Source organism: Geotrypetes seraphini, chromosome 1, assembly GCF_902459505.1.
Source record: "Geotrypetes seraphini chromosome 1, aGeoSer1.1, whole genome shotgun sequence".
NCBI lineage: Eukaryota > Metazoa > Chordata > Amphibia > Gymnophiona > Dermophiidae > Geotrypetes > Geotrypetes seraphini.
Genome location: NC_047084.1, coordinates 508,460,663 through 508,749,020, shown reverse-complemented (window position 1 = coordinate 508,749,020; position 288,358 = coordinate 508,460,663). Strand labels below are relative to the sequence as shown.

Below are 288,358 nucleotides of genomic sequence, written 5' to 3'. Positions count from 1 at the left end.
GGACTTACCGATTCATTGGCCCCGTTGCTACCACCGCTTTTGCCTGGCCAGTTAGGAGAAGAGAGAGCCTTGCTTGCGGGAAGGAGATAGCCTTGCTGTCCCGATCTGCACCAGAGACTCGTTCGTGCTTCTCCTCTGCTACTGTAACTTCCGGTTTTGCAAGGATTCCGGTGGCAGAGGGGAAGCCCAAACGGATCTCTGGTGCAGATCGGGGAAGCACGGCTCTCTCCTTCCCGCAAGCAAGGCTTTCTCCTCTCCTCCCTGGCCAAGCAAAAGCGGCGGTAGCGAAATCAATTCACTATACTGCTGCTACTTTAGGCGTCTTCTCTCCATTCGGCCGCCCAAGCGGAAACAGGAAGTTTTCACTGAGGGCAGTCTGCAGTGGAGAGAAGACGCTAGGAGTAGTGGCAGGAATGGATCGCTACCGCCACCAGCAGACCTCTTCTGGACTCTCTTTGGGAAAGGTGCAGGTGCCATAAAAAAAGGTAGATGGAGGGAGAGGTGAGATAGGGAGTTGGTGGACTGGAAGAGAGATGGAGGAGAAGATATATGGGAGAAATGAACTTGGTGGAGGGGGGAGATGGATTTGGGGGAGATCATGGAGAGGGGAGATGGGGGGAAGGATAGAAGAAATAAGGATCTAAAAACAGGAGAGGGAGATAGATGGTGGACAATGGGATTTAGGGAGGGAAGGAACAAAAAGGGAGAGAAGTTGGACACAAGGGATGGTGTGGAGGGGGGATAGAGATATTGGATAGGAGGGTACTTGGGAAGAGAATGGGAGAGATGGTGGGCACTGGGGTGGTGGGAAAGGAAAGAGAGATGAAGGATGAAAGGGTAATTCAGAAAAGGTGGATCTCTGGATGGAGACGAAAAAAAGGAAAGATACCAGACCTCCGGGGGAGGGAAGGGAAATGGAATGGGAGGACAGAGACAGAAGATAGATGGTTAGCACGGAGAAAGAAGAAAGAAGGAGACCCTGGCAAGCAAGTTATCAGAAGACAACCGAAGCCTGGGACTGATAAGATCTGAATAATGATCAAACAACAAAAGATAGAAAAAATAATTTTATTTTCTATTTTATGGTGTTAGACCATGAATGTGAGCTAGGATTTAAGAGAGAGAGGAAAAGTTTTTTTTGTTTGTTTATTTTGTTTACACCACAGCGCCAGGAGAGGGCAAAGTGGGTGAAGAGGCTATAAAATAAACCCACCAGGATATTTGAAAAAAACATCCGCTTGGGCAGGAAAATCAAATCGAATCGAATTGAAAAATCGATTCAATAGGCTGAGTCAAATCGAATCGATTTTTTTTCCCTGAATCAGGCAGCACTAGTAAGCAAATACAATTTGAAATCTTTATCATGATAGAGACGTTTAAATACCTACATGATATAAATGCATATGAATTGAGTCTCTTTTATTTGACAGGCAGCTCTGGAATGAGAAGGCATAGGATGAAGTTAAGAGGTGATAGGTTCAGGAGTAATCTAAGGAAATACTTTTTTACAGAAAAGGTGGAACAGTATCCCGGAAGAGGTGGTGGAGACAGAGACTGTGTCTGAATTGAAGAAAGCCTGGAATATGCATGTGGAATCTCTTAGAGAGAGAGGAAGAGATAATGGTTACTGCGGATGGGCAGACTGGATGGGCCATTTGGCCTTTATCTTCCATTATGTTTCTTAGAATGTTTGTTTATTGAAAGCTTCTATACCACCGCTAATGACTGGGGGAGTCAATTCAGAACAGTTTATATGAGCTTCGTAATGGTGTTACAATACATGAGCTTCTGTAAAGATGTTACAATACAAAATTTGCATTTCCTGGGATGGTTTCAATACAGACATTATTAAACCTTAATTAATACTTGTGCTTTTGTAAAGGTGTTACAATACAGGGTTAGAGTTTTCTGAGTTGGTTCTCAATACAGTCCTCTTAAACCATAATCAATCCTTTTTCTTATTTCTGCCTATAATACAGTAAACTCTCGATTTAACGAACTGCTGAGGGAAGTGAAAGGACACATTTTAATGGATAAGTTTTCTGTCTCTGTCTAAAAGGATGTCTTTTGTTCCTGCCTGTGCTGGAGGTAATCAGATGCAGAATGTTTGTGTTTACTCTCTCGATGGTTTGGGAAGAGGTCATTTAATCATGTTACTGAAGTTTCGTCTTTAAGACAATACATGCTCAAACCCCCTGCCATGTACATATCCTGCTCACGCACCCCCTCCCCTCTCTTGTCCATCCCCCTTTTCCTGTGATGGTTACCACTGACCCATGTAACAGATATATAAATGAATGCACACTCATAATAAATCAGGCAAAATCTCTTTAGAATACTGGCTACCTATCTTTCTTTCTAAGGGGAATTACCTCCAGATGACAGAGTGTTTTGCAGGGCAGTTTCGGGACCAAGAAACGGATCCTGTTCGTTTCAATTTGGGGGCTACGTCCGTGATGGACTTGACATTACCAATATTTTGTGAATATTTCTGAATTTTGAATTCTGTTCTTTAATACTCACAGGTATTGGCATCATGTTCCAACCCTTTATTTAAATTGTAGGGTTTTTGGTAAACCCGCCGCGGTTACTGTCCTTTTGGCAAGGACAAATATTAATGTGGAGTTTTCGGTAAGCTCCCGCCGCGAAAATAAGCAGCTGCCATTCTTTCGGGAAGAATGAAATTAAGTGAAGACTTTTGGAAAGTCTCTATTGTGGATTTATAGAAACGTCTGCGCATTCTGTCATCTGTGCCATTCTTTGCATGCGCTTTTCTCTTCTATCGCTTAGATAAGATTTTATAGAGTATAAGATTATATTGTATATTATTAATGTACCTCGCTTATAAGGTAAGGTAAGCGAAAATTTCTGCATTGTTATATTGTTTTTTTATTGAAAAAATTCCTGCATTGTGATATTGTTTTTCTAATGGGTCATAAAGGCACTTAGGATTCTCCACCTCCTAGACAGATGAGACTTTGTTTGCTTCAGTAATAATAATAATAATGGTAATAACTTTATTCTTCTATACCGCCACAATCTTGCAACTTCTAGGCGGTTTACATTTAAGAGAGCTGAACATTCAGCGATTTACAATATGTGGAGGGAGTACAGAGACTATTAGGAATCAAAATTACAAAATATAATGTTTGCTAAGAATTTCGGAGCGGACCTGTAAAGAAAAATCACAGCTTTCCTGAAAAAAGGGAAAAAATTATAATGTACAGTTTGTTTAGAGATTCAGAAACAGCAAGAATTAGGATTTCAGAGAGCATTGTGAAAAGAAAGAGTACTTGGTGAGGTTCTGTTTAGGTGATGTATCTGTCAAATAGGGTAGTTTTTATGAGTTTTCTAAAGGCTTTGTAGGTCAGTTCTGTTTTATTAATGTGACTGTCTAGCCGATGTTGTTGTTTATTTGCTTGGAACATGAAGGTTCTGTCCAGAAAGGTTTTGTATTTACAATTGGTTATGCTTGGGTATGCAAAAAAGATAGCTGTTTCTGGTTTGTCTTGTTGGGTTGTGGAGTGCGAAATGGGTTTGTAGATATGTAGGTGCTGGTCCCCAAACTAGCTTGAAACATATGCAGGAGAACTTGAATAATATTCTTGCCTCGACTGACAGCCAGTGCAGTGGTTTGTGGTGGGGGTGACATGGTCATTCTTTTTTAATCCATATATCAAGCAGACAGCTGAGTTCTGAATGAAACCCAAATAAACGATATTACAATAGTCCAGGGTAGAAAGCACTAGTGACTGCACTAGTAATCTAAACGATAGTGGGACGAAGTATTTTTTGATGGTCTTTAATCTCCATAACATCGTGAAACATTTTGTTGCCACTATATTCATGTGTTCAATCATAGTGAGGTGTGTGTGTCCAATGTGACTCCCAATATTTTTATTGTGTTGGTAATTGGGTAATCATGGTCTTTTATATGTAGCGTTGAATTGGCAATTTTATCTGTTGGGCTTGCAAGGAAGATTTTTGTTTTTTTCTGTGTTGAGTTTCAGTTTGAAGTTGAGTTTCAGTTTGAAGTTGCTTGTCCAATGTTCTATTTCGGTCATTATATGAGTAATGTATTTTGAGGTTTCATTTGTTATGCTATTCACTGGGATTAGGATGGAGATGTCATCTGCATATATGTAATAGATCAGGTTTGGTTTTTGCAGTGGGTGTCCTAGAGAGGATATGTAAATGTTGAATAGGGTAGGTGAAAGTGGTGAACCCTGTAGGGCTTAATATGAATTGAATGTGAGTGAACCAGGTTGTGGATGCGTGGTATGGGTGAAGTGGTTGAGTTGGAGTCGGAGATCTGATTCTGATTCTGTGGCAGTCTTTCTCCTTTGTTGTAGTGACAAGCAGGCTGACTAGTTTTCAGCACTGTTTGTAGGCCGGCTGAGAACTTTTCAGCAGCTTATTTGATACATAGACAAATTGTCTGAAATAAGTTTTTAAGAATGATAAAAGAATATTGGAAATGTTATAAAATGTTAATGTATATTCAGTGGACAGAACGAATATGGTTTCTAAAACTTTTAAACGTAGAAGAGCTCCCTGTAAGTAGGTTTCAGGTTTGTTTGGGGAACTTACCGAAACAAAATGAAAAAGGGTAGAAATACATTTGTGTAATTATTAAAACAGACAGTCAGAAAGGCATATATTTAAAAAACAAAACTAATTATAATGAAAAAGAAAGAGAGAAGGATCAAAACAAAAGGGAGAAAACAAAAAAAAAAAATAAATAAATAAATAATCTAGCACTTTGTAGAAAAGATTAAAATGAATAAGAAAAGCAAGGAGCAAAGTCCCATTACAGTCCTTAAAAGGACTATTCTACTTCAAATGCGTCTTTAAAAAGAAAGGCCTTCAAGCTAGTTTTAAATTTATCAAGTGATGAACTTTCTCTTATATAGTTTGGTGCTGAGTTCCAGACGATAGGGGCCGTCACAGAAAAGATATTAGTATGCATGGTGCCAATGTGTCTTAAAGAGGGTCAGGATAAATTAACTTTAATTAATACAGGGGCCAGAATTAGTTTTACAGATAGAGCAAGAAAAATATGGAAATTTGTGAGATTCAAGTTTCAAGTTTATTTTTAACTTATTGAATAGCTTAATTTAATTTGCTAAGCGATTTACAAATAAAAAAAAAACAAGGTGTACACATAAGCTTATTTATAATAAATTACATGAGTTTGACGTATTGACATACAAACTAACAGATACATAAGGAAAAAAGGGCAGAACTACAATTGTATTAATAAAGCACAAAAGAAGACATGAATGGTGAAAACAATAGGAATAGGGAATAAATAAATTAAAGGCGTCTTTAAAAAGGAAGCTCTTCAGATTGCTTTTAAAATGGTTTAGGTCATTTTCTTCTCTTACATGCTGAGTTAAGGTGTTCCATAATTGTGGGGCCATTACAGAGAAGATATCATGATGACGAGTTCCGATAACTTTCAGTGATGGAATTGTTAAGAGTTTTTGATTAATGGATCTTAAAGAAAGTGATATACTATGGGGAATAAATAGTTATTAATGAATTGGGGTTCGTTCAAAGACAGTGTTTTAAAAACTAAAAGTAGGATTTTAAAGGTAATGTGATGAGCAACAGGAATCCAATGTGATTCGATTAGGATTGCAGACAGAGCTTGATAGGTGTGGAAGAGGTTTAATGAAACCTGGACCCAAGAGGCAGGACTTAGTGCCCATGCAAATATGGATTCCCTACTTCAGACTTTCCTTTCTAACCTCTGTTCTCCTTTACAGATTCTGGTCAAACAAATGATTTCAGAATGGCTCACTAGTTCTCGTGCATAATTTCAGATTGAAAAAAGGAGCAGTGCAGGGTTTGAACCCCCAAGCCTCAGGTTCCTTAGGCTGTAGCGCTAACCACTATGCAACACTCTCCTACGCTTTGAGATCTCTAAGCCTCGGGAAATCCTGCATTATTAGGGCCAGCTACCTACCTGGGGACCGCGCCTGTCCGCTCCTCGCGGAAGAGGGGATTGAAAGGACACATTTTAATGGATAAGTTTTCTGTCTCTGTCTAAAAGGATGTCTTTTGTTCCTGCCTGTGCTGGAGATAATCAGATGCAGAATGTTTGTGTTTACTCTCTCAATGGTTTGGGAAGAGGTCATTTAATCATGTTAATGAAGTTTCGTCTTTAAGACAATACATGCTCAAACCCCATGCCATGTACATATCCTGCTCACGCACCCCCTCCCCTCTCTTGTCCATCCCCCTTTTCCTGTGATGGTTACCACTGACCCATGTAACAGATATATAAATGAATGCACACTCATAATAAATCAGGCAAAATCTCTTTAGAATACTGGCTACCTATCTTTCTTTCTAAGGGGAATTGCCTCCAGATGACAGAGTGTTTTGCAGGGCAGTTTCGGGACCAAGAAACGGATCCTGTTCGTTTCAATTAGGGGTGTCCGTTAAATGCGATTGTCCAGAAAATCCAAATATCCCTCCCTCCGGGGTGGTGGGGATGATGGGTGGTGGTTATGCAAGAAAAGCTCTTCTTTTCTTCTGGGAAGTGGCTGCTCTACCCCCCGAACGTTGCACTGGCATCATTCAAAGAGCATCGAAGAGCGTCACTGAAGAGGGTGATGCATTGCAAACTGGGAGTTGTAGTCACTGGGGCACAGTCCGTTAAATCCAAAGTCCGGATAAACAAGGTCTGGATAATCAAGGGTTTACTGTATATCAATCTATCTGCTTATACATACCTACTTGTACATACGTGTACTTGTACCTTTGCCCAGCTGTCCAGTGTTTCTGGAAAAAGATATTGTAACATATCTCTCTCCTGTGGCAGGCATGCTGTGTCTAAACTCCTCTGATAATTTTTTCCCAATGTTCAATAGTTGTGCATGTACCCAAGGGTATGCGCACCTTCCTCAAAATAGATTTTCTCTTAGGCGTTAAGGCTATACTACTGCAATGGCTAATCCCAGACTCCTCCTTTCGCGCAATGGAGGGTGCTTCTTATACAATATTTACAGATGGAACAGCGGAGAATACCCAACTTAGATTTTCCTGGAGGCAGAAGGTTACAATCTACCTCGTCCATCTAGCCCAGTAGCCCATCCTCAAGGTGGACAATCCAGGTTACTAGTACCTGGCAAAAACCCAAATAGTAGCAACCTTCCATGCTACCAATTCAGGACAAGCAGTGGCTTCTCCCATGTCTTTCTCAATAACAGACTATGGATTTTTCCTCCAGGAAATTGTTCAAACCTGTCTTAAAACCAGCTGTGCTATCTGCTTTTACCACAACCTCTGGCAATGTGTTCCAGAGCTTAACTATTCTCTGAGTGAAAAAAATATTTCCTCCTATTGGTTTTAAAAGTATTTCCCTGTAACTTCAATTAGCGTCCCCTAGTCTTTGTAATTTTTAATGGTGTGAAAAATTGATCCACTTGTACCCGTTCTACTCCATTCAGGATTTTGTAGACTTCATTCAAATCTCCCCTTGGCCATCTCTTTTCCAAGCTGAAGAGCCCTAACCTTTATAGTCTTTCCTCATACGAGAGGAGTTCCATCTCTTTTATCATGGTCACTTTTCTTTGAACCTTTTCTAGTTCTGCTATATCTTTTATGAGATAATGTGACCAGAATTGAACACAATACTCAAGATGAGGTCACACCATGGAGTGATACAGAGGCATAGAGAATGGCACGGTGGCTGTTACCCACGACTAGCCGCAGGGTAACCCGCCAAAATGGTGGGAAAAAAATGCTCGCCACAGGTATGGGGAGAAGGCCATTCATTACTCTATAGAGCAGTGAATGGCCTTCTCTCCACAGTTAAGGCTAGGAACGTGCGTGGTCACTGTTCGTGTGGTTCAGCAACCCCCTCTCTCCCGCTGTCCATCTGTGCATCTCCCTCCCTTCCCCTTACCTTCAGGCAATTTTTAATTTTCATTCTACAAGCAGCAGGAGCCTTGAAGTCGCATGTGGCTGCCAGAAAGTCCTCCTCTGATGCAAATTCCGGTTTCCGGTTGCATCAGAGTATCACTTTCTGGTAGCCACTCGCAGCTTCGGCTGCTTGTAGAAAGAAAATGAAAAATCACCTGAAGGTAAGGGGAAGGAAGAGAAGGAGGGAGATACTCGTACCATGGTAAGCGAGAGGGAGGGGCTGCTGGACCACGCAAAGGTTGCAGGGGGGAGGGGGTGTGAAGAGGAACAGACGCTGAAGGGAAATGGGGAAGAGAGAGTGGGGAGAAGACGGAAATGGGGAAGAAAGAGTGGGGAGAAGACGCTGAAGGGAAATGGAGAAGAGAGAGAGGAGAGAGGACAAAGAAGTGAAATGGGGAAGAGAGAGTGGGGAGAAGATTTTTTATTTATTTATTTATTTTTTTTGCTATAGGATAAAGTAGTATATTAGTTGTATTGATAAACATTTATAAACAAAGCCCTGCCAGTTGAAGATCTCTTTTTCTCTAGTTCGGCAGCCAGAACTTTGATTTATAAAATGCCAATTGTACAGAATATTGTTTCTTTTTATAATTTAATAAAATAAGTTCTGATGTATATTTCCCAAAGCCTTGCAGGGCAAATAAAAATTCAGTTTGGGTCGTAGGTTGCCCACTCCTGCTATTTGAGGTCTTGTACCACTCACACCATAAATGAGTACAATACTGTCATTTACACCCTGTCCTGGCACCTAACCAGGCAGCTGCTATGAATTCCCCTCTTATCTTTGCCTTCAACAAATGCTTTCCTTATAAAATTATGTGAAATGTATGTTTTTCAGTTAATAATCTCCAAAACTGTGTTTCTTTTCTGGTTTCCACATCTAATAGTGTTGGCCCATACTCTCTGCAGGGAGACAAGCAATGTTTTATCCAGTGTGGGGGGAAATTATCAAAGGTATGTTCAAGATTTCACTCCCCTTTCTTCCTTGTTGAAAACAGTGGGACATTTTCATTGAAAAGTTGGAGCAATTTTTTTGCCTTGGAGCTAAACAGGATCAAACGGTTGATGAATCTGAACCCACGGCATTTTTTTTTTAACTTTAGAGATATTTTATACAATCTTGCTCTTCATAAAGTCTTTAATGCTGCTTAAGCCAAGTTTCAAGTTTATTATTATTATTAAAAAGTTGTAAGGCGGGGAAGACTGGCATGGCTATGAAATGAATTTCCTACATGTAACTTAGGAAGAGGGTGAAAAAAGGTGCTATGTTTAATTTAAGAGCCACTTTCTTCAGTAATGATGCCTTCGTCAACCAGATAGAAAAAGCAATCTTTACTGGAGTCCTAAAAATACATTTTACTGCATTGTCCAGCTGTACTGTTGTCTCGCTCAACACAAACGTGACAGATTCATCAAAACAGATACAGCCAACTGCAAATAATTGTGAGGCACTTTGACCAGAGAAATGATTTGAAGGGCATCACAGAAAGCAATCACGCTAGCTGTCAAAGGGCAGGCTGCGTGTAATGTGCCTAATGTTCCAGCCAGCTCCCCATCATCTTAGCCCACAAACAGCCCTTTGTGATGAAAATGCTGGGTTGCTTTCACATACAAGTACTCACTTACCCCTTCCAGATTAAGCACTACTGTGTTTTAACCTTTTCCTATCGTGTGTCCCAGATGACGGGACATTCCAAAAATGTCGCTGCCATCGTGGATAAAGAGTCTGTATGGACTAATAAAGAGCCAGGAACACAAAATATTTGAATTTACAGACTTATGACTTATTTACATTATGTTTACAATAGCCGTAAATGATAACGGTGAATAATACAAAACTTTGCTAAAATAATTACAATTGGAACCAGCGTAACGTAAAATTTATTACGATAGGAAAAGGTTAAGGGTGTGATTGGGAGTAAAAAATATTACAACTGTATTACTGTATTGCAGCCTCAGTCCATTGGAAACTCCAAAGATGAACGCAGTTCACGCACGAGCTGAGATTGCATCTTTCCATTATTTGTCACCAAAATTATTACAGATTTTTAAGGGTTCTTTTTACCAAGCTGTGGTAACCACCAGCATGTGCTTACCACAGCTCAAAAGGGATACATTTGGGCATCCTGCAGTAAGTTACCAGTAAGAACATGCACACCATGCAGCTTAAAATTAGTTGTATTTTTTTTTACTGCGGAACGGGTGTGTGTGAGGGCGCAGAATAGGTGTTTCTGTCCTAATCAGATAGTGCAGCTACAATTCTATGCGCTAACTGGGGAATTCTATAAACAATGCCTAAAGGTAGGTGTCTAACATTAAATTGGCTTCAATAATGAGTTCTAATAAGCTCATAATTGAAAAAATTAAAATTTAATTTGGGAGATAGGCGAATATCTTCATAGGCACAACTCTACAAAAGATAGGCAGCTATCGCACGACGCCTAGCAGCACATAACACCAAAGTAGGCATGTTGGGGGGGGGAGGGGGAAAGGACTTAGGCACCGTTAGGCATGATTCTCTAAAGGACTTAGGTGCCTATAATGTAGGCCTTTAAAACCCTGGTCTACATTACAGGTGCCTAAGTTTTAAGTTAAGCGGGATTCTGTAACGTGTGTCTAAGGGTGAGTGACATGCAATAGGTGCCTATCATTTTTAGGCACCAGTTACAGAATCTGGCCCTAACTGATTAGTGATTGATTAGCGCATGAGCTATTTCCACTTACAAAATAGGTGGTGGTAAGGGTTCACCCAATCTTTTTTAATGGCTGCCACTAAAAATGCACTAAAAATGGCCTTAGTGTGTGGGAAAAACCTGCATAGGGGCATGTTAAAGGCGCTGCTTTCTAAAAGCCTAAAGAAGAAAACCAATTCATTGCTAGTGAATATTTTATAGTCTACAAAGACTCATAGGGTTGATCTTCAAAATGGTTTAAAGGGCAGGAAATGCTCCTGCCCAATTAAGCCACATTGAGCAGGCCAATCAATACAATGTGATGATGAGTGAGTATGATGGGGTATAGGTACTGTCACCTGCTACTAGGGGGCCAGCCAGAATTCAGTATCAAAAGACGACTTGGGTTTAACCAGGATTCATAGCATGGGATTCAATTTGCATATGCATTTATCATTCAGCAGTGATTCTTTAAGAGACTAAGACTTGTGAAGGATAAGTGGAGAGGGTGAGAAAAGACAGAGCATTCACTCACAGAAGCAAAAGACTGTCCAGTTGAAATGAGGTGTCACCCTGACCGTCCTAGGGAGTATCCACAAGGACTTAAACACTATTTTCCCTAAGGGAAGAGAGCTTCCTTGGCTATTGGGTGACCCTCAAGGAGAGGAAGAATGAGGGCAAAAGTCTAGCCCTTGGTAAGCCTACATGTTGTGGCCAAAGTGTAGCCAAGGGCAAACCTTTCTATAGAGACCTTGAGGACTCAGCCTACACTTTTGGGTAGGTGGCGATGGACCAGAGAGAGCATGAGGACTCAACCTACACTCTCAGATAGGTGGCAAGGGTCAACATTTGGTGTCAGAATTGGGAACGTGAAACTATCTCAATTAATCCAGGAGTTCTGTCCCCTCAGGGAAAGCACAAGTTCCCAGAAAATCAGGTAACAGGTACCTAGGCAAGGGAAGGTGTAAGGGGTATAGTTCCTGAGGAAGACACATTTGGGTGTTGCCTCTCTTCTACACTGAGCCATGGCATTGGAGATGGGTCTCAAGTAGATGGCGGAGCAATTACAGATGCAAGAGAAGCCATGGAGAGATGCTTTGCCCAAACCATGGACCAACATCAGCAGAGGCAACAACCACTGATTCAGCTGCTGGAGATCGAAGCTAGAGAACTATATTATCTAGTGGACCAGATTCACCAACAGGTATCTCAAATGGACATAACTCCATATCCAAGTGTGGGGGCCCTGAAGTTGGATATAGGTGAGTGCCCGCCAGCTGCACCATCTGCTGCCCACCTGTTGCACCACCTCTCACCTCCGAAGACGACCCTGCGACCTCGCCGGAGCCGACACACTCCATTCCCTCCTAGCAGCAACTCTGCGCAGGGATGAACCAGGGTGTGTGCAGCGACTCACACACTGAACGCAGCTGGCACACATTTTCGAAAGATACGTCCAACTTTTTTTAATTTCGAAAATCGTCTAATTATACGTCCTGCCGATCTGATCATCCAAGCCACTAAATCGTCCATCTTTATACCACATTTCCATCCAACTTTCTGTCCGTCCAAAACGCCTAGAACAAGCCCTGTTGGACATGGGAGGAGTCTGCAAAGTGATGGACTGCACACCCAGACAGGGCACCTAAATAGTGGGGTACCTTACAGGGCACTGCTGTGAACTTCACAAAAAGGGTGCCATGGCTTCTCCTCACTACAGCTCCCTTATAAGTGACGGTGAGCCCCCCAAACCACCTCCAGAATCCCCTAGACCCACTTATCTACCACCCCAATAGCCCTTATGGCTGCAGGAGCCACTTATATGCCAGTAAAAAAGGGTTTTGGGAGTGCACATGTTTAAGTATCAATGCAGTGATTACAGGGGCTTTGGGGCATGGGTCCTCCTCTCTATGGGTCCCTAACCCACCCCCAAGATGGCTTAAATTGCCTCAGTGCTGGACGACTAGGCTTTCCTATGCCAGGCGGCCAGGTGATGATGGTCTGGAGGCTGAAATTTAAAGTTGTGAAAAAATTTTTATGGGGGTGGGGGGTTGTGATCACTGGGGTAGTGTGCGGGGGTCTGTGTTATGTGTTTGCATTGCTTATCTGGTGAGTTTAGGTGGGTTTTTGTGACTTAGACCATGTTTTACATGGTCTAAGTCACAACGTCCAAGTTCCGTCTAGGTTCTGTTGTTAAACTTTCGGTTATACATGCTGTACGACTAAGTCTAAGGCGGCCCACGTCCCGTCCAACTCCCGCCCTCGACACGCCTCCCAAAACACCCCATTTAGCTTTGGACGTTGAGCGGCACTATGAAGGCCTAAGTCGTTTAGAAATACGTCCAAAACCTGGTTTTATTATCGGCACTTGGATGTTTTTGAGAATTGTTCGTCCAAGTGCCGACTTAAGCCGGTATTTGGACGTTTTTCTCTTTCGATTATGAACCCCCCATGTGTTTGTTTCCCTATATCTGCCATTTTTTATTTTATTTTCTAACTAAAATCCTGGGCCCCTTTTTCTTAAAGCCAAATAAACCAAATAAATTTATTTCCTAGAGGAAAAAAGAGACAGGGGAGATATGATACCTTTCAAATATTTGAATGTCTGTGTTAATATACAAACAAATCTTTTTTTCAGAGAAGGGGAAGCAGTAAAACTAGAGGACATGATTTGAAATTGAAAGATGGCAGGCAGACAGAAGTAACATCAGGAAATACTTTTTCACGGAGAGGTTGGTGGATGCCTGGAACACTTTCCCAGTAAGGGAGGTAGAGACAAAAAGAGTGATTAATTTTTTTTAAAAAAGGGGAAAACACATTAGATCCCTATATAAAGAGGATGAAATCCTTCACACTTTAAATGGAACCTACAGTGGTGTACCTTGCTAGTACAGTGGGTACACCTCAGACATAATAGAGCAGAATGGAAACAAACCTTAAAAGGCCTTCACAATTACATCAAGGCTTAGAAGTGTGTAACCTGGTGGGACCATGATGGTCTTCCTCTGCCATCATGTCCTATGCTACTAATGGGATACCTAAGATTTCTGCAATCAGCCTAATCACTTAGGAGGCGGTAGATTTTCGGCTACCGTGAGATAATTTTGTGCATGCGCTAAAAACCCTAGCGCACCTTCGTAAAAGGAGCCCTAAATATTCAATAGCTCCAACAATGTCAATTACCAAAATATCAGAAAAGCTATTGTAAAAAGCTTTTTTTCAATTCAACCAGATGATACCTCTCAATAATAGCAATGATTTTTTTGTCTACTTTCTGTACATAAAATATCAAACTACACACAGTAGTGAACCTACACAAATGTAGAGCAATAATTTTCATAAATACAAATCCTAAAATATGTGTCCTTTTGGTCGCTGTTCATTATATTGACTCATATACCGTACAGTATATTATATTGACTTATCCAGTCATTTCCTGTGTGAGACAGTGTGGATCTTGTTGGTTTATCTGAGGCTTGGCTTGTGACAAACCCTGGGTTGCTGCCTTGTGTCTAGTATGCAGTTTTTAACGGATTGAGAGAGGACCTGTGCCTTATTCCAGCGGGCGAAACCCAGTTCTGTGTCGGGCTGTTGGTTTACATCAAGTAAAGACATTAGGAAATGTGAATGGCTGTCTTTTTGCGATCCAGCAAAGACATCTAGTGGAGCACAAGCTAAATCATTCGTTTGTTTAATATAATGAACAGTGGCCAAAAGGATGCATATTTTAGGATGTGTATTTATGAAAATTATTGACTATTGATTATGTCATTGCGTTGTTTGATTATATTATTATTGAACGCTCTACATTTGTGTAGGTTCACTACTGTGTGTAGTTTGATATTTCATGTACAGACAGTGAAAGATTTATGTGGTCTGATAAAAAAAATTTGATATTTTGATAATTAAGATATCTGCAAGGTATCTCAAAACATTTTCCTTGCTGGTACTGTAAGAAAACATTAAAAATTTCCCATCTGCTTGATATTTGAAAGCATCAGGCCCCCTAAGTACCACCTCTTCTAGAATAAGGGCAAGATTTGACTGCTATTCACTCTTCCACTTTGCACTCCAAAATGTATAACCATTCTCGGTGAAACACCGGCTGCTCCTTCGATTGTCCTGATTTATTCTGCCATGTACCCACACTTAACTTTTACTTTGAAAACTGCCTGGGAAAGGGATACCTATAGGCACTTAAGTTGCAATTATATTTTCTGGGAGTATTTTTTCCAACTAAAACAACGCCTATACTTTTCAAAATATAAAACTATGGGCCTGATATTTTAAATGATTTAATTGGACAGGAAATGCTTCTGCCCATTTATTCCAGATGACCGGATAATTCCCAGATTTTCAGCGACACATAACTGGATTAATGCTGCTGAAAATTCAGGGAGAGCACTGCAGCATTATTGAGTTAGTGCCAGGGTGGTCCCTGGGGAAGTCAGGATTTACTGGTTAGCAGCAATTTTTAGTCTGCTAACCACTATGTGCCTCGATAAAGTTAGGACTGCATAAAAAAAGGGTTTTCCTAATTCTACTTGGGCTCCCTTTTATCAAGCCGTGTTAGGGTTTTGTTTTTATCACAGGCCACTGCAATAAAAGCTGACGCTCATAGAATTCCTATGAGCGTCAGAGTTTTGACCGCAGCGACCCACGATAAAAAAAAACTCTAACGCAGCTTGATAAAAGGGGGCAATACCTGGAGAGTAGGCCTAGCACTGAATATCCAGATCAAATTCTGCCCATAGTGGTTAGTGCCTTTAAAATCAGTGACTGGTAGGTTAAATATCATCTCTTACATGTATAGTATCAAGTCCCATCCTATTTTTCTGACCCCTCTCCCTGGAAATGTTTACACTGAATGTAGGGAAAAGTCTGGGCCATGCATGTAAGCAATTTTACCCACAGAAAGGGTGGGCAATTTTCAAACGACCCTTTCACCCTAATTTGAATTTCTTATTATTTTCAGGCTGCTTTCAGTCACTGCCAATCTAAAAAAATAAAAGCAAGTTGAAACCTCATTTTGCATGTCCTGAGAGGTAAAAAATACAGCAACGCCAGCCATACAGGAACCAGTAGAAAAAAATGATTTTTGAAACAGGGGTTTGCTTACAGGAAAGTTATCCTACTTGTTTTGAACGATAAGAGCTATAATATAGGCAGAAACAACATAAAACAAAGAAAATACAGATGGACACAGCCAAGTTGAGATTTTCAGGGCCAGCAATAGTGTTGCTGCTGTAAATCAAATATTTGTGCTCTCACACACCAACCATGACACCCATCTGTATCCATAGCAACATTTATAGCACTTACTGACTTAACATGACACTTCATCTACTGAAGATCCTCCTTTGGCAAGCAATTCAGAATTAAGGACTTCATTATAAAATGTCCCATCTGTTCCTGGTCAGTTTTCAACACCATATCATGGACCTCTGCCTTCCTTCTGCTTCTCCATAATTAAAATATGTGAGTGCTAGAGATTGTTTATATGAAGATGAAAAGGCATGTGAAATATGTTGGGTCAGATGTAATCACATGTCTCTACTGGCAAGGTCTCTTAGAAGGCTTACGACATGGAAACTCAATGATGTAAGTCACAGAAAGGAGTATCAGGCAAAGACATTACCCTTAAAGTACCATTGCTAATGTAAGCAAAAAAGGAACTTAGAGAACACAGTGTATGCTGAGTGTGGGGGCAGTGAGTTTAGGAAGTAAAAACATAGTGTGATAGTGTTTTTTATGTATCCCTGTTTCAGTAAAAATTAAAAGTGCATGTTTTAAACAATGAGGACTCCTGATTCACCTGTGGCCTCTGGCCCCCATACAGGAATCTTTAATTATGACTTAATGTTTTTCAGTTATTTCTCAACTTGAAAGGAGTACATATCTGAAGTCATTGAGGTCAATTTTCAGAAGCCACGACACTGACAGCAAATTGGGAGCTGTTGGGACAGCACCCATATGTGGCTGATTCATCCTGCTTGTCCTAGGAGAATCAGGCCCCCTTTGATCAAGCCACGGATCACCTAGATAAAAGCTCCAATGCTCATAGGAATTCTTTGAGCGACAGAGCTTTTACTGAAGCAGCCTGCGATAAAAAAATAACCCTTACACAGCTTGATAAAAGGGGGCCTAAATACCTACATATAATATGTAAATCACAGAAAGACAGTATATCAATCCCTTTCCCCATTAAATCAAAATATTCAATGCTGGGCCATATCCAGCTGCCAGCATTGAATATCCAAGGGCTTTTGTGGCTGCTAAAATTTTAAGGCCCCCTTTTCCAAAGTCGCGCAACACTCAAATGCTCCGACACCCATTAAATTCCTATGGGCTTTGGAGCATTTACTGCAGCAGCCCGCGCTGCCAACTTTTGTAAAAGGGAGTAGATGATTAAGTCAATATTCAACCCAGACTAGCTGTTAGCAGTTAAATATAGCACTTCTATTCATGCGATCAGGCTAAACCTAAATATCAGCGCCTAACTGGATAAGTTGTGCGACATAGCCAGTTTAGCGGTAGGTGCTAACTGCAAATATTCATTGGGAGATTTACTGGTTATAGAAACATAGAAAATGATGGCAGAAAAGGGCCACGGCCCATCAAGTCTGCCCACTCTAATGACCCACCCCCCTAACTTCTTCCCCTAAGAGATCCCACATGCCTATCCCATTTTTTCTTAAAATCTGGCACGCTGCTGGCCTCAATTACCTGCAGTGGAAGATCATTCCAATGATCACTCACTGGATATTCGCAGTTAACCACAAAACACTATTACACTGATCAGCGGCCATTTATGACTGGTTAAATAGCACTGAATATCGGGGAGGGGGGAATTGTCTTGATCTGTGACAGAAGGCTCTAGCAATTCCCCCTAGGAAAATGCTATAAAGAGCTGAATAATTGACTATTGAAGTTAAGTGAAAGCTTGATTCAAACAGCATACTCAGCAAATAGCATCCTCCAACTACACCAGTGTCTCTCAAACTGTGTGCCAAGGCACAGTGGTGTGCCCCGAAGAGATTCTGGGTGTGCCAGGAGAGATTCCAGAATTTTACTTTATTTTTTTAAAATTCCCTTCATTAGTATGCATTAGAATAGATGGTTTGTATGTCACGTAAGCAAGAGTCTGTCAATGTTACGAGCATCTGTGTATGTAAGGATACACCCACCCAGACAAGCATCATTTTATTTTTTATGCAGTAGTTATCCTAACTAGAGTAACAAAGCAATCAACGCTTTGTTACCATTTGGATCTTCTTATCTTTGCGAATTTGGGTTTTAAGCTCTGACAAAAATTAAATTTTAAAAAAAGAGAACCACTGCAGATGGTGAATAATGAAATGTGTGCTTGCTTGTCAACTATCGAGCCACATTTTGAGTTAATTTGCACTCAAAAACAAGCACATCCATTGCATTGATCAGCAATTCTATTCTTCTACTTTAGTATCACCATTGTTACAACTACCAATACATAGCTTAAAGAAATTTAAATAAATAACTCTCAAATAAAATTTTTGGTTGGTTTTGCAATTTTATAATTTCAAATATAAGGGTCCTTTTATTAAGATGTGCTAAGTGCTATGGCATCCATTATATCCTATGGGCTTCTTAGCATTTAGCGCACACTAAATCAATTAGTACACCTTAATAAACGGACCCCATATGTGCCACAAAAAAACATTTGCTCTATTTAGTGTGCAAGATCAAAAAAAGCCTGAGAGACACTGAACTACACTATGCTGGAAAGATACTTCATAACTGGGAATGCCAGCAACTAAACCAGCAACAACTCTTCCTGCAGCTACCAATGATTTTAGAGTTAGCCATATCCAGCTGTACCTACTTTCCAAACTCTTACAAGATCAAAACACAAGAATCTAAGATTGAAGATTCTTATTGTTTAGTTCTGTTAAAAAGTATCCCCTCTCCCTTTTTAAAAATATTTGTTGTTAGCATTATACTAAGAAGGAATGAAACCTCCATAAAATTAAGATAACTTGTTTCTGCACTCATGCCCTGAAAAGGTAAAGAGTAATGGATACATCCAATGGGAAATGCATCAAAGAGGCAGAAAATGTCTGGATGGGCTTGAAGCTGTTTGTTCAGACCTGGAACCACAAAAGAAAATGGCAAATAAGCAATAACAGCTGTCTTGAAGAAGGGGAGATTGTACAAGTTAAAGGGACTTTTACAAAGCTGCGGTAAACATTAAAGCATGTTAAAAAGCACTATCACGAGGGACACTTGGGCATCCCAGAGTAGGGTTACCAGAGTTTACGTCAGTAAAATCCGGACCCTTAGACTCATCCCCAGGCCTTCCCAATTCCACTCATCCCCGCTCTGTTACGCCTTCAGCCCCCCCCCCCCCCCACCCACCCACACACACACACTGCCTGTTCATCGGGCAGGATGGCATCCACACATGCGTGGGTGCGACACGATGACATCACGTGCATGCGTGTGAACACATGATGTCACCGCGTTGCATCCGCCCATGTGTGGATGCCCTCTCCTAATACAATTTTTGACAAAACCCAGACAAGGTGCTGAGTTTTGAAAAGCTGGCCAGACCCCCAGACATCTGGTAACTCTATCTCAGAGTACTTTTTACATGTGTGTGTGTGCTACGCATGAGCTCAAATATAGGGGGCAGAGAATAGGTGTGTTCTGTGTTAATTCGGTAATGCAGCTACATTGCCACAAGCTGACCAATTATTAATGCACGTGGTTAGTAAATGAGTCCTTTATTATATATGTAAAAATGTAATAAAAGGAAATTAAAAAGGGTTCGGAGGTGGACTAGTCTCTTGTAACTGGAGACACTAGGCTCATTTCCTTTGGAAAGGAGTGATCAAGGTGAGATGTACGTGGATTTCTACCAACACTTAGACAAAGGAAAGTTTGCAATATTGCACATTCAAAAGAACAAAATGGGAGTCTACTAACTAAAATTCATAACAGACAACTTCAGTTTAAAAAGAAGTGAGGTGCCCTTCTCAGTAAGGTACTGGAACTATCTGCCTTCGGGTATCAGTGTCTACACCTGGAGGTATTGAAGATGACCCAGCAGGCACCTCAATAGACTTCAGCAACAAGGACACCAGAGAGTTCAAGAAAAGGATAAAGACCATCCTTTACATAGACTAATTTAACTAATGATGCAACACACAGGAGAAAGCTGGCTTGTCCCCGCTAGGAACACGATATGGTGAACATAGTAGAGATACCCACAATTGCTGAGGATAAGATAAACAAACTAGAATTATCAGGATGTAAGTAAATCTAAGATGAACATAGAACACCATATAGGTATTACTGTGTGTAAATAAGTAGGATTTAGTATGAACATAGTACACTATACTATGCCTGGAATGCGCTCCCAAGAGAGATGGTGGAGAGTAAAACTGTGACTGAGTTCAAAGAAGTGTGGGATGAACACAGAGGATTTAGAATCAGAAAATAATATTAAATATTGAACTAAGGCCAGTACTGGGCAGACTTGCACGGTCTGTGTCTGTATATTGTCGTTTGGTGGAGGATGGGCTGGGTAGGGCTTCAATGGCTGGGAGGGTGTAGATGGGATGGAGTAAGTCTTAACAGAGATTTCGGCAGTTGGAACCCAAGCACAGTACAGGGTAAAGCTTTGGATTCTTGCCCAGAAATAGCTAAGAAGAAAAAATAAAAATTTTTTAAATTGAATCAGGTTGGGCAGACTGGATGAACCATTCGGGTCTTTATCTGCCGTCATCTACTATGTTACTAGTATTATATGTGTAAATACAGTACTTAGGATGATTGATCATGGTATAAATGTGTGCATTTGTAAGTAGGATGACTGATTATGTAATAGTGTCTGTATTGAAAACCTCTCAGAAAACGCTCTGTACTGTAACACCTTTACTGAAGCTCATGTATTGTAAAATCATTACAGAAGCTTATGTAAACTGCTCTGAATTGACTCCCCAGTCATTAGTAGCAGTATGGAAACTTTCAATAAACAATACGGATGAATGTGTGGACAGTAAAAGCCAAAGGAAACTAATGCATTCAGGAGAAGGCAAATGACAAAGGGACAGCAGTTTTTCTGTTTATTATTCGTACAGTACACGTTAACATTTTTTTAAATTACCCTGACTTTTTGAGTGAATAATAATGTGCAATTGTGCATTGGGTCCTACACAATCCCCTTCCTGAGCATTTTTTCTCTTGGCAGTTTTATGTACCTGTAGTTTATGTGGCATTTTAGGGCAGCTGTTCCTTTCCGCTGTAGAATATATTTTTGCTTCGTTGTAATATCTCTTCCTCCTCATTATCCCTTTTGCATATTATACCCCCAGATGACTCCTTGCACATCTGGAATAAGGGTAGAGGAAACATGCTGAACATTCCCCCAATGCTGATGTGAGCTTGAAATATGAAAGTGGTACATTACCATATTTCAATGACACTTTTTCTTTTTTTTGGCTCTTGAAGGCATCATCTCATGTACAGCTTTGTAGAATATTACAAAAATACTTTTTCTGCTGACTGAATACATACAAAGCACCTTTTCGGCACAGGGAAATAATCACGGTGCCAAACGCTCCTTTGCATATCTCCTCCATCATGTTTTAAGTGAACTGCTTTTCACAAAGAATATTAAATACATTTACAAGACTGCTATCATCCCTGCTTCCCTCTGGGTGGACTTTGGAGGAAGCCAGAACTCTAACAAGTCATCATCTCATCTACTAAGGCCGCTATACTATGGGCCTCTTCTATCAAACTGCGCTAGCAGCTTGTAGCACGGTGAGCCGCGCTGAATGGCCCATGCTGCTCCCGAAGCTCTCAGAGTTCCTATGAGCGTCGGGAGCAGTGCGGGCCATTCAGCGCGGCTCTCTGCGCTAAAAACTGCTAGCGCAGTTTGATAGAAGAGGCTGTATGCATCCCTTCCCCCCTTGTGTTTGCCCTTACAGTTTCCTTTGTGTAGTCAGCGTGTCTCACATAAATTTATTTGATTTATTTAATTTGTTTTCTACCCTGTCTTCCCCAAAGAGCCCAGGACGGGCTACAAATCTGCAGAATTATTCTCCTGTTTCACGATGAGGGCCAGATACTCAAAAGCATCCCCTTTGAGTAAGGCTGGTTGTAGCCAGTCTAGCTTCTGCGTCACTGCAGCCCCTAATGCTGAAAAAAGTCTCAGTGACTTTTACCAACAGTGGTAACAGCCACCGAGAATCCTATGCTAATGGATTACAAGGAGCTCATTAGTACTAAAATGGCACTCCATATAATGCACAGCAAGAAGTGCCTATCTTTAGTGTACAAACATTTACAGCAGGTCTGATCTCTTATAGCCTTACTTTTCTGTCAGTGCCTGAGCACTGATTGGCTCAGGCAATGACAGAAAGTAAAGAGAGCTCAGACATGCAAACGTCCCCTGTCCCTCCCCCCCAAACCACAACACATGGACCCCTCTCACCAATCCTCCCTGCTGCCACCTCTGAGCCCTCCAGGAATGCCTTGATTCACCCCCCCAGCCCTTCAAAAATACCCCCCCCCAAAAAAAAATTGCTGATGGTCTAGTGGGCCAGTCGAAGCCCCCCCCCCAAGGACCCAGGCAGCTCCCCCCAGCTCAAGAATCCAACCCTTCCTCCCTCCCAACTGGCTGTACAGGCTAGGACCACCCCCACCACACACACACACACATAAACCCCTCACACCCCTCCAATCCCACCCTCTCCTACATACCCCAAATCGCCAACCTTTGGGGAAAAAAACATTCTACAGCCTAAAGCAATTAAGATTGATCAAACCTTACTTCTATTGACACCACTTTGCTATACTGGTTCAAAAATGCTAGACCTAACACAGCTAGACTACTGTAACTCACTCTATATTAGCATAAACACTTCCCAAATGTACAAACTTCAAATAATTTAGAATACGGCAATCAGATTGATCTTTAGACTAAAAAAAATATGATACTATATCAGACCACTACTGCAAACTCCACTGACTACCTGTAAACACAAGAATTACTTTCAAACTATCCTGCATTATGTTCTACACCCTACACACCAATGCTCCAGAACACATAATTCACCTCTTCTCCGATTCATTCTTCTCATCACCTAGAATATACAACATACACCAACTGATCATCCCTTCATCTAAAGGAGTCAAATACAAGCATATATTAAATACCATATTTACCTACAGTGGTATGCAAAAGTCTGGAACCACTTGTGAATTCTTTCAACTTTCTGACCTTTTATTTTAATTTAATTTTTTTTTTGTTAACCCAATTTCTCTCTGTACCATATTATAAGGGATACATTTGGCTATTAGAATCAATTTTTTATTCCAGTTTGGTCCTAAATTTCAGAGAGTTTGTTAAATATGCCATGTTCAGTGGCATAGTGGGGGGGGGGGGGTGAGTCCCTTATGTTGGAGAGGGTGCCGGAACCCCCCTCCTCTTCGCCCCGCCACCTCTTCCCACTCCTCCCCTCTCCATGAGCATGCCCCTTCCCTTCCCCGTACCTCTAGTTGTTCACCGCCGTGAGCAACAACTTCAATGTGTTCCTCACAAATGCATCAGCTCTCCCGCTGATGTCACTTCCGGGTACCGCACATAGGAAGTGATGTCAGAGAGACAGCCACCGGGGTCGCGAGGAGCATGTTGAAGTTGTTACTCATGGAGGTGAACAACTAGAAGTATGGGGGAAGGGAAAGGGGAGCACACACAGCAGGGGGGATCCGTGGAAAGAGAGTGGGGTGGAGACGAGGGTGGGGAGGGGCGCCTTTCACCCTCACTACGCCGCTAGCCATGTTAATTGTTTTTCTGCATAAATCAAGTTGGCCAACAAAGTACATGCAAGCATCATTTATCCTTCATATTCCTTAAGGTGGCCATTTTGTGTGTTAGTGATGGCTCAGTATTTGGTGGGCCACCCACTGTTCTTGATCATCTGTCTGCACTGTGTCAACATTGAGTGAACCAGATCATGGGTGGCAATGTGGCTCCAGGCTGCAATGAGTAACTCAATCAACTCACAATTTGATATTGGATGTCTCTTGGATATTTCCCAGGCACTGGCATAGTAAGAGAGGGGGGGGCAGACAGCCCCGGGCACCATCTTTGTGGGAGTCACCAGCACCTCTCCGCCTCTCCCGTGCAAGTTCTTTAAATGTTCACCAGTGCAAGCAACATCTTCCACTTGCAGCTTGCGCTGGCTTCCATCTGATGTCACTTCCTGGTCATGGGTGGAAGATGATGCTTATGCCAGTGAACATGTAAAGCGGTACACAAGGGACAGGAGGTACCCAAGTGCTGGCGAAGAGGGGGGAGTGTCCAAGCAGCGGGGAAGGGCGGAGCACATGGAACAGTGATGCCGGGTACTACTGCCCCTGGCACCAACCTTCCTTGCTATGTCACTGCTCCCAGGCCACTTTGTACCTCAAGTTCTTGATTGGATTCAGATCCAGAGACTGAGCAGGCCAGTCGATTAACTCGATGTTCTGATGCTTCCAGTTGAGCACCTGTTTGGAGTGATGGCAAGTGTGTTGGAACAGAAACTGGCCTGGAAACAGCTGCTGAGCTGATGGCACCATGCACTTTTGCAGTATTGTGATATACTTGGTTCAGTTGGCCATTCCATCAATGATGTGCAGATATCCGATATCACTGGTAGCCATAGAGCCCCAGACCATAACCTTCAAAGAATGCTTCAAAATGAGGTTGAGGCACTCAGACTTGAACTCCTCTCCAGGAAACCTCCTCACATAGGTGTGGGCTTTTTACCAAACAGGCAAAAGGTGTGTTCATCGTTGAAGAGCACCTTTTCCCATATTTCACATGTCTGGCTTGAGTGCGTCCACACCCACTTGATCCAGTTGCGCCTTTTGATATCAGTCAACAGTGGCTTGTTGCATGCTTAGCAACCCCGCAGACCAAACTGCAGGCACTGGCAACAAACTGTTGATGAGCTGACACTGACATGACACTTGTCTGACCACTCACGCAGTAGCTGAGGTGAGGTCAACTTGCAATTGGCCAGTGAAATGCATCAAAATGTACGGTCTTGTTGTGATGTTGATGTGGACAACTGAATCCATCCGTTTCTTCTTTACTACTGCACTGTGACTGCAGCTGACTTTTCTGGTGATCTGGTGGCAAGAAAATCCTTCCCCACTCATCACTGATACACGAACATGCTCCACCAACATCAAGTTCCAAGTCTTATTCATGGTTGATGCAGAAAGTGTAAGAAACCCAAAAACCCACGCTTTTTATAGCTGCCCTGTTACCTAGATGTTTGGACTGTGAGTGGCTGATGAAAGCAACCTTGTGATTGGACAGTCTTGATCCAGTTTTGAATATGATCTGTAAAAGCTATAGTAGCTATGTTCCAGTATCAACAAAATTGTAAAATTAAAATCAAAAGTTGATTTTAATAGCCAAATGTATCCCTTATAATGTGGTACACAGACAAATCTATTGGGTCAACAAAAAAATTAAAATAAAAAAGGCCAGAAGTTGAAAGAATGCAAAATTCACAAGTGGTTCCAGACTTGCACACCACTGTATGTAGCCACTAGATCCTGGAATGGCCTCCCTACAACCAGCAGGACTGAGTCGAACTACCTCAGTTTTCGGAAAAAAACCGAAAACTTTCTTGTTTGACAGATCTCAGTCCAGCAAGAAAACCTCTCCTCTTACCTAAGAATAGCATGCAATAACTTAATCATGGCAACCCCTAATCCCAATAATTGTCCCTTGCAATATAACAGCTCTGCAAACCGAGTGCACTGTCATCACATTTCCCTATCTAATCTTGTAAATTGTATTCAAGCATATTAATGCTACAGAAACTCTCCACATCTCTGTTCAGACTTGTAAATCACCAAGAACTTGTACCTGAAATCTTCCTATGTAATCTTGCAAGATATATTTAGCAAATTTATGTAAATGTAATTCCCCATATTTATGTATGGGCCTCTTTGCTTGTAAATCACCTAGAACCTTTACTGGATAAGTGTAAAACAGAAATTCAGATTAGATTACTTAAGGCTCCTTTTACAAAGGTCCACTAGCGGTTTTAGCGCGCGCTATAATGCCTCACGCGCTGGCTGCTACCACCTCCTTTTAAGCAGATGGTAATTTTTCAGCTACTGTGCACTATAGCGTGCGCTAATCTTGTGCGTACGCTAAAAACGCTAGCACACCTTAGTAAAAGGAACCCTTAATTTCAATAATTGCAACATCTTGAGTGAAATGGCTCGGTGGCCGTGTTAGTCCACTCATCAAGGTAATATGTAGAAATAAATCAAGCACATAAAGGAAAAAAAAATAATACCTTTTTTATTGGACTATCTTAATGCTTTCGAAGGTAATCCCTTCTTCCTCGGATCAGAAGTAAGCAAATGTTGGCAAAAATCAGTATATAATAAAAGAAACATGAAAGATTTCAGTGGTGGTTGGAGACAAAGAGGTGACCTCCTCTTTTTTTTTTTTTTTAAGTATCTTTATTAGCAACTGCAAAGGAACATACAACCAGGATCAAAGGAATTCTCTTTGTCACCTCTTTGTCTCCAACTACCACTGAAATGCTTTCATATCTCCCTTATATATACTGATTTTGCCAACATGTGCTTATTTCTGATCTGAGGAAGAAGGGGTTACCTTCAAAAGCATTAAGGTAGTCCAATAAAAAAGGTATCATTTTTTTTTCCTTTATGTTTTTGATTTATTTCTACATATTACCAATAATTGCAAGAATGTGGAGGTGGTCTATGCTGCTATCTGCCCATATAAGTTGTTGTACATTGGGAAAACCATCAAACCATTAAATAAACAGATTATAGAACATAAGAGTGTCATCAAAAGGTCTGCAATGGACAAGACATTGGTGCATTGCTGCTTCATATGCCTGAACAACCTGACTGAATCAGTACGCCTGGCTCCATCTCTGGCAGTATTCAAATCCAGGCTCAAAGCCCACTTTTTTGAAGCTGCAATTAGGTCCTAACCCTTCCAACTTGTAATACAATACATCTGTTTCTCATTCCCTCTCTACCCCTTCATCCCTTTATATTTCCCTTCATGAGCAGCATTTACTGATTCACCCTTTGTCCTGTAATTAAACTGTAAGCTCTACCGAGCAGGTACCATCTCTTACATATTTAATGTACAGTGCTGCATGCATTTGGTAGTGCTATACAAATAATAAATAGTAGTTCTAATAGTACAACATTGTATTGAGAAATTACACATTTTTGAGGATCTTTCATTTTTTGCTTTGAGTACAGCTCATCCCACTTGGAGGGGTGGTGATCTGGATAAATTCAGCTCTGTCTTGTGCACCCCCTTGGGGCGTGCACCCGGGGCGGATCTCCCCCCCCCCCCCCTAGGTACGCCACTGCGCTGCTGTAAGCTGCAACACCATTGTTTAGTCTTTTTGCACTCATATTGGAGCTCTGCTAACTTATTTGTTAATCTTTTTCCAGATGCTGTCCGGAGCCCTGACGCAGCTTGTCTAGCGAAACGGCAGCTAGCCTAACTTCCGTCGGCTAGGACTGTCAGAGAGAAAACACATTTTCAATACCATTGAACATTCTACCTACAAGCTAAGTACAGTGGTGCCTCACACAACAAACTTAATTCGTTCCAGGAGCAAGTTTGTTATGCGAAAAGTTCGTTATGTGAAACGCGTTTTCCCATAACAATACATGTTAAAAAAAATTATTCGTTCTGCAGCATAAAATATGCTAAGATGACATAAAAAAAGATAAATTTGTCAAAATGGTGAAAATGGTGGTCTTGCTGAGGCCAAACTCTTTGACGAGGTCACACTGTTTTACCCCACATTCACTCCTTCTAATTATTTCCCGTTTCATTTCAACAGAAATCACCTTCCTGCTTTTTTTAGAAACCATGATATATAAAAAATATTGAGTTTATCTTAAAAGGACGACTGTATACAGTGAGAGAGGGCAGTTAAGCGCAGTGACTAACGACTGCCTGCAGTGCCTGCGCGGAAGGATGCAATACATCGGCAGCTCGGGCGACTTCGTTGTGTGAAACGAAGTTCGTTGTGTGAAACGAAGTTCGTTGTGTGAAACGAAGTTCGTTGTGTGAAGTTCGTTGTGTGAAACGAAGTTCGTTGTGTGAATCAAGGCATGAAGTTCGTTGTGTGCAGCGTTCGTTGTGTGAGGCGTTCGTTATGCGAGGCACCACTGTAGTTTTGACTTTTCTGACACCATTTTGAAACATTTACTGTGTCTGCTGTAGACAGGAAGGGGGTCAAGAGCCGGTGAAGATCTTTTCCCTTTCTAGTGCAGTGATTGACATTATTATGCACGGGGTTCTGAGGCTCTCCCCTCATTCAGATGTGATGTGCATGAAACTTTCAATTAAATTGTGGCATAAGTAAATCATTGCTTGAATATAAGTGAGAAAGTTATAGGAGTGGGATTAAGTGACTTGCCCAGGGTCATAACGAGCAGCGTGAGTTTGAACCCACAACCTCAGGGTGCTGAGGCTGTAGCTCTAACCACTGCACCACACTCTCCCCTAACGTGTCCATTATATCCCATGAACACATTAGTGTTTAGCACGCACTATTTAGCACGTGCTAAAATGGCGCTTTAGTAAAAGGACCCTTTATTTCGTTTCATAAGCGTAAATAACTGCTCGTACCGATAAGTACTTCCAAACATGGAAATAATTTCATATGCAAACTTTCGAGTATTTTCAAACCTGGCTGGCAAATATTTGTAAAATTCAAGCAAGCCAACTTCACTGTATTTTGGCTTCAAATCTGAATCGCACTGGATCTCAATTACTTCCGTTTGCATATGATTAGGTACTGATTCTATATTTATTGAGAAAATCAAAGAAAACTTGTCTTCCAAAGATATAAAATCTCAGTTCCGAGGCTTAAAATTTTTTCTGCGTATTTTTGATATGATGCAATTTCAGCTAAACTTGATTTGTTTATGTTGCATGTCAGAAAGTGCGTCAAATCTTCATTTTTCAACTGTTTTTCCCAAAGAACTAGCTTACATTGGAATGCTTTAACTTAATCATACATGTTCTTAATGATCTGATCTTTTTCTTGCAGTTTTAAATTTAAATCGTTTACGTGTTTTGTTATATCAACCATGAAGGATAAATCTTGCAACCATACTGGATCATAAAACAACCTTGTGTCTTGATTTTTAGTTATTAAAACCTGACATATTTCTTCTTTCAAGTTCCAGAATTAAGGACCTTGGAGCAGGATAGCCAATGTACCTCGGTAAAGTAGGAGAAACCGGAATATTCACTTTCTAATTCACTTAAGAAAGCAGAGAATTGTCACTGACTTAAGCCTCGTTCTTATGAAATTGATCATTTTTTTTGACAAATGTCAACACATTTTCCATGTTTATTACCTGTGTGCATAATACTTCTTGATGTATAATGCAATGAGTATGATAAATCTTGGATCTGTCACAAGTTTCACTCTGGTTTTTCGCAGGAGGGATGCCTACTCCCTCCTGCCTGGTCAAATAACCCTGCACCATGCCCCCATCCAGTCCTGGACCCTTGTGCCACCGACCCCCCCCCCCCTTCTTCTGATAGGTGGCTTGGACTAAGCGCCTTCTTGAAAGTGGTAAGCACCTAACAAGTTAGGTGCCTACCATCCAATGAAGTGTCATTAATGTCATTTATAAATTGTTAATTTTCCATTATTGGCACTGTTTAAGCTTTTTAAATAATTAAATTAGATGCCTACATTGGCTAGGCACCTAACTTTCAGCATCATTTATAGAATCTGGGCCTTCATGCCCACCCATTCTGCCCATCTAAAATTTGCTGTCTGGCTAATTGTTGCTACAAAGAATGTTTTTACATACATAATATAAACATATGATGTGCTGGGCAGACTCTTTAGCAATAATATAGCTCAGAGTAGGCCTATAATCTGGAATGGGCGACTGCTTTAGCATCAGAATTTTAAAGGCACCAAAACCCCAGGGCAAAGAGGAGCCTGCTCCCACTTATTTTGGGGCCACGTGCTGCTTAATAGGGCCTTGGACCTGAGGCCTTTATGGTCCTCCTCTGCTTCGCTCCTGCCCTTCCAACGCAAAGGAACTATAAACTCCCACCCCTTCACTTTCTGGGATCTGCTTCTCAGTCTTGCCTATGGGTGCCAAAATCTTACATCCTACTCTGGCCCAGAGATTCTGATATCCTGTCATTATTCATATGTGCAAGACACTTATGGCCATACATTTCTGATGCTTATATAAAGATGTGGTAACTAGAACTAGGGCAGCCCAGAGCCCAGATGTGGAGCCACACCATAGGTTCAGGTGAACAGAAAACAATACTTTATTAAATGTATGAGGGATCCTCTTACCTTCACAGACAAGGTAGAATGTAACATAAGCAAAGTCATCCCGTGGTCCTGCACTACTGCCTCAAGTCAACAACATTTACCAGGTGCAGTGGCATAGGTGGGGAGGCGGGCCACCCTAGGCGCCATATTGGTGAGGGTACAGGCAGCCATCCTGTGCTCGGCCCCTCGCTCCTTCTAGAGGAAGAGCTGACACTGGTGCAACAGCAACTTGGGAGTTGCTGCTTATGCCAGGAACGTTACAGAGTGTGGCGCAGTGGTTAAAGCTACAGCCTCAGCACCCTTGGGTTGTGGGTTCAAACCCACGCTGCTCCTTGTGACCCTGGGCAAGACACTTAATCCTCCCATTGCCCCAGGTACATTAGACAGATTGTGAACCCACTGGGACAGACAGGGAAAAATGCTTGAGTACCTGATTAAACTCATGTAAATCGTTCTGAGCTCTGCTGGATAACAGCTTAGAAAACTAAATAAATAAAATAAATACAGAGGTACGGGGGAAGAGAAGCAGTGCGGGAAGGGGGCGGGGAAGGAGAATGTGGAGGTGAGGGGGGATGGAGAAGAGGGTGGGGGAGGGGCACCTCCGTCCCGGGCGCCTCTCACCCTCACTATGCCACTGACCAGGTGGCTTCTACTTAGGTCAAGCATGCTGTTCTTCAAGGTCCAAGTTGAACTTGGCCTACCTGGCTATATGGATACCTGACTATATTACCGTATTTTCGCGGATATAACGCGCGCGTTATACGTGATTTTACGTACCGCGCATACCCCTCGCGCGTTATATGCCTGAGCGCGGTATACAAAAGTTTTTAAACATAGTTCCCACCCCGCCCGACGCCCGATTCACCCCCCCAGCAGGACCGCTCGCACCCCCACCCCGAACGACCGCTCGCACGCGCTCCCACCCGCACCCGCATCCACGATCGGAGCAAGAGGGAGCCCAAGCCCTCTTGCCCGGCCGACTCCCCGACGTCCGATACATCCCCCCCCCCCGGCAGGACCACTCGCACCCTCACCCCGAAGGACCGCCGACTCCCCAACAATATCGGGCCAGGAGGGAGCCCAAACCCTCCTGGCCACGGCGACCCCCTAACCCCACCCCGCACTACATTACGGCCAAACCCGACCATGTGTCTCAGGCCGCGCCCCCAGGTGGGACCTAAGGCTCCAGGGCCTATTCTGATTGGCCCACGCGCCTTAGGCCCCACCAGTAGGCGGAGCTTTAGGACGGATGGGCCAATCCGGCCTCATTCCTTCGTTGGCTGCCTGCCGGACAGGCGGGTTTGGCTCCCGTCTGTCCGGCCAACTTCCAAAGGTACGGGGAAGGGGGGTGGGGGGGTCGGCCAGGGGGGTCGCGGGTCGGTCGGAGGTTCTTGGGGGGGGGCGGTCGTTGGAGGGAGGGGGGTTTGCGTCGAGGGCAGGAGGGCCTGGGATCCCTCCTGCCCGTAATGTAGTGCGGGGTGGGGTTAGGGGGTCGCCGTGGCCAGGAGGGTTTGGGCTCCCTTCTGGCCCAACTACACAAAGTACGGGGAAGGCGGGTGGGGGTGTCGTGGGGGTCGGCCAGGGGGGTCGCGGGTCGGCTGGGGGACGGGCGGAGGTTCTTGGGGGGGGGCGGTCGTTGGGGGGAGGGGGTTTGCGTCAAGGGCAGGAGGGCCTGGGATCCCTCCTGCCCGTAATGTAGTGCGGGGTGGGGTTAGGGGGTCGCCGTGGCCAGGAGGATTTGGGCTCCCTCCTGGCCCAATATTGTCGGGGAGTCGGCGGTCCTTCGGGGTGGGGGTGCGAGTGGTCCTGCCGAGGGGGGAGAAGAATCGGACGTCGAGGGGGGGCATCAGGCTTTCAGGATGGGGACAGGACTTCAAGGGGGGACAGGCAAACCTTCAAGGGGGGACAGGCAGACCTTCAAGGGGGGACAGGACTTCAAGGGGGACAGGCACGGAGAGGCGGGGCAGTGCACCGAAAGTCAGGGCGGGTGAACGGTGAGTCGGGGCAACCAGAGGAGAGTCGGGGCAGTGCACCGAAAGTCAGGGTGAGTCGGGGCAACCAGAGGAGAGTCGGGGCAGTGCACCGAAAGTCAGGGTGAGTCGGGGCAACCAGAGGAGAGTCGGGGCAGTGCACCGAAAGTCAGGGTGAGTCGGGGCAACCAGAGGAGAGTCGGGGCAGTGCACCGAAAGTCAGGGTGAGTCGGGGCAACCAGATGAGAGTCGGGGAGGGCGAAAGGAGAGTCGGGGTGGCCAGAGGAGAGTCGGGGAGAGCGAAAGGAGAGTCGGGGTGGCCAGAGGAGAGTCGGGGAGAGCGAAAGGAGAGTCGGGGTGGCCAGAGGAGAGTCGGGCAGCATGCGCGTTATATGCCTGAGCGCGGTATAGAAAAGTTTTTGTACATATCATCGTGATTTCTGCGCGCTATACCCCTGTGCGCGTTTTACAATGGTGCGCGTTATATCCGCGAAAATACGGTACTATAAGGCAGTGGTCTCAAACTCAAACCATTTGTAGGGCCACATTTTGGATTTGTAGGTACTTGGAGGGCTGCAGAAAAAATAGTTAATGTCTTATTAAAGAAATTACAATTTTGCATGAGGTAAATCTTTCCTTTTGGCTAAGTCTTAATAATAATATTGTAATTTATAGCTAAAGAGACATATGATCAAGAAACTCTTTTATTTTACTTTTGTGGTTATGAAAAGCATACCGAGGGCCTCAAAATAGTATCTGGCGGGCCACATGTGGCCCCCCGGGCCGTGAGTTTGAGACCACTGGCTGTCACAGTTCACAGATAGGTAGTGGAGGCATATGCAGTGGGCCTTCAGTACTTCCCTCTGAGCCTCCTTAACCTAACTGTGCACCTAGCTTTAATACTTCCTGGAACCTTGCCCTTCTGGCTCCACCCTTCCTGTGTCACTTCCCCTCTGGGCACAACTGGTGATTGACACTGTGAGGAACTGTCCTTCAGGGTAGGGTTACCAGATTTTCCGACATAGAAACCTGGACACATGGCTCTGCCACGTTCCACCCCTAGCCCCGCCTTAGTCTGCCTCCAGCCCCGCCCCCACAAAGCCTTGTCTTTCTTTGACCTCCGGGCCACGTCTGGAGGGCCTCCAAGAATGCGTGTGATGTCATCTGTGCAAGCTCAGAGGCCCTACAGATGCAGCCGAAGGTCGGGGCTTTCCAAAACCTGGACTGGGTTTTGGAAAGTCTGTCCGGGCACCCAGACAGACCCTAAAAAGAGGACATGTCTGGGTTTTCCCAGACGTCTGTTAACCTTACTTAAGAGAGAGTGGCAGCAACCAATAGCAATTTAGTTTCCTTCTTTGCATTTAGGGAAAAAACATTGTAAGCATAGTTGCTGTTTAGTAAAGGCTGACTGGTACCTCAGAGCCAGAGAAATCTGCTACTTTAATAGCCTCTGTAATCAACATGCTCACATATGGCTTCAGCTCATAACGCGCTGTTCCTCACGATTCAAGCTGCTTTTAATGAGTCTATCAGAAGTATTACATGGAGCCCTGCTCCGAGTCAGTTTCCAAATGCAAGCATTAATCCATTTTGCAGCAGGAGAAACCAAATTGTGGGTCTGTTTCCATCAGTGGATCCTGGAAGATTGGCAGCTGCACCGTGAAACAAAGATGAGAGAGCAGGTTGCAAATTCCCTTAAATGTACAGTTCTGGACCAGCTCAACACCACTGGTATGTATGAACCCATTTTCAGATACACGCTGAAGCCGTTTCATTTTCTGGAAGGTCCTGCGATTTTTATCAAAGCTCCTAAGTGGCTTCAAAATTAGAAACTTCAGTAAATGGGGAATATCGAAGTGATCTTAGTGAAACAGCGCCATCTAGTGTATTTCTGCTTTCCAAGGCACAAAATTGCTTGCACCTCAGAATTTTGATGTTTTCACTGCATTCCTGGCTCTTCATAATATTTCATTCTGTAACCACTGGAAGTCTTCTGAAGTTCATTAAAATGTGTTTTATATTAAGAACCTGCTGTGATATAAATGTTGTATGGAAGAAATTTTTTTTTATTAATGTCACTTAATGAGATTTACCAAACCACCTAACACTAGACATTTTTAAAAAATGTATGTCTATATTGAAAAAGCCCAGCTTCTAATGCTCAGCATTCTGCCATAAATCTGTATTACGACATTTCGCAGCAGTCTGCAAACAGTCCTTGCCGCATTACTAACAGATCAGTTGCACTTAAAAATGTCAGCGTTTTAGAGGCTTCATGTCTTAATTATATGTCACAAAAAAAGAAGAAGCAAGCTGGATTAACTCAAAAGAGAATCAATGATCAAGTTAATGCTTGAAACATGCCACAGCAGTAGCCCTTATCATGAGACCAAGCACAAGCAATTTGCATTAAATTGTTTAGTGCAGAGTGCAATGAATTCGCTCTTAAACAGCATCAGGTCTGTGTCCCACAAACGGCAGGAGACTGAAAAAAGATTAACCAAATCCAGCATGGGGGAACTGAGGTTGATGCTGGACAGCCTTCTATGGTCTGTATCCCACAAATGGTGAGAGACTGAAAGAAAAGAAGCCAAATCCAGCATGGGGGAGCCGAGGCTGATGCTGGACAGACTTCTACAGTCTGTGTCCCTTAAACGATGAGAGACTGAAAGAAGAGTAGCCAAATCCAGAATGGGGGAACTAAGGCTGATGCTGGACAGCAATGTTTCCTCTAAGCTGCACGGCTGCATGGCCACACACCTTTCAGGAGGCCACACAGCCGGTGGGGCTGGGATCAACACCTTCTGCTGCTACTGCTGCTTTCCCAAAGTGGCAGCAAACTAAAACAAACTGGCAGCAGGACCTTCCCGTACATACCCACAGCTGCCAGCCTGCCCTCTCCGACATCACTACTTCTTCTGGGGCAGAGCTGACAGCTGCGGATATTTATGGGAAGCAGTGGCGTACCAAGGGGGGCTGGGGGGGCGGTCTGCCCTGGGCAGGCTTGGGGGGGGGGGGGGTGCACAGCCGGCCAGGTCCAGAAAATTCAGCGGTGAATTTGAAACAGCTCCCTTTCTCCCTCCCTGCCCCTTACCTTGTGGCTGCGAGTCTAAATTACCTTCTTACAGCAGCTGGAGTTGCGTGTGGCTGCCGTAAAGGTCATCTCTGAGACAACCTTTATGGCAGCCATACAGCAGCCGGCTGCTGTACAAAGGCAGTTTAGACGTCGCCGGCCACATGGCAGGGATGTTTGTCAGATCGGGCCTGTTGTCCGCGGGGGGGGAGGGGGGAAGAAAGCGCCACGAAGGTAAGGGGCAGGGAGGGAGAAATGGAGGAAAGGTGGGGTGGAGAGGAAAAGACGCTGAAGGGAAATGGGTAAAACAAAGGGGGGAGAAGGACGCTGAAAGCACATGGGGAAGACAGAGGAGGAGAAGGATGCTGAAAGCACATGGGGAAGACAGAGTGGGGAGGACGCTGAAAGGACATGGGGAAGAGAGAGTGGGGAGAAGACGCTGGCAGGGAAGAAGACAGAGATGCCAGACTATGGGAGGAGCAGAGGGAAGAAGATGGGTGCCAGACCAATTTGGAAGGGGGAGAAAGGGAGAGGCATAGTAACAGAGCAAATGGAAGACGCAGAGAGAAGAGAGACAGTGGATGGAAGGAATTGAATGAGAAGATGAGGAAAGCAGAAACCAGAGAAGACAAAGGTAGAACAAAAATTTTCTATTTATTTATTGCTTTAGGAGACATGTGTCACTGTTTCTGTGGTGTTGCATTGTATGCAGAGTCCAGCTTCTTGCTAGTTCAATTTAACCTTTGTCTATGTATTTCTATTTTATTCCCCCTTTTACAAAACTGTGGAGCGTTTTTTAGCGCCAGACGTGGTGGTAGCAGCTCTGATGCTCAGAATTCTATGAGCTCAGAGCTATTACACCGTGGCTAAAATCCACACTACAGTTTTGTAAAAGGGGAAGGGATTAGTTTGTGATGACATATTCCATATTAGGCGAAGGTGTTTTCTGTGTTCTGTGTGTTCAAAAGACATGGTTTTCTGTTAGGATTGACGGTGTAGGATTGATCTGTACTAGTCTGGCTTGTTTAGTTTTACAATGGGTGTATTGATGTTGTACTGCTCACTGCAGCATGTAAGATGCTGCCTTTTCCTAGGTACTCATGTGTGACGTGTGGCTTGTTACTAAAAATCATGTTTTTCGTACAGATGGGGGGAGGCCAAAAAATTACGGGTGTCACATATGCTAGGTACGCCACTGATGGGAAGGACCCAAACTTGGTTTATTTCCATTTGCCGCTGCTACTGCTACTTTGGGAAAGCAGAGGCAGTGGTGGGGATGCTAGGGGCAGACACTGGTAGATGTGGGGAAATGGTTTGGGGGTGGGGTGGGGGAAGAGAGAAGGGGTAGAAACTGGTGGATGTGTGGTGGTTAGGAGAGAGGGAGCAAATTCTGGTGGAAAAGGGTAGGGGAGAGAGGGGGTAGACACTGGTGGAAGTGGGGTAGTGAGAGAGAGAGGGGGCAGAAGCTATTGGAAATGGTTTGGGGTGGGGAAGAGAGAAGGGGTAGAAACTAGTGGATGTATGGTGGGTGGGAGAGAGGGAGCAAATTCTGGTGGAAAAGGGGTAGGGGAGAGAGGGGGTAGACACTGGTAGAAGTGGGGTAATAGGAAAGAGAGGGGGCAGACACTGGTGGAAATGGTTTGGGATGGGGGAGAGAGGAGGCAGAAGCTGGTGAAAATGGTTTGGGGTGAGGGGGAGAGGGGGAAGACTTTGTATAGAACTAGGAAGACAGATTCTAGATAAAACAGGGGGGAGAGAGAACAGGTGTCAGGGTGGGGTACAGAGAAGAGGGAGATGATGGAATGGGGGAAGTGAAAGGGGAGATGCTGGATGAAAGGTGAGAGGGAGAAAGGGGGCAGACGTTATATGGAAGGGGAGAGATACAAAGAGGAGGAAATATTGATGGAAGAGGAGAGAGGGGAGATGCTGGATGGAAAGGGGAAGGGAGAATAAGCTATGTAGAAGGAGGAAGATAGAAGCTTGGATGAAAGAGGGCAGAGACAAGGGGGAGATGATGAAAGGGGGAAGAGAAAGGGGAGAGAGAGGGCAGACTGTATTGAAGGGGGAAGTGACAGAGGAGGGAGATATTGATGGAAAGATAGAGAGAGTATGGAGATGATGGATGAAAAGAGGGAGAGAGAAGGCAAATGCTGTATGAAGAGCCACTGAAAAGTTCTCAGCCCAACCAAGAATAGAATGATGTGGAGCCATGAAACTTATAAGTTATTCCCACTTTTTTTTAACACTTTTCATTTCATATCATTGAAACGATACTGCCACAGTAAATGCACCGAAGCACAAAGGAATTAAATGGGCTTTGGTGCATTTACTGCAGCAGCATCATCATTAATTATGAGATTATAAAAAATTTAATTATGATTAATCGCAAAAAGGTATTTTATTTATTTTTGATGTATTTATTTATTTCCCACTGCAGCTGCTTGTGATTTTGGGCAAGTCACTTAACCCTCCATTGCCCCAGATATAAAATAAGTACCTGTATGTACTATGTAGACTATTTTGATTGTAACCACAGAACGGTAGTATATCAAATCCCATCCCCTTTCCTTTTCCTAAAGTACTGATAATCTCTCACCATCCCATCCACTGTTGCCTCTAAGCTGAGTGGGAGCCTGTTAGTGGGGGGAACTATTTCACTATTACATTTTCAATAGTGAATGACAGGCAAGTTCTGCATTACTTCAGAGAACCTGCCTGCCTCTAATGACTGAAAATGCAATATTAAAGTAACCCCCCCCCCAAACATGGCACTCCTGTATCAGAATTGTGCTTAAGAGCTGGTTTCCCCTTTCTAGAAACCTTCTGATGCAGATTCAGAAGCTTTCATAGACTCTGTTAAGTGTACCCCACTCCTTCTCTCTCCAGGTGCAGTGTTTGCGATAGCCAGAGATCATCTTCTCTCATCTTAGTGGTGCGATGGTTGGAGAGCAAGAGCCAAAGATATAGCCAGAGCTAAAATTTAATGCTAAGAAATGCAAGGTCATGCATTTGGGCTGCAAAAAACCAAGGGAACAGTACAGATTAGGGAGTGAAGAGCTTATGTGCACGACAGAAGAGCGGGACTTGGGTGTGATTATATGTGATGATCTTAAGGTGGCCAAACAGGTTGAAAAGGTGGCGGCGAAAGCTAGAAGGATGCTAGGTTGCATAGGGAGAGGTATGGCTAGTAGGAAAAAGGAGGTATTGATGCCCCTGTATAAGACTTTGGTGAGACCTCATTTAGAATATTGTGTATAATTATGGAGGCCGCATTTTCAAAAACATATAAAAAGGATGGAGTTGTCCAGAAACAGGCTACTAAAATGGTATGTGGTCTTCATCATAAGGTGTATGGGGACAGACTTAAAGATCTCAATCTGTATACTTTAGAGGAAAGGCGGGAGAGGGGACATATGATAGAGATGTTTAAACCCCTACATGATGTAAATGCGCATGAGTTGAGTCTCTTTCATTTGAAAGGAAAAAGCAATGAGAGGGCGTAGGATGAAGTTAAGAGGTGATAGGCTCTGGAGTAATCTAAGAAAATACTTTTTACAGAAAGGGTGGTAGATGCATGGAACAGTCTCCCAGAAGAGATGGTGGAGACAGAGACTGTGTCTGAATTCAAAAGGACCTGGGATAGGCACGTGGGATCTCTCGGAGAGAGAAAGAGATAATGGTTACTGCGGATGGGCAGACTAGATGGGCCATTTGGCCTTTATCTGCCATCATGTTTCTATGTATCATCCACTTGGCTTGGTATTTATACCTTTGCAGTTTCCCTCTAAAGCAGGGGTTTCAAAGTCCCTCCTCTAGGGCCGCAATCCAGTCGGGTTTTCAGGATTTCCTCAATGAATATCCATGAGATCTATTGGCATGCACTGCTTTCATTGTATGCTAATAGATCTCATGCATATTCATTGGGGAAATCCTGAAAATCCGACTGGATTGCAGCCCTCGAGCAGGGACTTTGTCACCCCCTGCTCTAAATGGCGTCTTGTTCCAGAAATTATGAGAGTATTCTAAGTCAAAAATTCAGCATGTAGTTTTATTGGTAGAGTCACTGAGGTTTCTGCTGTCTCTACATCCAAATGTCCCTTATCAAATCACCCTCAAGAGATTGCAGCTCCTAATTGTATTTAATTTGTGAGATAAACTCTGAGAAGTTCAGGTAAAATGCCTTGAAAGAGAAATTAGCATGTAAAGAAGAAAAAAAATGAGAGACATGTGAAAGCCACAGGAAATGGTGGAAATGACTGAAGGATCTGTACAGTGAATGTAAAGAATCTCTTTCACTGAGAAATAATAAAAGCTATGCATCATATAAGAATGAAAAAATGATGGCGGAACGTTTGGGACTAGTAAGTCCTTTAATGATGTATGGAGTCCATTGACTACTTTTGTTGCATTACAGTAAGGGTCATGTTTCTTCCCTTTTCATTAGATTTCTTTCCACATCCAGGGAGGGTGGGTGGGTGGGGGAAGGGAAATGTACGTTTAGGAGTTAAATTATTTAATAATAATACTGAAATCACATCATATGTATTATTGTATTAATAATTAAGATGAGGATGGGAGTAAATGACTGTTTAATGTAATAATTGTATAGTTATTAGTGCATTCTATGCAGTATTTTATGATTTACCAATTGTATTGCACTATCAAGGTTTGAAAATCAATAAAGATTTAAACAAACAAACAAAAAAGCTAAGCATCAAAACAATCACGTTATTTTTGTATGTTTAGGCAAATGCTCTCCTTACCTAAAACAACATTTCCATTGATTCATTATACATAACAGTACTGAATAACAGTATAAAAATGTTTCCAACTCCCTATACAAAATGATAGTAATTTGCTATGATATACAATGTTAGGTACTGGAAAAAAAAAAAAAAAACCACTCACTGGATGTATGTGAAGTAGATAGGGATAATCCTTTATTAATCCTTTATTGAAAGCATCTATTGATTTAGATTATCTTTGGTGCAGGTATTCATTCCCACTAGTAAACAATTATACAATTGTTCTACGCCACAGATTTATGCCAAAAGATTTCACGAAAGGAATTGCACTGACTTGTTTTTCAAGGACACAAAAACAATCAGCGTGAGACAGCCAGAGGGGTTTACTGCTGGAACAAGACTGTGTATTTCGACTGATAAAATGAACAAATGCAACGGCTCAGCTACATTTTAATTGTATTGAAATTATGCCAGGAATGGAGCCCACTCTTCAACTCCATAGCTTTTCTTACTTTCCTAGAGGAAAGCTTCTGTGTGCTACTTCTAACACAGTTTGGGGGTAACAGTAAAAAGGAACTAGGAATATTCTTGAAGAGAAGTCTGGCACAGAACCAGAGGGGTAATATTCGTAGAGTACACAGACCCAAGACTAGTGAAACAGTAGCGCTATCATCTGAATTGAAAAGTCATCCTCAAAAGACTCTCTTAAGAAGAAGTGGCTTGGTATTGAATAATAGATCTGCCATATTCTCTATAATGATGCTAAATTATGCATACATGTATCTGTTCTTTTATTTAAACAGCAAAAGGAATTGACCCTGTTCACTCCACAAAAAAACCACAAACAGAAAAACAAAAACCTGTGGAGAATTGATGTCCAAGTTGATGGCTTTATTAAAACAAACAAATAATCCCCATAAATACAGAGGTTTCGGCCCTAGATGTATTTATGTGAATTATTTGTTTGCTTTAATAAAGTCATCAACTTGGACATCAATCCTCCACAGGTTTTGTTTTTCTGTTCTTTTATTTACCAACTGACTCTACCACAAAGTTTGTGTGATCCTAAAACAGCAAACCCTTTTAGTTCTTTCTTGACAAAAAGTAATTGAGAAGCATAGAACAGGAAAAGGCAGGAGCAACCTAGTGGCTCAAAGACCTACATCCCCTCCCCACTCCCACCCCACAGTCCAGTATCAACCCCTTCCCTTGCCTACCGCACCATTGATCAACATCTCCCCTTTCCTTCCTAACACCCCCGCTTCTGAGGTGTCAAGATTCTCATCTTCCCTTCCCTATCCACTCTTGAATCCAGCATCTCAACTTCACCCCCACCCCCACCCCTCCTATCTTTCCTTCTGTCACCAGAGGACGTAATAGGGAAGAGTATGGTACTGGGGTTTAAGAAAGGATTGGACAATTTCCTGCTGGAAAAGGGGATAGCAGGGTATTCATAGAGGATTACTGCACAGGTCCTGGACCTGTTGGGCCACTGCGTGAGCGGACTGCTGGGCACAATGGACTTCAGGTCTGACACAGCAGAGGCATTGCTTATGTTCTTATGTGTGAGCTGGGAGGGAAGGGAAGAGAAATGCTGCTGAACCACCGAATGGAGGAGGGGAGGGGGAAGAGAAATGTTTTGCTGCTGCACCCATTTTTGGGAGGGAGGAAGGGAGGGGGAAGAGAAATGTTCTGCTGCTGCACCCATTTTTGGGAGGGAGGGAGAGGGAAGAGAAATGTTTCTGCTGCTGCACCCATTTTTAGGGGGGGAGGGGGAAGAGAAATGTTTTAGCTGCTGTATTCAATTTTTTTTGGGGGGAGGGGGATGAGAAGTGCTGCTGCAGCAACACCCAATTGGGGAGAGAGTGGGGAGAAAGAAGACCAGGGAAGGCAGAGGAGAGGAAAGAGATGCCAAGACCATGGGAGGGAAGGAAAGGAAAGGAGCTACCAGACCATGGAGGGGAGGACAGATGTCAGGGCATATGGGGAGAGGGGGAGGAGGCAAATGCCAGACCAGGTGGAAGGAAGGAGAGAATGGAAGGAAAAGAGATGCCAAATAATGGAGTGGAGGGAGAGAGGAGAGAGATGCCAGGGCATTGGGGAAAAGAAGGGAAACTAAAGGAGACAAAATGCCAGACCAGAGGGAAAGAAAGGAGAGGAGGTGCCAGAGAAGGAGGGAGAGGGAGAGAGAGGAGGGAGATGCCAGACCATGGGGTGGAGTGGTAAAGAAGGAAGGAAAGGAGAAGAGAGAGATGCCAGAGCATAGGGGAGGGGGGTGAAGCTGAATTGAATCATGTACAAAGGAGAGAAAAGGCACAGGATATATAGTTTATTGAAGGGACATAGAAAGAGGGAAGATGCCATATGGAACAGAGAGAGGGCGGACACTGGATGGAAAGGGCAGAGAGGATGAATAGTGGATGAAAGGGGCAGAGAGAGGGTAGACAGTAGATGGAAGGGGTAGAGAGAGGGCAGAAGCTGGGTGGAAGGGACAAAGAGAAAGGACAGATGTTGCATGAAAGGGAGCGAGGACAAAAGCTGAATAGAAAGAAGAGAGCGAAGAGAAGATGATTAAAGCAGAAATGACAAAAGGTAGAAAATAATTTTTTTGTTGCTTTACGTAGAATCAAGCAGGATTATAACTGTATTGATTAAAGTTTATAAATAGAAAATGGAATTAAGGCAATTTTTTGGGACTAAACCTCTTTCCTCAGGTCAGGACAGGATACCATAACAGCAGTATGCTGTACTGCAGGGGTGCCAAAATGGTCGATCGCAATCAACCAGATCGCAAAGGCAATGTGAGTCGATTGCATTGCCTTTGCGATCTTTTTCTTCCTGCCTCCCCGAGCCAGGCCAGGCGCGTACAAGCGCCGGACTCACAAGACTTCACCTCCGACATCAATTCTGATGTCAGAGAGGAAGTTCTGGGCCAGCCAATCGCTGCCTGGCTGGCCTGGAACTTCCTCTTCAACGTCAGAATTGACATTGGAGGTGAAGTCTTGTGAGTCCGGCACTTGTATGTGCCTGGACTGGCTCGGGGAATCAACAAGGAGAAATCGTCGTGGTGGCTTGGGGGGTAGGGAAAGAATCGGGTAAGTGGAGAAATCGGCGCGATGGCTTGGGGTGGTCAGGGGGAGAGAGAGAAAGAAAGGCAGAAATAAAGAGGGGGGAAGGGGGAGAGAGAAAGAAAGACAGGAAGGGGGGAGAGAGAAAGAAAGAGACAGAAAGAAAAGGGGAGGGGCAGAAAGAAGGAAATATTGGATTTACAGTCAGGAGAAGGACGTGCAACCAGAGACTCATGAAATCACCAGACAAAAAGGTAGGAAAAATGATTTTATTTTCAATTTAGTTATCAAAATGTGTCCGTTTTGAGAATTTATATCTGCCGTCTATATTTTGCACTATGGCCCACTTTTACTAAACCGCGATAGTGGTTTTAGGGCAGGGAGCCTATGAGTGTCAAGAGCAGCGCGGGGGCATTCAGCGCAGCTCCCTGCGCTAAAAACCGCTAACATGATTTAGTAAAAGAGGAGAGGGTATATTTGTCTATTTTTGTATAACTGAGGTGACATTGCATATTTTAAAGTCATCTGCCTTGACCTCTGGAAAAAAAAACCCGAATACAAATGATAATTAACATTTTCTCTGTGTACAATGTGCTTTGTGTTTCTTAAAATTTTATTATTGGTAGATCATTTTGACTTGGTCATTTTAAAAAAGTAGCTCGCAAGCCAGAAAATTGTGGGCACCCCTGCTGTACTGTCTTGAAGAAAGATTTGGCCTCTGAAAGCTAATTGAAAAATGGATTAGTCCAAAAAAATGGAATTTTCTTATTTCTCATTATTTGTTTTATTTCTGTTTGTTAATTTGTAAAGTGGTGATTGTTATGTAGCAGTTTTTTTTTCAAATTTACATCTACTGTCTTTATATTTTGCACAGTATTAGAGAATGTATCACTGTTTCTGTGGTGTTGCACTGTATGCAGAGTCTGGTTTCTTGGTTCAGTTTAACTTTTGTCTACATAGCTCTATTTTTAGCTTGTGATTATTGCATATTGGGCAAGGGTGTATCTGTCTGTGTATGAAAGGGACATGGCTTTCTGTTAGTATCGACTGTACAGGATCAATTGACTGTGCAGGATCTGACGTTTAGTTTTACAATGCGTGTGTTGGTGTTCTAGTGCTCACTGCAGAAGATGCTGCCTTTTCCTAGGTGCACCCTTGTTGTGTGACTCATGGATTATTACTAAAAATATCTTTTTTATATAGATGAGGGGGTTGTTAAAAAATGATCAGCACTGCCTGTCATATATACTAGGTACGCCACTGGATTTAATGACTCTATTCTAACTTTACTGTTGATGTAGGTGTTGTCCCACCCCCCACTATAAAGAATTAAATTAAAGTTGTATTAACATCAAGCAGCTTTCAAATGACATTATAAGCAAATAAAAATAAAATATTTTTAATACATTGCTAATTAGTACCTGCTTCTTTACCTAAACTGTTTTGAACTAGCTCTCACTTTGTACACTTCCCCCTCCGTAATCGCGGTTTTAAACCAAAAAATGCATTTTCATTTTCAGGCTATTTTAAGCCCTGTAAGCCCCCCCCCCCCCTTAAGCCTTATCTGGTGGTCTAGCGGGTTTTCAGGGCAGGAGCGATCTTCCCACGCTCCTGCTCCGTGCAGATCGCTCACAGAAAATGGTTTGAGAGACTACGGGAGCTCAAGGCAGCCATTTCCTGTGAGCGATCTGCACAGGGCAGGAACGTGGGAAGATCGCTCCTGCCTGAAAACCCGCTAGACCACCAGGTAAGGCTTAAGGGGGGGGGGGCTTTCAGGGCTTAAAATAGCAGGGGATAGGGGCAGAACCGGTCCGAATATTATTCACGTTTTTTTAATATTCGCGGGCTGGCTCTGCCCCTAACTCCTGCAAATACGGAGGGTGAAGTGTACAGCAAAAAAGTAGCAGATAAAGATCAATCACACAGGTCTCCTTCAAGGATCAGTAACACCTCTCCATAAATTATGTGGAAGAGGTTTGGAAGTGGGGATCGCATCTATTTCATATCTTCAGTGAGACCTCAGGAAGGGACCTAGTGATCAAAACATTATTAGAGGTGCTGCAGAGCCATTTCTTGTATGACTGGATAAGCTATATTTATCTTTTTTTTTTTAGTTGTTTAAATTCATGCAGAAATAAATGGCTAGATTGAATCTAATGACTTCATTAACGCATTTCCCTTTTTTAAACCTCTATACCATTTGAAAGAGGGCAAATATCTAATTATTCCCTTCTAGAATTAGATACTTCTTAAATTTAGTAAAAATATTCTGGCACAAGTGTCAAACCTTAAAAAAGGAAGTCATATTGAGCATTGGAAAATAATAATAATTAATAAAAATAGTACACATTTAGGATTCCTTTTACTAAGCTGTGATAGCGGTTTTAGCGTGTGCTTAGCGCGTGCAGAATTGCCATGCACGCTAGACGCTAACGCCAGGAATAGGCAGTATCTTAAACACTGCAGTGAGCACTAGAACACCAACATATACATTGTAAAACTAAACAAGCAAGATCCCGCACAGTCAATTGATCCTGTAGTCAATACCAACTGAAAACTATGTCCTTTTCATACACACAGAACAGAGATACACCCTCGCCCAATATGGAATAATCACAAACTAAAAATAGAAATATGTAGACAAAAGTTAAACTGAACCGCCAAGAAACCAGACTCTGTATACAATGCAACACCATAACACCACAAAAACAGTGACACAGATCCCCTAATACTGTGCAAAATATAAAGACAGTAGATGTAAATCTGAAAAAACTGATATATATCAATCACCACTTTACAAATTAACAAATAAAAATAAAACAAATAATGAGAAATAAGAAAATACCATTTTATTGGAATAATCCATTTATCAATTAGCTTTCAGAGGCCAAACCTTTCTTCAGAACAGTACAGTATACTAGTGCTGCCCGATTCACGATTCAAATCGGTTTACCGATTCACTTCGGGTGAATCGATTCGAATCGATTTAAATTTTTTAAAAATCGGCTTCACGATTCGGACCCTCCCCCCCTCGCCCCCTAAAGCAGGAGCGGCAGCGCTGCTCTTGCTGGCCAGCCACTGCCGCATCTGCTTTATAGGGCAGGACAAAGAGTCAGTCGGGAAGTGCTGCTGTCGGCTTCCCCCCTGGCCTCCCCGAAGGACTGCGCATCGCATCGCTTCACCCCCCCCCCCCCCAGGAAGGCCTCCATGTTCCCTCTGACCTCCCCGCAGCGTTTATCTTATAGCTGCAGCCTGCAGCAAAGATTGCGGTTACAGCGTCTTTACTAATTGCTTTCTAATTACTACTCCGCCCCGACCCTGCCTCTGACGTCAGAGAGGCGGGACCGCAGCAGAGGAAATAGCTTAAAGCACTTAGTAAAGATGTTGTAACCGCAATCTTCGCTGCAGGCTGCAGCTATAATGTAAATGCTGCGGGGAGGCCAGAAGGAATATGGAGGCCTTCCAGGGGGGGCAGTCCTCAGGGGGTGGGACCGGCCTTGGGGGGTGCAGACCTTAAAGGGGGGGGGGACAGGCCTTCAAGGGGGGGGGGACAGGCCTTCAAAGGGGGGACAGGCCAGGGATGGTTGGTGGCACAGGCCTTCAGGGAGGACAGGCAGGCCTTCAGGGGGGACAAGCCTTTAAGGGGGGACAGGCAGGCCTTTAAGGGGGGACAAGCCTTCAGGGGGGACAGGCAGGCCTTTAAGGGGGGCACAGGCAGGCCTTTAAGGGGGGACAGGCCTTCAAGGGGGGGACAGGCCTTCAAAGGGGGGACAGGCCAGGGATGGTGGCACAGGCCTTCAGGGGCGGCAGGCTTCTGCCCTCTCTCTCTACCCCTTCCATCTACTGCCCACACTCTCTGCCCCCTTCCATCAACTGTCCACCCTCTCTCTTCCATATGGCATCTTCCCTCTTTCTATGTCCCTTCAATAAACTGTATATCTGGGATCCCTTCTCTCCTTTGCACATGATTCATTTCAGCTTCACCCCCTCTCCATTTTTCTGTCTCCGCCCCCTCCCCTATGCTTTGGCATCTCTCTTTCTTCTCCTTTCCTTCCTTCCTTCCCACGCCACACCATGGTGTGGTATCTCTATCTTCTTCCCTTCCCTCATGCCATGGCATCTCTTCCTCCCCCTCCATGGTCTGGTATCGCCTTTCCTTTTTTTCCTTTCCCTCCCTCCCATGGACTTGGCATCTCTGGTTCCTCTCCCTTGTCTTCCTTCTCCCTCAGGCCTTCAGGGGGGGACAGACCTACAAAGGGGGGACAAGCCTTTAAGGAGGGGGAAGGGCAGGTCTTTAATGGGAGGACAGGCCTTCAAATGGTGGGTCAGGCTTTCAAGGGGGGGACAAACCTTTAAGGGGGGGGACAGGCAGGCCTTTAAGGGGGGGACAGGCCTCAAGGGGGGACAGGCCTTCAAGGGGGGAACAGGCCTTCAAAGGGGGAGACAGGTCTTCAAATAGGGGGACAGGCCAGGGATGGTGGCATAGGCCTTCAGAGGGGACAGGCAGGCCTTCGGGGATGGGGGTACAGACCTTCAGGGATGGGGTACGGGCCTTCAGGGGGGAGGTACAGACGTTCAGGGGAGGGGGCCCTGGTGTAGAAGTACACGGAGAGAAGGAAGGGGGGGGGTTCAAAGAGACGTGCATATGCCGGACTTTAGGGAGGAAGAAATAATGGGTCTAAAAATAGAGGAGAGGGAGAGAGATGATGGACAATGGGATTTAGGGAGGGAAGGAACAGAAAGGGAGAGAAGTTGGACACAAGGGATGGTGTGGAGAGGGGATAGAGATACTGGATAAGAGGGTAATTGGGAAAAGAAAGGGAGAGATGGTGGACCCTGGGGTGGTGAGGAAGGAGGGAGAGATGCTGGATGAAAGGGTAGTTAAAAAAAGGTGAATCTGTGGATGGAGATGAAAAAAAAAAGAAAGATGCCAGACCTCCGGGGGAGGGAAGGGAAACGGAAGGGGAGGACAGAGATGGAATATGGATAGTTAGAACGGAGAAAGAAGAAAGAAGGAGACCCTGGCAAGCAAGTTATCAGAAGACAACCAGAGCCTGGGACCAACAAGATTTGAATAATGACCAAACAAAAGGTAGAAAAACTAATTTTATTTTCCATTTTGTGATTACAATATGTCAGTTTTGAAACGTATATCTGCCAGAGCTGGTGTTAGACCGCAAACGTGCCCTGAATCAGTAGCATGGAATTTTGATTACTTCTTGGGTTTTGACCAGCCAGGCCAGGTACTAGGGACCTGGATTGGCCACCATGAGAATGGTCTACTAGGCTTGATGGACCATTGGTTTGGCCTAGTAAGGCTATTCTTATAGGTGTAGCTGCTGTCATGGCGACTCTGGCCCAGTTTAGGTGGGCCGGACTTGGGCACTCACACTGGGCCAGGCCCTGCTGGGAGATGACAATGAATGGATTTCCATAATCTTCCCAGCGGCTTTGTTGTAGGCTTTCTAGCAGCTAGTCATGCTCGAGGATATCCAGGAGGGCAAGGCCAAATTACAACCACTGCAGACTCTGGAAAAAAAAAAATCATTTTATAAACATCCTTATAAACTCTCCTCTAGTTTCTCGCAAGGATCTGAGCTTAAAGTTTTGGTGAGAGGAACAGAATCACCTCCATCTCAATGCATTTTCCCTGCTGAAGCGCATCCCGGCCGAGCTCAAAGCCATCTGGTTGCGCTGTGAAATTACCGCCCTCGTACTGCATACGGATAAATAAGATGGTGGATTAAGCGGAAGAGTTAAGCGCCGACTCCGCCCAGCTTTCCCCGCTGCAGGCAGAACCTCTTCCCTCCAGCACGAGGGCTGGGAGTAGCGACTCTGATGGCAAATCGGACTAGACCGGTCACCCAGCAGATCGGCCGGAGGACCCACCGTCCCGGTGCCGGTCCCGCCAACCCCCTGGTCGAAGCCGCGCAGCACTCGGTGCTCGACCGGGCCGGACACCGTGTCTGCCTAGGCCAGCTGTTCCGCGAGCGGAGAGTCATCCTCGTATTTGTGCGGGTAAGGAACACCTGCCCAGGGAAGAGTTGGCAAAAAAAAAAAAAAAAAAGAGTCAGATGGACTGCGTGCAAATGGGCCTCCTAGGTAGTAAAAGCAGGATTCAGCCAATAAACGGAAAGGGAGCAACGCCCATGATGATACAGAGAGGGAGCTGTTTATCACTGACCCCCTTGGAAAGAGAGAGATCACTTTCTTCACAGTGAGAGTGGCGAGATTGCAAATAAGTTTGCGTGGGCAGGAATTGTCTTTCACTTTATGTTCCCTTTTTTTATGCCCAAACAGCAAACAAGGAACAATAATAGTTATTAATACAGTTTAAAAATGGCGTTTAGAATCCAAAAGTAGAGTAAAATAACTCAGCATAGGGAAAAACCCTTTTATAAACTTTCATAGAATCAGTCATTGCACCATCTTGTTAGAATAAATGATTTTTAAATAACTTCATAGATTCATAAGTAATTCTTAAATCTCCATAATGTGAAAATAAAGTCCAAAGTCCAAAGTTTTGTGAAAAGCTAATATAAGTAAACAGATTTAGTTTCAATGTCTCTGCAGCGGTGACCCAGCGGGGTTCTGACGCATTTCGCCGTCCTGGCTTCCTCAGAGAACCCGCTAATGCTGTGTGTGACAGACTTGTCAGTTGGGTACCTAATTCAAAAGGGAAAAGAAACTTCCTCGTGTTCTATGACATGAATGCTCTGCTGAGCACCCTGTACTTTTTTATGCCCGCATTTGCTCTGACTTGGAAGGTGCTTCTTGCAGCGGTTCCAGGGCTCGATGTGTGTGCATATGAAGAGCACTATCTGTCAGATCTTCAAACCCCCCAAACTCAGTCACACCCCCCCCCCCCCCCAGTGGTCGCCGCCGGCTCATCTGTATTTGCGTCTTTCTCTTAGCTGCGAAAGTAACTGTATTTCTGACCTGCAAGCTGTGATTTATTTCAGCATTTCCTCTGCTACACCACTAAAGAATATGTGGAAGACTTGGCAAAGATTCCCAGGAGTTTCCTAGAGGTGAGTGTAATCCTAAGTTTCTTCGAAGTTACAACCAATTTGTCACCTAGAATCTAGTGACCCTCCCATGCTCTCAATGCAATATACAAATCATAAACTCTTGTTTTTCCAATTTAGAAAAGTAAGTTGTGTAGCATGCAAGAAAGGGTACCCCTCTCCCCCTTAGTCTATCTTTTTCCCCCGTGCGGCCCAACAGTAAAATAAATTTGGCTTTCCTGGTCTTTGTGGTATTACCTAAAGTTTAACTTGTAGTTTTTATTTATTGACTGCCTTTTCATGGTGTACAATACATTGAATAGTAATCAGGTACTCTTAACGTAGGCAGTGGAATGCTGTTTGGTTTGGGGGGCCCAGGAGCTCCGCCTTAGCCCCAGCGGAATCCTGCGGCATGGCCTGTCACCAGCTCCCGACTCCACCTCCCCCCAGTGTTGTACTTTAAATCTTAGGGGCAGCCCCTGTGCTGTGTCAATGAGCAGGCCTGCCCCCGGAAGTAGAATGAAGGGTTCCAGGGCGCTTACTCGACACTGCATGGCAGTTGCCCCGAAGATACAAAGTACAATATCGGGAAACAGGAGGGAGGGCGGGCAGGCACCAACCATTGACAGCTAATTTTCAGAAGGCCATGGCCCCTGTTCCGATGCCTATGCTTAAGTATTTTCCATATCTGTCCAGGCAGGCAGGCTCACAATCTGTGGCACCTGGCACAATGGAGGATTAAGTGATTTATCCAGTCACAGTGAGTAGGCTGGGATTGAGGGCATAACCTCAGGATGCTGAAACAATAGCTCTAACTACTAGACCAGTGTTTCTCAGCTCACAATGAATATGCATAAACTTGATTTACATAAACTGCCTCCATTATATGCAAATTTCTTTCATGCATATTCATTGTGGATATCCTGAAAACCTGACTGGTAAGGGGGTACTCCAGGACTGAGTTGAGAAACACTGCACTAGACCATTGTTTAATGGCATAGCGAGAGTGGGAGGTGCCCTGCCCCTGCCCTCATCTCTTCCCTCCCGCTCCTCTCTCGATCCTGCCTGCCGTGTGTGCCCCCTGCCCCCATACCTCTAGTTGAAGCTGTTGCTCTCGGTGGTGAACAAAATGCTCCTTATAACCCCATCAGCTTTCCCTCTGACATCACTTCCTATGAGCGGCACCCAGAAGTGACGTCGGTGGGAGAGCTGACAGGGTTGCGAAGATCATGTTGTTGACTGCCACGAACAACTTCAACTAGAGGAATGGGAAGAGGCGGGGGGGGGGGCGGAGAGGAGGAGGTGGGGTGCTGCTTCCCCCACCCTTACTATGCCACTGTTTATTTCTTATGTGGTAGCTAGAAAACAATTTCTTTCCAGCTATACAAGCAACCATATTATATTTCAACCGACCCTCAGTGGCACCACTCAGGACTCAAACATTTCATTGTCCTGAGCTTTACGTGTCAGCTCGTCACTGGGTCTTATGGTGTTCTTCATAGAGCTTAATCTTTATCGAAATATTTTTTTTAACTTTTTATCTATTTATATTTTTATACTTAGCTTAAAACTGTGGCTAAGTCTTCTTGGCTCGAAATGTCAGCATTAGTTAGGGATGTCAAAGCTGACATGTTTCGCCTAGATAGCTTTTTCAAGGCTCCATCCCTGTAAGCATAACCAGCAAAGCCACATATTAATAATGTTTTACAAATAAGTTCATATCAAAAAGAGCTCTTCTTTCACCCAGCTAGCTAACGCCTTGCTGGATTAATAGCAAACTGCTTACCTATTTCCCACCGACAACCACTGTAACCGCCAATTCTTTACACCGGAAGCGGCAGCGTTTTTTCATTTAAATATCTAGGGCAGTCTAATAAGCCCGAGGACACGTAATGACGTGAACACTGGCGTAATAGACTTTCCTTTACAGTTATTTCTTATTCATTTAATCCTGATCTTAATCCTCCCTCCTTGTTGTTATTCTTTATAATGGGTCAGACTAACGATATCCATTCTAACTCGTTGTTAAGCCCGTAAGGGGATACTGTGTTTAAAACATAGATCCAACGCTGTTCTTTGTAATTTAAAAGTTCTCCCACATTTACCACTCCCTCCCTCCCTTCATTCAACTGATCGATTATTCTCCATTTTAACTGGCTTGGCTCATGCTGTTGGTTAATGCAATGTTCTACTATCGGGGCTTGTAACGTTCTTGTTTTTATCCTTGATTTGTGCTCATTCAATCTTATATGAATGGGTCGAGACATTCGCCCTACATAAACCAAGTTACAAGGACAGATCAAAACATAAATTACTTTTTCTGTCCTACAATTTGTAATCGCTGACACTATTATCTTTTTCTTAGTTTGAGGATCTGTCCACGTAATACCTTCAATAGTATTTATACACCATTGACAGCTCCCACATTTGCTGTGATTCCCTACTAAGTTTTTATATCTAACACCAGTCTTTTGTTGCTGCAAAGTTTGACCAATAGTTTTCCCTCTTTTAAAAGAGAACAGTGAAAACTTCATGAAGCTGTAAAATTTGCCAATGACGTTTTATCTGACTTATCAGTTCCTTTGCCGCTTCAGAATATGGTAATACACAAATGAGTCTCTATATTTCTTCAGAATTACTTTTTTCTTTTAATAAAAGCTCCCTGTTAGCATATTTAGCTCGTATATATGCACGATGAATAGACTTAGTTGGATAACCTCGAGCTTTAAATCTATCATGTAACTCATTTGCCGCTTCTTTAAAATCTTTCATATCTGAAGAAACTCTTCTTACCCTAGAGAACTGACTAACTGGAAGGTTAAATTTTAAGTGGTAAGGGTGATAACTAGAAAAATGAAGTAAAGCATTACGGGATATTGATTTCCTAAAAAGTTTTGTATTCAGTTGAGTATTTTGTTTAATCAGTTGCATGTCTAAAAAGTCTATTGTGTTCTCATGATATGTGGGGGTGAACTGGAGATGGGGGTCCCTAGTATTTATCCAACCCAAAAATTCTACTAACTCTTGTTCAGTACCCTGCCAAAGGAAGAAAATATCATCCAGAAACCTTTTCCAAAGTAAGATGTGTTTATAGAAGTCAGATGGATAAATTTCATTCTCTTCAAATTTACTCATATAGAGGGTAGCCACTGAGGGGGCTAGAGTAGCTCCCATAGCCACCTCCTGAGTTTGTTGATAATAAATACCCTCAAATTCAAAATAATTATTTTTGATCACCCACTGAGTTAATGTCATCAAAAACTCAGTACTAATTCGTTGTACTCCCTCTCTTTTGGTCAACACCTCTTTAACTATGTTCAAGGCACCCTGTTGTGGGATCTTAGTATACAAAGAGACAACATCAAGTGTTACCAAAAAAGTGGTAGATTCTACTTGAGTATTCTGAGTTAAGATTCTAAGAAGGTGAGAAGTATCTTTTAAATATGAGGGAATCTTGACCTCTTCTTTTATCAAAAAAAGTCTATAAATTTCGAAAAGGATTCTAGAAGAGACCCCCGTGTGTTTACAATGGGTCTACCTGGAGGGTTAATTTGACTCTTATGTATTTTTGGGACAAAATAAATATTTGGTGTTCTCGGATACTTTTCTAATAAGAACTGGTACTCCTTTTTAGTAAGCATGCCTTCCTCATAATGATGTGTCACAAAATCAAAGACATCTTTCATAACCGATTTCAATGGGTCATCAGAAAGGGGACAATAAGCTATAGTGTCAGATAATTGTCGATTTGCTTCAATCAAATAATCTTTTTTGTCGATCACAATTATAGCTCCCCCTTTATCAGCTCTTAATATCATGCAATCCTGCAACTCTTTCAATTGCATCAGAGCTTTGTGTTGTTCAAATGTTAAGTTATAAAGAATTCTTTTATTCTTTGTTTATTTCTTAGCATGCAGCCTCAATTTTCAATATGGTTATTAATTTATAAAAGATGATATTAAGTAGCCTAATGGTTAGTGCAACTACATAGTAGATGACAGATTAAAAAAAAATACCTGAGAAGGCCATTCAGTTTGTCCAGCAAGATAAAATTGCTGGGTCAGGCCATCGTGCCCAGCAGTCCACTCTATCAGCGGCCCCTAGGTCAAAGACCAATGCCCTAACTGAGACCAGCTCTACCTGTGTACGTTCCGGTTCAGCAGGAACTTGTCTAACATTGTCTTGAATCCCTGGAGGGTGTTTTTCCCTATAACAGCCTCCGGAAGAGCATTCCAGTTTTCCACCACTCTCTGGGTGAAGAAGAATTTCCTTAAGTTTGTACGGAATCTATCCCCTTTTAATTTTAGAGTGCCCTCTCGTTCTCCCTACCTTGGAGAGGGTGAACAACCTGTCTTTATCTACTAAGTCTACCCTTCATTATCTTGAATGTTTTGATCATGTCCCCTCTTTTCAAGGGAGAAGAGGCCTAGTTTCTCTAACCTCTCACAGTATGGCAACTTCTCCAGCCCCTTAATCATTTTAGTCGCTCTTCTCTGGACTCTTTCGAGTAGTACCGTGACCTTCTTCATACTTGATTTTTCCTTGCCATTTTCATGGCACAGACCATAGAGGTCTTCCCGGCTCTAGCCTCATTCTCCAGCTACAGAAACAATCGTTGGTGCCGTCATCGAAGCTCCACTCTGGACCTTCCAAATCTCTCCAGCCATGATCAGGGCACAGACTATGGAAGTTTGCTTAGCAGTGGCTTTGCTTATCAATTGCCATCTAATCACTGCTAAGCTTGTTTGGTTCCATGCCTTTTATACAGGATCCCTTTGTGTTTATCCTACGCACTTCTGAATTCTGTTACTATTTTTCATTTCCACTGCCTCCCACCCCTGGGAGGGCATTCAAGGCATCTACCACCCTCTGTGAAAAAGGGCTTACTGAGTCAGGCCTTTTGCAATCTAAATTCATGTCCTCTAGCTCTACCACTTTCCTCCTCTGGAAAAGGTTTGTTTCTGACAACCGGGGAAGCCCGGTTCACATACCATTGGTGGCAGGAAGGAGTGGGCATCCCTCCTGTCTCTCTGTCAGGGGGTTTGGGGACTTGCGGTTGTCGTCTGTGGTGGTGGCGGTTCATCAGCTGGGGGAAGGGGGGGCCTCGGCTTTTTTTTTTAAAATGGGACAGATATTGTGCATGTGTAACATACAGCATCTGTGCCCATTTAAAAAAATAAAAGTATGGTATGTTATAAATATATTAATTTGCATCAGTTCATTTTTTTCAGATTGCTAAAATTACTTTTTTTATGCATCGGGAAGCCATGTTAGAGCATCAGTCGCTGTGCTAGTTTCCATGGCATTTCAATATTAATGACCTTATTTGCATGGCCGGATTGGAGAATGAGCGGTCATGCACAAAACCACGCGCATCGGGTTTTGCACATCGGGTCGGCAAATCCAGTCGTCACTAAACCAGTCAAAACTGGTTTTGCGGCGATCGTTAAATGATCACTGACTTTAGTGCATCTAGCTCTTAATCCTCCATTGCCTCAGGTTCAAACTTAAGATTGTAAGTCTTCTGAAAATAGGAAAATATCTGCTGGGCAGGGGTATAGCTACCACTGAATGACCCTGGCAAAATGCCAGGGTCATCCAGTAGTAGAATCCACCTGAAATTGCACCCTTCCCTTCCTCTTCTCCTCTGTTAGGGGTGTATAAAGATAGGGGGCATTTCAGCCCCTCTCCTCTCCCCCGGTGATGGGAGGGGTCTCTGACAAGCACTCCCATCTCCACTATATCTTCAGATTTTGCCTGCAGCAAGAAGGCTGGTCTTTGTTCTGCTCATACTGGCCTCATCATTTCCTGCTCTTGGGACCTGAAGTGAGGAGAGAAGGAAGGCACAGACAATGCAAGGATAGGTAAAACAGCCTGCTTGCTACTAGTGAAGATCTGAAGAGTTACCGGGGTGGGGGTGGGGGGGGGAAATGCTGAGGCTGGAAGGATGAGTTCATTGTAGGGCTGCAAACTTCCCTCACTACTCCATTGCCTTCAGGGTTCAGTGTCTCTCCATGCCCTCCCCCCCTACTCTGTGTGCCTGCACGGTCCAGCATCTGTCTACCACCACCCCAGTCCTCCAACTGCTTTGGCAGGTCATAGCAGAGGCAGCCTTTCCTTTGCCACATCCTACCTCTTTGAAGCAACTTCCTGTGGGCAGTACACAGCAGTGGAAAGGGCTCCTTCCTTGATGCTCTCTTCTGATCTTCGCCAGCAGCTTTTAGTACAGTCTCTGCCAGGATGTGCTGCAGCATTTGGAGGTAGGGGGAGGTATTTGTCTGCCTTGACTACTTAGATTGTAAGCTCCTTTGATCAGAAACTGTCTTCTTTGTGACTCTGTAAAGCACTGTGTACGTCTGGTAGCACTATAAAAATAATTATTATTAGTAGTAGTAATAGCATTGGTAGCCAGAGATGCCAGATCGCACAGATGCATGGGAGAGGAGAGGGTGAAGAGAAGCCGGACCTAACGGAAGGAGCAGAGGGAATAGAGAGAACAAGAAAGACCTGAAGCAAAGGAGAAGGGGAAGAGAGGGAAAGAGATGTTGGGCATGGGGGTGGGGGAGCTGAGAGAAGGGAGAGACCTGGAGCAAAGGGGAGGTGGACAAGAGAAGGCATATAGTGGACTGGGGGGCAAAGGGAAGAGAGAGACTGGTCTGGGGGAAAGACATTGTCCCAATGGAGAGAAAAAGAGAGGGAGAGAGAGAGAGAGATGCCAGGCTATGGAAGTGGGTAGGGGGCCAGGGGGCACAGACTATATGGAAGAGAGAAGCTGAACATGAGGGAGAGGGACACAAGAGATGTTGGCTCTGGAGGAAGCATGGGGACAGGGACACAGAAGGAAGACATAAAACAGAACTGATAAAAGACATGTAAGAAAGATGTATAGTTGATATAGAGAAGAAATGTAAAGAGGCCAGGAGACCCTGGAAAGTTAAAAATAAAAGCAGAAGGACATTAGAACCAATGCAACACTCAGACAACAGAGATAAAAAAAATATTTAATTCTGAATGTATAAATTGTAATATGTCAGCTTTGGAAAATATGCATTCTCCCTCCTGCTCTTCCTCTCTCCCTCCCCCGCCCCCTCAGTCCCCACTACTTTTTCTGTCCAGGGTTCATTCACTTCTAGTTATGGCACTGCTGCTGGGACTGAGTGTAACTTGCCTTGAACTCCTTAGAGAGGTATGAACTAAATCACTACACCCTTTAGAGAGGACAATCTTTTTACCCACTAGCTTTAATCTGTTTTTGTGTTCAATGTTTGGGCCTCCTACCTGTTTAAACCATGCTGAACCGGCCAGGCACCGATATTCAGTGGGTAATGCTGCTGAATGTCTCTGCTAACTGGCCATTCCCTAACCAGTTAGGTTAGGAGTAGTCTGGGGGTGAAACCTGCCCAGAGCCACACCTTAGCCAGTTAGCAGCACTTTGGTCCACTAACGAACTAACCCCCTCCTTTATAAAGCCGCGCTAGCGTTTTTAGCACTGGCCATTGCAGTAACAGCTCGGACGCTGTTAACGTGGCGGGCGGTGCTAAAAATGCTAGTGCGGCTTTGTAAAAGAGGGGGGTAAGTAAGCATAAAAAGGGCAGAAAAAAGTCTATCCTAACTTTATGCACCGAGTTAATCTTGCACTAGTCTGAATATCAGCCTGTGCTCAGCCTACTTTCAGATCAGCGCATATACCTGGATATTCAATGCTAGGAAGCACACGTGCCCCATCATTGAATATCTGGAGTTAGTTCATCCCACAGCTGTGAGCATCTTTTAAGCTACTTACAATTGTGGGCTGAGCATGGTGGATAAAAATCAATGATTTTTTTAAAAAAAAAATTAAAATAGATTTTTCCCTCCAAAAAAGCTTTTTTTTTTTTTTTTTTTTTTAACAAAAATCCAATCTAAAGATAATTTTCTATTTAAGATACATTATAGTCCAAAAGATATTCATCATAAAATAAGCCACTGCTTGTCCTGGGATCTGTAGTATGGAATGTTGCTTCCTCTGTATTTGGGTGTCTGCCAGTACTTGTGACCTGGATTGACCACTGTGGAAACAAGACACTGAGCTAGATGGACCATTGGTCTGAGCTAGTGATGCCCGATTCAGGAAAAAAAAATTTGATTCGATTCAGCCCATTGAATCGATTTTCCAATTCAATTCGATTTTCTTGCCCAATTGGGTGTTTTTTTAAAAACATCCTGGTGGGTTTATTTTATAACTTCTTCACCCTTTTATAGTCTCTTCACCCCCTTTACCTTCTCCTAACCACACTGACGCTGTGGTGTAAACAAACAAAAAAGACTTTTCCTCTCTCTGTTAACTCCTAGCTCACGTTTGCGGCCTATCACCAGCTCTGGCAGGATACATGTTTCAAATCCGATATATTGTAATCACAAAACAGAAAATACAATTATTTTTTCTACCTTTTGTTGTCTGGTCAATATTCAAATCTTGTTGGTTCTAGGCTCTTGTTGGTCCCAGGCTCTGGTTGTCTTGCTTGCCAGAGTCTCCTTCTTTCTTCTTTCTCCATGCTAACCATCCATCTGCCATCTCTGTCCTCCACTTCCATTTCCCTTCCCTCCCCTGGAGGTCTGGCATCTTTCCTTTTTTTCGTCTCCATCCATAGATCCACCTTTTCTCAACTACCCTTTCATCCAGAATCTCTCCCTCCTTCCCCATCACCCCAGGATCCACCATCTCTCCCTTTCTTTTCCCAACTACCCTCCTATCCCCCTCCACACCATCCCTTGTGTCCAACTTCTCTCCCTTTCTGTTCCTTCCCTCCCTATATCCCATTGTTCACCATCTCTCTCCCTCTCCTCTGTTTTTAGACCCATTATTTCTTTCCCCCCCCCAAAGTCTGGCATATGCACGTCTTTTTGAACCCCCCCTTCCCTCCCTCCATGTACTTCTACACCAGGGCCCCCCCTGAAGGCCTGTTTCACCATCCCTGAAGGCCTGTCCCCCCCCTTGAAGGCCTACTCTCCCCTGCCCTGCCTCGTCCGCATTTACCCATTTTCTTATTTACTTCTTTTCCCCTTCTTGCTTCTCTTCTTCTACTCTTCAGTTCTCTTTCTTTTCCTTTCTCCCACCAGATATTTTTCTCTGCTCACTACATCCCTCTCTCCAAATACTCTATCCTCTTTCCAACACTATATTTCTCTTCCTGTCTCCTTTCTCATTTCCATCCTTTGTTCAGTATTTTTCCACTCCTTCATAGCCTAGTCCTATTGGCTCTTCACTCCTTTCCTCCTTCCCCTCAGCTCTCCTCTCATGGCAAGAGTTGCAGGATCCTTCCTTCCTCACCCCGAAGCCTGCCTGCCTGCGCTCTGACCGTTTTAAAGCCGCTGGGATCATCGTTTCCCTGAAATCGTGGAACTGAGTTTTAAAGCACGACTCACGCCGCTGATAAGAAGTTTTGAGAGGATGGGCAGAGGCTTGACGGGTTTCTCTTGCCATTTTCTTCACCAGATGAGACAAATGCAGATTGCATAGTTTGAGCTGTCCTCAGCTGCCTATGAAAAACTTAGCAGGGAGCATTTGGTTCTGGCACCAAACCAATCTGCCACCGATTCCGCCTCCCGCCACTTACTCCCTGCTCGCTGCCTCCATTTAACCCTCATCCCGCTGCTGCCGCAACTCCAAAAGGGCCAGGCAGCGTGGAGCGATTGCACCCACCGGTCCATAAGCCTTCCCCCGACATCAATTCTGATGGAGAGAAGGCTTATGGGCTGGCAGCGTGCAATCGCTACACACGCCTGGCTCTTTTGGAGCAGCAGCAGCAAACGGAATTAAATTGAGCCAGCGGGTGCGCTGCAAGCAGATGGGCCACGGTGCAGGCAAGCACCAACAGCAGGAGCATTGTCTATCGAGGCAGTTAGTAGAACCACCACTGCCGCCTGTAGTCATCGTACCAGCGGGAGGCTAGGGGGGAAGCCAGACACCAGCACTTTCTGACTGACCCTCCCCCCTCACCCTGTAAAGCAGGAATGTCAGCGGCCGGCCAGCAAGAGGCAGCATTGCTGCTCCTGATTTAGGGGGCGAGGGGGGAGGGTCAGTTAGCAAATCGGGAGGCCAAATTTTTTTTTTGTTATGAATTGATTCAAATCGATTCACCCGAAGTGAATCGGTGAATCGATTCGAATTGTGAATCGGGCAGCACTAGTTTGAGCTAGTATGACTATTCTTATTAGAGAATGACACGAACGTCCCCGCAGGAACTCAGTTTTCCCGTCCCTGTGAGTTTTGTCACTGTCCGTGTCCCATTCCTATGAGCTGTGCCTTAACCGCAATCCTCGAACACTTATGATTTGAAAGTGTTTGAGGCTTGTGCAGATTTTATTTATTTATTTCAATTTTCTATACCATTCTCCCAGTGAAACTCAGAATGGTTTACATGAATTTATTCAGGTATGCAAGCATTTTTCCCTGTCTGTCCCGACAGGCTCACAGTCTGTCTAATGTACCTGGGGCAATGGGATTAAGTGACTTGCCCAGGGTCACAAGGAGCAGCCTGAGTTTGAACCCACAACCTCAGGGTGCTGAGGCTGTAGTTTTAACCACAGTGCTACACTCTCTGGAGCTTGTGGGAATGGGGCAGGGACAGGAAAAGAACTCATGGGGATGGGGAAAAGTTGGTCCCTATGTCATTCTCTAATTCTTATGTTCTTATATAATAAGTACATGTACTATTTTTTAATTATGCAACATGAGGCTATATATTTATGCAATGTTTACATTTTAGGGTAAATGAATTCCATTAATCCATACATAATGATTAGGGGAGTGTGTGGTGCAGTGGTTAAAGCTACAGCCTCAGCACCCTGGGGTTGTGGGTTCAAACCCACGCTGCTCCATGTGACCCTGGGCAAGTCACTTAATCCCCCCATTGCCCCAGGTACATTAGGTAGATTGTGAGCCCGCTGGGACAGACAGGGAAAAATGCTTTGAGTACCTGAATAAATTCATGTAAACCGTTCTGAACTCCCCTGGGAGAACGGTATAGAAAAATTGAATAAAAAATTAAAAATTTAATTAAAAAATTAATGTCACAGGCAAGTTTTTCTATCTAGAAGATAATCACAGATGCTTGGTTTTGCATTTCTCAAAACTGTGAATTATCGGCAAAAATGTTATAAGATATACAGAGTTGAGAAAAAGATCTTAGCTCCATTGTTCCTTTCCAACTCAATGTAAAAAATTTAATTCAAGTCTTTCTAACTGTTTTAAATTGATTTGATCTAAATTAAATCCACCTTGGAGCTGAATGTTAGCCCCTCATTTTTCTGCACTAGTTCGATATATGAGCCAAGTTGTGAAATTGCTGTTTTCCCCTGTGAGAAAGTGGCCATTCCAGAAGCATCAGAGTTTTGAAAACCACTGAGCCACAGTCAATTAATATGAATTTCTTTGCTGTTTCATGTTGAAGGATGCAGATGTTGGGCTGCTTGTTATTGGCCAGTCGTCTCACCAGCACATTGAGGTAAGGGCACTCTCAGTACAGCTTAAGAGGAAGACTTTGTAGGGAACTGTTTTACTAACAGGGTTTAGTATTTCTTATGCTGGAATAAGTTTTGTTTTGAGAACACAGTTTTATTAAGTTGAATTTGTCCACTAGAACTAGGGTTACCATATTTGAAGATGGAGAAACTGGACGCATGGCCCCACTCTTGTTCCATCCCCAACCCCGTTCTGTCTCCAACCTGCCCTATTGTGCCTCTAGCCCCGCCCCCCTGAAAATCCGCATCTCTTTCTTTCCGGCCTCCAGCATGCATGGATGTGCAACGTCATCCATGTTGAAGGCTCTCCAGACGCAGTTGGAGCTCGGGGCTTTCCAAAACGCAGGCAAACTGCTAGGTTTTGGAAAGTCCTCTAAAAAGAGTTCATGTCTGGGTTTCCCCGGATGTCTAGTAACCTTAACTAGAACTGGACTTAGAAATATTTTCTGAATTGTGCCTCTATTATTGCAGCCATTCTGCTGTCTGACAGGATATACTCATGAAATCTATGTAGACCCAGAGAGGGAGATTTATAAAGTGCTTGGAATGAAAAGGGGTGAAACAGCCACCACATCAGGTAGGCATGACACTCTCCTCATCTCGCCTTAGGCTCACCTCGTATTTGTACACTTAGTTGGAATAATATCAGCAGTATATCTGTGGATATGATGAATAGTCTGTTGGTACTACACATTTGGAATAACCTGGTTCAGTTTTCAAACTATACTGTGTATGTTGAATAAATAAAATACTTTTTGTGGCATCTTAAAAGTAACTCCTCCACCAAGCTTCCCCCTCACCACTCTCCTGGGGCTTCTTTTTTTTCCTTTAAAAAAAAAAAAAAAGTGCAGCAATCCCTATGGGCCTGCACATGGTACTGTATGTACTAAGAACATAAGAACTGCCTCTGCTGGGTCAGACCAGTGGTCCGTCATGCCCAGCAGTCCACTCACGCTGCGGCCCTCTGGTCAAAGACCAGCACCCTAACAGAGAATCATTTTGTCCACAAGCACCTTTTGTGCGGGATCTGGATTTGAAGTTGTGCTGTACAGTGAGGTGTACTGACTGAGGCTGAGCTCTACGGGGCATTGCAGTCTTTATGGTTCCAGCAGAAGGATGCTGTCACTATGCCTAAGATCAGGGGTCCCCAAAGTCCCTCCTCGAGGGCCGAATCCAGTCGGGTTTTCAGGATTTCCCCAATGAATATGCATTGAAAGCAGTGCATGCACATAGATCTCATGAATATTCATTGGGGAAATCCTGAAAACCCGACTGGATTCGGCCCTCAAGGAGGGACTTTGGGGACCCTTGCCTAAGATGGTTAGGACAAGTAAGTATCAGGTTACTACACTTAAGGTATTTACAGGGTTCAGAACGGCACTCGCAGTGGACCAAGTACTATTGGGAAATGCCCAGGAGTTAGGAACTTGCTGGTAGCAAATGTTAGAGCAGAACTGGAATTGATAATGAACTAAAACTGGAGGCCTATGTTCATATCTACAAAGGTGACGGACAAACAGAAGAAAACTTTGCTTGGGATATACACAGACAAAACAAACGGAAAAGGCAAGGGAGGTGTCTTTTCAACCAATGATCGCGTCTTTATTTGAATTGAAGAGTCCCAACAAGGATCCCGTTTTTGGTGTATAGAAGACACCTTCCTCAGGGGACACGTGACTGGTGGACGCTAGATCCAAAAGCACTCCAAAAACAAACTCTGAATGCCGCTGCTTGTCTACACAAGTTCGTTTTTAGAATGCACTCTCCTAACACTATTCCTGTCATGTGTGACTGGTATTCTGTTAGCATGATTTTTCTGTGTAGCATTCTGTAATAATTTGGCTTATTCAGTTTTTCTGATAGTGGAGGGGATATAAGGGGAGTGGGAGACAGGGGTTTTGTTGATCCTTGCTGTGTACTATTTATGTTTATAAAATGACAATTGTACAGAATATTGTTTCTCTTTATACTTTAATAAAATAAGTTCAGTATAAAATCATAACTGTTTGAGGCTTGTGCGGATGGGATCAGATGGCTTATGGGGATGGGGCGGGTACAGGACTGAGCTTATAGGGATGGGACAGAGACTGAGCTGGTGAGGACGGGGACAAATTTTTTCCCCACATCATTCTCTATTCTCCATGATTCAGTCCTGGAGAAAGTGTGATCCCTCCCTTCTAGCAGCGCTCAGTACTCCCTTTAGAGTCTGTTGTGGTTCTGCCCTCCTTACTCATCGACTCCTAGGGTAGGAGCAGGGCAGGATTAATTCATCGAGGGCCCCTAGGCACACAAGTACACTGGGCCCCCTGCCCCGCCCCACCCCACCATGTGCCCCGGCGGAAACAGGAAGCTGTGTCAGAGGGAAGCTTTGGGTAAGCAGCACCACTTGCACAATTACAGTTCCCGTTGCCTTTCTTACCCACATTACTTGCTTGTCATACTTTCCGTCGATGGGAGGGGGTTGCCGATCGGGGTGGGGCCCACGTTGCCGATCGATGCTGGAGGGGTCCATCGCCGTTTGGAAAAAACAATGTTGATGCCTTCCATCATCGGGCCGCCCTGATCATTTCAGGCCCTAGGCACGTGCCTACTTGGCCTATTGGTTAATCCTGCCCTGGGTAGGAGGGGTGCACATTCCCAAATTACAGAGAAAACAACTGAAATGCAAATGTGTAATAAATTTTCTGTATGAGACTTGAGCATGGTAATTGGACACAAGCACACTCTTTAAGGAGCAGTTGCCAATTAAGCTGCTAGCTTTCGCTTTAGGTGTGTAAAAAGTACATGGAAAATGACACATGACACAAATTTTATTAAAATAGTTATTCAGTTTTATTAATTGCCATAATGAATTATCAAAAGGTTAGTTTTGCGTCATCGGGATATCTTTACAGACGCCAAACGCTGGCATTCTGACAAAGATCTCAATTCGATAATTCGTTGCTCCCCAATATGTACCTTTTTGTCCTGCATGACATCATTACTTGTCAGCCAATCCATTAACAGAGGCTGTCCTTAAATTTGGACAAAAAACTTCCTTTTAACATGAAATGAAAGTTCCAGAAATCATATTTTTGTTTATATTCATTTCTGAATATGCATAAACCCATTATTATAACATAGCCAAAGAAAACTTTAAATCTAAACCTGCTTATCTGTTTCAAAAAAGCCTGCATTCAAAAGTGTTTAAAAGTTCTTGTCTCTCCCTGTCAGCACAGAAAAGGAGGAGGAGGGGCTATCCCCCCTGCTCTGAAAAACTGGTTCAGTGTTTCTGATTCTAACTTAAATATTTCCAGATGTTTCCTCAGGATTTCTCCTTAGAGTTTCTTGCATCTTTAAAATATATAAAATATTGGAAATTAAGTACACACCATTCTTTCACATATCTCTCATACATCCATCATTCATTCGGGGCCCTATTCACATCCAACACAATATATTACATTCATACTTACTACATGTAATATCTCAGTTTGGAATATGGAGTCTAATATGCTCTTCCTAACTGGCCTAAGCACATCTGTTATCAATTTTCTCATGATGTTCAAGGCAGGAAACCCCTGAACAAAAGACAGACAGAGAGAGAGAAAGTGATCCGGCAGAGTACAGTACAGGGATTCAAACAGGGATTGGACGGATTCCTGATGGAAAAGGGGATCGTGGGGTATAGACAGCTCACCAGGTCTTGTAGGTGAATGGCCGGAGGGTTAGGACTTTGATGGGAAGATAGGACTTCGATGAGATACCTAGGGGGCAAGGGGGCCCCTTCTGGTGATTCAGGCAGGTCATGACCTGTTGGGCCGCCGCGGGGGCGGACTGCTGGGCGGGATGGACCTGTGGTCTGACCCGGCAGAGGCACTGCTTATGTTCTTATGGAAGCAGTTTCATACCTCCATGTATATTATATATCCTGATTTCCTCTGTGGTCTGGCTTAATAGCAAAGTACATAAAGAGAATATTATTATGCTTTTCCTTAATATTAATCTATAGTGTATTTTTCTGGCCTTGGCTACATCCATATTCAGATTTTTATTCACCAACTTTTCGTACGCTTCTATTGGGCATGGCCTTAACTAACACATGTGCTTGTATCTAACTAGAGTTACCCAGAACCATAAGAAAAGCAGGCGTTTTGTAGAAAAACTCCACAAAATGCTGCACCATCATGTCCTGCACTGTCGATTCCATTAACGTACCACAGCTATTGCCCCCTACAGTCCACGAGCCACTATTCAAACTGCATATTTATATATTTTGACACTGAATTTCTTTGGAGAACATATCAGTCTCAGCAGTTATCGGAGTTATCAGGGCTAATGTGCCTCTTGATAAAAACATTGATTGTACATTGAGGTTTTTTGAGATAGAGTTTTGACAACAAGATTTCTATGTATGCAAGTGGTGCATGCTCAGTGTAGTAGATAAATATTAATTTGTTTGGGTGCCTGTCTAATAGTTATGATTTTTGATGGCTGCTTATTGACTGATGCAGTATATTTTTTTTCTCTCTCTCTCTACATGCTATGATGTTTCAGCACCAAGTCCTCATGTGAAATCCAGCGCACTTTCAGGAAATATTAAAAGCATTTGGAGAGCAATGACAGGCCCTGCCTTTGATTTTCAGGGGGATCCTGCGCAGCAAGGAGGGGCTCTGATTGTGGGTCCAGGTATGTTGCTCGATTCTTTTCTCAGATAAAACATCCTGGAATTAAGGAGTTTTACTCATTGCTTGGGTTGACCACTGTGAGAGGGGATGCTGGGCTCGATAGATCTTTGAACTGACCTACTATGGCACATCTTATAATCCCATGCCAACATGATTTTGAATGGTTGTCTTTGCAGTCTCGAGTGCCAATGACTTGTGGATCCCAGCTTGATGTAAGTGGATAAAGATGGTTTTAGGATTCAGTTTTCCTTGATGCTCAACTGCATTTCTGAGTTTCAAATACTGGTATACACATTTTAATATGTATACCAATATATAAAGGGAGGAAATGTAGTTTTTACATGATAATTTCCAAGGAGGAATTAGTTCTTAGCTCATAATTTCATTTCTTTTAGTCACTCTAGGCATGCACAGTTGAGTGAGTTATGTCCCTCTACCGGTAGGTGTAGACTGAGAACAAACTGACTTGAAGAATACCTACAACTAGGCTGTGCAGTCCCCTTTCAAGCCAGTCCCTAAATAGCCAAGTGCAATTGCAACCCACAAAGAGAACACACAACCCTCTCAGTGCTGATGGTTCCTTACCAAACTCCGGGAACGAGATACTGCTGCTCAGAACAAACCATTCCACACTGAAGGGGACTCCTTTGTACACAGAGAGCCGCATGAATGCAGTACTACCTCTAGAGCAGGGTGCCCACACTTTTTGGGCTTGTGAGCTACTTTTAAAATGACCAAGTCAAAATGATCTACCAACAATAAAAAAAATTTTAAAAAACACAAAGCACACTGAAAGGCAGAGAAAATGTTAATTATTCATATTCCGGTGTTTTTTCAAAGAGGTCAAGGCAGATGACTCTATGCAATGTCATCTCAGTAACAATCATACAAAAAAAGACAAATATACCCCCTCCCTTTTTACTAAACCATGATAGCAGTTTTTAGTGCAGGGAGCTGCGCTGAATGTCCCACGCTGCTCTCGACGCTCATAGGCTCCCTTCGCTAAAAAAACGCTATTGCGATTTAGTAAAAGGGAGCCATAGTGCAAAATATAGACAGCAGATATAAATTCTCAAACGGACACATTTTGATCACTAAATTGAAAATAAAATCATTTTTCCTACCTTTTGTTGTTTGGTGATTTCATGAGTCTCTGGTTGCACTTTCTTCTTCTGACTGTGATTCCAATATTTCTTCCCTTCTTTCAGCCTCCTGTATGCTTCCTCTCCTCCAGACCTCATTCTCCCCCAACTTTTTTTTCTTTCTGTCTCCCTGCCTCCCTTTCTTTCTTTCTCTTTCTGTCCATGCCCCCTTTCTTTCTGTTTCCCTTCTTTCTTTGTCTCCCTGCTTGCCCCCTTTCTTTCTTCCTGCCCTCCCCCCAAGCCACTAGGTTTGCTACCGCCATCGGGGAACAGGCCTCCAAGTCACCACCGCCCCAAGCTCTCCCTGCTGGGGGGCTTGGATTGAATTTAAATGTGCTGGGGGGTATGAAAAATTATGATTGATTGGGGGGGGGCTGGGACAGAATTTAAAGGTGTCGGGTATATAGTAGTATACAATTTAGTTCAGAATGGGGTTTTTTTTCCTTGTTTTCCTTCTCTAAATCTGGGGTGCGTCTTATGGAGCGAAAAATATGGTATATTGGACTCAATTTGCTCCTCTAGATTGGTCTCTGTTTAGGAACATTTTCTCGAAGTGCATTCATCTTGTTGTTTGTTCTTCTAAAGTATTTGAACAAGTACTTTTCAATTTTGTAGAGACCTCTTTAATTGGTTGCAAAAAATGTTACATTTTGGCAGGTTCCCTATTGTTGATCATGGACATATTGTTATTACCCTTATTGTAATGGATCGCAAGGGACCAATTGATTTGATGTCCAAATAAAGATCCTTAGCTTTAATACCATTTTTTATTTTTATTAAATTGATGGAGGGGGTTATATATGTCCAGTTGTTGGATTATTTGGGTCAGTTTGACCTTTTGCATTCTTCACAGTCTGGTTTCAGATCAATGTAAAGTACTGAGACTGTTTTGACTTCACTTTTGGATCACTTACGTGGCCTTTCTAGCAAGGGTCAGAATGCTCTGCTTCTACAGTTCGATCTTAGCAGTTCATTCGACCTGGTAGATCATAACTGACTGCTTGGCTGTCTTGATTCTATAGGAGTCTCTGGGCAAGTCTATCGGTGGTTTCAAGATTTTTTTCATTTGTCTTACCAGGTACTATCACGTGGTGGTCTTTCTCATTCTTGGAGTAATCCCTGCATGTACCTCAGAGTTCACCACTCTCCCCATTGCTCTTTAATATTTATCTATCCTCCTTGTGAACAAAATTGCCTACTATGGGCATCAAATTATACAGTTATGCAGATGACATTACAGTTGTCTTATCACTGGATTTGGTACCATCAAACAATATCAGTCAGTTTGCTTCAGTGATACTAACAATCGAGAACTGAATGCTATTTTTTAAGTTAAAACTTCAACTCCCCCCAAAGGTTTTTCTTTGCAACTCCATCTTAACTTACCCAAGATTTGTCTGGCTCCATTTGAATGGTACAGTATATACTATAGAATCTGTGTTGAAACTTTTTTATGGGTATTTTTAGATCAAATTCTAACAATGTAAAATCAAGTGAACGCTGTGTTCATAAATGCTTTTATACTCTATGGAACTTACGTTCCATTTGGAGTTGTTTTGAAAGATCAGCTTTTCAACTTATGGTGCAGTCTTTGGTACTCTCCACATTTGACTATTGTAATATATTCCATCTAGCAGGTTGTAAGAAGCATTTTAAAAGGCTCACTTTGATTCAGAATACAGTGAACTGTTTGCTTAATTTTTAATTTGACAGCAATAAATAACACGCTTACTGGAAATAAGAATAACTGTCAAAAGAGTTTATAATTCAGATTCTCATATGTGGAAATGTTGTGTTTAGAAACATGGAGGAAAAAGGGGGCAAAGTCCCCCAAAAACCTCACCACTCAATCATTGCAGTACTTCCACTTGTAAAATAATAAATATAATGCAAAGCATCAAATGTTGAAACAACAGCACTTATCTTGTTGTGTAAAGTTCTTTGGCCTCAACATGCCACGTTTCAGTATTTCTTCAGGAAGCCAAACAAAGCCTTTAAAAGACAACAGTCTTCTATACTGGGTGTCAGTCTCTTCTGAAGCTCATTAGACGAAATTTAACAAGTTCCACTCCTCTGCCAAAAATGTCTTGGGAAGTAATGATGGATGGTTGATTTGTTTTGTTATACTGTTTACGATGTTGTAGCTCATTGTGTTTGTGCAGTTTTTCTTATTTTGTTATCCACATAGAACTGGAAGGTTCTGCGAAATAAAAATAAAGTGTTATGTTATGTTTACAGAGGCAACAAAAAAGGAAGGAGGGGTCCAACCTTATCTGCAGAAAAAACCAACCAGGAACAAACAAAAACCAATCAAATTTTAATAAACTTGAAACTTGAAACTGCAGATGTGTACAAGATGCAGGCAGAATTTATTGTGACAAATATAAATTTATAAAAACCTTTTTCCCAAACAAGGGACCCGACACGGTCCGTGTTTCGGACAAACCTTCGTCAGGGGTCCAATATGCAAAAAGGTTTGAAAAATATGCACAAAAAATATAGAATAAAAAATCATAAACCAAAAGGTCCAATGTGCTTTACAGGAGTTGGCGATTCTCGGCACATTGGACCTTTTGGTTTATGATTTTTTATTCCATATTTTTTGTGCATATTTTTCAAACCTTTTTGAATATTGGACCCCTGACGAAGGTTTGTCCGAAACACGGACCGTGTCGGGTCCCTTGTTTGGGAAAAAGGTTTTTATAAATTTATATTTGTCACAATAAATTCTGCCTGCATCTTGTACACATCTGCAGTTGGTTTTTGTTTGTTCATGTTTACAGAAGCCACATAAAATTCAATGATAGGCCGCAGATTGCCCACCTTTGCTTAGGGAGCAGTAAGCCAGATGTCCTCCATGGCTAAGACCAGCACTGCCACTAAGCCAGTGGGTCAGCCTTAACTGATGGAGTTTCTACTTAAATGCGGGACTCCTTAAATGCAGGACTTTGTGTCGCAGACTTAATTCTTCTTCTTTTTTTTTTCACTTTTAGGGAATGCAGTCCACTTTCTACATTATGATATGAACAAGACAGACCATATGCCAATAAACTCGCTTCTGCAGCTTGCAGGAGTTGAAACCATTGATTTCACAAATAAGCCTCGGATTATTGAAGTTTAAAATTACAAGAGAAAATCAACTGAGAGAGTGCAAATAAGCACTGACTACTGGGGAAGTGCCATGAATAACAGCCTCGTTATGCGCCTGCTAAACTAGTGCTAACTACAGAAGGGCAGAACAGAGTGCAAATTGTGTTCCTCAAAAATGGCAAGGAAGTCCCATTGGCCCTTCATGAAAGCATACTGCAACCTGTATTCACTAACATAAGGTCTGATTGCAGGGAGAAGGTCTGTTAATGTAGAAACCACAAGAGCACAGCACAAGTCATGCAACCCACTGCGGACAGATATGTGTTTGACTGTAATCCACTTTTTCACAAGGTCAAAGGGGAAAAATTGAAAATGCAAATCTCTGGTTATTCTTTCTGTTTGGTAGTACCTGTATGTTTGCACAGTAGAAATTTACAGCCCCGTCTTAGACAGGTCGTAGAAGTCGGAAGACATGCAGGTCACAGTGTCTCAAGTTGCACTTTAGTAATTTAGAACAGAATCTGCTGAAGTAGAGCTTGTTCTGAAATACAGGAGACATACATGTTTTATGCACTGGCTCCCGAACTCTATATACGGCAATTAAAGTGACGCACAATCTTTGTGCATTGCTTATTTGCGCACACAGCTTAATTGGTTAGCAAGCCAATCAGTGCTGATAATTGCCACTTAAGCAACTGTCAACACTAATTGACACCAATCAGAATTTACACACAAAACATGCTAAACGTATTCTATAAAGTTGTGCATGTAAATTCTACTGTGTGGATCTCAAGAGGGTGAGGCCAGGGGAGGGGCATGGGCGGGTTGTGGGCATTTCTATAACCTACATGCACTGATGCCTGATCTGCACCTAAGTTATGCATAGGCATTTACACTAGGGTGTAAATGGCCATGCCTAAATTTTACTCGCGGGAAAAGGTGCTTCATGTATTCTATAAACTGCACCTAACTCAAAATGCAATTTATAGAATAGCGCTACTTAAAGTGGTGGGGGGTAGTTGGTTTGATATATAGAGTTAAGATACTTGCAGCATAAACATCTGTTTTAGCAAAATAAATGCAGAAAATAGTGATGGGTTCAAAGCTGGCACATATCTGTGTGTGTTGCTGGATCAGAAATATGAGAACTAACCATTTTGCATGCACAGAAGTAATTTTAGCACAAGCTAACAAAAGCGTGTTCTAGTTCTTTGCCAAAGTTTCTGAAATTCTGCAGCATTACAGCACAGTTACATAGATTTGCATCATTATGCATACTACATAATAAAGTATTTTTCTAGTCATGCTTGTGCGTCTATATGATTTTGTTCTTTCTTTTGGGAGTTTTATGGGTTGGGGAGTGAGAAGAGATCTCAGCTGTGATAAGCAGGATGTTCTGGGATCAAAGGAGCAAAGAGGGTTGATGAGGGAAAGAGCATCTCTGGGACCTAGGGAAGAGTGGATCGCAGGTTGAGAGAAGAGTGAGGGAGGAAGGTTCCCGTCTTCTAGATGTCAGTCCTCTCTCACACACAGTAGATCCTTCCATGAATCCTCCCTATTCTACTCCTTGCAGCCCCCCCCCCCAATTAATTTCCTCTTTCTTTAGCACTCTCCAGACCAGTATAGGATTAATCTTACAAGCGGGTATATATCTCATCATGACCAGCAGGTGGAGACTGAGACAAAATTTTGGAACTGTACATATCATGTGACCCCTCCCTAATTACCTCAGTGTTCTCTGTCTCCAGCAGGTGTGGTGAGCTGTATCCATCTCCCTTGGTAGATCTGTTGGAATTTGTTTAGGAATTTTTGTCCCTTTTTTGTTGCCGGACTGAGCTTAGGTGGACCCTGTTCGGGTGTCAAACCTGGCAGATCTCGAGTGGGGTTCCCCCCCCCCCCATTTTTGTAGAGGTGCCTCAACAGTAAGCCTTACCCCATGGTGGTAAGGCATATTGTTTAGAGAAACAGTGGAGTCTGTTCTGTGAAAAAAAAAAAAATCCTGAGGCAGTGCCGGTCTAAAGGGTTGCTTTCCCTTTAAATATGCTGTAAATTACTGTATTTTTCAACTAACCAGCACTTTTCTTTCAGCTAGGTCATGTATGGAGCAATTGAGCACTTCTCAGGGGAGAGGTGCACAATTTGGTCCAGGCGCGAGGTACTCGCAGCTGGCCTGAAAACAGCTGTTCGGGCCGGTGTGGTTGTGGAAGTCTCATCAGCATCGGTTGCTGGTGTCCAAGGCTCCCCACCGCTAGTGCCTCGTGGACAGCACAGCTTTGCAGGGAAGCCCGGTCTTTTCCTGCCGCCCATGGAGGGATTTCCTGTCAGCTGTTTTTTCTCTCAGTTGATGCCAGCTTTTGCTGCTTTAGCGGCTGGGACAGTTCTGTCTTCTCAGCCACTACAGGCTCTGGAGGGGCTATTTTTGGTGCGTTTTTTTGCTGGTTTTCCTCAGATAGCCCCTCCATCTTGTATTTAGCCTCAGGTGCCTTCTCCCTGTTTTGATATAACAGGGACAGGTTACAGCAGGGTCCCCTGCTGGGGTAGGGAGTCCCATGGGGCCGCCAGGGTTTGGGTTCCCCCCCATTTTCTTTTTGCTGCCCTGGGACTTGTTTTTTCCGTCTATCAGCGAGGAGGCATTTGAGGTGCGCCTTTTTCAGAAGGACAAGCTCTCAGATCTGATTCAGCAGATCTCCTCAGTGTTGCGCTTTGAGGAGGTGCTGCCTGCGACCCCCGAGTGTGGAGGACCATCTTCTTTGGGGATTTCCTCTGCTTCCCTCTCTTGTCCAATACAATCCGGTTTTTATTTCTGGATTTTATCCTGGCGCAGTGGACTTCGCCAGAAGCGTCTTTTTGGTTTGCGCGTTCTGTGTCTTGTTTGTATCCCGTCCCAGTGGGGGACAGGGCTACCTTAAAGTCTTCAGTGATGGACGTGGTGGTCTCAGCTATTGCTACGCGGCATACTGTGCCCGAAGAGGGCAGTTCTGCTTTAACAGACTCTGAGGAGCGTAAGTTGGAGACTATTCAGAATTTTGATGTGTCTGCCTTGGAGGTCCAGGCAGCTATTTGTGCAGGACTGGTGGCTCGGGCCGTGTTTCGGTGGGCCGAGCGGGTCCTTGACAGTGAGTCTGATGATCAGGAGGTGGCGAAGATTCAGTTGGCTGCCTCTTTCCTCTCAGACGCCCTCTATGACTTCTTGCAGACGTCTGCCAAATCTATAGCTGAGTGTTGGACCTTCTGGCTTTGGGCTTGGTCGACGGATGTGGTGTCCATCGCTAAATTTCTTTTTCGGTGGTCCTTGTTTGTCGGAGGTTTTGGACTAGCGAGTTCAAACTAACGGAATCTAAAATCCCCTGCCTGCCTGAAAACAGTGCTTGCCAGGCTGTTTGAGGTGGTACTGCTCGGGGAGTCTGCGAGATTTCCGCAGGTACCGCTCTGCGTGTGGGACTGCTCCCTACCCGACCTCTAATTTTGCCAGGGGTCATTTCTTTCAGCGAATGCAGTCCTTTCAGGCCTGTCGGGAGGCTGAGAATCCCTTCGTCGGTTCCCCTGCTCTCCGTCCTGTCCAGTGACTCTGTGTCCATGCCCCCTCTGGTTCCGGTGGGTGCTCGGCTGGAGGTGATTTGGAACGGTTCTGCTTTGCAGTTTGCCTATTCCCTGCCAGATCATTTTCTAGCTTCTCCTTCTCAGGCACCGTGGAAGAAGCAGGTTTTTCACCAGATCCTTAAAAGATTGCTAGATCTCAGAGCTGTGGTTCCAGTGCCCCCTTCGGAGTTGGCAACCGGCAGGTACTCGATTTACTTTGTGGTGCCCAAGATAGAGGGGACTTTTTGACCCATCTTGAATATGAAGGGTGTCAACAGGGCTCTCATAGTTCCATCTTTTCGCATGGAGACTCTGCAATCAGTGATTCTGGCAGTTCAGCTGGGGGAGTATCTAACCTTTCTCAACCTGATAGAGGCCTACTTGCACATTCCAATCTGGACCTCCCATCAACACTTCCTTCGTTTTGCAATCTTGGGCCAGCACTTTCAGTTCTATGCGCTCCCTTTTGGTCTGGCCACGGCTCCCTGGACGTTCACCAAAGTTATGGTGGTCATCTTGGCGTGGTCATCTTGGCGGCCTTGCGGACAGAGGACATTCTGATGCATCCTTTCCTGGACAATTGGTTCATTTGCAAAATCCTTCCAGGAGAGCACCCGGATCACGGCTCAGGTGGTGGAGTTCCTGCAGTCGCTGGGATGGGTTGTCAACCTTGCCAAGAGCAAGTTGGTCCTCTTGCAGCACCTGGAGTATCTTGGGGTGGTGTTCGACACCTCTTTGGGGAAGGTCTTCTTTCCAGAGGCCTGGGTAAGCAAATGCTATTCTCAAATTCACCTGCTTATGGTGTCCCAGTGTCCTCGGGCGCAGGATTTCCTCCAAGTCTTGGAGGTCAATGGCAGCTTCCCTCGACGTGGTGAGGTGGACTCGGGCCCACATGCATCCTCTTCAGTATGCCCTGCTTCGGAGGTGGTCACCCCAGACCCTCAGTCTAGATCTTCCTGTTCCTCTGGTGGGCTTGGCTTGCTCCAGTCTTCATTGGTGGCTCCAGACCTCCCATCTTGTTCAAGGGACAAGTCTGGATCAGCCACAGTGGACGGTGCTTCTCACAGATTCCAGTCTTCTCGGTTGGGGAGCTCAGTGTCTAGGTCACTCAGCTCAGGGCACCTGGTCCACGGAGGAAGCATTCTGGTCGATCAATGTTCTGGAAACCAGAGCCATCCGTCTGGTGGCTGTTAGCCTTCCACTCCTTCTTGTCAGGCAAATTGATCCGGGTTCTGTCAGATATTGCCACGGCGGTGGCCCACGTCACTTGTCAGGGGGGCATCAATAGCACTCAGGTGGCTCTGCTTATGCTCTGGGCAGAGCCACATCTTCAGGACTCTTCGGCCTCCCACATAGCCAGAGAATGTTCAAGCGGACTTCCTCAGTCATCACACATTAGATCACAGAGAGTGGTGTCTAAGCCATATGGCCTTTCAGTTGATAGTGCAGTCTTGGGATCAGCCCCTAATGGACCTGTTGGCCACAGGAGTCGACGCCAAAACTCCCCGCATCTCCAATCGTCACAGAGATGGTCAGGCTGAGGGTCTGCATGCTCTGGTTCAACCATGGCCAACGGAGAGGCTGTTGTATGTATTCCCTCCGTGGCCATTAGTGGTCAACGTTCTACTCTGCATTGTTCGTCACCTGGGCCTGATGGCTCTGGATTGACCCAGGCGACCGTGGTAAGCAGATCTGGTGTTGGATCCTCTTCCTCTGCCTCTTTTGCACGATCTTCTGACTCGGGGCCCCATTCCCATGTTCGATCTGTGTCCCTTTTGTCTTACAGCTTGACTCTTGAAAGGTCTCGCCTAAGTAAGAAGGGGTATTCAGACAAAGTGATCTCCCTCTCTTGGGGTCTCACAGACTTTCCACTTCTTGGGCTTATGTGCGAATTTGGTGTATATTTGAGGAGTGGTGTACGGCACGAGGAGTGGTTGCTTTTTCATGCTTCCCTGCCTAACATCTTAGAGTTCTTGCAGGATGGCCTGGACAGGGCTTGACTTGGTCTTCTCTCCAGGTCCGTCGCGCCTACTTGCGCAGGACCCAGATCAGGAAATTAGATCACCTTTTTGTCCTTCTAGCAGGTCCTCATAGGGGGGATGGCACTTCCAAGGCTACCATTGTGCGCTGGATCAAGGAGACTATTGCTTCTGCTTATCTTCTTCAGAAAAAGACTGTTCTGGACTTTCTCAAGGCTCATTCTATTCAGGGTCAAGCAGCTTCTTAGGCTGAGTCTTCGCTGATGCCTCATGTGGATATTTGTAAGGTGGCGATCTGGTCTTCCCTACATTCCTTTGGCAGACACCGTGTGCATGTTCAGGCATGTCAGGACGCGGTGTTTGGTGCGCGTGTTCTGGTGTCAGCCTTTCAGGGGACCAACCCATGATGGGGACTGCTTTGGTACGTCTCGCTTGTACGATTAATCCTATACCGGTCTGGAGAGTACTAAAGAAGGAGAAATTAGGTTCTTAGCTGCTAATTTACTTTCTTTTAGCTTCTCCAGACCAGTATAGGAACCCACCCTTTCTATTGTCATGTTCTTGCATGCAGATTTTCATTTTTTGATCGGTTTCTAGTATTTTTTCTAGGGCCGGGGAACTTAAGAACAGCGGCTGTGGCTTGGCGGGCGAGATGTGGGGACCTTTGCTATTTGCATTTTCCAACAGCATTTCTGTTTTTATTTGTTGATACTCCTGTGCGGAGTCTTGTTTGATTTTCTGTATATATTTCTTAGTTCTGCTTGGCTATTCGGCAGACTGAGGTAATTAGGGAGGGGTCACATGATATGTACAGTTCCAAAGTTTTGTCTCAGTCTCCACCTGCTAGTAATGATGAGATATACATTGCTCCCATGCGAATTTGTGGTATTTTCTGACAGCGAATGACCGGGCAGGAGAGGGCAGCCGGAGAGCCGGCGAGTGAAGGAAATCGCTCGCGGTATGCTCCGACCGCCTCTTCCTGTACTAAAGTCAGGTCACACCAATCGGGAGCTGCGTATTAAAGCAGCTTCTGATTGGTGAGGCCCAACTTTAGTACAGGAAGAGGTGGACGGAGCATACCGCGAGTGATTTCCTTCCCTTTTCTGCCTCTCCGGCTGCCCTCTCCTGCTAAAAACTGTAGTCGTGGTTTTTCAACATTCGTGGGGGTTCCTGGAACGGAACCCCTGCGAATATGGGAGGTTACTGTATACTCACTTGTAAGATTAATCCTATACTGATCTGAAGAAGCTAAAAGAAAGTAAATTATCAGGTAAAAACCTAATTTCTCTTTATCTTTCTCTTTAGCTAAATGCTGAACTAATCCCCTTCTCCCCCAAATTGGAATCTTCCTGTTGATCGAGATTGGCACTAGAAGAACTTGTGATCCTAAAGATTGATTGATTCTAAATATTGATGTATTCCAAAAGGAGTGTTATTGGAACTTAGGGTACGCATCCTGATATCAAAACTAAATGATCAGAGCCAATCAAAGCGGTACAGATTAGGGAGTGAAGAGCTTATGTGCATGACAGAAGAGTGGGACTTGGGTGGGACTGAATGTGATGATCTTAAGGTGGCCAAACAGGTTAAAAAGATGACAGTGAAAGCTAGAAGGATGCTAGGTTGCATAGGGAGAGGTATGGCTAGTAGGAAAAAGGAGGTATTGATGCCCTTGTATAAGACTTTGGTGAGACCTCATTTAGAATATTGTGTACAATTCTGGAGGTCGCACCTTCAAAAAGATATAAAAAGGATGGAGTCGGTCCAGAGGAAGGCTACTAAAATGGTATGTGGTCTTCATCATAAGGTGTATGGGGATAGACTAAAAGATCTCAATCTGTATACTTTGGAGGAAAGGTGGGAGAGGGCAGATATGATAGAGACGTTTAAATACCTATGTAATGTAAATGCGCATGAGTTGAGTCTCTTTCATTTGAAAGGAAACTGCAATGAGATGGCATAGGATAAAGTTAAGAGGTGATAGGCTCCGGAGTAATCTAAGGAAATACTTTTTTATAGAAAGGGTGGTCAATGCATGGAACAGTCTCCCAGAAGAGATGGTGGAGACAGAGACTGTGTCTGAATTCAAAAGGACCTGGGATAGGCACGTGGGATCTCTCGGAGAGAGAAAGAGATAATGGTTACCGTGGATGGGCAGACTAGATGGGCCATTTGGCCTTTTTCTGCCATCATGTTTTTACTTGTATATTCATACACACACACCATGAATATACTTGTTTGGATGTTTAAAAAACACTGGAAAGGAGAATTTTTCATGCTCTATAAAATCCTCACTCATATTCCTGCTTTGCATGTTTTGAGACTGTAACAGCTCTAATCAGGTTGTCTTAAACAGAGACTGCAATCACTATTCTTTTTAAGCTAAGCAGAAGTTCTCCACCTACAGTCCTGCCAATAGGGAGTAGTTTCACCATCACATTTTCAATAGTTAAGGACAGCCAAATTCTGCAGGACTCCAGGGAACCTGTCTTATCCTGATGATTGAAAGCATAGTATTGAAACACCACCCCCAATGACAGCAATGCAGTTTAAGGACTCCCACTTAGAGGGAACAGCAACTGCATGTTCCTGCTCCACCCTGATAAGAAACTCTGAAGAATGAGGCAGTTCAAGAAACATTCTGATTACCAACCTCTGATTCAGGGGCAGCAGAACATCTTTTTGCTTGGAGGAGCCAAACCATTTTCCAATGCCACCCCAAAAATTATCTGGGTTCTGATGATGTGTTGACAAAATATTGGTGGGACCATAGCCCCTGTGGCCTACCCCATTCTGCTACCTCTAGCCTGTTTAAAGATTTGAGAGGCTATAAGCAGTGAATCAATTTGTTAGTTCTGGTGGTCCTCGATTTTATGCATACCATGGACTGCCAGAACTACCAAATTTGATTCTGGAAGAGATCAAACAGGCTATGTCGCTTGAAGCCCAAATGATGGAAGTTACAACTGTCTTATTTTGGTCACACTGTCAGAAGAGAAAGACATTGGGGGCTCATAATCGAAACAGAAAAACATCTAAAAAACGTCCTAAATCAGCACTTGGATGATCTAAAAGACAAGTTGTCCAAGTGCCGATAATTGAACCGGGTTTTAGATGTATTTAAAATCAACCTAGGCCTTCACAGTGCTGGTGAACGACCAGAGCTAATAGGGGCGTGTTAGGAGGAGTGTCGAGGATGGGATTTGGGCCGTCCTAGACTTAGTCGTACTGCATGTATAATCGAAAGTTTTACAACACTGCCTAGATGGAACCTGGACGTTGTGACTTAGGCCATCTAAAACCAGGTCTAAGTCACAAGAAGGTATCCAAAGTGACCAGATAAGCACTGCAGACACAAAGTACAGACCCCCCACACACTGCCCCCCCCATAAAAATCATAATAACAACTTTACATATCTGCCTCCAGAATATCAGCACCTGGCAGCCTGGCATTGGAAAGCCTAGTAGAGCTGCACAGAGGTGGCTGAAGTGGTCTTGGGGGTGGGTTAGTGAACCATGGAGAGGAGGACCCAGGCCCATAAGCCACTCTAATCACTGCATTCATGGTGAAAAATGTGCACCCCCCAAATAAAACCCTAACCCTTTTGTATTGCCATATAAGTGGCTCCTGCAGCCATAAGGGCTATTGGGGTGGTAGATAGGTGGGTCTAATAGATTCTGGGAGTGTTATGGGGGGCTCACTATGACCTATAAGGGACCCTTTTTGTGAAGTTTACAGCAGTGCCCTGTAAGGTACCCTACTACTCTGGTGCCAAGGTCTTTTTCTAGGCATTTGTGACTTGGATGAATTTATGGACGAAAATGGGGTATAAAGATGGACGACTTAGCAGTCTGGATGATCAGACGGCTGGACATACAGTTAGACGATTTTCGAAAAAAACTGTTGGGACATATTTTTTGAAAATGGACCTTTTCCCATGTCCAACTTTGGGTGACTTACGATTTAGGCCCAAAACGGACTTAGACGTTTCTTTTGCTTATGCCCCTCATTATGTTTGGAAACATAGAAGGAACCAAGTGAAGAGGGTGACCTGTAATCAGGTGGCTGGATATGTTGAACAACCATTAGCAGGTGTGACATTATGAAATAAACTGACAGGACCATTAAGAGCACTTAGACTTACAAAGTTTAAGAAAGTACTGAAAACCACTTTATTTATGGAGACATTTAAATGAATGACTATTGGAAGTTCATAAGGATACTGGCATTTACTATATGTAGATGTTTTAAGAGAATACATTTGTTTTGTGGAAGAAATTGTATGTAATGGCATGTATGTTTTAATATTATGATTGTATTTTTGTAAGCTGCCTAGGTATAGGCAGATAAGAAATTTTCTAAATAAATAAAACCATGGGGATAATCTGGAGGACCTTACCAGACTAGCACAAAACTGATTTCTTTTTAGATCTGTAATTCATCAAGTCGCTAGGACTTGAGCGCAAGTTGATGTCATCTAACTAGAACTAGGCAGTGAAGGTGAACAGGTGAGACTCCCACCCAAGCCAAAATTTATTGAAGGATGTGTGAGAGGAAAGAATTTGATCCCCCAAAAGTTATCACCACTGGGTTGCTCCCAACTCTGATTTCTACATTTGTCTTTGCCGCTGTCATCTTTGGCCAATGGATCAGGAATAGCAATAATAATTGTAACAAGGTAGAGCGAGCTCAGTACAGGACCTCAGAGCCAGAGTACAGCCTATAGCCTACCAGAAGCCTGATTTCTGTGGAGAATAAACTTGACAATCTCATGATCATCTCAGTACCCCTTCCAAAACATTTGACTGAAGAATATGTCATACATCAGGAAGGCAATCTCTAAATGGAATGTACAAGGTGCAGGAATCTTTATTAAAAGTCTATTGTATACAAAATTGTAATTCATAAAAAATGGAGTACGGACCCAATAAGGTCCATGTTTCGGAGCAACACTCCTTCCTCCTTTCGGTAGCAGTACTCACCCTGTGCATTAGCCCAGAAGATTTTCTTGCCTCCGATTCAAAAATTTTGATTATTTTAAATTATGTTATTCTCTGCATGACTTTCTATATGCGATATAGAAAGGACATGGCGGTACTCGAGGGAGTGCAGAGGAGGGCGACTAAACTGACAAAAGGTATGGAAAATTTCTCATACGCTGACAGGTTAAAAACGCTGGGGCTGTTCTCTCTGGAGAAGAGGAGACTTAGAGGGGACATGATAGAAACCTTCAAAATCCTAAAGGGCATAGAGAAAGTGAATAAGAACAGATTCTTCAAACTGTGGGGAGCCACAAGCACTAGGGGTCACTTGGAGAAATTGAAAGGGGACCGGTTTAGAACAAATGCTAGGAAGTTCTTTTTTACCCAGAGGGTGGTGGACACATGGAACAAGCTTCCGGAGGAGGTGATAAGCCAGAACTCTGTACAGGGGTTCAAGGAAGGTTTGGATAGGTTCCTGGAGGATAAGGGGATAGAGGGGTACAGATAGAACTTGAGGTAGGTTATAGAAGTGGTCAGAAACCACTTCACAGGTCGCGGACCTGATGGGCCGCCGCAGGAGCGGACCGCTGGGCAGGATGGACCTCTGGTCTGACCCAGTGGAGGCAACTTCTTATGTTCTTATGATACATTGGATATTCTGGATCCCTGAGGAAGGAGTGTTTCTCCGAAACACAGACCGTGTTGGGTCCATACTCCATGTATATGAAAGCCATTTTTTATGGATTACAATTATGTATAGACTTTTAATAAAGAGTGCTGCACCTTGTACATTCCACTCTGCAGTCTTTGCCTCATTTTTGGTGTTCACCTTTTATTGCAGACCCGTTGGATTTTTCTGTTTGGCATCTCCAAATGCCATTTACCAAGATTTCTAGGCTATGTGCAAACTGTTCATCTTCTCTGTGGGTAAAAGCATGGACTGAGGGGTTCTTTGGCTTTGTTATGCAGCTTCTATTTGCTGCCCTAGGTGTCTACCTAGTTTGCCTAATTGTTAAGCTGGCTCTCCCCCACAATGGAAATTGTTGCTGTACTCATTATTTACCTAAACTCAAATCTTCCTTTTAGATGCTTCTTACTGGCAGATGGTTCTGTGAGAATATTTCTTCCTGGTGCTTCTGGAGAGGCTTCATTTAGCAGCACCTCATGGGGATAATTCTCCACGCATCAGCTAAAGTTAGGTGCAGGGATGCTGCACTCTTAAGTGCAAATTCTATAGCATATTGACAATTATACAATTGCTATTCCAGAGTATTAATGCAAGTGCACAGCTATTCGCCCAACATTAGGTGGGAGCACTATGACAGCTGAATGGTTTGTGTACATGCTTGTTCCTAACTGTTAGATGCATAATTGCTAGTATTCCATAGTATAACCCATGGGTGTAAGTGCTAAGCAGGCCCTGTCCCCTCCCCCCTTGAAGCTGCGTACTTTGGCTTTTTTTGCAGAAAATTTGTAGAATCTCAAGGGCAGTTATGTGCATAACTTAATTAGTGACAGCCCATAATTGGTTATACTTGCTGTTAATGCCAATTAGCAGCTAATTAAGCAATTAAATTATTTGCATAACTGACATTATTCTATAACTTACATGCACAGCTTTGCATGCTAAGTGTAAACTTGTACATGTAAGATTAAAGCATTAGGGGGGAGCAACTAATCGTCTAAAAAATATAGTGAGTGAGTGACCAGATAGACTGTTGAATGAAGCCCTTGCATGTTGGCACAATCCTCTCGCTCAGCTTGATTCCTTCACAGTTTTCACATACCTGAAAGAATTGAGCTGGTTGATAACCACAGGAATTAAAACAAGTTAACTATATTCACAGCTTATTAAATGTCATGATTTTTAAAACAAGTCATGAAGATTTCAGAGTCTGAACAAGGAACAACCATAACCTACGAGCAGTGGGAGCTAATAAAAATTATAAACAAGAAAAAACCTTAAAACTTTATAAGACAATTTAAAAACCAAAACATAAGTTACTGAAATATACACAGCATATGGTTTTTAACCTTATTGTATTGAATTCACAGAAGTAGTACTATAATAGTAATCTGTGGAAAGTAGGATTAGCACAGCCGACACTGGTTCCTAATTGTAAAGCCTGTACTGTAATTAGTACTGCATGCTGTTCCTTTGGCAGGGGTAAAAAATGTATTGTTATTACATGGAAAACAGATTTTAAGTTTCCCATTAGGACTGGAGTCAAAAGAATAGGCGTTGCTAGGTTTTGACGTCTAAGGGAGCAGACTTTATTTATTTTTTTTCAAAATGCAACATCCCACAACAGAGAAGGTACAATTAGACACTTTCCCATCCCCACCTGTTTAGCATTTTATTTTCCTTTTGATGAGGGGTGGGGGATGGGTGGCACACAGACAGCCCTCTGTTTTTTTTCAACCCAGCATATCTCCTTTTTAATGGGCTGAAAAAAAATTTGTCCCATTTTATTGCTGCATGGCCCAGTGGAACCCCACACCGTACTATAGAAATGCTTTAAGGTTATATTAAAAGAGAATAATTTAGTTTGCTTAAGATTATGGGCAAGCTGTTACTTAAGGTTAAAATAAATGTTTATTCCAAATGCTACATGAGTAATGGAGGGTCCCAGTCATGGAATAGAGGAAGTGCCATGTTTACTGTAGTACCGCCTGATTCTGGGAAAAAAATTTTCAACTTTATTTGGCCTATTGAATCGATTTTCGATTTGATTCACTTTTCCTGCCCAATCAGAAGCTTTTTTTCCAACATCCTGGCGGGTTTATTTTGTAGCCTCTTCGCCCACCCCACGCCCCTTGACCCTCTCCAATCCCATGCCGGTGCTGTGGTGAAACAAAATACAAAATATTTTTCCTCTCTCTGTTAGGTCCTAGCTCACGCTTGCTGTCTAACACCAGCTCTGGCAGGATACACATTTCAAATCTGACATACTGTAATCACAAATCAGAAAATTATTATTTTTTTTACCTTTTTGTTGTCTGGTCATTTTATTATTCATATCGTGTTGGTCTCAGGCTCTGGTTTCTGTCTGTCTTCTGTTAATTCGCTCACCAGGGTCTCCTGCCCATTTGAAGTTTTTGTTACCCCCTTTTAAAATAGTTCCTTTAGTATTTTTTGAGACCTGGGACTCCATTTTTAAGGTATGCTTATAAGTTTTATTTTTTATATTTTTCACATGCAACTTACAAAAAAAAAAAAATTTATTGGTTTTAATTGTATGTTATATTTTTATTCATACATATTTGTGTATTGCTTTATGTCCTCTCTGTTGTTTATTTCAGGGCTCCTAAGACAGGCTTTTTATCTAAAACATGGCCTGTGTCGAGTCGTATGAAAGTTTAATGAGTTGTATGTATGTTTCATATATATGGTTGCTATTAAAGAGTGTTTGGTTTGAAGACCTGGCCTTCTCTGCTCTTACTGGATTTCCTAATGAAACAGAAAACAGATGGTATGTGTCTTTGTGCTGCTCATAAGTGAGCACTGTATAGCAGAGGACCATGAAGTCTCTGAGCAAGATGCACTAAAAATGGCTGTTAAGACTGTGTGGGTCGCTGCTGACTTTTTGTCCAATTCTGAAACAGTGAGCGATGTTCCAAGTTTGCAAGCAAGTAAGTTTTGACATAATCCTGTCCAATTGGTCGTTGTGAAAGCAACTTTGACACATGCACAGAATAGTCCGCTTGGTACAGGCACAAATGTATGCATGCCCCAAGGATTACTACGTAAGCATGCATGAGCATTGGTCATGGGCATGCCTTATTGTGGCGTGTCATATGCTTGCATCAAAGGCAGCCGCATAACATTGTTGCATCAAAAGCAATTTTTAAAATTTATTTATGCGCTGTTTTTAGAAAAAAAAAAAAATCACCCAAAGCGGTTATAGCAAGTATAAAGCAGACATAAGGCAATAAACATTGACCGTGGCAAAAATATTAATTTAATAGGCATTATGGCATCATAGTATACTATTTACACAGTCAACACAGTACACATTAAAATATCTTAATGGTAAGCAATGGTGGAAAATACATAAAACCTATGTGATGGCTTTTGGAAAATTAAAACTCCTAAGGCCAGTACTGGACAGACTTGCACAGTCTGTGTCCCATATGTGATGACTTGGTATAGGATTGGGCTGGGAACTAGAGAATGACACAGGGACCGTTTACTGTAGTAAACTGCGGGTCACTGCAGTAAATCCGCAGGAATGGAGACATTTACAACTGGTTTACTGCAGGAATGGGGACAAGACCTTTCACCGCCCCACGGGAATGGGGACAAGACCTTTTACCGCCCCGTGGGAGCAATGAAAAGTCTTACTCCTGTGGTAAAAAAAATTGTGCCCGTGTCAGACTCGGCATCTTCTCCCCAGCTCCTCTTGCGCCTATTTTACCTTCAGGAGCCAGCCATGCCACGATGAAGACACAAGGAACCTAAAACCAAAGCCTGAGACCAATGTGATTTGAAGAATAAAGTTACCAGACAACAAAAAGAAAAGTCCAGGCTGTGCTTATTTAGCTTCCAGCTGGCTTAGGGCTCTCTCTCTGACCAGGGGGCAGTTGCCCTAGTTACACTCCCCTAACATTATTCTTGCCATGTGTGACTAAAGTATTCTGTTAGCTTGATTTTTCTGTAGTAATTTGGTTTGTTCAGTTTTCACAATAGTGAAGGAGATATTTCTGAAAGGGAGGGGAGATGGGTTTTTATGAACCTTGTTCTGTTTTGTGTTTATAAAATGACAATTGTCAGAGGAGAAGCTTCCGCCCACACACCCACAACTGCAGGGCGGCACAGGCAGGCTTCGCTGGCATCAGTTTATTTTCTAAAGCGCCACAAAGGTAAGGGGGAGGGAGGGAGATAGATTTGGCCTTAGAGAGGGAAGGGGCCGTGCTTATGTAAGGGGGAGGGAAGGAGAGTCTCAGGCTGCTGAAGGGCAGTGAGGTGGCGAGAGGAAAGGGTGGATGTTGCGAGGACGGCGGGTTCAGGGCAGTGAAGGGGACGACGGGGCGTTGAAGGGGACGGTGGTCCGGTGACAGATTTTTCGCCCCGTGTCATTCTCTACTGGGAACTCCACTAACTTGGAACATGCAGATGTTACTGGCCAGACTTTATGGTAGAGATATCCTGCAAACAGGATGGTTGGATAGGCTGGAGTGAGCTTGGATGGCAACTTCAGCATTTGGAACCTAGGACAATATCAGGTGGACTTTACACTCTATGACCCAGAAATATCAGAGACAAGTTAATTTAATCATGTATTTTTCATGGTTATAACTAATGGGCAGACTGGACGAACCGTTCAGGTCTTTATCTGCCGTCATTTTCATTTCATTTCCTATGAAATACAAACCCAGAAATGGTAATTTAAAAAAACAAACAAAAACACAACCCCTACAACCTTTCCAACAGGACCATTTTTGGGTTGTTTATTTTTCTTTTATTCAAGTTGGGTTTGCCCAAAGTGGTACTGCAGTCCTATGTGCCAGCTGACCCGTACAATTCTTTCTCCACAATAACTGATCCCTAGAGCTGATAAGCACTAGCTTTTACCTCGGTTAAGTTCAATCAATTTGTAACCATCTTTTAATCTTTGTAAACCGCATAGAACTTCACGGTCCTGCGGTATATAAACTGTTATAATTATTATTATTAAACTCTGCCCTTGCCGTTTCTCTATCAGACCGCCGTTCGCTCAACAGGTCAGAGGCGAAACCGAGTTAACTTATATGGGGGGGGGGGGGGGGGGAGAAGATTTGCTTCCGACAGGGCAGGAAAAAAAAAGGTGTCGGATGCCCTCCCTCAGCCACGGTGCTATATCGCCCGGCCAGGGTTCCCGCCATTACCTTTTGTGACCTCAGCCGTCTGGAGCAAGTAAGCGACACGCAGCTCCTGACGTGCCACCCTGGACCACTGCCTCCTAGGACCGCAGGCTTTGTTGGCCATGCAAGCCAACTCAGGGGGCCCAAAGGGGTGGGTCGCATGGGCATGCCGCCGCCAGCAGGGGGGGCACCAGCGGCGGAGAGAGGAGAGAGCAGCGCCAGCCCAGAGGTGAGGGCCGTGCACAGAACCGGCCCAAAACTCGCTTAGAGGTGGCCGGGGAGGAGGAGGAAGAAGCGGCGGCAGCGCCTGCTGCTGCTGCTGCTAGCCCGGCCCTTTCCTCGAACAGCGTGACCCATACCAACACACACACATATCCACGGGGAGCGCGCACGCAGCCACACACCCCCAGACCCCTCCCCCGCTGCTCGAAGGCGCTGAAGGTGGAGAGCACGTTGGAGGGGTGTCCGGGCTATTCCGGGGGCATGAAACGCAAGAGCGAGAAACGGAAACGGACCCTCAGAAGGAAGACCTCGGGGCAGATGGTGAAGAAGCCCAAGGAGGAAGGGGACGAGGAGGAAATACGATCGATGCTACGCCAAAATGGCAGCATCGCTTTTACAGGTAAGGGCGAACGCAATGAGGCGCTGCTTCTCCCCCCCACCTCACGCACAGCTTCCCCGGGTCCGTTCCCCCCTTCTCGGTAGTCGCTGATCGGTCGGTTCAGCCCGCTCCTAATCGCCTGCGTTCGTGCAGCTTCGGAGCGCGCTGGGAGATAAACTGAATGCTGGGGATTAAAAGGGGTGTGTGCACGTGCACAGGGCGGACACTTCAGCAACTTTGCGGTCTGGAGCGGCCGTTGTGCTGCTCTTTAAATAATAAAAAAAAAAAATATGGCGACCCGCTGTGGGGCTTCAGAGAAATGGGGGGGGGGAGGGGGGAAGGTCGGTACGTGCCCGCTGTGGCTCCCAGTCCCTCCTAGGGCGTGTGGTTGCATTATGACATCACATATCTCCGAGGGAGGTGCACGCCCCCCCCCCTCTCGAGGGTTGAGGAGGTATTGTGATGTCACAGACGCGCTAACGAGGTATCGTGATGTTATGCAGTTGTGCCAGGTGCAGCAGAACTTTCTTAGCGTTAGCTTACAAGTGAGCTGCAGTCAAGCATCAGGATGTTCTTATAATTTAATTGTTGACTTTATTCTTGTTGGTGCTATGTGTAATCTCACAGTGATGGCCATTAAATAGTCACCTCAGGGCAATCCATTAAAAAGTAACCTCAGGGCAATTCAGGGATTTCTCTCATTTTTTGTACAGCCTGATTGTTAAGATGTGTACAACTGAAGAAACTAGCAAAATATGCACTGGATTTTGACATCACTTTTGTAGGATTTTTTTTATTTATTTACAACTATGAGCTATATTGAAAAAAGACACACGGGCTGTACCAAAACTAATGCAAAAGATGGCATAAGTTTTATTAACTGATGACATTGGTTGTTCAAATTGCACACATTGGTAGAGTAACCTTTCCTCTATGCAGGTGTTTCAGAATCTTTTTCTTCATTGCAGGTGAATAATGGATGTCAAGCTGAAGCAACCTGCCATCATTGAATTTTTGACGGAGAGGTGCAGGCTGTCCGACATCCACAGAGGGCTACAGAATGTTTACTGGGCTACATTCTGTAGCCGTCTGTGGATGTCGGATAGCCTGTAGTACTCCTTTGTCAAGAACTTCAGCTTGGAATCCATTATTCACCTGCAATGAAGAAAAAGATTCTGAAACACCTGTATAGAGGAAGTTACTCTACCAACATGTACAATTTGAACAACCTATGTCATCAGTTAATAAAAGTTATGCCCACTTTTGTATTAGTTTCAGAATAACCCTCAGATGTATATGTATATTATCCCAGGACAAGCAGGCATGATATTCTCACATGTGGGTGACGTCATCTACGGAGCCCCAGCGCGGACAGCTTTTCAAGCAAACTTGATTGAAGTTTCAAGTTTGCACACTGCACCACGCATGTGCATGCCTTCTCGCCCACTAGAGGGCGCATCCCACCTCGTGGTCCTCAGTTCAATTTTTTCCGCGGAGCCAGAAAGCCCTGTGGATTTTGAGCTCCCTTTGCCTGCCTTTCTGCCACCGCGTCTGAATTCCATTCGGTCGCTGTGCTTCTATTTTTGTTTTTTCGTGTCGTTTCGATTCGTTTTTAAAAAAATATATATATATTTTTCTTTTCGTTGGGCTCCGGGGGCTCCCGGCAGCCGTGGCCGCGGGCGTCGCTCGTTCCCGTCCTGTTTCATCGTTCATGTCCCGTCCTGTGACGGGCTTTAAAAAATGCAGCCGGTGTGAGCGGTTGCTCTCCATAACTGACCCCCACCGGTGGTGCATAATTTGCCTGGGCCCAGATCATCCTACGGCCTCCTGTGACCGCTGTTCCACCTTCCAGCCCAGGGCTCTCCGCCGCCGACGGGCGAGAATGGCGGAGTTGTTTGTGGTTGACCCCGCGCCTCTGAAGGCCTCGGCTTCGGCCCCGGCCTTGACCTCGGCCTCGGCAACCTTGGGGGCCTCGGCTTCGCCTCGTCCCTCGACCTCGAAGTCGACGTCGGGGACAAAACCTGCCTCGGGTAAGTCCTCCTTTCCATCCCCTACAGGGTCTGCGTGTTCATCTCAGTGCCATTTCGGCCTTCCATCGACACCTGGATGGACGCGCTCTTTCGCTTCATCCTTTGGTGACACGCTTCATGAAAGGATTACTCAGGGTTTGTCCCCCTCTGAAACCTCCTCCCGTCGTGTGGGATCTGAATGTGGTTTTGGCTCAACTGATGAAACCTCCCTTTGAGCCAATCGACAAATCTCTTTTGAAATTTCTGACTTGGAAGGTAGTTTTTCTGATTGCACTCACATCCGCACGACGGATTGGTGAGTTGCAAGCTTTGGTTGCGGACCCTCCTTTTACTGTGTTTCATCATGATAAGGTGGTTCTCCGCACCCATCCGAAATTTTTACCAAAGGTTGTGTCTGATTTCCACCTCAATCAGTCCATTGTCCTTCCTGTGTTCTTTCCGAAGCCCCACTCCCATCCTGGCGAGACGGCGCTTCACACGCTTGACTGTAAGAGGGCGTTAGCATTTTACCTCCAACGCACCAGGTCTCATAGGAAGGTTCTTCAATTGTTTTTGTCCTTTGACCCTAATCGCTTAGGACATCCTGTTTCCAAGCGCACCTTGTCCAACTGGTTGGCTGCTTGTATTTCATTTTGCTATGCTCAGGCTGGTCTTCCGCCCCCGGGTCGAGTCACGGGGCATAAGGTCAGAGCGATGGCAGCTTCTGTGGCTTTCCTCCGTTCTACACCTGTGGAGGACATATGCAAGGCTGCCACTTGGTCTTCGGTTCATACGTTCACCTCCCACTATTGTCTGGACACTTTGTCCAGAAGCGACGGCCGGTTTGGCCAGTCGGTGTTACGTAACCTGTTTTCCTGAATTGCCATCCTCCCACCTGCCCTTTTTTGGTTGGCTTGGAGGTCACCCACATGTAAGAATATCATGCCTGCTTGTCCTGGGATAAAGCACAGTTACTTACCGTAACAGGTGTTATCCAGGGACAGCAGGCATATATTCTCACAACCCGCCCACCTCCCCGGGGATGGCTTCTTTGCTAGTTATGGAACTGAGGACCACGAGGTGGGATGCGCCCTCTAGTGGGCGAGAAGGCATGCACATGCGTGGTGCAGTGTGCAAACTTGAAACTTCAATCAAGTTTGCTTGAAAAGCTGTCCGCGCTGGGGCTCCGTAGATGACGTCACCCACATGTGAGAATATATGCCTGCTGTCCCTGGATAACACCTGTTACGGTAAGTAACTGTGCTTTACGAGCATAATCCGTTCCAGGAGCATGCTCGTAATCCAAAATGCTCGTTTATCAAAGCGAGTTTCCCCATAGGAAATAATGGAAACTCGCTTTGATGTGTTCCCCCCCCCCCCGAGAACCGGCATTGCTCCTCTCGAAGGCCCCCCGCCTGCGATCAGGCACCCCCCCCTGCGATCCGGCACCCCCCCTGCCTCGAACCGGCACCCCCCCGCCACAATCCGCCCCCCCCCCCCGCCACGATTGGGCACCCCCCGGCCACGATCCGACCCCCCCCCCCCGACACGATTGGGCATCCCCCCGCCACGATCCGACCCCCCCCGCCACGATCTGACATCCCCCCGACACAATTGGGCACCCCCTCCCCGCCGCTTCTTACCCTCATCTGGGCACTCTTGAAGATCGGCCTCCTCGTCTGCTGGGCCTTGAGCATGCTCAGATGTCGGATCGTGTCGGGGGGGGGGGGTCGGATCGTGGTGGGGGGTGCCCAATCGTGTCGGGGGGGGTCGGATCGTGGTGGTGGGGGGCCCAATCGTGTTGGGGGGGTCGGATTGTGGCGGGGGGGTGCCGGATTGCGGGGGGGGGGGGTGCTCGTAAATCGAGCCATGCTCGGTTTCCGAGGCACCGATTTTGCAAATGTTTTGCTCGTCTTGCAAAACACTCGCAAACCGGTGCACTCGTAAACCGAGGTACCACTGTACCTGAAAAATTATTTTCTCTCTTTTTACATTTCTAGCCAATTTTTCTTCCACATGCACTTTCACCAGATGTATCTCTCTCTTGGCTTCTTTCAGTTTCATCTGGTATTGCTTTCTGTGCTTCTGTCTTTTTATATTTCATGAACGCCAACTTTTTTTGCCTTTATTTTCTCTTCCAGTAGTTTGGAGAACCATATCGATTTCCTTTTTCTCTTTTTTTTTTTTCCTCACAAGAAGGTCAATAGCCATTTTTATTGCTCCTTTCAGCTTGGACCACAGTTTTTCCACTTTTCTCTTAGGTCCTTCCATCCTATCAGCTCTATCTTGAAATACTCCCCCTTTTTTACTAAAGTCCACACATTTGAAATCCAGGGCTTTCAGTTTTATGTGGCCACACTCCACTTTAGCTGTTATATCAGAAAATAGAGAGTAGGTTTAAATGGTCAATAATCTCAATGGAGAAGGGTAAATAGTGAGGTTCCCCAGGGGTCTGTGTTGGAACCGCTGTTTTTTTAACATATTGTTCAATGATCTAGAGATGGGAATAACTAGTAAGATAATTAAATTTGCTGATGACACAAAGTTGTTAAATCATAAGAGGATTGTGAAAAATTTCAAGAGGACCTTGTGAGACTGAACGACTGGGCATCAAAATGGCAGATGATGTTTAATGTGAGCAAGTGCAAAGTGATGCATGTGGGAACGAGGAACTTGAACTGTAGCTACGTGATCCTGGTTTCTCATATGTTAGGAGTCACCACTGCCCAGGAAAAGGACATAAGAACATAAGAAGCGCCTTCTCCGGGTCGGACCTTTGGTCCATCTAGTCTGGCGATCCGCACAGGCGGAGGCCCTGCCAGGTGTACAATGTAGGTGTCATTGTTGAGGATACATTGAAACCCTCAACTCAATGTGCGGTGATGGCTAATAAAGCAAATGGAATGTTAGGAATTATCAGGAAAGGAATGGAAAACAAAGATGAAAATGTTGTAATGCCCTTGTACCGCTCTATTGTATGGCTGCAACTTGAGTACTGTGTACAGTTCTGGTCGCCGTATCTCAAAAAAGATATAGCAGAATTAGAAAAGGTACAGAGAAGGGTAACAAAAATGATAAAAGGTTTAGGACGACTTCCCTATGAGGAGAGGCTAAAGCGGCTAGGGCTCTTCAGCTTGGAGAAGCGATGGCTCAGGGGTGATATGATAGAGGTCTATAAAATAATGAGTGGAGTGGCAACGGTAGATGTGAATCGCGATGAAGTTACATGCCATGAAGTTACTAAGTAGTAGATTTAAATCAAACCGGATTGATTGAGTTGGAGCTCTGTAGACAAAACCCATGTGGATAGTAGTTCCATCTTTTCTTTTCAAAGTTTCCCCAGGTCCTCTGCATTTCAGTGGCTTAGATATTGATCTTTACATAGAGAGCTACACCTCCACCTTTTCGACTATTTTTATCCTTCCCAAAAAGATTATAACTCAGTATGTTTGCGTCCCATCCATGGGAATCACTGAACCATGTCTCAGTGATAGCAACAATATCCAAGTCTGCCTCTTAACATCAGGACTTGCAGATCATGATTTTTGTTGCTAGTCTGCAAGCATTTGTGTTCCAGCTACCTTTCAGGGGCAATTTCATTTTTTGTATAGTTTTTGTGTTTAGTCTCACTTCTTGTTTAGAAGTGTTGCTAAAATTGTTGTTTCCATTGCTTTCTTTATTACTGTCATATCTTGTCTTTAGCTGGGGGTGGCCACCAAAAGTGTCCTGCATACATATGCCACCCCCATCTTCTAGTTTAAATGCTTAGAAACATATTGCCTGAACTTCTCAGCAAGGATTTTTTTCATGCCATAAGATGCAGCCCATCATTACAAAATAGTCTTGTTTTTCCTCGTATTTTCCCATCCTGTTATGTACCTTGTCACCAAACCAGCCCTGAAAGCAAGAGTCCAGGTGTTGGCCGATGGCAAGATTCAAAGTTTGTTAAAGCTCTTCTTTACTGAAGGAGCTGCTGGTGGTCAAAAAAAGTTTAAAAAATTAATTTTAATCAAAAACTAAACACCGATACCCTCACTCCTTCAGTGTTTTTAAAGTGGGCAAATCTCTATTGTTAGCCAGGTCAAACTTTTAAAGCTGATGTTGTTAATCACTTGGAAGCAAATGACCTAGCTAGTAATACCCCACTTGTGGTGCAGAAAGCTTTTCGGGAGCTGGGGGAGGGGTTAAAACCTTTTGTAAAGACTGTAGCTTTTTTGGAAGTACTGCCTACTTATGGAAAAGGAGAGGAAAGAGTACTAAATATTATGAACTTCAATATGTGGCTCAAAGCCTGGTATCATCAAGAAGGCTTTTGCCAAACCCAAACCCTGAAGCTGAGACAGCCCAGGAGGAAGCTGTAAATCACAGCTCTTCCAAACCAACCTACTATCCTTCTTTTTTTTTTTTTTTTTTTTTTGAGACTTTAATTGACTTTTATTGTGTAAAACACAAAAAATGGTCTTGATCCTCCTACATTGGCTTTGGAGGAGCTCTAGGAGGTGCACCCGCAGGCCTGAACCTGGGCGGCGGAGTGCGGTCCTTCCTGGCTTCCCGGGAGCGGTTTCTCACCACCTTGCTGTGGATGGCACAGCTAACACAGTAGTGCAACCTACTATCCTTCTAAGCGCTAATTTCTCCAGTATCAGATTGCAAAGATACTGTGTGGGGAGGGGACATCAAAAGCTCAGAGAAGGAAAAGCCCAGTGTAAACTACAGCCCTACACCTCATGACCAGAGAGGGAGCCAAAGATCACAGAACATGTTCCCTCAGCCTGGAAGTTTGTGGTGGGGCACACACACACCTTAAACAGGTGGGGACCTTGGTTAGAGAGGCAGAAGCAATGACAGAGGCAGGAAGCACAGGAGCACACATGGCTGGATGGACACAGCCAAAGACTGCTGAGGAAATAGACATAGTATAGGCAGCCAAAGCCTTGAGGCAAGCTCAGCACAAGCTATGGAATGGGACATGGAAACCAATAGCAATGAAAGTCTGTTGAAGTAAGGCAAATGTTTTTATTAAGAACGGGTGCTGTGCTAATGTCCTGTGCTTATCAGAGAGACTGGAAGAAGTTAAAGAGACTGGCTGAGGCCACTATAAAGTGAAATTGATACAGAAAGGTGGAGGGGGGGAGTTGCAACTGTTTTTTTTTTTTTTGCAGTGAAAGGGCTGATGGGCAGAGTCTGTGGGTTTGTGGGATTATTTTCCAACCATACTGTGCAGATTCCGCAACCCTCCATCAGCATTAGGTGCGCTGAGGGGTACCCAAGTATAAAAGGCTACAGGATTCTGTTTGGTACCATACCAGCAGGTTTTTGTCAAAGCAAGAAAATTGGAGTTTAAAGGAGCCAGAGTGAGCATGTTTGTTTAAGGACTTTTGGACTGAGACTCTGAACATTCTATTTGTGGAGTTTTTTCTTTTTGATGCAATTGCATTTTTTTGTGAAGAGCCACAGGCTCAAGGACAGTGCCACGCAGATGGTGTGCACAGCCTAAAGACTTGTGTAACTGATGGGAGCATTCTGACAGTTTTTTTGTTAGTCTTAGTTTCTTCCCTAATTATAGTCAGTATTTGTCTGGTATTTCTGGTAGCCGAGGATCCTGGAAGACATTTCACTATTTTGGGCGCCTTGACTTGTGTTCCAAGATTAATGCCTTTGATGATGGAATCTCCTAATGGCAATAATTTTCTGGTTTGAGCTTTTTTATTTTTCCTTTGGGGGTGCTTTTCTTCTTGTGTTACCTTCATTAGTTCTTGTTCCATCTCAATTTTTTTTCTTGAGCACTGCAGTGCACTAATGTAACAAAAGAATTCTGTAGGGGCAACAGTTGTGAGGGTGGGTGTTTCTGTGCCATATTAGAATAGCTTTACTGGGTCAGTCCAAAGGTCCATCAAGCCCAGTAGCCCATTCTCACAGTGGCCAATCCAGGTCACTAACCAATTCTTGCCAAATCCTGGTCAAAACCAATTCCTGCTTAAGTTTACAGAGGTCTTCCTTAATGCTAGAAAGTTAAAGACAGATGGGACAAGCCTTAAGCCACAAACAAATCCTGGTGTTCATAGAAACCGTAGCAGTGGAGTAGCTGAACCATCAAGTCCTAGGTTTATTAATATAAAAATAAACGATGAATAATAAAAACAACACAGTAATAAAAATATGAGTCCAACAAGAGCAGCTAATAGCTCACAATAAAAGAAGGCACTGGCTGTAAAATGTGAAACACAGAGTCCTAAATGCTGTGCCGATATAGTCAATAGCTAGTCCCAAATTGGTGTCGGTGTTAATCCAAATATAGCAAATCCACTGACAAATGGTGTAGCAGTGTGATGGACTTCAGTGGATGAGCTTTTTCTCAGTGTTGGAGTTCCCGAGCCGTCTCTTCCAGCGGTGTTTCATTATATTCATTGTAGCTTCATGTATTTATCAATACTTTATACAGATGGTGGTTTTCAGTAATGGAACCCTGATGAAGGCAAATACATTTGCCGAAACACAGACCATGTAGGGTCCTCGCTTCAGCTCATCCATTGACATCCATCACACTGCTACATTATTTGTCAGTGAATTTGCTACATTTGGGTTTATATTCTACCTTCACCAGTTACATTGAGATCAATTTGGGACTAGCTATTGACTATATTGGCACAGCATTTGGGTACTCTTAGAGGCAAATTCTATAAACGGCGTCCTAATTGTAGGAGGTGGTAGGTGTCCTACCGCTGTCTAACCAGCCAATCAGGACGCACGTTTAAAAAACAAAAACACCCCAAGGCAGGCTGCCTACATTGTAGGCATTTTTATGAACCTAGGGAGGCACAAAGGGTCACTTAAGCTCGCCCAAGGGTAGGCGTGGGCATGGTTTCACCCGAAAGTGGCTTTAGGCAAGCTTAGGCGGCCCTAGAGCCATGATAGGCACCTGACATATACATTTTAAATAGACGCGGCCACTGAACTGATCATGGCAAGGGAATCTCCCTGCCACGATCAGTTTAGCGGCCGCAGTAGGGAACTCATCCCCCTACGAAGTCAGCTGGCAGGAGGGATGCCCAGTCCCTCCTGCCGGAACCTCCAAAGCTCCCCCCCTGAATGCCCACGGCAGGATGAGTGCCCAGTTCCTCCTGCCGCCAACCCCCAAAGATCACCGGCAGGAGGGATGCCCAGTCCCTCCTGTCGGAACCCCCAAAGCTCCCCTTCCCCGAATGTCCGCAGCAGGAGAAGTGCCCATGCATCTACCACCCTTTCTGTAACAAAGCATTTCCTTACTCCTGAGCCTATCACCTCTTAACTTCAGGGAGAGCCCACAGAGGTTGTGATCTCAAAGTCAAGTTTTGTGACACCGTCTAGGGTTCTGACTCACAGTTTGGGGAGTCCTGTTTTGTTCTAATTGGTGCCACTTTTCTGTACAACTGGTTTTGATTAGTTATTTGATTTGTAATTGAAGATTTCATAAATTAAAAATAAGAGGAACTGCTGGCACTTCTCGTGCTTGCAATTTGACCCCAGGCAAATCACTTTGTAGCTCTCTGAGTCATAGCTGAATTGTCTTTAATTGGCTACATGAAATAATATTGGCTTCACTCACTGCATGCTGTCATGCAGTATAGCTGACTCAAGGTGACAGGCACAATGCCGGCATGCTCCTGAATGAGTTATCCGTAAAACATGTTGGGATCTTTATTTCAGCGGTGCTGTATGTTAGAAAAAAAATGTTCCATAGTGAATTAACCCCCTCCTCTACTAACACGTAGCGCGGGTTTTAGTGCCGGCAGCGGCGGTAACTGCTCTGATGCTCATAGAATTCCTATGAGCGTCGGAGCAGTTACCGCCGCTGCCGGCGCCAAAACCCGCACTACACATTAGTAAAGGAGGGGGCTAATTCATTTAAATTGTACATTCCATGTGGACATTTGCTGACAGTATAGGCCCACATATAAAAATGGGCTGACCAGTTCAAGGTTTTTGTTCTGGCGCAAACATTATGAACCATTCTGTACCCTGGAAATAAAGGAAGTTTTTTTGTTTGTTTGTTTGTAAATCTTGATGCAGATTTTACACCAGAGCGGAACCAGGTCGGTTCCAGAGTAATCTCTCACCGTCACCAGCAAACCCACAGTCATATTTTCAACTTTGCTGCGATCATATGTTGAACAAACAAACATTATTGTCTCCTGCTTAGAGGCAAACTTTAGATCAAGAGATTATTATACATTTAAAAGCATGTCTGCTCCGTTATATTGTATGATATCAGAAGCGGAAACTACAGATCTCAAGTGTTCACAGTCAATTACCAGAACTAATCTTGGTATATTGACTTTTCTAGTGAACTATCATTGATCTAAGTATATCCACTTTTTTCTTTTTCTTTTTTATATATATATGTACTGTTGTTCTTTATGTTCAATAATATGGTTTGATACTTAGCTCAGTTGTTACTTGTCGCTCGACTGGCAGTCTTTGCCTTATTTTGCCGTCCGACTGGCTGACTTTAGTCCAACCGACAGAAGATTTCCGTTTCGCTCTTGTTTCTTACTAAGAGCTTCTTCAGAATTGAACTATATGTTGTACAAATCTTTTGATTGAGTAAACTCCAGTGGTTTTCTGCCGATATTATACCTTTTTAGTGGTTTTTGAGCACAAACAAACGTGCCACATCGGGTAGCTGCTGACTTTCACGCCAGGCGTGTTCAGATTCAGTACCGTGCTATTGTCGAGATGTTTCGGCTGCTCGACAGCAGCACATGCCTTGCGGACCTTAGATCGAATGCTCCCTTTATTGGGGCTCACTGTAGCCCATCCTCCTAGTAGAGTTGTCCTGTTTCATTAACTAGTGTAAACTAGCTGAGTTAGTCCGCCATGCCCCTTCCCTTATTTAAAACCAGACTGAAAACCTAGAATCTTTGAAAATTGAGTTTTCCTCGTCAATACTGGGTATTGTTATTGATTCTTACTTACATTTAAGGACCAACTAAACTCGCTTATTAGAAAGTGTTTTTTTTCACAACCTTGTGCTGTATAATGAAAACTCTTGTTATGAAATAACTAATGAAAATAAGGTGCATTTTGTTCAAAGCATTCTACTACTTGAATTAAATATTTGGTATGTATTGCTTTGAACTAGTGATAAATTTCATAAAAGGAAGACATTTTTCTGCAATTTAATGGCATATTTCTTAACAATTTTTTTTTTTTTAATATGAACATGGCAGCAACATCTTCAAGGCTGAACTTATTAGAGCTCATGTTGAATTTTCAAAAAAAGAAAGTGGTTTTTTTTCAGCCTCCGTGCTCTGAGAAGATTGAGAGCACTTTTTCATCAACAACACTTGTCTGTATTGGCTCAATCAATCATTTTGTCAAGGTTGGATTACTGTAATTCAGTGTATTTGGGTCTTTCAAAAGGTCAGTCTGCAGAGACTTCAATTAAAACAGAACACTGCAGCTAAACTTATTTTCGGTAAGAGTAAATTCGATCACGTAACCCCTCTGCTCAAGGAATTACATTGGCTTCCAGTGGATCTCAGAATTAAATTTAAGTGCATTTGTATTGCATTTAAGATACTATTTGGCATTTTTGCCACTTTGATTCCTTTACGCTGGAATGTTCATAGATCTCATCTTGCCAGAAGTTCTCAAAAATTAAAACTTACATTTCCCTCTCTCAGTGGTTAAAAACAGAACCATTAAGAGATTTAGTCATTCTTTTGCTTTTAAATTAACCGAATTCTGGAATGCTTTACCACTTACATTAAGAAGTTTAGGTTCTTTTGCTTTATTCCGGAAAGTTCTGAAAACTTTTTTATTTGCTAAACATTTTGGAAATTAACTATCATTGTCAATTTTATGTATTATGTATTACATTATTGTTAACCGAGTCGAGCTCCTGTTGGTTGATGACTCGGTCTTTAAAACTAAGTTTTAGTTTAGTTTAGTCTATCTTTTTGATATAGCCTTCAATCCATAACCCCATTCCCCACTACCCACCAACCTAGCCAGCGATTAACCATTCCCCTTAACTGTATCCATGGCATCCTATTTGTTTGTCTTGTATGTTGAGATTGTAAGCTTATTCAAGCAGGGACTGTCTTCTTTGTGACTCTATACAGCGCTGCGTACATCTGGTAGCACTAAAGAGATAATTATTATTATTAGTAGTAGGGTAGTTGTGATTAATCTGAGTGTTTCAATCAGGATCTTCTCCCAAAATGTTAAGAGTCTACAAAAGCCAAATCTTTTCTCATGAAGGCAAAGCAAAATGGGGGGTAAATGCAATTTAATTGCTTTAAAATGAAATTAAAGATTTAGCTTCAGAACAGAGGAGCCACGCCAAAATGACGTGGATTGAAACATTTTACTGCACTAAGGCCCTCTTTTACTAAGCTGCAGAAGAGGTTTCTACTGCAGCCCAAAGCGCTAAGTGCTCTGGTGCTGCTCTGAGGCTCATAGGAATTCCATGAGCGTTGGAACATATAGCGCTCTGGGCCATAGTAGAAACCCTATGTACTCGCCAGATGAGTTACAATCTAAGTAAATTAAATTTTTCAGCTACACAAATTTTTAAATTTAATTCTATAGTTTTAAGTTAAAATAGTTTATCCCAGGACAAGCAGGCAGCATATTCTCCACATGTGGGTGACGTCATTTACAGAGCCCCGATCGGACACTCTCACAAGCAAACTTGCTTGAAGATCTTCAAGCTTGTGAGAGTACCGCGCATGTGCGGGTGCCTTCCCATTCGAGCTAGGGGGCGCGTCTCCTCCTCGTGGCCTCAGTTCTTTGTTTTCCACAGAGCCAGAAGCCCATTCCTCTGCTCTGCGAGATCGGAGTGCCTTTTGCACCACCGCTTACTTCGTTTTTTTATTTTCGGGTGAGTCGCTGTGCGACGCGATTTCAATTACAAAAAAAACAAACAACTTTTTTCTCCGACTTCCATCATTGACCCGGTTCTCCAGGTCTGACCTGGCCGGTTAGACTCGCAGGGTCGCTCAGGCCTATGTACCGGTTGGTCTCTGGTTTCAAAAAGTGCACTCAGTGCGGTCGGGTGATCTCTTTCACCGACCCCCACAATTGGTGCATCGAGTGCCTTGGGGCCGATCATCGTTTGGACTCCTGCTCGCATTGTGCTACCCTTTAACCGAGGGCGCTCCAGAGGAGAAGGGCCAGGATCCTCAAATTGTTTGGAAGCATGGATCCTGCTCCGGGCCCGACCTCGACCTCGGCAGGGGCCTCGGCCTCGAAGGCCTCAACTTCGTTGAAGTCGCCTTCATCTGTCAAGCCTTCGACTGCCTTGGCGAAACCTGTGGCTTCGGGTAAGTCTCCTCTTCCTTCCTCAAGTTCCCTAGCAAAGAAGCCTGCCCTGGGGTCTCAGGGGAGTGCGATGGCCCATGCCCTTTCTAGACTTCCTTCAAAGCGTGCCTCCACTCAAAGGGAATACTCTTCTTCGAAGTCGCCCTCGTTGGAGCGCACTGCTGCACCTCCTCGACCTGATCCGATGGTCTCAGTGCCAATGTTCGAGGACATGCTGAAGGCCATCTTGCAGATGCAGATTTCCTCGGTCCTGAGCCAGCTTTCCCTGGCTTCGACCTCGACCCCGGCTTGCCAGCCTGAGCACCCGCTCGACGCCCCTTGCGGGCGGCCTCTTCGGTCTCGACGGGTTTCCTCGAGCGGGTCTTCCTCTGCTACTTCCAGGCCCGGGTCCCCACCCCGTGTACCTCATTCGAAGCAGGTCTCGAAGTCTGCTCCTTGGAGGTTACCACCCTCGAAGAGGTCGAGGGACTCGCCTCCTCGGGGCAGATTCCCGGCCCCGCGTTCCTCGAGGCACTTCGGGGAGCCGGTGCGGTATCGCCACACTTCTCGCTCCAGTCGGAGGTCCTCCCCGTCAGTCTCCCTGGGTCGGGGTGGTTCGGGGTCGAGGACTCCTCCCTCAAGGCCCTCAGGAAAGGTGGTTTCACCTTTGGTTCCTCATACCCCGGGCTCTTCCCCCAGTGGGGGTCGTCGCAGGGGCTTCTCTGCCTCTCCAGGCCCTCAGAGCAGAACCTCTTCTCTGTCCTTCTTTTGGGACTCGGACATGCCTGCTCTTTATTCCCGGGAAGCGTCCCCGTCCTTTTCAGGGGCTCGACGTTCTGGATTCTCCTCGCCTTATGAAGCCCCTTCTTCGTCTCGGACCTCCTCTTTTGCTAGATTTGTCTCGGATGTGGGTAGGGCTCTCCAGCTGGATCTCCAGTCTGAATCCCGATTCACCAAGGAATACCTGGAAGAGTTGGAGCTGCCTCATCCCCCTAAGGAGTCCTTGAGGCTTCCTCTGAATCCGGTTCTCAAACTGACCTTCCTCTGTAATCTGGAAGCGCCTTATGCTATCCCGACCATCCCTTCCAAGATGGAGTCTCGAAACCGTATGGTACCATGTAAGGGTTTCGAGAAGTCATAGCTCTCCCATCGATCCCTGGTGGTCGAATCCTCTCTCAAGAAGTCCCACCCCTCCAGGGTCTATGCTGCCGTCCCCCCGGGCAGGGAGGGCTGGACGATGGACAAGTTTGGTCGCCGCCTGTATCAAAACTCGATGATGGCGAACCGCGTCCTTAACTACAATTTTACGTTTACTTCCTACCTCAAGCACTGCCTGAAGGATCTGCAGTCTTTCCTTCCTGACGTCCCCTCCCGCCATCAGCAGGCGTTCACTCACCTTTTGGAGGCGTTGTCCAGTATCCGTCTCTACATGCTGCAGGCCGTGTATGACGACTTCGAGCTGTCGTCCCGGGTCACGGCCTTTGCGGTGGCGATGCGTCGCTTGGCTTGGCTGCGTCTGGTGGACATGGACCCAAATTTGCAGGATCGCTTGGCGAATCTTCCCTGTGTGGGGAACAAGCTCTTCAATGACTCGATCGAAGCGGCCACAAAACGTCTCTCGGAACAAGAGAGATCCTTTGCCTCTATGGTGTGTCCTAAGGCAAAAGCCTCTCCTGTTCAGCAGTATAAGCTTCCTCCACGGCGCTATCCTCAGAAGTCCACTCCTCCTTTTTCTCGTCCGCTGCCTCGGCACCCTCAGCAGCAGCATCCGGGTAAGTCTCAACCGCCTGCAACGGCGAAGCCAACGCCGCCTTTTTGACAATTACGGGCCGGGCACCCTGGTGTCCTGCCCCCAGGAGCCTTCCCCCCTTCCCATCGGGGATCGGCTTCGTCTTTTTTACCATCAGTGAGTGATGCTGACGACTGACGCTTAGGTCCTCTCCATAATTCGATAGGGGTACTCGCTTCGCTTTCAGCGTGCGCCTCCATCCCAGTCGTTCTGGGAGTTTCCTTCCGACGCGGCACATCTTCCTCTCCTGCTTCAGGAGGCCCAGGCTCTTCTCCGCCTTCGGGCAGTCGAGGAGGTTCTGGAGTATCAACGGGACTCAGGGTTCTACTCCCAGTTTTTTCTGGTCCCCAAGAAAACCGGGGACTTGTGTCCCATTCTCGACCTTCGGGCTCTCAACAAATGCCTGGTCAAGGAGAAGTTTTGCATGCTCACTCTTCTGACATTGTATCCCCTCATGGACGAGGGGGATTGGCTTTGCTCCTTGGATCTGAAAGAGGCCTATAAGCACATCCCGATTCATCCGGCCTCTCGCCCATACTTGAGATTTCGGGTGGAGGATCTCCATCTGCCCGTGTTCTCCCCTTCGGCCTTGCGTCTTCCCCAAGGGTGTTCACGAAGTATCTGGTGGTGGTTACCACGGCCCTGCGGACGCAGGAGCTTCAGGTTTTCCCGTACCTGGACGACTGGCTGATCAAGGCGTCGTCTCGTTCGGAGGTTATCTTAGCGACCCAACTGACTATTCTTTTTCTACAGCTTCTGGGCTTCGAGATAAACTTTCCGAAGTCCCAGTTGTGTCCATCCCAATCTCTCCAGTTCATTGGTGCGGTGTTGGATACGCTGTGTCTCCATTCGTTCCTGCCTCGTCCTCGTCAGGATTCCATCATCCGCCTTTGTTGGCGGATCTCCCTCCTTTCGACCATTTCGGCCAAAAGCATGATGATACTGCTGGAGCACATAGCCTCCACCGTGCATGTGATGCCTTTTGCCAGACTTCACCTTTGCGTTCCGCAGTGGATCCTGGCCTCACAGTGGCGTCAGGATTGCGATCCGGTCTCCACCAGGATCGCGGTGACTCCTTCCTTGAAGTGATTTCTCCGCTGGTGGATGAGCTGTTCCAATCTTTCCAGAGGTTTGCTGTTTCATGCTCCTTCGGCACAGAAGATCTTGACGACCGACTTGTCCGCCTATGCGTGGGGACCTCACTTCGGCCTCCAGACACAGGGGAGTAGTACTGTCACATCAACCTGTTAGAGCTTCGAGCAATTTTCAACGCTCTCAAAACCTTTCTTCATCTGCTTCGCAACCATGTGGTCCTCGTCCAGACGGACAACCAGGTGGCCATGTATTATGTCAACAAGCAGGGGGGGTACAGGGTCCCTGTCTCTTTGCCAGGAAGCTCTCAAGATTTGGGAATTGGCGATCCACCACAACATCTTTCTCAGAGCAGTCTACATTCAGGGCCCGCGGAACTGCCTGGCCGATGGGCTCAATCGCCTGCTGCAACCTCACGGATGGTCTCTAAGTTCGCGGATTCTGTGTTGCGTAATCTGTTCTCCTAACTTGCCAACTTCCCTCCTCCCTTTTTGGTTAGCTTGGAGGTCACCCACATGTGGAGAATATGCTGCCTGCTTGTCCTGGGATAAAGCACAGTTACTTACCGTAACAGGTGTTATCCAAGGACAGCAAGCAGATATTGTCACAACCCACCCACCTCCCCGGGGTTGGCTTCTTTGCTAGCTATCTGAACTGAGGCCACGAAGAGGAGACGCGCCCCCTAGCTCGAATGGGAAGGCACCCGCGCATGCGCGGTACTTTCACAAGCTTAAAAATCTTCAAGCAAGTTTGTTTGCGAGAGTGTCCAATCGGGGCTCCGTAGATGACGTCACCCACATGTGGAGAATATCTGCCTGCTGTCCCTGGATAACACCTGTTACGGTAAGTAACTGTGCTTTTCCTTTTGTGAACATTCCAAAGTTCAGTCTTTGTAAACTGGTTACTATTGCAAAATAAAAAGGTTTTGGATTTGTTTGTTTTTTAACAATCCCAAGCAGAATACTTATCTTTCTGATTTCTTGCATCTCTTTAGCTCTTCTCCTTTTTGACTTTGCTTCTATTGATCTTCTTCCTAAACTTAGCTTAATTAAAGTAAAAGGAGAGAAGCTTTTCTCCCTGAGTGTCTGTGTTCTCTAATAAAATATAGCTAAAAAAAGGCCGGATACTGTAAATGGTGCCATTATCGGCAGCAGCCTATCACATGTGAATTCATGCAATGGCGCCGTTTACAGAATAGCGGCTTTCGTCAAAGGTAGGCACCAGAAATGTAGGCCAGGGTTAAGAACATAATGTTTCCAGTATCTACCCTTTGACGAGAATTGCATCTATGAAGGCCTAAGGTTGTTTTCAGCACTAACCGCATTTACTTCGACCTTAGGCGCCTCCATAAACACAATGAAGGTGCCTTTTTTCTAGGCACTGGTAGGCGCCTACATATTTAAAGGTTTTCTAATTTACTTTTAAATGGCTTTACCTATAAAGACCTAGATTCACTAACCTCACGGATCCGATCTGATTCGTGGGCGATCCAATCCGTGAGGTGGCCGGGTGCTCGATTCACAACGCGTCCGCATGCTAGTTAGGCCGATCGGAGACACGCCCCAAACTGACCACACAGATCACTGACAAGCGATCCCGACGCATGCACAGACTATCTTCTTTGCCAGCAGATGGTCTGCGCATGCTTACAGAACTGGAAACTTTTTACTTTGTGAGCCCATGGTTTTAACCTGCTTCAAACCCATGGGTTAAACCCACGGGCTTGCACTGCGGGGAAGGGCGAGCAGGAGAGTCAGGGCAGAGAGCGGGGTGGCAAGAGCAGGAGAGTACGGGCAGAGAGCAGAAATGCAGTTTCAAAATAAAACTGAAGTCCTTGGCTGAACACTTTTTTTTTATGGGAGCAAGCCGGCTCTTCTGAAAACTTTAAAACATTCAGGCTGGAAAAGTGTGCCACCTTACTGTAGACTAGCGTTTGCTGCTTGAGAATTGCAGGAGAGTCGGGGCAGAGAGCAGGGCAGCAGATTGAGCAGAAGAGTCGGGGCAGAGAGCAGGGTTTATGCTTGTTTTTGGAATGGCCAGCCCAGCCTGTGTGCCTGAATTTTGTTAGTGAATTGAGGCCCTTCCCATTTTGCATGCCATTTCCCCTCATTTGCATGCACGGAACAGATCAGGAGCGGATACGCTCAGAAGGAAGGTTAGTGAATCGGGTCGGGGTCTCAAAGTGGTCGGGACACGATCGGTGGGCTTAGTGAATCTAGCCCAAACATGGGCAACTCTGGTCCTCGAGGGCCAGAATCCAATCGGGTTTTCAGGATTTCCACAATGAATGTGCATGAGATCTATTTGCATGCACTGCTTTCAATGCATATTCATTGGAGAATCCTGAAAACTCGATTGGATTCCAGCCCTCGAGGCCCAGAGTTGCCCATGTCTGACCTAGCCATAAGTTAGGCACTGGCGCTGACTATTATTGTTAAGGACTGGCAGCTTAAGGACTGATTCTGATTCCTGAGAAGTGGTAATTGCAATTAGATCATTGGCTGCTTAAGGACTGATTCTGATTCCTGAGTTAATTGCATTTTGTTCTTGGCTGACCCCCTGATGCAGGCATTGTACACCAAAACTTAGAAACAGAGAAACATGATAGCAGATAAAGGCCAAATGGCCCATCTAGTCTGCCCATTCCAAGCCTGCTCGTTACACTCCATTCAGTATTTTATAGCCCTCTATCATATATCTCCCCTGAGCTGTCTCTTCTCCAAGCTGAAGAACCCTAGCTGATTTAGCCTTTCCTCATAGGGAAGTCGTCCCATCCCTTTTATCATTTTCGTTGCCCTTCTTTGTACATTTTCTAATTCCGCTATATCTTTTTTCAGATGCAGTGACCAGAATTGCATACAGTATTTGAGGTGCAGTTGCATCATGAAGCGATACAAGGGCTTTAGAACATTCTCATCTTTGTTTTCCTTTCCGGATAATTCCTAACATTCTATTTTCTTCTTAGTCACTGCCGCACATCGATTTGAGGACAGGCAGGATAAATAGTCTTAGAACTGGGTGACATCATTTTATGTGCAACCTAACCTGTTTGAAGACACCTGTTTGAAAATGCAATAATGTAACTCGGGGAATCGGGAACACAAAATAAAAATTTTTAAAAATCCACATTAACAATTACAATGAAGGAACCAAATCACAGTCAAATTCTTAGAATCAAGGACTGAAGCAATGACATTGAATCCAGCAGACATATATAGAGAAAAAAGCCTCAGAATCTCAATTGAGCACACTCTGTGCTTACTAATTCTGACACTGGCATAAAAAATCTCCCTCCAGCCTCTGCTGGTACAGTCTATCTCTGTGGAGTGACGATGTTTAGGAACATCGTCACTCCACAGAATTTTTTTTTTGTTTTCTCTGGATTTTCTTCTTTGTGGATATTTCGGGGTCAATTCCTTTTGTTTTTTGCTTGGTACAGTCTATCTTGCATAGTCCAATGAATTTCCAACCAAACAGCATTGAGAAAGTGCACCATGTTCAAAACTTCACGCAGTATGTCAAACAAAATAATTTGGGAGGTAAATCCAATAGTAGAATTTATCTTAAATTGATAGATCCTGAACCAGCAGAGGTTAGAATGAGTTTTTTTTTAAATGCCAGTGATAGAATTAGTAAGCACAGATTATGCTTTTTCCTCCCTTATGGCATAGGTCTGCTGGATTCAAAGCCATTGCTTCAGCCCTTGATTCAAACTAAGAATTCAACTAGGAATTGGTTCCTTCATTGTGGTTGTTAATGGGGATTTAAAAAAAATTTTATTTGACACTACTGCTAAGCCATTGGGCTAGTGCTAAATGGAGGATTCTTGGAAAAAGGCAGTTACATTAATGCCTCTGTAAACTGGCACGGTTAGAGTCACCTTACAGAATAGACTTTCCAATTGGAGTTATGATAGCTTGTGGTCAGTCCGAACTGTGTAATTATATAACATAGGTGTAGTCTGGGTCCATATTTCAGCTTTGCTTTTAAGAGCCCAGATGGCAGAATATAAGATGAAGGAAACCATAGTTTACAGCAGGAGTCTCAAAGTTCCTCCTTGAGAGCCGCAATCCAGTCGGATTTTCAGAATTTCCCCAATGAATATGCATGAGATCTATGTGCATGCACTGCTTTCAATGTAATATTCATTGGGGAAATCCTGAAAACCCGACTGGATTGCAGCCCTCAAGGAGGGACTTTGAGATCCCTGGTTTACAGTAATGGCTAAGAATTCAGCCCTCAGTCCGGGTTTCAGAATCACCACAGTGAATATTCATTAGAAAGATTTGTGTTCACAGCTTGCATTACGAGTATATGCAGATAAATCTTATGCATATTCATTGTGGAGACCAGAAACCAAGTGATTCTCCAGGACTAGGGTGCGATTACTTAAAGAGTGAATACAACCTTTTGGATCATGTGAGGTTGCCCATCTGTCAAGCAATTGGCATCACTCGTGCTCCTGCCCAACAAACGCACCTGAGGCAAGTAATTATAGAACAGCTGGATCCGCCCTGATGTATATGTTCTGAACTGGAAATCTAATGGAATGTTACAGTAAAAATCTCCTTTTCTTCTATTGCTGCTGCAGGCATCAAATAAAAGTAAATGACAACTGATCAAAAACAATTTAAGTAGATTTTTCTTCTTTTTTTTTATGAACAGTGATAGAAAAGATCTTCAGGTTGGAGGATTATTTTTAGGCAGTCAGTCCCTGCAAGGGAATGCATTTCCTTGCTAGTCACTTTGAGTAACTTGTTCCACGTGCATGCCGCTTACATTCCTGCAAATGCTGGCATGGAACTATGATGAAGATATATTTGGTGTCTAATGATCCGGATGAAAATTTTGTACATGTAATAATGACAAATCTGCTTTAATTGATCATTGGCTTACACACTGTATGTGTTGCCAACAAAAAATTAGCAAGTTATTGATTTCAAGTTCTTTAAGCTATATATGGGTAATTGTAACAACGGTGAAACTAAAGTAGATAGAATAGAATTGCTAATCAATGCGATGGATGAGCTTTTTTTTTTTTTTTTACTGCAAATTAATTCAAAACGTGTCTCTGTAGTCGACAAACATTTCATCATCCACCATCTGCAGTTATTCTCTTTTTTTTTATTTAATTTCTGTCAGCTGAAAATCCATGTTCGCAAAGATAAGAAGATCCAAATGATAACAAAGCCTTGATTGCTTTGTTGCTCAGGTTAGGATAACTACTGCATAAAAAATAAAATTAAAATTGTTTGCTGTTAGTTTCCAAGGACCAATCACGTCAAAGAACGATTCTTGTCTGGGTGGTTGTATCCTTATGCACACAGACATTCATAACATTGACAGACCCTTGCTTATGCGACATACATGTCATCTATTCTGTTGTATACTTGTGAAGGGAATTTTTAAAAATAAAGTAAAATTCTGGAATCTCTTGTGGCACACCCAAGATCTCTTTGGTGCACACAGTTTGAGAGACACTGCATTAGAGCTATGGCAGTGTCAAAAGTCTACTTGAGTCTGCCTCCATAAAAGTGATTTGCAGAGCTGCAGCGTGGTCTTCAGTCCACACATTCACTATTGCCTGGTACAGGACTCCTGACATGACAATCAGTTTGGTCAGATAGCCCCTTCAGAATCTATTTGGGTCTAGAATCCAATTTCACCACTAAGCCCATTTCTTTCAGTCTCAGGCAGCCTAAAAAAATTTAACTTAACAACTTAGTTGTAGCTAATTTCAGAATTCCGTTGGTCCTGCATGTTGTGTTCCCTATTTTTAATGTAGCCACATAACTAGAGATGTATTATCCTGCTTCTGCTCATTAAAAACAAAATTACTTACCTCTAGCAGATGTTCTCCAAGGATAAGCAGGATAAATTTACTTACATAACTGCCCATCTCCCCTTGGAGTTGAATTCTATATGCTGGAGACTAGACTGACTAGATCCCATATGGCAGCTGCAGATGTGAAGGTATGCTCAGTGCAATGCTCTGAAAAGTTGTAACTTATCAGCTGGTGAGCATTTTCACTTGGGTTCCATAAGATGATGTCACAAGTTGTAAGACTATTTATCTTGCATGTCCTACTACTACGTCCTATCATTTCTATAGTGCTACCAGACACACGCAATGCTGTATATTAACACATGAGACAGTTCCTGCTCAAGAGAGCTTACAATTATTATAATATTTTTTTTATTATTATTTATACATGCTAACAAGAAAAATTATAATGATTGGAGTATATATGTACACAAAACATAAAAGTTGAAGGTGGTTGATTTTTCTTTGTTCCCTGTCTTTTATGGAAGTTATCCTGTTGAAGTGGTTCTGTTTGAGATACCCATTTTCCTCAGAGTACACCTGCTACAAGTATGAAACATTTTAACTTGTACAATTCACACTAGTTTTGTAATTTCAATTACAACACAAGATAACCTTTTCCCAATGACGTACCCGGCTTGCTGGCTACCTGAGGCCAGCACCCCTCCTGGGTAATGGCTACCTGGGGCTAGCACCCCTCCTCAGGTCAAAGCACCCCCCTCTTTCAGGCAGGGGAGTGCTGGAGCGGTCGTGGGGCTGCAGTCTGCATGTGTGCAACCATTGGCTCCTGTCGGTCCCTTGTCTCGGAACAGGAAGTTGACGTTAGAGGGGGCATTCGGATTGCGGCCTTGCGACTGCTCCAGCATCCCTAACTCCATGCAACTGGGGAGGGGGGTTGTTTACACTAAAGCCTTTTCCTTTTGTATTGTTATACCCATATTGTGGAAGTGCTAAAAGAAAGATTAGGTTCTTACCTTGATAATCTGAATGCTAGTGATATGATGTTAAAGGATACTCAGGACTGTAAAGTGGACATTCCACAAGGAAGCCACAGCTGACACCTTAATCCCTAGGACCAAAGCTTCAAATTGTCTCTTGATGACCATGTTCACTTTATAGTCCTGAGTATCCTTTAACTTCACACCTCCAGTGTTTAGGACTACTAGACACATTGCACTAGAATGTTACAATATGCCACAAAATCTAATTCACATAATTTCAAAGAATATTCTCCCTATTATAATCAAAGCATGCCAGGCAGACACTCATCTGAATGCTTGCAATTTTATAATTTCAATTATAATTGCTGCGAAAAACATTTGCTCCATTTAGTGTGCCAGAGCTAAAAAGGTTTGAGAGACACTGCTCTAATGTGAACTGTGACATGACCCTCTAGAGCAGGGGTGTCAAACTCAAATCACATAAGGGGCCGAAATCTAAAACACAGGCTAAATCATGGGCCGGAATTTTTATTAAAATACTTACTCCCTCCTTTGCTGACGCACAGTGTGGACCCCAGCGCCGGTGGTAGCTCTGACGCTCACAGGACTTATGTGAGCGTTGGATCAATCACCACCGCCGCCAAAACCCACGTTACGCACAAGCAAAGGAGGGGATTAGTCTTAATAGAAGTATAGGGATACATCCTCTCCAACGCCAGCTACAAAATAAATAAAAAATACTTTTACATAAGAACATAAGAAGTTGCCTCCACTGGGTCAGACCAGAGGTCCATCTCGCCCAGCGGTCCGCTCCCGCGGCGGCCCATCAGGTCCGTGACCTGTGAAGTGGTCTCTGACCATTCCTATAACCTACCTCAAGTTCTATCTGTACCCCTCTATCCCTTTTTCCTTCAGGAACCTATCCAAACCCTCCTTGAACCTCTGTACAGATTTCTGGCCTATCACATCCTCCGGAAGCGTGTTCCATGTGTCCACCACCCTCTGGGTAAAAAAGAACTTCCTAGCATTTGTTCTAAACCTATTCCCCTTCAATTTCTCCGAGTGACCCCTAGTGTTTGTGGCTCCCCTCAGTTTGAAGAATCTCTTTTAGGTCCTAGTTCATGCTTTCTGTCTAACACCAGTTCTGGCAGGATACACATTTCTAATTTGACATATTGTAATCACAAAATAGAAAATAAAATTATTTTTTTCTACCTTTTGTTGTCTGGTCATTTTACTTTTATCCCAGTTTCTCTTTCTGATTTTGTCTATCTTCTAATTCTCTTTCCAGTGTCTGCTGTCCATTTTTTTTCTCCTCTTCTCTCTTGCTCCAGTCCCTGTCTCCAACATATTGATTTTTTTCCTTTCAACTTTTCTCCTTTTTTCCTTTTCTGCCTCTGTCCACTCAAATCTTATCCTCTTTCTCATCCTTCTCCTTTTTAAATTTTCAACTACCTATCAGTTTTCCATCTTCTCTTATTCTGTAGCTCTCCCATTTCCCACCTCATTCCTTTCCCAACCTCCTATTTCCTTCTATCTCTCCTCCTCTTGGTCCAGCATTTTGCTCTCTCTCTTTTCTGTTGTTCTTATTCCCTCCTCCCTTGATGCTGAACAATGAGATGGAAGGAAAAAAAAGATGCTGCATCTCTCTGTCCCTTCCACCTCCAGGCTTAACATTTCTCCCTCCTTTCCATCTCCAGATCCAACTTCTCTCCCTTTCTCTTCCCAACTGCCCCCCCATCCCATCTCTCCCCCCTGTCTGCCTGCCTCCCTCCCTCTCCCCAGATCCACCATTTCTCCTTTTCTCTTCCCAACGGTTCTCCGTTCAAGTATCTTTTTCCCTCTTCCTCCACACTACCAACCTCTTTCCCTTCATCTCGCTGTCCTCACAGCCCAGCTTGCCTTTACCTCCAGCGCTGGTCCCTCTCTCCTCACAGCCTGGCATGTCTTTCCCTCTGGCGTTGGTCTGATGTTGCTGCCAAGCCGAGGAATCTGCCGGCCTCAGTGAATCGGCAGTGTTGTACCTGGCTCCCCCTCCTGCTTTTTGCCTGCCGTGGTCTGTCTCCAATGACGTGCAACTTTCTGTTTCAGCCCGGGTGGACCACGGTAGACGGAAGGCAGGAGGGGGAGCCATGGACAACACTGCTGAATTGCTGCTGAAGACGGCAGACTTTCTGGCATGACGGCGATGTCGGACAGCGCGGGAGGGAGGACATGCTGGGCTATGAGAAAGAAGTTCAGGAGCATTGCCGCGGGCTACTTAAAAAGGCCAGGAGGGCCGAATTCACCCTGAGGGCCTTATGTTTGACACATGTGCTCTAGAGTCAGCCCAGATTGTTTAATCTGTACACCACCTAGTAGTATTAGATAGAGCTACACAAAAACTGTTTGAATACTATCTACATTTGGCAGAATCAGGCCTCAAGATCAACTGCATTAAGGTTCATCTCAGTGCAACTGGCATTTATCACCGCACAGAAGGTGGGACTACCTCTGCTGAACCTTTAGTTATTTGCTTCATGTGGGGCTTGTTTCTCTTGAAACCTTCCATAAAGCCTCCTACAGTGTTATGAGTTCTCAACTTTATTTTAATCCAGTTGATGATGAAAGCTCCTTTGGAGCAGTTAGACATCTGTCACCTGAAATATCTGATTGAAAATTGGACACGCTTGACCTCTTCCAGATTGAATAAAATTATGTGTGGACATTTACTAGGGTCTCATACTAAATCATGCAAAATTCTTTGGCTGGATCTCTGTTGGTTTGAGACTTAAGGCAGCTGAATGGAGGCCAGAGTGCCAGGTTCCGCATAATACAAAACAGCCATTTTGTCTAGGTGCTGCAGCCCATTTAATGGGCCAGCAAACTATGTGAAAAATGTTACAATATAATATTTAAGGCCTACTTTGACCCCCTCATTGCTCCTGACCTATACTTTGATTTAGGCATAATTGGACCAGTAGTCATGGCCTATGACGTTTGTCTAGGATTTGCACTAAGATGCTTTGCAGCCAACTGGAAGCAAAGATATGACATAAAGATGTGAGGTCACTTTTTAATGCAAGTGTTTGCAATTTTTTGGGTGCAAATATATCTATTGTGTAGTTTTTATTTTTTTTATTTTATTTTATAGTGTCATTTGAAAGAGCATCTTTCTTTTTTTTTGCTGCAAAAGCTACCCTGTTTCATCTTGGACCCTACCTTGCTTTGGTCAGAATTAAGGTCCCAAAGACAGCATCATTTGCATGTGCAGATATACTATGTTATTCGAGCTGTATAAAACACAAATGAGCTAGAGATGTGACTTTTTACAATGCAGTTGAGCTTGTTGTGCTTACCATAGTTTAAGCTTATGACACATCTTTGCTCAGACGTATTTTCATAAATTAGTCATCAAAAGATCATAGTCATTTAATTGACATTTATCGCTTCACTGAATTTGCGCTTGGCATAAGCTGAATTTGTAAAGGGGAAATGCCAAGAGGTATAAAGCTGCATTAATGGGATCATCACTACCAGAGTCATATTGAGAACATTCCATTTTTTCCAACTTTGCATTAAAGTGTTGCCTACAATGTAGACAAAGTTTTTGGCAAGGTTTTGTAATAGCTGTCAGCTGATCAGCTGAAGCAAGGTCAATTGACCGCAGATATTTGACATTTCTGTGATTCTGCTTCCTGCAGGGATTACAGTAGAATTTCTGTAGATGATGATATCCTTATGCATCAAACAGACCCACTACTGCCTGATATCTGATAGTTATCTGGTAATTAACATGACTAACTGGGGGATCCACTAAAGTCAGCAATTGTCACTAAACCATTTTTCACAGGTTTAGCGATGATCGCTGATAACTGGCCCGATGCACTAAATGGCCCACCGCATGTTTTTCCTCTCAATCAAACAACAAAGGAAGGAATCCAACAAAATCTGCAGTGAAGAGAGCAATCCAAAAACAAAAGAGAACTGCAGACCAATGTACAAAGATGCAGGCTAAATTTATTTAAATCAAGATCATAAATGCGGTTAATGTTACCACATTGTATCATACCAAGGGACCCGACACGGTCCGTGTTTCGGTAAACACGCCTTCATCAGGGGTCCTAATGAATTAAAATAATATAACTTAAAAGTAAATTTATACATGTATAAAATATATATATACATACTAGTCATTAAGCCTGTTACATTAACGGGTGCTAGAATACTGTTCACCATCTATGTTGCCCCTTCCATTCACTGCCCTCTCTTCTCTTTCTATCCAGTGTCCGTCCCCTCTCTCTCTGTCCCATATGGCCTCTCTCCATCTCCTCTTTCCTTTTCCCTTGGTCTGGCATACCTTCCTCCTTCCCACATACGCACTCTGGCCACGGACCTACAGATCACGGATCAGGGATTACAGATCACGCAGGTCTGAGTGCGCATGCGCGGCTAGCGTTTTATTATATATATATATAAAAGTAAAATGTGACATGAGTGATTTGTATAAAAGATTCAAAAATAATATATGGTGTCATGCTTTGAGTGTGATTGTAAAACTACAAAAAGGTGGTATACAAGCCCCAATCCCTTTCCTTTTTTTGGATCTGAATTCACAAGTAGCTCTAATTTTGAACCTGGTTATTAGTAGGCTCGACTATTGTAATGTTGTGTTTAAGGAGCTTTCGCATATACTATTGAAAAGGTTACAGTCTGTTCAGAACTTATCTATTCAGCTTTTATATACAGCAGGGTGTTTTGATCTTGTGACACCACTTTTTCTGAAACATCACTGGCTACCGGTGGCCCAAATTGTTCAGTATAAGATACTTACTTATACTCATCATACACTTACCTCGGGCTCTCAGTTATACTTCTCTTCTTATATGTTACTCCTGTTCCATTGCGCTCTTTGTGCTCTGTGCATGCCTGGGAGATTAGGTCCATACCTTTGGTAATCTTCTTTTTTTCAATTCATCCCGCGAACCAGGTCTTGTAGAAAACCGCACACATTGTTTTCGGCTTTTCCCATATAGCAGAGGAACACAGATCCCCCTACAGTTGAGTCCAAAAGCAATCGAACATCGTTGGAACAAAGCATACACAGAAGGGGGCATGGGGTACTTCCCCACAAACATTACACTAGCCTGTTCTGCTCTGCAACTTAAAAGAGAGCAATTAATAAATAGGAAAAACATGCACGAACATGACAGCAATAAGAATCAACCTGCTATATGCAACGAACACAAACTTGAAATTAGCCAGCGACTAAGATATGATACCCACATATACAGAATGATTCCCCGCAGAGCCCATCTGCTGGTTGGAATTTAACATAGGCCTGAAAAGGAGAAACATCTGAGACAAAAAACACAGGCAATACAGAAAGAATCAGAATAAACAAAAGGCAACAAGGCAACATCTAGGGTGGGACAGAAGAGCCTGCCCGCAAACTCAAGATTCCAAAGGCGGCATCAGACCGATCCACCACATCCACTCTATAAAACCTTGTGAAGGTATGAAGGGAAAACCAAGTAGCTGCTCTACAAATCTCAGCCAGTTGATTGACCAACCCTTTTGATGAGGAATCCACGGGCCCTGGATGGAGCAGTCTCCGCAATGAGCTCCCTAGCCTGAGAGACTGGTGTTGGTCATGACAGTTATCCATTCCTTGATTTGAAGGGGCATGCCCTTCGGCAGCCTCTCCCTGAGTCGACCAATGTAGGCTTCTCCTCACTGTTTCCGTCCAAGGAAGTGTGGCATCTACAGGGAATGACGATGAGGGGACCACAGATACAGGAGAGACTCCTGTAGAAGGCCGCATGTGTGCCCTGGCCAAGGGCACAACCTCCAGAGAGGCCACCATAGAACCCAAAACCTGAAGGTAATGCCAGGCAGTGGGGGGTCGGAAGTGCCAAGAGATCCATGATCTGTTTCTGGAGCTTCTGTTTGCATGGCTCGGGAAGAAAAACACAACCTTGCACCATGTCGAACTGAACTCCCAGATATTCCAATGTCTGAGATGATGTTAGCTGGCTCTTTTTAAAATTTACATTGATCGCTGTTTTAAAATCGGCCAAAAAAAAAAAAATCAGCCCACAGCAATCCACATGGCCTTAACGACCAATTTTTGTGCATCCAGGCCTAGGTGTGCCTCGAGGACTGGGCTGAGAAGCACTGCCAAAGAGAACAATTCTATAATGTTGAGCGAGTAGGAACCTCCTCTACTAAGGATCTCAGTTTAAGTATTGCTTCTACTTTACAGGTAAAATATGGGCCTAGAATTTAGGCATGAGCACTTGTGCCAGAGATATGCATGTAACTTACAGTATTTTATAAGTTATGTATGAGTGGGAGTCCTGCTAAGGCTCTTCCCGTGTGTACACCACTACCCCCTCCCTTGCAAATACACGCTATATCAGTTTTGCGCATATTTACAGAATAACACTTACGTACATAAATCCCCAAAATTCCATCTATATGCACACATACATAAAATCCATTATTCTAAACATCTTTGTGCTTAGTCGTTAGCGCAGCCGCTTCAATATCCTGAGGTTGTGAGTTTGATTCCCATTGCAGCTCCTTGTGACTCTGGACAAATCACTTAATACACTATTGCCCCAGGTAGAAACTAAGTACCTGTGTAAAATATGTAAACCGATTTGATTGTGTAAAACCACACAGAAGAAGCGGTATACAAGTCCCATCCCTTTACCCTTTAATAAGCAAATAGCAAAGTGCCTGTGTTACAGAATTGCCCTTTATTGTGTAGGAAAGGATAAAGAGGATAGAACCACTGCTCCAGATGCTGGAGCTCTTCACCTTGGAGAAGAGAAGGCTGAAAGGAGATATAATAGAGGTCTATAAAATAATAAGTGGAGTGGAACAGGCAAACATAAATCAGTTGTTTAGTCTTTCAGAGAGTACAAAGACTAGGGGACAAGCAATTAAAGTTACAGTATAATCTCGTTAAAACGGACTCGCTTATAACGGACTCCGCCTACAAGGCGAGTGGCATGCTGGTGATATCAAAATGCAGCCCAGAAGAAAATGACAGAGTATTTTCCTTTCCAGTACAGTACGACATAATGCTTTAGAACATCTTTTAGTGTTCTGGTTATGCAATCATTTTGTGCCATGCCAATGTTTTGCTGAGTTTTGTTCTTGATGTTGCTGATATGGTTGTGCAGTGACTGTTGTTCATTGATTGAACGTTGTTTCAAGTTGACCTAAATAAAGTTTTTAAAAAATGCAACTCTGGATATAACGGACCGTTTTTTCAGGTCCCTTGAAGTCCGTTATAACAAGATTATACTGTACTTAGTAATACTGTTAAAACAGAGTAGAGAAAATATTTTCACTCGGCACACAATTAAGCTTTGGAATTTGTTGCACAATTAAGTTGCAGAAATTTATGATGTCTAGCAATATAAAAAATCCTTCTTGTTTAGTAAGTCATAGGTCTTTGCTACAAACAAAAGAAACTAGTATGTGGAATACAAATAATGTATGCGTAGGCCTAGGGTTGGTCCTATGGATGCATCATTTACGTACTGTCCCCCAGAGCCCTAGGTCAGGGGTCAGCAACCCACGACTTGCAAGCCACGTGCAGCTCTTTGACCACTTGGCTGCAGCTCTTCTCAGAATGATAGACGCATTCAACTCGTTTGTGGCACCATCGTTGCTCCTGCCAATTATTTTACCTCCTGTGTTGAACTCTTGCAGTCGCTGTATCTCCCGCACTTCTCTTGCTACAGTGGGTTAGCGACAGCAATTCCTACAGCTGCCTGCCACTAACCCAGAAGCCTCTCCTTTGCCGTGTAGGAATTGCCACTGACCCGTTGAAGCAAGAAAGAAAATAATATTTGTGAGTGGGGTTGGGAGGGGGAGGAAATTTGTTGCAGGAGGCATGAGAGTGGTGAGAGGAACATAAGAACATAAGAAGTGCCTCTGCTGGGTCAGACCACAGGTCCATCACGCTCAGCAGTCCGCTCCCGCGGTGGCCCAACAGTCATGAGCTGTCTGAATCACCCCTTGGTTTCTCATCGAAGTCCTATCTTCCCATCAAATTCTTGACCCTTTGTCCCCGCACCCCTTTCAGTACCCTACGATCCCTTTGTCCCTCAGGAATCTGTCCAATCCCTGTTTGAATCCCTGTACTGTATTCTGCCTGATCACTTCCTCCGGGAGTGCATTCCATGTGTCCACGACCCTTTGGGTGAAGAAAAACTTCCTTGCATTTGTCTTGAACCTATCCCCCTTCAGTTTCTCCGAGTGCCCCCTCGTACTCGTTGTCCCTCTCAGTCTGAAGAACCTGTCCCTATCCACCCTCTCTATGCCTCTCAGGATTTTGAAGGTCTCTATCATATCTCCCCTGAGCCTCCTCTTTTCCAGAGAGAAGAGACCCAGCTTATCCAGCCTCTCAGCGTATGGGCAGTTTTCTAGCCCTCTTACCAGCTTCGTTGCTCTTCTTTGGACTCTCTCAAGTACCGCCATGTCCTTCTTGAGGTGCGGCGACCAATACTGAACGCAGTATTCCAGATGCGGGCGCACCATCGCCCGATATAGTGGCATGATGACTTCCCGCGTCCTGGTTGTGATACCCTTCTTTATGATGCCCAGCATCCTGTTGGCTTTTTTCGCCGCTGCTGCACACTGTGCGGATGGCTTCATTGATGCATCCACTAGCACACCCAAGTCTCTCTCAAGTCCGCTGTCTCCCAGCAGTGCCCCCCCCATTTTGTAGTTGAACAACGGGTTCTTATTTCCTATATGCATGACCTTGCATTTCTCAACGTTAAAGCGCATTTGCCATTTGTTTGCCCAGTCTTCCAGCTTGTCCAGGTCCCTTTGCAGGTCCTCACACTCCTCCCTGGTCCTAACTCTTCCGCAGAGTTTGGTATCGTCCGCAAATTTTATAACCTCGCATTTTGCCTCTGTTTCCAGGTCATTGATAAATATGTTGAAGAGTAGCGGCCCTAGCACCGATCCCTGCGGCACACCGCTCGTGACTCCCCGCCAGTCTGAATATTGGCCCTTCACTCCGACCCTCTGCAGTCTACCTGACAGCCAGTGCTTGATCCATCTGTGTACATCCCCGCCCACCCCGTGGTTCCACAGCTTCTTAAGCAGCCTTTCATGTGGCACCTTATCAAAAGCCTTTTGAAAATCGAGGTAAATGATGTCCATGGGTTCCCCTTTGTCCACCTGACTGCTTATTCCCTCAAAGAAGTACAGTAGGTTCGTAAGGCATGACCTTCCCTTAAAGAATCCATGCTGGCTTGTTCGCAGTAAGTCATTTTTCTCGATGTGTTCGCAAATGTTGTCCTTGATCATCGCTTCCACCATCTTCCCTATAACTGAAGTCAGGCTCACCGGCCTGTAGTTCCCGGGGTCACCCCTCGATCCCTTCTTAAAGATAGGTGTGACATTCGCCAGTTTCCAGTCCTCTGGCACCTCTCCTGTTCTCAGGGATAGGTTGCAAACATGCTGGATTGTGCCTGCTATTTCCTGTCTTAGTTCCTTTAGAACCCTTGGGTGGATCCCATCCGGTCCCGGTGATTTGCCGCTTTTTAGCCTGTCTATCTGTTTGAGGACATCCTCCTGACTTACCTCTATATGCTCCAATTTTTCGGCCTGTTCCCCCCTCATGAGCTCCTTTGAGTCCGGTATATTGGATGTGTCTTCGCACGTGAAGACCGACGAGAAGAACGTGTTCAACCTCTCAGCTACCTCTTTGTCCTCCTTAATCACTCCTTTCCTATCCCCATCATCCAACGGCCCCACCTCCTCTCTCGCTGGTTGCTTCCCCTTTACGTAACTGAAGAATGACTTGAAGTTTTTCGCCTCCCTGGCCAGCCCCTCCTCGTATTCCCTTTTTGTTTTTCTAACCTCTCGGTGACATTCCTTTTGGCAATTCCTGTGCTTCTGGTGATTTTCCTCCGTTGGGTCCTTTTTCCATCTCCGGAAGGACACTTTCTTGTCACTTATTGCCCTCTTTACTTCAGTTGTCATCCAAACCGGGCTTTTTGACCGCTTGTTCTTACAGCCTTTCCTGAAACTGGGGATGTACAGGTTTTGTGCTTCCTGCAGGGTGTCCCTGAATAGGGTCCAGGCGCTTCCTACAGTCTCCATCCTAAAGCTGTTCTTGAGCTTCCTCCCCACCATTTCTCTCATGGCAACATAGTTCCCTTTCCTGAAGTTGAGCGCAGTCGATGCGGTCCTCCTCACTATGGGTGTCCCTCTTTCTAATGTGAATCTGATTGCGTTGTGATCACTGTTTCCTAGTGGTCCTCCCACTTCTACCCCTCTTGCAGGCCCCCCTAATCCGTTAAGGATGAGGTCAAGAGTAGTTCCCCCTCGCGTTGGTTCCTTGACTAGTTGTTCCATGAAGCAGTCCTTCACAGCTTCTACGAATTCCGTTTCCCTGGTGCAGTTGGAGTGACCCGTTGGAGTGAAATGGACATAAGGATGGAGGGGAAGGAGAGATGATGCATGGGGAGAGAGGGAGAAATGGATTTCAAATAACTGTGGAAATAGTGTCAAGTCTCATTAAATTGTTTTTCTTTTCTGTAAGTACTTGAAGTTTTGTGAGATTTTTTGTGTTAAATGCATATATATTCATATCATATTAAAATCGTATGTCAAATCCCCTTTTCTACCCATTGTGGCTCTTTGTAAATCTTGGTCATTTAGAATAAAAAGGCTCTTTGCTTTAAAAAGATTGCTGACCCCTGCCCTAGGTTAAACACTAAGGAATAATAGTGTACAAATCAAAACGGCATCTTTGGAAATGCAGAACAGAATATTTATGCAGTGCAGACGGCCAGAAGTTTCAGTGCCCTTAGCAAATAGTTACAAAAAGTCAGCTTCCCCCAGCAGCCCTATTACTGCAGCTTTTCTTGTCTTTTGAGCCCGATGAATAGCTCCTGCCTTATTTTCTCTTCCCAGTTATGGTGACGAACACTGCCCAATACACATGTGACTTTCATTTGGTTGCAGTTGGACAAATACAGATATTTACTTAACCGTGACTAGGTGCTTTCACACGTGAACAGGCAAGCATTTTATATAATCCCCTCATCCCTCTCTTCCTGTACCTCTTTCTCTCTGCCGGCTGATTTTCTTTCAGTGGGAGGAGAATGGCAGTCTTCTATTCAAATACTGCTGGCTTGCTTATCCGTTTTATTATTTTCCTGCCCCTCCCCCAGACTTTTCCCTTTAGGCAGCTCCCCCTCCCCCCACAAACGCCAACCCATCCAGCATTTCCTCTGTCTCTCTCTTCCTATCCAGTATTGCCCAGTTTCTCTCTCCCTTTCCCCTTTCCATCAAGTACCGTACTTCCCTGCTGTCTTTCCTTTTATCATCTCATATAGCATTGTCCCCCTCTCTCTCCCCACTTCCATTCTGTATTATTTGTCTCCCTCTCTGCTTTCCCTACCCTGCTGTCGAATTGCTGCATCTTTTTTCTCTCTCTTATTGCTACCTCTGCCAGGCCCCCGCTAGGAAACAATCAGCAAGGACATGCAGGAATGTGGTTTTCTGTGCACTGCTATTGCTTTTTCTGTCAGCCCTGCCTGCTCTGATGTAAACTTCCGGGACTGGCAGAGGACAAGTAGCAGTGTGCGGAGTAGTGCTGCCCGATTTAGGGAACAAATTTTCGATTCGATTTGCTTTTCCCACCCAATCGGGCATTTTTTTTCAAATGTCCTGGCAGGTCTATTTTGTAGTCTTTCCACCCACCCCACCCCACCTTCCTTTGCCCTTCCAACCTCACACTGGTGGTGCTGTGTTGTAAACAACATAAATAAAAAATACTTTTCCTCTCTCTGTTAGCTCTTAACTCATGCTTGCTGTCTAACGCCAGCCCTGGTAGGATACACATTTCAAATCTGACATATTGTAATCACAAAACAGAAAATAAAATTATTTTTTTCTACCTTCCACTGCCATATCCAACATTTGTTTTTTTCTCACTGTCTACCATCTCTCTCTTTCTACCTCTTCTTTGTGCCCTGGGTCAAACCTCTCTTCCTCTCCATGTAGCATGTCTCCTTTTCTCCCTTCCATTATCATGTGCAACATTTTTTTCTCTCTTCCCATGCACCATCTCTCCCTGCCCTCCACCTTATGTCCAACATTTCTCCCCAAGTCAAAATGATCTACCATCAATAAAATTTAAAAACACACAAAGCACACTTTGCGCAGAGAAAATGTTAATTATCGTTTATCTAATCCTTCAAGCTCCCATCCAATCTAACTACACTCCCAACACATACCTCCTTCTACCTTTGCAACCCACCCTCTCCCACTAAAACCAATGCTGTAATCTCCCTGTTCTCCCTGCGATATCCACATTGTATTTCTACTTTACTGTGTACCGTCTTGAACTGAAAAGGTATGACGGGATATAAATAAAGCTATTATTTTTATTATTATTATATTCAGGGTTTTTTTCAAAGAGGTCAAGGCAGATGACTTTAAAATATGCAATGTCACCTTAGTAACAACTATACAAAGATAGACAAATATACCCCCCTCCCTTTTTACTAAATCATGATAGCAGTTTTTAGTGCAGGGAGCTGCGCTGAATGCCCCGCGCTGCTCTTGACGCTCATAGACTCCCTGCACTAAAATCCGCTACTGTGGTTTAGTATAAGGGGGCCATAGTGCAAAAATATAGACAGCAGATATAAATTCTCAAAACAGGAACATTTTGATCACTAAATTGAAAATAAAATCATTTTTCCTACCTTTGTTGTCTGGTGATTTCATGAGTTTCTGGATGCACTTCTTCTGACTGTGCATCCAATATTTCTTCCCTTCTTTCTGCCTCCTGCATTCTTCGTTTCCTCCAGACCTCATTCCATTCCCTAACCAACATCTCTGTCCTTTCATGAGTCCAACTTTTTCTTCCTCTCTCCTTGCCTGCCCCCTGCCACCCGACACACTCCATTCCCTCCCCAACTTTTTCTTCCTCTCTCCCTGCCTCCTCCCTTTTCTTTCTCTCTCCCTGTCCCCCCCTTTATTTCTTTCTCTCTCTGTCTGTCTTTCTGTTTCCCTGCCCCCCTTTCTTTCTCTGTCTGTCTTTCTTTCTGTTTCCCTGCTCCCTTTTCTTTGTCTCCCTGCCCCCCCTTTCTTTCCCTCTGTCTGTCTTTCTTTCTATCTCCCTGTCCCCTTTCTTTCTCTCTCTCTCTCTGTCTCCCCTTTCTTTCTCTCTGTCTGTCCTTTCTTTCTCCCCAAGCCACTGCCAGGGCTTTCGTCTGGGAACAGGCCCCCAAGCCGCCGTTGCCACCGAGTTCTCCGTTTCCCGATGCCGCAACAGGCCAGCAGTGACTGCAGACGCACCAGGCCCACCAGCCTTCCCCCCAACGTCAATTCTGACATCGGAGAGGAAGTTCCAGGCCAGCCAATCACTGGCCCGGAACTTCCTCTCTGAAGTCAGAATTGATGTCGGGGGGGAGGGGAAAGCTGGTGGGCCCGGTGCTTCTACAGTCGCTGATGGCCTGTTGAGGCGTCGGGGAACAGGAAGAATGCAAAGGCAACGCAATCGACTCGCATTGCCTTTGCGATCTACTGGTCGATCGCAATTGACCTTGTGGGCACCCCTGTTTTAATCCTTTGAATGGGCTCTTACTCAACTACCTTCTTGATTGCTTCAACTTTACTAATAGAAAACACCTGTGTGAGATACGATTTTTTGACTTCCCATTTGTGAAGAGATGTGTTTATAAACGATTCCTTAGTAAAACTTTGGCATATTTGGTAGCTATGTGGGACAAACAAGTTAGTACCTTTATATCAGTCTCTACTTATCTAGCTTTTAGAAAATCGTTGAAAACTCACCTGTTTAGTAAATATTTTTTTTTTTTTTAATATTTTAATATTTTATTCAACAAAATGAAAACAGTACACAGGCAGCATGCCAACAGCAAAAGTACATTGCCCATAGAAAGCAACATAACCCCCCCACCCCCAACCGAGTGATACAGCATAAGTCTGAAACAAAGGAAGATGAAAATGAGGATAGCTCAAAGAAAACCCCGCCAGGAGCCATAACGAGACCACTGACGATGAAACGTACCACAGGAATCATTATTTAAAGCAGTCAATTTAGACATCAAGTAAATTTGATCAATCTTATTTAACAATTCAGTACGAGAAGGCAAAGAAGCACGCTTCCAATATGTAGCCACAGTAAGTCTAGCCGCCGTAGCAACTAGGGCCACAAAATGATTCTGATCCATATCCAAGCTCCCCGAAGGATAGTTAAGTAAAAATACTTCCATACGCAATAGAATGGGCAGGTGTAACACATCAATCATCAGTTGTTGAACCATCTTCCAAAAAGGTACAATCATAACACAATCCCACCAAATATGCCCAAAAGTGCCCAGACTCCCACAGTTACGCCAGCAGTGCCCATCTCCACAATGATAGAAACGGTGCACCTTTTCCGGCGTAAGGTACCATTGAAATAGCATCTTATACCCCTGCTCAACCAAGGGGGATGCTAAAGAAACTCTCAGCAATGTACCATAAAGGCGGTCCCATTGTTGATAGTCAAAGGTCTTCCCCAACAAGATTTCCCAACGATGTTCGTATGTGCGAGCCTGAGGCCTAGTGTATAGAAGAGCTTTATAAAGGCGTGATATAAGGCCCACCCCAAATCCCATCCTAAAAACTTGAAGAAAAGCAGAGTCTGCCCCTTCCCACTCAGGGATCACCCTCTTCACCATAAAATCCCGAAGTTGAACATAGGCGAAAAAATCTGTTGAGGGAAGATCATATATAGATTGCAAGGCAGCAAAGGGTACCAGATGTCCACCCACTATCAACTGACCCAGGACCCGAAGACCCTCCATTTCCCAACGCCGAAAAATCACAGTATCCCTAGCAGGCGGAAAATCAGGGGCAAATCTAATGGGAGTAGCATAAAAATAGCGCTGACGTGGGAACCAAGCTCGTCGAACCCGGCTCCACGCCTGCAAGGTACACGCCATCCCATAAGATGTCCCAGTCTGCAAATCCCGAAGGATATCAAAAGACAGCCAAGGCAATGCTGCCAAAGGGTAGGTTGGCTGTAGAGCCTGCTCCAGAGAAACCCAGCGTTGGGAGGGATATGCCCAATGAAACAACCCTTGCAGTTGGGACGCATAATAGTATGTAGAAAAATCAGGGACACCCATTCCCCCATGTAACCTGTCCCAATACATACGTTCCCTCCGTACCCTAGGGGGCTTACGTGTCCAGATATAAGCAAAGGCCCGCCGTTGTAGCCTAAGTAAGAACCGCTTAGGAATTGAGAGAGGCAGGCAGGAAAACAGATATAAAAAACGAGGCAGCACATTCATACGCAAAGCACTAATCCTACCCATCCAAGACAACCTCAATCCCTCCCAGCGATCCAGATCAGCAAACACAGTTCGTAGCAACGGAGGGTAATTCAATTCAAAAAGGTCAGATAGTCTACGAGATATACGCACACCAAGGTACTTAATGGATTTAGTCGCCCATCGAAACGAAAATTTAGCACGTAGGTCCGTTACCAACAAGTCCGGAAGGGAAACATTAAGCAATTCAGACTTTTCAATGTTAATTTTAAAGCCAGCCACCACACCAAACATAGTCAAAACACGAAGCACCTCCGTCAAAGAATGGCGTGGGTGGGTCAAGGTAAACAAAATATCATCAGCATACAGTAAGATCTTATGTTCTTCGTCACCCACCACAATCCCCTGAATATCAGCATTCGCACGTATAGCAGCTGCTAATGGCTCCATAACCAACGCAAAGATCAGCGGTGACAGAGGGCACCCTTGCCTAGTTCCTCTACGGATCATAAAATTGGCAGTATATCTTCCATTCACCCTTAAACAAGCCTCCGGAGCAGCATATAATAAGGTCACCCAATGTAGAAAAGCACCCGAAATGCCCATCTTCTTTAAAGCTGCTAGCATAAACGGCCAATAAACCCTATCAAAGGCTTTTTCAGCGTCAACTGATAACAAGACAGCTGGAACAGAATCTTGATGAGCCACTCCAATAAGATCTAACACTCTTCGAATATTATCACCAGGTTGCCTCCCTGAAATAAAACCACATTGATCACCATGAACTAGGAAAGGCAAAAAACGTTGCAACCGGACTGCCAAAATACGGGTAAACAGCTTATAATCAACTCCTAACAACGAAATAGGGCGGTAGGACCCACAAAGGAGGGGATCTCTCCCGGGTTTAAGAAGAAGAGAGACCGCAGCCTGACGAAACGAATACGGCAAACAATCCCCCTCCAAAAAAGAATTAAACAATCTAGTCAAAGGAGCGACTATATGGGCCTCCATTTTCTTATAAAACAGGGGCGAAAAACCATCAACACCCGGTGCTTTAGAAGCAGCTAAATGATGTATAGCCGCCACCACCTCAGCGGGTTGAATAGGGGAAGAAAGCCACTCCGCATCAACTTCCGCCAAACAAGGCAAGGTGACGTTAGATAGAAAGGCATCTATCTCCCCCTCCGTGGCTTCGATCTCCGGAGAGTACAGAGTCCGATAGAAGGATAAAAAAGCCTGATGAATGGCCCCGTCATCTGCACAAAGCTGTCCCGACCCATTACGAATCCGAGTAATGGAATGTTGCGCCTGAGTTTGCTTGATCTGTGTAGCTAACAAGCGACCCGCCCTACCACCCCATTCAAAAAACCGTTGTTTCCGTCTCTGTAGGGCCCAAGCCATGCCCTCTAAATCAAGCTCCTGTAAATCCCTCCGGCACTCCGTCAGCGCTACACCCCCAGCCACCGACGGAGCTCTCTTATGAGTATTCTCCAGGCGGCGAAGGCGGGACACCAGCTCTAATCTACGAGCAACTCGACATTGGTTACGATACGACCCTCTCGAAATACAACAACCCCGAAGGGTGGCTTTAAAGCTTTCCCATAGTATCGCAACATTAATGCCTGCCACATCGTTAAAAACAAAAAACTCCTTAACATCAGCCTCTAACAAGGTCAAGGTACTGGGATCTTTCAACAAAGAATCATTCATACGCCACAAACGACGACCACCTCTTACCAGTCCAACTTGTAACTCCAAAGTCAAGGGAGCATGGTCGGACCACACCCGGGGTTCAATACTGGAGGCCAGGGCACGAGGCAAAGCAGCACGAGGCAGCATCCACATATCAATTCTAGTATAGGAATCATGTTTTGATGAATAAAAGGTGTAGTCCCGCGCGCCAGGGTGTAAATAACGCCATACATCTATCAAATCCTGCCGACGCAGAAAGCGCAGAAAAGCCCTTCTATCGCTCCTAGCATAGCGGATGGAAAAATTGGAATTATCTTCCTGAGGATAGCAGGTAAGATTAAAGTCTCCACCTACAAGGAGAGTACCCTCTACATGATCCAACAGCACACGTTCTAACAACGTAAAGAAGGCCCCCTGACCAATGTTTGGAGCATAGACATTCAACAAACTATATAAGGTGCCATCCAACTCAGCTTTGACCAGAATGTAGCGGCCCTCAACATCCCGCACCACCTCTCTCAACGCCACCTGGACACGTTTATGGATTAAAATACCCACCCCCTGAGTCTTTTTCCGAATCTTATTAGAGGAAAGGAAAACATGAGGATAGCTATTGTGAGTAAGCAATTTCTCATAGTGAGATTGAAAATGGGTCTCCTGAATGAATCCAACAGCACTATTCAGGCGGCTCAATTCCTTAAATAACAGGCGTCGCTTTTGCGGAGAATTCAAACCATGTACATTATAAGACAGCAAAGTAAGCTTATCCATTTGCATAAGAGAAGAAAAAGCACTTCAGCACCCAACCCCTACCACGTTCCAAAGCAGCCAAGTCAGCCAACCCCTCCATCCGCAACCTTAAGAAAAACAATATGCAAACATACTCCCATACAGCCACACAAAAGAGCACTCGGTCACAACCTTTCCCAACCCCAACACCCCCCCCCCCCCCCCCCCAACCCCCCAACAACACCCCACATGGTCCAGCTACCGAAGCACCTGGTAACCACGGTGCAGGAAGTGTAGAGAAACAGCTCACAAAGGGACCCCCAGAACAAGCCCTGAAAACAGCCTTCGCGACAAAAGCCTCACTGCAAAGATAGTAAGAGACACACACAGCACAGAAGTTCAGGAACACATCCCCCAAATACAAATGTTCAATGGGATGAAGACGTGGCCACTTCCAAAGGGCGACGGGATGCAGTCGACCTAGCCACTCTCTGCCATCCCAGTCCTCTTCCCGATTTGGGTATAGGTGACCTCTGAGGCAGTGGAGCCATTTCCGAAGCTGTCATCAAACCTGCTTCCACCATTCGAGATTGAACATCAGCCACAGATACTGCAGAGTAGTTCTTGCCTGCATGTGTAAAAGCCAGTCCAATAGGATAAATCCATCTATATCTAACACTGCGCTCCTGCAGTATACGGGTACAGTCTCTATATGTGCGACGGCGGGCCAGGGTTGCTGGAGCCACATCAGGATAAACATCAATTTCCGCTTCTTCCCATTTAACAGCTCCCCCAGAACGCCTCACCGCCCTAAGCACATGTTCCTTGTCCATATAGCGATGGAAACAGGCCACAACATCACGAGGGCGGTTCACATCTCGAGGGCCAGGGATGCGATGAGCCCTATCAAGCAATGGTTTTCCCACTTCCACAGGTAAGCCAGCAGTCTCTAGTGCCTGAATACAGATATGATCAATCACCTCCATACAGCGAGAATCGGAAACAGTGTCCGGCACACCCCGAAAGCGAAGGTTGCATCTCCTGGAGCGATTCTCCAAGTCCTCCAGCTTTAGGGTGCTCACTTCATCTCTTTCCTCCAGCGTTGCAATCCTGCCTTTCAGCTGGGCCAATTCAGAGCTGTGAGCCTCCACAGTAACCTCAGTTTCTCCCACTCTACTTCCGATCTCACCCACCTCACGTTTCAGTTCAGCCACAACTGAGTGTATATCAGCCCGAACCGCTGCAATTTCAGTTTTTAGGTCCTGAAACCAGCCGCGCATCTCCTGATGAAATGTCGGCAACTCTGCCTCCGACAGCGATACCTCCGCAGCTGCTGCCGGGTCGGGCGCCATTTTGGAGCCAGCTTTAGTCGGCCCATGCGGGAGCGGTGAGGAGAATGCCTTGATGTCCAGTTGTTTCTTTCGAGTTGCCATCAGAATGCAGCAGACAACTTTACAAGTGTGCCGAAAGAAGTTAGAGGTGCAGGCACGCAAAATCGCGCGAAGGCAGCGAAAAACAGCACCGGGGTCCGCGGAGCTATCGCTCTAGGCTGCCATGAGCCACGATGACGTCACTTCCCTCCTGTTTAGTAAATATTTTGACTAATTTATTGTGATCATACTATGAATGGTTAGTATCTTTTAGTTGTTAACCGAACAGAACTGTGAGGTAATTGCAGTATATAAGAATTCATGTAATGTAATGTACCAGGCTGCTTTGCAGCCTGCCCTGCTACGGCTTCCCTCTGTCGCGTCACTGATGACGCAGCCTGTTCAGAGTACCACCGTTGCTGCTGCTGCTGCTGCTGCTTTAGGAGGCCTCTGAGGTATTTCAGGTCTCACTGGTGTGGTGTGGGTAGGTGATGTTGGCTGCTGAAACGGTGAGTCTGATTTTCTCAGACAATGAATCGATTTGAATCAATACACCGAAATGAATCAATTCAAATCAGCAAATAGGGCAGCACTAGTGCAGAAAGTCACAGTCCCATACTTATTTGCTGGTTGTTTATTAGTATGGGCCCAGTGGAGCTGGCAATGGGAGGAAGGGGCAATATAAGATGGTGGGAAGAAAGAGAGAAACAGGGCAAGACTGGATGGGAGGGGACAGGCAGAGAAGGTCACAGTTGGGGCTGGGGAGGCTTATCCTCCTCAAGACTCCTCCACTGTCTTGCACATCTTTGGCTGGCTCTGCTGGCACCATTGGAAGATTTAAATAAAATGTGAGAGCATGCACTTCTGTTTCTTGAGAGAAAAATGAAATGCCTGTTCTCATGTTTAAATACTCCCACAGTGCTAGCAGAGCTGGATGAATGTGCAGAGAGCATATGGAGTGGAATTCCTTGAACAGGAGAGGGGGAGGGCCTGGGAGAATGGTGGAAGACATGAAGCTGATGCTGGATCTGGAAGAAAGGTGAGGAACTGAAGCTGCTGCTAGGTCTGAGTTAAGGGGGCTGAAACTGATGCTAGATTTTGGAGAAAGGAGCGGGATTGAAAATGTTTAAGGAGCTGAGAGACAAGAGAGGGGGACAGAAATTGGAAGAGGGGAGGGAGAAACAAGAGCATATGCAGGAGAAAGTTCAGCGAGAGGGGCAAAATGATAGATATTTATTTATTGTGAACTTAATATAGCTTTACTTGTAGTACAAGCCAAAGCGATTCACAAAATACATACTGATTACAAAGAAAAAGAACTCCAGTAAGGCATAAGAACAACATAAACATACAAGGGATAAACCCCAGTAATCTGTTGAAAGGTTCACTCAGATGTAATAAGAGCAGCAGTGGAGCAGTAGGGTCTATCTCCAGTCTAGAGCCCCAGCAGATCTCAGAAAGCAATGTTAAAAAAAATGTGTTCTATTTAGATAGTAGAGACAATGGAAGATAATTCTAGAAGCCTAGAAGAAAAGGACACTATTTTTTATGTTGTCCCAACCAGCTCTAGAAGGCTCAGGAAGGACCAATCTGTGGTCATTAATAGATGGCTGAAAATGAGTATAGACATAAGGGATGCTATGTTATGGAGGAGGAAAGGCAGGCTAAGTAAATATTGGAGAATAAAGTAGATGAGGAAATGCTGAGGAAGGGAAGCAGGCAGTATGGGGAAGTGGCAGGAGCAATGAATACTGAGGAAGAGGGAGAAGGAGGCAAGAGGACAGATACCGGGGACATGGAATGTTGGAGAGCAGAAACCCAGATATAGGCAGAGACTCCAGGATTGGGTGAGAGACCAGAAGAGATTCAAGATTTTACTCAGTACTGGGAGTATAGGGGGAGGACTGTTGGCTTGGCTGGGATTGTTAATGAAAACTCGGGGATTTCATAGCAGATTAGATGGTGTTAAAATAGGGACTAAGAAATTAAGTACATAGAGGATTAGAAGGTGAGGGGTATGAGTAGAACTATGGGACTTGGTACACAACTGTAGGGAGGGAAGATGATTTGAAATTCTTGGATGGCTTAGAAGGTTATGGAGCTGGTGAGAGACAAAGGAAGGGAACAAATCATGATGGCAGATAAAGGCCAAATGGCCCATCTAGTCTGCCCATCTGCAGTAACAATTATCTCTTTCTCTCTCCGAGAGATCCCACGTACCTATCCCAGGCCCTCTTAAATTCAGACACAGTAGGGTTACCAGACATCTGGGATAACCCGGACATGTCCTCTTTTTTGAAGACTGTCTGGGTGCCTGGATAGATTTTTTATAAAGGGGGGAGTCTGTTCGGGTTTTGCTGTCTCTCCTGATTCCCCCACTTACCTCTTCCCCGGCCGCTGCACTGAATCTTTGGGCAGGCAGGCAGCGGCATAGGTGGGACTTGCAGATAAGCGGTTTCCAAGGTAGACCAGCGGCAGAAGGCTTTCCCCGTTGCCACTGCCGACTTTCCCAAAGATTCAGTACAAAAACCAGGGAGGAGGTAGGTGGAGTCAGGAGCTGCGGATCTCACTGGGGGTTGGGGGTTTGAATTGGTGCAAGCTCTGATGTTGGGATGTGGTTGGGTGATGGGGAGATTTGCAGTACCATGGAGAGGGGCAGGGGAGAGAAGAAAGAGAGAGAGATATTGGTCCTGGAGTGGGGTACAGGTGAAAGGGTAAAGATGATGGGCAGGAGTGGAATATGGGGACAGGGATATTAGAATGGCCTTGGAGACAAGGGAAGGAAGGATAGATAGGGATGGAACTAGGACTGAAAGGGTGATGAGATGCAGTGGAGGATAGATGAGGGCCAAAAGGGTACAGAGGATGGGAAGGGGGACTAAGGAAATGGGTGAAAGGTGAGATGGAGCAGGGGTGGGACTGGGACCAGGACTGGCGGGAGGCAGGAGTGGGGCATGGTGGAGATGGGGTGTGGGCAGGGTCAGGGTGGGATCATGTGTCCTCTTTTTGTCTTCACAAATATGGTAACCCTACTTGAAATGGTAGAAATGGAAACAGTAAAAAAAGGGGAATGAGAACTTGGATAAGGGGGTAAGACAGCGGATGAGTGACAGGAAAGAAGCTGTGAGATGAGAGGCAACAGAAGATAGATGAGGTTAAGGATGGAATGAATACAGAGAGTCGAAATGGGGGACTAGAAAGTAGGTGAAAGAAAGAAGGTTGAGGAAAAAATGAGAGCGCGGGAAATGGAATGGCTAGAGACAAGAGTAGAAAATGGAAAGCTGGTAGGTAGCTGAAGGTGACTTTGGAGAAAGACTTGAGGCAGAAGAAGAAGAAATTGAATCTAAGTAGATTAAAAGGCAGATGAAAGAAATAGAGAAAATGAAAGATGGATCAAAATCAGATGTAGGGGAGAAAGGGAAACAACAGGGTGAGTGAAGAAATAAAAGATGAAAATGAAATTCTAGAAAAGGACTTAGCAGAAAATGGTGGAAGACCAGAACCAGCCCTGTTGGAATTATAAAATAATCAGACAACCAAATCACAAAATTTTTGTAAAGTACAGAGGAAAATGTATTTCTGTCTCTTCAGTGTTCCACTGCTCATAGAGTCTGGTTTCTTGTCTTTCCGTTTCATATGCTTTTCCTGCACATTTGTTTCTCATTTGTAATCTGTTATTCTTTACTAGTGATGGTCTGTGTTTTGCCTCTGTAACCAAGAAAGGATTCTGTTAACTTTTAAATTCTGTGTAGGAATCCATAACAGTCCATCTTGTTCCCTTTTCTCAGTTGGAAGTTTCTAAGTGTTCTGGAATATTTGCGGTGCTGACTTTTCATAGGTAGGGTTGGTGCAGTTTAAATTCTTGGATTTGATGCTGATATGGCATGCTAAGTTTCTAAGTATATATAAAGGTTGTTTTTTTTGTGTTACTTCACACAGCAACAGATGGTAAGGGGGTATAGGTGTTGTCACTAATGCGATACCAAAAATTGAAAATAATGTTTTCTGTATGTTGAGTTGTAAGTATAAATAATATCTTCTGTTCTGCACCCATTGTTGGGGGAATTTTATGTTATAATCTTTTTATTGAAAATTAAATTACAGTACAACTAGGAAGAATCACAATGCTGCCAGTGCAATAGATTCCCCTCCACCCCCCCTCCCTTCCCACCCACCCAGTACATAACATCAAACAATAGGAGAATGAATGAAACCTAGAACAACAAAACTACATATTCAAAAGATAGCTCCGCATTCTTGGGGTCAAAGTGTCCCAAAAGGCACGCGAAGTGCCATGGGAGAGTCTAAGTCCTGGATCTGAATCTTTTCCATCTTGAGTAGGGTAAGCATCTGCATCCTCCGTTGGGACAGTGAAGGAGGGCACTGATTGAGCCAATTAAGCAATATTACTTTTTTCTCCATCAAGATTGCCCTCTGTAAAAAGTGACGATACCCACTAGGTGTGGGAGTCTGCAATGAGTACAAATCAAACAATATCAAAGGATCCAGCTTTATTCAACAAATCCAAATAGAAGATATGTAGGTAAGCAAAGTTCTCCAAAAGACCTTTAAAGCCAGGCAAAGCCAAAACATATGTCCTAAAGTGGCAAGCGAGTAGTAGAGAAAGTCCCATGTATCTGGCTCGCTGAGGTGAAATATAAAGGCTTAATGCAAACTTATAGTGCTGCTTCCAATACAAGACACTGTCCAATACTTTAACATAAGCCATTACATACTTTCTGTAATTCGAAAGGGATAGCTGTGTAGCAAGATCAGCATTCCATGCTGTCATATATTTAGGATAAAGTTCTGTGGTGGAATCCTTCAAATATTGATGATGAAACTGCAAGGGAGCCTTCAGCTGGGCTCCCAAAGTATAACAAGTAGCCAATTCATCCTGGACATCCTCAGTTAGATCCTCCTAGGAGAGGCTCCGGATATAATGCCGAAGTTACAGATAGGAAAAAACATCCCTGGGTGTCAAAGAGTACTCCTCTTGGAGGGTAGCAAAAGATTTCATAAAGGAAGCATCTGAAATGCATAAAGCCATTTTGGCACCAAGATCATACTGAATAGATGAACTCGACCCAAAACAGACAAAAGATATGCCCTCCATAACAGAAGTTTTGACAGTAGTCTCAGATAATAACCTAGACACATTAACAGTATACATTAGAGATAATTGTGCAGGGATATGAGCACCCAGATATTTCAGAAATACAGTCTCCCACTTTAACAGAAATGTCCCTTACCAATGTTCTTTGACCTCTATCATCAATTGCAATGCCTTAGATTTAGAAAGATTGAGCGAGAAACCTGATAAAGTGCCATAATCAGCAAGGGCATCCAATAACGTTGGCAAATAAGTTTCAGGATTAGTAAATACAATCATGATGTTATCTGAATAGGCCAAGAACTTCACCCGAAGGGGAGGATCATCCATCCTTGAGATGTGCTCATTGGCCAACAGAGTACACAAAAGTGGCTCCAGAGATATGATGACAAAGGTGATAACGGGCACCCCTGTCGCTTACTCCTAGCTATGGAAAAAGTGGATGTGCAGATGCCATTTTCTAACAGGCACGCCTGAGGTGCAAAATACAACGCCTACATTGCGGAAAGAAATTCACCCCAAAACCCATATACTCAAGCATGGTGAACAAGAATGCCCATCCAACCCTATCAAATGCCTTCTCAGGTTGGGGGAATTTTATTGATTGGTCTGGGAAAATCTCAACTCTGTTGGATCAATATTCTTGGGTAAGTATGCAAACTCATAATTACCTATCACCATATCTATTTTCACAGAAAATAAAATGGAGCTGAACATATAACACTAGCACCACTGTTTAAGCCACTGCCACAGCTGTACCTAGAACAAGTGGTTTATGGTTTATTCAGCACTTAATATACCACTTTTAATACATTGCACAACAGAGCAGTGAATAAAATATAAAAACCATTATAAAAAAAAAAAAAAGAAGAAAGAAAGAAATGCCATAACGTAAGAGGTCAGGAAAGATTCAAACTAAAGCAAAGAAAGGTTAAAGAAAAATCTAAAGAAAAATCTCCCTAAAAAAATTCAAAATAAAATAAAACAAATAAAATACTGGTAACAGGTCAGTTAAGTCAGTGGTCTTCACTAATTTTTAAGCCGGGCCCTTTTAGAGGGCAAAAGAGCTAATTGAGAGCAGACAAATATCTTCCTCCTTGGGGCCATGATACAAACCAATTCTTGATGTTCATCTCCACCAGAACCCCTAGCCTTGGTCATACATGCAGAAAACAGATAAACCCTCTTCAAATACAGACCTACAAAGTAACCCCCCCAACCCCACTTTTACGAAGCTCCGACGCTAATAGAATTCCTGTGAGCATCGGCGCTCTTAACGTTCAACAATTTTTATTGATGACTACAAATATGACAAAGCAGTGTGTCATTGTTGATGGGTTTTTCTGTGATACCCACTGCTTGAGGGTGTGTATGTGGGGGATCTGTAACTAGGAGATGTTGATCTTGCTTTTGGACAGTACTGAGGTGGGGGGTTGGTATGAGTGGTTAACCTCCCTATCAGGGTTGGATTGGGTTCTGCTTTTTGTACTGTCTTGTCATGTACTATGAGGGTCTTTATGATGGTTGTTTTTATACGCATTGATTCATGGTTCCACACTCTGTTTTGATGTATATATATATATGCAGTCATAACCATACTTGTTTCTATTTGGAGGGGGGGGGTTATGTGGAGCTTTCTTGTATACTCTGTTCTTTCACATATCTAAATCATTCAAGGTCAAGCTCATAGCCCTATGAGGCAGGGACTGTAGATATGACTCCCAGGTCCGCAGAAACAATCTTTTCTAGCGATGAGCCAAGCGAACCTCCCGAGCTTCATAGGTTAACAATAGATGAAAATGATTTCTCCAGTGCCAGAAACCTGGCAGAGAGTCCTTCAGCCAGTACTGTAAAATACATTTATGAGTTACCATACAAGCTTTATGGAACAATGAGCCTCTCCCAAACCCATGTACCCGACATCTACCCACCTGCCAAAAGAGAAGCCTCCTGGGAGAGCTAATCACTATAGCCCCCCAGAGTTTCCCCAAGTAGGAGAGTGGCATGCCAAAATTGTTGAACATGTGTGCAAAGCTACACAGCATGAGAGAGAGTATTAGCAGTCTGTCCGCACCATATACTTAATGGAGTATCTACCATTCCCAAGTAAAATGCCTGTACCTGAGTGAAATAGGCTTTAGTAAGGATCCTGAAGGTACACTCTCTCCAAATTGCCCCTGTGATGATCCTTGGAATCCGAGTTAGCGCATGATAGAGGTCATTGTCCCCCTAAACCAATTCCAGCTCCTCATTCCACTGAGCTGTCAAACCCGTAAAGGATCGGGCAGGCCAAAGCGTTCAAAGAAGCTTATGTAAGTGAGACACAGAGTATTCATGTGCATCCTGAAACAATTCCCCCAATCTCGGAGCTTTTATCGCCACGGCCGGCGAAAAAGAGCCTAATGTGGCTTCGTAAAAGGTGTGTGGGGGAGGGGGGTAAAAATATTCATGCACACAAATGAATTCTCACGAGAATTCGCAGGAGCCATAGCACTGAGCAGCAGCGCTAAATCGTGCGCCTGCTCCTGCTTCTCAGCGGCCAAAAACAGGGCAGCCAGTTAACAGCGGGGCAGGAACTTGAAAAGTTTGCTCCTGCCCGCTGCACCTACACCGGCGATCCACAGTAGAGGTATGAGGCTAGAACAAGGAGGGCGGCAGGGTGCAGAGCCTGGGAGGAAGGGAGGGTGCAGAGCTTGACGGGGGAGGGAAGGAAGGGTGCTGGGTGAAGAGTCTGACAGGGGAGGGAGGGAAGGAAGGAAGGGGACTGGGTGCAATGCCTGACAGGGGAGGGAGGGAAGGATGCTGGGTGCAGTGCCTGACAGGGGAAGGAGGGAGGGAAGGAAGGGTGCTGGGTGCAGAGCCTGATAGGGGATGGAGGGAGAGAGGGAAGGAAGGGTGCTGGGTGCAGAGTCTGACAGGGGAGGGAGGGAGAGAAGGAAGGGGGCTGGGTGCAATGCCTGACGGGAGGGAGGGAAGGATACTGGGTGCAGTGCCTGGCAGAAAGGGAGCTGGGTGCAGAGCCTGGCAGGGCGCTTGAATATTAAGCCGCCTGACTTATATTCGAGTCAACCATTTTCCCTCCCTTTTTGGGGGGGGATATGGGGTTTCGACTTATATTCGTATCAACTTATATTCGAGTATATACAGTAATCTAAGGAAATACTTTTTACAGATGTGTGGAATAGTCTGTTTCTGAATTCAAGAAAATGTGTGGCAGGCATGTGGGATCTGTTAGCGAGATAGGCAGACTGGATGGGCCATTTAGCCTTTATGTGTCATCATGTTTCTACAGTATGTTTCTATATAGCATATACGAGGGGTGTTCAATAATTTATCTATCTCAGTTGGATGGAAAAGAGTTTTCAAAACATTTTTGTTTTATTTTTCATTATAGTCCCCTGATAGCTCCATACACTTCATCCACTTTCCTTTCAATGACTTTAACCCCTTTGAAAATAATTCTTCTGTTTGACCTTCAAGCCAGGATGTCACAGCTTCCTTGACATCCTCATTAGTTGAAAACTGATGTCCACGGAGAGATTTCTTCAAAACTCAGAACAGGAAATAATCCAAAGGAGCCAGGTCAGAACTGTAGGATGGATGGTTCAGCTGCTAAAATCCAAGAGACAACCAGGAGAAACTGCCTTCACAAGAGTGAGGGGCACGAAAACAGCAACGAATGAGACCAGATGGTGCTCAATCCATTTATTAATAAACCAGACTCGACATGATGGCGATGAAATTTAAACGTCTCCATGCGATTTTTTGCTGTACTCACCGCCAGCCACTACTTTGGTGTTTAAAAGAGATCTTATTGTAAAATTTGGACATATGGACTCATATACCCATGGTTTTATCAATTAACATCAAGACTCCTGAGGCAGGCCTTTTGGGCCGCAACACGATCATGTCGAGTCTGGTTTATTAATAAATGGATTGAGCACCATCTGGCCTCCTTCGTTGTTGTTTTCATATCCCTCAGTTGCTAAAATCCACATTCTCAGATGGCAGCCTGTGATTGTCATGACATGTGTACAGACACATTGTCTTGAAGAAGCAGCATGCCTGCTGAGTTTTCCTCGTCTTTTCTTCTTGATTGACTCCCGCAAAACGATCACTGGTGTTGGTGTCTTGTGTGGCATGAACTCCAGAAGCAAAAGTCTTTTATCATCCCAGAAGACAGTTGCCATGACATTGCCTGCAGAGTTTTCTGGCTTGAACTTTTTTTAGGGTGGGGGATGACTTGTGCTTCCACTGCATTGACTCCATTTTGGACTCAGGATCTCTGTGATAGACCCAAGTCTCACCTCCAGTCACCAAATGATGAAAAAACATTCACTTGGTCTTTACGGAGCATCTCCAAGTTCTCCTGACAGCACTGGAGCCTCATGGCCTTCTGACATGACCTCAGCATTTTATTTATTTATTTATTTAATTTGTTTTCTATCCTTTTCTCCCCAAAGAGCTCATAATGAGTTACAGGTTCTTGGAACCCATCTTCCACTAACCTTGGACATGCCCAGCTTTTCATGAATTATTTTCCAAACCGTACCTGCCAAGATGCCCATTTCTTCAGCTATTTTGGAAACCTCAATTCATCTGACAAAATTAAATCCTCAACTTTCTTTGCATATTTCTATGGAAGTTGCTTCCACAGACAGTGTAAGGGTCATTTTCAATGGACTCTCTACCCCACTTAAACTGCTCCAGAATTTTACTTTGTAGGATGATGGGGCAGACATTATAAACTGCAGTCATGCATTCAAGGATCTCCTTTGACTTTTGTCCTTCTTTTGTGAGAAATTTTATCACTGAACTGTCCGCCAGATCTAGCAATTTCTTACTTGATTTACACCAGAACTCTTCTGACATCCTGTCTTTTGGAATGTTAGACTTTCATTGAACTGCAACTGTGCATGAGTTGTTACAACGTGCACAGACTTGTTTCAACAGGCTTGCTACTTTCTTTCATTCCCAGGTAAATAAATTATTGAACACCCCTTGTACCAGATTTAAGCTTCATTGTGCAAATAGACTTTATGACAATCTCAGATCTTTGGAACAGGCAGATTGGCAAGGCTGTAGACAACACAGGTCAGCCTTTGAGGAATGAGAAAGAGACTTTTGATTAGTTCTGCTAGGCTGGCCCGCTCCCGTGCAAAGGGCAGGGGCTTATCTGCTGCATAAGCCGTGTAGTCCAAAGAAGAAAGATTACTAAACTTTAACGAGCATTTTTAAATATGCTTGAGGGGAAGGGTCAGCCTTATGGAGGTAGAGGGACGTGGCTCGTTTAAAGGGGCTCTGGACCAAGCGAAGAGTTTCTTCTCCCGGCAGCCAATAGGAACGCCGCAATTCATTCTCCCGCGCCCACCTCCGTTCTCTTTGATTTGCGGCCCTGCTTGGGAGTTCTCTCTGTTTTATGGGCGGGAGGTTTGTGACGTGCGGGTCTTTCCCCGCGAATGGGGTGTCCTTTGTTCTCCACCTCTCCTGTCCCGCAGCCAACCAGCGCTGGCACCTCCTTCCGAGAGGAGGCTGGAGAAGCGGGATCCCGAGGACAGTGAAAAGGGTTGCGCTGATGCTTGTGCATCTCGGTCGTTTGTGTTATTGGTTATTCTCAGATGTACAGTCGCTTTTCTATTTTTCTTTTTGTTGTTATTGGGTTTGTTTGTTTTTTTTTAAGGCAGGGATGCTCGGTTTTAGAAGCTGATCTTTGTCTACTGCAAGTTTGTTGTGATTTTCGGCGCTCTTTTTACAGCAAGGTTGGAATAGTCGTCGCACTCGCAACTCTGGTCTGTGCAGTCCCGAGTGTGGCTGGAAGGCGGTGGCCTGTACTGTACTGAAGATCGGAGGGGGCGTGTGATTACTCAGCTGCCTAATTCCCTTTAATCTAAAAAAAAAATCAAAAAAAAGTTGCGGAGGAAGAGTTCAGGCTCTGGTTTTTGTTTTTGTTTTTGCAACTCTTTAAAATGAACAACTCGAGGGATCCATCGCATGCAGTTGAGATTATCAGAGGCAAGTGCAAAATGAGTTTACATTTGCTCTCTGGGGATTTTGCAATGGATGATAACATCGTATAGGACAGGGGTATGGAACTCTCGTCCTGAGAGCCGTATTCCAGTCGGGTTTTCAGGATTTCCCCAATGAATATGCATGAGATTTATTTGCGTGCACTGCTTTCAATGCATATTCATTGGGGAAATCCTGAAAACCCGACTGGAATACGGCTCTCGAGGACCGGAGTTCCCTACCCCTGGTATAGGAGAATCGAAGGATTGATTACCTGCAGTAATTTTCCTTTCTAATTCGGAATGTCTTTATTTGTGACTTTTAGCGGGAGGTACAGCATTTTCATTTAATTCTTCAGAGAATTATTATGTTAGTGCTTGTTTCATTCGGATCGGATTGTGCATCCAGTACCTATTAATCGAAGTACTCTGATGTTGCCGTTTTGTATTTAAAGAAATAAGGTTGTAGACCAGGCATAAAGTTAATATTAGGGTGGGGTGTTGCTTTTTATTTTTTTTTTTGCTTGTTTGTTAGAACTGTATTGTCACCACTTTCCGATTTCCCCAAGAATAAAAACTTAATGTAACAAAAGAAGCGAAAAAGAGGCATGCCAATCATGCAGATATTTTCTCTGTGTCTCTTCTCTCTTTATATATTTCAAAAAAATTACAGGAATGGGGATGATGAACATTTTTGGAGGGGAGGGTTCAATTATTTAGGGTAGCAGGCTGTGAACCAGGGAAGCTGGGGTTCAAATTCTGCTACATCCAACCATTCTTATTGTGAGTTTGGACAAGACATCTCACCCTTCCTTGACTTTGGTACATTTGATTATAAGACCTCTTAAGAGATGGGTACCCACCAACTGTATTTAAATATGTAACTCGTCTTGAGCTCAGATTTTAAAATGGCAAGTAATTAAATTTAAAATCTAAGGCTGCATTAAAAATCTACATGTAGGTTTTTTGAACTCCATGGGAATGTTTTCCTTTACTTTGGATGCAATAAAGTAATGAAATGCATAGTACTCAGTAGTTAATTGTGTGTAGAGTCCGAAGTAATGCAACCTAGGGCCCATTTTACAAAGCTGCAGTAGTGAGTCCCAGCGCAATAAATGTGATGCAGCTCATAGGAATTGAATGGGCTTCGTTGCAACCCAAGAATTACTATTGTGGCTTTTTAAAAGGGGCCCTTAATTATTAAAAGAAGTTTATCATTAGTTGGTGGGGTTCATGGACTGCATGAGAGCAGGGATCTTAAGTATATTCTCCAAATTAGGCACTCTATCAAGGAATTTCCCAATTTGAAGATCTCGGATCTTAGGTGATCAATTTGAAGATCTCGAATCTTAGGTGATCCATTTTATTTTTTAAACATTTTGTTGCTTTCCAGGGGTGAGATAAAGATTCAGTGCTAAACTGGAAGTATGAAGCTGCAGTAAAAAAAAATTTAGGGCGGTTTGTTGTATCAAAGATTCTTGTGTGTAACTCATTAATTAGCACATGTTTCCATTCTCAGTGCACTCCTTCCCAGGTGGTGCAGGTTGTTTGTTCTCTACATCAGGCATTATCTTAGGGGCCTTTTTATTAAGCTGAACTTTGTAACGTGGGACTTTCCCACCTGCCATGCCAAGTTCTAGCATGACAACAAAATACAAAAAGGAACAAAAAAGACTTTAATACCTTTTAAACCATGATGGTGCTCAGAATCCAAGAATGGAATGGAAATGCTCAAAATGGGGGACAAGCCCCTATAGAGTCTTTCACTGAATCTATCATTGCACCAACTTTTATGGTAGAAAGGTGATTAAAAAAGCTTCATGGTAAATATGGTGAAATGCAATACAAACGTTAAATATCCAAAAAGTTAAATGTCCAAATGACTTGAAACTCAAAAGATAGTGAAATCAAAAAACTTAACTTAAATGTCCATACAGCGGTGGTCCGGCAAGGTTCTGACGCGTTTCGCCCAATGGCTTCCTCAGAGAACCCGCTGTGCAGTGTATGACCTTCAGTTTTAAATCCTTCCTAATTCAAAGAGACATCTCATTTCAGTTCTAGCATGAACCATAAAATAGGCACTTTTCCATTTGTTGAATTTCTGGCTGTATGATTGTTAGAAAAAAGTTACGTGGGAGCACTTATCGTCTTCTGTTAATGGTTGCACTAAGAACTCCTGTGTTATAAAGGTGTTAACCAGTTAGCATGCTGGTGATATCAGCACACTAGCTGAATAGCACTTCCATACCTGTTCTCTGCCCCCTCCCAAAATAATAAGAAAAAATAAATACCACACGCTTACCGTATAGATGGCAAAACTAACACAGATTGCTTTAGCTTGTGTTAGGCCATTTTTCCTGTTTTAAATGCACGTTGGTACTTCACGCAGCTTAGTAAAGGGGTCCTTTTCAGAGTTTCTCAACTCAGTCCTGGAGTACACCCTTGCCAGTCAAATTTTCAGAATATCCACAATAAATATGCATAAACTTGATTTGCATACACTTGCCTCCATTATGTGCAAATTTATTTCATGCATATACATTGTGGATATCCTGAAAACCTGACTGGCAAGGGTGTACCCCAGGACCGAGTTGAAAAACACTGCTTTAGAGCATAGAAAATCTGTTTTAAGAAGTACTTTATTGAATAAAAGGCGTTGAATAGTTTTGCATAGTGTTAAATTTCCATATGCAAAATCATGCGCTATCCTGAGATGCATGTGCAACTAAATTGATTAATGAGCTAATTATTTCCAATAATTGGGTGCTGACAATCAATTATTGCTGTTAAATTGGCAACAATTTGGGTTTACAAGCACCTCTTACTAAGCGCTATTCTGTAAAGGTTTCATTGCAAATCTTATGGTGCGTATGCGCAACTCAAAAGAGGGCGTGAACATGGGAAGAGCATTCTCTAGAGAATACTGGGGATCCACATCTACCTTGCGTGCCAGGATTTATACCAGGTTTAATTTGGTATAAATCCTCTTGCCCGAAGTTTGATGTGGGAATCAGCTCTAAGCGCAGTTCTGTAAATGACGCACAACTCCATGTAGATTTTTTTTTTTGTAGCGCTGTTTTTTTGAGCACCACTTACTGACTCTAGTTTATGCTGTCTGCCTTCTTCAGAAGATGTGGATGGTGTGGTAATCTAATGTATATTTTTTTTTGCATTTCAGACCGCCTTTATTTTACCGTTCAGTGTGTTACGCCAAAGACCGTTCCAGACACACACTATTTCTGCATGGATGATGAACTTGTATATGAGAAGTAAGTACAAGTGTTTGCGTTTTACACTGAGCTCTGGGCTTCTTTTAGGATTTTGGAGTAAGTTTTTAGGAGAGGAAAGGTGACTGTGCTCCTAAAAGTTGCTAAATTAAAAACTTTCTTATTCCAAGACGCTTTCTCCTCTTCCCAAATATAACTTATTCTGCAATACCTCAACCGCTTTTAAGAAGCGATCCCATTCCTTATGTTTCATCCTTCCCTATTTCCATTTTTTTTTTTTTTTTTGCATAATGTATTTTTTATTCCCTGCCTTCACTCTCCAATATGTCTAGTTAATGTCTAAATGTTCACAATCCCCTTTTCTTTATTCTTTTTAATTATATTATTATTGTACTATTTTTAAACCGGCTAGATACTCGTTGATGGTCAGTATAGTAAAAATTTAATAAACTTGAAACTGTAATATGTTAGGATTAAGAGAGCTGGACATGTGAAGGAGGAAATTTCAAAGTTCAGCACAACAAAGGAAAATGGGGAGAGCCAACCATCCACAGTGAAAACAAAAACTGTGGAGACAGATGTTCTGGAGATAATTTATTAAACACTGACATATAAAAACCATGAAAATTCAATTAAAAAAGTACAATGATAAAAATCCAAGATGTTCTGGAGATAATTTATTAAACACTGACATATAAAAACCATGAAAATTCAATTAAAAAAGTACAATGATAAAAATCCAAGATGTTCTGGAGATAATTTATTAAACACTGACATATAAAAACCATGAAAATTCAATTAAAAAAGTACAATGATAAAAATCCAAGATGTTCTGGAGATAATTTATTAAACACTGACATATAAAAACCATGAAAATTCAATTAAAAAAGTACAATGATAAAAATCCAAGATGTTCTGGAGATAATTTATTAAACACTGACATATAAAAACCATGAAAATTCAATTAAAAAAGTACAATGATAAAAATCCAAGATGTTCTGGAGATAATTTATTAAACACTGACATATAAAAACCATGAAAATTCAATTAAAAAAGTACAATGATAAAAATCCAAGATGTTCTGGAGATAATTTATTAAACACTGACATAAAAACCATGAAAATTCAATTAAAAAAGTACAATGATAAAAATCCAACCAGACCCTACACGGTCCGTGTTTCGGCGAACACGCCTTCCTCAGGGGTCCAATGGTTCGCAAACTCGCATACAAAGAATTGGACTGAAAACAGTCTTGTCTTTAAACCTGTGAGCAAAGAACACCGCAGACAAGCTGAAGTAGCAAAAAAAAAAAAAAAAATGCTAAAAGGAAACTTCAAAGTTGCCCTATGTTGGCTTTGGAAATCCTGAGTCTTTCGTTACAAGGTGGTGTCTATAATTTACTGAATTATGGGTCTCGTAGTACCTGGGATGTAATGCGAGGTTTGTTGTGGTTTCGGTAGATTATGATCAAAATCCTGTTCAAATTAGGGGTTTTGTAGAAAGTGAGACGATGTAAACGAAAGCAAAACAGCCAGAGTTTGTGAGTTGGCCCTGCCCTATCTGTAGATGAAGAAAGTGACTTTGTTATCTGTTTACACTTTTTAAGTGCTATTAACTTTTGTTGCTTGGTTGGCTGTGGAGTACTTCTACACTATGATTATTTAAGAATAAGTTACACCCCATACTTTGTGCTCTTGCAATTAAAACAGAAACCAATTGGGTTATATAAAGTATTAGATAATAGCTTCTCTCTGGCATTCCATTTAACAACATTCACACCACTGAACTTGCTTTCCTGCTTATTTAAAGGGTGCCTGTAAGGGCTGTGATGTTTTTTTTTCAGGGTGCCTCCTTATTAGCGTGTTGCTTTTCCTGTTGAAGTGTTTGTTTTTTGCTCTGGTACAGCTTTTAGGATAGGGAGCCATAGAGGGTGGCCTTCTAATCTAATCTGGAATTTATATACTATTAAATCTCTTAAAGTACAAAGTGGATTGCAAAACAATATGCAAATAAAATACAGGTAAATTAAACATTTATGTTTTATAAAACTTTCAGAAATAAAAAGGTTTTAAGAGCACGATGGGTGTTAGAAGGGCACAAATGATGGAGGCTGTGGGTGCTGGAAATTTAAGCGAGGGCAAATCAAAAATTTATTTATTTATTTTTAAAATTTCTATACCATTTTTTTCCAAAATGATTACATACATAAAGGCAATTTGTTAAATTATGCAGTAACCGGAACAGAGCTAGCAAAATGCAACTTATGTATTTGTACATTGCCTGTTGGATAGTTCATCCACGCATAGTGCAGCGCTCAGCCTTTAGTTGTGTAGCAGCCACAAGGTTAGAAACATGGATGCTCCATTGCAAGATTGCTCAACTGAAGAACAATGTGCAGTAGTGCACTTTCTTTGGGCAGAGGAAGTGAAGCCTGTGGAAATTCACCGTCGATTATTAACTCAATATGGACATAGCACCGTGGATCAACAAAAAGTTTATGCATGGGTAAAAAGGTTTCAAGCGGGAAGAACAGGTGTAACCGATCAACATCGCGCACAAAGACCGACGGATAACGGTGTCTCAATTGGCTGCATTTGCCATAATGCATGATGACTTGGGATATAGGAACGTTTATGCATTAGGGGTTCCCAAACACCTTATTGATCTGCACAAGCAACAGTGTGTGGAGGTTGCAACCCAGTTCCTGAGACGGTATGAAGAAGATCCGAGTATTCTGGAGAGAATTGTTACTGGTGACGAGACGTAGTGCATCACTTTGACCCGGAGAGGAAAAGACAAAGCGCAGTGAAGTAAAGGAAGTGGTGTTCATCTGGCTTCGGGAGCAGGCGAAAAAACTTCTCTGCAGGAATGCAGAAGCTAGTTGAACAATGCAATAAATGTGGTGTCTTGCATGGGACTATGTGGAAAAGTGGTTTGTTCAGTTGCTCATAGTTACTTCTTTTAAAGCCATTAAATGTATTTTGCCTTTACTTTATGATTTACCTTCGTATAACTCATTTGCTAAGAGCTGTTGTAGTGGCTTTGACTCTTGACTTCCACAATGTATAGTAAATCTAAGACAATTTGATTAATTACAGAAACATAGGATATTCCATTATGTATAAAATTAGGACTAATAGGCCACGGAAAAGATTTATTTGAAGTTTGAACAAAGAACCTGAACAAAAAATATAAAAGTATGAAATCATATTATAATGTAAGTTCTTTTTGTTTTGAAGCTAGAGTTGACGTTGATTCATTTTTGCTGACACCAACTAACTCCATGACTCTGATACGACTTCACAGCCTTGGAGTAAAGTGCCTGGGGCCATTAGGGCTATGATGCTTTGAGTTATAATCTGTTTCTTTCTACTTATGCAAGTTTTAAGGTCAATTGGAACTAAACTCTGCAGGGCTTGCTTACATTCACAATGACCAGGGTTACGTTCCTTTTGTCTTGCCCAGCCATTGGTACTGCTGTCCTCCTTACAGAATTGCCAAGGGGGCTGACCCACTCAGCAGGAGATTGGGCTGGTTGGCTTTGCGTCTGACACAACCGATTGGTGGCCTGAGGCAAAAGGAGTTGCCTCTCTGTGCCACAGCAGCAGGAAAGGCCTTCATACTACTACTACTACTACTATGTATTCATTTCTGTAGCGCTGAAAGGCATACGCAGCGCTGAACATTTAACATTCAATAGATGGTCCCTGCTCAAAAGAGCTTACAATCTTAATTTGGACAGACAGGCAGGACATTTCAGGTTGTGGAGTTTCTGGCAGAAGGAATAATACAATGGGTATAGGTATCTGACAGCGATTGGGGAGTTAAGAGTTGAAAGCAACTTTTTTAAAAAGTGGGCTTTTAGCTTGGATTTGAATACTGCTAGAGACTGGGCATGGCGTATTGACTCTGGCACCTTGTTGCAGGCATATGGCACATCAAGAAAGAAGGGACGGAGTCTAGAGTTGGCAGTGGAGGAGAAGGGTACAGATAAGAGGGACTTGCCCAATGAACGGAATTCACAGGAGGAAGCATAGGGGGAGATAAGTGATGGGAGATATTGAGGGGCTACATAGTGAATGCACTTGTAAGTCAGTAAGAGGAGTTTGAACTGTATTTGGAAGTGGATGGGGAGCCAGTGTTCATAAAAGGTGATTTCCTGCTGCTGGAGCATGAGAAGACAACTGAGCAAGAGATCTTGGCCCATCGGCAGGAGAAGACCTGCAAAAGCGGGAGACTTGACAGGTTTGCCCTTATATAGAGCCATTAGAGCATGTCTTGCCCCAGAACCTGTTACACTTCTCCCTCCATATTTGCAGTTTCCATACCTGCGGTTTCGCTTTTTCGCGATTTTTTTGGCTGCTGACTCCGCCTCCCCAAAAAACATCATCACTAAAGTTTTTTCCTTTTACTTTTCTGGACAGTACCAATAAAAAAAGTTTATCACTTACCATTACTGTACTGTAATTTTGAAAATCGCTGCTGCCATGCTTTCTCACACAAATTTGCTGCTTCCATGTTTCCCGGTGTGCACTGAGAAAAACGTTGCTTCCCAGCATCCCTAGAGAGAAAGGCTTCTTCCCAGCATGCATGAAATCGCTGCTTGCTTGCCTGCCCTGAAATCGCTGAGAATTTCTACAGTAGTAATAGTGACATCTTATTTCAATAGTAGTAATAGTGGCAGCTTAATTCAAAAACCGCGAATAACATATAAAAAAGTTATTAGCGGGTTTTTTCATATTCGTACCTATTGCTGAAACGCATCCACCACGAATACGGAGGGAGAAGTGTATATGTTCTGCTGTTGTGCTATTAATGTCAGTGCCAGTGACAGGATCCTTCCTGCCACTCAGCTCTGTGGGCTGTGAGTGTTTGCACCTGCAGCATTCCAGCCCCAAGGAACAGACTTCTTTACAAGGTAACACTAAGCTTTACTGCAGGGTGGCCAACAGAATGAGATAGTGAATTGGCAGTATACCTTAAAGCAGGGTTAGGGAACTCCGGTCCTTGAGAGCCATATTCCAGTCGGGTTTTCAGGATTTCCCCAATGAATGTGCATTGAAAGCAGTGCATGCAAATAGATCTCATGCATATTCATTGGGGAAATCCTGAAAACCCGACTGGAATACGGCTCTTGAGGACCGGAGTTCCCTACCCCTGCCTTAAAAAATGGGTCACGGTTAAGTTGAGAGTGGATAAGAGGGTAAGAATTGAGGATGATGGGGCAGTAGCTAATTTTAGCCAGATCATATTAGCCTTGCCTTTATTTTATGAGTGAGGTTCCGAGAATAGCCTTACTGGGTCAGACCAATGGTTCATCAAGCCCAGTAGCCCATTCTCACGGTGGTCCATCTAGGTCACTAGTACCTGGCCAAAACCCAAGGAGTAGCAACATTCCATGCTACCGATCAGGGCAAGCAGTGGCTTCCCCCATGTCTTTCTCAATAACCGACTATGGACTTTTCCTCCAGGAAATTGTCCAGATCTTTCTTAAAACCAGCTACGCTATCCGCTCTTACCACAACCTCTGGCAACACGTTCTGGAGCTTAACTATTCAAAATTTACTTTTGTTGGTTCAACCTGGTCTTGAGCCCATATCCCCAGTCTCTCACACAGCTACACTTGCCTCCTAAGTAGAAGTAAACAAATTGACAAATAGGTGCTTGAAACAGTCCTGTAGATTCAAGGAAAGCTGGTACAGGTGTGATCCAAAGCAAGGTTTCAGGATAGTGGATGCCAGCAGTGTGGGAGAAGCTGCTCCTGAGCATTGCAGAAGGTACTTGTGTTTTAATAGGAAGGTTGAGGTGTTGAGGCTCGGCTTCATCCTTCCATTTTATAACCAGCTGCTGGCTGAATGACAGTGGAGACTGATGCAGAGGGTATTGGTGGTGGGGAGGGCGTGCTTGAGGCAAGTCCTAATTAGTACCAAATAGTGAAAAACGAAGTGGTGCCACAGTTTTTGACTCCTGCGATGGATGGGCTGTTTTAGGAGGAGGGGCGGTTGGATAACGCAGGGAAAAATCCTTGGGTTGTGAATGAAAGCTTATGATACCATTTCCCAGTAGAGACTGGGACTGAGCTAAAAGTCCAAAATATTAGGAAGAAATTCTTCAAAAGTAATTTTGTTTAAATTTTCTATTCTGCTGTCTGATATTTTTGGATACAGGGCTTACAATATCGGATTAGGACTGAATTCAAACCAGACAATCCCATTTAAAAAAAAAAAGTATTGGTAATTTGAGTTAGCAACATGGCTGATAGATTTGTAACCTGTTTGTGATGCTGTGAGGAATTTAAGTGCTGCAGACAATCTTTGTCTTTGATTTTTTCATCCTCTTAACTTGTTTCTGCTTTCTTTTTCAGCTTCTACTCGGATTTTGGGCCTCTCAACTTGGCCATGTTATACAGATACTGTTACAAGCTAAACAGGAAGCTGAAGGTAAATTTATTTCTGGGTGGTTAAGGAGGTGGATGTTCCCTGGACTAAGAACTGAGATGTGGGTTCAGCACTCGACCTTTTACCACCTGTGTATGAATTTCCTCCTCTTTATCCACCTGCAATAGAATACTTTTCCTTTTAAAAGCTAATTTGACTGTGAAGGTGCCAGCAGTATGTTCTTGGCCTGCACCTCAGAGGTGGTTGTATGAATGTTCCCACACTGCTCCAGCTAGGAAGTCTGCTATTAGTCCTTGTGGTTGGCTACTTGATGTTGCCTTATATCATTCCATTGCAAAATACATAAGGGGGGAGAGAAAGGGTTGAATTTGTGTCTTCTGACCATTGCAACAGTAAAGAAACAACACTTGTTAGCCAGTAAAAATGTATTATTTGCCTTTTCATTGAGAGCTCAGATAGAAACATAATGGCAGATAAAGACCAAATGGTCCATCCAGTCTGCCCAACCACAGCATCCACTATCTCGTCCTCTCCCTAAGAGATCATATATGCCTGTCCCACTCTTTTTTAAATTTAGACACAGTTTATGTCTCCACTGGTGCTGCCCGATTCATGATTCGAAGCGATTCACCGATTCATTTTGCGTGAATCGATTCAAATACAAAAAAAATTGACCTCCCGATTCATTGTCTGACCCTCCCACCTTGCCCCCTAAAGCAGGATCGGCAGCACTGCCTCCTGCTGGCCAGCCACTGCCCCTCCTCCTTTAGAGGGCGAGGGGGGAGGGCCAGTTGTGAAGTGCTGCAGTGTCCGACTTCCCCCCTGGCCTCCTGTACCTCCATTTACCTGATTCCAGCAGGGAGCAGCCTGCAGAGAGGATCGCTGGTACTTTAGTGATGATTGCAGGTTGCCATAGGCCTCAGGAGCTGTCTTCCCTCTGCCGCAATCCTGCCTGTAACATCAGAGGAGGGGCATGACCGCGTCAGAGGGAAGACAGCTCCAAAGGCTTATGGCAACCTGCAATGATTGCTAAAGTACCGGCGATCCTCTCTGCAGGCTGCTTCTTGCTGGAATCGGGTAAATGTGAGGCGTGGGAGGTCAGGGAGGAACACACAGGCCTTCCGGGGGGGACGAAGACAGTCATTCGGGGGGAGGTGCAGGCCTTCAGGGGTGGTGGTACAGGCCTTCGGGGGGACAGGCAGCCCTTCAGGGGGGACAGGCAGGCCTTCAGGGGGGGACAGACCTTTAGGGGAGGGGCCCCTGGTGTAGAAGTACATGGAAGGGGGGGGTTCAAAGAGGTGTGCATATGCCGGACTTTGGGGGAAAGAAACAATGGGTCTAAAAACAGGAGAGGGAGAGAGATGGTGGACAATGGGATTTAGGGATGAAAGGAACAGAAAGGGAGAGATGGTGGACCCTGGGGTGGTGGGGAAGGAGGGAGAGATGCTGGATGAAAGGGTAGTTGCGAAAAGGTGGATCTGTGGATGGAGATGAAAAAAAAGAAAGATGCCAGACCTCCAAGGGAGGGAAGGGAAATGGAAGGGGAGGACAGAGATAAAAGATTGATGGTTAGTATGGAGAAAGAAGGAGACCCTGGCAAGCAAGTTATCAGAAGACAACCAGAGCCTGGGACCAACAAGATTTGAATAATGACCAGGCAACAAAAGGTAGAAAAAATAATTTTATTTTCTTTTTTGTGATTACAATATGTCAGATTTGAAAAGTGTATCCTGCCAGAGCTGGTGTTAGACCACTAACGTGAGTTAGGATTTAGCAGAGAGAGGAAAATTCTTTTTTGTTTGTTTATTTTGTTTACACCACGGCGCCAGTGTGGTTAGGAGAAGGCAAAGGGGGTGAAGAGGCTATAAAATAAACCTACCAAGATGTTTTAAAAAAACACCCAATTGGGCAGGAAAATCGAATCGAAAAATCAATTCAATAGGATGAATCGAATCGAATCAAAATTTTTTTCTGAATCGGGCAGCACTAGTCTCTACCACCTCTACCAGGAGACTGTGCCATGCATCTACCATTCTTTCTGTAAAAAAGTATTTATATTACTCCTGAGCCTATTACCTCTTAATTTCATGCCTCTCATTTCAGAGCTTCCTGTCAAATGAAAGAGATTTGCCTCGTGCATTTATGTCACGTAGGTATTTAAACATCTCTGTCTTCTAGTGCAATGTGTCTAGTAATCCTGAACCCATAGGGTTATGCATCTGAACTTGCAAGTTGCTTGCAGAATGCTGTCAATCATCTTTGAACTTCATCTCCTTCCCAGGCAGCTCCTCCTACCCACTTGAGTTTCCCAGCTATGCAATTTTATTATTTTAAGGGATTTTTTCATAGTGTTCAGTTGGAGGATCGGTTCCCAGAGTGCCCACTTGTTAGGAACTCTGCCTGTGAGAAGACGCAGACTCATGTTGCAGAAGTCTGCTGCTAGCAGGATCAGCCTTTGGGGATATCTAGCTAGCTAGCCGGAATTAATATTTTTTTGGAGCTCAGGGGCCATCCCCTGCATAACTGTTCACATCCCTGATCTTATCAGGAGCTTGAGCGTAGGTTGTTTGGCTCCTTCCCAGCTTGACTGGGATTAATAGTGGGCTGGCTGTGTGGTCCTCTCCCCCTTCACGACGTGAGATTTTCTGGGAGTTGATGCTCAATTCAGTTTTGGCCAACTGACAGTCTGAAGACCAAGTTCATCCCACAAACCTGTGAGGCATAGTTCTCCATTTGTCCCAGCTGCACTGCTAAGCTGAAGCAGGCAGGCACATAGCATAGTGAGTAATTCTATTGTAGCTTGTGGGAGAGTGTGTCTCCAGAAGTGAAATTTGAAGGTTTCTGCAGCCAGAGCCAAGGATCCCCACCTCTAAAACTCCTTTCCCTATATTTTTTGTGTTTCATGGAAGTTTCCACAAGCCATTTTTGGCATGATTTGCTGGTGGTGGCCATCTTGGATTTTAAATCATCTTTAGAAAAAAAGCCTTAAAACCCCTCAAGCCTTCTACCCCTGTACCATGCCAAGTTTGTGCTGGATGGCCGTCCAAGGAGCATCCATGTCCCACGTGTGGCGGAGCACATAGTGGAGGGGCCTTGGGCTCAGCATCCTCTGAGTCCTCCAGGGCTGAGGATCTGAAGGAGAAGAGACCTTTTCCAGATCCCTCCAGCTAAGTGGCTAAGTGCAGATGTGTGAATGCCATGGAGCCCAGGAGGATCTGTAGGGGCTCCTTGCTGGGGCCCTCAAGACCCCCAGTGAAAGGCTTCACCACAGATTTTGTGAGCCTTTTGTGGAAGGCCTAGTTGAAATGCTGAGAGTTCTCAGCATCTCCATTCAGTGCCCACCTCTTTGAGAGCACTTTTGACTCCTAACTCCTCTCACCTTGGGTTCTGCATCCCCAACCCTATATGTCATGTCTGTCTGTTCAAGTTTAATTGTAAGCTCATTCGAGGAGGGGACTGTCTATAAATGTCAAAATATAAGGATAGTCAACTTCAAGAAGAGTCAGCTGGAGCTGACCCAGCGCCTGGACTACCTGTAGTCAGAAGACCAGGTTCATCCAGTGAATCTGTGAGGCAGATTTCTTCTCCCTTGATTCCAGCTGAATCCTATGCTGAAGCAGGCAGGCACCACATGGCGCAGTGAGTAAGGGGATCCTTAAAAGTTGAATTTGAGAGTTTCTGACCTCAAAGCCCAGGCCTTCCTCCTTTAAAACCCCTTTCCCTGTGATTTTTTTTTTCCTTCAGGGAGGTCTCCAAGGGCCGTTTTTGGAGCGATTTTTCTGCTGGCGGCTATCTTAGATTTTAAACAATCTTTTTTTCTTTTGCCTCCATCTGCCTCAAAACTCCTTGATTTTACTCAAAATCAACTGGGATGGATTCCTTTTTTTTTTTTTTTACTCCCTATCATACCGGGTTTGCACTGGATGGTAGGCCAACAGAGCGCGCAGAGGAAAGAAGGGAGCCTCGGGCTCAGCCTCCGAGTCCTCCAGGGCTAGGGATCCACAGGAGGTGCTTTCCTAGGGAAGAGACCATCAGAAACTGCTCTAAACTGCTAAGCACTAAGGGGCAATTCTATAAGTAGGTATCTTGTTTTAGGCTCCCCAGTGCCATTATAAAATAGGCTCTCCATGTGCTGCTTCTGAATGCCTAGTTTCCACTATAGAGTACTAGTGTAACTGGTATTGATATGTCTTAATTTACATACCTGCAGTTATATCAGCCCTAGACATGGCAAACTGAAAAGATATTAACAAGGTAAGAACCTAATCTCATTTTAGACTTGGTTTTCTGGGGGGTTTTCCTTTTTGGATTTGGAGGAGGAAAATGGTTATTGAGAGCTTAAAATTCTCACCTAAGGTTATTGTATCAGCAATTGCATTAGCTCTGGCTGAGCTCATAGCTAATTCCACAGACTGTCTGCTCTGCCTCATAAATGATGTCATAGGGGCAGTGTATATGTATGTGTTCTCTGAGAGTCTGGAATACATGACACAGGGCTTCTTTTACTAAGCCGCGTTAGGGCATTAACGCGCGGAATAGCGCACGCTAGATGCTAACGCCAGCATTGAGATGGCATTAGTTCTAGCCGCGTAGCGCACGCTAAAATGCTGCATGCACTAAAAACGCTACCGCAGCTTAGTAAAAGGAGCCCAAAGTGTACAACACACTTGTCCCTTCACATATTCCCTGGTCACTTTTATTCACTTCTGTTTTTGTCCTCTGTGTTTTTGAACTGCTTGATAGAAGTACTGTATTCTTTTATATTGTGTCAAATTTGGCAGATGTTGTAGTGAAAGTGAACTGCAGAATATTATGTAATGAGATTCAGATCGGGGATTGTAGAAAGCAGTTAGATGAAAATCCAAAACTCGCGCCTTATAGATTTTCTTTCTTTCCTCCTTGCCTTGTTCTTGGTGAAGTCTTTCACAATGAGTAGAAAGAAAATCGTTCATTACTCTGGCTGTGATCAGAAGAAACAAGCAAATGCTGCTTTCCTCATTGGAAGTTACGCTGTAAGTATTTAAAACTTTTCCCCTTAGGTCTGTATGATTAGCAATCACTTGTGTTGGTTATTCATGGAGGAAACCAAGACTTGACTCTTTGCTGTCCCATGTTGATCAAACAAAGAACGAAAGTGCAACCTGGGCAGAAGAAACCTAAGATAGCGGAGAAGACAGCAGGAGACACCAGTATGGCAAAATTATTTGTAAAAGAAAAGCCCATTGTGGATACATTTTAACAGATACCTGCATTAGGGTATTAAATCTAATGATAAGAGCTAAGTTTGTTGCAATTCATGAGGAAGATTCCTGATACATATTGGATTTACATTGGCATGTCTAGTTCAAAGTATTAACCCTGATACTGCATCTGCCGAAACATAGCCATATCGGTCATCTTACAAATAAATTTCGCTATACTGGTTGGTGTCTCTCTTCTGTTGTCTTCTGGCCCTCTTGGTTTTTCCTTACCAGGTTGAGCTTTCTTTCATCTCAAGGTTGGATTGCCTCTCTCCTTGTCCACATGCTGGTCGAGCTCTTGTTAATGATCCTCTTTAGAGCAGAAAATGTGGGCACCTCGTCTTTGCTCCAGGCTCCCTACGTGGGTGCACACCCCTGACCAAACTGAGCACAAGGAAGGTTAAGTTAAGCGAGTGCAACGTTCGTCCCTGCAGGTTATATCTGTTCATAACCCAATTACAAAAGGAAGCAAAAAAAAAAAAAAAAAGGGGCACTATTCTCATTAGTGCGATGTTTAAAGGGCAAATCTGTAACTGGGCACCTGTGGTAAAGCATTCCTTCATAAGCATATATGCAGAAAAAATTATCACCTAAGCACTATTCCATGAGGGCATGCATAAGTGCTGTAGTGCACAAATGCAGTTGGGGGACATGTACATGGGAGGGGCATAGACGGGGCTGCCACTTAACATGTGCATGTTACAGAAAACTGCAAGTCACATGCACCATTAACCACATTTAGGCACCAAACTATAGATTAGGGGCCTGGCCCAGGGCACCAGTGGTAAAGCCAAAATTCCAGTCCAGTCTACGTTCAGACTTCTAGAGGGATAGTGCTGAACTGGGATTTTGGCATCCTTTATCGTTGGTGCCTGAGCTAGTGCTTCACCTGGTCCAGTAGGAAGGAGAGACTTGAGCGAGAGGGGGAGAGATACCGAATTACATGTGTGGGGGAGTGGGTGGAGAAGGAGATACCATATTGCAGGGGAGGGTGGGGGGGGCACCAATGCAAAAGTTGGCTCAGGGCACCACAGTCCCTTGAGCCGTCCTTGGCTACACCAACTGGTGTAGCCGTGGCTGCCTAAATATAAGATGCACCAATACCAGGTTGCACTACTATAACTGAATCCAGGTGCCCAGATGCTGTTATGAAATAGGTTCTCGTTGTGTGGCCTCAGCGCATTAAAGGAAGTACTGACTTACAGAATTAGCCCTTTAGTTCCTTCAAACAAAGGACTCTTCTTCAGGGTCAAGTTTGCACTCTGGGCTCTTCTTAGAGAGAGAGGTAGAAACATTTTCATATGGTATAAGCGAGGAAGTCTGAAGCAAGGATAAACTACCCAGTACCTACTGCCCTATTATTAGAATATTTAATTTACCTACTGTGTTCCCCGAAAATAAGACACTGTCTTATATTAATTTGGGGCCCAAAAAAGGCACTAAGTCTTATTTTCGGGGATGTCTTATTTTTTTCATGTAATGATCTCTCCTTTCCTCTCCTCCACCCCAATTATTCCTATTTCCTTTCTTTTTCCCACATGTGCAGCATCTTTCCTCCCCTCTCACCCATCCCCTTGTGCAGTGTCTCCCTCCCTACCAGCCCCCTGTGCAACAGAACCCTTGCAGTTTCTATCCCTCCATTCCTCCCATCCCCCCCATGTAGCATCTTTCTATCCACCCACCGCCGCCATGCACCCCCCACTCCACTCCACCCCCGCCTACCCATCTCTCCTTCTCATCCGAACCGCAAGGCAAGAATACCTTATAACAGCGTTGGCAGCAATCTACTCAGGCTGCTTCATTGCCTTCTATATCCCAGGCATTTTTCTGCCGCATTGCTGATAACATCATCAGTGATGCGATAGAGGAACACCTAGGAGATAGAAGGCCCTGAAGCAGCCTATGTAGATTGCTGCCAACGCTGTTATAAGGTATCCTGTCTCACTGTTCGGATAGGAGGGAGATGGGTCAGTGAGGGAGGGGGTGCTGATGCTGCCGCCGGCAACTAGGGCTTATTTTCGGGGGTAGGGCTTATATTAAGACCTACCCTGAAAATTATGCTAGGGCTTATTTTCGAGGTAGGTCTTATTTTCGGGGAAACACTGTAGATACATTGTAGAAAATACTCCCTGGAACCTCAGAATCTCTGACTCTTTTTTGCTTTTTATTCCCTGTGACATAGGTTATATATTTGAAGAGAGCTCCAGAAGAGATTTATAGGTTGTTATTGACAGGAAACGCATCCTATCCTCCTTTCAGGTAAAGTTTTTTACAGCTTTGCAGTGCTAATGCATTGTCTGATCTTAGAAAGCCGCTCTGTAATTGCCTTTAATCTATAAGCTATGAGCTGGACCTAGCTTCGACTGCGGCCTAATCCTGTGGTAAAGTGTAGATTTTGGGTTTTCCCTGTGGTAAATGGAGTGGGGTTGGGAGGGGTAGGGAAAGGATTTATGACTTCTGATCGGGTGTGGTTGGGTGGCAAAGTGACATACCACTGATGATAAAGCATATGATTGTGTTTATGTAAGATTGCAGGTGGTTGGCCACTGTTCTTAAGGATATAAGAATATGATCTCTTTATGTGAAAATTCCTGGTTGACTAAAATTATATGTTATCACTGTTGGAAATACACTGACCAGTTTTCAGCAAATTGTCTTGGGAATAATTGGAAACTTCTAAACTTGAAGTTTCAAATATTCCTGTATTTGGTGGCACTGTTACTAGAGAATGACATGGGGAAAAAATCTGTCCCCGTCACTGCACCGTCCCCGGCCCACCATCCTCTGCACTGCCCAGTCACCGCCGTTCCCTTCACCGCCCCGTCACCTTCACCGCCATCTCTTTCACCGCCCTGTCACCGCCACTGCCATCCCATTCACCGCCCCGTCACCATCCCTGCAGCATCCATATAAGCCTTAGTACTGCAATATTTAGCTTATTCCTTTCTTATAAATCAAAGTTCCTGCTGCTGAACTAGAGAAAGAGATGTTCAGCTGGCAGGGCTTTGTTTATAAATTTTTATCAACACAACTAATATACTACTTTATCCTAAAGCAAAAAATAAATAAATAAATAGAATTTTTTTTCTACCTTTGTTGTCTGGTTTCTGCTTTCCACATCTTCTCATTCAATTCCTTCCATTCACTGTGTGTTTTCTCTCTGCGTCTTTCATTTGCTGTTACTGTGCCTCTCCCTTCACCCCCTCCCACAATTGGTCTAGCATCCATCTTCTTCCCTCCGCTCCCCCATAGTCTGGCATCTGTCTTCTTCTTCCCTTCCAGCGTCTTCTCCCCACTCTGCCTTCCATATTTCCAAGGAAGAGAAACTTTTCCCTTTCACCTCCTCCTTCCTTGTGTGAGCCGGAACACGCGGTCCTCGCAGCCCCCACCCGCAAGCCGGCTCGATCGTTTAACCAGCTTCCTCTCTCCAGCTCTCCTTAGTTTGCCGGCTTTCTTTTTTGGCGACCGGCACGCTTTCAAAGAGCCGAGCATGCGCGGCTGCTCAAAGTTCAATCTTCTGCTCTGCTGCAAAAGAAAGCCGGCAAACTAAGGTGAGGTGGAGAGAGGAAGCTGGTTAAACGATGGAGCCGGCGTGCGGGTGGGCAGGTGGGGGCTTCGGGGCCGCACGATCTTTTATGCCTCACTGCGGTGACAAGACCATTCACTGCTCCACAGGGCGGTGATGGCCTTGTCCCCGTCCCCGCAGAGGCTGCTAATTTTCATTCCCCGTTTTTGGCGGGTTACCCGCGGCTAAAAGCGGTAGCCGCGGGTAAACCGCCACCGTGTCATTCTCTAACTGTTACATATAGCAAGCACTGCTGAATGAATATATAATTAGAAACCATATTATATTTGTGAATATCAGGGCCTCTCTATATTAAAAAATATGTATTATAATGTATCTTATAATAAATTCAGAGTATTGGTGCTATATGTTGTACTGTTCAGCTTGATTTTCTCAAATCAAGTCAAAACATGTAATCTGTGTGTACAGAGACCAAATATATCAGCACTTACACATTTAGTTGATATTCTGCCAGCAACACTCAGCATTTTGCTGATCACTGCCAGCGTTATGCCTGGAAATTCAGTTCCAGACTATGGCCCTGTTTTACTAAGGTGCGCTAACCGATTAGCGCGCGCTAAGCGCCAACAGGTGCATGTTAGTCTCTGGACGCGTTGGCATTTAGCGCATGCTAATCAGTTAGCGCACCTTAGTAAAACGGGGCCTGGGCTTCGTTGTTAAGATTTCTGGAGCTGGCTGCACCATAGCCAGTTAAGTACAATATTCAGCACTTACCCGGCTATGGAGCTGACTACATTTTATGCGTTTTTATCAGGGTGGATTTGATTTTAAATCAAAGAAATTTAAATCACTAGTCAGACTTGATTTAAATCATGTCCGTGACATTATGAATAGATTAATGGAATTATAAACATTGCATGGATATAGAGCCTCAAACTAAAAACTAATCCTTATTTCATGATGAATAACTTTTGGACTATAATGTATTTTAAATAAAAATCTATCTTAGATTTTTCCTCTTATTTAAAAAAAAATCCAATTTCAATTTTAAAAAAATTCAGAATTTTTGAAAATTAAAAAAATAATTGATTTTTATCCACCCTAGTTCTTATTTATGCAATGACCTTGACAGGTTAATGGCTGAATCTGCCACTGGAATGCCCCCAAATAGCTGGTTTTAAGTTACATTTTCAGTGGCACTAACCAGTTAAGTGCAGCTGAAAACAACCGGTTAGCCAGTGGTGGTGGTACCCATCAGAAATGCCCCAAGGAACATCCAAGTAGCTACTAGATTGAATAAGTAGACTGTGCTTGACCATCTGAGGGGTTCAGAAGTAGCTCTTTGGGTTAATTGGGCAGATTACACTGTTGGCAACTCAGAACTCTCTCACCCAATTCACAGAGTAATCACTTGGGACTAAAACCTCTATAATCAATTTTGTGCTGGCGATTTTCTGTTTTAGCACTGTATCAGGTTCTCTGAGTTGTTTCATGTCCTAGCTTGAATTTCTTCTGTTTTGAAGTTTACTGCAGTCTGTCAGTTACAGGGCAGAATATAGGATCCACCCTTGAGTGAGAGCAGATGGGAGACAGTGAGTTAGGCAGATGAAAGAACAGCAGAAGAGAGACCTGCTGCTAGAGGGAGAAGAGCAGAGTGTTGTAGTGTGCAATTGACTTGGGAATAGTTTGTGTACTAGACTGCCACTCCCATTGGGTTAACGTGTAGGAGTGCATTCTTTTTAACTTGTTGATCTAGAAATGAGTCCCTGAACACTGGTACTCTATGGCGGAGTGTTGAAAGAAGTAGATTGAAAGATAGAAACATAGGCAAATAAAGCCCATATGGCCTATCCAGTCTGCCCATCCATATCCTCCACTGTCCCTTCTTGTCCTTAAGAGATCCTATGTATTTGTCCCAAGCTTTCTTAAAGTCAGATAATAGTCAGTGCCTCCAACATTTTCACTGGGAGGCTACTCCTGGTTCTGTCCCTTTCATCTTCATCCTATGCCCCTTCATTCCAGAATGTCCTTTCATTTGAGAGACTTGCCTCCTGTGCATTTATGCCACATGTCTCTGTTATCTCTCTCTCTCTTCTCCCCCCCTCCCAGCCTTTCTTCCAAAGTATACATATTAAGATCATCAGAGAATGCGGGAAGACTTAACTCTTTAATTGGCAGATGGTGAAATGGCTGCTTTACATAACTTGATATTGAACGAGAGCAACACTGCCAAGTAACAAGCATTTGGAGATGCAGATCTCCTATAAGAGCCTTAAAAGACACATGTTACTTCTGAGCAACATGCCAAATGATGGGTTAAAGAAGACCATTGAACTGTTTAGCAGCCATCCTCTGGACTGTATCGGTAGCATGGAATATTGCTTCACCTTGTGTTTTGGCCAGGTACTAGTGACCTGGATTGGCCACCGTGAGAATGGGCTACTGGGCTTGATGGATCATTGGTCTGACCCAGTAAAGCTATTCTTATGTCCTTATGGTCTAGTCTTGCCTATATCTTTTTTGAAGATGTATTCTACAAAATTATACACTGTACTTTAAAAGATGACTTGCCAGAGATTTATGGCTTCTTCTGCCTTTGCCTTTTTTTTAACTTGTTATTCAGGGCAGTGTAACATAAGAGTTGCCATACTGGGACAGACTGAAGGTCCATCAAGCCCAGTATCCTGTTTCCAACAGTGGCCAACCCAGATCACTAGTATCTGGCAAGATCCCAAGGAGAAAAACAGATTTTATGATGCTTATCCTAAGAATAAGCAGTGGATTTCCCAAAGCCATCTTAACAATGGCTTATGGATTCTTTTTTAGGAAATTATCCAAACCGTTTTTAAGCCCTGCTAAGCTAACTGCTTTCACAACATTTTCTGGCAATGAATTCCAGACTTCAATTACACATTAAGTGAAGAAATATTTTCTCTGGTTTGTTTTAAATCTACTACTTAGTAGCTTCATCGCATGCCCTCTAGTTCTAGTATTTTTGAAAAGAATAAATGTTCCACTCAATATTTACAACTTGCTCAACAGTTTATGAAGATAAAAATCTGTCTGCTCTGTATTTAAGGACACCTGGTGGTCTCTATTGCAACCTTGCTATCTGGATGCCCTATTATGGTAATATTCTTTAAAGATACCTTGTTCCGAACCATGCTCTTTTGAGCATCTATCAACCTTTGTCCCAGTTTCTAGTTTAAAAGCTGCTCTATCTCCATTTTAAATGTTTATACCAGCAGCCTGGTTCCACCCTGGTTAAGGTGGAGCCCATCTCTGTATAATAGCCCTCTCCCTCCCCAGAATGTCACCCAGTTCCTAATAAATCTAAAACTTACGTCCCTTCACCATTGTCTCATCCACGCATTGATATTCTGGAGTTCTGCTTGTCACTTGGGCCCTGCAAGTGGAATAGGGAGCCCTTCTGAAAATGCTACCCTAGAAGTTCTGGATTTTAGCTTCCTACCTTAGAGCCTAATTTGGCTTCCAGAACCTCCTGACCACATTTCCCTATGTCATTGGTATCGACATGTACCAGGCTAGCAGGCTTCTCTTCATCACTGTATAAAATCTTATCTAGGTGACTTTCGTTTCAGCTTCCTGGAGACAGGTTTTCTGGTTACCCATTGTTCAGGTGTGCTCAGCAATATGCCGGTATTAGAATTAATTTTTTCACAAGGGAAGCATTCCCCCCTCATGGATGGCATCCCAGTCACCTCTAGCGTAACAACTGCAGGTTTGGAAGATGTGATAATCCATGTTAATAGTCCGTGTTAAAAATGAAAGGTAGGTTGGAGTTTCCTTGGTCCTTATACTGAGGCTAATTTCTTTCCATTTTGAATCCACATTCCTCTGAAAAGAAAATAAATAACCTTGCGTTGCTGTGTTTTCTTGATGTACATATTGGAATACTGTGTCCAACACTGGTCTCCATACCTGAAGAAGGATATAACACTGCTGGAGAGGGTGCAGAGGCGAGCGACAAAGCTAGTAAAAGGTATGAAGAACTTGAGCTACAAAGATCGCCTCAGAAAACTGGGATTATTCACCCTTGAGAAGAGAAGACTGAGAGGGGATCTGATAGAGACTTTTAAATTGCTAAAAGGAATCGACAAAATGGAGCAAGCTCACTCACCAGCAGGAGGAAAGGATGGTGAGCAAGAAACAGCGTTATTCACATTGGTAAATGTAACCCAGACTCGGACCAGAGGTCATGGCCTGAAGCTGAGAGGGGACACGGCCAGGACAAACGTCAAAAAGTTCTGCTTCACACAGCGAGTGGTGAACGCCTGGAACTCTCTCCTGAAAGAGCTGGTGGAGGAAACCACCATTCTAGGATTTAAGGGAAAATTGGACGCACATCTTCTTGCAGGAGACATTGAGGGATACAAGTGACTAGTGTATTTGCCAGGGTACGCCTGGCTGAGCCTCCGCGTGTGCGGATCACCGGACTGGATGGACCCCAGGTCTGATCCAGTGCAGGCATTTCTTATGTTCTTATATTATGTTGTACTGGCTATGTTAATGGGCTTAGTTGTTTTTCTCATGTTTAAATGTTCTGTTGACCACCTTATTCGCTGTCATGATGGTTTTTCAAGCGATGGTGTGCAAAATCAATATAAATAAATAACAGTGAGAATAGCAAACACATCATAAAGGAGATCTTCTCATTGAGTAGTTCAGTCCATCCATGACTAGCTTTTGAGAGCTATACTGCTTGTTTGTGGACTTGAAGAAGGGAGCAGAGCTCTCGAAAATGAACAATCCAGTAAGAAGATGCCTCCTGCAGCCCCTCTTGAGGTATATGTAAGTAAGCAGGGCTAGTATGACATAGAGTAAGAGGAGAACTTCTGAAACTTAAAACATAAGTAGAGATGTACCATGCACCCCTTTCTTACAAAAAGCTCATTGCCTATTTCACACCGGATCACCTATAAAATTGCTCTTTTAACCTTTAAAACTATACAGACTAATACCCCTGCATTCATAGATAGATCACTGATTCCTTATGACCCTCCCAGAACTTTTAAGATCAGCCTCTCAACATTCCCTTAATGTCCCATTCTTAAAAATAATTGGTACTCGTCGTACTCTCATTTTCTCTGTCACTGCCCCATTAATCTGAAACTCCCTCCCTCTATATCTAAGAGCAGAACAAAACTTGCAGAAATTTTAAAGTAGCTTAAAATGCTTTCTCTTTAAAGATGCCTATAATTGATTTCTTACGTATTTACTTCCGCACTACTTAATTTGTAAGAAGACTTGAAGTGGTCTAGAGGAAGGCGATGAAAATGATATCGGGATTGCACTGAGAAACGTATGAGAAGATGCTTGAATATATGAATATGAATACCCTGGAGGAAAAAAGGGATAAAGGAGACTGCTTTTGAAAAGTTATGATAAAGCTCACCGACACTGCTCAGCTCTACCTCCTTTGTTAATCTCAGTTGCTAACCTTTATAAATCTTATTGTTTTCCACTTTTGGCAAGTTATGTGGTAGCTTTATGACATTGGTCAGCTCTACCTCTTTGTAAATCTATACTGCCAACTTCCTTTGTAATTCCAGTTAACCTCTTTTGCCAAGTTACTTTGCAGCTCACTGACTTCGGTCAGTTTTGCCTCTTTTGTAAACTGTTTAGAACCTAAAGGCTTATGCTACTACTACTACTATTACCGTATTTTCGCGGATATAACGCGCACCCGTGTAAAACGCGCACATGGGTATAGCGCGCAGAAACCACAATATTATGTATAAAAACTTTTGTATACCGCGCTCACTGGTATAACGCGCATGCTGCCCGACTGTCCTTTCGCCCGCCCCGACTCTCCTCTGGCCGCCCCGACTCTCCTTTCGCCCGCCCCGACTCTCCTCTGGCCACCCCGACTCTCCTTTCGCCCTCCCCGACTCTATGTGCGCTGTCCCGACTCTCCGTTTACCCGCCCTGCCCTGCCCCCCCCCCCCCCCCCGGCAGGACCACTCGCACCCCCACCCCGAAGGACCTCCGACTCCCCGACAATATCGGGCCAGAAGGGAGCCCAAACCCTCCTGGCCACGGCGACCCCCTACCCCCACCCCGCCCGACGCCCGATTCACCCCCCCCCCAGCAGGACCGCTCGCACCCCCACCCCGAACGACCGCTCGCACGCGCTCCCACCCGCACCCGCGATCGGAGCAAGAGGGAGCCCAAGCCCTCTTGCCCGGCCGACTCCCCGACAATATCGGGCCAGTAGGGAGCCCAAACCCTCCTGGCCACGGCGACCCCCTACCCCCACCCCGCACTACATTACGGGCAGGAGGGATCCCAGGCCCTCCTGCCCTCGACACAAACCCCCCTCCCTCCCTCCAACGACCGCCCCCCCCAAGAACCTCCGACCGCCCCACCAGCCGACCCGCGACCCCCCTGGCCGACCCCCACGACACCCCCACCCCCCTTCCCCGTACCTTTGCTAGTTGGCCGGACAGACGGGAGCCAAACCCGCCTGTCCGGCAGGCAGCCAACGACGGAATGAGGCCGGATTGGCCCATCCGTCCCAAAGCTCCGCCTACTGGTGGGGCCTAAGGTGCGTGGGCCAATCAGAATAGGCCCTGGAGCCTTAGGTCCCACCTGGGGGCGCGGCCTGAGGCACATGGTCGGGTTGGGCCCATGTGCCTCAGGCCACGCCCCCAGGTGGGACCTAAGGCTCCAGGGCCTATTCTGATTGGCCCAAGCGCCTTAGGCCCCACCAGTAGGCGGAGCTTTGGGACGGATGGGCCAATCCGGCCTCATTCCGTCGTTGGCTGCCTGCCGGACAGGCGGGTTTGGCTCCCGTCTGTCCGGCCAACTAGCAAAGGTACGGGGAAGGGGGGTGGGGGTGTCGTGGGGGTCGGCCAGGGGGGTCGCGGGTCGGCTGGTGGGGCGGTCGGAGGTTCTTGGGGGGGGGCGGTCGTTGGAGGGAGGGAGGGGGGTTTGCGTCGAGGGCAGGAGGGCCTGGGATCCCTCCTGCCCGTAATGTAGTGCGGGGTGGGGGTAGGGGGTCGCCGTGGCCAGGAGGGTTTGGGCTCCCTCCTGGCCCGATATTGTCGGGGAGTCGGCCGGGCAAGAGGGCTTGGGCTCCCTCTTGCTCCGATCGCGGGTGCGGGTGGGAGCGCGTGCGAGCGGTCGTTCGGGGTGGGGGTGCGAGCGGTCCTGCTGGGGAGGGGAATCGGGCGTCGGGCGGGGTGGGAACTATGTAGAAAAACTTTTGTATACCGCGCTCACGCGTATAACGCGCGCGTTATATCCGCAAAAATACGGTAATTATTTCTATAATGCTACCAGATGTACGCAGCACTGTACAAATGCAAAGAAGATCAGTCTAAAGAGCTTGCAATCTAAGCAAACAAGACAGACAAACAGGGTGTCATGGATACAGTTAAGGGGAACAGTTAATCTGCTGGCTGGGTTGGTTGGCAGAGGGGAGTAGGGTTATGGATTGAAGACTATATCAAAAAGATGGGTTTTCAGTCTGCTTTTAAACAAGGGAATGGGTTTGGCGGCAAACTCGGATAATTTATTCCAGTTGTACAGGGCAGCTAGATGAAAGGAACAAAGTCTGGAATTGGCAGTGGAGAAGGGTACAGCTAAAAGTAGCGATATATAAATAAAAATTTGTTATGTTATATGATGCAGATGTTTAAGTACTTGAAGGTTATTGATATATAAACAAATCTATTTCAGAGATGGAGACGTGGTAAAACTAGAGGACATAATATGAGGTTGTGGGGTGGTCAACTTAGGAGTAATGTCAGGAAATATTTCTTCACAGAGAGGATGGTATATGCCTAGAATGCCATCCTTATAGAGGCAAAAACAGTGACGGAGTTCAAAAATATGTGGGATAGACACAAAGGATCCCTAAATAGAAAAACAGAACTCAACAGATCAAAAACTAGAACATAATTTAAGATGCATAAGAATGGTGCTTAAATGAAAGCCCAGCAGCAGGGAAGACAATGCAGGATGGACTTCTACAGTCTGTGTATAGTATATGGCAAGATGGATCATGGATAATGTGACCATTAATTTTTTTCATCAAAACGGAGCATCTATTAATTGTCAGTCCCGCCCCATCCCACCCTATCCCCGCCCCCAATCCTGCCCCCAATTTCTTCCATTCATTTTTCATGTACACATAATATCTTATTAATTCATAATGGTAACCATAAAATTAAAAAAAAAACCCACAAAGCACACTATACACAGAGAAAATGTTAATTATCATTTATATTTGGGAGGTTTTCAAAGATGTCAAGGCAGATGACTTTAAAATATGCAATGTCACCTCCGTAACTGTAGAAAAATAGACAAATATAGTGCAAAATATAGACAGCAGATATAAATTTTCAAAACTGACACATTTTGATCACTAAATTGAAAATAAAATCATTTTCCTACCTTTGCTGTCTGGTGATTTCATGAGTCTCTGGTTGCGTTCCTTCTGACTGTGCATCCTTTCTTTCATTTCTTTCTTTCTGCACTCAGGCCCAACAATTGTCCCTTTCTATTCCCTCCCTCCTTCCTTCCTATGTTTTTAGTGCCCCCATTGCCTCCTTCCTATGTCCTTAATGCCCCAATGCCTGCTTCCCATGTCCTTAGTGCCCCTTCTTATGTCTTTAGTACCCTCAAATCCAGTGTCAGTTCTCCTTTGTACCTTGGCACCCTCACTGCCTTCCAGCCTTTGTCCCACTCCCTCAGCCAGTCTACCTCCCTCCCTGTCACACTAAAGCCAACCTGCCTGTCTGTCTCCCTCCCTCCAGTGCCGAAGCCAGCCTCCCCGGACCGGCCCCCGCTTCTGCTTGCTGCCCTATGAAGCCTGTCCTACTGCCGCTTCAAACCCCCTCCCCTCCAGGGCAGGATTAATTTGTTGAGGGCCCCTAGGCACACAAGTCTACTGGGCCCCCTGTCCCATCCCCTGTCCCACTGAACCCCGCCTCCTATCCCACCCAACCCCAACCTTTTCTTCCCTTCTATCTATCCCCCTCCTCCATTATCTAGCATTTTATCTCCTTTCTCTCCCCTCTTTCCCCCTGGGCTGGCATCTGTCTCCTTCCTTTGCTTCCCCCTCCATGGTCTGGTATCTGTTTTCCTTTCCCTCCCTCCCATGGTCTTGGCATCTCTCTTCTCCTCTCCCTTTCCTGGTCTTGCTTCTCCCTCCTTCCCTCACTCTCCTCAATTGGGTGCATCAGCATTTCTCTCCCCCCCACCCCCCCATTGAGTGCATCAACATTTCTCTCTCCCCCCTCCCCCGACTGCCTGATAAGGTCAGCTTCCCTTTTACATAATTAAAACAAAAAGGAGGGCTGAAACATAAACATGTTAAACAATATAAAACAAATACAATCATATAGGCAAAATCCAAGTCAATTTGTGGGGATGGGGATTAAGATGTAAGAAACAAAATCCTCTATTAATTACACCAAGGTATATAAAACAAATGCATGCCTTAAAGTATTTTGAAAAGAACGTACTAGCAAGGTCTCATCTTCATTCAGCATCAAACAGCCACTTCAGTTCATGTGGACTTCTACTGTTGTCCTCCTTGAACCGCCTCCCTCCCCAAGGCCAATTGCCTGCAGTGACAAGGATCTGCTCCTCACCTGCAGGCTTTCTCCCAGCAGGAACCTCCCCGCACCAGCACAGCCTGGGCCTAAAAGCAGAGCATTCTCTTCAGCCACCTCTTACTTTGCTCTGAGCCCAGTGGGCCCGTGCAGAACTGGGGCCCTCAGGCAGCCGCAGGGAAGGCTCACCACCCCAGCCAGCTGCCCCGACTCCGTTCCCATCCGCAGCCCAACATCCAGCAGCCTTCCCACAGTTTATCACCGGCCTGGCTTGGTTGGCTGGTTTATTGTTGTTGTTTTTTTTGTTTTTTTTTACCTGGCTGCTCCACTTCCCGCACCTGGCGGCAAGTCGCACTACAGGTGCCTGGGTAACGCCGCCCTGAAGTCGTGCTTACGGGAGAGAAAGCAGCGAGAGAGTAGGAAGGAGGGAAGCTGACCCAAACCTTCTCCCCGACGTCACTGACGTCAGAGAGGAAGTTCCGGGACAGCCAGGCAGCGATTGACTGGCCTGGAACTTCCTCTCTGATGTCAGAATTGATGTCGGGAAGAAGGTATGTGGGCCGGCTTCTAGATCTTTTAGTTGTAGCGTGTGGTGGCGGTGGCGCCCCGGGGAGGGCGTTGAAGTGGCGGTAGGCTTTGGCAGGTAGAAAGCAGCAGTGGGGGCCGGTCCGGGGGGGGGCAGGCTTTGGCGCGGCAGGGAGGGAGGCGAGCAGACTGGCGTTGGCGCGGCAGGGAGGCAGGGGAAGCAATCCCCTGTCCCGTTGTCCCCGCGCACAGCTTCGGGACGCTGTCCCTGAAAACTGGACATTTCGGCGTCCCGAAGCTATGTGTGGGGACAATGGGACAGGGGATCTAAAAATGGGATGGTCCTGTTCAAAATGGGACGTATGGTCACCTTAATTATGGGGGAGGGGTTAGAATTAGCAGTGATTGCGACTCCAGCAGTGTGGGGTGGTTTAGCTGATGCCAGACAGACTTCTATGGTCTCTGTCTCATATGCAGCAAAATCACATTCAAATCGTCTTAAGTACAGGTCTTACCTATCTGGGGGGGGGGGGGGGGGAGGGGGCGAAGATATCTTATACTGAAATTTAGCATGTAAAATGAATAATTGTTAGTTTGTTGCCTTGAGAATGGATGTGACTGTTGGGCAGACTGGATGGACCACATAGGTCTTTTATCTGCTATCATTTACTGTGTTATTATGTAATGAATATGTATGGGGCTGATTTGCATGTTTGTCACCCTCATTATATGCAAATCTCTCTCATGCATATCCATTAGGGCTATCCTGAAAACCCAACTGGCTGGTGGTCCTCCAGAACAAGGTTGGGACCCACTGCTTTAGAGTATCGGCATGTAACTGTAATATTTGCTGATTTTATGTGTGCTGCTATTGCAGGGATGCTGCATTTGGTACCTGTACTTTTAATCTGACCCTACTTGACTGCTTTTTCGCAGTGCAGAAGGTGAGTGAGGGTCTCTCTCATGGCTCTGTTCATACACTGTGAATTATATTGAAGATGGGAAGGGGAGAGATCAGTTGGGTAAGGATGATACTGTTGGAAGATTAAGAGTTGGGGATTTTACAAATCTCTTCCTTGGAGAAAGGCTCTGAAAGAGTTTGCATCTCAGAGCATTCATAACTTGCACTAATCTGCAATCTTGAACTGGCTGCTCTGGGCCTTGATGCAGTAAGCTGAGCAGCAGTTTACTCAATATTTTCCCATGCTAATCTTTCTCCCACTGCAGTAAGAATATTTAGTACAGAAAAATTAGCAATAAAATCACTGCCCTTAAGATAGTACGGTGAGCATAGAAAATTCTGAACACTGAATTGCTCGTTATATGAAATACTGTGCTAAAATGTAGCCTTTGGGGGTGGGGGGTTCTTTAACTGCCAGCAGTGAATTCTTACACCAGCTTAGGGATGTTATAAAAATGAAGCACCAGAAGGGTGGTGGGAGATGTCCATTCAGCATGACCTACCAGTAAAAATTCTGTTATTACCTGATGGGTCACAAAAATCCTCTCCTGGCCCCGGACTAAAGAGTCTCCAGAGCTTGTAGAAACCGCTCTCCCCCCCTCCCTCCCCCCCCCCCCCCCCCCCCCGCAAGACCGATTACATTTACTTAGTTTGGGAAGGTGTTCAATGGTGAGAGAAGGATGCCATTGGATATTTCTCTGGATCAGTTGAGTATAACTGGTCTAGGAATATCCTGTCCACCAGTCTGGAGGCTCTGGAGTTGAGGGCCTCCCTATGTTGGGTGCTTTGGAGCAAATAGCCCTCTGAGGAATGAGGGCTTCTGAGCTATTTCTTCAATGGGGTTAAGAACAAATTATAATTGGAGTATAAATTGTAGTAAAATACAAATCATCCTAGAGGATTTGCAAATCTGATCTTGGCACTGTATTTATTTTGCCTCAGTAAAGCATATTTACAATCTCCAGTATCCTGGAAGTGTACTGCAGTGCAAAACAAGGGGTGGAGTAGCTGAGAGACTAGAGCAATAGGCTGTGAGAACAAGGCAAGCCAGGGTTTAAATCCTACTGATGATCCTCGTGACTTTGGACAAGTCACTTGCAGGGAAATTCTATAACTTGGCAACTCAGTCTAGGCGCCCAATGCCTTGTACTTGGTGCATATTCTATAATGGCATTTTGGGCAGTGAGATTGTTATAATATTAGCATGTTGGTATTGACACACCCTCTAATTCCGTGTCAATGGCAGGTGTAAGCGCAGTTAGGTGTGCCAAGTGACACGCACAATTTATACCATTCTATAAACTATACACGAAACTGGGAGATGTGCCTCTGGCTTGCCCATATGTTTGCCTCTATGTGCTATAGCACTTAAGTGCTGCCTTACAGAATAACACCTAGTGCACAGACACCTATCAATTGATGTGCCTCTAGACACCAGCTTATAAAATTGTCCCATTAACCTTCCATTGCCTCAATACAAACTCAGAAAGTAAGCCCCTACCCAACAACAAAGAACAACCTACTTTACCTGAATGCAGCTCACATTGAGCTACCACTGAAAAGTCATGAGCTAAACCCTAATAAAGATGTGACAGGACTCCTCAGTGCTGTAGATGGCACATTCTAATAGTCTAGAACCTTTGATTTCCTGTGGGACTTATTATCAGTTAAAATTAAATCAATTTTTTTGTGTACTTCAGGCTCTACAATATGGCTTCCTGGACTTCAGCAAGTTTGATATAAATGAATATGAACATTATGAGGTAACCTTCTTGGCTTTTATTGCTGTTTTCTGCATTCTATTTTAATATTGTCTAGGAGTGTAATGTTTAAAAGACCAAAGAAGTGGTATTGGGTATCGTACTTTAAAATATGTGTTCTTTGAACCGGCTCATTTGACGGCCTTCCTCTCCAATAAGCGCCTTGAAATGGAATAATATCTAAGTCCAAGTAATAATTTAGCTTTATTTCAGCATCAGATAATGAGCTTTCTTGTTAATTATTAGATAGTTCAATCACTCCTATTTTTTTTAAATCATGGATCCTAATTTGGAGGACTAGTGTGTGATTAAGTAGAGAAATAATTTCCTATTATAATTTGATTTATTTTCTGGATGGAAAGTAACTTTAATATTATGTTATCTTAATTACACTTTCTGTACAAGATGATATGCTTGTCAAATAATGTGAAAATTTATAAATAAATAAATAAAAAAAAGAAATGGTATTGGTTGAGTATTTAACAGAAGGTGCTGGCTAGAGTCACCCCAGTAGGAAGTGAAATTTCTGGTCAACGGCTCACGACTGGAAATTCAGATCTAGCATGGGACTCGGCAACATTATTACAGCCACTGTAGTTTGACTGGGCCACAGTGGCTGGGAAGTATGTCGCTTTCTAACATTGCTGCTGTTGAGTAGTCTAGTAGTTAGAAAAGCAGGTTAAGAACTAGGGAGGCCAGAGTTCAAATACTGCTTCTCCCACCAACTTTCTCTGTGAATAGGCAAACCACTTCACCCTCTATTTCCTCAGGTACAAGTTAGATTTGTAAGTCCTCTTATATAGTAAAAATAACTTGTTCACCTGAATTTGTAATTCACTTTGAATTTGGATTTGGAAAAGCAAGTCATTCCAAGGGCTGGCTTCAGAAATGCCACTTTAAATTCAGCGCTGAATGGTATTCTGTAATGGGCATTCAGGATCGGTGCCCTTTTTATAGAACCCAACTTTGGGTATGAAGATTTACACCAGCTAAAACCTGGTGTAAATCTTGGCACATAAGTTAGGTGTGGATCCCCGGAGTTCAGTAATGCTGCGTGTATCTCTTTGGGAATACTTCTGATCCACCCTTGCCCACATCCCCTTTTGAGTTGTGCACTATAAGATTTGCATGTAGATCTTTACAGATTAATGCTTAGCAAGGTGTGCACGCCAGTCCAAAAATGTTGCCAATTAACCCCCAAATTCATGGGTGCTAATTGGCTCATTAGCCAGTTTAGTTGCATGTACCTGTCAGGATAGTATGTAATACTATGCATGGAAATTTGTGCACTGTTTATAGAATCCGGCCTTAAATTTTATATCCAATCCCATTCAATCCTGTTGCTCTTACTGCCTGCTGTAGTGTTTTGGTTGTCAACGCAAGTACTAAAATTTGGGGAGGTTGCAGGAGGGGATGAGAGCAGCAGTACAGGAGAGAAGCACACTCTGCTTCCCGCATCACAGTCTGCCATGCTGAAATAGGGCCTGCAGTGTTGCGCTTAGTAGCATAAGAGCAAATGCAGGGGCGTGGGGGGAGAGACTGAGGGACGGGATGAGAGGAAAAGATGAAAAGAGCTGGGTGTCAAGGGGGCAAGAAGGAGGATATGAACTTCTGGTAACTTACAGGATTCTTCAGTCTGAAATTGATGTGGGGAGAGGGGTGGAAGGGGTTGAGATTTGAGATGCTTGAAACACTTAATGTAGCCGCCGCCATAACCACATAGAACAAGAGGAAATGCATCTGTTTGACGGCACCTAGCTGCAATAACTTACACTAAGCAAGTACCCTCTCTTGAGTTTTATCTGGAGATTTTCTTTGTAATTAATTGTTCCTCTTCCTCTAGATTCCAGACAAAATCTATCAGCAAGCTGAGGCAGGGCATAAAATTTCACATGCAGCTGCATTTGCATGCCCTCTCCTCCCCCCCCCCTCTCAAAAAAAAAAAAATAATACTCTTGCCTGACCTGCTCACCCTGAGATTAGCTGTATGCATCAGTTCATTATAAATTAATGGATTAGTTAATAATATTACTTGCCTTTTGGGTCTGTTTCCTATTAGTTCAGTGAGTAATCATGATTGCATGAGACTGCAGGGACCAGTGGCTTGAGGTTTGTAGAGCTAATTAAATCATTCCCTGGTATTTGGAGCATGCACAGAGGCAGGAATTGTTGGCAAGGGCAAGAGAGTGGGCTGCTCAATACAGAATGTATTTCTGTAGTGCTGTCAGGCCACAGTGCTGCGTGGACTGCCTGGGGATACTTGGGGTGGGGGAGGTGACAAGGCAGTGTCGGTTAAAAGTGACTATGTCCTTTTCTTTTTCCAGAGAGCAGAAAATGGTGATTTTAACTGGATAATACCAGGAAAGTTCCTGGCCTTCAGTGGGCCCCATCCAAAAACCAGAGTTGAGAATGGTATGTATTTGCTTCTTGAAAATCTAAATTAAATGCTATGAAGTAGGTGCATGTGCTCACACAGAGCTGAGCAGTTCTACCTTACACAATGAACTTGCTGCAGGACTGGGAGCTGACTTGGAAGACTGACTTTTTTTTCTTATCTAAAAATGTGCTGCACAAGGCAAAACTCTGGCTTTCCCCAGGATTAGGGTTACCAGATTTTCCGTTCAAAAAATCTGGACCCCCCTTAGACCCGCCCCCAGGTCCGCCCAGTTCCACACAGCCCAACCCAGCCCCAGCCACGCCTCCTGTTGCCTGCTCTTGTTGGACAGGAAGGCATGCAAGGATGCGACATGCACGTGATGTCATCGCTTGGCATCCTCTTGCCTAACGGCGATTTTGAGGCTTTTCAAAACTTGGACAAAGTGCCTGCTTTTGAAAAGCCATCCGGACCCCCGGACATGTTCTTGGAAATCCAGACGTCTGGTAACCGCTGCCGGTGGCAGAAATGGGAATGGACCCCCATCTGTATAGAGGCTGGGGTCCGGAAGATTGTAGGGCTGTGGCTGTGGCCCGGCTGGAGCTGTCAGGCCCCCGCTCCGGCCGGACCCGCCAATCAAGTGGGGGCTCAGATTGGCCACCAGAGATGATGGAGGTCCTGCAGGATCCTGGCAAGGGGCATGCCAGGGTCCAAGATTGTAGGGCAGTGATCTTTTCTAATTTCTAAGCAAGGACCATTTTGGATCCAAATGGGCTGATAGACAACAAATATCTTCCTTCTTGGAGCCATGACACCAATAACACTTCACAACATTTATTCCTGCCAGAATACCTGGCCTTGGTCACATGTGCAGAACACAGATAAACCCTGTGCAAATACAGGACCACAAACTAAAAGTCCTAATATACACAAATGAAACCCTAAGATGCCAGATTCTGCATGCAGTACAACACCAGAGAAATAGAAAGAATGCTTTTCTTCCTGAACAGTGCAAAATATAGACAGCAGATAAAAATTCTGAAAACTGACACATTTCAATCACTAAATTGAAAATAAAATCACTTTCCCTAACTTTGTTGTATAGTAATTTTTATTTTTCTACTCATCTCTAGTTGCACTTCCTTTTATCTGTGCTCTTATTTGTTTCCAGGGCCTTATCCATTTGCTGGTTTGTTTGTTTTTTTCTGTCCTTCACTTTTTCAGCTTTCTTCCATTTTTCTGCTTCCTCCTGAAATCTAGTTACTATTCCATGTCTTCCCTATCCCCTCCCTCTCGCTGCCCTTCCCTACCATCATTATGTGCCATTTCCTCCCTCTTTCTTCTCCCCTATTCCCATTTATCCATAAACAGCATTTCTTCCATCTCTCTTCCCTTCCCCAACCCTCCCATCCCTATGAACCATCTCCCTCTTTCTCCCCTTCCCCTCCATCCCTGTGTACCATCTCCTCCCTCCCTTTCCCTCTCCTATTGTGTGACATCTGTCTTCTCCCTTTTCCCTTCCTATGGTCTGGGATCTTTGGGATCTTTATCCTCTCCTTCCCACAGTTTGGCATGTTTCTCCCCTCCTTCCTTTTCCTCCTTCCACCTTTGTGGTCTGGCATCTCTCTGTCTTTTCCTTCCCCTCCCCCTGCCTTAGCCTGGAATCCCTCCCTCCTCCTTCCTTTCCCTGGTCGCTCTCTTATGCCACTCCCTCTCCTCCCCCCCCATTCCCCATCCAGTGGTCTGACATCCCTCTCATTCCCTCCCACGGTCTGGCATTTCTATCTGCCCCTTTTCTTCCCCTGGAGGTCTGACATTTTTCCTTCCCTTTCCTCCCTATCCCCATGGTCCAGCATCTCTCTTACCCTCCCCATGCTATTTTCCCCCTCCCCCCAACCCGGAATCTGGTGCTTATTCACCATTCTTCCCAGCGGCGCTGCTGTAACTGTTCAGGCCACTGACAGTATGAGTGAAGCTTTCTCTCTGCTACGGCTTCTCGCCTATGTGGGGACAGGAAGCAGTTACAGCGGAAAAGCTTCCGAGTCACTGAAGGCAGCTTGTTTACTTCACTCATGCTGCTGGCAGCCCGAGGAGTTAAAGCAGTGCTGCTGGGAACGAGAATGGTGAGTAAGCACCGCCTCTCGCTGAGTGGGGAAGGGACTCTAGATAGTTGCATGAGTCGCCCAGAAGGTCTCTGCAGACCTTTCAATGAAGACCACTGCTGTAGGGTTACTAGATGTCTGGTTTTCCCTGGACAAAAGTAATAAAATAAAAAAGCCACCCGGACTCTCAGCAGAGTCCTTAAAAAGAGGACATGTCTGAGGAAACCCAGACATCTGATAACCCTAGCTAAGGTGCATCTTAGATAAGGCATTCTTACAGCATGGTGGTAACCATGGAGCTTCTGAGACCTGTCACATGGGGAGGAGGAAGGTGCAGAGATAACTCAGGGAATTAAAAGAAAAATGACAACACCAGTTGATTGCTGCAACTAGCATTTGGTTGGTTACATAGAAACATAGAAGATGATGGCAGATAAGGGCCATAGCCCATCAGGTCTGCCCACTCTATTGATCCACCCCCAAGTCTACTATCCTAGGGATCCCACTCCTGGTGACAGGTTCCATTGGCATCCCATTTGCTCTTAAATTCTTGCACGCTGTTTGCCTCGATCACCTGCACCGGGAGCTCGTTCCAAGGATCAACCACTCTCGGTGAAGAAATATTTCCTGGTGTCGCCATGAAATTTCCCGCCTCCGAGTTTGAGTGGATGCCCTCTTGTGGCTGAGGGTCCTTTGAGAAAGAGAATCTCTTCTTCCATCTCGATACGGCCGGTAATATACTTAAACGTCTCGATCATGTCTCCTCTCTCCCTACGTTCCTCGAGTGAGTACAGCCGCAAATTTTTCAGCCTTTCCTCGTACGATAGATCCTTGAGCCCCGAGACCATCCTGGTGGCCATCCTTTGCACCGACTCTATTCTCAGCACATCTTTTCGGTTTGTTGTTGATTTTTAGCAAATACTTCAGTGAGTGTGGACAATAATTGAAATCTCACTTAATACTCTGTTTCCCTTGCTGTTTGTCGTGCCTCACCTGTTCCCTTCCATTCCATTAACATTAGAGCCCATTGCTTCTTAGCCCACTTCCAGCATGATTTTTTTTAATGTGCAAGATGAGTGAAGAGTTGTATATGGTCTGTGTTCTGTATCTCAAAAACTAGAACTGATAAGAGAAAACTGGTGCCATTTTTTTGGAATCAGCAGGTCAAATATACCCAGAAAAAGGTCTAACATTTGAGGCACCAAAATGAGTGCTGGCCAGTGTAAGTGTTACATTAGATGCAAGCTGTAGCAGCACTGCAACAGTTGCCGCCCCATAAATTTGCTTCTGAGTATGCTTGCAATTGATTTCTTTATGACCGTTGCTCATGCTCTTTTCCTCTTCAGGTTACCCTCATCATGCTCCTGAGGCCTACTTTGCGTACTTCAAGAAGCACAGCATTACTACTATCATTCGCCTTAACAAGAAGATTTATGATGCCAAGCGCTTCACAGATGTGGGCTTTGAGCATTATGATCTCTTCTTTGTGGATGGAAGCACACCCAGCGACGCTATCGTCAACAAGTTTTTAAATATTTGTGAGAATGCTGAGGGTGCGATAGCAGTGCACTGCAAAGGTTTGCCCACATTCCTTTCCTGTGTGCATGTTCTTGCCTTATGTGTACTGAATATGGGATAAGGGGGTCTGTGTTGTGGTGAGAGATAGACCAAGTGGTTACATATGTTAGGGCTGGTCAGTCTTACGTAGGTGAAGGTGGTTCATGGAAGCCGTTTTAAGGAGAAGGGGTACAGATTACTAATAGCACAGTATTCTAACAGTCATTTGTGATGTTGGGGGCAAAAGGAACAGTGGCTTACCAGCTGGTTGCAATATGAGGGGAGCATAAACAGAAATGAAACTTTTTGTATCTGCGTTTTTGTAAGGAAATTTCCACTTTGCTCAAGTTACATGTTTGAACTGGGGGAATGTCATGATGATGCAGCTTGTTTGATTGTAGTTGATTATGTTTATATGGAAACCGTATAGGTATAGATGGCATATTTTATTTTATTTTTTAAAATTTATCATTAAAAACCCCACTTGTACAACATACTTGCTTAGGGTGCTGTACCTTTTAGGCTAAGCAATCCAGTCAGTATAAATACTTGGTGAAATGGCTTCTGAAGAGCCATTTTAGTTTTGCAGTGTACATCACAACATGAAGGGGTACAGTAAAGAGAGGACAATGGTTTGAGGACCTATGTTCGGAGGGTACGTATGCTTAAGACTGGGGATTTGCAAGATCAGATTTATGCATTAGAATGGGAACGTAAGGGTAGGTGTTTACCCCCTGAGAAAGAAGCAAAATTACAACAACTTAAATTAGATCTTCAGACGTTAGATTTGGAGATAATTAGTGCTAAACTCCACTGGTTATGTCAAGAATATTTTGAAACAAATAACAGAGTGGCTAGAATACTGGCTCATAAGTTAAGAAAAAGATAACTTTGCAATGTTGTTATGCGTGTACAGGTCCCGATTGGGAATTGTACTACATATTCAGCAGGCTTTTATTAATTATTACCGTCAATTATATCAACCTGAGTATGTATTGAAGGAAGCAGATACCCATTTCTACCTAGAACCTATACAGCTACCTAGTCTTTCGCCTGGAGAAGCTATGGAACTTTCCCTGCCCATTACAGTGGAAGAATTAACATGGGCTATTAAAGACATGCCAGTGGGAAAATCACCAGCATTAGATGGTTTTACTGCTAAATTTTATAAGACATTCCGAACGACTTTGATTTCCCCTTTATTAAGCTTTCTTAATACATTGGTAGACAGACAGGAATTGCCCTATTCTTGGCGTGTAGCTGGTATAACTTTCATATTAAAACCAGGCAAAGATCCGACACCCTGCTCCTCATATAGACCTATTTCATTATTGGATATGGACTATAAATTGTTTACTAAGATTTTAGCCAAACGTCTACAAATGTATATGCCACATCTAACAGTTGATGATCAATCTGGATTTGTACGAGGTCGCCAGACTTTTGATAACATTCGTCGAGTTTGTCATTTAATATGGCAAACTGTTCACGGGCATGATTCGACTCTTATTCTGGGTATCGATGCCGAGAAGGCTTTTGATAGGGTTTACTGGCCCTATCTATTTCAAGTTTTAGAAAAGGTGGGGATAACTGGAAATTTTTTATGCTGGCTTCAGTTGTTATATAAGGCCCCTCTGGCATCGATTAATATAAATGGAGGATGTACTGATTGTTTCACATTGGAAAGGGGGACTCGTCAATGTTGTGCTTTGTCACCTGTACTTTTTGCACTAGCTATGGAGCCTCACGCACAATTTGTACGACAGGCTTCAAATATTTCAGATATAAGATGTGGCAGATTAGATAAAAATATTATTGTTTGCAGATGACATTCTTTTTACAATAGGAGGTCCTCGCACCTCGTTGAAAGCTATAGTGGAAGCTTTGACAAGTTATGGACAAGTCTCAGAAATCCTGGATCTCTTATTCTCAGATTTAGATCGTAGATGGATCCTCAGTAATTATTCTTTTAAATGGGCACAACAATCATTACGATATTTGGGGATTAATTTGACTAAGCAAGTGGAGATGTTATATGTTGCCAATTATCCTCCCCTTTTGAAAGCGATTTATCAGGACATTGAGAGGTGACAACATCTTAATATTTCATGGCTAGGTAGGGTACAAACAATTAAGATTGTGGTGCTTCCAAGGTTGCTCTATCTTTTTTTAGCCCTACCAATTCCTCTCCCTAAAAATTTTTTTCTCCATTTGGAGCGAAAGATATTTGCATATATTTGGCAATATATGTGATGTTGTACCAACCTAGGAAATTGGGAGGAATGGCAGAGCCACATTTTCAATATTATTATCAAGCAGCTCAACTGCAATATTTAGTTAATTGGAAATTGGATAGGGGGAAATCATGGGTGAGTATGGAACAAAAGATATTGGGCATGCCCCCGCTATGGGCGATACCCTGGCTTCCACTACCCCAACTTTCTATTATAGCTAAGACGTCTAATCCTGTAATACGGCACACTCTAGATTGTGGACACAGGTGCATAAACGATATTACGGGAAGAAAATCTACTTTTGGGGACAGCTATTATATATATGCCTAATTTTGTTCTAGGTGAAGTTGATGTGGCCTTCCATATATGGGTAAGAAAAGGTTTTAAAACATTGGAGCAATTATTGGATGATGGGAAAATTGTCCCCATTGAAGTATTGATGGAAGAATATGGCCTCCTACCGAGAGATCTAGTCTTCTATAGACAAATTGAAAGTTTTATTAAAAAAGGGTTCTTTAAAGAATTAGCTATTGCTGAACAGTCGAATTTAGAGAGGGCCATGTTAAAAGAAAGTGGGAGGGGCAGCATCACCAAGTTATATAATGCACAATTGGAGCATCTTCATCCCCCGCTGAAATATAGATGCCGTTGGGAAAATATAATAGATAAAGAATGGTCTAAAATAATGGTCTAAAATAATGCATTCCCTACTTTATCCCAGAACAAGCAGGCAGCATATTCTTGACTGATGGGTGACGGCACCGACGGAGCCCCGGTACGGACAATTTTAGAGTGATTGCACTCTAAGAACTTAGAAAGTTCTAGCTAGGCCGCACTGCATGCGCGCGAGTGCCTTCCCGCCCGACGGAGGCGCGCGGGTCCTCAGTTTCTTAGTTTCCGTGGAGCTAAGAAGACGCGTGTTTCCAACGGCTGTTGGACTCTCTTTTTTCGCCTTCCCGCTCGCGTAATTTTTCTCGTGAATTTATTCACTTTTTATTCTTTTCTAAAAAAAAAAAAAAAAGTCTCTTTTTTTTTGTTTTGACTTTTTTCGGTCGGCCCCGGTGGGGCCTGTTGGCACCATCGAAGCCTCGGGCTTCGATTTTGCTACTGCCGTTTTTCCCTTCATGCCCCCTTCACCGGGTTTTAAAAAGCATCAGCGGTGTGCACGCCCTATTTCTTTATCCGACCCGCACAAGTGGTGCCTTCAGTGTTTGGGTCCGGACCATAGGGCAGAAACGTGCACCCGCTGTAGTTCTCTTCAAAAGAGAACTTTGAAGAATCGCCAAATTCAACAGCGGATTCTTTTCGGTGCCGCTATGGAAGTTCCACCGGCATCGACTCCGGCGACTTCCTCCAAATCGGCACCGGTGGTTTCGACACCGCAAGAGGTCTCTTCGGTGTCGCACCCTTCAGGTAAGCCAGCTAAGAAGCCATCCCCTTCTGTTCTTGGCCCGCCAGTCGAACAAGCAGTGAGCCAAGTCCTGCAGACTGCGCGCCGGCCCCGCAAACGCTCCGCTCCCATAGAAGTCACTGCCTCTTCATCGGCATCGACTTTGCCTGAGCGTCGAGCTGCACCGCAGGTACCGAGCAAGAAAAAAGCGGTACCGGTGCCATCAGGACCGTCTTTGGATGAGCGTATAGCATCCATCCTTCAGGTCCAGCTTAAGGAGCAATTACAACACCTGCTCCCGGCTCTGCTATCTCCGAACCTTCCGGTGTCGGTTCCTACTGAGCCTACGGTACCGATCGTCGACCAGCCTATGTTGTCGGCATCGACGTTATCGGTACTGCTTAAATCTGCCTCTTCTATTTCTATGCCTATTTTATCGGCAGAGCCAAAGTCTCTTCGACGTACGGCTCACTCGGCCTCTGATCCGGTACCGCTCTCTGACATCTGTCCCGCTTTACAGTCACCAGGTACGGTGTCGATGCGTTCAGGCAAATCGGTACGCAAAACCAGGCATACCGAATCCTCTACTCCTTTGTCTCAGGGCCATCTCCCATCGGTACGTGACCCTGATTTATGGGATGACTCCGATGATCCCCTCGGTACCGAGGAGGATTTTTCATCGGATGAGGCTGACCCATCGGTGCAGGATCCTGCTAGTAAGCGAGAGCACTCTTCCTTCACTAAATTTCTGAGGGAGATGTCAGACACCCTTTCTCTCCCCTTGGAGTCTGATTCTAAAAAGTCAAAAGCATTCCTAGAGGCTTTGGACTTTGACCAACCTCCCAAAGAATTAAGTTACCCCTTCATGACATATTACGGGAAACTTTTTACAAAAATCTGGAAACTCCTCTCACTATTCCAGGAGCTCCAAGGAAATTGGAATCACTTTATAAAGTTATTCCTATCCCAGGGTTTGACAAGCCTCAACTTCCACATGAATCTTTGCTGGTGGAGTCAACCCTCAAAAAATCTGCAGGCTCTAGTGTGTATGCCTCTGTCCCTCCTGGCAAAGAAGGCAAGGCCATGGACAAATTTGGTAAACGACTTTACCAAAATGCTATGTTGGCCAACCGTTCAGGTAACTATGCGTTTCACTTTTCCTTTTACCTGAAACATCTTATCCAGCAGATGGCCACTTTTCAGAAATATATTCCTGACCGCAAGCTTTCTGCTTTTCAACAATGCACTGCCAGTCTCTTGCAACTCAGGAAGTTTATGGTCCGTTCCATATATGACACTTTTGAACTGACCTCCCGAGCTACTGCTATGGCTGTGGCGATGAGACGATTGGCATGGCTTCGCGTCTCAGACCTTGATGTGAACCACCAGGACAATCTTGCCAATGCTCCCTGCCTAGGTGATGAACTGTTTGGAGAATCTCTGGATACCACCACTCAGAAGCTTTCTGCTCATGAGACGAGGTGGGATACTTTATTGAAAAACAAAAAGAAACCCCCTCCTCCTCGTCCTTTCAGGCAGCAGACGTCGTATCAGAGGCGTTTTTCTGCTCGGCCGATTCAGCCTCAGCCTCGGAGGCAACGGCAGCAACAACAACAGGCCCACCAACAACAGCCACCTGCCATGAAGCCTGTTACTCAGCCTAAACCGACTCAGCCCTTTTGACTTGCTTCTCCAGGGCATTGCTAGTCTTCCTCCCTCATGTCCTCTTCCGCAGCCTATAGGAGGTCGACTAAACATTTTTCTGACTCGATGGGAAATAATCACCACCGACCAGTGGGTGCTCTCTATCATCGCCCACGGCTACTCCCTCAATTTTCAGACTCCTCCGCCGTTAGGCCTGCCAAAAGAGTCTGCTTCCAACAAGTCTCAGTCCCTCCTTCTCGCTCAAGAGGTTCAATCCCTCCTTCTTCTCAATGCCTTCAAAGAAGTTCCTCCGGATCAGCGAGGTCAGGGATTTTATTCCCGGTACTTTCTAGTTCCCAAAAAGACCGGAGACCTCAGACCTATCTTAGATCTCAGAGATCTCAACAAATGTTTGGTCAAGGAGAAGTTCAAGATGCTCTCTCTTGCCACCCTCTACCCTCTTCTCACTCAGGGCGACTGGCTATGCTTCCTCGATCTAAAAGAGGCTTACACTCATATTCCTATCCATCTGATGTCCAGGCAATATCTACGCTTTCTCATCAATCAAAATCATTATCAGTACAAGGTGCTACCCTTCGGTCTGGCCTCCTCTCCCAGGGTATTCACCAAGTGTCTGATTGTGGTAGCAGCCTATCTCCGCTCTCACAATTTTCAAGTCTTCCCTTACTTGGACGACTGGCTGATCAAGGCTCACTCTCCTCAGGCGGTTCTGCTTGCCACCAACCAGACCATTCACTTCCTTCGACTCTTGGGTTTCGAAATCAATCTACCCAAGTCGCACCTCATTCCTACCCAGCGACTTCAATTCATTGGAGCCATTCTGGACACTGTTCTGATGAGGGCGTTTCTTCCATCCAACTGCCTTCAGACCATCCTTCGTCTCTGTCGGCAGGTGTTTCACCAGATTACCATCTCTGTGAATCACATGATGGTGCTCTTGGGGCACATGGCTTCGACAGTACATGTCACCCCCTTTGCACGTCTCCACCTGCGTACTCCTCAATGGACCCTAGCGACCCAATGGTCTCAAGCGACGGATCCTTGCTCTCAACACATATCTGTGACCTCGTCTCTTCGACAGTCGCTTCTTTGGTGGTTGACATCTTCAAATCTATCCAGAGGTCTACTGTTCCATCTACCTCCTCATCATTTCGTGATCACCACAGACGCGTCCCCTTATGCCTGGGGAGCTCACTTGAACGAGTACCAAACTCAGGGGTTTTGGACTGCCCAGGAAAAGAAACACCATATCAATTTCCTGGAACTCCGAGCGATGTTTTATGCCCTCAAGGCTTTTCAACATCTTCTCTTTCCTCAAGTACTACTCATTTGCACAGACAATCAAGTTGCAATGTACTATATCAACAAACAGGGAGGGACGGGCTCTCGCCTGTTGTGTCAGGAAGCCCAACGGATTTGGTCTTGGGCGACAGCTCGTCATTTATTCCTGAAGGCTGTCTACATTCAAGGAGAACAGAATTCCTTAGCAGACAATCTCAGCAGAATTTTCCAATCTCACGAATGGACTCTAGATCCCACGACTCTTCAGTCCATTTTCGCTCAATGGGGCAGCTCCTCACAATCATCAGCTGCCCATTGTTTTGCTCCAGACTCTTCTCGCCTCACCGTCTGGCACCCGATGCATTTCTCCTGGAATGGACCAATCTCTTCCTCTATGCATTTCCCCCTCTCCCGCTCATGCTGTGGACATTGTTCAAGCTCAAGAGGGAACGAGCCACCATGATTCTCATCGCTCCACGGTGGCCCAGGCAACATTGGTTCTCCCTTCTACTTCAACTCAGTTACAGGGAACCCATACCTCTTCCACTGTTTCCTTCTCTGCTTACTCAGCATCAACAGTCCCTTCTGCATCCCAACTTACAGTCTCTGCACCTGACAGCTTGGTTTCTCTCGGGCTGACTTCGGCTCATTCACTCCTTTCTCAGCCTGTCCTTTCTATCATTGATGCTTCCAGGAAACCGGCCACTCTTCAGTGTTATCAACAGAAGTGGTCTCGGTTTTCTTCCTGGTGCCTCTTACATCACCATAATCCCATGTCTCTAGCAGTGGGACTGGTGTTGGACTATCTTCTTTCCTTGTCTGACTCTGGCCTTAAATCTACTTCTATCAGAGTTCATCTTAGTGCCATTGCTGCCTTTCATGAGCCAGTTCATGGAAAACCTCTCGGCTCATCCTTTGGTTTCTAGGTTCATGAGGGGCCTTTTCAATGTGAAACCACCTCTCAAGCCCCCTCCTGTGGTTTGGGATCTCAATGTGGTTCTTTCCGCTTTAATGAAGCCGCCTTTTGAACCTTTGGCCACAGCACATTTCAAATTTCTCACTTGGAAAGTGGTCTTCCTGATAGCTCTCACTTCTGCCAGGAGGGTCAGTGAGTTGCATGCACTAGTGGCCGATCCACCTTTCACTGTTTTTCACCATGATAAGGTGGTTCTCCGTACACATCCAAAGTTTTTCCCTAAGGTTGTGTCTGACTTTCATCTTAATCAGTCCATTGTCCTACCTGTATTTTTTCCAAAGCCTCATTCTCATCCAGGTGCACAGGCTTTGCATACCTTAGACTGTAAACGTGCTTTGGCTTACTATCTTGAACGCACAAAACCTCACAGACCATCTCCTCAACTGTTTTTGTCTTTTGATCCTAACAAGTTGGGTCATCCTGTATCTAAACGCACCCTATCCAATTGGCTTGCTGCTTGCGTTTCATTTTGTTATGCTCAGTCGGGCCTGACACTGGAAGGTTCTGTCACGGGCCACAAAGTTAGAGCTATGGCAGCATCTGTAGCTTTCCTCCATTCCACTCCTATTGAGGAAATCTGCAAGGCTGCTACTTGGTCCTCAGTTCATACTTTCACATCTCACTATTGTCTGGATGCATTCTCCAGACGGGATGAACACTTCGGCCAATCTGTTTTACAAAATTTGTTTTCTTAATGGCCAACCTTCCCTCCATCCCTCTTTTTGTTAGCTTGGAGGTCACCCATCAGTCAAGAATATGCTGCCTGCTTGTCCTGGGATAAAGCACAGTTACTTACCGTAACAGGTGTTATCCAGGGACAGCAGGCAGATATTCTTGCGTCCCTCCCACCTCCCCGGGTTGGCTTCTTAGCTGGCTTATCTTAACTGGGGACCGCGCGCCTCCGTCGGGCGGGAAGGCACTCGCGCACGCGCGGTGCAGCTTAGCTAGAACTTTCTAAGTTCTTAGAGTGCAATCACTCTAAAATTGTCCGTACCGGGGCTCCGTCGGTGCCGTCACCCATCAGCCAAGAATATCTGCCTGCTGTCCCTGGATAACACCTGTTACGGTAAGTAACTGTGCTTTATGGTACTATAGCTAGCAATATGATAGAAAATGGTTATAAGATGTTTTTTTGCTGGTATTATACTCCAGTGCGATTGAGGGCTGTGTATGGGAAAGGATTGAATAAATGTTGAAGAGGATGTGTGGAAGTGGGTACCTTTGAGCATATATGGTGGCAGTATTAGGCACTGTGATTCCTAAGACTATGGAGTGCTGTTCATTGAATATGGGACCAGATGCCCTGCCTCTTAAGCAGCGAGATGGATACATCTGATAATGACAGCAGGTCGACTTGTCTTTGCATCTGTTTGGAAGCAACCAGACCTTCTGACATTCCGAGTACTGTTGACCAAAATTCAATTTATACAACAAATGTCAAAATTGACCGCTCTTCTGAGAAATCAGATACATAGCTACAGTACAGTCTGGGGGACATATGAAACTTGGATTAGCTCTCAAGGGAATATTCCCATAGTTTATTGATAGATTTATATTTCTATATCTTATGAATCTCCTGCACACATCCTCCCACCAGGGTGGGAGGGGGGAAGGGAGGATTTGGTAAGAGAAGTTGTATAGGAAATTTGATAATTTTTATGCATTATGAAATAAGATATATAATGAATTAATATATTGTTCAATGATTGAATATATAAGAAAGATGTTTTTAAAATGTATTTAAATTTTCAATAAAGCTAATGGAAAAAAAAAAAAGAGAGGACAATGAGAAGGTAGGGCTGGGGGATTGCAGCTGGAATGTAAGGAAGAAGGAGAGAGAAATAGAGTGGCCTCATATCTTTTTTTAGTACTCCTAGGGGGTGAAGGGGAGTAGGAGGGGAGAGAAATGCTTAGAAGTGAGAAGTATTTAATGTAGGAGTTTTCAACCCAGTCCTTGGACTATCTGGTTTTTCAGGAGACCCACAATAAATATGCATGAGAGAGAGTGTCACATGCACTGCCTCCATTCTATGCAATTCTGTCATGTATATTCATTATGTGTGTCTTGTAAACTGGATTGGATGGGTGTGTCATGAGGACAGTTGAGAAGCATTGATTGAATGGAAAACCTATACAGAAAATTCCTATATTTAAAAAAGAAAAAAAGTTGGGTCCCTAAGTTTGTGCAGAAGGAAGGCCCCCAACAGTGGCAGCCTGTCTAAATCACTGCCAAGCCGATGAAGAGGTCCGCGGGTGGGGGCAAGGAAAGAGAGAGGGGAAACAGCCAGATACGGGACTCAGGATCATGGGAGAGGGAGAGGTGTTGCTGCTGGACTGGGGACCAGGAGAGGTGAGAGGGAGAGGTGCTGCTGCTGGACTGGGGCCAGGAGAGGGAGAGGTGCTGCTGCTGGACGGGGGCCAGGAAAGGTGAGAGGGAGACGCTGGACTGGAAGTATAGGAGAGTGCTGCTGCACCTGTGACATAGAGGGAGAATAGGGACACACTGAGGGGGGAATGCTGGATGGAGGAGGGATGGGAACACAGAAGGACAATACTGATCACGGGGTACAAAAGAACAAGGACACAGCGGGTAGATGCTGGACAGGATAGAAAGAGATCAGTGTCTTAGTACCACAGGCATCGTCAATGTGGGGTGGAGCCAATGCTTCTCTAATCTAATCTAATCTTCATTTATATACCGCATCTACTCCCTAAGGAGCTCGACTCGGTTTACAGTTCGTTAAAAAATGAAACATAACAAGTAAAAACTGTGGGATAAAAACAGAAATTGATTAGATTAGATGGATGGAAAAAGTTAGAAAAAAGTATGTTGCGTTGCTTAAAATTACTATACGACAGCTAAGAACATAAGAATTGCCGCTGCTGGGTTAGACCAGTGGTCCATCATGCCCAGCAGTCCGCTCATGCGGCGGCCCTTTGGTCAAAGACCAGCGCCCTAACTTAACTATTGTGAAAACAACCAGGTTTTTAAACTTTTTCGAAATTGAAATAATTGATCTACCAGTCTTAGAGAATTCCAAATTCTCACCAATTTAAAAATAAAAGATTTACTAAGCTTCCCAGTGCATTTAATACCTTTCAGAGAAGTAAATGCTAATTTGTGAATTGTTGTAGTTCTTGAATAGAAGGATCTAAAGGAATTCCCACTAAGGGGAATCAAAGAGTCAAATATTCCTTAAAGGAGTTTGAAAACCACACATGCACACTTGAACTGTATTCTATGATGGACCGGAAGCCAATGGAGTTTTTTCATCAATGGGGAAACATGATCATACTTTCTCTTTCCAAAAATAACTTTGGCCGCTGTATTCTGTATTAACTGGAGACAATCTAAACTGCCCTGTTTAATACACAAATAAATAGAATTACAGAAGTCCTACCACTGGGCCAACACAGTGGATTGTACCAGTAATAAATAATGTTCTTGATAAAATAGTGCCCTGACTTCCCTCAGCATGCGCAAACTAAAGAAACATTTCTTTGCTAAGGAATTTATTTGGTCATTAAAAGTGAGAGAGGAATCCAGAATAATACCCAAAACTCCAGAAGTGAAGACAAGTTGTAATATAATATTTGATTTCAATGCAATATTAGTAGGGAGATTAACTAATCTAGGTCCAATCCAAAGCAGCCCCCCATACCTATTTAAATGTTCACCAGTGTGAGCAGCATCTTCCACTTGTTGCTCTCGCCGGCCTCTGCTCCCTTCTGACATAATTTCATGGTTGCGGGATCGGGATGTGATGTCAGAAGGGAGCCGAAGTCGGTTCGAGCAACAAGTAAAAGAACCTGTTTGCGCCTGCGAACATTTCAAGAGGTATGGAGGGGGCGCTCAGATAACGAGTGGGGAGGGGGCACTTGGCGCGGATGTGTGAGTGAGAGAGAAAGGCAGAGTGGCTGAGGGGTAGGTGGAATGTGCGAGTGAGAAAGAGAAAGAAAGAGAGAAGGGCAAAGTAGCTGAGGGTAGGTGGGATGTGCGAGTGAGAGAAGGGTGGAGTCGCTGAGGGCAGGTGGAATGTGTGTGAGAGAACTTGCTCATAATGACCAATCAGATTTCATGTTTCATTTTCCCAGAGAAAGATTAAACTGCATCGGTCACTATTGCAACTATTTGCATGCACTGCTTTCATTGTATGCTAATAGATCTCATGCATAGTCATTGGGGAAATCCTGAAAACTCGGCTGGATTGTGGCCCTCAAGGACCGACTATGATACCTGTGCTCTAGAGGAAGTACCAGAGTTTTTTTGTTTTGTGGTTTTTTTAAAAATCTTTATTGATTTTCAAAACTAATACAAAGTGCCAAGAATTGTACAGACAATAATAATCAACGTAAGCACTTAAATTCCATCAATAACAATGCTGAAGGAAAAAATCCCTCCCCATCCTGGATATGTATAGAAATAAACAAAATAAAATAAAAGACAACTATGCTGAAGTAACAAGTAACGGAGTTTAAAAACTGGAGAAGGAGAGAGCCAGCTCAAAGAGGATGGAAGGGTAGACGGGATGGTAGAGCTTGACAGGGTGTCTGCCACTTTGTCTGATAATGATCTCAGCTCTCACAGTGAAGATTGTTTTATACGCTGGCTATGCTTTAAAAACAGTAAAGATCTCTGGCCTAGATTTGTGAGCCTTAATGTGAACCTAGTGCTGAAAAATCAGTTCATAGTCAGTCGCGCACGAGACACCAGCGCGCCGCGGGAAAACTTAATTTTAAAGAGCTCCGAAGCAGGGTGTGAGTGGGGAACCCCTCCCCCCACTTTACTGCATAGTTTTCGCGCTGCTGTTGGGGGGTTGGAACCCTCCATTATAGAGAAAACGGAAACTTTTTCTGATTTTTTTCAGGAAAAGTTCCGTTTTCTTTATAATGTGGGGGGTTGCACACACCCCCCAACGGCAGCGCGAACACCCCCCGTCGGAGCTCTTTAAAACTAAGTTTTCCCGCGGCGTGCTTGTGTCTTGCGCCGAATTGTCGGCGTGCTGGTGTATGTCGTCACCGAAAAATCAGTGTTACGCTTCTTTTCTTTTCCCCTGCCCTAAATCTGCCCTGGCTGCCACCTACTTTTTATGCTCCTAAACTTGAAGTTTGGTGACATTTTTCCACCAGTTCTATTAAATACAGTAGAATTTTATTAAATTCTATTAAACATAGGGGCGTAGTTATAGAATAGGGCAAGCTACACGAGTAACATAATTAACAATTTGACAAATTAGTAATAAATACCAATAATTGGCATTAACAAGCACTAACGGACACTAATTTGTCATTGCAAATGGAACAGTTATGCCCCTAATCTATATTCAGTACGCCTAGTTTCTTTTTATCTTCATATCTTTTGAGATTCTTTGTTCTTTCTCTTCCTATTGTTTTTAACCTTAATTGTCTTTTTTTCTATTAATTAAATTGTATTTCTTTTCCCAGTCTTTCCTCATGTTTTATTATGTTTATAAAATTAGTCTTTATTATGTTTTGTAAGATTTAGTTTTTTGTTAGTTATGTTTGTCCCCCAATTTTGTAATTTTATTGATTTGTTCATCGCTTAGAATTTGGAACAAGCGATTAATCAAATTTTATAACAAACTTGAAACTTGAACGTAAATGCAAAGGAGGTGTTAATGTAGGAGGGGCATGTTGTGGGCGTTGCAGCTATTCTAGTGCACACTTTATAAAAATAGTTGCATTTACACTCCCAACTGCTGCATTTAGAAGCCACCATTCACACCAGCCATAAACATGGCATACTCAGTCACGCCTAAAGTGTGGTGCTTAATAGTGAACTTTGTATTGTATAACACAACCTGCGGCCCCATGAAGTATTTTGTGTGGCCCCGGTCGAGGGCGATGCAGTGTTTTCCTCTGCTACCCCCAGGTGTTTACCATCTTGCCGGCTCCCTCCTCTGTCTTGCTGCAGCATTTGTGCAGCCCCAGAAACACTTTTATCCCAGGACAAGCAGGCATGATATTCTCACATGTGGGTGACGTCATCTACGGAGCCCCGATGCGGAAGCATTTTCAAGCAAACTTGATTGAAGATTTAAGTTTGCTCTGCTGCTCCACGCATGCGTGCCTTCCTGCTCCACTAGGGGGTGCATCCCCTCGTGGTCTCCAGTTCAAAATTTTCCGCTGAGCCTAGAAGTCGTGTTTTTTCAGGCTCTGCCCCAACTGCCTTCTAGCACCGCGATTTTCTTGTTTTTTCTCGATTAAGTCGCTGTGCGCAAATTTTTCTTTCTCAACTTGATTCCTGCTTCGTTTTTGACGACCCGGAGGCTTCCAGGGGGCTACTCGAGCCGCGGCCACTTTCGATTCTATGTCCCGGCCTTTGACCGACTTTAAAAAGTGCACCCGGTGCGAGCGGCTTCTTTCCATCACAGACCCGCATCGCCGGTGCATCCTTTGCCTGGGGGCCGCTCATCCAACCGACTCCTGCCCCCAGTGCGCTACTTTCCAGAACCGGGCCCTCCGTCGAAGGAAAGCCCGCATGGCGGATCTTTTCGCCCCAGACCAACCCTCTACCTCGGCCTCAAGGTCGGCCCCGGCCTCGGCCCCGGCCTTGACCTCGGCCCCGAATACCTCGTCATCGCCTCGAGACTCGATTCCGAAGTCCTCGGGACAACAGAAAACCTCGGCTCCGGGTAAGTCCCCTCTTCCCTCTTCAGGTTCTTTACCAGCAAAGAAACCAACCTCGGGGACACCGGCGACACATGGCGGAAGCCCCATGCTTACAGCCCCGGCGAAGCCCTCCAAGCCTTCGGGCCGTGCCTCCACCACACGGGAATACTCTGATACGAGGTCGCCCCCGGTGGAGTGCACCGAGGCAGTGGACATGCCTTCGATGCTGTCCGTGCCTGTCTTCCAGGACCTACTCTGAGCAATGATCTCATCGGAGCTGTCCGCTGCAATGGCCCATCTACAACCGGCCTCGACCTCGACCCCGCATGTGCCAGACCAGCCTGAGCCTCGCGTCGAGCACCTCGAGGAAAAGTGCGCAAGCTTCGCCGCATCTCATCCTCCTCTGACTCCTCGCCAAGGCACCCGAGGCGCTCTCCCTCCACTGACCGCCACAGGGCAAAACGTCGTGCTAAACCGACAGAAACCTCGAACCGCCGTACCTCCAAGAAGGCCCGGAGTTCCCCCACTCTACGAGGCCGTTCCCCTACACCTCGTACGGGACCGCTCAGGGTGGCGGAGTTATCACTCTCCAACCCGCGCATCCTCCGAACTCCCCCTCGGACCGGGGCTCCGATCCGAGGTGTCAGGCTTTCACCGAGGGAGTCCGGGTCGAGGTCACCGATTCGACATCGATCGGTACCCCGAACCCCGGCATCGTCTCCGAGGGGCTCCTTGAGACGTCGGAGATCCACGACCCCGGAACACTTTCACAGAGCTTCCCCGGTCTCGGAACGTGGATCGGAGCGGGAACCTCGATACTCGAGGGAAGCCTCCCCGTCCTTCTCCACCCGACGGATGTCTCGTTCACCGACCCCACACGGGGCCTCGGAAACATCCCGCCCATCCTTCACTCGCTTTGTCCAGGACATGGGCCACGCTTGGGACTTAGACCTCCAGTCCGACTCCAGATACTCAAAGGAGTACCTAGCGGAGCTGGACATGCCATCACTTCCCAGAGAGTCCCTTCGCTTACCGCCTAATCCGGTACTCCAACAGGCTTTCTTCAGGAACCTGGAGACCCCCTATATGGTCACAGCCGTCCCCTCCAAAATGGAGGCCAAGTACCGTACGGTACCCTACCCGGGGTTTGAACAACCACAGCTCTCCCACCAGTCGCTGTTGGTAGAATCGTCCCTGAAAAAGGCGCACCCCTCCCGGGTCTCAGCCACGGTCCCCCCAGGTCGGGAAGGCCGAACCCTGGACAAGTTCGGCAGGAGACTTTATCAAAATGCGATGATGGCCTCTAGGGTGCAAAGCTACACTTTCACCTTCACATCCTACCTCAAACACCTCATCGGACTACTGAGAGCCTTTGAGACTGACCTACCAGCCTCTCGCCAAGGAGCGTTTAGCCTGCTTGTAGAGTCCCTCTCCAACCTACGCCTCCATCTATTCCACGCGGCCTACGATGGCTTCGAACTCTCCTCCAGAGAGGCAGCCTTTGCTATCGCCATGCGCCGAATAGCTTGGCTGCGCCTGGTCGACATGGACCCCAACTTACAGGACCGGTTGGCTAACCTCCCCTGCGTGGGAAAAGAGCTGTTTGACGACACTATCGAGGCGGCTACAAAACGCCTCTCTGAACATGAACGCTCATTTGCCTCCCTTGTCCGGCAAAAGCCAAAACCGCCCGCGTCCAGGCCATTCAGGGCCCCTCCGCGCCGCTACCCACAAAAATCCACTCCTGCTTTCTCCCAGCCTCCGCCCAGGCGTCCGCAAACCCACCACCGGGCCCCACCCAAATCCCAACCGCCTGCAACTACCAAACCATCCCCGTCCTTTTGACAGGATACGCGGAAGGGGGCTGACCCCCTCCGCCAGAGTTCCAGGCTCCCTGCCTATCGGGGGCCGCCTCAGAGCTTTTTACCCTCACTGGGAACAACTCACGTCGGACGCATGGGTCCTTGGCGTGATCTCATCAGGATAATCTCTCAACTTTCGAGCCATTCCCCCAGACAGCCCCCCAGGGAAGTGCCCTCCCAACCGAACGCTGCTACTGCTACTCCTCTCAGAAGCTCGAGATCTGCTTCGCCTGCGAGCAGTGTAGGAGGTTCCCCCGACCAACGGGGGAAGGGCTTCTACTCCCGTTACTTCCTGGTACCGAAGAAGACGGGAGACCTACGCCCAATACTAGACTTGAGACGACTCAACAAATTTCTGGTACGGGAAAAATTTTGGATGCTTTCCCTACCGACTCTCTACCCCCTGATCGAAAAAGGCGATTGGCTCTGCTCCCTCGATCTGAAGGAGGCGTACACACATGTTCCAGTGCACCCCGCTCACCGCAAGTTCTTGCGTTTCCAAGTAGGGGACCTGCACCTACAATACCGAGTCCTCCCCTTTGGCCTAGCATCGTCACCCCGGGTCTTCACCAAGTGCCTCGTGGTGGTCGCAGCTGCCTTATGCTCCCAGGGCCTTCAGGTATTCCCCTACCTGGACGACTGGCTGATCAAAGCCCCGTCCAGGGAAGGGGTTATCTCAGTGACCCAACAGACTATTATCTACCTACAGAGTCTGGGGTTCGAGGTAAACTTCCCAAAATCCCAACTGAGCCCCTCGCAGTCCCTGCAGTTCATCGGGGCCACGCTGGACACGGTTCACCTCCGTTCCTTCCTCCCCCCTCCACGTCTAGAGGCATTAGTAAATCTGAGTCGAAGGATCTCAATGCTACCCTCGGTATCAGCTCGACAGATGATGACTCTACTAGGCCACATGGCCTCCACCGCCCACGTCACACCATTCGCCCGTCTCCACCTGAGAATCCCTCAATGGAACCTAGCCTCTCAATGGCGTCAAGACCGGGACTCGATCGATCGCCCCGTGACAGTGACGCCTTCCCTGCAACGATCGCTCCTCTGGTGGGCCAACTCTTCAAATCTTTCCAAAGGTTTGCTCTTCCTCGCCCCCCCACACAACAATGTGCTCACCACGGACTCATCGGAGTACGCTTGGGGAGCCCATCTGGATGGCCTACGCACTCAAGGGATGTGGTCAGCAGAGGACCGTCGCTGCCACATCAACGTGCTAGAACTTCGGGCCATCTATCTCGCAGCTGTAGCTTTTCAACATCTGCTCCACGACCGGGTGGTTCTCATCCGAACCGACAAACAAACAAGGGGGAACAGGGTCTTGGCCCCTCTGTCGGGAAGCTCTTCGCCTCTGGAAATGGGCAATCTCCAACAACACCTTCCTTTGAGCGGTGTACATACAAGGAGAACAAAACTGTCTGGCGGACAGACTCAGCCGCCTCCTCCAGCCACACGAGTGGTCACTGCACTCTCAAACCTTACAACAGGTGTTCGAACAGTGGGGGACGCCTCAAATAGATCTGTTCGCATCCCCCCACAATCACAAACTGCCTCTCTTCTGCTCCCGGATGTACTCCCCGGACCGGCTCGAGGCCGACGCCTTCCTCCTCGACTGGGAGGGAAGGTTCCTGTACGCGTTCCCACCGTTTCCTCTGATCCTGCGGACGCTTGTCCACCTGAAAACAGTACAAACCACCCTGATCCTGATTGCTCCTTGCTGGCCACGCCAGCCTTGGTTTTCCCTCCTACTTCAACTCAGTGTCAGAGATCCACTGCCTCTGCCTCGGTTTCCCTCTCTACTGTCATAGGGTCAGGGTTCACTGTTACATCCCAATCTTCAATCTCTTCATCTGAATGCTTGGTTTCTTTCCCCCTGACTTCTCTCCCCGTGTCTCAATCAGTCAAGGAGATATTGGAGGCCTCTAGAAAGGCCTCGACGAGAACCTGCTACTCCCAAAAGTGGACCAGATTCTCAACCTGGTGCTCCTCCCACAGCCAGGACCCGGTGTCGGTCCCCGTCCCTCTGGTCCTTGACTATTTACTTCAATTATCTCACTCCGGCCTAAAGACCAACTCCATTCGAGTACACCTCAGTGCGATTGCGGCCTTTCACCAGCCCCTGGAAGGGAAAGCCCTCTCGCTCCATCCCTTAGTCTCTCGCTTCATGAAGGGTCTCCTGAATGTCCTCCTCTCAAACCTCCTCCGGTGGTTTGGGACCTCAACGTGGTTCTGGCTCAACTAATGAAACCTCCATTTGAGCCCCTAGAAAAAATGCCATCCAAAATTCCTCACTTGGAAGGTAATTTTCCTGCTTGCGCTCACTTCCGCTCGGCGGGTTAGTGAGTTAAAGGCTCTGGTAGCGGACCCACCCTTCACGGTATTCCATCACGACAAGGTGGTACTCCGCACTCATCCAAAGTTCTTGCCTAAAGTAGTGTCTGATTTTCACCTCAATCAGTCCATTGTCTTGCCTGTGTTTTTTCCCAAGCCCCACTCTCGTCCCGGAGAGGTGGCGCTCCACACTCTTGACTGTAAGAGAGCGTTGGCCTTCTACCTCCAACGCACTCAGCCACACCGGAAAGTCCCACAATTGTTTTTGTCCTTCGACCCAAACCGGTTAGGTTACCCAGTTTCCAAGTGCACCTTGTCCAACTGGTTGGCCGATTGCATCTCCTTCTGCTACGCTCAGGCTGGTCTCGCGCTGCATGGTCGAGTAACGGGACACAAGGTCCGAGCGATGGCAGCCTCCGTAGCGTTCCTCAGGTCCACACCTATCGAGGAAATCTGCAAGGCTGCCACGTGGTCTTCGGTTCACACTTTCACCTCCCACTACTGTCTGGACTCACTGTCCAGGAGCGATGGCCGGTTCGGCCAATCGGTTTTGCGAAATCTATTTGCTTAAATTGCCAACTTCCCTCCATCCCTTTTCAGTTAGCTTGGAGGTCACCCACATGTGAGAATATCATGCCTGCTTGTCCTGGGATAAAGCACAGTTACTTACCGTAACAGGTGTTATCCAGGGACAGCAGGCATATATTCTCACAACCCGCCCACCTCCCCGAGGTTGGCTTCTTTGCTAGTTAAGTGAACTGGAGACCACGAGGGGATGCACCCCCTAGTGGAGCAGGAAGACACGCATGCGTGGAGCAGCAGAGCAAACTTAAATCTTCAATCAAGTTTGCTTGAAAATGCTTCCGCATCGGGGCTCCATAGATGACGTCACCCACATGTAAGAATATATGCCTGCTGTCCCTGGATAACACCTCTTACGGTAAGTAACTGTGCTTTTTCAGCCAATGTGGCCCAGGGAAGCCAAAAGGTTGGACATCCCTGGTATAACAGATTTGGCACTCAGCTCTGTCATTATAGCATACTTGTTTAGAGCCCAGTTTTTTGGTGCCTGACCTCATTGGGTATAAAAGTCAGACACTCAACCCTAGTACATTTTTCAAGAGGCTAATTTAGAAGCATAAATCCTTCAAATATCAGGCCCTTGGGAGCTAATTTGCAGGCATCTACTAAAATACTAGCATAACAGCAAAAATACATAGAGGGGCATAATCGAAAGGGACGTCTAAGTCCGTTTACATTCATCTCACAAGTCGTCCAAAGTTAAAAAGAGCCTAAGACACATTTTCAAAAGAAACATCCAACTTTTTTTTACTTTCGAAAATCGTCTAATTATACGTCCTGCCGATCTGATCGTCCAAGCCGCTAAATTGTCCATCCTTATATCACATTTCCGTCCAACTTTTCGTCCAAGTCCAAAATGTCTAGAACAAGCCCTGTTGGACGTGGGAGGGGTCTCCAAAGTGATGGACTGAACACCCAGACATGTCACCTAAATAGTGGGTCACCTTACAGGGCACTGCTGTGAACTTCACAAAAAGGGTGCCATGGCTTCTCTCACTACAGCTCTCTTATAGATGACAGTGAGCCCCCCAAACCACCTCCAGAATCCCCTAGACCCACTTATCTACCACCCCAATAGCCCTTATGGCTGCAGGAGCCACTTATATGCCAGTCAAAAAGGGTTTTGGGGGAGTATAGGGGAGTGCACATGTTAAGTATCAATGCATTGATTACAGGGGCTTATGGGCATGGGTCCTCTTCTCTATGGGTCCCTAACCCACCCCCAAGATGACTTAAGCTGCCTCTGGGCTGGACGACCAGGCTTTCCTATGCCAGGCGGCCAGGTGATGATGGTCTGGAGGCTGAAATTTAAAGTTGTAAATATAATTTTTATGGGGGTGGGGGGATTGGTGATCACTGGGGTAGTGTGTGGGGGTCTGTGTTATGTGTTTTCAATGCTTATCTGGTAAGTTTAGGTGGGTTTTTGTGACTTAGACCATGTTTTACATGGTCTAAGTCACAACGTCCAAGTTCCGTCTAGGATCTGTTGTTAAACTTTCGGTTAGACATGCTGTACAACTAAGTCTAGGCCGGCCCACATCCCGTCCAACTCCTTCCCTCAACACGCCTCCTGAAATGCCCCATTTAGCTTTGGACGTTGAGCAGCACTATGAAGGCCTAGGTCGTTTAGAAATACGTCCAAAACCCAGTTTTATTATCGGCACTTGGACGTTTTTGAGAAATGTTCGTCCAAGTGCCAACTTGGGTTTTTGGACGTTTTTCTCTTTCGATTATGAGCCCCATAACCTATAATTTAGACACGCCCACGTAATGCTAGCCATAGAGTTTGCACCTAAATGTCACAAATATGAGTAATGTATTATACTGTATAACACATGTAAAACCTGCCCAGTCTTTGTCTTTGTATATGCCACCTGTAAAATATGTGCAATATAAGACATACTGTATATACTCAAATATAAGATGACATTTTGGGGCCAAAAAATGGCCCAAAACTGGGGAGATCTCATCTTATATTCACCCACCCAACTTGTTGCAGGCCTCTGCTGTATGATGTGCTGGACCGGGACAGGAGGGATCCCTCCTTTCTTGGGGGACTCTGTCAATTTTTTTTACCTCCCTCCCACTCCCTGAATGGCTGCCGCCAGTTGTCACAAGTCTCATGAGAACTGGCAGCAGCCAGTGAGGGAGGGGTCAGTACGGGGCAGGAGAGCGGAAAGCTCCCTCCTGCCTGATACACCACTGGACCACCAGGCATTCAAAAAGGTATGTGGGGGGAGGCGGGAGGGAGGTAAAAAAATTAACAGAGTCCGCCGGGACAGAAGAGGGGAGGGATCCCTCCTGTCCTGGCCTACCACTGGACCACCAGGTCATACGGCAGGCTCAGTGGAGGCCTGCAGGACATCGGAAGAGAGGGGGGGACAGGATACAGGGCAGGGAGGTGGGACAGGGTGCATAGCCTGGCAGGGAGGGGGTACAGGGTGGAGAGCCAGGGAAGGAGGACAGGGTGGATAGCCTGGTATGGCAGGGAGGGAGGGGGACTGAGTGAAGAGCTTGGCAGGTGAGGGGGGGCAGGGCACAGATCCTAGTAGGGCAAATGTATACTAACCCCCCTCTTTCCCCCCCCCCACGGTCTTATATTTGAGGGTACCTCATCTTATACTCGGATCGACCTGTATTCGAGTATATGCAATACATGTATTTATAGACCAGCACTTAAGCAGAAGTTTGGCATTTATGTAGTATAATTTACACACAAACCCCCTATATACGAGGAGCCGCTGAAAAGTTCTCAGCACAGCCAACAAAGTTGGCAGTCTCCATCGAGGGCTATACACTTAGTCGAGTGATTTTCCACTTTTTTCTTTCCATCACAAAAATATGGAACGAAAAAAGTGGAAAATTGCTGGACGAGGTATACTCGTATAGCCCTCGAAGACTGCCCTTAACCTTGTTAGTTGGGCTGAGAACTTTTCAGCGGCACCTGATAAGGTGCTCAAAACTATGCATGCCAAATTGAGGGGGGGAGGGCATGTGCAATTTATTTGAGCAACGAGCCAATTAGTGCCAGTAATTGGGCACTAATAATTATTGGTGCTAATTGGCAACAATTAGAATTTAAACGCACATCTTCCTAATCAGAATTCTCTAAAGATGTGCTTGTAAGAACATAAGAATAGCCTTACTGGGTCAGACTAAGGGTCCATCAAGCCCAGTAGCCCGTTCTCACGGTGGCCAATCCAGGTCACTAGTATCTCGCAAATTTTCAGTGCGGATCTAAAAAAGAGGCGTGGCTACGGAAGGGGCATGAGCATTCCTAGACCTTCCACAGTGTTATAGAATATTGTGGATTTATGCCTAATTTAGGCACAAGGTTTCAGCTGATGGAAATCCTCATGCCCAAAATCCCATCTCTAAGCACTATTCTGCAAATGGCACCCAGTTTGGAGCGCTGTTTCCAGTATTTTAAGAAGAGGGTTTAAAATTTGTCTATGGGTGTGTCTGTGGAAAGCCCTGTTGCATAACGCTGTCATATTTGCTGCTAATTTACTGCCACAGCTACTTGATTGAACACATTTTAAAATTGCGTTCCTGGAGGTTAGTAGTACTGCTGCTGATCAGACTTTGCTGCCTTGGATGAGTCAAAAATTAATTCTTATAATCGGAGAGTAGGCTTGACTGACCTTCGGTGGGGAAAAGAGGGAAAGTTTCGTTCCTCGGGATCATTGCAAAAAAAAAAAAAAATCATTTCTGTGATGAGTGTGGAAAGCTAGAAAAACCTGTGACTTCGCACGTGTGCGAGCAAAGATACCTTACACACTGTGCACTGCAAGATGGCACAAGCAGCTGTTTAATATGTAAATAATGCAATAGGTCTTCTAGAATGCCCTTCTTTGTGTCACAGCCCAAGGACGATTGATTATACCTTATAAATGAGTCCTGTTAGGTTTAAAGCTTAGAGCTAGTTTAAATCAGGGGTTCTCAACCCATTCCTTTGGAGACATCAGACCAGTCCGATTTTCAGCATTTCCATACTGACTATGTATAGATAAATTTGCATGCACTGATTCGGTTGTATGTAAATCTTGTCTTTTATGGCTATGCTGAAAACTTTGCTGGCTGGACATGTCCCAAGGACTGGGTTTAAATCTATGTCCAACACACCTAAGCCTGCTGGTGTGAAGGGCCTACATGTCAAGACAAGTGAATGTTAATTTGTTTATGTCTATGCTGGTTAATTTATGCAATATTTCAGTGTCATCCACCAGCTTTTGGTCAAGGCTAGCTATACCTGAATAGCACAGCTTCCATGGGGGTGCAGTTATTAGAATTGTTTCACAGACAGAAAAGTGAGGAAATAGAGCTCTGGACTACAATATAGGTCACCAAGCACTCATTGTCCACTTCATCATTAACTTTTTCTTTTGCTTTAGTGAGTAAATAGACCCAGGAAAGGAAGCAAAATTTATAAAATGGTCTGCTTGTTAAAGAGAGGAATGGTATCCTTCTTGAGGAGAAATAGCTATAGTTGAGACAAAAACGGTGATGGAATTCAAATGGGTGTGGGACAAACATAGAGGATCTCTAATTAGAGAATGAATGGTATAAAAAACAAAACCTAAATGGTTGCATGTGTGTTTGATGTGTCGAGTGGTGCTTAGCTGTGAAGAACTAAGGCCGGTACTGGGCAAACTCGCACGGTCTATGTCCCGTATATGGCAGTTCGGTTTAGGATGGGCTGGAGAAGACTTCAACGGAAACTCCAGTAACTTGGAACAGTCAGGCCGGCAGACTTTTACGGTCTGTGTCCCACAAATGCCAAGGAGGTTCAGATAGGCTGGATTGGGCTTCAAAGGCAACTCCAAACCTGGAACCTAAGGACAGTGTCAGGCAGACATCTGCAGTCTGTCTCAGAAATGCCCAAAAAAGACAATTTAATCATGAATTGTTATAAGTGTGACTATTGGGCAAACTGGATGGACCCTTCAGGTCATTATCTGCCTTTTAATTTACAATTATTATTATTTCTATAGTGCTACCTGACGCATGCAGCGCTGCACATTGTACATAGAAAACATGGTCCCTCCTCTGAAGAGCTTGCAATCTAATTATGACAGACACATAAGAAAAAAGGGGAGTCAGAACATAGTGCTCATGTAGGGAATTAGAGGAGGAGCTGATGAGGTGGAATCACATAGGACAAAAGGGAGTCTGAGCTTAGTGCTCATAAAGGGAATTAGAGGGGGCTGAAGAGGTGGTAGGGGACTATTGAGGGGATGACAGAGATGTTGGTAGGGTTAAGATTTAAACTTCAGCTTCAAATAAGTGGGCTTTCAGTCTGTATTTGAATACCACCAGAGACAGAGCCTAACATAGGGTTACCATATGGCTCCAGAAAAAGGAGGACGGATTGAGACATCCAGGTTTTACTTCCATTGAAAGCTATGGAAGGAAGGAGGACAGATTGAGACATCTGGGCATTACTTCCATTGAAAGCAATAGAAGTAAAGCCCGGATGTCTTAATCCGTCCTCCTGTTTCTGGAGCCCATATGGTAACCCTAGCTTGACATAACTAGCCAGGCAGGTTGTTCCAGACATGTTACTATGTCATTTTTTCTGACTGCATTTGCTCCTTCACAACTGCACAGGATTTTCTGTGTTTTCAAGCAGTGGACCTGACAGCCAGGTTAAGTTGGTTGGTTGTTTTTTTTTTAAGCAGGAGGAGTGGCAGTAATGAAAGAGCAACCACCTGTTTATTTCTCTGGGGATATGCCTGCTCGCAGCATGTGAGAGCATAAACAAAATCATGGCTTGTGTTTTATTGTGGCAAAGTCCCATTTTACTTTGAGGTTAAATGTGGTGCTACAGTAGGAGACAAGAATGCTATCAAACAAGGGGTTAACTGTTGTTGCCTGTCTGGTCCTATTCAGGCTATCGTGTCCTTAATTGGCATTTGTGGTCTGGCACTATAGGGCACAGAGAAAGAGAAAGAAGCACTTTCTACAGTGTGAAAGCCATTTTGTAGGGTTTAGTGTTTGCGGTGGCAGGCAGGTACAGAAAGAAATGGAGCGAGCAACTGAGGAGTGGAGGAGGCCAAGACCAGGACGCAGGCAAGTAAGCAACTGAGGGACAGAGACAGAGACAGAGTGGGTGACTGAGGAGCACAAGAGGAGCAAATTGGTGGTCGTCTATAAACAGTAAGTCAGCTTTTAAGGGCTTCTTTCCTTCTTCCCGTTCTATTAGCTAATGGTCAATCACAAAACAGTCATATATTACCTTGGGAGAAGATGTTGACTGAGTAAGGATAATAAAAAGACAAATATAAAATAGTAACTGTTTGAGGCTTGTATGGTAGGGTCAGAGCTCACGGGGACAAATCTTCCCCACATCGTTCTCTAGGAGCTATAAAACCTGGAGAAAGTTCCTGTTCTTCTCAAGTCATGTGAGGTTAAAGTAGTCCTTTTTATAAGAGCAAATAAATGTACTATTCACAGCGTATTGTGTCTTGGGTGGCCCATAGCAGAAGTTCAACAGTGGTTTTAAATTACATACGTTAAACTTGGAAGAGGCCAAACGTTTGGGGGGTAGATTTTTTTTACATAGGCTTAAAAATGCTGTATAGTATGTTTTAAATGGGGGAACTTTAAATTCATGGGCTTTCTGCACACATATCATGAGGTATTTGATCTGATCTGATCTTCTCCTGTTCCCTAGCTGGCCTTGGCAGGACGGGCACACTCATAGCATGCTACATGATGAAACATTATCGGATGACAGCAGGAGAGAGTATCGCCTGGATCAGGATATGCCGGCCTGGCTCAGTGATTGGGCCACAACAACAGTTTTTGGTGAAGTAAGCAGGCCCAACTTGTCTGTAGTGTGCTGCAAGGCATTCAGGCCCTGATTCTCAAAAAGTGCGTCCCGATTTTAGGCAGCTGTAGGCGTCTTACAGCTGTCTAATCAGCCAATCGGGATGCACGTTTTAAAAAAAAAAAATGCTCCCCAGGCAGGCCTGAAGGCACCTCCGGGAGCCTAGGGAGACCCGCAAGACGCCTAAGCTCGCCTAAGGGCCTTAGGCGAACCTAGGTGGCCCTACGCGTCTCCCTAGTAGAGGAAGAAACCTTAAAAATGTAGGCCAGCAAAATGCTGGTCTACATTGTAAGTAGACGCAGCTGCTATACTTATCGCGGCAAGGGATCTCTCTGCCGCTATAAGTATAGCGGGCCGCGGCCTGTCCGATCGGATGCCCCCCCCCCACTGACATTACCGATCTCCCTCCAACCCCGACACTACCGATGCTGGCAGGAGAGTGTCCAATCCCTCCTGCCCGAAGACAGCGCACCCCCCTCCTGCCCGAAGACGGCACTCCCCCCCTCCTGCCCGAAGACTGCACACCACCCCCCGGCGCTAACAACCCCCAAACTAACCTGTTCTTCGGGCCAGACGGTTCTTTCCCGTCTAGCCGGTAAGCCCGCCTCGTCGAAATGAGGCGGGCTCGCCCCTTCCCGGCCCATCCCGCCGAAGCCTAAGGCCTGATTGGCCCAGGCTCTAGAAGCCTGGACCAATCAGACCTTAGGCATAGCGGGTCCGCCCATCCCCACTTGGCCAATCAGACCTTAGACTTAGTGGGGATGGGCGGACCCGCTATGCCTAAGGCCTGATTGGTCCAGGCTTCTAGAGCCTGGGCCAATCAGGCCTTAGGCTTCGGCGGGATGGGCAGGGAAGGGGCGAGCCCGCCTCATTTCGACGAGGCGGGCTTACCGGCTAGACGGGAAAGAACCGTCTGGCCCGAAGAACAGGTTAGTTTGGGGGTTGTTAGCGCCGGGGGGTGGTGTGCAGTCTTCGGGCAGGAGGGGGGGGGGGGTGCCGTCTTCGGGCAGGAGGGATTGGACACTCTCCTGCCAGCATCAGTAGTGTCGGGGTGGGAGGGAGATAGGTAATGCCGGGGGGGGGCGGTTGGTAGTGTCGGGGGGGGGCGGTCGGTCGGTAGTGTCGGGGGGGGGGCATCCGATCGGACAGGCCGCGGCCCGCTATACTTATAGCGGCAGAGAGATCCCTTGCCGCGATAAGTGTAGCGGGCCGTGTCTAATCTAACCCGATTCTCTAACCCGCGTCTGTAACATGGACGCCGGTTACAGAATCGGGGTTTAGTTTAGGCCGATTCTGAATAGGACGCCTCTCCCGGGCGTCCTATACAGAATCAGGGCCGAGCGCCTTCAATATAGGCGGCCTGCCTGGGGAGCATTTTTTTTTTTTAAAAACGTGCATCCCGATTGGCTGATTAGACAGCTGTAGGACGCCTACAGCTGCCTAAAATCGGGACGCACTTTGGAGAATCAGGGCCTCAGGGTTTGAAGTTGGGGATCTCCATGAAACCTACAAGCCTCCCTAAACGTTAGAGGATGAATAGAAAGAAAAAAAAATGTCCAAATAAAGTAAACACCCACAAAATGTCAATTTTATTGCAGGTGGGAAGAACTTCTTTTTATTTAAATTTCAAAGAGGTTTTTTTATTGTAAACTGGAGCATATTAACAGGTACAACATAGGAAGGATAAAACTAAGGATAACAGTGACACTCAGCAGATAAACCATGAAATTATTATCAAATGAATATTTCATGATGATACTAATATTCAGTTACCCCCAATTTACAAAATGTTTCCCCCAGTCCCCAAAATAGAAATAAAGAATATTAAAAAAGGAGGGGTAATTTTTTATATATCCTGGATATTTGTGATCCCACAGCAAACCCTTGCCCTAATTGTAGGGATTTTGGTAGTGCAGTATCAAACTATACATGTGTGCTGGTTTGATGTGGCAACAAGAGCTTCTCCTGATCAGACTCCTAACACCTGCATAGTCCTTCCATCACGTGCCCAGTTGCTCAAGCATCTTACTGTTGCTGCAACAGGTTCATCCATTTTAGTTGGCATCAAGGAGCATTTCCAACATTTAATAAACCCTTATTTTTCTGTTCATCCATTATACACTGTTGGTGCTCTTCTACACCCATGTCTGAAAGACAATCCAATTATCTTCCCAGATGATGTAAAAACACAGGCAACCAAATCTTTGAGAAGGTTGTACCAAAACCAGATTGAAATGGAAGGCTCAATTCGTGATTTACAAACAGTTGTACAGAATATTGTCCCTTTTTATACTTCAGTAATAAGATAAAAATATAAAATCATAAGTGTTCGAGGCTGATGCAGATGAGGACAGAATCTACAGGAAAAGGGAAAAAGCTAGCGGGGATGGGACAAGGACAGACCCTGCAGGGATGAGGACAGATTTTGTCCTCATGCCATTCTCTACTCTTAAGTTCTCCTGTGTCATGCTGTTGTGTTACTGGATCCTGGGAAAAGAGAACACTCCTGAAAGATTATTTTGTTCAAGCTACAAGACATGACAGTAACTTAGTTTTGGAAAATGACCCCAAGTTGACTAGTGGAGAAGTAACTAGGTTGAAAAATCTCTTGTTCTTTGATGTCTAAAATGAATAAATATAACTGTGTTTTGTGATTTCTTCTGCACGCTGAATATTTTGTATGATATATTGTATTGTAATTTGTCTTTGTGTTCTTTAAAGAGAAATAATATACCCTCTCCCTTCATAGGCCTACATTATTTACTGTCATGTTTTAATATGGCTTCTTGATTTTATTCATGCATTGCTTTGATTTTCTTCCCTTTTTATTAGTAAAGAGCCCAGACTCTGGGTGGAAGGAGATATTTACCGTAAGAAGTTAAAAGAGCAAGGGAACAAGCACAAAACAGCAGTTACACTGATCCTGTCGGGAGTGGATGACATTTCTATCAGTGATCATCAGAACAAAATGAGTAGGAAGGAGGACACAGAGTTGGTAAGTCATGCCAGAACCCAGCTGCTTTTAGTGTTCACAGCTGTTGCTCCCCTGGGAGGACAGCCAGGCTTCTAAGGTGCAGCTGTTGGGTTTTGGCTTTATTCCTGATTCCTCCCAGTGTGTTAGTCCTTTCATATCTAAACTTCAGTAGTCTAGACTTCCCTTCTCAATCTCAGAAAGGTGTAGAGTAAGTTGATAGGTGTAAAAGAAGAGAGACTGTAGATTGCGTAATAGCCCTACTTGTAGTTTTATGATTGGTCGCATTTTGAGAATAAGGCTTTCAATAATAATAATTTTATTATATACCGCCAAAGCTATAATAGTTTGAGGCGGTTTACAACAAGAAGTGCTGGACAATCGAAGAATAAAACACAATATAAAATCATCAGTACATACATACACTTTGAAAGTTAAAAAAACAGTAAAACTTTCATACAAATCGATTAAATAATTTTGTTTTTACTAATTTTCTAAAACTGAAGTAGGATGAGGAATGCGTAATGATATTACCCAACCATTCATTCAATTTACCCACCTGGAAAGCAAGAATTATATCAAAGAATCTTTCATATCGACAGGCCTTTATTGTAGGATAAGTGAACATGTGAATTCCATGAGTAGACCTGTTAGTATTGACATAACATGTGCCAAAAATCATGTTCTTCTGTAGATTTTGCTTAGACACTAATGTCTTCCCCACTGATCAGTTTTATCTTGTCAGAGCCACAGGCATGAGGAGAAGGGTGAAAGGTTACAGGGCACCATGAGGTTTTGAGAGAGAACAATGGTTTTTGGTTTCCTGGCGGTGATCTTTATATAAACGAGGGCAAATCAAAAATTAAAGGCAATTCTTAAATTACATAACTGGAACAGAGCTAGTGAAATGTCACATAGGTGCTCGTACATTCCTGTTGGCTTGTTCGTCCACGCACAGTGCAACGCTTGGCCTTTAGTTGTGTGGCAGCCACAAGGTCAAAAACATGGACGTTTCATTGCAAGATTGCAACATTGTAGAACAGCGTGCAGTAGTACGCTTTCTTTGGGGAGAGGGAGTGAAACCTGTGGAAATTCACCATCAAATATATCATGAATCAACAAAAGGTTTAAAGCAGGAAGAACAGGTGTAATCGATGAAGGTCGTTGTGGTTGCCCATCAACATCATGCACACAAGAGCACATTTGACAGGGCAGATGCCTTTATTAGAGAAGACCCGACGGATAACGGTGTCTCGGTCTCAAATTTGAATATCTGCTGTGGATCTGCTTTTGCCATAATTCATAATGACAATGAGTTCTCAAACAGCTTACTGATCTGCACAAGCAACAGCGTGTGGAGGTTGCAACCCAGTTCCTGAGACGGTATGAATAAGATGAAAGCATTCTGGAGAGAATTGTCACCAGCGACGAGACATGGGCGCATCACTACGACCTGGAGATCAAAAGACAAAGCACGAGGAAGTAAAGGAAGCGGTGTTCACTTGGCTTCGGGAACAGAAAAAAAAAATCTCTGCATGAATGCAGAAACTAGTTGAACAATACAACAAATGCATCGTCTTGCATGGTGACTATGTGGAAGAGTGACATTTCAATTGCTCACAGTTACTTCTATTAAAGCTATGAAATGTATTTTGCCTTTACTTTTTGATTTACACTATTAGAATACGAGTATATTTGTACAATATTGTATAACATCTTCCCCCCCCCTGTTGTCCATTGTTCTGTCTGTTCCCTCTCCATTTCAAATAAATATGAAGGACTGCTTAAGAATGCACACAATGCAGTGCTGATTTCAGAGTGATATGTAGTTGCTGGATGCTCACAGGTGTTATAAAAATCTGTATTTCCTGCATCTTCACCCCAGACTTCCTCCTACCAATTTTATAGGTAAAATATCTCCTATGAAAGTTATTGCACCTCTTCTTTGGTGTACCTGCCCTAGGGGAGGAGGAGGCTGGAATGGCAACATTTCAGGCATCAGGGAGTTAGGCTGTTATGGAGGAATTAATCCGTTTCTGTCACAGAGCTTGATTGCTTTGTGTCTTTGAGCAGTGGATATAACTGCTTTTCTTTTGCGCTAATTGCGCTTACGTATTGCTGTGATTCTGGGGTAATGTTATTTGCATCCTATATTTGCTGGAGCTGGCTGTGTGGGTCTGTTTTGAGCAAGGGTGGAGAAGCTAAACCAGGGCAGAAACCAGGCAGGATCAAGAATCAAATGTGGAAACACAGGTTGAGCAGGAGCCAGGAATGAAGCAAGGAACCCCAGTTAGAGCAGGAATGAAATGTGGAGATAAGTAAGAAATAAGTTGCACTGAAACAGTGCAAGGAGCTGGGGTGATAGTGGATGCCAGACTGGCTCAATGAAAGCTGTTGAAACAGCAAAAGTGTGCGACTGAGCTACATTATCGCGAAAGGTCCCATGAACTTCTGCTAAGACTTTCCTATGGGGGTTATACTCCTTAGATCTGAGAGCCAGACTTTGAGGCTCATTTTCAAAGCACTTAGAAAAACCTATGCTACTTTGTGTGTCGTAAGTGATTTGAAAAAATGAGCCCCCATATTTCCAACTGTAAAGGGCGTGGTATCTCTTCATCATTCATCAGCATACCTTTTCTAAGCTTTCTTTGCTGTTTTAGCGGTTCATAGTCAGTGGCGCTTGAGACACTAGTGCGCCGACAATCCAACGCTGACAATTCGGCGCATACAAGAAGCGCGCTGCGGGGAAACTTATTTTTAAAGAGCTCCAACGGGGGGGTGTTTGGGGGTAACCCCCCCACTTTATTGCATAGTGTTTGCGCTGCTGTTGGGGGGGATTTGGGGGGTTGGAACCCTCCATTATAGAGAAACGGAACTTTATCTGATTTTTGGGGGGAAAAGTTCCGTTTTCTCTATAATGTGGGGGTTACACCCCCCCAACGGAAGCGCGAACACTATGCAGTAAAGTGGGGGATTCTCCCCCCACACCCCCATCGGAGCTCTTTAAAAACAAGTTTTCCCGTGGCGCGCTTGTGTCTTGCACTGAATTGTCGGAGCACTGGTGTCTGGCGCGTGATTATCCCATCACCATTTTAGCAATCTAATCTGCCATCATTTACTATGTTACTTGAATGTGCTTTTTGCTTAGGGCTTTATACTGATCTTCTGCCACTGGAACTGGAGTTTCAGACTTTTCCAGAATTGAAACAGGGATGTAAACCATGGCTGGCAAAGAATGGCAGAGACTTGGGGGCTCCTTTTACTAAGCTGCGATAGCGCAGTTTTAGCGCGTGCTGAATTGCCGCGCGCACTAGACCCTAATGCCAGCATTGAGCTGGCGTTAGTTGTAGCCACGTAGCGCGGGTTTAGTGCACGCTAAAATTCTGCGTGCGCTAAAAACGCTATCGCAGCTTAGTAAAAGGAGCCCTTGGTAGATGAATGCCCTGAATTATTGGTTTACAAATTTCTTCATTGACAGTTCTTAGGTCCAGTTAATCTAGTGAGTTACAAAAGTTCCATAGATCTTGTACCGAAGTCTGTTTTACACCCCCCTCCCCCAATTTCATATTAGACTGTGGGTGGTAAGCCAATGATGAAAAGAGCTAGATAGTCAAAAGCTTCTCTAGAGTTGTTAAGTAAATTTGGAACTTTGATCCAAGATTATGTGAGAAGGCAGTCTGTGAAGACAGACCACCTCTGAAACAAGCATGTCTACCATTTCACCATGTAGGGGGAAACCCATAGCAGCAATGAAGTGGGCTGTCTTGGAAAAAGGGACTACAACTATTAAGATCATTGATTTTCCTTGTGACATTGGTAATTTTTGATGAAATCTAGGTAAATCCATTCCTAGGATTGAAGAAAGAAGGCTGGAGTGGAAAAGGCCAAAAAAGACTAAGATGCCACAGGAGCCTCCCAAAAAAACAACTATTCATTCATAGATCCAACGTTGCTGTGTTTTGGCATGTGGTTGAATCAGGAATTCTTCTACATAAACAGAAGAGGGCTAAATTGTGCCATCAGATGCTGTAGATACTGCTAGTTAACGCTGCTCTTAAAAACACTTCTTTTAGGAATATCAGTTTGCTGAATTGGTAGGAGACTCAGGTAGTGGTGCCTGATGTCCTTTCTGGGGCATCAGCCTTGTTGTGGTTGCCCAATCAGTAAGTCAGTACAAAGTTAAATTTTAACTCAATACATTTGCTCCAACGTGCTTTCAGTAACATAGTAACATAGTAGATGATGGCAGATAAAGACCCGAATGGTCCATCCAGTCTGCCCAACCTGATTCAATTTAAATTTTTTTTTAATTTTTTCTTCTTAGCTATTTCTGGGCAAGAATCCAAAGCTTTACCCAGTACTGTGCTTGGGTTCCAACTGCCGAAATCTCAGTTAAAACCTATTCCAGCCCATCTAAACCCTTCCAGCCATTGAAGCCCTCTCCAGCCCATCCTTCCTCAAACGGCCATATACAGACACTCACCGTGCAAGTCTGCCCAGTACTGGCCTTAGTTCAATATTTAATATTATTTTCTGATTCTAGATCCTCTGTGTTCATCCCACGCTTCTTTGAACTCAGTCACCGTTTTCCTCTCCACCACCTCACTCGGGAGTGCATTCCAGGCATCCACCACCCTCTCCGTAAAGTAGAACTTCCTAACATTGCTCTTGAACCTACTACCCCTCAACCTCAAATTATGTCCTCTGGTTTTACCATTTTCCTTTCTCTGGAAAAGATTTTGTTCTACGTTAATACCCTTCAAGTAAAATACGAAACATCTAAACTGAAAAAAATAGCTATTTCTGGTGCAAAGGACATATGAGTCCTGACAATAGATGATATTCCCATACTTGCAAGTTGATTGCAGAAGGATGAAATTTACATTCTTCAGCTCTGCCTCCTCCTCCAATGCTGTAGAGCCCCTTTCAGTTTTTTTTCTTTCTGCAAGCGAATTGATGTTCTCTGCTGATAATTTTATTCCTTCTGCAAGCAATTCTGATCTGCTCTAATGATAATTTTATTATTTTCAGGTTTTTTAATCCAAGTTTGAGGCTTTTCAGTGCTGGACGTGTCCCTGATAACCCCGGAGCAACTTTGCCTGGGAGAGAACGCAGACTCTGGGTCAGATGTCTGCAGCTGGCAAGGCAACCCTCAGGGTTGGAACTTGTGGAGCTCAGAGGCAGTTCCCCTTAAAGCTAGCTAGCATCCTGAATTATCAGGTGCTTGAGTGTGCAGGCTGTTTGGCCCCGGTTTCGGTCCAGCAGGGGTCAATGGGTGCCAGCTGCATAAATTGCTCCCCCTGTTCGTATGCAAATTCGTAGGGTTGAGGTCTCAGTTGGGCTTTAAGTCTGACTGGCAGCCCGTAGATCCCAGCACATGGAACTGGTGCTGTGAGGCAGTATCTTCTCCATTCCCAGTTTCTGTGACAGCTATAGCAAGCAGTACTGTCTGTTGAACTCTATGAAAAAATCAGTGGGTTTTAAGGGTTGCTGGGGCTGTGTTTAGGGTTCCTCATCTCCAAAAACCGCTTCCACAATTTTTTTGACTCGGGTAGATTTTCCCGGGCCATTTTTAGCGTGACTGCACTACTATGGTGGCCATCTTGGATTTTCCTGATTTTGAATTAAATCCTCCAACTGCCTCAAATACCTCGATTTTAACTAAAACACTTGGGATGGACTCCTTTTATGGAGGTACCCCCTCTATCATGCCAGATTTGCAACAAATGGCCAGCTGAACAGTGTCTGTGTACCACATACCGCCTTCGCATACAGTTCAAGCTCCTATTGCTGACCTACAAGTGTGTTCATTCTGCTGCCCCTCAATAATTCTCCTCTCTCTCCTTATATACCTCCCAGAGAATTCCGTTCCTCAATAAGCTGCTCTTATGAAACATAGAAACATAGAAATATAGAAACATAGAAGATGACGGCAGAAAAGGGCTACAGCCCATCAAGTCTGCCCACTCTGCTTACCCACCCCCTGTCTATGCCCTAATGACCCAATTTCCTTATCTTGACCCTCGTAGGGATCCCACATGGGTATCCCATTTATTCTTAAAGTCTGGCACGCTGTCTGCCTCGATCACCTGCACTGGAAGCTTGTTCCAATGATCAACCACTCTCTCTGTGAAGAAATACTTTCTGGTGTCGCCATGAAATTTTCCGCCCCTGAGTTTGAGCGGGTGCTCTCTTGTGGCCGAGGGTCCCTTGAGAAAGAAAATATCATCTTCCACTTCGACACGTCCCGTGAGGTACTTAAATGTTTCGATCATGTCTCCCCTCTTCCTATGTTCCTCAAGAGTGTAGAGCTGCAATTTGTTCAGTCTCTCTTCGTACGAGAGACCCTTGAGCCCCGAGATCATCCTGGTGGCCTTCCGTTGAACCGATTCAATTCTGCGCACATCTTTACTGTAATGTGGCCTCCAGAATTGCACACAGTACTCCAGATGAGGTCTCACCCTGTACAACGGCATTATGACTTCAGGCTTTCGGCTGACGAAACTTCTATTGATACAACCCAATATCTGCCTTGCCTTAGATGAAGGCTTCTCCACTTGATTGGCAGTTTTCATGTTTGCACTGATGATTACTCCTAAATCTCGTTCTGCTGAAGTCCTAGTTAAAGTTTCTCCGTTCAAGAAGTACGTCCTGCATGGATTTCCGCTTCCGAGGTGCATGACCTTACATTTCTTAGCATTGAAGCCTAGCTGCCAGGTTGAGGACCAACTTTCCAATGTAAGCAGGTCCTGCGCCATATAATTCTGTAAACTGCATTCACTTACTATATTACATAGTTTGGCGTCATCGGCGAATAGTGTTATTTTACCTTGAAGCCCTTGAGTCAGATCCCCTATGAATATGTTGAAAAGGAGTGGACCCAGGACCGAGCCCTGCGGCACTCCACTGGTCACCTCCGATGTTTTAGAGAGGGTACCATTAACCACCACCCTCTGAAGTCTGCCACTCAGCCAATCATTGACCCATGCAGTTAGTGTCTCTCCTAACCCCATCGATTCCATCTTGCTTAGCAGCCTGCGGTGTGGGACACTGTCAAAAGCTTTCCTGAAGTCCAGGTACACGACGTCCAAAGACTCTCCCAAGTCCAACTTTCTTGTTACCCAGTCAAAGAAGCTGATGAGATTGGATTGGCAGGACCTACCCTTGGTGAATCCATGCTGACTGGGATCCCGAAGATTCCCTTCATTCAAGATCGTGTCCAATTTGCTTTTAATTAGTGTTTCCATGAGTTTGCACACTATTGATGTGAGACTCACCGGTCTATAATTCGCAGCCTCTGCCCTGCAACCCTTTTTATGCAGAGGAACGACATTAGCTAATTTCCAGTCCAGGGGAACTTTCCCCTTACTTAGGGAGAGATTGAATAGCTCAGCCAACTGTTTCGCCAGGACATCGCTCAATTCTCTGAGCATTTTTGGGTGCAAATTGTCTGGTCCCATGGCTTTGTTCACCTTGAGTCTTGCCAGTTCACTGTAAACTTCACCTGGTGTGAACTCAAAATTCTGAAACTGGTCTTCTGTGCTTTGTGTTGCCTTCAACTGGGGACCGTGTCCCGGTGCCTCACAGGTGAAGACTGAGCAGAAGTATTCATTCAGTAGTTCGGCTTTATCGGAATCTGCTTCCACGTAACTTCCGTCCGGTCTTCTAAGGCGTACTATCCCGCCTGTGTTCCTTTTTCTGTCACTAATATACCTGAAGAAGGATTTGTCCCCCTTTTTAATGTTTTTTGCCAGAATTTCTTTCACTCGAAGTTTTGCCTCCCTAACTGCCATTTTGACCGCTGTAGACCTGGTCCTATATTCTACTTTTGCCTCTCTTTTCTCCGTGCGCTTGTAGGAGAGAAACACTTTTTTCTTCTCCTTAATGAGGTGCGAGATCTCCGCGGTGAACCATTGGGGTTTATTGTTTCTTTGTCGTTTATTTACTGATTTTATGAAGCGGCTAGTTGCTTCATGTATGGTTGATTTCAGTGTTAACCACTTAGCTTATACATCATCGATCTCCGCTTGGTCCTGCAGCGTCTGATGGACGAAATCTCCCATGCGTGCGAAGTCTGTGCCCCGGAAATTGAGTACCTTTGTTTTCGTGTTTGATCTAGGGAAGCCTTTCCTAAGGTTGAACCATACTATATTGTGGTCGCTGGAGGCTAGCGTATCTCCTACTGATGTGTACAGTCGGACTTCCTCAGACGTCACGTGCTAGATACTGGAGAGTGGTGCCTCAGTCCTGCAACCTTCGAGTTGATTGTGCAGTATAGGGGGCTGCCGGTCATTGACCTGATGGCCATGAATGATAACGCCAAAGCATCATGGTTCTTCAGTTGGTGCAGGGATGTTCAGGCTGAGGGGCTGGATGCTCTGGTGCAGCCTGTATGTGTTTCCTTCGTGGCCGATGGTGGGCAGAGTCCTTCGCATTGCTCGGCATCCTGGCTGTGTGATCCTGGTGGCTCCGGATGACCCAGGTGCCCATGGTACATGGATCTAGTTCTTCTCGTGGCAGATCCTCTTCCGCTGACCCTCTCGCCTGACCTTCTGACTCAGGGCCCCATTCCAATGTTCATTCCAGGTCCCTTTTGTCTTACAGTTTGGCTCTTAAGAGGGAACGCCTAGGTAAGAAAGGTTATTCAGATAATAAGTGATCTCCACTCTTTTGGGGTCCCGGAGGCTTTCCACTTCTTGGGCTTATGTGTGAGTTTGGCGTATTTTTGAAGAGTGGTGTGCTGCTCGTGTAGTGGTTTTCTTTCGCGCCTCTTTGCCTCACATCTTGGAGTTCTTACAGGATGGCCTGGATAGGGGCCTGGCCTGGTCTTCTCTCTGGGTTCAGCTTGCAGCTTTGTCTGTGTTTTGCGGTTTGCCACAGGGTAAGCGTTTAACTTCTTTTCCGTTAGTGGTTCGCTTTTTGAGGGCGGCTAAATTGTTTTGGCCTCTAGTGCGGCCTTCGGTTCCGGCCTGGGATCTCAATTTGGTCCTGTCCGTGCTAGTGTGTCCTCCCTTTGAGCCCCTGGGTTCCTGCTCATTGAAGGACCTTACTCTCAAGGCAGTGTTCCTGGTGGCCATTACTTCTGTGAAATGGATTTCTGAGCTGCAGGCTTTCTCTTGAAGGCCTCCCTTCCTGGAGTTTTCTAGGGAGCGGGTGGTGCTATACGGCCTGTTCCTTCCTTTCTGCCATAAATGGTCTCGCCTTTTCATGTCAACCAATCCAAGGTCCTCCCAGTCTTGGGTAGCTAGTAGGGTTCTTCGGAACAGAGGCACTTACGCTCTTATGTTCAGTGGACCCAGGAGTTCCGAAAGTCGTATCATCTTTTTGTCCTCTTTGTGGGTTCTGCTACCATTATGCGCTAGATCAAAGAGACTATCGCTTCCATCTATCTTCTTCAGAAGAAGCCTGTTCCGGATTTTCTCAAGGCTCATTCCACTCGGGGTCAGGCAGCTTCTTGGGCTGAGTCTTCTCTGGTGCCTCCAATGGATCGCGGTTTGGTAAGGTCGCGGTTTGGTCTTCTCTGCATTCATTTGTGCAACACTACCGTGTGGACGTCCAGACATGTTGGGACGCGGTGTTCGGTGAGCATGTTCTGGTGGCGGCCCTCCGGGGGTCCTACTCATGATGGGTACTGCTTTGGTACATCCCATCAGTGAACTGTACCAGTCTGAAGAGATACTAAAGAAGGAGAAATTAGGTTATTATCTGCTAATTTTCTTTCTTTTAGACTCTCCACCCTGTCCGTCTGTCTGTTCTTAAGGGATTTGCATGAAGAGTGTGTTTTTTCTTCGGGTTCTAGTATTTTTATAGGGTCAGGGAGATCAAAAGAGCAGCAGCTTTTGCTCAGCTGGTGAGCTATGGGGACATTTTGCTGAAGGGGCTTCTTCTATGCAATTTCCAACAGTATTGCTCTATGTTAGTTGTTACTCCTGTTAGGAGTGTTGTTATTGTTATAATTAGCACTTCTTAGTTCTGCTTGGCTATTTGACAGACTGATTAGACTAGAGCAGGGATCTCAAAGTCCTTCCTTGAGGGCCAGTCAGATTTTCAGGATTTCCCCAATAAATATGCATTGAAAGCACTGCATGTACATAGATCTCATGCATATTCATTGGGGAAATCCTGAAAACCCGACTGGATTGCGGCCCTCAAGGAGGGACTTTGAGACCCCTGGACTAGAGGGAAGCACAGCTATCAGTATTATAGCCAAAGTTTTGTTTCAGTCTCCATCTGCTGGTCATGGTGAGCTATTACCTATCAGTGAACTGTACCGGTCTAGAGAATCTAAAAGAAAAAAAATTAGCTGGTAAGAACCTAATTTCTCCTTTTGACAAATTGAGTTTCATGACCGTGGATCCTGGTTCTGATTAAAATGGATGCTGAATGGAGGAGGAGGATCTCCATATCCCAAGCACCAAAGGAAAATATTTTTGAGAGGCTTGCTTTTCTTAAGTAGGCTCTGAAAACTGTAAGGCTGTTTATAGCTATTCTGCATGCTGTTTTAGATTCTTTAATATTTAATTTTTCATTTTGTATTTCATATTTCTTCATTACTTTTTTGTTCTATAATTTTTTTAGGGCTGTGTTTTGATTGTAATTTATACAAGATAATTATGATTAATCGCGCGGTTAATGGTATGTTTGGGGATTTTTCCTGTTGCAACTGCTTATGACCCTGGGCAGTGGAGGGTTAAGTGACTTGCTCAGAGTCACAAGAAGTGCAGTATGGGAAAAATAGCATACCATTTTATCGCAATTAAAATTTTATTTGAAATACAGCCCTGTTTTTTTAATGCATTTTCTGGGCACTCTTTATCCTTATTGGATTTTATTATAAAGGTGAAGAAGGTGGGATTTTGATCCTGCTTTTATTGGGGCAACCATGTCCTTTGCACCCTGGGATTTTGATCATGACATGTTTCAGTCACCTTTAAAGAATATTGTGGTAGGTGATATGAAAAACATAAATACCATGTGATCTTCACTGGTTAGTCCTACAATGGTTAGTCCCCGCATTGCATACAGTGAATTTGGGTTTGTGATTTAATCATTTCCAGTTTTAGGCTTCTAGTTTATTTAGAACTGTTATAGCGTGAACTTTCATCCACAGTAGCTTGGGTCTTCCTCCCCTACCCTCTTGCCTAGCTCTTTCATTTCAGTGATGGTGTTTGCCCTGGATCCACAGACTTTGTCCCTGACTAAAGACCCTCTCGTGCACTTTGAGTGTGACCACCAGATGTTGCTGGTGAGCAATAACTACTAGTCCCTCCTCCTTTTCTCTGTCCTTTCAGTTCTGCCTCCACCAGCTGACTAGTATTGGGGAGCAGGAGATTGAATCTGGGAATAAAACCAGATTTCTCATATGCCAAGGCACAGCTACCAGATTAACAAATGTGTGTGTTTTTATATGCTATAACTCTGGTTTAGTGATGGGCTAAGTCAGTTGTGGTCTGTTTATTTCCACAGTACAGTGATGAGGATGATGTGGGAAGATTGACACAAGGAGATAAGCTCCGGGCTTTGAAAAGCAAAAGGCAAGCAAGATCAATCGCATCACCACTGTCGTAAGTTTATATTACATATATTGGGGAGGGTAGAAGGAGGGCTTCACTTCTTTATACCCTTTGTGATAGTTAAACCTAATTATGAAAACAAGGGGCAACCTGGTTTATCTAAATTCCAGCATCATTATTCCTAATTCCTAATCGTTAACCTGCTTTCTGACACCCAGGACATTCATGTCAGCAAGTACTGACTGTGCTGGTCCAGGGCTGGAAGGTTGCACCCTCCCAATGTGTACTCTTTGCTAGCAGGAATTGCTCCTATGCAGCATCTGGGATTATTTATTTTTTGGCCAGATTTAATTTCAGGAGGTGATTTTCCCTTCAAATGAAATAATTTTATTACAGCACGATACTCAGTTTTGTCCATATTGCTTGTAGTGCAGTAACTTCAACTTTTCCTTTCCTCATTCCAGCCACTATTTTTTTCTGTTTGACTTGTTCTGCTGTGCTTTCCAATTGTAATTCAATATGCCTGCATGCAAACTGCAGAAGAAAATAATTTCTTAGCATGCACTATTATGTCCTAAGTGGGCAGTAATTTTTATTTTAGTATTTTAAATGAAACTAAATTAAATTTCTAGATCTGCATTATGAAATTACTCTAAAAGAGGATTATGTTACATAGACAAGAGAACACTTCTTTTTTTTCCCAAATTTTCTTTCCCTCATCATGCCAAGCACAAGGAGGAGTGGGGAAGACACATTTTGAAATTATTATTTTCTGAGGGCACCCATCTTGAAATAAGTGTTCTTGTACAATCACACTTTATTCTGGGACCAGTGGGTTATTTCTGTCTACCTGCCAGAACTTTGTAGGAAGCCTCAAACTTCAGAGCCTTAAACCCCTCCCCTTCTTACCTCATCACTGTCCCTGTAATGTTAGTCTTTCTTCCTGCAAACCAGGCTGTAGGAGCTTGTCTTTACTGCTCGTGTTTCATTTTACATGATTTTAGTCTTTGCGTTCACACTTTTCACTCTTGTGCTGTGGAGGTTTCCTGTAGGATCATCCCTGACTGTGGGAGATCGGAGACCTGCTTCTGGGAGGTTCCCTGCTTGTCAGTAAATCCCCTGGACAGCCTGACATTAGATCAGGGCTCAGCGACTGTTCCCTTGGGAGCTTGCTCACCCCAGGTTGGTCCGCTAGTGGGTAGAGCTCAGGCTGCACAGTTCCGTGGAGGCACGCCTGTGATCGGAGCTATACTGCATTCCTCCACCAGGCATCTGCATGGCGTGTCCGAGGCTGGCGGAGGTACCTGGCCATGGAGATCAAGCCAGTGGGGCAGTTAGATTTGAAATCCAGATTTCCAGTTCTTTGAGGCAGAGGATCTCCCTGTGGGCTGTTTCAGCTCTATCTACAGTGTTTTCCATTCAGCACATGTAACAGTGAGTACAGGCTGACAGCCTGAATCAGCTATTTTGGGGGGGGTCTTAAAAAGGGTTTTTTGTATAGTTTCCTTGTATGCCCTACCCCTCCCCACCTCTAAAATCCCCAAATCGCTGTTTTTGAGGTTCTCCTTGGTTTTCCCAGGCTATTTATATTGAAAAATCGGCACCCACGGCAGTCATCATGGATTTTTCCCACTTTGAATTTAAACTTATTTTTCCCAAACTTCATTTTTGGAAAAAAAGACAACACATATATGGCCTCCTCAGGGCAGGATGGGATGGATTCATGCCTTATTTGTGGTGGAAGGCTGTCGCATGCGCAGCCATGTTCCACATGTGCTGCGATCCACGAGGGGTGCAAGGCTTGCCTGGATTCAGTGCCTTCGACCTCCAAGGAGGGTCTTCTAGTGCCTGCTGCTCCAACTCCTGCAAAAATGGCATCAGGGAGCCCTGGGGAGTGCACTGGCAACGTTTCAAGTTTATTATTATTATTATTAGGTTTTTATATACCGCCTATCAAGGTTATCTAAGCGTTTTTTTTTACACTCAGGTACTCAAGCATTTTCCCTATCTGTCCCGGTGAACTCACAATCTATCTAACATACCTGGGACTATGGAGGACTGAGTGACTTGCCCAAAGTCACAAGGAGCAGCGCGGGGTTTGATCCCACAACTAGAGCCAAAACGAAGATGAAAAAGTGAGGCAACTTGGAAACTTCCAGAACAGATATCAACCTCACTTAATAAGGGATTGATTGTAGAAAGGCTCAAAAACATATGTCACTATTATATAAATTGTCATTCAAGCCTTCCATATGATGATAGTAGATATACTTAATCCACCAACTTATATGCTTGCTGTTATATTGACTTGTAAAGATTAGAATATAAGACAATTCATTTAACAGTACTCTCAGACACCTGTTGTGGCTGATCATCAAAGATCTCAAACGCCAATATTACAGGTGAAGGTATCAATCATTGAGTACTGATTTGAAAAGTGCTCTAAGTGCTTGAAATAAATCAAATAAATCAAAATAACTTATCTTAATATTGTTGCAGTGCTTTTAAAACCCTACGGGGACCCGTTTCACCAGTCGGCTTCTTCAGGGGTCAAATTTTCTAAAACAAATAAATATGTATCAAACATTAAAAATTATCTTATATCAATGTAAATATATAAATGGAAGAACTTCCATCGTGAAAATGTGCAATAAAATAACGAATTCAACAATCATAACATTGAAAACTTTGAAAACTTTTTGACAGAGTACTTACTGAGATATAAGCTCGGGTTAACGAGACAAAAATGGCGATAGCACTTAGTGAACGCCAGCGCATGCGCTTTTAAAGTGATCCCGATTCGGGAAAACTCACGCATGCGCAAAAGAATTTTTACAATTAAAGATAAATACTTCTATTTTAAACAATTGAATATAAAACAATTGAATTTAAAAGAAGACTGTCCAATCCACAATGTTATTTAAACCATTCGGTATCAAACTCTGAAGTTTGTAAATCCAACGGATCTCTTTTTGAGAGAGACGTTTCTTTCTGTCACCCCCTCTTATATTGCGTTCTTCTTTGTCAATACAGAAGCACTTTAGTTCTTCAAATTTATGTTGGGGTTTAACACAGTGTTCTACTAAAGGAGCTGTGGTTCTTTTGTTTTTTAAATTTGACTTAAATTGTTTAAAATAGAAGTATTTATCTTTAATTGTAAAAATTCTTTTGCGCATGCGTGAGTTTTCCTGAATCGGGATCACTTTAAAAGCGCATGCGCTGGCGTTCACTAAGTGCTATCGCCATTTTTGTCTCGTTAACCCGAGCTTATATCTCAGTAAGTACTCTGTCAAAAAGTTTTCAAAGTTTTCAATGTTATGATTGTTGAATTCGTTATTTTATTGCACATTTTCACGATGGAAGTTCTTCCATTTATATATTTACATTGATATAAGATAATTTTTAATGTTTGATACATATTTATTTGTTTTAGAAAATTTGACCCCTGAAGAAGCCGACTGGTGAAACGGGTCCCCGTAGGGTTTTAAAAGCACTGCAACAATATTAAGATAAGTTATTTTGATTTATTTGATTTATTTCAAGCACTTAGAGCACTTTTCAAATCAGTACTCAATGATTGATACCTTCACCTGTAATATTGGCGTTTGAGATCTTTGATGATCAGCCACAACAGGTGTCTGAGAGTACTGTTAAATGAATTGTCTTATATTCTAATCTTTACAAGTCTATTTTTTGAATTAGATCGCGAGATATTTGAGGGCTTGTTTCATTGTTTTTGTATTCTGCTGTTATATTGAATCATTATCTAGTGGAAGAATGACAATAGTAGCAGCTTTTTACATCTTTTACTTAGCCTTTAATGCAGTGTCTCTAGCGTGCTCCGACGGGAACTGTTTGGCCCATATAACATTTTCAATTTAAGTCAGGGAAAAGTTTATGGACTTGATTTGATATTCAGTATACAGATGATGATTTATGCTGAAAAAGGCTTTATTATATTGAAAGAAAACTTTGAAGTAGCCAACTTTAATTCAGCGCATACTATATCAACATGAGTGTTTGGCACTCTGTTTTCCACTAGATCAATATGAAAACAAAGAGCGGAGGCTCATGCTGCCCTGAAATATCGAAGATCAGATATAAGAATTAAATTTAATAAGATCCTATTAGTTTGTTTTTTTGGGATTCGTGCACAGTCAATCTAATGCGCCTGCGTTAATGTCTACAAATAACGTCTAATGACGTAGTAGACACGCAGAGCTCATTAAACACGCTGATCACGCATAGTACGTAAAGCACGTACAACAATCTTAATTTACGGCGTCCGCTTTAATAGGTATAAAAGAGGCCAGAAAGTGCACAAGCTACGCTTAGCAGCTCCAGCCCCTAAGCTGAGAGGACGCTGAAATAAGGTTGGTTCGCTGAACGAGTTTACTTTCTTTACATTTCATTTTTTCTATAATATAAGTTTAAACTTTCAACTTGAATCTGTGGGGAAAACTGTTAGTGCTGTTTATGTGAGCCGCTTGATAACAGGGGTACTGAGATTTGTTCCCAACGGCTCTTAATAATGATTAGATTGAACTGATGAGTTTTTCACGGTTTTTTTTATTAAATTTGAAACCGGGAAGTTTGAGTAAGTTTAATTTAACATATAGATCACTAGATATGCTGTATAATCTTTAGGGAATCAATTAGATTTAATTAAAGAGAACGCAATTTGATTTAATGATAGAGAACATAATAATTTTTGTAAGAAATTCACAGTTTAATGGAATATTGTTAAAATTTGTATAATGAGTGGCACAGGTTTCAATATAGGGTCAAATATGTCTAAATTGATATTATGATCGGCACAGGTTTTAGATGAAGTCTTTTATAATAGAAGTATTAAAGGTAGTCTTGAATGGTTAGAAACAACAATTAAATTTTGTGGATTAACCTATAGGTTTTTAATCAAGATTGAATTTGGTGTTTAGAAGTTTAATTAAGTATATAGATCACCTGATACTCAGTCTTAAGGAGTTTGGTAATCAATTTCATTCAAGGATTTATAGTTAGTTCATTTAAGGCAATCATAGATAGAATAATCACTTTGAGCAGTAAGATAAGGAACATTCAATAATATAGAGATTACTACTCATTAGTACTTGGGAAAACTATTTTAAAGTTTATTAAACTGATAAATTAATTGATTATAAACATTATTATACTTTAAAATTATAAGTATTTTAATCAATTATATGAATTCATTTATGGATACATATTAGCTGGGCAATAATTTGAATATTTGAATTTTTAAGTAGTAATTATAATTTATGTATTAATATGAATTTTTAAGTAGTAATTATAATTTATGCATTAATATAAATTTTATAATAAACAATTTCATTCTATGGTTCTAGATAGTTGTACACTATGAGGTGTTTATTTTGAAATGATTATATATTTTTAAATAAGTAAAACAATTTTAAATGTATAATATCTGGAGTATTGTTAGAATTAATTGAGTTGATGTTTAAATAAGTTTGGAAAATGGAAACACAGTCATTATGGGATTAATAAGATATGCTGTAATTCTTTGCATTATGCAGAGCTCCTTTTTGAACCCTTGAAAAAGCCCGTATGGGCGAAACGGGTCCTGTCGGGGCATGCTAGAGACACTGCATTAAAGGCTAAGTAAAAGATGTAAAAAGCTGCTGCTATTGTCATTCTTTCACTAGATAATGATTTAATATAACAGCAAGCATATAAGTTGGTGGATTAAGTATATCTGCTTTGATCCCACAACCCCAGGGTGCTGAGGCTGTAGCTCCAACCACTGCGCCACTGCGCATCTCTGGTGATAAACCTTGTAAATCCTCTAAAGAGTCAAAATTAATGCACAGAGATTGGCTCCCGCCGCAGAGGGTGGGTTTCCCCTGGCTTTTGTTAATATGCTTTATCAGGCATACTTTTTAGAAAATGTCTGCCTGTTTCCCCTCCACCACTTCGGTTGATCAGGGTCTTTTCTCTTATCTCCCTTCGGGGGTGCCAGCAGGTAAGCCAGTTGTGCCCACGGTTGCACCAGACAACCTTTTCTATACCTCTACTTTTGCTGGGAGGCACTGCGGTGGTCGCATATGTGGCAGATCTCCAAGATCCGGATCAGTGCAGAGCCCCTGATTTGGGGGAGGATCCCACTGTGCGTAGATTCTTCCAGCACATGCATCTTGTAGATTTGATCTCTGAATCTCTCCAGGAATTGAAGCTACAGTTAGCAGCCTGTTGTTGCAGAATGTTCCCTCATGAGTGACCAGAGACCACAATCTGCCTCTTTTCCTGATCATCCTGACTTCGTTTCGCATTCTTACAGACATCTAGGAGACTCCTGAGGGTTCCTTGAAATGTGCTTGGCCAATGGCATGGCTTTATCCTATGGCGAATGCCTTTAACAAGCGCTTTGCTTCCCCGAAGGTGGATTCCTCTGGTGCAGATCACCAAGCACACTTCTCTTCCCAGTGACAGGGAACTGGTCCTGAAGGATGTTCAGGACCGACGTGTGGATTTTGTCCTTAAGCATCTGTTTGATTCGGCAGCTGCAGGTGTTAAGGCGGCATCGGCCTCTTCTTTTGTGGCTCAGGCATGCCATTCTAAGCTGCGTCATGATCCTGACACTGTAGTGCTTTGCAACTTGGATTTTCTCATCTCAGGAGTGGATTATATGGCTGATGCCTTGTATCCTCCAAACTTTTCTAACTCACTTATTTTACAAATTTATCCAGTCAACAAACGCTCAAATTCAGCTTTAAACAGCTATATGGGAGTTCAGAGTCCACAATTTCATTTGAAATTGGTAGCCGTGGTAATCTTCATTATTCCCGTTATAGCTTTACTACTATTTATTCCATATTTTTTCAGTTTTACTTATTTTTATTACTTCAAATTATTATTTCAATATCACTTAGCTTTTATTTGGCCATCTTTTTGGATTACCAGCGGCAGATATAGATGAGAAAGTTTAACTTTTAGTAAAGTTCCCCCGACCTTGAGAAAGATAGGCGAAGCGCGTCGGGAAGGGGAACCAGCAAGTACAAAAGCTATGTGATGTTGAAATAATAAGTTAATTTGAAATAATAAAGATAATAAGTAAAATTGAAAAAATATGGAATAAATAGTAGTAAAGCTATAACGGGAATAATGAAGATTACCACGGCTACCAATTTCAAATGAAATTGTGGACTCTGAACTCCCATATAGCTGTTTAAAGCTGAATTTGAGCGTTTGTTGACTGTGATGCCTTGTATGACATCTTGAAAGTTTGCTAAGTTTGCCGACTATTCTGTTTCGGGTTGCAAAATGCTCTGGATCTGGCAGTGGTCTGGTGATTTGTCTTCTAAAGTGACCTTGAGCCGGTTGCCCTTTAAGGGACAGCTGCTGTTTGGCCAGGGTCTGGATGACTGGCCAGTGTTCAGGATCACAGGCCCAAGTCTCTGCCTGTGAATAGATCCAGCCCTTCCAGGATTCGGTGTGTCCTAATTTTCATCCCTTCAGGTGCTATCGTCCATACTTGGGTTCTTCCATGAGACAACGGTCCTCTTCATCTGCCAGACTGTGCTTCGGCAGGCTGGTGTCTCCCCCACACATCAGGTGGGGGGGCAGTTGTCAGTCTTTCTGATGTAATAGCAGTCCATTACTTCCAACTGCTGGGTCCTGGAGGTTCTCAGCGATGGCTACAAACTGGAGTTTCTCTGTCTTCTGACCAAGTATTTTTTGGATTCACCTGTGAGCCGCCCCGAGAAGTTGGTTCAGGTACAGGCCATATTCTGCAGATTTCTGGATATTGCAGCAATGCAGATTTCTGGATATTGCAGCAATAGCACCCAAACCAGAGCGAGACTCTGGCTCTGGGAGATATCTTCATTGTTCCAAAGAAAGGTTCCGATGATTGGAGGATGATTCTGGACCTCAAGGCGGTTAGTGTGGTGCTGAAAGTGCCTCACTTCTGCCTGGAGATGATGCGCTCAGTTATGGTGTTGGTGGCGCTGGGGGAGTTTCTAGCCTCCCTGGATCTTGGAGGCGTATCTCCACATTCCCATTTTCCCAGACTACCGAAAGAATTTGCAGTTCCACGTCTTGGGGCAACATTTCCAGTTTGCGGCAATGGCACCCAGGACCTTCGCCAAAGTGATTGTGATGGTGGTGGCCCATCTTCGCACTCTGGGTGTCCTAGTTCATCTGTATCTGGACAACTGGTTGATCAGAGCTCCCTCGCTGTCCAAGGGGCATCAGGCTGTTCATCAGGTGGTACAGTTGCTGCAGCAATTGGGCTGGGTGATCAACTTCAAGAAGAGTCGCCTCAAGCCGACACAGGATTTGGAATACCTGTCAGGAGAAGCTTCGACAGGTTGTCATGAACCTTATGGCCACTCTGGTCCTGACAACATGGCAGCACCTCCAGGTTCTTGAAATCATGGTGGCAACGATTGATGTGGTCTCTTGGGCTAGAGCCTGTCTGCGTTCACTGGGCTTGATGGACCGTTGGTCTACCCAGTAAGGCTATTCTTATGTTCTAATCCCCAGCGAGACCTGCTGCACCCCTGCCCTGGATGACTGTGGCGCAGAACAGTCTTGCATAATGATTGCGACCCCTCTTGCTTTCCAGGCACCTTCTCCTCTGGATCTCGGATTGGGTGATTCTGTCTACAGATGCGAGTCTCAAAGACTGGGGAGCGGTGTGTATAACCGTCCCTGTTCTGGGCTAGTGAACGCTTTCAGAGTGCAAGTGGTCAATCAATCACTTGGAGTGATTCAGATAGCTCTTCTCCACTTCAGTGGTCGTCTCCATCATTAAGCCATCTGGGTCTTCTCGGACAATGCCACTGCTTTGCTCCAGGTGCTGATTGCCAATCTTTCGTGTATGGGCCCTCTTTCTCATTGGCAGCTCATCTGGATGTGGCTTGTTTTCTATAGGGCGGTCTGTGTCTTAGGCCTCCGTTGCGCCTTCCCTGTCTAACCTGGAATCTTAATCTGGTTCTCCGCTCTCTGGCTTGTCCGCTGTATGAGCTTCTGGAGCAGGTGTCCCTTATGGATCTCACGATCCTGATGGCTATTACCTCAGCCTGTAGGATTTCAGAGCTTCAGATTCTCTCCTGCTGGGATCCTATACTGTGTGTTACAGATTCCGCTGTGATTCTGCGTACTATTTTGTTCCTTCCTTTCTTCCAAAAGTAGTTTCCGTTTTCTATGTGAATCAGGAAGTCCAGCGTCCTGCTTTTGCTTCCTCGTTTCAGTTGGAAGATTAGGTCCTTACCTTTGCTAATCTTCTTTCTTGTAAATCCATACTTTATTCCAGGACCAGTGAGTTATTTCCATCTATCTGCCAGGACTTTGAAGGAAGCCTCAAACTTCAGAGATTTAAACCCCTCCCCCTCTTTCCTCATTCTTTCCAGAAGGATGCTAGGTTGTATAGAGAGAGGCATAACCAGCAGAAGATAGAAAGTGTTTATGCCCCTGTACAAGTCATTGGTGAGGCTCCACTTTGAGTATTGTGTTCAGTTTTGAAGGCCTTATTGTGTTCAGTTTTGAAGGCTGGTCAAGGATATAAGAAGACTTGAAGTGGTCCAGAGAAAAGTGACCTAATCTTTCATTTTAAAGCAGAATGGCTTCCATTCATGAATCAAGTCTTCACTGGCTGGGCTTGTAGAGGAGGCAGTATTTAGTGCCACCTAGGAGAAGGAAGTCCCTGGCACTGATAAACGCTCTTTGATCTTATTCTTAATTCTAAACTTTCTGGTTATAGGTTTTGCTGCCTGATATCTATTCTCTAAACTTGAATTACTTAGTTAAACTGTGCTGACTCTATATCTGTACTGTGGTATATTGCTCTATTTTCAAACTTAGACTTCTCCCACCTCAAAAACAATCAAAAAATGAACAAAAACTTTCTCTCCTTTGTGGCTAACTCATATTAGAGGGGATACCTTTTTCAAAGTGACTCTAGTCTTTCATGTTTCTAAATTTTTGTAACTTGATTTTTTGAACTGTAGACTAGATCTGTAAGGTAGTAAGGTTTATTTTTCATTGCCAGACCTAAGATAAATAGCAGATTTAGTCTTGCATCTGGTTTATTGTGCATAAACATGCTATATTTACATTTATTGGGGATATTTGGCTATAAAGGGAAAAAATTAGATTCCATCAAAATTTGATTGTGCTATGAAGGCTTGCTCCTCCTTCAGTGCTGTTTGGTGGGGAACTTGGCTGATTCATTATAACATATTCCCTCCTTCCCTCCCCACATCACACCAATCCCAGAGTTTGCTGCACATACATAGATGACCCATTAATCAAGAATACTCCTCAGTCAATACTCATTCCAATCAATCAAGATGACTTTTATTCAGTGTAGTCATTGTGCTTTAGTTCCAAGGCAAGCCATCTGGAGGCATAATAATAATAATAATTTATTTTCTTATATACCGCCAAAGCCATGGTAGTTCGAGGCGGTTTACAACAAGAGGAGCTGGACAGTCAGCGATAAGTTACAATATAGAATCGATGAATACAGGTACACTGAAAGCAACTACAAATAAGAAGAGCTGGACAGTCAGAGATTCTTAAGGCTTGCCCCATCTGTCTTCTGATTGTTAGTATTAAACAGGAGCTCAATAAACTTATGCAGGAATGCAGCTTCCATCACTCCACAGAATCTTACCAATTTACCACCATTGCCTCAAAGATTAAAGCAACCCAGGTAGAAGATGTGCGATACAAAAACACCCACCCTCACAATTGTCCCTACAGAATTCCTTTGCTCCATTAGTGCATTATGATGCTCCAGAAAAAGAACTGAAGTGGAAAAAAGCTGAAGCTCAAATCATGAATGCTATTGCTACTAGGGGATTCCATCATCAGGGGCATATGAACCTTGGAAATACTGTTCAAGAAGCCCAAAATAGTGAAATGTCTTCCAGGATCCTCAGCTACCAAGAGTACCAAGCAAATGCTGTCTATAATTAAAAAAGAAACTATGGGCCTCTTCCATCAAACTGCGCTAGCAGTTTTTAGTGCAGAGAGCCGCATTGAATGGCCCGCACTGCTCTATGAGCGTCGGGAGCAGTGCGTGCCATTCAGCGCGGCTTACCATGCTACAAACTGCTAACGCAGTTTGATAGAAGAGGCCCTATGGATTCTAACACTGATGTTGTTATCCACCTGGGAACAAATGACCTGGCCAAAAATACCCTGCATGGAGTGCAGAAAGCTTTTCGGGAGCTGGGGAAAGGGTTAAAACCTTTTGTAAAGAATGTAGCCTTTTCAGAAGTGCTGCCTACTTATGGAAAGTGAGAGGAAATATTTTAAAATACTGAAAACTTCAGTAGGTGGATTAGAGCCTGGTGTCATCGAGAAGGCTTTAGGTACATAGGAGGACGGGACGACAAATGGAAAAATAAAAGCCTATTTTGTAATGATGGACTTTGCTGAGAAATTCAGGCAACATGTTTCTAGGCATTTAAACTAGACAGTGGGGGTGGCTTACGGATGCAGGTCACTTCTGGTGGCCAGCACCAGCAAAAGCCAAGATGTCACAGTAGTAAAGATAGTAATGTAAACAACAATCTTAGCAATTCACTTCTTAGTAGTGCAGTAGGAAGTAAGACTAGACAAAAAAACTATATAGAACATGAGAATGCCACTGAAAGGTAGCTGGAAAGCAATGACCACAAATGCTTGCAGTCAAACAACAAAGCTCATGATCTGCATGCCCTGGTGTTAGAGGCAGACTTAGATATTATTCCTGTCACAGAGACATAGTTCAGTGATTTCCATGGATGGGATGCTAACATAATATTTTTAGTAAGGCAGGAATGGCTGAAAAGATGTAAGAGTAGCTCTCTATGTGAAGAACAATATCCAAACAACTGAAATGCAAGTGGGCCAGGGAAAGGCCCGTTCTGAGCTCCTTGGGGAGGATGGAATATAAATATAAATAAATAAAAGTGATATGGATAGCTTTGAAAAGAGAAGGTGGAACTTCTTTCTAAAGACCTCCAATACAGTCGGAGCAACTTGATAAAGATCTGGTTGCAGATATCCAGAAGTTGGGAGAGAAAGGGGAGATGCTACTTCTGGGTGATTTCAGCCTGCCAGATGCAGATTGGAAAGTTCCGTCCATGGAATCAGAAAGAAACAGATCATGGATATTTTTTAAAATGTTCTCCTTAGGCAAATGGCGATAGAACCCACAAGGAAATAAGCGATGCTGGATCTGATGCTCACAAATGGGGAAAGTGTATCTAGTGTCCAAGTTGGTGCCCACTTGGGCGGTAGTGATCATTAAACAGTTTGGTTTGAAGTAACATCTAAAGTGGAGGGTGTCTACACAAAACTCAGGATTTCAAATGTGCAGACTTTAGTACCTGAAGAAAGAGCAGATAGGAAGGGAGGATATAAGAGAAGTGGAAAAACAGTGATCCATGCTGAAAGGAGCAATAAAATTGGCCATCAACCTTTATGTGAGGAAAATAAAAGCAAGAAGAAAAGGAAACCAATATGGTTTTTCAAAGAAGTGACAGAGAAAATAAAGGTAAAAAGAGTTTGGTATTTGTGAAATACAAAAAACCTCAAGAAGAGAAGCACAGAAAGAAATATCGGATGAAATTTAAAGAAGCCAAGAAAGAGATAAATCTGGAAAAAGCAGAAGAGCAAATAGCTAGAAATGTAAAAAACAGTGACAAAATTTTTTCCATATATATTAGTGAAAGGAGGAAGGCAAAACATTGAATTGTGAGACTGGAAGAAGCTCCAAACTGCTATGTGGAGACTGATTAGAGAAAAGCTAACTTGTTATATTTCTGCTCTGTGTTCACAGAAGAAAACCCTGGAGAAGGACCGCAATTGACTGGCAAAGTTACACGTGAGAATGGAGTTTACACAAGAGTTTATGAACAACTTGAAAAATTGAAGGTGGACAAAGCCATGGGATCGGACAGCATCCATCCCAGGATATTGAGGGAGCGCAGAGAGGGTTGGCTGGTCCTTTTAAAGATTTGTTCACTAACTCCATGGAGACAGGAGAGGTTCTGTGGGATTTGAGAAGAGCAGATGTGTGATTCATTAAAGTGGTCACAGAGATGAAGTAGGAACCTACAGGCTAGTAAGCGTCACTTCAGTTGTTGGAAAAATAATGAAGTGTTGCTGAAGGAAAGGATAATGAATTTCCTAAAATCCAATGAGTTACAAGATCCGAGGCAATGTGGCTTTTTTAAAGGTAAATTGTGCCAGACAAATACGATTGAATTCTTTGACTGGGCGATCAGAGAATTGGATCGAGGTTGTGCACTAGATGTAATTTATTTGGATTTCAGCAAAGCCTTTGACATGGTTCTGCATAGGAGGCTCTTGAATAAACTTGACGGGCAGAATGTCTATAGAAACATGACGGCAGATAAAGGCCAAATGGAGCATCTAGTCTACCCATCCACAGAAACCATTATCTCATTCTCTCTAAAGAAACAGGACTCTAAGTGGTAAACTGGAATAGAAACTGGTTGACAGACAGAAGCCAGAGGGTGGCGGTTAATGGAATTCACTCAGAAGAAGGAAAGGTGAATAGTGGAGTGTCACAAGAATTAGTGTTGGGGCTGATTCTGTTCAATATATTTTTGAGCGACATTGCTGAAGGGTTAGAAGGTAAGGTTTGCCTTTTTGTGGATGATACCAACATTTGTAACAGAATGGACTCCCCGGAGGGTGTGTAAAACATGAAAAAGATCTGCAAAAGTTAGAAGAATGGTCTAATGTTTGGCAACTAAAATTCAATATGTAGAAGTGCAGAGTGATGCACTAGGAAACCCCCCCCCAAAAAAAAAAAAGAAAAAAGGCACCTTCCCAAGAAAGCTGGAATGGAGTCTTGTTTTTTCTAATTAACTGTTCTTACCTAAATTTAGCAGCACTTCCTGATGGTCTCTACAATCATCCCAGCTAGCTTCCATCAAATAAACTCCAAATGCCCTATAGTTGATAAAGCATCTCTTTATTTTCAAAGCTTCTCTTTGATTTTCATATTATGGAGGTACACTGGATAAAAAGCAACAGGATCACGTGTCGAGAGCTGGTCTTAAATTCTTGATCTTGTTTCAGTACAGCTCTTCTGCACGGAGATCAAATGAACTTTTTGGGAAAAAGTGAGCAGTTGAGCTGATGGGTGGCTTAAAGAAAATTTTAATGTTTGTTGATTTTTTTTTATTTTGCTGGATAATTTTTCTTACACAAATATGTTTGTGTGTTTTAAAAACTATACCTTTTATTTCTATTTTTATAGTGCTTTTTATTACCGCTATTCAAGGACCCCTAAATACCAGACTGTAGAAGTAAATATGATGGATTGATATGAACCGAGACTGTGTCAAAGTAGAGCAAATGTGAAGGGAAGAAAAAATGGGAAGTAGATAAGAAAAATATCAGGATGGAGGTGGCTGAATCTGAAAACAAAGCCCCAAGAAAGGCAGGTATCTTGAAATTAGAGACTTTAAAAAAAAAAAAAAAAGAATTCAACCCCAGATGAAAAGCAAGTGTTAGATTAATTTGATTGTTTGAACTAATTGCAAGAATTACCGTAATCAGAAGCTAGACACAGAACTGTTTAGAAAAGGGATTGCATAGATTTTATTATTGAAGTTGGAAAAAAATAAGAGCTGAAGGGAATAGAAAATTATATAGTAGAAGGTGAATGGGAATATAGTTAGCTATCAATTGCTAACATTTTGGAGAGAAGTAAGGATGAATATTTAGAAGCAGAAGGTAGCTACTTACAAAAACCTCTGCAAAAGGAAAAAAAAGTCAAGTTACTGTACGTTACATTAATATTTATGGATTGCTAATTTGCCCCAGGAGGAGTTCAATGCAATTTACAATTTAGAAGATCCTGGCCATGTTCAGATTTACATTATTTCACTAGGGTTCATGACATAGATATCTTAGTTTGTGTTCATGTAGGCATATGATTACCTAAATGGGCGCGTGCGCGGATCGCCAGACAAGATGGACCTTGGTCTGATCCGGTGAAGGCATTTCTTATGTTCTTATGTATGGTTTGGCGAGAAGATTGGCCATATCTGCTGGTATAATCTGGACATTATGAGGTACAAAATCAAAATGGAAATATATCTAAAAACCCACCTAAATCGGCCCCAGGTACATTAGATAGATTGTGAGCCCACTGGGACAGACAGGGAAAAATGCTTGAGTACCTGAATAAATGCATGTAAACCGTTCTGAGCTCCCATGGGAGAACGGTATAGAAAATTGAATAAATAAATAAAAATAAATAAATAATTAAAAAAAAAGACAAGTCGTCCATGTGCCAATAATCGAAACGGGTTTTAAACGTATCTAAAAACAGCTTAGGCCTTTTCAGTACTGCTGTACGCCCAGAGTGAAAAGGGGCATTTTTGAAGGAGTGGTTAGGGCAGGAGGTAGGAAGGATACGGGCCAACCTAGACTTAGTTGTCCTGCAGCGATAATCGAAAGTTCAATGAGACTTCCTAGACGGAACTTATACGTTATGAATTAAGCGATCTAAAAACAGGTATAAGTGCCCAGAAGGCATCAAAAGTGACCTGATAACATGACCTATAAGGGAGTTGTTTATGTGGCACCCTTTTAGTGAAGTTCACAGCAGTGCCCTATAAAGTGCCCCACTACTCTGTTACCATCTGGGTGTCCAGTCTTATCACTTTGCTGGTTCCTCCCATGTCCAAAAGGTCTTGTTCTAGGCATTTTTGACTTGGATGATTTTTTGGATGAGATGGGGTATAAAGATAGACAACTTATCGGGCTGGATGATCAAACAGCTGGACATACAAGTAGATGATTCTCGAAAAATACGTCCAAAATATTGTTTTTCGAGAATGGACTTTGGACGTTTCTGACTTTGTGCGACTAGCGACTTAGGCCCAAAACGGACTTAGACTTTTTTTTTTTATTATGCCGCTCTGTATTCTGGTATGAGTGTCATTTTCCTGGTTTATAGGGTAATGGGTATGTAGAGAGCTTGATCAAGATGGGAGAGGTGGTTTGTATTAGTGCTACCCGATTCAGAGAAAAATATTTTGATTCGATTCAATTCACTGTTAATGACACAGCTTTTTAAGTTTAAACAAAGTACAACAATAAATTTCACAACAACAATAAATTTCACAAAGTACTTTAAAAAAAAATCACATTTTTCCATTAAAGCAGTTTTGGAAACATTAGCTTGAACAGATTTTTTTCCCAGTCCATAAGCAAGCAATATGAAAAAGATTTCCTTAATTATCTACTCAAACATTTTTGCTATTTACTTTCATTATACCTAGACTATTATTCAGTACAAAAAATTTAGTTTGTTCAATCAAGCAGAAGTCCAATGTCCAGACAGGATTTGATTGAACAAACTAAATTTTTTCTACTGAATAATAGTTTAGGTATAATGAAAAGCAAAAATGTTAAAGCCACACAGAAAAGCAGTAAAAGTCAATAGGTTCTCCGAGTGGGAACAACCTGATGCCTCAGCATTTGAGGAAAAGACCACGTAATAATGTTTATAAGATAAATCATATAAATGATTATACTGAAGCAGGGTGTCCTCAGCTTGAGAGGTAAGCGAGGGGAGAGAATTCTCCAGCGCTTTACACAATAAGGCACAGGTTAATCACCCTCTGCCTACACACCATCATAGGACACCTCACATGTGCTCAAATTAATCAATGTGATAAATTAAACAGTGATATACAATTGGTCAATCACACAAGTGCAAGATCAAACAGGTTGTTCCCACTCAGAGAACCTATTGACTTTTACTGCTTTTCTGTATGAGTAGATAATTAAGCAAATTTCTGATAGCCTACAGAAATGATTCTCAGCTTCCATCCCCAGGCCCCCTGCCGATTCTGAGCTTCCATCCCGAGCCCCCAAGACTCACCAGCCCCCCTGCTGATTCTCAGCTTCCATCCCCAGCCCCCAAGACTTACCAGCCCCCCTGCCGATTCCCAGCTTCCATCCCCAGCCCCCCTGCCGATTTCAGCTTCCATCCCCAGCCCCCACCAGCCCTCCTGTCAATTTCAGCCCCAAGACTCACCAGTCCCCCTGCCGATTTCAGCTTCCATCCCCAGCCCCCAAGACTCACCAGCCCCACTGCCGATTTCAGCTTCTATCCCCAGCCCCCCTGCCGATTTCAGCTTTCATCCCCAGCCCCCAAGACTCACCAGCCCCCCTGCCGATTTCAGCTTCCATCCCCAGCCCCCGTGCCCATTTCAGCTTCCATCCCAAGCCCCCAGGACTCACCAGCCCCCCTGCCGATTTCAGCCTCCAAGACTCACCAGTCCCCCTGCTGATTCGGAGCTTCCCCAAGATTCACCAGCCCCCCTGCCGATGTATTTACTTACTGCCTGAACTGGATATTAAAATGCGGGGAAAGAGCCAGCCAAAACTAGTATTTGTTGCTGCCGAGTGCCGAGGTCTGCTGCACGAGGTCCGCTCGCTCGCTTGACTCTCCCACTCCTTTCGTTTCTTCCGATGTAACTTCCGGTTTCACAAAACCGGAAGTTACATTAGATGGGAAGAGTCCGGCGGCTGGTGGCATGAAATAGCCTGAACTCGTCTTGCGGCTGAATCGGTGAGTTCGGTTTTTAATAAAAACTAACCAATTTTAATCGATTCACCTGATTTGAATCGTTGAACCGATTCAAATCGAGAATCGGGCAGCACTAGTTTGTATCTTGTTTGGTTTCTGTTGGTCATAGCCTGTTTGTGGGTGGGAGAGTAAGATGTTTTCCAAACATAGGTTTTTAGGCCTTTATGAAAGTTTTGGTAGGACGGGGTGTTTCTTAATTGTGCTGGTAAAAGATTCCACCATTTTGCTGCCAGGTATGGTAAAGTTGTAGAGTGAATAGTTTTGTATTTGATTCCTCTAGGATTTGGGAATCTTATTCTCATATGGTTGCAGATCAGGTTGTATTTGTCTTTGGGTGGCATTTCTATTAAATTCAACATGTAGTCTGGTGTTTTGTCATGGAACATTAAAAAAGATCAGTGTACATAGTTTAAAAATGCACCTTGCTTTGAAGGGGAGCCAGTGTAGTTTGAGGTATAGGGATGTCACTTCATCCTATTTAGTTGCTAAGAAAATAAGTCTAGATGCCATATTTTGAATGGTTTGTAGGGTTTTTTTCATATATTTTCTTTGCATCCTACATAAAGGACATTACAATAATCTAGTTGGGATAGTAACAGTGACTAACTAAACCAAGATCTGAAAGTTTTCTTTGTCAAAACAATGGTGAATTTGTCTCAGTTTTCTCAGTATTGTGAATATTTTCTTGTTTAATATTCGTGTTTGTGCTTTCTAGGATAGGTTGTTGTTGAATATAATCCCTAGGATTCTCAGTTCTGTCATTGGGGTGTTATTCAGTGTTGTTTGAGTGTTTTCATTGGTGATTTCTGGGTGGGCTTATCAGTAAAAAAACCCCATTTCATTTATTTAGTTTGTTTCATGTTGTCAGCTAGATGAGTGATTTCCTCTATTGATTTGTTAATCTTATTTTCTTTTTGTAGAAAGGAGTGCATATTATATCATCTGTGTAGGGTAAGTGAGGTCATTCTTATCTGTCTACTCTTAACTCACTTGCCAGGGTCTCTTGACCATTTGACATGTTTTCTTTCTCCATGCTCACCATCTCTGTGTATGTTTTTTCCCCCATGTTCAGCAAGCATCTCCCTTCTCTGTCTCCTATACTTCCCTTTCTAGTATTTCCCCTGTGCCCATCTCCCAGCCTTCATCTCACCATTCTATGATCCCTTCCCTCTGTATACAGTATCACTCCTTTATATCCATAAGCCCCCCCGTCCAGCATCTTCCTTCTGTGTTCTTATTCTCCCTCATGTCTAGACATCTTCTCTTTGTGTCCATATACCCTCCCATATGTAGCATTACCCCTCTGTGTCTATATATCACCCCATGCAGATACAGATTCCCCTTTTTGTCCCTGTTCCCATACATGCCCACCATCTTCCCTCTTTTTGATTATCTCCTGTGTCCAGCTTCTCTCCTCTCTTACTTCCTTACACCAATGTGTCTCTCACTCTCTCTTTCCTCCCTCTCTCCGCAATGTTCAATATTTCACATACTCTTCATTCATTCCCTTGGTTCTCTTTCCCTTTCCTTCTCTCTCTCTTCCTCCCTACAGGTCCTGCACCTCTCCCCCTTCCCTCTATCCCCCCTTCCTATAGGTCCACCACCTCTATCACCTCCCTTCAATGCCCAGGTGTGGATCTTGCACTTCTCCCTTTCCTCCAGCGCCACTTCATCCACCACATGGACCAAGCACCTGTTTCCCTTCCCCCCCAATTCCCAGACTAGATCCAACAACTGTTTACCTTCCCTTCAGTTCCAGCCAGTTCACATTCAGCAGTCCAAGCAACTCCCTCCCCCTTCGAGGGTGCAGCAGCAGATAGGTCCTTCCCTATCTCTAGACCAAAAACCCCCGGACCCTCGCACACCCTTTCCTGATGGAAGACGGCAAAAAAAAAAATACCTCCCTCCCTCTCGCCGATCAAACAGCCCCTCCCCCTCGCACCCTCAGTCCCGATGGTGGACGGAAAAAAAAACACCCCAAAACAATCCTGCGGGGGGCAACTACTGGGTCGGCCCCTTCGCACCTCCCAGGGTGGGCATACCAGCCTGTTGGAATGGAAGCTTCCTGCATGTGTGACACAGGGCTGCTCAGACCCGAACCTTCTTGCCGCCGAGTCCCACTTTCCGACTTAACTTCCGGCTAGAAGTTACGTCCGAAGGAGCGATTTGGTGGCAAGAAGGTTCCAGTCAAAGCAGCCCTGAGTGCAGGAAGCTTCCATTCTAATAGGCTGGTATGTTGGCTTTTCAGAAGTGTCCTTTCTGTTAGGTGACCTAGTAATATTACCAGTAAATCTAGTCTTACCCCATTCTAGCTATGTTTCCTAGTATTCTGAGTGTTATATTGCTTATACAATAGGTAATGTAGCTATAACAAACCTTGGCTGTTCAGTCTTTGCTGAGTGTTTGGTTTGTTGGGTGGATTTGCAATTCGATATGAGTTCTGCCTTTGATCTAGTAGACCACGGAAAATTGCTGCAATGCCTAGACGCCATTGGTATCAGGGACGAGGTGCTGAATTGGTTCCGTGGCTTCCTTATGTCCCGCACTTATCAAGTACATTTTAATTATGAACTTTCAGATACCTGGAGCAATCCATCCGGTGTGCCACAAGGGTCTCCGCTATCTCCATTGCTCTTCAACGTCTACATGTCCTCACTAGGCACGCAGCTAACCCAGTTAGGGATAAAACTATTTAGTTATGCAGATGATTTTACGATCATCATCCCATTCGTTAATTCTATCTCTGAAACTATTCCTAAAGCTTCAGAAGCCATAAACGTGATGGAGCACTGGATGACAACCTTTAGGCTCAAACTTAATTCAGAAAAGACAACTTTCTTCGTTGCTTCGTCACATCTGCTTGACACCAAATCACCACTATGTATCAATAATCTTAATTACCCTATCCAACCTACCATAAAGATACTAGGTGTAACTTTGGATCAGTGCCTAACCATGAGAGACCAGGTGGACTCCTTGATCAGAAAGGGATTTTTCACTCTCTGGAAACTCAGATCCATTAAAGCTTATTTCGATACAGCTGCATTCAGAACCCTAGTCCAATCCCTCGTACTGAGTCTACTTGACTACTGCAACATCGCCTATTTAGCAATTTCCCAAAAGAACATGCAGCGTTTACAATTGATGCAAAATGCAGCGGTCAAACTGATCTTTGGGCTGAGGAAGTTTGACCACGTGACACCCTACTACCGGCAGCTGCATTGGCTGCCAATGGAGGCGCGCGTAAAGTTTAAATTTGCCTGCTTCTGCTTCAAAGCACTACACGGACTTGCCCCTAAATATATAACTGACCTTTTCGTCTTCTCAGCCAACAGACACAAGAGAAGCTCACATTCCAACTTTGTTTCCCCCCCAGTGAGAGGTTGTAAACTGAAAAAACACCATGAACATCTTCTCTCGCACCAAGCAGCATCATGGGGTAAAGACCTAGAACAATTGCTTTCGCCCACTACTTATGAGGAACTTAGGAAACGTCTGAAAATACACCTGTTCCTAAAGTATCTAGACAACTGATCCTCTCTTCTCTCTCCCCTCTATAGCGATTAACTTGTTCTATTGATCACTCTCTCCTCAAAAATGGATTTCCTGTCCTATTAACCCTCTTTCTTCCTCCCCTCTTAAAGTCAATCAATTTGTACCTTTGCTTAATCTTTGTAAACCGCATAGAACTTCACGGTATTGCGGTATATAAGCTGTTATTATTATTATTATTATTTTTCAGTAGTTTTTTCAGTGTCTGGGGGTTTTATTTGGAGAGCTTATTGTGGCTGTGTAAAGAAGTGTGCTAAGTAGCGCACCTTTGGCTTATCCCTTAGGCATCGTGCATCACAAATAGGTGGCCCTGGTGATGTCAGCAGGGGGCAGAGTTTCAGCTGCCATGCCTCTCTCCTGCCTTGTGGTCCCATTGGGGCAGCTCCCAGGTGGACCAGAGCTGCTTTGAAGAATAGTTACCTCTCTCAGTCCTGTCACTCCTTTAAGATGGAGGAGTGTCCAGTATTTGTGATGTCCTGTGAGCAGGTGGTTATGATGCAGGTAGTGAGGGTAAGACTCCGCAGCGGGTCAGGTGTTCAGAGAAAGAAATAGTTACCTCTCACAGTTCAGTTGGCACTGAAGGATTGACTGCTTTAAGCAGGTTTGAGAAACAGATCTTTATAGTTATAAATTCAGAACAGGCTTGGGAGATCAAAGTCTTCTAAGCAATTGAAAAACAAATGACTGTACTTTACACTTGTGTGAATTTCTTTGGAGATTTGATGCAGAGGAGATTGATAGCAGATTTTAGTTTCATAGAATAGAATCTTAAGATACTTATGTAGTTAAAATAAATCTTAACTTGTAGATAACACTTTGTAGTTTCTGGTTCTGATATCTTTGAATGGTTGCGGAAGGCTTTTCTTGTGTTGTCCAGGAGAAGGGTGAGATGTAAATATAGATCCAGCTCAAATCACAGGACATAAGGAGAAATGTAATATGAAGAGAAGATATTTTTTTTTCCTTTTTCCAGATAAAATAAATGGAAGAAGTTTGAAATAAAACTGAGGACTGTTGCCTCAACACAGATTGAAAAAAACCTGTTAAAGTTTAAGTTGTTAAGTGTTGTGTTTAAGTTGAGTTACAGGAGCCTGATGTGAACACAGCCAAGCTTACTGCCTCCCCTGACTTTGCTGTTAGCATTTGAATGTCTCTCTCTCTCTGAAATCTATACCAGGAAGAGTTAAGAAATGAGAAGAAAGATAACAAATTTGGTCATGTTAGGAACTATAGTAAAGGAGCTGTTTTGAAATCTGGGCTTTTCATTTAGACAATGCCTGAGAGTCTGATGTGTAGGAATTGTAGGATGGTAGTGGTTTATAAAGGACCACACCGCCTTTGAGAGTTGTCTTGCTTCATCTGGTCCCACCAACAACTCGGAGCCTCCTTCTGTCTTGAGACTGACCTTCCTACAAATTAGGGAAAGAGAAACCACACTTAAGGAGTGCCATCAAACTTCCGTACTGTTTCTTATGAGAACTAAATGGTCTTCACCCATATTTATATCTTTGTCAATGTATTGCCCTAGAGATGCCCACAGAGACTTCTTGTGAAGTTAGTCTGGCTCCAATAACCCAGTGGATCCTTTATATTTTATTCCAGAGTTTCTTGCTCTAGGCCTAAAGTTTCAGGCCACAACAATTTTCTCTTGATCTCATGCTCACAGAGGCCATTTGGTTTTGGTTTGATTTGAGTCTGGGACCACAGTTCATTATCCCCTTTAACCTTAGATGTTGCTTGTTTTACCGCAGATCCAAACTACTGATAACTCCCGTGAAGCTTCATCTGAACTGTAGCTAGATGTCTGCGGGAAGGGGATGGAGTTTACTACGTTTGGCTCCCATGGCTACAGATTGGAAGATAAAGAAGTACAGAAATCTGAATTCTGGGAGAAATGATAGAGACAACTCCTTAAAAGCTGGCATTGGTCTCTTCAGCCGTTAGGTAGTCAATACACATTGGAGACCAGCAAAGGGAATTATTGAGTTAAGACATTTTCTGTCAGTCAAATTCCGCTGCAAGTGATGGTGGAAACATCTAATCTGAAATGGCAATATGGCCATTAAACATTTTTGAGTGGAGATTTGGGTGTCGTCAGCCTATGTACAAGAGCAGCTCAACTACAAAATCAGGGAATGCAAGGAAGAGGTGTGTATTTATATACATAGAGAGAGAGAGAGAGAGGAGCACTGGGCAAAGCGCTGAGCCTTGCAGCACTGAGAGATGAAATTGGGGATGGAACCTGTACATCAAAGAAATGAGACTCAGGTCAGGCCAAGGCCAACAAAATATGGAGTAGAAGAAAGGACAAACAGTAGGAAGAGATAATGGATAAGTAGAAAAGAACAATTTCAGTGAATTTATTGGATTTAAACAAAGGCTAATGGACACTGGGGAGACTGACATGAGAAGAACCTGAGGAAAGTTAAGACCAGGCAACCTGCTACAGGATTTTTGAAAGAGAGAAAAGAGTGGGGGAATGGATCTATCATTAACAGAAAGCAGAAGGCATCGGCAAAGTGATTTTTAAGCAGTGGTAAGTCAGTGGAAAATCTATGCGTTTCTTTAGTAAACTCTCCAGACCGGAATAGGCTTATCTACACCTCCTTGGGGGAAGGTCTTCCTCCCAGAGGCCTGGGTAAGCAAATTGCAATCTCAGATTCACCTGCTTATGGTGTCCCGGTGTCCTCGAGTGCAGGATTTCCTCCAAGTCTTGGCGTGCACCCCCCCCCCCCCCTTTTGAGCTTTGGGTGCCTGCTCGTTGAAGGGCCTGCTCGTTAAAGCTGTCTTCTTGGTGGCTATTTCTTCTGCTAGATGTATTTCTGAGATGCAGGCTTTCTTTTGTAGGTCTCACTTCCTGGAGTTCTCTAGGGAGCGGATTGTGTTACGGCCTGTTCCTTCCTTTTTGCTAAAGGTAATTTTACCTTTTCATGTCAATCAGTCAGTGGTCTTCCCGGTGTTGGGTAGTCAGGAGGGATCTTCTGAGCAAAAACACCAAGAAGGTGTTGAACAGAACCATCTGTAAGATACGCCTATACCGGTCTGGCAAGTTTCTCTTTATATTGGACACATGGTAACAGATACCCCAGAAAGGTTAAATTAGCTCAAGTTGAAACATATGAGCAGTAGCACACATCACAAAGCCTTAGAGGGAAAAGCAAATGACCGAAACAAGAAGATTGGATACAGAATAATGAGAAGGAAGCTGAAACAGGAACAGCAGTGGAAGGAGGAAAGAGAGATTATTAGGAGTTAAATGAGTTAACTGTGCCATAGATAAATGAGTTGTGCAAAATAAAGGGCTGAAGCTATAACTTAATCTGCCAACACTCTTCCTTTAGTGGTCTTCAGATGCATAGCCCAGATGTATAGCAGTGTGGGTTTCCAGTGTATTGGGCTGTAACTTTTGTTGTTGTTGTTGGGTCAAAGCTGGAGACTAGTGGTAGTTTTTCTGTTACAGAAATCTTTCCTCCAGCACTAATTTTCTCTCATGAACACCATACTCCATCCAGTTCCTATCTCTCCCTCAGTCATTCTCAAACACTATTTCTGGACCTAGAAAATTCCCTATCTCCCTCCTTAAATCTTAATCCTTGATGAGGGAAGTGAACCGGAGGTGACTGACACACATTGCCATAGGCATCAGTATATAGGTACTGTGGCCACTGAGAATCATGATTGGAAAGTAATTAAAGAGATTCTATGCAGCCTGTAATTGTGCTGAGGCAGCCTTGGTATGGAATGCTTTTTCTTTTAAATATTCCTGTTTACAACCACTGGCCTTTCTCTCTTTGGCTGCTGACTCGATCGTAAGAGGCAGATACACAAACGGCCCAATTTGGAAGGTGATTTCGGCAGAAGTGTGGTATTACTATATCAGGACTTACACATTATAGCAGTGTTGTGTTGAAGTAATTGAATTATTAATACATATATATATATATATGCCAAAATGGAAAGGGAAGACTCATGTAAAATATCAAAATCAAGCCCAGAATATGTTCACAACTCAAATGGCTTGATCCTTGGAGCCACACAGTATGTTTTCGCAATGTATGCACCTGAATAGTCAGTCAAAACTGTGCTCATTTTAAAATGCTGCATATTTTGGTTTTTAATAAATCCTCAGCTGGCTCTTCATTCATGCATGTGTTATAAGCATGTGCCACTATAGTCATTGGATCCTTTTATGTATATTTTATTTTATATTGTATATATTTTTTGATCACTTATTTTGTTTTATTAATACTGTTGAGAGAAAAAAGCTCTGAGAGAAATAAAAAATATTGAAGAAGCCTCGACTCTGATGAAGTATAAATGAAACGTGATCATGTCGGGAGAGGCGCCTAACAGAATGAAACAAGATAAGTGATCAAAAAAATATATACAATATAAAATTAAATATTGCGATAAACAGAAATGTTTACATTAAAAGATCCAATGATGATAGTGGCACATGCTTATAACGCATGAATGAATGAAGAGCCAGCTGAGGATCTATTAAACACCAATTGTGATGATATTTGGACGAGGAGTGATTTGGTTTCATCGGCATATTTTGTTTTGGCATTAGGGAACAGTTTGCTTACCAGGAACATAATTGCCCAGATGAAATTAGGAATTGTTGGTGGCCCTTGGAAATAAAGAAAAGTAACCAAAAATTTTGGAAACTTTTGTCCTAAACAAATGAGACTTTTCCTTTTTGGATTTAGCTCATGCTTTTTCAGTGATAGTTCAGGGTAAGTTATGGTTGCATACTATTCCCAGAGGGCTTACAATCTAAGTTTGTACCTGAGGGCAGTGGAAGGTAAGTAACAAGGTCACTAGGAGATCTGTACATGAAGCAGCATGAAAGCCCTGGCTTCCTGGTTCTTGACCTACTGCACTAACCACTAGACTGCTCCTCCACTGTAATATTTAGCCCTTGAGTAATGGCTTAAAATTCTGAACTCTTTACTCTTGAGGTGTAGCAGCTGCCTAGGAAGAGTACCTGTTCGTCTTCTAGCCTAGAGGTTAACTGCAGCATGCTGGGCTGTATACTTTGATGCATATTTACATGCAGCATGGAGACTTGGGAACTGTGAAATGGTAATCTTTTGTGCTTCTGGAAGTGCCTACTTTGAACAAAGAGAACATAGGGAAGAAGATGATAGAAACACAGTGCAAAGGACATCGCCTCTCCCCAGTGTGGCAAGAGTTTGAGTCATTTCTTTTATGAGTATTTTATTATATTGAAATAAAAAGGAGAGATGACTTTGCCCATTTTATAGCCAGAGGCTGTTGCTTGAGCTGCCTGCTCTCTGGATGTGATTGTCAAATACAAGAAGCCAGTGTTGCTTGGTTTTGCAATGCTGAATGCTTCCTTCTATCTCCTCTCTTGCCAAAAAGTGGCTGAATTTGAGAGCGCAGGATGATGACACCTTTTAAAATTCTACCCCAGTGAAATACAAGTGTCGGCAGTGATCACCTTTGCTTACTGTTTGCATAGAATTGCACAGAGGTTCACATTGACTACTTTTATAGCTACAAATTAAAATAAAGACCAGTGCATGGTGCAGTTTTTGCATAGACCTTGCTTTCTCTGGCTGGCTAACTTTTGCTGAAGTGCATCTGTATCTCACAAACGTTTCTGCTTTCCCATTTGCATTTTTTGTTCATCTGTTCCCTGTTCCCTCTTTTTAGATGGCTCCTAGCTATGCTGGTCTCTACACTGTGTAGCATTGTCATCTGGTGGATTGTTTGTGGCTCCCCCCTGCCCATCCTGCTATTCTGTCTAGATGGTTTAAGAAAGTAGTAACCATCCAGGACCATGACAGATAGCCACTGTAAGTGTCCCATTCCATTTCTCTAAAGTGCCTCACTTCTGTGTCTGGTGTGTTTCAGAAGCTGCATGTCTTTGTATCTGCTTCTTCTGGTTTTGCTGTTTTCAAGGGACTTGGTGTAATTTTCTCTTGGAAATTGTCCTGTTGATTTCCTTCCCTCCAACCCCCAGATCCCACCACTGTCCTTTGGTCCTGTTGGAATCTGCAGATGTATTTAATTTTCACATATCATTAGGGCAATGGTGTTTTTCTTTTTTTTTAAAAGCTTTTTTTGCCCATCCTGACAAATAGGGGAAAATGTAGTAAATGGTATATCAATCTGAATCTCTTGTAATGTGTGTGATGTTTTCTTATTGCAATAATATTTGAAATCATGTTGTACCTTCTATTGTAATTTCTTATTTTTCTTTTGAGCATTTGAACAAATGCCTTAATTTAATTTCATTGTATTTCATTTTAATTTTTTTGCTTTTTATTGTGTGTCAACTGGGAAATCACTGGAATTTACAAATCCAGTGTAAAATCATTGGATACCAAGTGCCTGCTGTCCCAGTCAGATATGAATTAATGTCATCCTTCAGTGTCAAAAGGATTAAGTAATGCCTGCAGGAGCAAAGAGCAGCCTAAGAAAGGACATGCTTTCTGGGTTCATGATTTTCTCCCAATAGGAGAGCCTTCACTGACTTTCACCCTGTTTGGCATTTTTCATCACCAGGGACGGAACCATGGGCTGGATGAGGCAGCCAACTATCTAATCTTTAACCCAGTACCAGAATTCTCAGAATCGCGTATCATCACTATATTAGGTGCTGGAGGTCATAAATCATGAGTGAAATTGAGCTGTAATTGATGCCCTATGAGACAAGTAAGGAGCTTGTTGGTAGGAGGCAGCTGATATTGGTCAAGAGCAGGCTTCACTGACTGAGGATGAGCAAAGTGACAGAACTCTTCATATGAGAGAAAACAACTTGTGAAAAACAGCACTGTTTAGTGACAGATGAGCACTACCCTGTCTTCCTTTCAGGATAGGTGAGGGGTGTGGTTCTGAAATCCTAAGAAACTCTGTGAAAGCTGTTGCTTTGGAATAGTGAAGCCAAACATTTGTTCTAAGAGTTGTGAAGGCATAGCTCTTTAAATCCTTTTCAGGAGCTCTGTCCTTCATCAGAATATGCATGGGGCATGCTGGCAGAGTGGACCATGGATGTGGCCCATGGCAGAAAGCAGTTTGTAACAGGTTGCCACATGCTCCACCCCACCTTATCCTTTTCTCCTCTGACACTACCTCATGACACCAACACTGTGACACTCTGTCCTTTTACTGACCGCTCTTTCTAACCACACCCCTCTTTCTTTTCCCTCTGATGATGCCTGTTAGTACTTTTCCTGTTCCTACCAAGTTTTATCTCCGTCCTTTGCCATAGCTCCCCATTCCTGCTTAAAACTTACAGCTCCCCTCTTCATGTCTGCTGGCCCCTAGGAGAAGGTGGTTCACCAAAATTGTGTGAAGGAGCCAGGAACTAGGATAGGGGGATAGCCACTACAAGTAAATTGAATGTTATGATCACAGAGCTCAGGGGGTGATCAGGGAGAGAAGATAATTAAAATTGATATGGGGGAATAGTAAAGCATGATTTTCACCCTCATTGTCTGTGAAGGAGGACCACCGTCTATAACTGGGGGTAGGGAAGAGAGAAAATCACGCTTTTCTTCAGAACCATACATGTGCAGCCTTTATGGTGAGTGCTTCTACCACTTGTTTATGAACACCTTTTTAATTTATTCTTTCAATATTTTGGGAATTTTACTCTGCTCATTCCTTAGCGCCGTCAGCAGATGAATCCAGAGACTAGCGGGATAGCACATATCTACCAGCAGGTGGAGATTTAGAACTGATTCGCAGGTATATATCTTGCCAGCCAGTATGCTCTATCTCCAGCAGGTTGGATGGTTGCTGTTACGATAGTTCTTGGATCTCTGAGGCTCCTGTGTGGAGGCTGTTGCTCCTGCTGCTTTGGCTCCAGTTGAGCTTAGGGGTGTCATCAGATTTCAGTTCCGACTTTGGGGGAAGACCTGGGCCCTCCCAGGTCCCTTCCCCACCCTCACCGCCTGTGAAGACAGTTTCCTGGTCCAGAGGGCTTCTTTCCCATAAGAAAAAAAATCCCTACCGTTTGGCTTTGGACCAGGTTTGTCAGCACAGTTTTGGGGCTTTGTGCTGGAGTGGGCCTTTGGTACAGGAGCATGTGAGTACCCCTGTAGTTCCTTACTGGGAGGGGGAAGACATGGCAGAGGAGGCTGTGAAGCATTGTTCACGGTGCAGGAAGCGCCGCTCTGTTTTGGAGCTGTGTTCAGCCAGCTGCAGCAGCTGTTTTTGCACCGGAAGGTGCGCCTCCTTCCTGCGCTAGAGACGCGCTCAGGGAGAAGAAGGCAGAACCGGATTTGGCCGCGGCTTTGGAGGTGCAGCCGAGCACATAAGCTGCGGCGGAAGGGGACGTGATACCGCCGGGAGCAGCGGCACCAGAAGGACTTGCGGCCTTCGGTTCCCTCTCACCGGAGTTTGTGCTTCTGCTGCACAAGATATTTTTACAGCAGAAGACAAACCTGGACGGAGGGAGTGGGTTCTGTGAGGGTGGCTTTTCAGCCACAATTGGGTCTCAAAGGGGCAAAGAGGCATAGGGTGCCCGAGGCTGAGGATTTGGCCTACCCAGAGAGCTCTCTACCTCTGTTCGGTTCCAGGGGAGGGGGGGAGGAGGCCGGGGTGCAGGACATGGATGTAGAAGAGACTGGTAGGAGGGATGATCCCTCAGCACTACGCCTGTTCCATAGGGAGGAACTGGCGGCCTTCATTTCTAAAGTTATGGAATGTCTGCAAATTTCCCTGCTGGATATGGGAGGGGGGGCTTTTCATGTGCATGAGGCCATGCAGGAGTTGATTTCTGAGCAATGGACTATGCCTGAGTCTGGCCTCAAGGTAGCACGGGCTATGCGTTCATTGTATCTGGTGGCGCTTGAGGAGCAGGATAAGTTTAAGCTTCCTAAGGTGGACGCCTTCCTAAGGTGGAAGACTACTGTGCCAATTGAGGGAGGGGTTACTCTGAAAGACCCTCTGGATGAGAAGATAGTCTTCTTTATGGTCTTCATTTGATGTAGCAGCCCTGACTCTACAGGCGGCGATCTGCAGTTCTTATGCAGCACGTGCCTGTCTTCAGTGGATCCAGTTATTTACTGATGGGGTGGTAGAGTTTCTAGGTGGCACCTATGATTGCGGCATAGGGGAGCGGACGCCACCTCCAAATTGCGCCTGGTGCGTCTTCCCTTTAGGGGCAGGTTGCTGTTTGGGGAGGATTTGGAAAAATTGGTGAAGGATTTTGGAGACTCTAAGTCTCAAAGGTTGCCAGAGGATAGGTCCAGAGGGGCACCTAGGTCTCCCTAATCTAGGCCGCATTTTCAGGATACCAGGAGGTATAGCCCGGGGAAATCAGCATATAGGGCCTCCTATTTGGCAGCTTATAGTGCCAAGTCCAGGGTTATATAGTGGCGATCTTCTCGCCCTGCCAAATCCTTGGCCTTGAGGGTGGATCCTCCTCAGTCCTCATGCCCTCCACAATGACAGGGTCTTGGCTCCTTCCATCAAGTGAATGAGGGGGTGTCTGGCCTCATTGCTGGCAGAATGGGCCAAGCTTCTATAAGGCTCAGAGGTCTTCTGTATAGTGAGCGAAGGTCATGGTTCAGATTGCTTTTTTCCAGGCACAGATTCTTTCTGGGCATCCCTGTGATGAGCCTTAGGGCCGGGAGTTCTGGTTCCTTATGGTCGGAAGTGCCTGGGGCTCCCTTCCGGGGTGTTGTGGGCCCTCCCCAGGAGGTGGGTACTCCAGGTGATGGGTCCTTGCATTCCCTTGCGGCAGGTTCCCCGGCTCCCCCACAGGCTCAGGGAGCAAGCTAGGGGAGTGGGGTAGGCCCTCGGTCTTCCCAGGGCCCCATGGTGTCTGTGGAGAGGGTTTCCTTTCCGGGTGGTGAGAGTGCGAGTATAGCTTCATCCAGCTTGCGGCTCTGGCGCAGTGGGGTGGCTATTTCAGGATTGTCAGCATCCCTCAGGTGTGATTCTTTGGGGGAGGTGGTCACCAGTCACTCCGCCTTGGTGGCGGGGGATATCCATCTGTGTCCCACAAGTGTAGGGTCAGGGGGAAGCTCCCTTCCACTGTGGTCTTATGGCCTGGCTATTGAACAGCCAAGGCTGCAGTGGAGGGGGTATTCCGAGCAGATTATCTCTATTCTACTGCAGGCAAAGAAGAGGTTTACCTCTACGACTTATGCTAGGATCTGGCGGGTGTTTGAAGTTTTGTGCATTCAATTAGGGTTTCCTCCCTTTTAGACTTCCCTCTCTCAGATTCTTTCCTTCCTGCAAGAAGGGGTTGTTAAAGGGTTGGCCTACAATTCCATTCGAGTACAGGTAGCGGCTATTGCCTGTTATAGAGGGAAGATGTCTGGTTTATCCTTAGTGTCTCACCCTGATGTGGTAAGGTTCCTTAAGGGGGTTAGGTTTAGGGGGTTAACTGCATTTGGCCTCCTTTGCGGAGGCCATGTCCGGATTGGAGTCTGAGGGTGGTCCTTAAAGGTTTGCAAGGGGCGCCTTTTGAGCCTTTGGATACCACCACATTCAAGGATGTTACCTTAAAGGCGATTTTTCTGGTGGCCCTGGCTTTGGGCAGGTGGGTTTCTGAGTTTTCAGGCTTTATCCTGCAGGGATCCATTCTTATGTTTTTCAGAGGCTGGAGTTTAGATTCGGACAGTTCCTTCCTTTCTTCCAAAGGTGGTGTCTCCTTTTCATGTCAATCAGGTCCTCTTTCTACCTTCAGGAAAGAGGATTGGGGGTAGAGGTTTCCTGCCTTGCATTTGCTCGATGTAAGGAGAATGCTCTTGCACTATCTTCAAGTTACTAATGACTTTCGACGTTCGGATCACCTCTTTGTGGTCTTTTCGTGCCCTAACTGTCATATTTCATGATACAGAACAAGTTGGGTTTTTTTTTTTAAACATTTGCTTAAATTCCTGCAGATCTTTCAGCTGTCGTAAATGCACAGGTAATCTGTTCCACTCCATAGGCCCTGCACAAGAAAACACATTTTTCCTTGTATTCTCATAGAGAAGACTTTTTGAAGATGGAACAATCAAACTTGCCTTTGTGGAAAATCTTAATTGTCTCGTTGGAACATATGGCACCAAACAATCACTTAAATATCTAGGCTAGAACTTACATATTCTATATACATTATACTATTCAAAACTACAGCCAGTAAATTGCAATTCCCTCACCAAGACAATAATTACTCTCAAAAATATTATATGTTAAAAAAGATGGAGGGAAACCTAACATTTTGGTATGCTAGTGTGTGCCGCATATTTAATCCTTTGAGGATGCTCAATTCCCAGTCACAAGTTTGTGATTTATTGGGATTCAGTGGCAGGTGCTGATGTTCCCACTGCTTATTTGCTTTCCTTGGAGCACATCTAGCCCATAGGCTGCAGGAGGAGGAGTAAGCTGAAGCGTTTTGCTCTTTCTGACCTGCTCGTGCTACTGCTCTCACTACAAAAGAACACCATTGTTTCCTCTTGGGTGGAAATAGAGACTACAACAAGGAAAAAGATTAAAGAACAGAAAGAGAAACAGAATTAGGAGCAATAGACAAGACAATGGTGGTTGGGAATAGAACTGGAAAGGAGTGGTGGTTCTACACAGAGGAAGAAAGAAGATTAACATACGAGGGGGTGCTATAAAGTTCTCAGCCCAACCAAGAAGGGAATGATGTGGAGCTTTGAAACTTACAAGTTATTCCACATATTCACCTCTAAGTTCAACACACTTGGCACATCGTGTCTTAAGTTTCTGTAACCCACCCTTCCAAAAAATACTCTGATGTCTGGTCACTGCAATATTGCTCTGCTTCAATCAACTCTGAATCACTCAAAAATTGTTGCCCTTTCAAACTCTTTTTAAGGTTTAGAAACAGAAAATAGTCAGGTGGAGCAAGATCTGGTGAGTAAGGTGAATGGTTTATGCACTGAAACCTTGTAAACCTTTCTGCAGCTTCCCTCTCCTTTCTTAATTCAATTCCTTCTTTAATCGGTACAGCAAATTTCAGTAATATTCTGCATTAACTGTTTGGTCTCTTGGAAGATAGTCATTACAACACCTTCCTGATCTCAGAATACTGTGGCCAAGACCTTTCCTGCTGACTTTTGGGCCTTGAATTTCCTTGACCTTGGAGAACCTGAGTGCTGCCATTTCATGAACTATTGTTTTTTTCTCAGGATCATAATGGTGTAACCGCTGTTTCATCAACAGTAACTAGTTCCAAAAAGTTGGCACTAGCATGCTGTAAATGTTGCAAAATCAATTTGGAAGTATCTACTTGACATTGTTTCTCGTCAGTATTCAAACATTTGGGCACTCACTTGGCTGACAGCTTCTGCATACCCAGATGCTCATGGATTATACACCCAACATGTTCTCTGGATATCTGTAGTGTCTCAGCAATTGTTTTAGCCAATATTTACTGATCTGCCAAAATCAGGTCATGGTCATGGTGAACAATTTCAGGAGTTGACACTGTTTGAGGCCTCCTGGACTTTCCTGCATCTTTGATCTTGAAATCTCCATGCTGAAAGTTTGCATACCACTTCTTCACTGTGGAGTATGATGGGCATTTGACACTTATTGTTTGCATCATATGAGGGTAAATCAAAAAGTAAAGGCAAAATTAATTTCATGGCTTTAGTAGAAGTAATTTTGAGCAATTGAAGATATCACTTTTCCATATAGTCCCGGTTCACCCAGATCTCTTATCACAGGGTCCAGTTCCGATGGAAAGTTCAGAATGCTTTGATCTTACGTCATGGCTCTTGAATGCACAGCCTTAGCGCGGAAAGGTTATTCAGAGGTGGTCAAAGCTAACCTCCTTAAAGATGAAAAGCCAGCGACAGTCGCAGCCTATGTGAAGGCCTGTAAGGTATTTCAGCATCAGTGTACTAAAAACAAGGTAGAGTCCTTCAGAGCTGTGATGTCGGTTGTACTGGCATTCCTGCAGACTGGTCTGGAGATTCGGTCTGCGCTCTCCAGCGAGATAGCCTTTTCCAATATGGAATCTTAACATCATCTTTTGGGGGGCTTAACAAGGCTCCTTTTGAACTGTTGAAACAGGGAACACACTCACTAGAGGTGTGGCTTCTTCATGGGCAGAGTCTCCGGCTATCCCCCAAGGAGATTTGTAGGGCAGCTACATGGTCCACTCTCCATACATTTACACAGTTTTATAGAATGGTTGTAGCAGCACAAGAGGATGCCACCTTTGGATTCTCAGTTTTATGGGCAGGTTCATCTGTCCAGCTCTATATTCAGGAGTCTGCTTATGTATGTAACCTATAGTCAGGACTCCTCGACATTGCAAGAGAATGGCAGATTAGGTTCTTACTTCGATAATCTTCTTTCTGGTAGATGTGTTTAGGAGTCCTGACGCCCTGCCCTGTCAGTTTGAATTTGCCTGTTTACTGCCTCGGGACAGAGTATAGGCCACAACTGGAGATATTCTTCTACCACCAGTCTGATATGAAGAGTAACATACTGAACATCAAAAAATGTTTTGTATTTTTTTAGAATAAAAGTGAGTCTCTCAGAGCTCCATAAGTGTTGGTGCTGGTTGTACTTAGATATGTTGTTCCTTCCACCTGGGTTTACATTATGGATTGATTAACTTGGTTCAATGCTGCAGAATAGCATTGTATTATCAGGGATTTTCCCTGTACCCCTCCTTCCTTTTTTCTTATGTTGTAGTGATGATTGATTGCTTTGGTACAAACTGAAGGGAGCACTACAACCACTGGTGAAGGAGGTAAAGTTGAAGAATGTAAATTTCATCCTTCTGCAATACGGCTCACGAGAAGGGGGATATTACCTATAATCAGGATACCTAGATTCATCTACCAGAAAGAAGATTATTAAGGTCAGAAATGAATCTTCTGTTTATCTAGGCAAAAGGACTATTTTGAAAATAGCCTTTTACTAATCTAAGAATATTTGAGGGGTAGCTGAAAAGAGGGTTATTTTCCCAAGTGCCAATTTACAGAATCGAAATGCTATGTTTTGACATGGATTCAGATCATTGATTGAACCATGTCAACGAAAAGTGTGGAATTTTCAATTGTGGAACTCTGAGCCATCATGAAGTTACTATTTCTGCAGAAGAGAACTCCAAAGGAAATCCATGAATGTCTGATACAAACTCTGAATGACAAATACCCAGCAAGGCCTGGGAAGCTTCAAATAGTGTCAATTCTTGAAATTGTTGGCCATGTCCATGATCTGATTTCAGCAGATCTGTGAATATCAGCTAAAACAGTTGCTACAGATATCAAGGGAATGTGTTGTATGTATAATCCACGAGCAATTGGGTGACAGCTGTAAGCCAAGTAGGTGCCCAAATGTTTGAATGCTGCTGAGAAACATAGTCGAACGGACACTTGCAAGTTGATTTTTCAGCAAGCCAGTACCAACATTTTGGAACGACTAGTTACTGTTAATGAAACATGGTTATACCACTATGATCCTGAGACAAAACAACAGTCCATGCAATGGCAGCACTCAGGTTCTCCAAGGCCAAGAAGATTAAAGATCCAAAAGTCAGCAGGAGAGGTCATGGTCACAATGTTTTAAGATCAGGAAGGTGCTGTAATGACTGACTATTTTCCAAGGAGCAAATGCAGAAAACTACTGTAATTTGCTTTGCTGATTAAAGGAAGCATTGAAAGAAAAGAGAAGAGGGAAGCTGTGGAAAAGACAATGCACATGCTCACAAGGCTGTTAAAATGATGGATGTTTTGACGCTGTTGGGGTTTCAGGGCATAAACCATCCACCCTACTCACCAGATCTTGCTCCATCTGACTATTTTCTGTTTTCAAACCTTTAAAAGAGTTTGAAAGTGCGATAATTTTCAAGTGATTCAGAGGTGCTTGCAGAAGCAAAACAGTATTTCAGTGACCTGACATCAAAAGTATATTTTGGAAAGGTTACAGAAACTTCAGATACGATGTGCCAAGTGTGTTGAACTTAGGGGTGAATATGTGGAATAACTTGTTTATGGCTGCACATCATTCCCTTCTTGGTTTGGCTGAGAACATTTCAGCACCCCCTCGTATGTGGGTTTCTTTTAGCTGAGTTAATATGAAGTTTTCCAAGGACATGCATAGGTTATAGGTAAACATATACGTGCTTTTTCCTAGCCAAAAGTAGCATATAGAATGTAAAGCACATGCATGACACTATATGCAGTCTTTATCAGAGAGGGAGCTTTTTCTTTGAAACATCACAAAGTATGCATGCTAAAAGTAGCTATGCACGTTACTCGTACTAAAAGCCCAATATTCAGCTTCTAAATTTGTCCTCTGTTTTCATCTAGATTTAGGAGCATAAATTTTCAGCTGAAAATTCATCTTAATTTAGAAGCTCAAAAGTTTTGCTCATAAATTTAGGACTGCCATTTGTATGCCTAGATTTATGAGCCTAATTCTGAAAATCCAGCCCTGCTACCAACCATTTTTTAGGCTCCTAAATTTAAGAGTTTAGTGAAATTATGAGTAAATTTTCAAAGTGGTCAATTTATGAGCATACCTCTCAAACCCCTCCTTTTTTTTTTTTTTTTTTTTTTACAAAACATTGTTATTGTTTTTAGCGCTGGTCATGGTGGTAACAGCTCTGATGCTCATAGTAACATAACATAGTAGATGACGGCAGATAAAGACACAAATGGTCCATGCAGTCTGCCCAACCTGATTCAATTTAAATTTTCTTTTCTTCTTAGCTATTTCTGGGCAAGAATCCAAAGCTCTACCTGGTACTGTGTTTGGGTTCCAACTGCTGAAGTCTCCGTCAAAGCTCACTCCAGCCCATCTACCTGATGATACATGATCTCCCAGCCATTGAAGCCCTCCCCAGCCTATTCTCAACCAAATGACCATATACAGACACATACTGTGCAAGTCTGCCCAGTACTGGCCTTAGTCCTTCAATAATTGCTATTATTTTCTGATTCTAGATCCTCTGTGTTCATCCCATGCTTCTTTGAACTCCGTCACCGTTTTCCTCTCCAACACCTCTCTCGAGCACATTCAGGCATCCGCCACCCTCTCCGTAAAGTAGAATTTTCTTACATTGCTTTTGAATGTACCACCCCTCAACCTCAAATTATGTCCTCTGGTTTTCTTTTCTCTGAAAAGGATTTTGTTCTGCGTTAATATCTTTTCAAGTATTTGAATGTCTGAATCTTATCTCCCCAGTCCCTCCTTTCTTCTAGGGTATACATATTCAGGGCTTCCAGTCTCACCTCATACGTCTTCTGGCACAAACCTATCATTTTCGTAACCCTCCTCTGGACCACTTCAAGTCTTCTTATGTCCTTCTCCAGATACGGTCTCCAAAACTGAACACAATACTACCAAGTGGGGCTTCACCAATGACCTGTACAGGGGCATCAACACCTTCTTCCTTCTACTGGCTACGCCTCTCTTTATACAGCCCAGCACCGCCTTGTCACACTGTTTTTTCGCCTTTAGATCTTCGGACACTGTCACCTCAAGGTCCCTCTCCCCTTCTGTGCATATCAGCCTCTCACCTTCCATAGAATTCCTATATGCATTGGAGCTGTTACTACCATGGCTGGTGCTAAAAACCACACTATGGTTTTGTAAAAGGGGGGAGGGGGGATTTAGGAGCATTCATCCTTTGAATACTGGGTTCTAAATTTTTAAAGAAGCACAAACTTGCATATCCCTGATTTTCAGCTGTATGAATGTAACACTGCCCACTGCTGTTCTATTTCCAATGTGCTGTCTTAGAAAAGAAAGGGGTGTTTTTTTAAAATGCAGTGATTACACAGTGTTGGAATTGACCCTGTACGAATAGGATTCTGTGATTCCCAAGCATAAGATTTTTTTTTTTAATGTACTGATCCACTTAATAGTGGAATATCTCCCCTTAATAAGGGGAGTGTGTGGCGCAGTGGTTAAAGCTACATCCTCAGCACCCTGGAGTTGTGGGTTCAAACCCATGCTGCTCCTTGTGACCCTGGGCAAGTCACTTAATCCCCCCATTGCCCCAGGTACATTAGGTAGATTGTGAGCCCGCCGGAACAGACAGGGAAAAATGCTTGAGTACCTGAATAAATTCATGTAAAACCATTCTGAACTTCCCTGGGAGAACGGTATAGAAAAATTGAATTAAAAAAAAAAAATATCCAAATAAATTTTTGTGCATCATTCATTTTTAGCTTCTAAGGGGAGAGTTCATAAAGGGATACTAACTGATTTAGCGTGCACTATGGGCTTCTTCTATCAAACTGCGCTAGCAGTTTTTAGCGCAGAGAGCCGCGCTGTTCCTGACACTCATAGGAACTCTATGAGCTTCAGGAGCAGCGTGGGCCATTCAGTGCGGCTCACCATGGTACAAACTGCTAGCGCAGTTTGATAGAAGAGGCCCTAAATGTTAAGATGTCCAGAGGAATATAATAAACACCTTAGCATTTAAAGCACATTAAATCAGTTAACGCACATTAAATCAGTTAACGCATATTAAATTGGTTAGCACCCCTTGATAAATTCTCCCCTAAATGTCTAGTTGCAAATTAATTTTAAAAAATTAAATGTTTGTTCTAAAACTAAAAAAAGAAAACCCTCCTAAATTGTATAGCCAATAGAAACCTAATCAAGATACTACTAAAATTGGCTAAACCTCCTTAAACCTGAGATGAAAGTCTGACAATGTAATATTTTCTAAAAGGACACCGGGGTTAAGATCAAGGACATCAGTATGAGCCCGCCATAAATCGTAGGAACCTCTGGCTCAGGCTAAATCTCAAAGGTGACTAGCACCAGACAGAATAGCCTCATACATCATGTAGTCCATAATCGTCCCCGTGAACAAAATAGTTATATTTCCAAGTGAGAAAATGCAGGCTTAACACTCAGGAAAAAGGGGGAATAAAGACATCACAAACAAATACCCCTTGAAAGACTAAACCAACACAATAAGTACAATAAATAATAGTGAATAAGGGAGGTATGTGAATGGCGGTTGATAATTTACACATGCATGATTCTGAGTTTTAATAAATACGTACATGGACATTGACATTAATAAATTAGTACATAACATCTAATAAAATTAGTGCATAACATCTAATGAACAATTCTTACTGAATAAATATCAATTGTATTAAAAATATATGAAAACAATATATAAGAGAAAAGTGCAAATGTGCAAGGACCCTGAGATAAATAACTTAAATACTATAAAAAGATTGTATACTCGTGAAAGGTGCCAGTGCCAGTGCAAAAGTTCCTATCTATAAAGAGCAGCAAGATCTAACTGAAGACTTTAGACGTCAAATGAATGTACCTGCACGATGAAAAATCAAATAAGATAAAGTGCAACTGCTAAAGTGCAAATGCTAGAGTAAAACGCGTGTGTATGTATGCGTTTGGGGGTTGTAATGTTCTGGGACCCCGGAAGCATTTTGTAGCATTGGTGCTTTATTAGCTATAGTAGCCCTGTTATATGAGTGGTATTATTTGTACCTTAGCGTTTTACTCTAGCATTTGCACTTTAGCAGTTGCACTTTATCTTATTTGATTTTTCATCGTGCAGGTACATTCATTTGACGTCTAAAGTCTTCAGTTAGATCTTGCTGCTCTTTATAGATAGGAACTTTTGCACTGGCACCTTTCACGAGTATACAATCTTTTTATAGTATTTAAGTTATTTATCTCAGGGTCCTTGCACATTTGCACTTTTCTCTTATATATTGTTTTCATATATTTTTAATACAATTGATATTTATTCAGTAAGAATTGTTCATTAGATGTTATGCACTAATTTTATTAGATGTTATGTACTAATTTATTAATGTCAATGTCCATGTACGTATTTATTAAAACTAGTCACCTTTGAGATTTAGCCTTAGCCAGAGGTTCCTACGATTTATGGCGGGCTCATACTGATGTCCTTGATCTTAACCCCGGTGTCCTTTTAGAAAATATTACATTGTCAGACTTTCATCTCAGGTTTAAGGAGGTTTAGCCAATTTTAGTAGTATCTTGTTCTAAAACTAACCAGAAGGGGAATGCTGAGAGAGAGGAAGTTTTCCTAGTATAGATCTGGCCTTACTGAGTAATCCTGAGATGAGAAAAATCCCTAATTCTACAAACACATCTAGCACCTTCCTCTGACCGATGCTGACTGTGCATGCCTGTTGTGCAGGGTGGTTCCCCACACTCAGTTGCAGCAGGTTGGTCCTTAATTCTAAGCTGCCTTTATTTTGTAGACTTGCATGCAATATTTTATATCTTTTTTAAATCAATTTTTTAGCTGATCTGTTGGAGAGGTGCACTATGCTATAGCTGTACAGAGTTTTGACCTATTATGCAACTCCGATTTCCAAAGTTGCATGGTGGGCCCCAGAACAGTCCTGGCGGCATCCTGGAGTGTTCACTGACTGCCCACCGTGTTTTTCAAGTTGTGACACGTGCCGTTGGATCGCAGGACTGTTCAGAGGCCATTGCTGCATTACTCTGAGGAAGCAGGCAGGAGAAGACGAACTGGCATGAAGAGAAACAAAGTAGAAGGGCATCAGAAGAGGAAATGTAAGAAGGGGAGAAGGAGCAAGACGAGGAGGAAAAGAGGTGAGACTGCAAGTTAACCATGTCTATTAGATATAGTTACAGTTCAGACTTTTTTTTTAAATCTGTGTTCAAGGTAGAGCTACCATGCTGAGCTAACAGCAGCCATTAGAGTGCATGCTAGCACTTCCTCCCCATGGGTTTGAACACAGCTTCCATTCCAGGTTATGATATCAACTACCTGTATACCAAAAAATTATTTCTCTTTTATGAGGGAGACTGGTTATTACTGTTAAGTTACTAACTGGGCAGTGAGAAGAGAGAGTTAAAAGTACAAACCAAACAGCAGGAAACAAAAAGCACCAGGGGCCTCTTGAAATAGGACAATGAAACTAAACTAAAACTTAGTTTTATAGACCGAGTCATCAACCAAGAGGAGCTCGACTCGGTTTACAATAATGTAAAACATAATACATAGATTTGACAAGAAAAAGTAGACTGAAATAGTTAATTTCCAAAATGTTTAGCAAACAAAAAAGTTTTCAGAACTTTCCAGAATAAAGCAAAAGAACCTAAACTTCTTAATGTAAGCGGTAAAGCATTCCAGAATTTGCTTAATTTAAAAGCAAAAGAATGACTAAATCTCTTAAAGGTTCTGTTTTTACCACTGAGAAAGGGAAATGTAAGTTTTAATTTTTAAGAACTTCTGGCAAGATAAGATCTATGAACATTTCATTCTAAAGGAATCAAAGTGGCAAAAATGCCAAATAGTATCTTAAATGCAATACAAATGCACTTAAATTTAATTCTGAGATACACTGGAAGCCAATGTAATTCTTTGAGCAGAGGGGTTACATGATCAAATTTACTCTTACCAAAGATAAGTTTAGCTACAGTATTCTGTATTAATTGTTCTGTATTAATTGAAGTACCCGACATAAGCCATGTTTTGGTGCAAACGTCTGTGTTGGGGGTCAATGCAACAAGACTTCAATGAGGAAAAGTCCCAGAAATGGAGAATAATGAAGCAAAACTTCAATCATCAAACAGAACAAATGTGCTAAAATCCACAAGAGACTTAACAACATCTTAGAATCACATTTGTCCTGTTGCCCCTGGTGCTTATTTCCTGCAAGTATTCACTAGATCAGGGGTCTCAAAGTCCCTCCTTGAGGGCCGCAATCCAGTCTGGTTTTCAGGATTTCCCCAATGAATATGCATTGAAAGCAGTGCATGCACATAGATCTCGTGCATATTCATTGGGGAAATCCTGAAAACCCGACTGGATTGCGGCCCTCAAGGAGGGACTTTGAGACCCCTGCACTAGATCATACAATTATACTGGGGGTAGAGATAAGTAGCAAATGTAGTTAAAGAAAAATAGTGGCTTTTTGTACGTTGTAATGGTTTCTTTTGGCCCCAGCGTATGCATGACCCAAAGAAGATGATGTAGATGCAGAGCCAAACCAAACCAGAAAGACATGGCTGGAGACACCAAAAGCTGGCAGTATGATCAATGATCAAAGCACAATGTAATCTGTATTGTGTACATTCTGAAATATTTATTGTTTTTTCAGGATTTATTTTACCCCTAATGTTAGCAGTTGCCAAAACATGACTGCATTGGGTTTTTATGGTTATTTTACTTCAATAAACATTGTGCCTTGATCAGTTATTTATTTATGTAAAATTATATCTAGCCTACCTATCTACAAATCTAGATGGAGAACAAAATCACATACAAAGTCATAAGGTAATTAAAATACAAAGCAGAATAAAACAGCAAAAAACTGCTCTGGCTCACACTGCCGCATAACTAGCACCCAAAAAGCACTCAAACAATACAGTTTCACCCCCTTTCTGAACTGCAAAAAGATATTCAATTGGTGCATACTGTCAGCCTTTGGTGTCTCTAAAGCCATTCCTTTTTGGCTGTTTTTTTCTGACCTGGTTTGCCAGAGGATGATGAATGTGAGGTTTCCATACTGCATAGATATCCCTTTACAGCCTACAAAAACCTGGTTTTACTTCTAAATCAATACAGCTACTGGAAAGATGAAAGAAAAGTAGCTTAAGCATTCAGAAGTTTAGTTGGTAGGTCATCTGTTTTGTTTTGAATGTTACAGAAAAGAAATAAAACTAGCTTATGCTTAAACTCCAGTGTTTTACTTGCATCTCTCTTGTGATGCCAAGAAAAGAAGAGATTAGCTGTTTCAGAGATGGCACTGCCAACAAATCTATGGAGCAAATATAAAAGGATTAAAGTAAACTGGGTGGAGAGCCAGCTTGAAGATGTTAGAAGTAGAGACAGAATGGTGAAGGCTGATGGGATGGGATAGAGTTTAGGACTAATTGGGATGGAGTTGGAGGACGGTCTACTGGGAAGAGGAGCTCGGAAATACTAAATGTGGGGTGGAAGGTGGGCTTAGGGAAAGAGAAAATGTTTGTTGGGGGGTTGTGGACTTTGTTTTATTAACTCAAATAACTTTGTACTTGAGTTGCCAGGCTGACTGTATCAGAGGGGAAACACCTCCCACCTCGCCCAGTGTGTTGTCTGCTTTGTCCAGCATGGCCTCAGCTAGAAAAACAGCAATCACTAATATAGATCTTAGAAAACTGATTCATGTCAGAACTCCCAAATTAAGCCTGGGTAGCTTTTATATTTTTAGATTACAAGTTGGTGGTACTGTGTTCAAGAGCGTATCCGATTCATTTTTTTTTTAGCTTACAAGACATTTGGGGCTTGGCTAATGTTGATGATGATGGTTACTGACTAATGAAGAACCACGTGCATTGGAGATAGCTATAAGTGCTATAGTTTTTAAAAAGTTGCTTGCTGAATTTTTTACTTGTATGAATGTGAAAGATTCCATATACAGTAAACACTCATTAGCAGGTGCTGGAGAGGCGTAGGGTCTGCTGCTCCTTTCTATAAAGGACACATCAGTCATGATGGGATGGAGATGAATATCAGTCATGTTCCTCCCCATCCCATCAATGTTATCTCAAACCTGAGCTGTCCATGTTAGATTTGCTTATCTCTAACCTAGTCACTAATGTAAAAACTCTCTTGCTGTGAGCCACATTGATTTCCATGTAGAAAATTGCGGGATACAAGAAGTTGTATTGTAATAAAGGGAACATGCCATGCTACTTTCAGGTATGTGGACTGCTTTCTCTACTGTCTGATTTTGTTTGTAGTAAAAAAAAAAAAAAAAAAAAAATGTTGAGCCACTGAATTCCAAGAGAAGTTAGTGCTTGCTCCTGAGATGTCATGTTGCCTGCAGTAAAACGCTATGATCTTGCTGGCGTAGTCCAGCTGTACCCATTTTGTTGTTTCTGCAGTTTGATGTCTGGAATGTTCCCACCTTGTATGCAGATTTTCTTTACTTTTGCATGAACCCCAGGTCGACCCCCATCCAATATATACGTTTGGATTAATCAATTATTCCTGGGTTTCAGAAGAGGTACTTTTCTGTCAAGTATTTATTTGGAGAAGTCATTTCAACAGGCGTAGTGTGCCCTCAGCTTCCTCTGAGCTTTCAGTTTTTGTTGATGCACATAGTACTTTGCTGTCCCGCACCTTTAAACAGGTGAACGGATTGTGAGAGCCCCTCTTCTGCTTGTAAAATTCTGATATCTGTCTGTAAGCAGGCAATCTCTGAAGCAAAATTATTCCAGCCTGTATATTGGGAAGGGGAAGGGACTGCTTATGTAGTCAGTCATAAGTGTACTACAATCCATGGAAGTGATAACCACAAAATTCACTTAAAAAATTGCTAGCATGTACTTAGTTCTCTGTTATGGTTTCTCTTTGAGATCAAGGTGCAGAAATATTAGTACCCTAATATGCCCTGGATCACAGCCAGCACAAATCACCTGCTATAATCTTGTATAACAATCAAGTTGGGTGTTAGAAACAAAGAAAATGACCTTAAATCCTTGGGAAAAACTTTGTACATAGTTAAAAATGAGATGCAGTTCTAAGGAATACCAAATTGCAGTTCTTTGCTAAGAATACTTCCAATGCAATAGGGATGGTATGCTGAACCGTAGGGGTTATCCATCTGTTCTCACGAGCATATTGCAGAAGATGTCAATCACAGCTTTTCAATTCCTCCTCCTCCACGGTCTCTGCTGCCTCCTCCTGCAGGTGAGCATGAAGGTGTCTCTTTGATCTGCTCTGTTTATTTCTTTATTGTTTTGCGGTGTCTCATTGGGTTTTTTGTGCAGCTTCAAGGGACTGCTTTGCCTGCTTGGAGAGGAGCAGATGTTTAAGTCTGCAGCTGGCAGGTGTATCCTTCAGGGACCTGTTAAGCTAGCCTGCTAAAGATATGTGGAGCTCAGGGTTCCATGCCCTCAACACTTGTTTGCTTCCTTGACTTGGTCAGGAGCTTGAGCACAGACTGAAAGGCAGGTTTGCCACCCCCCTCTCCCCCATGTTTCTGCATTGTGCATTTTGGCTTGGGAGGTAGAGGATCAATCGAACTACAGTCCGACTTGTAGCTCGAAGATCTCGGCATGGCAGTTTGAGGCAGAGAATCCCTCCCAATCCAGCTACACTTTAAAGGAGCTGAAGCAAGCTGCTGCACTATTTCCCCAGCACATGGTCTGTGAGGTCAGGCTGTGACAGCCTATGGGGAAAATTGTGTTTTGACTGATTCTGCAGTTGGGTCTTTGGTCTCCCTCCTCTAAAATCCATTTTTTTTTTTTTTTTTTTGGGCAGCCCTGATGTGTTTGGGGGTTTTTTTGTGCCAACGTCTTAAAAACACCTTGTTTTGGCACAAAACTGATAGGGTCTGAGGACGCTTTATTTGCGCTAGATGTGTGGCTGAAGAGCGCCATGCGGCATGGGATGGGGGGGAGCAGGAGCTTCAGGCTTAGTCCCTCCATAGTCCTCTAGGGCTGGAGAAAGGCAGACGATCCCTTCGGGGGGAATGAAACACCTTCTGGAGCGCCGGGACAGCAGCTCTGTGCACCATAAGAGCGTAGATGTTTTACAGCCCAAGAAAAGGCATTTGCTCCACCCTAAGGGGCAAGGAGAGTTGTCCACTCAGGCCTTTATCCCAGAGTTCATTGCTCCTATGGAAGGCTTATGCACAAGGCAGAATGCCTGTTAGATGCTCAGGTGAGTGGCCAGTGTTCAGGCCCCTCTGGATACCCACAGCACTTCTTTTCTGAAAACAGGGGCTATTCTGGACTCTGATGGTCCCTTAGGCAGGGACTCTGAGGACGAGGGATTAGATTTAATCCCTTTATTGTCCTAAAGTGAGGCTTCCCTTGTGGGAAAGGCAGCCTCTTGTATGGAGGACCAGGAGGCAATATTGGTTGTAGCCCAAGGAGAGAATCCCTCCGTTCACAAACTCTTTAAGTCCTCTACATTGCTTGAGGTCATTACCGAGTCCTTTTGAGAACTGAAGGAAAAACCCTCTGCAAATCCCGTCTTCTCAGTGTTCTTCTGAGCGAGGTCTGAACTCAACCTACTTCTTTCCCATGGCACCCGGACATGAGGATCCTAGTCATAAAACCCTGGGAGACTGCTGAAGCCTCCCTGATGATGGCTAAAACCATGATTAAACTGTATCCCATGGATCATGGTAGTCCAGGTGACCAAACGCACTTCCCTACCAAGTGAGAGAGGTGTAGTTTTAAAGCAGGGGTGCCCACACTCTTTGGGTTTGCGAGCTACTTCTAAAATGTCCAAGTCAAAATGATCTACCAACAATAAATTTTTTTTTAAAAACACAAAGCACACTGTATACAGAGAAAATGTTAATTATCATTTATATTCCTGGGTTTTTTCAAAGAGGTCAAGGCAGATGACTCTGCACTGTCACCTCAGTAACAACCATACAAAAGTAGACAAATATACCCCCCTCCCTTTTTACTAAACCATGATAGCAGTTTTTAGTGCAGGGAGCTGGGCTGAATGCCCTGCGCTGCTCTCGACACTCATAGGCTCCCTGCGCTAAAAAACGCTATTGCGGTTTAGTAAAAGGGGGCCATAGTGCAATATATAGACAGCAGATATAAATTTCAAAACGGACACATTTTGATCGCTAAATTGAAAATAAAATTATTTTTCCTACCTTTGTTGTCTGGTGATATCATGAGTCTCTGGTTGCACTTTCTTCTTTTGACTGTGCATCCAATCTTTCTTCCCTTCTTTCAGCCTGAATGCTTTCAGCCTGTATGCTTCCTTTCCTCCAGACCTCATTCCCTCCCCCAACTTTTTCTTCTTCTCTCCCTGCCCTTTCTTTCTCCCTGCCTCCCTTTCTTTTTTTATCTCTTCATGCCCCCTTTCTTTCTTTCTTTTTCCCTTCTTTCCTTCTGTCTCCCTGCCTGCCCCCTATCTTTCTTTCTCCTTGCCCTCTCCCAAGCCACTGCCGCCACCATCAAGGAACAGGCCCCCAAGCCACCACCGCAATTTGGGAACAGGCCCCAAAGCCATAAGAACATAAGCAATGCCTCTGCTGGTCAGACCAGAGGTCCATCGCGCCCAGCAGTCCGCTCAAGCAGCGGCCCATCAGGTCCAGGACCTGTATAGTAATTCTCTATCTATACCCTTCAATCCCCTTTTCCTTCAGGAAATCATCTAATCCCTTCTTGAAACCCAGTAGCGTACTCTGTCCTATCACACCTTCTGGAGGCGCATTCCAGGTGTCCACCAACCTTTGGGTAAAGAAGAACTTCCTAGCATTGGTTCTGAATTTGTCCCCTCTCAATTTTTCTGAATGCCCTCTCGTTCTTGTAGTTTTTGAGAGTTTGAAGAATCTGTCCCTCTCCACTTTCTCTATGCCCTTCATGATCTTGTACGTCTCTATCATGTCCCCTCTAAGCCTCTGCTTCTCCAGGGAAAAGAGCCCCAGTTTCTCTAATCTTTCAGTATATGAAAGTCACGTTGCTCTCCTCTGAACCCTCTTGAGTATCGCCATATCCTTCTTAAGGTACGGCGATCAATTATCTAGATGCGGGCACACCATCGCCCGATACAACGGCAGGATAATATCCTTCGTTCTGGTTGTAATACCTTTCTTGATAATACCTAGCATTCAGTTTGCCTTCTTTGAGGCCGCTGCGCACTGTGCCGACAGCTTCATCGTTTTATCTACCAGTACCCCTAAGTCCTTCTCTAGGCTACTTTCACCCATTACCAGCCCTCCCATTGTATAGCTGTACATCAAGTTTCTGTTTCCTACATGCAAGACTTTACATTTCTCTACATTAAAGTTCATCTGCCATTTATTCGCCCACTCACCCAGTTTGTTCAGGTCCCTTTGTAAATCTTCACGGTCCTCTTTAGTCCTAACCCCACTAAAAAGTTTTGTGTCATCTGCAAATTTTATAACCTCGCATGTCGTCCCTGTTTCTAGGTCATTAATAAATACATTGAACAGCAGCGGTCCGAGTACCGACCCCTGCAGAACACCACTCATAAACCCTTCTCCAGTCCGAGTAGTGGCCCTTCACTCCTACCCTTTGCTTCCTACCCGCCAACCAATTTTTGATCCATCTATGTACATCTCCTTCCACCCCATGGTTCTTCAGTTTCTATAGTAGGCGATCATGGGGTACCTTGTCGAAGGCTTTTTGGAAATCCAAGTATACAATGTCTATGGGGGCCCCTTCGTCCATTTGTTGTTAAATGTATTTTATTGAGCTCAACAAATGAAGGAACAGAAATGCAACAGAAGACAGAACAAGCTCACATTATTATTGTCAGAAAAACAACTCCCCCACACCAGTTCACCCATACAACCCCATCCTCAAATCCCTGAAAGGGCCCCAATACCTGGTGCCCCAAAGGAGCCTTCATCCATTTGTTTGTTAATTCCTTCGAAGAAGTGCAATAAGTTAGGCACAATCTTCCCTTGCAGAAGCCATGTTGGCTTGTTTTCATCAGTTTATTTCCTTCTAGATGCTCTTCGATGCTGTCTTTTATCAGCGCTTCCGCCATCTTCCCCAGGACCGAAGTCAGACTTACCGGTCTGTAGTTCCCCGGGTCACCTCTCGATCCTTTTTTAAAGATGGGTGTAACATTTGCTATCTTCCAATCCTCCGGGATCACCCCTCTTTTCAGGGATAGATTACAAACCTGCTGTAGTATTTCCGCTATTTCTTCTTTTAGTTCTTTCAATACCCTAGGGTGGATTCCGTCCGGGCCTAGAGATTTGTCAGTATTTAATCTATCTATCTGCTTGAGTATGTCTTCGAGGCTTCCGCTATTTCTTCTTTTAGTTCTTTCAATACCCTAGGGTGGATTCCGTCCAGGCCTAGAGATTTGTCAGTATTTAATCTATCTATCTGCTTGAGTATGTCTTCGAGGCTTACCTCCATGAATGTTAAATTTTCTTCTTGATCTCCTTTGAAGATTTTTTCAGGTTCCAGCACGTTGGATGTGTCCTCTCTTGTAAATACTGACGAAAAGAACATGTTTAGTCTATCCGCCACTTCTTTTTCCACTGCTGCCCCAAGTTTTCCCTGCTTCCCTGCATCGGGCCGACCAGCATTCCTCTCCCCGACATCAATTCTGCCATCGGAGAGGAAGTTCGGGCCAGCCAAGCAGCAATTGGCTGGCCCGGAACTTCCTCTCTGATGGCAGAATTGGCATCGGGGAAAGGAAGGATGATCAGCCCGGTAGATTGTGAAGACAACACAAGTCTATCACTTTGCCTTTGCGATCTACCGGTCGATCACGATCGACCTATTGGGAACCCCTGTTTTAATGAATCTGCAGGATCACAGAGTGGATATGGTCCTCAGGAGGCAGTTTGAGGCTCTATCCTTAGAAATTAAGACTGCAGCCACAGCTTCTTTTGTGGCATGCACCTGTCATTCCATGCTAGGAAAACAGCCTAGCAGAGGCTGAGCCCTTGCCACAGTTTGTGTTAGATGGAATAGAATAAGTAGCCGGTCATATGCTTTGGATTAGACAATGGAGGATGATTTGACCTCTAAAGCAACACTGAGCAGGCTCCCGTTCAGGGAACAGGTGCTGTTTGGCAAGGGCCTAGATGGTCTTATGACCAGTGTATAAGATAGCCGGCCAAGATCTTTACCAGACAGTAGACCCCAAGCAGCTAGAGGCCATAGTTCCTTTCATGGGTCCCGGCGCTCTTGCCAGTACTTAACAAGAGCCTCTACCCAGAAAGCATTTCAAGGTTCCAGACAGAAATTCTCTGTGAACAAAGGTTCAGGATCTCGCTCCGCAGTGCAAAGCCACAATGACGCCAACCCTCAAGCCACTCCTCTGAAGATTGGAGGTCAGCTCTTGGACTATCTGGAGGCCTGGGAATGGATAATGTCTGACTGCTGTGTCCTGGAGATTATCAGAGAGGATTACAAGATAGTTTGTGTGCCCTCTCTCTGACTTGTTCATGGATTCGCCAGCAGCCAGCCAGAGAAGTCAGAAAAGGTCTAGGCAATTTTACGAAGGTTGTTAGATATTCAAGCCATAGAACCAGTCCCTCTAGAAGACTAAGGCTCTGGCAGATACTCCATATACTTTGTCGTACCCAAGAAAGGCTCAGAGGAGTGGAGGCCCATCATGGATCTCAAACATGTCAACACAGCCCTGAGAGTTCCCCGGTTCCAGATGGAAACTATTCTGTCTGTCATCACAGTGGCGGAGCCAGGAGTGTGTCTGGATTTGACATTAGCTTACCTTCACATCCCAATCTTCCTGGAACACAGAAAATTCCTGAGATTCCATATGTTGGGGAATCATTATCAATTCTCAGTGCTTCCCTTTTGTTTCAGTGGAAGTGGTATATCAACAGGCTGGAACTACGAACAGTCAGAGTCTTCTCCAACAGTGCCACTGCAGCGGCCTATGTCAACAGTTAGGGAGGCACCAGGAGTGCTCCGCTCCAGCAGGAGGCAAAAGCGTTGTTCTGGGGCAGAAACACACTTGCAGGCGATCTCTGCGGTGCACATGGCTAGAGTTGACAGTATTCAAGCGGATAGTGGTCGTTGTCCCTGAAAGTGTTCCAGGCCATTGTGAGAAGATGGGGTCATTTTGATGTTCAACCTCATGGTACCAAATTGGCTCCAGCACCCATGGTATGCGGATCTCGTATGACTACAAAAGGAGCAAAGTCTCAGACTCCAGATTCTTCCAGACTTGTTCTTTCATGTGTCGATTGCTCTAGGATATCCGGGATACTTTGTCTTACGGAATGGCTCTTGAGCGTGCAACACTAGTCCAAAAAGGATACTCAGAATTCATTGCAACTCTCCTTAGAGCCAAAAAACCAGTGGCATCCCTGAAAGTTCAAGTAGCAGAGCTCTCATGCTTTTGGGGCCAAGAGAAGAGAGCTTCGCTAGTGGTCCATCTGGACACCGATTCGAGACCCGTTTCCATCCTGGAATCTTAATATAGTCTTAGAAGGACTTAGCAGAACTTCATATGAGTCCTTACAGGCTGTCTTCCTCATAGATCTATCGGTCAAAGCAGTTTTCTTGGTGGCAATTACATCTGCCAGCAGAGTCTCAGAATTGCAGACACTGTTGTGCAGAGAGCCGTTCCTCAGAATCATGAAAGCAAGAGTGACCTTGCGTACGGTTCCCTCCTTAATGAAGGTCATTTTGGCGTTTTATGTCAACCAAGAGGTTAGGTTGCCAGCATTTCACACCACAGGGTCCAAGAAGAAAGACAAGGCCTTAAAGGTTTTGAATCTTAAGAGAGTTCTATTTCATTACCTGGAGGTGACTAATTAATTTCATCTCTCAGATCATCTTTTTGTGTTAATCAATCAGACGAGATGAGGCGGCCCACTTCCAAGGCCACCATCTCTAGATATCCTCTACATACGCTGAAGGCACATTTGACAAGAAGAGTGGCCTCCTCTTGGGCAGAAGCACGGACAGTTCTTCTTGAGGAGATTTGTACATCAGCAACTTGGTCCTCCCTTTAGACCTTCACCAAATTCTACATAGAATTTGGTGGACATAGAACAGGAGGATGCCACTTTCAGGTCCTCGGTACTATGAGCAGTCTCATCTGTCCCACCCTAGAGTTTGGGGACTGATTAGGTACGACCCTATGGATCGTCATATGAGTGTTGTACTGGAAAGAGAGATTAGGTTCTTACCTTGATAATATATTTTCCAGTAGATATGGAAGGTATGCTGTACTCCTCCCCCCCAGCAATTTATATGATGCGCTGCTTTCTGACTTAAGCTTAATGATCAGCTCCATAGCTAAGATTTTACTGTCGGTCAGACTTTAGGATTAGGAAGAGTCTGTATATAGGATTACAAGGGAGGAAAGGTTGAGCTCCATAAATGTTCAGGCTATTTATGTTTCATGTTTAACTTGTATTTTCTTAGATTCATTGTTCCTCTGAGACTTGTTAATGTTTTAACTACATTACTGTTTCTTCAATGATTGTTTTAAATTCATCTGAGCAGATCAGACACCTAGTTTCAGGTAATTTCCCATACCCCTCCTTCTCCTGTCAGTCTGTCGCCCGCTTTAGTATGAACTAAAGGAGGTAGCAGAGACCGTGGAGAAGGAGTAGTAGTTGAAAAGTTGTGATTGACATCTTCTGCAGTATACTCGAGAGCGCAGATGAATGACCCCTATGGTTCAGAATACCATCCCTATCTACAGGAAAAGATATTATCAAGGTAAGAACCTAATCTCTTTTTCTGTACTAGAATATAAGAACATAAGAAGTGCCATCTCCGGAACAGACCCTAGGTCCATTAAGTCTGGCGATCCGCACACGCGGAGGCCCCGTCAGGTGTACCCTGGCATAGTATTAGTCCCCATACTCTTAAGCTTCTCATAAGAGATGCGCAGCTAGCTTAACCTTACCTATGTTACCTTAAGCCACTCATAAGGAGATGCACATCTAACTTACCTTTAAACCCTGGAACGATGGATTCCACAATTATATTCTCCGGGAGAGCATTCCAGGTGTCCACTACTTGTTGCGTGAAGCAGAATTTCCTGATATCTGTCCTGAACCTGTCCCCCCTTAGCTTCAGTCCATGTCCTCTTGTCAGTGTCACATTAGACATTGTAAATAATTTTTTATCGTGCTCTATTTGGTCGATTCCTTTCAGTATCTTGAAAGTCTCGATCATATCCCCTCGCAGTCTCCTCTTCTCAAGGGAGAACAATCCCAGTGTCCTTAAGTCGTTCCTCATATTCCAAGTTCTCCATGCCCTTTATTAGCTTCGTTGCTCGTCTCTGCACCCTCTCAAGTACTTTTAAATCCTTTTTTAGGTATGGAGATCAGTGCTGGACGCAGTATTCCAAGTGTAGTCTGACCATCGCTCTTTATAGCGGTAGTATTACTTTCTCCTATCTACTCGTGATTCCCTTCTTTATCATGCCTAGCATTCTATTTGCCTTATTCGCTGCCGCCACGCATTGCGCCAACGGCTTCAGGGTCCTATCGATTAATACGCCAAGGTCCCTTTCCTGTTCGGTTTTTCCTAGAGTTGCACCCGACATACTGTATTTGTGTTCCTTATTTTTTCTGCCTAAGTGCATGACTTTGCATTTTTCCACATTAAACTTCATCTGCCATTTATCTGCCCAATTTTCCAATCGACTCAAGTCGCTCTGGAGTTCCTCACTGTCCTTCTGTGATTTGATTGCCCGCCATAGCTTTGTGTCATCTGCGAACTTAATGAGCTCACTAGATGTTCCATCCTCCAGGTCATTTATGAAAATATTAAATAAGATTGGCCCAAGTACCGAGCCCTGGGACACACTTCTAGTCACAGTCTCCCAGTCTGAGAATTTCCCATTTATGCCCACTCTCTGTCTTCTGTTCTCCAGCCAGTTGCCTATCCATCTTAGTATGTCTCCTTCTAATCCATGGTCTTGTAATTTCCTGGTTAAATGATTGCAGTTATTTTTTAATCTGTAGGTCTGAATACTGTGATGTATACGTGTTCAAAATTGTCAAAAATTTACTAATAATGCATAGTAGTGCTTCCCGATTCACAATTCGAATTGATTCACTTCGGGTGAATTGGTTTGAATCGACTCGTATGCACAAAAAATCAAACTCACTGATTCAAGGTCGGCCCCCTTGAGACCCACTCGCGTTCGGGCTTTCCCTCTGCCGTGGCTGCAGGAGTCCTTCATCTAATGTAACTTCCGATTTTGCGAAACTGGAAGTTACATCAGAAGAAAGTATGTTAGCATGCAAGTGTGCGATCCGCGGCAATGGCAACTTGCAAGCACGTTGATTTTTTAATTGTTGTTGGCTCTTGGCTGGCTCATTCCCGAAAGCATTCTCCTCTCCTCCCGAGTTCCCGCATCAAACGTTCAGTGTAAGTAGAGGATCTCTTTGCTGCAGTGCTTTCTTCTTTTCCTGAGGCCATGGAATTGGGGGGGAAGGGAGGAAGCTGAGGCCCTTTCTTTAGGTAAGCTGAGAATAGGGGAGGGGGCTAGGGAGAGGGGAATATGGGGATGCTCTAGGCCTGGGGGAGCTGGGGAGGGGGAATATGGGGATTCTGTTGATGCTCTGGAGAAGCTGAGAATCATCTCTGTAGGCTGGGGAGGGGGAATATGGGGTCCTTTCTTTGGGGAAGCTGAGAATTGGGGAGGGGGCTGGAGAGGGGGATTATGGTAGTGCTGCCCAATTTCCTTGATAGTGCCTTGTTTAAATAAAATATTTAAACTTAAAAAGCTGTGTCATTGTAAATGAATCAAATCGAAAAATCGATTCAACAGGGTGAATCGAATCGAAATATTTTTCACTGAATCGGGCAGCACTACTGCATAACGCTTGTATGTTGGAATAGATTTTCTTTTGTGTGTAATTCCTACTACAGCTTTACCATGCTAAAGAACATTAGAGTCAGTTTTTGGACATCTTTCTTTCACGTGTATGCAAAAAATGAATGGCATGACCCTGCATCCAGTTTGATTTGGGATTTTAGAGGCCATTAAAGCGAGTTTCCTGTTGCTGGGGGATTTTATTTAATTAGATGCAGCCAAGATTGGGGTGTTGGGTACGTTGCATATTGCCAGCAAGCAATGAAGGGGTATCATCTTGTCTCGGTTCATTGTTCACTAAACTGAATATGGTATACACGAATACAGGCTGTCCAGTGCGGTACTTGGAGAGACCCCCCCAAGAAAGAGACTTGGGAGTGCTGGTTGACAAGTCAATGAAGCCATCCGCGCAACGTGCGGTGACAATTGTAAGGGCGAACAGAATGCTAGGAATGATTAAGAAGGGGATCACGAACAGATCAGAGAAGGTTATCATGCCGCTGTACTGGGTCATGGTACGCCCTCACCTGGAATACTGCATCCAGCACTGGTCGCTGTACATGAAGAAGGACACAGTACTACTCGAAAGGGACCAGAGAAGAGCGACTAAAATGGTTAAGGTGCTGGAGGAGTTGCCATACAGTGAGAGATTAGAGAAACTGGGCCTCTTCTCCCTTGAAAAGAGGAGACTGAGAGGGGACATGATTGAAACGTTCAAGATAATGAAGGGAATAGAGTTAGTAGATAAGGCAAGGTTGTTCACCCTCTCCAAGGTAGAGAGAACGAGAGGACACTCTCTAAAGTTAAAAGGGGATAGATTCCGTACAAACATAAGGAAGTTCTCTTCCACTCAGAGAGTGGTAGAAAATGAATGCTCTTCCGTAGGCTGTTATAGGGGAAAATACCCTCCAGGGATTCAAGACAAAGTTAGACAAGTTCCTGCTGAACCAGAACATACACAGGTAAGGCTAGTCTCAGGGCACTGGTCTTTGACGTAAGGGCTGCCATGTGAGCGGGCTGCTGGGCATGATGGACCACTGGTCTGACCCAGCAGCGGCAATTCTTATGTTTTTTTTGGGGGGGGGGTCACAATCCAAAAATGGAAAATATCCTCAGGAAATTATGCAAGAGATTGAGTTATCTGTGGATTCCATTCCACAACTAGAATTTTTGTGATGAAGGTTTCAGGTTTCAGGTTTTTATTTATATTTGATGGATAGCTTATTCAAATTACTAAGCGATTTACAACTTCATAAAAGCGGGTTACAATAAGTAAACTACAAACACAAGTCTTAGAACTAACAATTTTAAGATGTACACGAAACGTAAGGATAAGGGGTAAAGTTACATCTTCATGGCTTAAGAAAAGAGAGAAAATAAGGGATGGAACAATGGGAAGGGGTAAAAAATCCAAGCCCTAATATTTGTATCTAAAGAAGAAGGTTAAAGATTAAACGCGTCTTTAAAAAGACTTTTTAGAAGTTTCTTAAATTGACTGAGGTCTTTTCTTCTCTGATGTAATGAGGAAGAGCATTCCACAATTGGGGAGCCATTACTGAGAACATATCGTGTCTTCTAGTGCCAATGATTTTTAGTGAAGGGACTGTAAGGAGCTTTTGATGTGAAAGATTAATTTCCATTTTTTTCCAGACTGAATTGCAATTGGATGTTTTGCAAGGAAATTTGCAAATTTCATTGTAATTTTCTGTTTTCTTCTTAGAAGATGATATTAAGATGGAGCCCTGCCTTTTTTTGGGTTATAATCCATTATGATACAAAAGTCCATAAGCTCAAGTGTTGTAAGAGGAATAGTTACATACGGCTCTCCAGCTGTAGTATTTAGAATTGTTCCCATTTTGTATGTATGTTTTGGCCAATAATTTAAAAACCCACAATTTGTAGATTATGGAGCTTAGAAAATGAGCTCCAATCTATCTAACTCATCACGGTGCACTAATTCAAACAGGTAATGCTAGCCTTTTTTATTTTTCAGTCAGTAAACTTGTACGGTCAAACCTTTTAATTTTTCTGATAGAAATGGTCTTTGTCCATTGGGTATATAAGATATTTTTAGTTGCTTGTATGCACAGTACTTTGATTTATGCAGCATAGCATTGTACAAGTTTGTACTCTGTCATGTGATAACATGCAGTTTTCCATGGAAGGCTCTAGTCTCACACATAGCCATTTTTATAATCAAAAAATAAGAAGTAATGTTAAGCATTTTGATGCACAACTAGATAAGAAGATATGAAGGATGTGAAAGGACCAGACCACGTCTTAACTTGCACAGTCAGGAAGTGTATGAAATTATACACTTTTGTAGTTACTGGGACTCTCCAGGGGTGGTCTTGCAAAAAAGTGCACCTGCTTCTAGAGCTGCTAGCATTGAGTCTTGGCAGATTAGGGATTTAGAGTTCTTGATCACATGTCTGTTTTTTCTGCTCTTTTCAGAGTAATTCTGCAGTCCAGCATGCAAAGCAGTAAAACATCTAAGTCTGGAAGTGCAGAGATTCCTACAAGAACCAGATCATCTGCAGGAAATGGCAACCTGAGAGGGTAAGCCACACTCACCTTTTTAAATCATTCAGATGTAGTTGGTTTTCCCCTCTAAAGATTAGAATGTTTTGCTTTTGTTTAATTTTGAGAATATGTAAGCTATGAAATTTACTTACTAATCTTTACAAATGTTTTTTGAGTATCCGACTGATAGAACTGTACAGTATGATATAGGGCAAAAAGTGCACTTTTTCTAGAGCTTTCTATGATTGCTGGTAAGATATTTTAATTGTTGTTCAGGTCTAAACATTTAGGACCCCTTTAGCTTGATGTATGCTAAATGCTACAAAGCCTATAGATGTAAAATGGGGCTACTTAGCATTTAGCACATGCTAAGCATTAGTAAAAGGACCCCTTAATGTTACAGTAGTCCTACCTCTAGAGAATATTGACATGAAGTTGATTTGTTGGCCTTTATTAACCACCTTTATGAAGAGATGCACCCAAGGCAGCGTATAGCAGGTACAGTTTGACTTAAAAATTATGATTTTGTTCACAGCATAACAACAATAAAATGAGCAAAATATAAACATAAGTTCAATAAAAGAGGTAAACTTGGAAATGACAAATTCAGATTAACATGGTATAGTATCAAAAATATACACATTTTAATAGTACTGTAAAGCAATCATATAACAGAAATATGATGAGGTCAACAGCATACAAATGATACCATAGCAAGCAGCATGGAAGAACATTTAGATAACATAGATATGATACTTATGAAGTCAGTACAAGACAAATGAAACACCTTAATATGCATGCATTAGAAATTTCAAATAATATACTTGATTATAAACCGAGATTTTGGGGCCAAATGGTCCCAAAATGGGGATCTCAGTTTAAATTCGAGCTACCACCCGACCACGGGTGTCCACTGAACCCTAGATTACTACCAGGACTGTAGTCAGGTGTCAGGTCAAAAGCGAGCCGGGACAAAGGCGCGCCCAGACAATTGAGCACAACGCGTGCCGCCACACCGCTCTAAATTAGTGTTTTTAGCGCTCCGACGGGGGGGGGGGGGCGTGGGGGGGGAACCCCCCCACTTTACTTAATAGACATCGCGCCGCGTTGTGGGGGCGTTTTGGGGGGGTTGTAACCCCCCACATTTTACTGAAAACTTCACTTTTTCCCTGTTTTTAGGGAAAAAGTTCAGTTTACAGTAAAATGTGGAGGGTTACAACCCCCCAAGCCCCCCATAACGCCGGCGCAATATCTATTAAATAAACTGGGGGGGTTCCCCAACAAAAACCCCCGTCGGAGCCCCTAAACACTAATTTAGAGCGGCGCAGCAGCGCGCGCTGCGCTCAATTGTCAGCGCGCACTTTTGTCTATCGCGCCGTTGTCTATGAACCCTGTAGTCATCCAAGTGCTTGCTCTCCCCCCCCCTCGATAATCACTAGCACAGTTGTCTACCATACACCCCCCCACACACACTATCCTAAGCCAGCTTTACACTTGCCATTGAAGAAAGCTGTTGCTGTTTCCACCAACGCTGTATGGTGATCCAGTGCGGGGCCTTGAGCATCTACTCTTGATGAAGGCCTGTTGGCTCTCGACCCCTCTGAGATTCTCGGAGAAGGCGGGAGCAGGCATCCCTTGAGCATGCACAGATGCTCAAGGCCCCACACCGGTTCATCATACAGTGTCGGCGGCAACAGCTTTCTTTGGTATCGAAGGCAGCAGATCCTCGAAGATCAACAGTGGATGTACCGTGTTTCCCCGATGATAAGGGAGGGCCATCAAATAAGACAGCCCCCCCTTTTTAGAAAAAATTGTAAAATAAGGCACCCCCCCCGCAAATAAGCCACCCACCGATATCTGCGCTTACCCGAATCGGGTGGTACGGTGGGTGACTCCGTGTGGTCCCTCCGTCTACCGCGGGGGTTGGCAACCCGCGGCTCCAGAGCCGCATGCGGCTCTTTTCCACCTTTGCCGTGGCTCCGGTAGTGTGTCACGCAGGCATGCAACTTACAAGTCCGGCGTTGCGGCGGGAAATAGCCATGCTGAGCAGTGAGCTCAGCACGTACACAGATGAAAGCCTTGCTTGCTGATTGGTCCGACGGCCGTGCCGCCAGACCAATCAGCAAGCAAGGCTTTCATCTGTGTAGTGCTGAGCTCACTGCTCAGCATGGCTATTTCCCGCCACGACGCCGGACTTGTAAGATGCACGCCTGAAAAAGAAATCATCCTGGCCGGGGTCGGTGTCATGCTCCGGAGATCTACAGCCTTCCTATCTCCCTCTCCCTTCTACCTGCTTCCGGCCACATCCCCTGCTCCGCGGCTCTCTTCGGCAACTCAGCAGCAGCGATCGACACAAGCTTCTGACGTCGGGGCCTACCCTCTGCGAGTCCCGCTTGTTTCAACTTCCTTTTTCCACAAAGGCGGGACTCGTAGAGGGAAGGCCTCGATGTCGGTAGCTTGTCTTGATCACCGCTGCTGACAAGTTGCTGAAGAGAGCCACGGAGCAGGGGGGTGTTGCCAGGTGCAGGTAGAAGGGAGAGGGCCAGATGCAGGACTCGTGGGTGAGGGAGCAGAAGAGAGAGAGAAAGAGAGAGGGGAGGGAAACAAAAGGAAATATTTCATACTGGGCTGGGCCGGAGTGGAGGGAGGGTGGAAAGATTCTAGCTACAGGGTGCAGTAACAAAGGAAAAGGGGGGGAAAGCTGAAAATGGAGATAGTGACACAAAGAAGAGAAAGGGTAAGCAGGACCTACTGAATAAGGATAGAGATACAGAGGGGACATGAAAGGGTAAATAAGGCATCCCCCCGAAAATAAGCCCTAGAGCATATTTTGGCCTTCCAAAAAAAATAAGACAGTGTCTTACCATCGGGGAAACACGGTATTGCATTATAGGTGCAGGAAAAAAAGGCATAATAAGTAGTACCAGGTGGGTAGATAGGGAAGACAAGAAAACATACTCCCATGGGGACGCCATATTTCCCAGTTGGATCATTCTGTTCTCACTTTGCTATTCTCTTTATATCTCTGTCTCGAAATGGTACTACCACCACAGGCTTTCATTGGAGCTTGTGTTTTTTTTAATGCTGCAACTTCACATTACAAATCGATAGTTATGCCCACCAAAAAGATTATTTTTTACTCCAATGAGATATTAATCACTCTTGTCTATATAAGATTCTGTCAGGTGACTCTTAATTCTCCTCATGTTCCAATATTGTCACAGGTAGATGCAGATTCCTTTGTTCTTGCATTTACTAAGTTGGCGGTCAATACAAAGGATTCCATTCCATTGACTCCCTCTCTCCTTGGTATGTTAATCAGGTTTTCTATTCGCCTTTACCTATTCAGTTCAAGGTCGGATTACATTATAAAAGGTTGGGTCAGTAACCCAGGAAGTTACAATGTGGACAGTTTGACACAAACATTCAATAGGGTTGCTAGTACTGGTAATAATAATAATAACAACTTTATTTTTATATACCGCCATACCACAAACAGTTCTAAGCAGTTTACAAGGGAAGAGACTGTATACAAACAGCGATATTACAGAGAACTTTCAAAATTACATTGGCATGCTAAGTTTAGTCAGGTTTATATTAGTGATAGGAAGAAGTGCAAAAGTAGCATTGTGAGACTCAAAGGTGAAGGGGAGGAATATGTAGAAGCTGATAAAGAAAAGGCCGAATTGCATAACAAATATTTCTGTTCTGTGTTCGTGGCTGAAGCGCCGGGAGCGGGATCTCAGAAGACAAATGTGAATAGGAATGGAGGAGTAATAGACGCTGATCAATTTTCAGAGGGTTTTGTTCGTGAGGAGCTAGCTAAAATAAAGGTAGACAAAGCGATGGGGTCGGATGGTGTACATCTGAGGGTACTGAAGGAACTTAGAGAAGTTTTGGTAGCTCTGCTGACTGACCTTTTCAAACGAGTCTCTAGAGTCGGGAGAGGTACCAGAGGACTGGAGAAGGGCAGATGTGGTCCCACTCCACAAAAGTGGGAAGGAAGAACTAGGTAGATCAGTACAACTATTAATACAGTTAGGTCATAATTACAAGTACAAGCAGGTCATTGTTGGCTCTTCGTTTTGTCCCAGGAATTGCATTAGACAGTTTAGAAATTGGGTTTTATAATTACCATTTCAGTTACTTCAGGGTTGGCTCTCTGTCTTGGTACAGAAATGCTTTAAAAAGTTTTTTAAATCTGAGATAGTGGTCACAAGATTGTAGCGTAAGTGGTAGTTGGTTCCAGCATTTTGCTAATTGATATTGGATGGATAAGGTAATTTGCCTAGTAGACTTTATATTGTTGTATGCTGGGAATTTTAAGTGGAAAAGATTTCTGGTGGAATATCTGTTGGAGGCACCCTGGAATAGGATGGCAAACTTAGGGCTAAATGCACTAAAGTCAGTCGGTAATACCAACTGGATCGCTGTTGTCCGATTCTCTGGCTGATTGTGGACCAAAGATCAACGTGCTACCAAGTTTACATACAAATGATTTGCATGCAAATCCAACAGATCAATTGTTCAGTGAGCGATTGACACACGCGCAGAGCCCTAACAGCAGTGACAGGGGAAGCAGCCTCCTGTCACTGCTGTTAGGATTTTTTTTTTAATGGCAAAGATGTTAATCTATCTCATTTAAAAAAAAGAAAAAAACCCTGTGCTGATGGCCCTCCCCAATGACCCCCCCCCATGAACCGGTACCGCAACCCCACCCAGCTACTCCCTCCTGCCTGGCCAAATACCCCCACACCATGCTCCCACCTGGTCCTGGACTCCTGTGCATACCTCCCCCCCCAAACCATCTCCTACACTCCCCCCCCTTTCTTCTGAGGAAAAAAAAGGCAGGAAGGGTGCCCACTCCCTCCTGCCATCTGATGCTCCCCCAAGCCCTACTTCCACTTCCCGAACCCCTCGGTCCCTTTGGTCTGTTAGCCAATCAGGGCCTTAGGCTCCCTCTGTATCCCATGTGATGCATGGGGAGTGGCCTAAGGTCCTGATTTGCTCAGACCTTAGGCCCTCTCCCCATGCATCACATGGTATACCGGGGAGGGGAAGGCCTGTCATTTTCGACGGGCGGACCTCAGACCCGGAGGGACTGTGCTTCCCTCCAGCTTCCAACATCAAGGTACGGGGAGGGGGGACTTCCGTTTGCAGGAGAGAGTAGGCAACCCCCCTGCCATTTTTTTTTTTTTTGAAGGAGGAGGGTAGGAGATGATTCGGGGGGCCGCCATTGGCAGGAGGGAGTGGGCATCCCTCCTAACAATTTTTTCTCGGAGGGAGGATTCCTTGTGCCAGGGTCATTGGGGAGGGCCATCATCAGCAGTGGGGGGACATTTTTTTAATGGGACAGATATTTTGCACGTGTAATACACCCAAAATATATGTGCTATTGAAAAAAAAGAAAAAAAAAAGCCCAAACCCCCAAACAGGCAGACCTGTTGGTAACAGTTTCTGATAGGTCTAGACCAGTCAGTTTTTTCCAATAGCTAAAACCCCAAGGTTTTTTATTGCATAGCCAAGCAATATTAGTGCATCAATCGCTTGGCTACTTTGCATGGGGTTTTAGCTAATTTGCACGGCAGGATTGGAAAATGGGCGATTGAGGGGGAAAACACATGGTGAGCCATTTTGTGCATCGGGTTGGTAAAAGCGATCATCACTAAAGCTGTGAAATCAGGTTTAGGGATGATCACTGACTTTAGTGCCTCTAGCCCTTTGTTGGATAGTCGGGAGCATTCCCTCTTAGGATTTTAAAAGCAATGATTTCAAATTTAAATTTGATCTTTGTGGTTACAGGCAATGTACTTTCATATAGTAGGGCTGTATATGGCGCGATAGCAACATTTTAGAGCAAAGAACTAGTGTTACATTACCGTAGCCTAGTTGAGAGAGGATTGCACTAGAATTCGGAAAGCCTCTGTTTCAAAGTATTTTCTGATGGATCTTAGCTTTCTCATCACAACGAAGGATTGTTTTATTATTGATTGTACTTGGCTTTTCATGGATAGGTAGTTATCAATTTCTACTCCTAAGATTTGGGATTGTAGTTCTAATGGAAAGTCTGTGTTGGCTACTGTAATCCTTGGAGTGTAACTTGGATCAGTTGAGGGTCCTAGTCAAAGAATTTGATTTTGTTCTTATTTAGTTTGAGGTGATGGGTTGAGGTCCAGTTTTCTATGATATGGACACATTTTTTGACAGTGGTAAGGGTATTGACTAATGCATCCATTTCAGGCAGTATGATCATTAGGTCGTCTGTATAGGTAAAATGTTTTATTTGTGCGAGAGCTAGGTTGGCTCCCAAGGATTGCATTAGGAGATTGAACACTGATGGTGAAAGCGGGGATGCTTGAGATGCCCCACTGGGAGGATACCAGCTATCAGAAAGTTCATCATCCTTGTGTACAGCATAGTGCCAAGTGGTTAGGAAGCCTTGGAACCACAAGAGGACTGGGCCACTAAATCCAAAATCACTTAACATCTTGAACATTTGGTAGAAGTCTACTAGGTCAAATTGGATTATGATTGTGTTATGACCCCTTGCTGAGTAGCTCTTTTGCTGCTACCACTGTCTCAGGGCTGTGATTTTTCCTGAATCCTGATTGTGAAGGGTGGAGGATATTGAAGCATTTGAGTTGTTCTGTGACATGTCTCTCCGTCATTTTGATGAATGGATGGAAGCTACTGGCCACATCATAGGGGCTGAGTTTTAGGTTCTTGGGAACGGGCATTAAGATAATTCCTCCTGCTGATTTGGGAAAAAAGCTAGCTTTTAGGTGATAGTTGAGCCATTGGGTTATTTTTCCTATGGTTGTTGGGGTCACTGCTTTGATCAGGTAAGTAGGGCAGGAGTTGAGGCTGCAGTATACTGTGGAGTATTTTAGGAGAAGCCGTTTTTTTTTTTTTCTTTGAATGTAATGTCTTAAAAATCATTCCAAGATCTGTCTGCTGGTATTTCCATAGGTGGTTTTGTTTCAGTGGGTCTAGCTGGAGTGGTTGTGGTTGTGGTGGTGGTGGTGGGGCTTGGATCATTGTTTTAAAATAGTTGGCTAGTTCTGGGGCTGTTGGAATAGAGGGGTTGTCGCCATTTGTGATCTTGTTCGTCTTGGTTAAGTTATTTAATATTGAGAACAGGTTGTTGATTTTAAGATTATCTTCTGTTCTGATCTGTTTAGAGTAGTACTCTTTCTTCCTTTGCATCAATAGTGATTTGTATTCTAGGATTTTCTGGCGCCACTTAGTCTTGTTTTGTGGGAATGGGTGTTTACACCAGTAGTGCTCAGCTTGTCAGCAAGCTCTTTTTAGGGACATAAGTGCTGAGTCGAACCACTTCTCTGATGATCTTTGGATTATTTTGCTGCATCTGGACCACTTCCTTTAGCACCCTATCATTTTTCAAGAGAACACAAAATAAATCAGATTGAGAGGGTATCTCCAGTGTTCACTAAACAGCTCATATTGATTATATTTCGGCTTACTTTCTGAAGCAAAATAGCCCCTCACTGATCTTTTTTATATTCATGCTGTGATTGTTGCTAGTCTCTCTCTTTGGTATTTCCCTCTTACAGTAATCACTTAAGATCAGGAAAGAACACTGCAATCTACTCTTAAGTGCTCTGGCTCCCTCAGCCTGTAACTTGACTGCCAGGCAGAAGCATCCCTCTGACTTCCCAAGGAAGTAGAAAAAATACTGTTAGTTTGTGATAGAAATTCCACTGAAAAATCTTATGGCAAGGAAGTCTAATTTTTATAGACTTTCTCACCAAGATCACTCAAATGTATCTCAGTTTATACTGAAATCAACCTTTTTTCCTCCTTTATTGGGGGGGGGGAGAGAGAGGGAAAAGGTCAACTCGGTTTATATTCAAGTATATATATATATATATATATGGTAGATCTCTGTGAATAGCATTGGTATTATTAGCCAAGGAGGCAAGTGCATTGGGTTTTGGTATTTTTTTGTTGTTTTGGGGGGTGGGGGGAAGGGAAAGAGTTTCAGTTATTGGAATCTTGTTAATTTTTTGAGATTCTGCCAGGTACTTGTGATCTGGCTTGACCACTGTTGGAAGTAGGATATTGATCTGACCCAGTATAGCAGCTGTTATGTTCTAAGAAAGAGGCTCATATTTCTCCGTCAGTTTGATGCAGCATTCCTGGTACAACTTGATCAAAGTTTGCACTGGCACTCCTCATTTCTGAAAATATGGGAGTGACAGTGTCATCCATACAGTTATATGTATTCAAGAGAATTATTGGGCTCTTATATTGCACAAGCTAGAAAATAGAGGCAATTGTTCCCATGCCCAAAACTGATCATCAGCATCAGCCTTAGGAATCTGGTGAGCCTCACACATTCTGGGAGCTTCTTATATCTGTGGGCTTTGCTGTTAAGAATTTCCTAATCTGATACTAGGCCATATATGGAAATTCAATGAAATGGGATCTGTGACGTAATTGGAGTAAAAACTGCTACATGGCTACTCTTTGCAAAGGATAATTTCTTTATTCTTTGTGGGTGAGGAGAGGGTGTCTGACTGTCTGCTTTCTTAACTTTTTCTAAACTTTATACTAATTTGCTGCAACGATATGGCCTTCTCTTCATGCTGCATTCTGAATGGCAGCTTCTTAGCTCTCTGAAAGCAGGCATTTCTTAATATGACAGAGCTTCTCTGATTGTAATCTAGTTCCTTCTCTGGAATTGTTACCCTGCTCACTGTTTTCCTTGTTTTATTGCTCTGTCTTCTTTCTACTTTCACCCACAGCCCGATTCATCAGAGAACAAGAAAGAAAAGGAATGCTTTGCACCAAATACGCTTAATGAAATTATGGTACTCTCAATCCTCTGCTGCTCCTTTCCTGCAAACGTGTTTCACCTGCTTCAAGATTTCCTGTCTGCTGCTTTTTAGAATCAATACAGCATTGTGTCTGCAAAAAAACAAAAACAAAAAACCCCTCTTATTGTCATTTTTTTCCTTTTCTCTTATTCTGCATGCATAGTTTATTCTAGCAGTGTTTTGTTGTTGAATGTTTCATTTATATTTTTTTTTGTATGCTTGCCTTTTGTTTATGAAACCTATGCATTAATGCATTTAAATTTTTCTTTTGTTAATGCCTTTTCCCCTTCAGCAGTCACTCCGTTCCAAGGGTTCGAACAGTGCTGCGTTAAGGCAGTCAGAGGTCTACAGAAGAAGGTGCTGTGGAAGGGGAGGAAGAATGATCCTGGGACTTGACAAAATATTGCCACCAGGGAAAAGACCTATGAACTGTGAATTGGTTGTGATGGTGGTCCAATGGGAAATGCTTTGAGTCATGGAGTACACTGAAAAAAGTGTTCTCTCCAGAGCGCATCTCTCATGGGGGCATGGATATGCATTTGTAATGGTTCACTTGCTTTTAAGCAGGACTGTGGAGTCAGTAGATAAATCCTTCGACTCCTCAGTTTCTGGTACCCACGACTCCAGGTACCCAAAATGTCTCCAACTCCGACTCCACAGCCCTGCTTTTAAGAGGAATATTATTTTTTGTACATTTCATCTTGGATGTAAATAATGAATTATAAAGAGGGTTGTATAGTATGTGTGATGCCTGTTGATCTCGGCCAGGATAGTTTTTAAATTTTCTGACTGGAATTTGGGAACCCAATAACAGATTCTTTCTGACCATAAATTTAATCCCTTATGTAAAAAAAAAAAAAAAAAAGGTCAGTGTTAGGAAAACTGATTTCCTTAACACTCCTTTTTAAATTTATCATCCATAATTCAGTGGCATATTTCATAACTGCAGTGCAAAGTAAGAAACAAGATACCATGTCATTAACAGTTGTTTCTTGGTAGGGATAATTTATCACAATCAAAAACAAACTGTTGTCCTCTGAGAAGACCAGAAGTTTGGCTTACCTTTTTTTTTGTTGTTGTTCATTAATTATAAACAGTATTTTATTTTCTAATTCTGAAATTAACTTTAGGACAGAGCATTAACTTTTGGCTTTGACCTGAACTCTGGAGAAAGGTTAATGTCACGCAGGTTTCTTTTTTGCTCACATCCCTAAACATTTATTTCTTGTTATGTGAAATACTGAAAGCTGCTGAATGTGTTAGCAGTTGGGCTAAAGAGTTTTTATAAAACATTAGTAATGGATCTTGTAAGGTCAAGTTGTATTGACATTCTGCTGCAAATGGAAGTATCAGTTAAGTATGAGGGGGCTCCCAGTCTGGATCTGTGAGAGAACCCCTTGGTAGACTGAATTTGTAATGTGGTTTACCACTCCCTGCCCTCCTTCCATTTATTTTACTGGATCTTTTAACATGACCAACTTATCAATTAAAAAGAAAAATATGCTAGTGGCTTATTTATAGAAGCTTTGGTTTATGATAAGAAGGTCCTGAAGAAAACATTTTGGCCATTTTTCCTCTTCTCCCTCCACCCCAATATCTCAGTTCAGATTTTTTGTTTAAAGGATTGCTGTTGATTTGCATATGTTAAAGTTGTGTTAACGTGTTAAACTGGTTTTCTTCTCTGGTGCTCTAAGAAGTGCACATTTGTAGTTTGTGATCATTTTATATGACATGTTACTGGAAGGTGAGAGCTTTAAAAAAAAAATGTTAATAAGCCCAAACCACAAAACTACATAGTTCTATCAAAGCAGCAATATTTTGACAAGCTTACATATTCATTGTATTTTTTCACAGATATTCTGTGGTCCAAATTATACAGTTGTATTTGGGCAGAGTATACAGAACCAGTTCACCACTTAGCAACTTATGTTAACAAATGGGATTCTTCAGTTTTTTAAAGGTGGTTGTGGGAGTGTCATGTCCATACTCATAATGAGGTTTGGTCTGTAAAGAGGAGACACGGAAATGATTGTATTCAAATCATTGGGCTTTTGTTGTTTCCTTCAAATGGCTTGTGCCATAGTGTGTAGGTAGAAAAAATACCTAAAGTAAGCCAAGATTATATAATATATTTATATATATAGATATGTACTTTATCCCAAAATTATCCTTGGGATGCAATATTTAGCATGCTATTAAGTATCACAACACAGACTACTTGACAGCCAGTGGCCCAGATCAATATTCTATAACCCACATTTTCTGTTCAAAATGTATTTAATCTTAAGGAATGAAGTTGCCTTACTCTTCCATTAACCTTTGCTTTATATAATCTCTGGCTGTGAAATCTGAAGGCAGTATTTAAGACCTTCCTTTTGGCTACAAGAGAGCTTTTTGGCTGTTTAGATATATGTCTAAACCATGGCGTCACAATCTGACTACAGTGGATTGTACTAAAGTAAAGAACAGTATATTCCATAGGATGAGCCATGCTGTCTGTTTTCTCACAGAGACAGGCCCTATTAGGAAGGAAGCCTACTGTGAGTTGTCTGTAAGCTCCCCTGAAACTTGCTTTGTTTGCAGCTGGAAGCTGCTAGATAGAAGTGCCCACAATGGAGAGATTTTCTCCCATAGGTTCCAATAACATGAGTCTGTGCCTATGTTTTTTGTTTGTGGAATTAAATAGTTTAGCTTCCACTCACAATATTCTTGCCTCTGTAAAAAGTTAGCAGTTTGATCATTGTAGAATTGAGATTCTGTACATTTTTAAGAATGTGCTTGATTTTACAAGGTGTAGTGATAAGAACATAAGCAGTGCCTCTACTGGGTCAGACCCGAGGTCCATCGTGCCCAGCAGTCCGCTCACGCGGCAGCCCAACAGGTCCAGGACCTGTGCAGTAGCCCTCTATCTATACCCCTCTATCCCTTTTTCCAGCAGGAAATTGTCCAATCCTTTCTTGAACTCCAGTACTGTACTCTGTCCTATTACGTCTTCTGGAAGCACATTCCAGGTGTCCACCACACGCTGGGTAAAGAAAAACTTCCTAGCATTCGTTCTGAATCTGTCTCCTTCCAACTTTTCTGAATGCCCTCTTGTTCTTTTATGTTTTGAAAGTTTGAAGAATCTGTCCCTCTCTATTCTCTCTATGCCCTTCATGATCTTGTAGGTTTCTATCATGTCTCCTCTGAGTCTCCGCTTTTCCAGGGAGAAGAGCCCCAGTCTCTCCAATCTTTCAGTGTATGAAAGGTTTTCCATGCCCTTAATCATTCGTGTCGCTCTCCTCTGGACCCTCTCAAGTATTGCCATATCCTTCTTAAGGTACGGTGACTAATACTGAACACAGTACTCCAGATGTGGGCGCACCATTGCCCGATACAACGGCAGTATGACTTCTCTCGTTCTGGTCGTAATACCCTTCTTAATAATACCCAACATTCTGTTTGCCTTCTTCGCGGCTGCTGCGCATTGTGCTGTTAACTTCGTTGTTGTGTCCACCAGTACACCCAAATCTCTTTCAAGGCTACTTCTCTCTAACACTAATCCCCCCATTTGGTAGCTGAACATCGGGTTTTTTCTCCCTAAATGCATGACCTTGCATTTCCCCACATTGATGGATCTGCTTCAGTAAGGTAAGCAGATTAAGGGCACTTTTGAAAACCAGGAGTATGTTTTTACTTCTAAATTCCCAAAGATTATGAGGCAAGAAAAACAAAATGAGAATAGTATTAAAATGCTGCATTTGTTCTGTAAATTAGAATATAAGTACCATTTCTGTTCCTTAACGCAGAAAATAGTAAATCACATAAAGCATGAATTCTTTAGAAACATGCATTCAGCCACCCCTATGTAATAGAACACATGGCAACATGTTTCTTGTACCTGTATTACATAAATCTTTCAAATGGGTGGAGGACGTACAGGGATAAGTAAACCTACCTTCGACTAGCAGTTTCTAAAGAGAAACTGCCTAGGTCATCTCTTAACTGGGTAGAAGTTGGCATTGTGTTGAGATAATTGAGAAGCAGATGAAACTGCAGGAAATTCGATTCAGTTCTTATCCAGATTTTTTTCGCCCCTTTCCACAGGGTGATAGCAGTAATAAGTTTAAATGCTACTCTTCTTTCCTGATCTGAAATGTTGCATATACAGTAAATAACTGCTCCCTGTTCCCTCACCTGGGAAAGGAGAAATGTCCAGTTAAACTGCAGCAGGCAGACTCTACTGTCACTTGTCCCCACTCTGATCTACCTGCCCACTGACCTTATTCAAATACTCATTGTTTGTTGCAGGATGAAAAAAAAAAAATGCCCTAAATGAAATATCTTTGGATATAACTGTTTGCCTGGTTCTGAAATTTTGCACGATTGAAGCTACAGGCAGCGCTCATAAACCTTGGCAGGGTGGGAAGTTGTAGCGCAACATTTGACCCTGAGAAAGATACTATTACAGCTATGGCATCCCCTAACAAGGCCAAAGACTTCATCAGGCTTAGCAAGATAAGATTTGCGTTTTAAAACCTGGACCCTTTAAGCAATGTGTGTGGGCAGTTATTTTGCCTTAAACTTGAACAATGTTGTTTTACTAAATGGCAGTAGAGATTTCTACTGCAGGCTGGCAAGATAATGCTCAAGACTCAGAATTCCTAAGAGCATCAAAGCATTTA

At 44.0% G+C, this 288,358-nt stretch overlaps 2 protein-coding genes and 1 long non-coding RNA gene across 12 annotated transcripts; 2 read left to right on the top strand and 1 right to left on the bottom strand.

Annotated features, from left to right (window-relative positions):
* The first annotated feature begins 48,271 nt into the window (after window positions 1-48,271).
* PRXL2C (peroxiredoxin like 2C) lies at window positions 48,272-71,562 on the top strand. The gene is made up of 6 exons (XM_033928447.1): window positions 48,272-48,866; window positions 49,811-49,879; window positions 61,288-61,341; window positions 61,829-61,934; window positions 65,894-66,025; window positions 70,160-71,562. The coding sequence occupies exons 1-6, from the start codon at window positions 48,687-48,689 to the stop codon at window positions 70,285-70,287; spliced, it is 669 nt and encodes a 222-aa protein (XP_033784338.1). The 5' UTR covers window positions 48,272-48,686; the 3' UTR covers window positions 70,288-71,562.
* On the bottom strand, window positions 68,911-86,802 carry LOC117352188. The gene is made up of 3 exons (XR_004537602.1): window positions 86,666-86,802; window positions 70,666-70,797; window positions 68,911-69,366 (listed from the first exon to the last, which is right to left on the bottom strand). It is a non-coding gene; the product is annotated as an uncharacterized LOC117352188 (long non-coding RNA).
* A 285-nt stretch (window positions 86,803-87,087) lies between these two features.
* On the top strand, window positions 87,088-284,607 carry CDC14B (cell division cycle 14B). Of its 10 annotated transcripts, none has more exons than XR_004537599.1 (15): window positions 87,088-87,263; window positions 143,585-143,675; window positions 149,998-150,073; window positions 154,951-155,043; window positions 157,454-157,530; window positions 169,784-169,850; window positions 171,568-171,630; window positions 173,952-174,039; window positions 177,450-177,680; window positions 203,297-203,435; window positions 206,285-206,447; window positions 217,890-217,987; window positions 244,788-244,930; window positions 258,511-258,650; window positions 274,786-274,890. XR_004537599.1 is itself a non-coding variant. In XM_033928363.1 (15 exons), exons 1-15 carry the CDS (start codon window positions 87,125-87,127, stop codon window positions 284,024-284,026), a joined length of 1,533 nt encoding a protein of 510 aa, XP_033784254.1. In that variant the 5' UTR covers window positions 87,088-87,124; the 3' UTR covers window positions 284,027-284,607. The 10 variants fall into 10 exon arrangements, 9 of the variants coding, with proteins under 9 accessions (XP_033784254.1, XP_033784245.1, XP_033784273.1 ...); XM_033928363.1 differs by lacking the exons at window positions 244,788-244,930; window positions 258,511-258,650 and adding exons at window positions 283,623-283,688; window positions 283,990-284,607; XM_033928354.1 differs by lacking the exons at window positions 244,788-244,930; window positions 258,511-258,650 and adding exons at window positions 283,623-283,688; window positions 283,987-284,607.
* Window positions 284,608-288,358: the final 3,751 nt, after the last annotated feature.

Coding starts and splice junctions, on each gene's coding strand:
- PRXL2C (XM_033928447.1), top strand. CDS start 48,687: ATGGCAAATCGGACTAGACCGGTCACCCAGCAGATCGGCCGGAGGACC. Junction 61,342..61,828: donor CGTCTCACCAGCACATTGAG/GTAAGGGCACTC, acceptor CTATTATTGCAG/CCATTCTGCTGTCTGACAGG. Junction 66,026..70,159: donor GGCTCTGATTGTGGGTCCAG/GTATGTTGCTCG, acceptor TTTCACTTTTAG/GGAATGCAGTCCACTTTCTA.
- CDC14B (XM_033928354.1), top strand. CDS start 87,125: ATGAAACGCAAGAGCGAGAAACGGAAACGGACCCTCAGAAGGAAGACC. Junction 171,631..173,951: donor ATGAATATGAACATTATGAG/GTAACCTTCTTG, acceptor TTCTTTTTCCAG/AGAGCAGAAAATGGTGATTT. Junction 217,988..274,785: donor TCAATCGCATCACCACTGTC/GTAAGTTTATAT, acceptor TGCTCTTTTCAG/AGTAATTCTGCAGTCCAGCA.